Source organism: Scleropages formosus, chromosome 11, assembly GCF_900964775.1.
Source record: "Scleropages formosus chromosome 11, fSclFor1.1, whole genome shotgun sequence".
NCBI classification, from domain to species: domain Eukaryota; kingdom Metazoa; phylum Chordata; class Actinopteri; order Osteoglossiformes; family Osteoglossidae; genus Scleropages; species Scleropages formosus.
Genome location: NC_041816.1, coordinates 26,270,654 through 26,514,446, shown reverse-complemented (window position 1 = coordinate 26,514,446; position 243,793 = coordinate 26,270,654). Strand labels below are relative to the sequence as shown.

The 243,793-nt window shown below is 42.5% G+C and overlaps 20 protein-coding genes, 1 long non-coding RNA gene and 1 pseudogene across 25 annotated transcripts; 17 read left to right on the top strand and 5 right to left on the bottom strand.

Moving 5' to 3' along the window:
- Window positions 1-367: 367 nt before the first annotated feature.
- On the top strand, window positions 368-6,128 carry LOC114911904 (macrophage mannose receptor 1-like; annotated as a pseudogene).
- An 875-nt stretch (window positions 6,129-7,003) lies between these two features.
- On the top strand, window positions 7,004-9,663 carry LOC114911903 (C-type mannose receptor 2-like). Its single transcript, XM_029256392.1, has 4 exons — window positions 7,004-7,068; window positions 7,263-7,568; window positions 8,790-9,137; window positions 9,515-9,663. Exons 1-4 carry the CDS (start codon window positions 7,017-7,019, stop codon window positions 9,661-9,663), a joined length of 855 nt encoding a protein of 284 aa, XP_029112225.1. The 5' UTR covers window positions 7,004-7,016.
- A 9,687-nt stretch (window positions 9,664-19,350) lies between these two features.
- On the top strand, window positions 19,351-19,674 carry LOC108930631 (lithostathine-1-beta-like). The gene has a single exon (XM_018745983.2). The coding sequence runs from the start codon at window positions 19,351-19,353 to the stop codon at window positions 19,672-19,674; it is 324 nt and encodes a 107-aa protein (XP_018601499.1).
- A 6,649-nt stretch (window positions 19,675-26,323) lies between these two features.
- Window positions 26,324-39,687, top strand: LOC108930627 (adenylate cyclase type 2). The gene is made up of 25 exons (XM_029256030.1): window positions 26,324-27,248; window positions 28,010-28,207; window positions 28,387-28,548; window positions 29,581-29,730; window positions 29,813-29,958; window positions 31,164-31,275; window positions 31,384-31,511; window positions 31,604-31,762; window positions 31,989-32,145; window positions 32,752-32,913; window positions 33,066-33,106; window positions 33,207-33,269; window positions 33,495-33,564; window positions 33,919-34,016; window positions 34,757-34,841; window positions 35,499-35,636; window positions 35,915-35,995; window positions 36,605-36,783; window positions 36,874-36,958; window positions 37,190-37,348; window positions 37,626-37,772; window positions 37,916-38,023; window positions 38,241-38,355; window positions 38,994-39,118; window positions 39,224-39,687. The coding sequence occupies exons 1-25, from the start codon at window positions 26,589-26,591 to the stop codon at window positions 39,392-39,394; spliced, it is 3,699 nt and encodes a 1,232-aa protein (XP_029111863.1). The 5' UTR covers window positions 26,324-26,588; the 3' UTR covers window positions 39,395-39,687.
- A 2,870-nt stretch (window positions 39,688-42,557) lies between these two features.
- cyld3 (cylindromatosis (turban tumor syndrome) 3) lies at window positions 42,558-52,014 on the top strand. Its single transcript, XM_018746006.2, has 16 exons — window positions 42,558-42,635; window positions 43,037-43,338; window positions 44,166-44,441; window positions 44,561-44,815; window positions 45,193-45,250; window positions 45,467-45,801; window positions 45,894-46,059; window positions 47,335-47,476; window positions 47,973-48,095; window positions 48,297-48,388; window positions 48,501-48,564; window positions 49,041-49,206; window positions 49,917-50,025; window positions 50,300-50,418; window positions 50,609-50,816; window positions 51,467-52,014. The coding sequence occupies exons 2-16, from the start codon at window positions 43,171-43,173 to the stop codon at window positions 51,649-51,651; spliced, it is 2,466 nt and encodes an 821-aa protein (XP_018601522.2). The 5' UTR covers window positions 42,558-42,635; window positions 43,037-43,170; the 3' UTR covers window positions 51,652-52,014.
- A 175-nt stretch (window positions 52,015-52,189) lies between these two features.
- On the top strand, window positions 52,190-56,993 carry emc4 (ER membrane protein complex subunit 4). Of its 2 annotated transcripts, none has more exons than XM_018746008.2 (6): window positions 52,190-52,428; window positions 52,927-53,070; window positions 53,573-53,687; window positions 56,308-56,461; window positions 56,567-56,727; window positions 56,818-56,993. In XM_018746008.2, exons 2-6 carry the CDS (start codon window positions 52,967-52,969, stop codon window positions 56,851-56,853), a joined length of 570 nt encoding a protein of 189 aa, XP_018601524.1. In that variant the 5' UTR covers window positions 52,190-52,428; window positions 52,927-52,966; the 3' UTR covers window positions 56,854-56,993. The 2 variants fall into 2 exon arrangements, with proteins under 2 accessions (XP_018601524.1, XP_018601523.1); XM_018746007.2 differs by having other exon boundaries at window positions 52,193-52,349; window positions 56,818-56,989.
- Window positions 56,994-57,744: 751 nt separating this feature from the next.
- On the top strand, window positions 57,745-67,456 carry lpcat4 (lysophosphatidylcholine acyltransferase 4). The gene is made up of 13 exons (XM_018745979.2): window positions 57,745-58,788; window positions 59,573-59,936; window positions 61,954-62,066; window positions 62,170-62,230; window positions 62,946-63,004; window positions 63,661-63,695; window positions 63,796-63,850; window positions 64,112-64,194; window positions 64,626-64,751; window positions 65,637-65,781; window positions 65,937-66,029; window positions 66,523-66,658; window positions 67,063-67,456. The coding sequence occupies exons 1-13, from the start codon at window positions 58,699-58,701 to the stop codon at window positions 67,218-67,220; spliced, it is 1,518 nt and encodes a 505-aa protein (XP_018601495.2). The 5' UTR covers window positions 57,745-58,698; the 3' UTR covers window positions 67,221-67,456.
- Window positions 67,457-71,234: 3,778 nt separating this feature from the next.
- On the top strand, window positions 71,235-73,018 carry nop10 (NOP10 ribonucleoprotein homolog (yeast)). The gene is made up of 2 exons (XM_018746005.2): window positions 71,235-71,519; window positions 72,608-73,018. Exons 1-2 carry the CDS (start codon window positions 71,466-71,468, stop codon window positions 72,746-72,748), a joined length of 195 nt encoding a protein of 64 aa, XP_018601521.1. The 5' UTR covers window positions 71,235-71,465; the 3' UTR covers window positions 72,749-73,018.
- A 650-nt stretch (window positions 73,019-73,668) lies between these two features.
- Window positions 73,669-88,278, top strand: slc12a6 (solute carrier family 12 member 6). Of its 4 annotated transcripts, XM_018746001.2 has the most exons (27): window positions 73,682-73,745; window positions 75,830-75,844; window positions 76,447-76,680; window positions 78,046-78,137; window positions 78,331-78,459; window positions 78,581-78,727; window positions 78,965-79,019; window positions 79,786-79,916; window positions 80,435-80,676; window positions 80,832-81,100; window positions 81,914-82,078; window positions 82,495-82,593; window positions 82,741-82,798; window positions 82,942-83,116; window positions 83,199-83,317; window positions 83,424-83,522; window positions 83,618-83,737; window positions 84,038-84,142; window positions 84,343-84,511; window positions 84,637-84,832; window positions 84,922-85,091; window positions 85,229-85,360; window positions 85,548-85,655; window positions 85,962-86,030; window positions 86,135-86,367; window positions 86,460-86,593; window positions 86,890-88,278. In XM_018746001.2, exons 3-27 carry the CDS (start codon window positions 76,458-76,460, stop codon window positions 86,979-86,981), a joined length of 3,531 nt encoding a protein of 1,176 aa, XP_018601517.1. In that variant the 5' UTR covers window positions 73,682-73,745; window positions 75,830-75,844; window positions 76,447-76,457; the 3' UTR covers window positions 86,982-88,278. The 4 variants fall into 4 exon arrangements, with proteins under 4 accessions (XP_018601516.1, XP_018601517.1, XP_018601519.1 ...); XM_018746000.2 differs by lacking the exon at window positions 75,830-75,844 and having other exon boundaries at window positions 73,669-73,745; XM_018746003.2 differs by lacking the exons at window positions 73,682-73,745; window positions 75,830-75,844 and having other exon boundaries at window positions 76,195-76,680; window positions 86,147-86,367.
- Window positions 88,279-90,633: 2,355 nt separating this feature from the next.
- tox4b (TOX high mobility group box family member 4 b) lies at window positions 90,634-102,391 on the top strand. Its single transcript, XM_029255970.1, is given in 10 exon segments — window positions 90,634-91,005; window positions 91,893-91,961; window positions 92,447-92,728; window positions 92,876-93,136; window positions 98,376-98,705; window positions 98,794-98,874; window positions 99,003-99,256; window positions 99,258-99,780; window positions 99,865-100,028; window positions 101,458-102,391. Coding segments are annotated over 10 exon segments (2,142 nt in total). The 5' UTR covers window positions 90,634-90,885; the 3' UTR covers window positions 101,516-102,391.
- A 1,264-nt stretch (window positions 102,392-103,655) lies between these two features.
- supt16h (SPT16 homolog, facilitates chromatin remodeling subunit) lies at window positions 103,656-117,396 on the top strand. The gene is made up of 24 exons (XM_018746009.2): window positions 103,656-104,134; window positions 105,321-105,413; window positions 105,778-105,948; window positions 106,029-106,181; window positions 107,659-107,805; window positions 107,972-108,123; window positions 108,234-108,406; window positions 108,492-108,582; window positions 109,329-109,402; window positions 109,747-109,859; window positions 111,810-111,875; window positions 112,033-112,125; window positions 112,489-112,604; window positions 112,822-112,975; window positions 113,211-113,338; window positions 113,470-113,732; window positions 113,818-113,936; window positions 114,033-114,271; window positions 114,650-114,725; window positions 115,414-115,583; window positions 116,113-116,242; window positions 116,334-116,463; window positions 116,559-116,633; window positions 116,732-117,396. The coding sequence occupies exons 1-24, from the start codon at window positions 103,673-103,675 to the stop codon at window positions 116,833-116,835; spliced, it is 3,492 nt and encodes a 1,163-aa protein (XP_018601525.2). The 5' UTR covers window positions 103,656-103,672; the 3' UTR covers window positions 116,836-117,396.
- Window positions 117,397-123,362: 5,966 nt separating this feature from the next.
- Window positions 123,363-133,360, bottom strand: LOC108930633 (macrophage mannose receptor 1-like). Its single transcript, XM_029256390.1, has 4 exons — window positions 133,168-133,360; window positions 125,092-125,340; window positions 124,390-124,746; window positions 123,363-123,715 (listed from the first exon to the last, which is right to left on the bottom strand). Exons 1-4 carry the CDS (start codon window positions 133,358-133,360, stop codon window positions 123,363-123,365), a joined length of 1,152 nt encoding a protein of 383 aa, XP_029112223.1.
- Window positions 133,361-137,942: 4,582 nt separating this feature from the next.
- Window positions 137,943-139,936, bottom strand: LOC114911902 (macrophage mannose receptor 1-like). Its single transcript, XM_029256389.1, has 3 exons — window positions 139,585-139,936; window positions 138,894-139,247; window positions 137,943-138,229 (listed from the first exon to the last, which is right to left on the bottom strand). The coding sequence occupies exons 1-3, from the start codon at window positions 139,934-139,936 to the stop codon at window positions 137,943-137,945; spliced, it is 993 nt and encodes a 330-aa protein (XP_029112222.1).
- Window positions 139,937-139,970: 34 nt separating this feature from the next.
- On the bottom strand, window positions 139,971-141,534 carry LOC114911857 (uncharacterized). The gene is made up of 3 exons (XR_003797989.1): window positions 141,454-141,534; window positions 140,216-140,269; window positions 139,971-139,986 (listed from the first exon to the last, which is right to left on the bottom strand). It is a non-coding gene; the product is annotated as an uncharacterized LOC114911857 (long non-coding RNA).
- A 1,787-nt stretch (window positions 141,535-143,321) lies between these two features.
- Window positions 143,322-150,241, bottom strand: LOC108930634 (C-type mannose receptor 2-like). The gene is made up of 6 exons (XM_018745986.2): window positions 150,210-150,241; window positions 147,123-147,163; window positions 146,560-146,967; window positions 145,191-145,547; window positions 143,428-143,781; window positions 143,322-143,336 (listed from the first exon to the last, which is right to left on the bottom strand). Exons 2-5 carry the CDS (start codon window positions 147,154-147,156, stop codon window positions 143,432-143,434), a joined length of 1,149 nt encoding a protein of 382 aa, XP_018601502.2. The 5' UTR covers window positions 147,157-147,163; window positions 150,210-150,241; the 3' UTR covers window positions 143,322-143,336; window positions 143,428-143,431.
- Window positions 150,242-152,589: 2,348 nt separating this feature from the next.
- LOC108930638 (C-type mannose receptor 2-like) lies at window positions 152,590-164,788 on the bottom strand. Its single transcript, XM_029256388.1, has 8 exons — window positions 164,709-164,788; window positions 163,308-163,361; window positions 162,671-163,078; window positions 159,694-160,050; window positions 155,654-155,749; window positions 154,667-154,765; window positions 153,101-153,450; window positions 152,590-152,714 (listed from the first exon to the last, which is right to left on the bottom strand). The coding sequence occupies exons 2-7, from the start codon at window positions 163,342-163,344 to the stop codon at window positions 153,101-153,103; spliced, it is 1,347 nt and encodes a 448-aa protein (XP_029112221.1). The 5' UTR covers window positions 163,345-163,361; window positions 164,709-164,788; the 3' UTR covers window positions 152,590-152,714.
- A 5,962-nt stretch (window positions 164,789-170,750) lies between these two features.
- LOC108930635 (macrophage mannose receptor 1-like) lies at window positions 170,751-175,128 on the top strand. The gene is made up of 4 exons (XM_029256387.1): window positions 170,751-170,817; window positions 171,021-171,377; window positions 173,120-173,473; window positions 174,929-175,128. Exons 1-4 carry the CDS (start codon window positions 170,751-170,753, stop codon window positions 175,126-175,128), a joined length of 978 nt encoding a protein of 325 aa, XP_029112220.1.
- A 1,485-nt stretch (window positions 175,129-176,613) lies between these two features.
- On the top strand, window positions 176,614-183,732 carry LOC114911900 (macrophage mannose receptor 1-like). Its single transcript, XM_029256386.1, has 6 exons — window positions 176,614-176,676; window positions 177,650-177,703; window positions 177,933-178,340; window positions 181,490-181,731; window positions 183,276-183,624; window positions 183,718-183,732. Exons 2-5 carry the CDS (start codon window positions 177,667-177,669, stop codon window positions 183,618-183,620), a joined length of 1,032 nt encoding a protein of 343 aa, XP_029112219.1. The 5' UTR covers window positions 176,614-176,676; window positions 177,650-177,666; the 3' UTR covers window positions 183,621-183,624; window positions 183,718-183,732.
- Window positions 183,733-190,049: 6,317 nt separating this feature from the next.
- Window positions 190,050-194,182, top strand: LOC114911899 (C-type mannose receptor 2-like). The gene is made up of 5 exons (XM_029256385.1): window positions 190,050-190,124; window positions 191,087-191,140; window positions 191,370-191,771; window positions 192,110-192,466; window positions 193,830-194,182. Exons 2-5 carry the CDS (start codon window positions 191,104-191,106, stop codon window positions 194,180-194,182), a joined length of 1,149 nt encoding a protein of 382 aa, XP_029112218.1. The 5' UTR covers window positions 190,050-190,124; window positions 191,087-191,103.
- A 3,541-nt stretch (window positions 194,183-197,723) lies between these two features.
- Window positions 197,724-220,909, top strand: LOC108940949 (macrophage mannose receptor 1-like). The gene is made up of 5 exons (XM_029256020.1): window positions 197,724-197,755; window positions 217,983-218,025; window positions 218,187-218,579; window positions 220,368-220,715; window positions 220,827-220,909. Exons 2-5 carry the CDS (start codon window positions 217,992-217,994, stop codon window positions 220,904-220,906), a joined length of 855 nt encoding a protein of 284 aa, XP_029111853.1. The 5' UTR covers window positions 197,724-197,755; window positions 217,983-217,991; the 3' UTR covers window positions 220,907-220,909.
- Window positions 200,866-209,610, top strand: LOC114911846 (C-type mannose receptor 2-like). The gene is made up of 5 exons (XM_029256009.1): window positions 200,866-200,968; window positions 201,363-201,755; window positions 201,916-202,266; window positions 209,065-209,418; window positions 209,533-209,610. Exons 1-4 carry the CDS (start codon window positions 200,935-200,937, stop codon window positions 209,415-209,417), a joined length of 1,131 nt encoding a protein of 376 aa, XP_029111842.1. The 5' UTR covers window positions 200,866-200,934; the 3' UTR covers window position 209,418; window positions 209,533-209,610.
- Window positions 220,910-230,505: 9,596 nt separating the features above from the next.
- On the top strand, window positions 230,506-234,949 carry LOC108941016 (putative C-type lectin domain family 20 member A). Its single transcript, XM_018763450.2, has 5 exons — window positions 230,506-230,590; window positions 231,032-231,079; window positions 232,389-232,784; window positions 234,034-234,384; window positions 234,586-234,949. The coding sequence occupies exons 2-5, from the start codon at window positions 231,043-231,045 to the stop codon at window positions 234,837-234,839; spliced, it is 1,038 nt and encodes a 345-aa protein (XP_018618966.2). The 5' UTR covers window positions 230,506-230,590; window positions 231,032-231,042; the 3' UTR covers window positions 234,840-234,949.
- The last annotated feature ends 8,844 nt before the right edge of the window (window positions 234,950-243,793 follow it).

Below are 243,793 nucleotides of genomic sequence, written 5' to 3'. Positions count from 1 at the left end.
TGAAGCACAATAAACCTCAAACCATTTTTCATCTCCTCACTAGTTCCGAGAACACCTTAAACATGTGTTCACAAATGAAATATAATAGCTGCAAATTATAATAAAGAGATGATTCAGAAATGTAGAGTAGAACAATATCTTTGTGTTTCATGCATTGTCTTTATGGCTTCTCAAGATCATACAGAGTATGGAGCACATTAAAAAATACTTACGGTATACCAGCACTGAACTCGTATCGGAACCATGAAACATGTGACCTTATGGTGAATTATTTATGCAATTTTCTGAATATGTTTTTATGTATCTCAAAATCACAGGGCTGCGCAGACTTTCTTCTTGCCTCACATATGAATATTACTTTGTGAACATGAATAACAACTGGACTGAAGCACAGAGTTACTGCAGAAAGAACTACACTGACCTGGTTACCATTGACAACCCAGAGGAAATGAACAGAGTGATTAACAGGGTAAACCTCACTGGTTATACTGGACCAGCCTGGATAGGACTGGAGAAGGGAAACTCATGGAAGTGGCAGTGGTCCCTGGAAGAGAGACGTCTCTACAGTGATGGACAGACTGGGTTCTCAAACTGGGACAGCAGCGTAGGAGCACCTCACACTGCGGATGGGAATACCAACTGTGTGGGGATGAAAGACAACGGGAAATGGAATGATATTCCCTGTGCCTATAAATCTCCCACAGGATTCTTTGTTTGTTATGATGGTGAGTACTGGGATATTTATTGTGTAAATCACAGAAGGTTGATATTTTGGAGAATCAGTAACAGTGAGACTTGAAAGATAATTAGATAATATTGTTTATTGTGTATTGTTGTACTGTGAAAAATGATGGAAATGGAAATAGCTGTAATTGAGAAGAACCTGAAAATCTCAGAATGTACACACACACACAGGCTGAAGCTGCCAGTCCCAAGCAGGGTCGTGGTGAGCTGGAGCCTACCCTGGAAAGACAGGGCACAAGGCTGGAGGGGCAGGGGACACACCCAGGACGGGATGCCAGTCTGTGACAAGGCATCCCAAGCAGGTCTTGAACCCCAGACCCACCAAAAAGTAGATCCAGCCAAACCTGCTGCATCCCCGCACCCCGGCTCTTGGAATGTAACACTGTCCTATTCAGTGAAAAACAGGGACACACATTAATTAATGTATTCCTTTGAACATTAATGTAAACCTCATCTGCCATAAATAGAACTGATCCATACAATTGTACAGTAACGTTTGTGCTCCGATTTCATTACTGCTTTTTTACAGTCAGTCACTTATTCACACATCACATCATCTGAAACCGCTTGTCCCATGCGGGGTCGCGGGGAGCCGGAGCCTACCCGGTAACGCAGGGCGTAAGGCCGGAGGGGGAGGGGACACACTCAGGACGGGATGCCAGTCCGTCGCAAGGCACCCCAAGCGGGACTCGAATCCCAGACCCACTGGAGAGCAGGACTGTGGTTCAACCCACTGCGCCACCTCACCCCCATTGGGTGAAACATAATTTTAAAAAAAAATATGAAAAATAACAATAAAAACATTACGACAGGAGACATGTATCCACATCTGACAAATTTCAGGGCAAATTTTGAGAATTCAAGGTGTCCAAATTGAAAAATAAAGGCAGGAAACAGACCCATTTACACAGTGGGGTAATTTTTATTGGAGCAATTTGGGGTAAGTACGGCATGGCGGCATGGTTTCACAGCGAGTAACGCTGTTGTTTCACAGTGCCTGGGTGGTGCGAGAGAATGTGAGTTTGATCCCTGCTCAGTCAGTGTGGAGTTTACATATTCTCCCTGTGGCTTTCCTTTCGGTGCTCTGGTTTCCTCCCACAGTCCAAAGACATGCTGGTCAGGTTCACCAATAGTGTGTGAGTGACAGAGAGAGTGTGTGTGTTCCACTGATGTATGGATGAGTGACCCAGTGTAAGTAGTGTATCTAGCAGTGTAAGTCACCGTGGTGAATAAGGTGTGTGGGCTGATAACACTATGTAGAGTTCATTGGAAGTTGCTTTGAAGAAAAGTGTCTGCTAAGTGAATAAATGTAAATATAAGTACCTTGCTCAAGCATAGTACCACCAGAGGTGAGATCTGGGTCCAAAGGCAGGAGCTCAAACCACTACACTACCAGCCGTCCTCTGACCACAGATGTCCTCACTACTCTTCACATAAATCGTCTCTAAATACAACGTCAATAAGCACTTTTTGGCAGAGCCATGGTGATCCGGAGCCTATCACAGAACCATGGTCCTAATGCTGAGAGGGACACACACCCTGGACAAAGCCCTAGTGACACAACTGTCGGAGTGACACAAACATAGTGGTGAAACTAAAATCAAGTATAACGATCATTTACAATGATGATGGTGAATGATATTAGGGAAACATGACAACAACACTCAACACTCAACACGGACATGAACTGAGATTCAGCCTGACACAGGTAACTAAACACAGGGCTTTTCACAAGGAGTAAAAGCACAGGTACCTGTTGAACTGGGAAATAAATTTTGTTGCCCAACTTTGTCTGAACATATGCAGTGTGTGTATCCCCAATTTATCAATCAGCAGTAAATTAATGAATCAATTATATTTTTACAGAGAGAAAACAAACCAACCAGAGCTACGTCTTCATTAATCAAAATAATAGGACCTGGACGGAGGCACAGAGATACTGCAGAGAGAATTATAGAGACCTGGTCAGTGTGAGGAACCAGACTGAGAATGATCTCATACGCAACATGTTTACAAGTAAAACCTGGGTGTGGATCGGTCTGTACAGAGACTACTGGCAGTGGTCAGACCAGAGAAACTCTTCATTCCGCTACTGGGCACCAGGAAAACCTGATAATAATACTGGGAATGAGAAGTGTACTGTAGCCTCGATCACACAGACACTCAGTGGAATGTGGGATGATCGACAGTGTGGTGAAAAACACCCGTTCATATGTTATGATGGTGAGTTTAAATCAGTTTAACATTTTAATTTTTAAGAGCTGTAGTTACGAAGAGAACTATCGCTTTTTACTGTGGTATAATGTGAGAGAAAAAGTGTGCACATTAACTGTCCCTGCAGAACCCTCTCCTTCTCCTCTACCTTCATCTTTCAACACATCAACTCTCAGTCCCCTGATATTGTGATGTACTAAAATTTAAAAAAAAAAAAAAAGAAATTAAACAAAAGCACTGCTAGTAGTGTGGAGCCAATAGTTAAAAAAAGTTGTTTTTTTTTTCTACCAGCACCTCTAAGTGCTCACAGTGATGTTTATGATGGTTCCTAATTAAGACGTTTCATATGAATCTTCCTTTTTCTGTCATACAGAAAAGCCCCCACCGTACGAAGGAAAAAGAACAGTGGTGAAGGTGAAACTGAGTTCTGCTGCAAATTTAAAAGATCCTGACTTCAGCGACCAGATTCTACAGCAGGTCAGTATTGAACAAGATTTTAACTCAAAAATCATGAGGAATTAGATAATAATGCACTGCCCCCATGGAAATTCAATAAGGAATACCTTGTAATCATTTGCTGCCAACAGAATCAGCTAATGACTAGCTGGGGCAGCAAGTAGTGTAGTGGTTAGAACAATCACCTTTTGAATTTAAAGGTGGCAGGTTTGAGCCCCTCTCTGCCTGTAGTACCATTCTCTAACTTACTTACCCTAAAATTACCCAGCTGTTTCAATGAGTAGCTAATTGTAACCTTAACACCGTAAGTTGCTTTGGAGAAAAGTGTCAGCAAAATGAATAAATGTAATCCTGTGATATAAAACTTATTCATTTGTCTGAAACTTTTTTCCAGAGTAACTTACAGTGTTTAGCTATTCACAGATATTTACCCATTTAAACAGCTCAGTAATTTTACTGGAGCAGTTTGGGGTAAGTACCTTGCTCAGGGGAACTGCAGCATTACGTGGGATTCGAACCTCCAACCTCCATATCCAACAACATTAGTTTTAACATACTGTATCCATCGCTGTTCTTCAACTCACAGAAACTCTACAGTAAATTTTCCTCATGACATTTTTAACTGAAGTCATACTGCTATGAAATGAGATCTAGCCTCCTGTGCTTTTCCAGTGGAATTTCATGTTTTGTTGACTTTTACAATGTTTGCAAAAGGATTAAAAATAAGCAGATATTCAGACAAAGAATTTTATGCAAGTTTTTGTGTTGTCCAGCTGCGTAAGGAGCTGATCGGTCGAGCGATGTCGGAGGACACACAGCTACGCTGGAGGATTCAACCTGATGGACAGATTTTTCACTTGAGTGAGGAAGGCAACACTGGCCATGAAGAAAAATGTAACATAACATGAAAATGCTCAGTGTTCACGGTTCCTTCTCAAATCATGACAAATTATTAATGTAAAAGTATCTGTGTGGCTTGATTGTGTGTTGCAAAGTGAGTTCCCTTCTCTTCACTTGTTTTCTGTCCAGTGTATGAAACTGATTTCTGATCTCATTTTTCATCCCCAAGACAGATGATGTGAGACATGAGCCGCTGACAAAATCATTTACATTCTGTATTGAATTATTCTTTTTATCTACATATGACCCTGTCAGCAGAATTTGCAGCTTCATTGATAAATATACAAGTGACACTCAACTGGTCCCAATTGCATATGTAAGATGGAATAAAAGTGTATATGTTTTAATTGCACTGTTCAGCTGTCACCTGTCAACTACTGAAAATTTTTAAATGTATTGTCATCATCAGATGTGCTTTTCTTCCGTTAAAGACATATAATAAAAATTAGCATCCCCTCATTGACTGTAGTCAAATCTGTTTTAAACCTCATCCAATGCAGAACATGTGTACATTGTAAATTTCATCAAGTGTACAGTATAATATCAAATTTCACTAAGAGATATGATGACATCGACAGCACCACTGTTTTCGGACAGCCAACCTTTTAAAGGGGAAATTCAAAAGAATGACAATTCAGCCTAAATGCAGGGCTTTCCAAAGTTACCAAAAAGTTAATGGCCTCTGCTTGTAATCTATAACCATTTCAAAGAAAATTATCTACATCAAGGAAGAAGGATCCAAAAACTATTTTTTCACATGTCGTACCCGTTTTAATAAAAGGAACAAGAAAACTGGATTTGTTGTAGCACGGAAGCTGTGGTGAAAACACATTACAGTGATGATTACAAAGAACTACTAAGATTTTTAAAAAATGAAGAAACTCCCTTTAAAGGCTGGTAATTGAACCTCTAGTTGTTTTCATTCCCCATCGCATACTGAACTGCTAATCACTCGTCTTTAAGGGAAGCAGTGGTCAGACCAGAAAAAGTCTTCATTCCGCTATTGGGTACCAAGAAAACCTGATAGTTATGTTGGGAATGAGAATTGTACTGTATCCTGGTTCACGCAGACACACAGTGGAACATGGGATTGTTGACAGTGTGGTGAAAATCACCTGTTTCTGTGTTATGATGGTGAGTTGAGTTGAGATGGTAAGTTCCACCAGTCAAGTGAAGTAACCGGACGAGCTTTGGTCCCTAAAACTGGTGGTGACTGGTTTTTTGGTGTTTAATGTCTCAGTCAAATTACTTTTTGACTTTTATACACCGGTAGCTGAGGGAACAATACAGGGTAGGGAGAGTAAAAACAATTAAAATATTGGTTGTACTTTTATCATCACATGCAAAATAGTGGTTTCTTCAGTTAAAAAAAAAAAAAAAAACATTAAATACCCTGCCAACACATCCAACACCCAACTCCTTTGACCCTAAACAACACACTGTCAGGAAGACTCGGAAGTTTGCATAAAATATTTTCATAATCACCCCTCATTTCACTTCCACTGATCCTGATACAAGAGAACATGACCTGGAATGAAGCCCTGAAATACTGCAGGGAGAATTAAGTGGACCTGGTCTTGGTTCAGAATAAGGAGATCCAAAACTGAGTGGAGAACAAGGCTAAAAAAGCCACCAGTGCCCTTGTGTGATTGGGTCTCTGATTCTCCTGTAGATTGAAACTCTGGTTCTGGGTCACTGGAAGCCTGGCCTGCTACCAGAACTGGGTTCCGGGCAACGGGACTATTTTTGCATTTACAACCTGGAAACAGAGTCCGAGAGGGAGACTTCTGATGAAGCAGTTTTATGATGTGTAGGGAGTGCTGTTACACACAAAGTATTCCATATTAATAAGGAGACCGATGTCACTGTGGACAGAGACGTAAGAGACGTGAAAGAGATCTGAACACCCTTGTGATTCGCTGGATGCATCGCTCTCCGTAGGTAAGGTTTGTGTGGATGCAGTACTGCTGTCCTTTGTGTACGTTGTACATATTGACCTAAAATAAATGTTCAGAACAATAGCAATAAAAATAATGCTGCAACTTCTACTGTCAAACTGTGTTAACGGGAGTTTTTTCAATGTACAATACTTGCTGACTGGATTATATAATTAACCAAAAATTTTTCTTCGCAAATGGTTCATACTGCTTGGTGGTTCAATAAGTTTCTCTACATTCTCTTTTCTATTATTTGATAAAGCTGAACCAGAATATTTTGTGTCTTATGCCTAAGTTCATCTAATGTTGCTGCTTTCACTGTGCATGAATTCATGAATGAAGTCAAACCATTCTGAAAAGTATGTAAAAAATTTAATATGAATAGTGTTTTACATTTCACAAATATATGTCTGCATGAATATGACTTTCTTGTTGCATTTTTATACCTATAGTGTTACTTAAAATATGCTATCAGTTGAGAAAAGTAATGGCATAAAATTTTATAATACAAACTCAATAAATAATTATCATAAGAAATACCTGACATATATATCAGGATCAAATTATTTCGGAGTTAACTGAGATTCATTTTTGTTTTGTCCCTTTGCAGTCTGTTAATCTGTCACAGTTGCCCCTTCATGTGCTTGGCCTGTGAAATTGATCATGTGTCACTGTAGTTATTTTCTTGTTCCTATTTCTGCAATTCATGCCAAACTTTGCAGCTGGATCACTGCTGTATAGAAGTGGTTCCATTACAAACAGACAATGTCTGTAGGAATGAGGAAAACCATGATCTTCCTCATGCTGTTCCGTCCAGGTCAGTGTTTCCAGTGTTCCCAGTATCACACAAATCTAACACAGAACAACATCTCTGTGTTAAATACATTGTGTTTCTAACTTATAAAGAGCATCTAGAGTATATAAGGACATTTTGGCATTATATTTGATATATCTATGTATAATTATTTATGCATGTTTCTGAATATGTTTCCACATATCTCAAAATCACAGGGCTATGCAGACTTTCTTCTTGCCTCACATATGAATATCACTTTGCAAACATGAATAAGAACTGGACTGAAGCACAGAGTTACTGCAGAGAGAACTACACTGACCTGGTTACCATTGACAACCCAGAGGAAATGAACAGAGTGATTAACAGAGTAAACCTCACTGGTTATACTGGACCAGCCTGGATAGGACTGAAGAAGGGAAACTCATGGAAGTGGCAGTGGTCCCTGGCAGACACACCTTCCTATAATGAAAATGATATTGGCTTGTGGGACAAGGCAGCTAATCAGCCTGATTGGATGATCGGTGGGACTGAAGACTGTGGAAGACTGAAAAACTTGAAATGGCATGACTATCCCTGTAACTCCACAGCATATTTCGTTTGTTACAATGGTAAGCTGTCTGACCATATCAGTTTTTAAAAAGACAAAAATTACCGTGAAAAATTTATTTCTTGGAGCTAAGTTTGTGCTTTTATTGTTGCATGAAACTGCAACCTACTTGCCATGCTGGTAACCATGCTACCTACATGCATGCACATAGTTACCATAAACACATAGACACCCCTATTTAAACCCCAGATTGACAGGGAGAAAGGACTTGTTCTGGAGCAAGAGACAGAGAGGGACTAAGACCATCCTCACTTTTCATTCTTACTGACACACAGTCTAAGAGTTCCAGAGTAAATATATTGAACCCTGTTGTCCTGAGTCACTATCCCATTGTCCCAATAACCAGTATTTCTCAAACAAACCACCTGGCACTATGGGTCCTTTCAAAACACAACATGAAGGCAAAGTGATGGAGAAAAGCTACGGGATACTAGTAGAGTAAACGCTCAGTCTCTTACTCCGACCAGGGCAAACCTACAGCTCCCTGCTCATAATCCCCAAAAGTCTCTCAGACCAGCTGCTTAAAAGACTTCACTGATTCTCTCTCACCTGTCAGCAGCTGGTCGTCACAATTATGCTAAGGCAGCGGAGGGCAGTGGGCAACTGTTAATCAATCCCATCCCCTGCCATGACTGCACCACCACCAGATTCGAAAACAACACTTGCATTTAGAAACAAACAAATCAAGTTTGATATGAGACAAACGGCTGTTAGTTGGGTGAGACAGAAGTGAGGTGTAAATGTGTCCATCACCACCCCGCATCTGCTGGCCAAAATCATTGGACCCAACATAACTCCACATTTCAAAAATAAATGATACACAAGGAAAAACTCAACTGGCCAAATAAAGCATTTCATTTGAGGGGGGACTGTATAGTAGATGCTTTGATCCATAATTAATAGTTTTGCACTTAATTTTCATATACTTTCACTTATACCATTACCATTACTTTAAATAAATATTAAAGCAAAATTTTATAAAAGAAATTTGGTTGCTTCAGAGGCTTGACACCAAGTTTTCATTCATGAATCCAGCTCCTGTATCATTAAGTTGTCAATGATGCTTTACTGTAAACATATTGACATGTATGCCAGATGGTAAATATGAATTTGAATGTCACTGCATTTTTTACAGGCGCACAAGGTACCACAAACCCCTACATATTAATAGAAACATATCTGACATGGAGAGAGGCTCAGAGATACTGCAGAGAGAATTACACAGACCTGGCCAGTGTGAGGACCCAGGTTGATCAACAGCAGATGAAGTCATTGGTGTCAAGCACAGTGTGGATCGGCCTCTTCAGAGACCCTTGGCAGTGGTCAGACCAGAGAAACTCCTCATTCCGCTACTGGGCACCAGGAAAACCTGATAATTATGATGGGAATGAGAAGTGTACTGTAGCCTCGATCACACAGACACTCAGTGGAACGTGGGATGATCGACAGTGTGGTGAAAAACACCCGTTCATATGTTATGATGGTGAGTTTAAATCAGTTTAACATTTTAATTTTTAAGAGCTGTAGTTATGAAGAGAACTATCGCTTTTTACTGTGGTATAATGTGAGAGAAAAAGTGTGCACACTAAATGTCCCTGCAGAACCCTCTCCTTCTCCTCTACCTTCATCTTTCAACACATCAACTCTCAGTCCCCTGATATTGTGATGTACTAAAATTAAAGAAATTAATTAACAAAATTAATAAAAGAAATTAAACAAAAGCACTGCGAGTAGTGTGGAGCCAATAGTGAAAAAAAGTTGTTTTTTTTTTCTACCAGCACCTCTAAGTGCTCACAGTGATGTTTATGATGGTTCCTAATTAAGACGTTTCATATGAATCTTTCTTTTTATGTCATACAGAAAAGCCCCCACCGTACGAAGGAAAAAGAACAGTGGTGAAGGTGAAACTGAGTTCTGCTGCAAATTTAAAAGATCCTGACTTCAGCGACCAGATTCTACAGCAGGTCAGTATTGAACAAGATTTTAACTCAAACTTCATGAGGAATTAGATAATAATGCACAACTACCTTTGGACCGGAAGGTGGCAGGTTTGAGCCCCTCTCTGCCTGTAGTACCATTCTCTAACTTACTTACCCTAAAATTACCCAGCTGTTTCAATGAGTAGCTAATTGTAACCTTAACACCGTAAGTTGCTTTGGAGAAAAGTGTCAGCAAAATGAATAAATGTAATCCTGTGATATAAAACTTATTCATTTGTCTGAAACTTTTTTCCAGAGTAGCTTACAGTGTTTAGCTATTCACAGATATTTACCCATTTAAACAGCTCAGTAATTTTACTGGAGCAGTTTGGGGTAAGTACCTTGCTCAGGGGAACTGCAGCATTACGTGGGATTCGAACCTCCAACCTCCATATCCAACAACATTAGTTTTAACATACTGTATCCATCGCTGTTCTTCAACTCACAGAAACTCTACAGTAAATTTTCCTCATGACATTTTAAACTGAAGTCATACTGCTATGAAATGAGATCTAGCCTCATGTCCTTTTCCAGTGGAATTTCATGTTTTGTTGACTTTTACAATGTTTGCAAAAGGATTAAAAATAAGCAGATATTCAGACAAAGAATTTTATGCAAGTTTTTGTGTTGTCCAGCTGCGTAAGGAGCTGATCGGTCGAGCGATGTTGGAGGACACACAGCTATGCTGGAGGATTCAACCTGATGGGCAGATTTTCCACTTTAGTGAGGAAGACAGCACTGGCCATGAAGGAAAATGTAACATAACATGAAAATGCTCAGTGTTCATGGTTCCTTCTCAAATCATGACAAATTATTAATGTAAACGTATTTGTGTGGCTTGATTGTGTGTTGCAAAGTGAGTTCCCTTCTCTTCACTTGTTTTCTGTCCAGTGTATGAAACTGATTTCTGATCTCATTTTTCATCCCCAAGACAGATGATGTGAGACATGAGCCGCTGACAAAATCATTTACATTCTGTATTGAATTATTCTTTTTATCTACATATGACCCAGTCAACAGAATTTGCAGCTTCATTGATAAATATACAAGTGACACTCAACTGGTCCCAATTGCATATGTAAGATGGAATAAAAGTGTATATGTTTTAATTGCACTGTTCAGCTGTCACCTGTCAACTACTGAAAATTTTTAAATGTATTGTCATCATCAGATGTGCTTTTCTTCCGTTAAAGACATATAATAAAAATTAGCATCCCCTCATTGACTGTAGTCAAATCTGTTTTAAACCTCATCCAATGCAGAACATGTGTACATTGTAAATTTCATCAAGTGTACAGTATAATACCATATTTCACTAAGAGATATGATGACATCGACAGCACCACTGTTTTCGGACAGCCAACCTTTTAAAGGGGAAATTCGAAAGAATGACAATTCGGCCGAAATGTAGGGTTTTGCAAAGTTACTAAAAAGTTAATGGCCTCTGCTTGTAATCTATAATCATGTTGAAGAAATTTATCTACAACAAGGAAGAAGGATCCAAAAACTATTTTTTCACATGTCGTACCCGTTTTAATAAAAGGAACAAGAAGATTGAATTTGTTGTAGCAGAGAAGTTGTGGTGAAAAATACATTATACTGACGATTACAAAGAGCTACTAAGATTTTTTTTTTTTTTTTTTAAATTGTGAAACTCCCTTTAAAGGTTGGTGTTTTAAACTCTAGCTGCTTTTTCTTACTTTCACATAATGAGCTGCTGGTCACTCGTCTTCAAGGCAGGCATTCTGAGACGTATTTTGACTGATCCTCTGTAAAGTTCATATTGTTGAGTTTCAAAGAAGCAAGATGATATTAATTGCTGGAGATACAGAACTGAATAGAACCTCTCTGTAATTGGAGATCCCTTACATTCAGTAATGATGACAGCAAAGCAGTTATGGACCGGTCACTGTGATGAGAAGATCTAACGGAAGACAAAGAGTTTGTGATGCTCTGATGAGTTCTCATAAAGAAATTACTTCCATGCACTGTGCATGAAACTGAAAACATTTGTATTGTAATGTCTAACAAATATATGTTCCTGCAATCTGATCTTATCCTGATGCTAAGAGACACTAACCTTTCAAAGGTGACGTTTCTTTCTTTTCTGTTCCAAAAACATCATGTTTGTGTTATTCAAATAAGGGAAGCGCATTTCGCCTGAATTCATGAATATGGAAATTGTAAAACAAGGGATCTGAAATCCAGCAAAAGTAAACTGAACATGCACAGTAAACACATATATAGAAGGACAAAGCAGATCTCGCTACACACTCAATGTTTAGCCTCCCTGAGATGAGCAGCGCTGTTGTAAGGCATCAGATTCACTAAGACTAGTTGAGCTTGCTGAAGTATCAGACATCAGATCAGTAATGGGCAATACTCTACTGGTTACAGTTTTCTAAGATTGACAAGATAATCACCAAAGTGGAATAGTTTGGAGTATTGCAGGCATTATATTGGTTAAGGGACTGGATGTGTAGTTTGGAGGTTTTCATATAGCTCACACTTATGACTTCAAATGTTAAGTTACAATTATTTACCCATTTATACAGCTGAATAATTGTTTATTGAACATTAATGTGCATTCTAGGGTTTATAATTATTCAATGTAATGTTTCTATGAAGGCTATTTGTGAAGTTTATGTTACATGTAACAATATGTACGATACAGTGGAGGAAAAAAACTGTAAATTCTTTGCTGCAAATATGTGTATTCATCTCCACAGAGCTCTTCTGCATACTTTATTCACACCTCCATCATCAATATCACTTTGTGAACTGGACTAAGGCTCAGAGCTTCTGCAGACAGAACTACAGTGATTTGGCCACCATTGGCAACACAGAGGACGTGAACACACTGTAAACCTCATTCGTTATACATTTAGCTGACACTTTTCTCCAAAGCAACTTACAGCATTAAGGTCACAATTACTACATGCTTACAATCATTTATACAACTCAGTAATTCAACCGGAGTAATTCAGGATAAGTACCTTGCTCAAGGATACTACAGCTAAAGGTGGGGATTGTACCTGTAACCATTGGGTCGAAAGGCAGTAGCTCTAACCGCTACACTACCAGCTGTCCCACATATAGGGACCACTGGCCGTTATGATGATGTCAACAGCTGGTGGTGGTCCTCGGGAAAAAAAAACAAAAAAGCAATAAAAAGACATCTGGAACCAAACAATAATGATGGGACTGAGAGCTGTGCTCAGATGTAGGGTGTTGGGAAGAGTAACAACACTCACAGTGATATGCCACGATTATTAGTTTGTTATGATGGTAAGCATTTCCCATTTTTTTTATATTAAACTCCAGAAACTATGCAATTTAGCTCATGTCTGCATATGAATTGTCTCACTTGTGTTGTTTTCATTTGTTGTTCTTTAAAATGGTACTGTGGGGTCTGGGGTTTGAGTCCTGCTTGGGGTGCCTTATGACAGATTGGCATCCCATCCTGGGTGTGTCCCCTCCTCCTCCAGCCTTGCAACCTGTTTTGCCAGGTTAGGCTTGCTATGACCCCACTTGGGATAAGTGGTTTCAGACAGAGTGTGTGTGTGTGTGTGTGTGTGTGTGTGTGTGTGTGTGTGTGTACTTACACTTTATAACTTCTTGTATACATCTTAGGACAACTACATCCATTACATTTTGGCAAAGAAACATGCAGTAAACTGTACAACAAGATAAGCAGATATTGGATTTCCATTCTTTAAGAGATTTCATTTAAGGACTTTACTATGTTTACCATGTTTACCATGTTAAGATTGTCAGCTGGTAGTGTAGTCTTTAGAACTGCTACCTTCAGACCCAAAGGTCACAGGTTTGAGCCCCACCTCCAGCACCCTTGAACAAGGTACTTACCCTGAATTGCTGTAGTAAAATTGCACAGCTATATAAATGGGAAAGTAACTGTAAGTAGTTTAATATGGTAAGTCACTTTGGAGAAGAGCATCAACTAAATGAATAAATGTAAGCTTAAAATGTATATCAAACTGAAGATTAAGCTCAAACTGGAATTACATCTAAACAAAAGGGCTCAAACTGAATACAACACACACTGTCCAAAACCGCTCGTCCTAAGCAGGGTCACGGCGAACCGGAGCCTAACCTGGCAATACAAGGCACAAGGCCGGAGGGGGAGGGGACACACCCAGGACAGGACGCCAGTCCATCGCAAGGCACCCCAAGCGGGACTCGAACCCCCGACCCACCGGAGAGCAGGACTGTGGTCCAACCCATTGCGCTACCGCACCCCCCAATGTAATATAATACAACACAACACAATACACAGAGGGCTGTACAACTCTTCATCTTCAATCTCAAGGCCTTATCCCTCTCACCGCTCCTCTCTCTTGCTTCATTACACTCATGCCCACCTTACACGTTACAAGCCCCACTCCTCTTAGATTATACCATATTTAAAACAACATTACACACCATATCCATACAAAGCACAGAATACCTGAAACACAATACATCTACACATTCATTTGACACATACAACGTAGAATAATCAGGTATGCAAACTGACACATAAATATGCATTTCAGATCCTAGTTGCGACCGGCAATTGCACTCGAACGCCCTTCTATAATGCAACATTCCCAGGAAAATTTGGGCCCGTGATGCACTATAAAGGCATATATTTAATACAGATATTTGGAAAGGTATTTGTAACTGGTATATGAATCATCCTTTGTTGGAACGCAATTGCTTCATCAGTCCAAGTCAACGCTGAATTCTAAAAATAAATTGTCATAAACAAATTTCTTCCATTCTTTGTAACTACAAGAGAACTTGTTTGCATGTGTGATCGGCTTGTGTTTGCACACAGATCCCAGAAAGTCTAACACTGACCACACTAACTTGACACATCATCTTCAGAGGTAAGAATTCTTGCATTTCTCTAATTAGTAAATGAGGTGATATTACGCAGTTAAATAAAACAACATTGTGTGTATCAGTGATAAAATAATCTTGCCTTTATTCGGAGTAAGGAATGTCAACACCGGTGGTAATTGGATCAAGAGCTTGACAGGTATTTGGAGAGCAAGAAAATTAGAAATAGTACTCGAAGTAGTTATGCACAAATGCTACAAGGGACATATTGTATATTGAGGGGACATTCCCCACCCCCATAATGTCTATAAAAGTAGTAAAGGTCTGTAATAACTATTAAAATGTGGGGAGGGTACCTTTTTGTAAAACAAAAGATCATTTCAGAGTTGCATTGGTCTGAATTCTTGACAAGAAAATACATTACATTTAGATTTATTCACTTAGCAGATGCTTTTCTCCAAAGCGACTTACATATAGACAATACAATGTGTACATTACATTAGCAGAAAGAGAGATATTGTTTTATGATGTGGTTCGTTATTGTTTAATCATTTAACAGACACTCTTCAAAGTTATGTTTGTGCAATAGTTACAAACTTATACAGCTGCAAAATTTTTACTTGGGTTACTGGAAAAATACTTTCTTTAAGGGTGCTATGGTGGGAAGGGGATTCAAACCTTAGACTGTGAGAGCATTCACACAACTCAGAAGGTCTTGAAGCCCAAGACACATTTCCATCAATAGGAGAATTGCATGCCGTTTTCTTATTATGTGTCTTTTAGAGATAAGATACTTTATTGTCACTCTATACAACACAATGACATTTTGTGTAGCAACCCTCAGAAAACAACAGCAGAAAGAACACATACATAAATAAATAAATAAATAAATAAATAAATATAATATAATATAATATAATATAATATAATATGTATTGCACATCCATACAATGACTTTTCGTTTTTGGATAATAATTTGAAGATGATCCTCACATGGATTTCTCATAAATTCGTTTGCGAACTTTATGAAAGAATACTACTGTAACGATAGTTATTATCAGTAATGATTATTTTTATTAATTACATATTTTGGATATGGAGAATGCTTTCAACGCTATTGAACAAAACAGGAAAATTCCGTCCGTGTAACTGAAAGGAATGCATGAACAATAAAATGTCTTGTCTTTCTAAAGGATTTTGATGTGTGTGTATCTTTGACTGCTCTTACTATAGCAGATCGACGTAGAAATGGAACAAAGTGTCACCTTCCTTCTGCTGTTTGCAGGTCAGTATTTTCAATCACATAAAACCAGTTCTGTCCAATGAACTGTCGAAATCAATATTTCGTACCTGAAAACTCACTGTATGCAATAATATCCAGGACACAAATCCTGCAGCGATTCAGGAATATAAATTTGGTCAAATTTGGATTCTTGCTCTCATTCTTATAATTTGCATGAAACTAGCAGATTTCTGCATGTTTCCAAATTGCGGGGCTTTGTGTGCTTTCCACAAGCTTCCCTAGTCAGTTCAATTTTGTGAACATCCAGCTGTTACAGAACTCCAGTAATTTTTCTGGTCCGCTATTGTTAAGGTGCGGTAAAATCCATAAATACGTAAATCCAAAAAGATTCCTCTGCAGTCTCAACAGAGCGTATCCAGTTTGTTCACCAATGGAACAAACTGTGCACTGGGAACATGTGTACAGTACTTTAAATAACAGAACTCAGCTCCTGACAAGGCCACAACCTCATGTGTCAGTGTATTGCATTCAAATATTGAAATGATGTTGTACGTTCATCGTCATCAGCGAACAAAAGTCATTATACCAAACAAAGCAGAATCCTAAATATGATGCAGAAGAAAAAGCAACATTACACAATTAAGTAGTAGTAGCAACTAATTAAAAATAACTTGAAAAACTGAGAAAGATTCAGCGTATGAAGTGTTCAAAATCCTAATCTCTGAACTACAAAAAATGCAAAAAGGCAACAATTTTTTATTTTTTTTTCACATTGCCTGTGTTTGTTTATCACAGGGTTTTACAAACTTGCACCGTTTGCCTCATTCTGAGTGACTGAGCGACTCAAGTAATTGTGTGTCTTCGTACAATACAGGACTCTGCCCTCTGTCCTCATGTTTACCTCATCAGTACCACTTTGTGAACATGAGTAAAAACTGGACTGAAGCACAGAGTTACTGCAGAAAGAACTACACTGACCTGGTTACCATTGACAACCCAGAGGAAATGAACAGAGTGATTAACAGGGTAAACCTCACTGGTTATACTGGACCAGCCTGGATAGGACTGGAGAAGGGAAACTCATGGAAGTGGCAGTGGTCCCTGGCAGACACACCTTCCTATAATGAAAATGATATTGGCTTGTGGGACAAGGCAGCTAATCAGCCTAATTGGATGATCGGTGGGACTGAAGACTGTGGAAGACTGGAAAACTTGAAATGGCATGACTATCCCTGTAACTTCAAAGCATATTTCGTTTGTTACAATGGTAAGCTGTCTGACCATATCAGTTTTTAAAAAGACAAAAATTACTGCGAAAAATTTAGTTCTTGGAGCTAAGTTTGTGCTTTTATTGTTGCATGAAACTGCAACCTACTTGCCATGCTGGTAACCATGCTACCTACATGCATGCACATAGTTACCATAAACACATAGACACCCCTATTTAAACCCCAGATTGACAGGGAGAAAGGACTTGTTCTGGAACAAGAGACAGAGAGGGACTAAGACCATCCTCACTTTTCATTCTTACTGACACACAGTCTAAGAGTTCCAGAGTAAATATATTGAACCCTGTTGTCCTGAGTCACTATCCCATTGTCCCAATAACCAGTATTTCTCAAACAAACCACCTGGCACTATGGGTCCTTTCAAAACACAACATGAAGGCAAAGTGATGGAGAAAAGCTACGGGATACTAGTAGAGTAAACGCTCAGTCTCTTACTCCGACCAGGGCAAACCTACAGCTCCCTGCTCATAATCCCCAAAAGTCTCTCAGACCAGCTGCTTAAAAGACTTCACTGATTCTCTCTCACCTGTCAGCAGCTGGTCGTCACAATTATGCTAAGGCAGCGGAGGGCAGTGGGCAACTGTTAATCAATCCCATCCCCTGCCATGACTGCACCACCACCAGATTCGAAAACAACACTTGCATTTAGAAACAAACAAATCAAGTTTGATATGAGACAAACGGCTGTTAGTTGGGTGAGACAGAAGTGAGGTGTAAATGTGTCCATCACCACCCCGCATCTGCTGGCCAAAATCATTGGACCCAACATAACTCCACATTTCAAAAATAAATGATACACAAGGAAAAACTCAATTGGCCAAATAAAGCATTTCATTTGAGGGGGGACTGTATAGTAGATGCTTTGATCCATAATTAATAGTTTTGCACTTAATTTTCATATACTTTCACTTATACCATTACCATTACTTTAAATAAATATTAAAGCAAAACTTTATAAAAGAAATTTGGTTGCTTCAGAGGCTTGACACCAAGTTTTCATTCATGAATCCAGCTCCTGTATCATTAAGTTGTCAATGATGCTTTACTGTAAACATATTGACATGTATGCCAGATGGTAAATATGAATTTGAATGTCACTGCATTTTTTACAGGCGCACAAGGTACCACAAACCCCTACATATTAATAGAAACATATCTGACGTGGAGAGAGGCTCAGAGATACTGCAGAGAGAATTACACAGACCTGGCCAGTGTGAGGACCCAGGTTGATCAACAGCAGATGAAGTCATTGGTGTCAAGCACAGTGTGGATCGGCCTCTTCAGAGACCCTTGGCAGTGGTCAGACCGGAGAAACTCCTCCTTCCGCTACTGGGCACCAGAAAAACCTGACAATGGGAATGAGAACTGCACTGTAGCCTGGTTCACACAGACACACAGTGGAACATGGGACGATCAACAGTGTGGTGAAAATCACCCGTTCCTATGTTATGATGGTGAGCTGAGTTTGATCTAGGCCAAGAACTGTAGACACAATACTTTGTGGATGCTTCTGTTTACTTTTCAAATTGGTCTACTCCAGTGGGGGGGAATATCACCAACCAAGATTACTGCAGGTATCGCCATTTGAAAATGTGAAAATGTGAGTGAGACTAAGGTTCAGCAGAGCATTCGGTCACTGTGAGTTTTACCACAGTGAGTCATCTGAATTTCAGTGTATTTATACCAAGTGTAGACCGGCAATGTGTGAAACTGCTTTAGTGCCTCTTCAGAAATATAGTTTTAGGGAAAAGTTTGGGCACCTCTGGCCAAATTACATATTTGGTTAAGTGTGTGAGTGAAAAGTAGTAAACAACTGCTACAGGAAACTGTTGAAAAACAACATATCTGCAAATGTTATTGAACAGTTTTTATTTGTGAACTTTTTATTCGTGAACTTTCAAAAATGAGAACATAGAAAATAGCAATGAACAATTGCAAATATAGTCCGGGGGGCGCAGTGGCGCAGTGGGTTGGACTACAGTCCTGCTCTCCAGTGGGTCTAGGGTTCAAGTTCTGCTTGGGGTGCCTTGTGATGGACTGGCGTCCCGTCCTGTGTGTGTTCCCTCCCCCTCCGGCCTTACGCCCTGTGTTGCCGGGTAGGCTCCGGTGACCCCGTATGGGACGAGCGGTTCTGAAGATGTGTGAAATATGGTTTGATGCAGCAGGTGCTTGTCCAAGCTTTGCATAAAACTGTAATTATCATTTTACTGGACTGTCATATTCTCATTACATTAAGGAAAAAAGAAGAGTCTGCCAGTAAGGATAACAAGTTTGAATAAAATATTTGCATAGTTACCTCTCATTTCAATTTCAGTTCCCTTGATCCTGGTACAAGAGAACATGACCTGGAATGAAGCCCAGAGCTACTGCAGGGAGAACAATGTGGACCTGGTGTCTGTCTACAGTGAGGAGATCCAGAACTGGGTGGAGAGGATGGTTAGAAGTGCCACCAGTTCCCATGTGTGGTTGGGTCTGCGCTTCTCCTGCAGATTGAAACTCTGGTTCTGGGTCACCGGAAGCGTGGCCTGCTACCAGAACTGGGTTCCGGGTAACGGGAGTGGAGCTGGACACTGTGGGAACACTGGGGCTGTCCAATCTGGAGGAGGACATCAGTGGGTCAGTCTGCCTGAGACTCAGAAGCTCAACTTCATCTGCTCCAAATAGGCAGGTGAGTCTGATCCACTGACCTGTAGGACTGTCTGTCTGAGCTGCACATGGACAAGAAAACACCAGTGCTTTTTCCTTTGTTTCTACTTTAGGGAACAAGGATCGCATCAACATCTTGTAGATCCCAACAGTTACAGACTCTCATGCTCTCTTTCTCATCAACTTTGAAGTAAGCGGAAAAATAATGTTACTGTTTGAAGTAAAGTTTCCTTTGACTAATCTTGTACTGCATATTTTACTGTATTGTTTTTCACTAAAAAGTTCCTGAGACTTTTTTAAATAAATAGGAGGGGATTTTCTGTTTGTTGATGTTTTCAATAACAATAGTGTCACATAAACTTGACTCTGTTACAGACATACAAAAGTGGTAGTTTGACTAAAATGTATAAGTTAGTTATTAATCACAGTACAATTGTCAAATTGCTTTAAAACAAATCATAAACTGTAATGACTTTTGATGTTTATTCCAAATAAAGCTAAATCATTCCTACACTGGACTCCTTGTTATTTAAAGAGATTTACTTAAACGCATTGTTAACTTCAACTTGAAATACCAGAGAGAGTGATTGTACTGTCTGAAGTAGGAAAGTGGCCAGATTGTGCACATAAATGTTGTTTGTCAATACGAAGATTGTTTAAAAAAATTAGTGAATTATAAATTAATACAGAACAAATTTTACATGTTTTTTATTTATAATGGATCAGTTTGTGCAGCTATATTTCGGAAACACAAACACTTGTACCTTGTGTTACGAACATCAGATTTACAAACTGATGAATAGCCCAACATTTTTACGTTTATTTATGTTTTTTAAACAGCTTTTTTTCACCATTCAATTTTTTTAGTTTCTTGATGCCTGCAGTTCTTCTTTTCTGCCATTTGGGGCAGCAAAGTGCTCTAATGTAACAGAAGCTGCACAAGCATGTGGGAAGGGAGTAGTAAATGTTCGGGAGAGCAAAAGCCAGCAGATATTTCATTTATTTTTTCAGACTACAGAAACTACTATATGCATGTATCTAGTATGCGTTTTTCTTTTATATTTCTAATCTGTTTGCAGTCCTTTTAAAATATGTTTATTCCTTATTTACATTTAATATTGACAGCTCCGTTTAAAAAAAAAAACAGTTGAAATCCAATTTTCTCCGTTTCTGCAGCTCTTTGACTTTAAATATAATCAGATTTTTTTGTCAGTTCTATTAGTATATGAAAAGTGCCTGAGAAAATATACAGTGTTGTGCTTATGTCACTTCCCCGGTGAGAAATGACAATAATAATGATACGATAATGATTATGAAAATTAAATGTCCTGTCATATCAGTGTTTTCATTTATCTAACTGATATATTAAGCAATCTATAATAATGTAAGTAATCAAGTTTTTTACCAAGATATCTTGCGTGATTGTTGGAGCAGATTTCATGGCTCTAATGACTCTTAGAACATCTTCAATCATGCAATTCCAGAATTCAGGAAAGCAAGTCTAAATAAAAAAAAATATGAGGCAATCAGCTCAGAACTTGGGATTGTGTTCATTTTATGTCCCTAAACAGAGCTGCGTTCGGTGGAATCGACACCATCTGTGTATGGCCCTGTGATTTGCATGGCTTCCCAAAGAACAGCTCTTTTATGTCCTGTTATATCCCAATATTTGCTTGCTTTTTGGTGTGGGCCAGCTGATAGTGCTCTATTTAGGGCTGTCACCTTGCAGTTTAAAGATGATGGGTTTGAATCCCTTCCTGCTCTAGTTCCCTTGGTCAAGGTCCTTGCCTTGAATTGATACGGTAACACCTTGCCATACAAATGGATAAATCATTGTTGATTATCCAAAATTGTAAGATAATTTTTCAACTTCAGACATGTACAAACAACCAGTAATATGGGATTAAATTAATTTTGTTCCTTTAAGGAAACTATGGCCAGATCCCATGGTTCAGTTCTTCACCCCAGTTGTGTTTGCGAGGTTTAGATTAACATATAATTATTCATTCACCTAACACTCTTCTCAAGAGCAACTTACTGTGTTAGTGTACTTACAATTATTTACCCATGAATAGAGCTGAGTAACTTTACTGTGTCAATTCATGGCAATTACCTAGATCAAGGTTACTACAGAGGTGGGATTTCTCCTTTGGAGAAAAGCATCTGGTAAATGAATAAATGTAAATGATTCAAACTTGGGCCCTTTAAGTCTCGAGGCAGCTCTAACCATTGTCCTACCTGGTCCCCTGGGGTTTATTGAAGTACTGATCACCAGATAATAATGCCAATAGTATTAATTCTACATGATGAATGTGAGATTGCGACGGACTGGCGTCCCGTCCTGGGTGTGTCTCCTGCCCCTCCGGCCTTACGCCCTGTGTTACCGGGTAGGCTCCGGTTCCCCCGTGACCCCGTATGGGATGAGCGGTTCTGAAAATGTGTGTGTGTGTGTGAATGTGAGAATGAAATCAATGACAATGATGAGAATATGAAGAATGAAGGAATGAAGGATTAACAGCAGACACACAGTCTGAACCACCCATTTGTTCTCCACCACTGATTCCACCCACTGCAGCAGGATCAGTATGACATTTTCACCACATCTTGATTAAAGATACATAACCAGTTATTAAAATTAAGGACTGTTGATAACTGGCAAGAACTGCTGGAGTAACAATGCATATTTTGAAATACTTCCTGTCACTTTTCCTCTTTTCTTATTCATTTTGATACTGAGAGGACCTCACACGCACACACACACACACACACACACACACACACACACACTCGCAAAAATTCACTGTCATGCAGGTGCGCCTCATCATCATCTCGGCCATTGTGTAGCATGAACTGCAGATCCGGTTTGTCAGGTTGGGGTAAAAACGAGAAGCTGGAATTATTGTGCGCACATTCCATTCCACAAGAGATACACACTGTTACAGGCACACAGGTACACACACATACACAGGGAGCCACAGAGACAGACACACCTACAGCCATTCACACAGAATGCCAGAAGTACAGACACACAAAACACACACACACACACACACACACACACACTTAGACACATACACACGTACAGACAGACACAGGGGCACATGGATGCACAGACATACAGAAACACAGCTGCAGACACACACAACTCAGCTCAAGTTTACTGCTAGGAAGGAAGTGACCACAAAAAAAGTGTTTTTGCGCTGACCCGATTTACTGATACCCGATCTATTAGTAATTATATGTGTCCGTGATAAATTTTGGAACGTTGCCTCGCGCCGTTGTTACTATTAAAAACCGACGGACAGCGACTGCGCTAAAAATACACGCATCTGTCCGCGAGACAGATGAGCGACACTGATACATTGATCGCCCGCGAAGATTTCACACATTTCACTGGTAGAATCGAGTTACAACATTGAAAACATAAATCAGTGCATCGCACTCTGTTTTGTCCGCGTCACTGTTTGTTCTCTAGGAGCTCATTCGGCGGACCGACAACAGGTAAGACTGTCAGCTTCTCCCAAACTTCACACGAACATGTACATGTAATAATAATAATAATAATAATAATAATAATAATAATAATTTATTATTGGATATATTATTATAATTGTTTTTATTGTTGTTGTTTTTGTTGTTCTATACTGGGTGCAGATTCAAAAGTCTGTACGGAATCTGCTAGCCCTCAGTGATCAAATAATATATTCATACATATTTTCTTATTTTTATTTAGTACATTACTTTATTGTTGTTGTTGTATCTATGACTCACATGAGAGCTTCCCTACCTCCAGAAAATACATTGTATTAAAAGAACTTTCTGTAGGCCTTACATGTCTGGCCTGAAGAAACTTATTGAAACGCACCCTCCCCGAGAATGTACAGCAGATACATTTGACAGGTCCGAGCTGGTGGTGCCCAGATGTTCCTGTTGACTCACGTTGTGAAAAGCGAATTGTGTAGCACTGCAGTAAGTGTTCCATGCAGTGGTCATTTTTCCCGCACCTTACTGTTCGTTCTGCCCCGTGCAGCTCAGGTTGCTCCATGTTCGGGCTCTGTGAAAGTCTGCTGTTTTCCCAAGGGAATATATGTAAATGATGTTGGGTTTGTTGCCCTCTGTGCTGCGGTGGCACTACACACCTACGCGCTGCTCCCTGTACGCCATGTTTTGCTTGTGGGATGATGCTGAGGAAGCTGACCTGTATGGAAATGATTAGCAGGGCATGTACAGCCCGCTGTTTTGCATGACTTACCGATGAAGCGCTCCCTTATGTCTTAATATTATTACACTCCTGTATTTACTTCCTTTTTTGCCAGTGCAATTTAAATTTCTTTTGGAAATCAGCAGGTGTGTCTTCTTAGAAGGTAGGAGGGCAGCAAGTTGTGTTAGGGCTGTCACCTTGCAGTCTAAAGGTGCTGGGTTTGAATCCCTTCCTGCTATAGTTCCTCTCAAGGGACTGACCCTGAATTGATAGCGTAAAACCCTGCTGTATAAAGCGTGAAAATCATTCCCGATTTTATTTGGTCACCTTTTGCCCTTGTTTCCTGGATGTGAACGCACCATGTGACCCAGTGCTATTCTGTTGTTAATTAAAAACACGTTTTAATAAGTAAATAAATAAATGAATTAAAAAAAATATGACCCCGTATGGGACAAGCGGTTCTGAAAATGTGTGTGTGTGTGTGTGTGTGTGTGTGTGTGTGTGTGTGTGTTAATTAAAGTTGTTTACTTTCGCTGGGATAGCAGAGAACACTTTGGCATGTCACGAGGTGAGGAAAATGTAAGAGAAGGGAAGAGAAAGCGGTGAAGTTCAAAGCCGTAATAATGATAGCTTCTACAGAGGGAGGAGGAAGAGGTGTGTGAAGCATCTACAAGAACAGGGAGAGCGGAGCCAAGAGAACAGGTACTGCTGGATCGGCAGAGCGCCCCGGGCCAGCGAAAGAGGCGCCACTTTTCCGACACACATTCAGTCTCCCACGTTATGTGTCGGTCACAGATAAGCTTTGGAAGGGCTTCAAAAAGACTGGAAATAAAAAGAGAGACAAAGCAGAAGCACAAGACAGAGAGGGCAAAGGTGGACTAGAGAAAAAGAGAGGTGCCACGAGGAGAGCAGAAGTGAATGAAAAGGGGTCCGGAGACACTAGACAGAGGAAAAGACCAAGCGGTAAAGGGAAAGGTAAGCAATGGATAGTGTTACCTTCATTACGAATTTAGAGGAGTTGGAATAGGTGTGCACTCATATAAAGGGCAATATGAATAAAAGTCAGAAGTATGAGCAAAGTTAGTAGTCATTAGGGTCAGGGTTAGTGGTTAAGGTTTGGATTAGAGTTAAGAGTTAGTGTTAGAGGTTCAGGTTATGGTTAGTGGGAAGGTTTGGGGTTAGTTGTTAGTGGTTAGGGGTTAGGGTTAGGGTTGTGTAAAGATGTGATAAAGCTGTTTGTAAAGCAGTGTGAAAACCACATCTGTCCTTCAGTGGTCAGTGATGTCCCTGAAGTCCAAGGTGTGGACATGCATTGTTCGTCTGAATTTGCAAACAAAACTGATGGCCTTTGACCTCTGTCAGCATTGTACATTTACATTTATTCATTTATCGGGCACTTTTCTCCAAAGCAATGTACATTACATTAGGAGAAAGAGAGACATAGGCGCAGACGTGTGATTCTTAAGTGCAGTTAGTTTGTTTCTTTCCACCATATGAACCAATGTTCATCACGAGTAGCTGCATAAAACTCTATCTGAATATTGACGATTCCTGATCAACTAGTAATTTTTTTTTAGATACATAAAAACATTTATGTTACATTGCAGGAGTAGCTGCATAAAGGTTTATCCGGGCATGATCTTAAAGTTATACTGCATGAACTTAAGGGATCATGGGTGAAGTGAGTCCGGAAGAGATTAATTTTAAGACCCTTTTTAAATGTGGACAGAGATTCAGTAGTTCTGAGTGAGAAGGGAGGTCATTCTATCATTCTGCCATTCTACCACAACGGAACCAGAACTGAAAACCTCTGTACTTTACCTTTCATGCATTGGACCACCAAGCGGGCAGATGTGGAAGAGTGAAGCAGTCTGGTTGGGGTGCAGCAGATGATCAAGTCTAGTAGATATCTGGGTGACGTTCTATTGATGCATTTGTAGGCCATAACCAGGGTCTTAAAGTTGACCTAGGCAGTGATAGTCTCCAAATAATCTTTGCCTGTTTTGCTCCTGGGAGATGTGGTTGTCCAGTGTGTTTGGCCAGGGTTCGCTGTGTGATGGGTCTGGGGTTCGAGGCCTGCTTGGAGTGGCTTACGATGGACTGGTGTCCTGTCTGGGGAGTGTTATCTTCCCCTCTGCCTTTACTTCCTGTGTTGCCAGTTTAGGCTCTGGTTTGCTGCAACCCCACTTGGGACAAGTGGTTGTAGACTGTGTGTGTTTTCTTCTTGACTGTAATCACTCTCTGTGTTACCTGCTGAGAGTCCTAAATATGTTACCTGTTTCTGAAGCTATTAGATTGTGATGGTCTTCTGTTATCCCTGTTGACATAGCTCTCAGACTGAGTTCCAAACCTGAGTTATGCTCTTATGTATCTTGCAAATTTTGCGTTATGTAAAGTATCCTGAAGTTTTCCCATGTTGCCACTTTTTTGCCAGTGCTCACAGCTTCCTCAAGGTCTCCACAACGGCACCAGCATTTCCAAACAAGAAAACAATCATTTGCTGGGATCCTGGTGGTGGACAATGGATTTTATTTTACTTGTATAGAAAAACACAAACTTTTGACTGTAGGATTGATCCCCTTCTTTAAACGTACCGAGTTGCTCCCATGTCGTTCTTGGACCTGAGGAAGGCCAGCTCAATTTATTTATTTATTTTTTGATTTGTGAAAGCTCTTGAAAACTATTTCTGACCATTACTGCTGCAGTCTACACTAAGAAGGACTTTTGCAGGATGGATGTTAGACAAGAATCCCATCAAGATGAGGACTGTGTGATGAATGGGGAACTGATACCAGCATCCGGGAAAGATGAGAGCCCTTTGACACATGACCTTACCATCACTGCGACCACTGCCACTACCCCTACAAAGAAAATCGAGGACAATTGTAACAGCACTGGACTCACAACCATCAAAAATGTGTATAATTCTGGCTCCAATGAAACAGGACACTTAGATCCCAGCATGAGCAATGAATCCTTAACACACATGGAATCTAGAATAGACCAAGTTTTGGACACTGATGATTCAAGTAAAATCAGACTGAATGGACTGGCTGTTGACAGTACTGTGGAATATACCAGCAGCTGTAAACTAAAGGATGACAGGGTTGACAGCAGTACGACTGATGCTGTGAATGGGTCAATAGCCAATTCACCTGATGAAACTCTAAATGTCGGTAACAGCGATGAGGGTGTTAGACAACATGGATTTGCACGTGCCCCTCGCCATCGACCTGCCAGGTCCACCTTGGCCTCTGCATGCAACATCCTGCGTGCTGTGAACAGGGGCTGCATGTACGCTGTGGGAGAAACGCCAACCATGGTGGGAGGACTGGTGCTCACCATCCTCTTCTGCGTGACTATGATCATAATCTTTGCTGCTACACATAGGGTGAGAAACACAAATTTTCTGAAATATTGTGCAAGTTTGTTGTGCAAGTATTGTGCACAGGCTCAAACGAGCATGCAAAGAAGTGTCTTTTCTGTGTTAATGTACAGTATCCTGACAGCACATACATATTGCACTAATCCTCTGTTGTACGGGGTAGCCTATTAGTCACCATACCCCTAATATATTAATAACAACCAGTGATTACTAGGAACATGTGTATCAATCAGAAGAGTGACACAACAATGAAAAAAACTGCAAGTACGAACAATATTTAGTGGTTGGCTGTTTGAGTCCAACAAAAGCAAAATTCCGGACAAATAATGCAATAGACTATAAAGCAGTTTGAGAAGAGATTCGGAAAACCTTCTTTGTGCAAAGCAACACTTTGGGACAAATGAGCTTTTCTCTAGATCCATAGCTAAGAAGGGGTACCGTAGCTTATGGGTCATCCTGTAGAGTGTTGTTAATGTATTCTCCACTGGTAGCGTGCGCACACTCTACTAAACTTGTGTCTTACTTTAGTGTTAATGTACTGTAGTGTCTAAGAAGTGTATTTACTACACACACCCTTGCTCTCGGGTGATTGTTAATGTATTGTGGTCAGATTGTATGTATATACTGTACTAAACCTCTCCCTAAGTGCAGTGTTAATTTACTTCAGTGTCCAAGGAATGTTTTAAAGTCTGAGATGTGTTAAGCTGATGTAGCGTTGTGCTCAGACAGTGTGTACGGACGGCACTAACACACTCTCTCCATTCCAGGATGTCAGAGTGCATGTTGGAGCTCTCTCTGTGTTGGGTGTGGTGCTGTGCTTGAGCGTTGCCCTGCTGGTGGCGTTACCATGGTTTCGAGTGATGCGACGCTGCGGTGGGGTTCTGGCTCTCTTCGTCTGGGCATTGCTGTACATCACCGCTATGGTCTTCGCCTTCACAGGGGGTCCGGTGTCCGCCTGGGAGCAGGTCAGCTTCACTGGTCATTGGGGACATGGGGGTTTGGGCCGCAAGGTGGTTATATCATGGACTATACATGGTATTGTGGGATACAATAGGAGGGCTATACCATGTTTCAGAGGATACTGTAGCTCGGAAGCCATGTGACCCAGTCATTCACACACTCTTTGTCTTTGTTTCTTCTCCAGGTCGCGTTCTTCCTCTTCCTCTCATTCTCTGTCTACTCTGTGCTTCCTCTCTCCCTGCTCTGGGCTCTCATTTTTGGAATCGGTACCAGCGTGTCTCATATCATCATCTTCAGCATCTACATGAGTGTCACGGCGCCCGGCACAACGGACCTGGCCGTGCAGGTGAGAGGCAACTGCAACGATGTCTGTGACTGCAGTGCTAAAGGTCACATGCAAACATGGGTTGTAGAGGAACGTAAGGCCAGCAGGATAGAGGGAAGGTTTGCCAGCAGACATGATCCATTATCTGCGATGTGGAAACCACAATGTAGCTGACACACACAAAGCAACACACACCCCAACGTATCCATCTCATATTCAAATTGGCTCCTTTGAAAGTTCCGCTTTCTATGAGACTCCTCCTGTTATACCCTGATGAGTCAAATGAAGGCACTAAAGTCAACTTTACCAGACAAAAATATTCCCCGTACAGTCGAACACAACAGTACAAAAAATCCTAAGTAGTCCAGTAGTCACTCAAGTATGCACTCTGAGTCTGAAGTCCAAAATAAGCCAAAATAAACTCACTAGTCCACAAGTCGCAGAGCAATTTAGGTAAAAACACAAAGTCGCAGACTACGAAAAATTCCCCAATTTCTTTTTTTTTTAATTTAAACCTTCCTGATGTCAAGTTTAAATTTTTTTTGGGGGGGGATGTAATCATCAGGATGTAATTGGTGTCCCATCCAGCATGTACCTTGAATCATGCCCTGTGCTCCATGGGTAGACTCTGGACCACTGTGACCCTGCTCTGGATAATCAGTTATTGATAACGGATGGATGGAATTATCAGAATCACATTAATCAGTAAAATGCCAAAGTAAACTGATAATTTTGTACCACGTTCTTCTTCTCATTCACTTCTGCTTGATTCACGCAAGGGGGGGGTGGACCAGTAGGACTGATAAAGTTCTGTATAATCGGAGGCAGTTCAAGAGCGTGAAAGAGTGTTGCGATGTGTCCTTCCTAAAAGATCTCTGGCAAGGTGATAAGACAGAATTTGGACTGCTCATACACCCAGCGCAAACCCGTTGAGGAGCATTCCATGCTTGCGTAGAGAATTCATCACTTGCTAAAGTAAACGTAAGACGTTTGACCAGCTTCCACTGGAAAAATGTCATTGTTTGGGTTCATACTAAGAATCTTCTCCTCCAGCTGGTGGCCAATGCCGTGTTGTTCCTGTGTGTGAACTGCGTGGGTGCGTTCCACCGAGGGCTCACTGAACGCGCCAACAAGAAGTCCATGCGAGAGCAGCAGAACTTCAACCAGGTCCGCATGCAGATGGACTTACAGAAAAGACAACAGGTATGTGACCGTCCCCGTGGACGCACGCGCCCACTCACACTCAAGCACTTAACGCCCCGCATCCCGCTTCTCCACCGACCAGGAGCATCTCCTGCTTTCCGTGCTGCCGCGCTACATTGTCCTGGAGCTGAAAACGGAGGAGATTAAGCGCCTGTCGAAGAAACCCTCCAATGAGGAGATCAGGCAGAACTTCCACAGCTTGTACATCCGACAGCACAAGCACGTCAGGTAACATCCCACGCAGATACAGCGGAGTCGGGTTCCCGAGAATAAAAGTCCAGTATGCTGACTCTGCTGTGAGACAGCTTTCTATTTTTGGAGTTCCTGTCCAAAACCAGGTGGCCCATTATTATAGTTTATATACAGTACACTATTTTATATACATATACACTTATACAGTGGTGCTCGGAAGTATGTGAACCCTATAGAGATGGTCATTTTTCTTGAAATCTTTAAATAAACTTATAAAATTTGAATGTTAAATCTTAAAGTAAACTCAGAAAATGGGTAAATGACTGATTTGCACCCCTGATTCTATTTACCAACTTGATGTAACCAGTGTAATTTGGGCTTCACTTGTTTTTACACCTGCACTATTTGTGTGTTTCTACTACACATATGATTTCCTCCAAGGCAACATATAGAATTTGTCATTACACACCTATTATGTCTCATGAGAAACCCTGATTCTCATTAAATAAATAACCACCCCCCCCCCACACACACACACACACACACACACACACACACAGTCTAAAACCACTTCTCCTGAGCGAGGATGCAACAAACCAGAGCCTAACCTGGTAACACAGGGCGTAAGGCTGGAGGGGGAGCAGACACACCCAAGACAATATGCCAGTCCACCCCAAGGCACCCCAAGCAGGCCTCGGACCCTAGACGCACCACACAGCAGGCCCTGGCCAAACCCGCCGCACCACCGCATCCCCCACATTAAATAACCACTTTGTGGTAAAATTAAGGGACACAAGGGGTTCACGTACTTTCCAGCAGCACTGTATAGATTTTAACCGAACATTGTGTTGCTCTTTTTTACCAACTTTTTTCCTAGTTACTATCACGAGTTCTACGCAACTCTTTGCTCTTCAGCATAGTCTCACCCTTTCATTTCCCATGTCCACGTGTGACTGGACACTCCACATGTGTGCACAATGTGAAGAAAACATGTAAGATTGAGCAAAACTGGGGGGTCGTTAATTTTATGAGTTTGAATGTCTGATCTGCTGGACATTGTGAAACTCTATGGGGGATTAGACGAAAGAAAACAACTGTATTTGTGATAGACAGCAGTTGTTAGTGGGTCAGATTTGATGGGGACACAACCCAAGGGTGAAATTCTGCTAAATATTTTGCTGTTCATTAACTGCACCCTGTGAAATCCAACAACGGTTGTTTCTCCCTCCTCTAATTCCCAGCATCCTCTATGCCGATATCGTGGGCTTCACCAAGCTGGCCAGCAGCTGCACGCCCGAGGAGCTGGTTGCAGTCCTCAACAAACTTTTTGGTAAATTTGATGACATTGCAAAGGTGAGACAATGCCCTGTCGCTCTTTAGAACATATGAAATGAATAAGCCTCATTTGCATAGTCCGCGTCTGTTCTACCAACTTCTCCTCGACTTTGAACCCCTTTGCAGAAGAATAAGTGCCTGCGTATCAAGATCCTGGGGGACTGCTACTACTGTGTGTCCGGTCTGCCTGATCCCATCCCTTCCCATGCCTGCAACTGTGTGCAGATGGGTCTGGACATGTGCACCGCCATCAAGTCAGTGCCCCAAGTCGGCTCTCAGAAACGGTTCCGTGTGTTTTTCGTGATTTCCGCTACTGCACCTCTCCACATGTTCTTCCCTCTTCCAGCAACCTGCGGGAGGCAACGGGGGTCGAGATCAGCATGCGAGTGGGCGTGCACTCCGGGAACGTGCTCTGCGGTGTTATAGGCAAGGAGAAGTGGCAGTACGATGTCTGGTCGCATGACGTCACCTTGGCCAATCACATGGAGTCCGGAGGTCTACCTGGGTGAGGAATGGAGGGAAAATCCTCGTCTTGCTACAACAGAGCTTGGAATTAGAAAAAAGAGGCTGTAACCGTGCACCAGCCTGCAGCCATGCTTCCGATGTGAAAAAATTGGTTAAAAAATTAATGCATTAATATAATAAACTCTAAAAAGTCTGAAGATGCGGCCCTGATGACTATTCCTTTTGACGCCATCAACAGCCGTGCTCTCATGTTTCTGTGAACGTAGGCGGGTGCACATCACCGAGGAAACGCTGGACAACCTGGGTGGGGCGTACAAGGTGGAGGAGGGCAATGGAGCTAGTCGGGACCCCTACCTTGAGGGCAGGAAGACATACTTGGTCTTAGATCCAAAGATAAAGAGTGCCACACCGAGGAACCTTGAAGTAAATACCTCTCACCCCCTACTTATTATTATTATTATTATTATTATTATTATTATTATTATTATTGATGTTTTCATAATTAGTAATCGTAATAATTCTTTAATAATTTTCTTTACTTACAATTTGGTACTGTATTTTACTAGAGCAATTGATGTAAAGTAATGTCTGAGGATGTAATACACAGGCAATGTGGTGCCACAGTAAGTAGTACTTCTACCTCACAGTGCCTGGATGGTGTGAGAGAATGTGGGTTTGATCCCTGCTCAGTCTGCAAAGAGTTTGCATGTTCTTCCTGTGTCTGTGTGGGTTTCCTCTGGGTGCTCTGGTTTCCTCCCACAGTCCAAAGACATGCTGTTCAGGTAAATTGGTCAATCTAAATTGCCCTTAGGGTGTGTGTGTGTGTGTGTGTGTGTGTGTCTACCCTGTGATGGACTGGTGTCCTGTGCCCAACTCAGACTTGCCCCCAATGCTTCTGGGATAGGCTCCAGATCACTGCAACCCTGACCCAGACAAGTGATTCTTGAAAACGGATATAATACGTAAGGAATGTGCTCACAATAGAATTCGTGCAGTTTATTTATACTGTTCTCTCTATTTCTTTTTCAGGCTCCCAGGGTCTTTGACAGGAGGCTCAGGGCTTCGGTCAGGATGTCGAAGTACCTGCAGTCCTGGAAGGCGGTGAGCCCTTTCTCAGTGCTCAACCAGCCTGCGGAGCCTAAGACCAAACCCACAGCTCACTCCACTGCCTATGCAGAGCCACCGCACCTGGTCAGTGCCCCCCCCCGGCCACTCCCTTATGAGGCCATAAGTGTGTGTATATGTGTGCTGTGTGGTGTATTGAGCTGTTAGTGCACATGCATTTGTGCTGGTGCATCTGCATAACTGGAAATGTGGTTATAAATATGTTATATTATTTCCAGGAAGGGCAAACCACTCAGACAGATCCCACAAGTGAATACAGGTAAATCCTTTTCTCTAAAAACCTCTTTTTTTTTCTTGATATGCAGACAGACAGCCAATTCACTGAGTGTTTCCTCACCCCCCAACCCCCCTTCTCACAGTGTGTCCCCCCAGGGCTTGGAGGACGGACAAAGTGACACCTTAGAAACACTGGATCTCAAAGAGTAAGTATTCTTTACCACACTGCAGTGGGACGTCTCTGTGGTCACCACGGTGTTCATGGGTAAACTACATTTGAAAAAAATTGACATCTTTCAAAATAAAAACGAATTTATAAAACATTTAAAGTCAAATGTATAATAAAAAGCAGTCAGCTGTGGATTTCACCGACTCGTGTATATTTTCCCATAATAAAAAAAGCCGTTGCTCTTTTTGTTTCTCTCTCCGAGGCAGGGGAAAAGAAAGCTGAAGCTCAACTGGTTGACTCTGTACTTCAACACCTGGAAAATGGAGAAGGAGGTGGGATTGGAGCTGGTGTTGTTCACATGGTTTACGTCTGTCTGTGTGTAAAAGTATTGCTGCATAATTGTAATTACAGTGCCTATGAAAAGTATTCACTCCTGATATTTATCTATTCAGTTATTGTCTCTTCTTTTGTATTAATTCAGTAAAATTACTGGATTTTTTTCCACTTTGACATCCCAGACTACTTTGTGCTGAAGAGTGGCAAAAATTTTGCAGTGAATAAGTCATAGTTACATGCAGTAATACAATAACGTGAAAAAGTCCAAGGGGATGAATACATTTCGTAAGTGCTGTACAATATAACGTGTTATATTTCTGCTGACTGTATAAAAACTGGCTGTTTTTCAGTACCGCCTTCTGGAGATGATGGAGCTCTATCTGTCTGTGAGCTGCATGGCTCTGATTTTCATCACCCTCTTTGTGGTCCAAATGCTCACCTCCCAGAAGTGAGTGCAGCTTCACACACGTTCACGCAATCCAGCACCGGGGACAAATATATAAAAGAAATGTAGGAAATTATACATGCATGCACAGACACAGTCTGAAACCGCTTGTCCCAAGCGGTGTCACGGCAAGCCAGAGCCTAACCCGGCAACATAGGGCGCAAGGCTGGAGGGGGAGGGGACCGGACAGCATTCCGTCACAAGGCACCCCAAGCGGGACTCGAACCCGGGACCCACCAGAGAGCAGGACCCGGCCAAACGTTCTGCACCACCGCGCCCCCCTTATATTATATATATGTATTTAGATACAAAGATACAGATACGTATATGTAAAAATAAATAATAATTAAAAAAAAAACAGTCCAATAAGACAGATAGATAGATGAAGACACTGAAAACATTTGTTTTTCGGAAGCTGTAAAAGTGTGAATGAATTTAATTTTCCCCACAAAAAAGTTGTTACAATCCAGAGAGTCACAGCTTGGCTTTGTATTTTTCTAACAAATTAAAACAATAAAAATGATCATAACAAATTATATAATAGCAAGTGAATTTTGTTTTAAAATTGCATTTATTCAGCAGCAGATCTCCCTACAGACCCCTGTGATCACTGAAACTCTTTTCGCTACGTGTACAGTTAACTGACTTCCATTGTCAAACAATTCATAGGAGATGTCAGATACTAAATATTAAAGGTTCTGGGACATTTCCGCTCAGTGACATTGATTCTCTGTGACCCTCAGGAACGTTACCCTGGGTGTCTCCTATGGTATCACCTTTGTGGCGTTAGCTGTGCTTCTTCTCATCGTCTTCACAGGGCACATGGAGGTAAGACTGTGATCCCTTGAATTCGGAATTGTGTTTCAGAGCAGTGCGTGTCTTTCTTGCGCCGCACAGCATTAATGTTTAAACATGTAAACATGTCCCGTATGCTGCCATACGTCTCAATGTGCATTTTTTCCGGTGATTTATAAAACACTGTACACCCTGATTAAAAAGAAAACACATTACATGATTTTTGTATGGCACATACAACAACAACAACAACAACAATAATAATAATAATAATAATAAGAAGAAGAAGAAGAATGATAATAATAATAATAATAATAATAATAGTAATAATAAATAATAATAATACATTTTAGAACCAAATTATTGCTATTATTATTATTGTTGTTGTTGTTGATGTTATACAGGCCATCATTAAGATCATCAATATTGTATTTACTACTGATCTGCACACAGGAAAACCATATTAGGTAACTATTAATTAATTAGATTACTTATGCATTAACTTATTGAAATGTGTCGGTGTCACAATTTTAGAACTACTGCTAAAATAATTATTTAAAAAATGTAAGTGGGTGCTGCTCTCATTCCTGCTCATATAATTGTGTGTGTGTACCTGTGCATCCCTGTGTGTGTGTGTGTGTGTGTGTGTGTGTGTGTGTGTGTGTGTGTGTGTGTGTTTGTGTGTCGCAGCGCTGGAGACCCAAGATGTCGGAGGGCATTCAGTGGGTGCTCTCTCTGTCTCAGGGAGTCGCCAAAATGGCAGCACTGCGGCTCTTCCTGGTTATCCTCTGCTTGCTCATCACACTGATCATGGCCATTCTCAACTTCGTAAGCCTCGCTACAGTTTACCGTGTTTTCACACATGTCCGCACATTATCTAACACGCTGCTATATATATGATATACTGTAGCTACGTCGATAAAATGCGCAGCCTTGCTGACACAAATTTGCAAACAATAATATTAAGCATTATTTACACTGTGCAATTGATATAATTTAACATATAGAGACATTATATAATGAAAATATATCTTTACAGTCTGACAGTCACAAACACTCAAATTGTTTGATGCGAAATATAATGCACATTCTTTCTGTCCCACAAGTTCTTTCTTCCAGACCACGGCTGTGCCAATATCTCCCATAATGCAACATCACTAGATTCCTTCAAATTCTACACTGCACCTGTAAGTGTCGCAACGCGGTATTTTATTAACACTCGTTCATGTTGCGTGTAGCTGTCAAGTAGACGCTGGGATCCCAAAGCTATTCAAGAATGTCCTTAAACACAAACAGAACTATATTAAAAAATCACTCTCTGCTCACTTTGCATCCAGCTCTATTCTCCCCATACACACTAAGTAGGAAAAACATATTTACCCTATATTACACCATACTGGGCTGCACAATTGGACGTGGGTTTGACGCCCGCTCAGTCTCCGCGGAGTTTACATGTTCTCCCTTTGTACATGTGGGTTTCCTCCAAGCCCTCAGGTTTCCTTCCACAGTCCAGAGACTGAAGGTGAGGGTCAATTGGTCACTCCAAAGAATCCAAATAGTGTGTGTATCTGTACAACATATCAGTGTGTGTGTGTGTTACACTGCTCTGGTGTATGATTGTAGGGAGTTCTCTACAGTGTACCCAGCATTGTAGGTCACCTTGGATAGGTGGTAGCTAAATACTAGTTCATAATGACTGTACATCATTTTGGAGAAAAGCATCTGCCAATAGAACAAGTGTGAATGTAGCACCTTTACCATGATCGGTCAGTACTGATGTGTCCCTGTCCTTGCAGTACTACCTGTATTGCTGCCTGCTAGCCATGTTGGGTGTGGTAGTGTTTATTCGAACATGCCAGGAGGTCAAGGTGCTTCTGCTCACCATGGCTTTGCTGGTCTACCTCGTCCTATTTCTCTACGTCTACGTCTGCCGCTCCGACCACTATATGCACCAGCTCTACAACGAAACCAGCCAGTAGGTCTTCTTCGCCCATCGTCATTCCTACATGTACTTGTCTCCCTCATTAGTGATACAGATGATGTCATAACCTCGTGTTTTCCCCAGGCCTGGTGTCTTGAAGGAGCCCAAGATTATGGCAGGGGTCTGGCTCTTCATGTTCTACTTTGTTACCTTAATACTGGTGCGAAAGGTAAATCCACTGACGATTCATGTGCCTCTGCATACATCCAGTCCTTTGGTTCTCTCTCTTTCCAACCTCTATCACTGCCGTGGTCTGAGTAGTTCATCTCTGTTTCTGAATCATATTTTGCCCATTTTTCTCCTGTAATGTAGCTGTGTGATTCATGCAATGATTGATCCTGTCCCTCCCTGACTTTCCCTCACTTGGACACCAGTGTGACCACTATGTCTCATCTCCTAGGATGAGCTGGCTTGCCGTATGGAGTTCCTTTTGCAGCAGTGCTTTGTGAAAGAAAAAGAGGAGACTGAAACGATGGAGAACATCAATGAGAATCTCTTGCACAATGTCCTTCCTGCCCACGTCGCTTCAGTCTTCATTGGAAAAAAACGCAATAATCAGGCAAGAGCAGAGGGTGTATCAGCAGTGTCCTGGCAATGAGCGTACCGGGGTCTACCAGCAGCAACGGGGCAAGAGAAAGCACAGGATGTTTGAACAATAATAAGAGCTGGTGGTTTGGTAATAACAGCCATCAAGTAGAGGAAGGATTGTGAGAAATGGTGCCACAAAGTGGGAAAAGGTTGTAGCAGGAGCTCACCACGAATGTAAGAGTGCAGTATAGAGGAAGGAAGTTCTCAAAGGTTTATTGCTGTGAAAAAGAGGTTGTTCTGTTTTGTAGGATCTGTACAGTCAGTCCTGTGAGTGTGTTTGCGTGATGTTCGCCTCGGTGCCCCAGTTCAAGGAGTTCTACAATGAGAGCAACGAGAACAGAGACGGGCTGGAGTGTCTTCGCCTTCTCAATGAGATAATTGTTGACTTTGATGAGGTAGGGGCCATTCGTCCATGTGTCCCACTTTCAGTAACGATATGAAGAACGAAGAAAAAGATTCTTGCCATTGTCCTGAAACACAGTTAAAATGCTGTTGGGTTTGCCTTGACGGAATTTTGAATACTCATCCTCTCTTGCAGCTCCTGTCTAAGCCAAAGTTTAGTGGTGTGGAGAAGATTAAAACCATTGGCAGCACCTACATGGCAGCTGTTGGACTGACTGTCCCAGATGCTGGGATGGAGAAGAAGGTAGGAGATGATGGAATAGAATAAGGAATGTATGACAAAGAGAGAAGAAAGCCTGGTATTGGGATGCACTGTAGTCACAAAGCAATATAAGAATGAGCTCTTCATTAAAAAATTTGACTTTACAGAATAAATAGAAGTAACATGAGTGAAGCTCTCAGTTAAAGAAAAGTGCTGTGGTACATGTTTGTCACAGCCATACTTTCATCGCCCCCAACAGGAGTATAATGTCGCTAGTCGCCATGTGAGAACAATGGTGGAGTTTGCCATTTCTCTAAGGATGAAGCTGGAGCAGATCAACACACACTCATTCAATGACTTCAAACTCCGAATTGGTGTGTATAATCTCTTCTTTTTACTCCCTCTTCTCAGTGGATTCTACTAAATCTGCCTAATTTTTATACAATACTGTGTAGAAAACTAGTGTCCCAATGAGCATTTGTTGATTATACACTCATCGTGAGGAATTGGGGAGAGGTGGTCATCTGGCTGTCAGCTCAATGTGTCATATGTGAAATTTTTTTAAATCATTTTGATGTGGTAGTAACATTGATACAAGTAAATAGAATGCTTTGTTTAAAAAAAAAAAAAAGAATTTTGAATGTTTTTTTGTGATGTGTGTGTAGAGTTGTATACAAATCAACAGAACTACTGAAGGAAAGTTATTTTGTAAAATTTTTTGTTTCATTTTGCCCCAGTATCCTATTAACGGGGTAAGAAAATGACCGATGATCTTAATGAGAAAAGGATGAGGACGCTCGAAGAATGCAAAGAATATAAATTCTTCCAACTCTGCAAAATCAGTTGTTGAAATATTTTAATTAATAGATTTTTTAACTGTTTTTTGAGCTGTATGGTCTTCCAGTATCCTCTCAGTTGATGTCTGGTCACACATGGACGAAATGTGTCTTGTATTATATTCTGATAAATCGCCAAATCTATTCATGATACATTTTGACCCTCCCCCTCATAGGAATAAATTACGGTCCGGTAATTGCTGGGGTGATCGGAGCCCACAAACCTCAGTATGACATCTGGGGCAATGCTGTAAATGTGGCCAGCAGGATGGAGAGCACTGGGGTCCTGGACAAGATTCAGGTTAAGAAAAACAAACAAAGAAAAAGAAAAAATTTGTAAAGAGTGTTGATGCTTGATGCCAGCTGTCTCAGTGTGTGTTTCCCCTGCTTGCGCTGTTATCTACAGGTGACTGAGGAGACAGCAGAGGTGGTGCAGTCTCTGGGGTACGGTGTGACACTACGAGGAGTGATCATGGTAAAGGGGAAGGGGGAGCTCACCACTTACTTCCTCAATACGGACCACGAACCAGTCACTCCGACACTGCTGACCCTAGATGAGTTACCAATCAAAAGTTAACCATTGCTGGTTACACCATCGCTACACACCCCGGATTAGTGACCTGATGACCACTGAAAATTTGATCCTGTATTTTTCTGTATGTCAGCTGACACACTTGGTCCATGAATGACACAAAACGTCCACATGACATCGAAGATGTGGCGTTGAGTTCAAGAGCCTGGGCGCTGTAACCTGAAGTATGTGGATTCAAATCCAAGGATAAATGAAGGACACCTTTTTGAGTCACTTAAAAAACCTCAAGTGTCATGGATTAAAACTGTGAGCAAGGACCAAGAAAGTAAAAAAAAAAAAACTCATATATATATATATATATATATATATATCAGAGCGCTGAAAAAACACATGGAATAATTGTAAGATTGTTTTTGTTGATTCTAAGCCCTTTCTTGCAAAACTTAATTTTTTTGTCTTGATGGAATAAGAGTGACATAAGAATATGTTTCAGATTATTTAAATGGCTTATAAACATGTTTCTTTTATCACAAAAGCAAATAATTTATCCGCCTATTACGTGTCTCCTCTAGTAAAAACTGCATCTCTGTGAGATAAATTGTGCAATACTTCCCTGTAAATAGTGTTACCGGGTAATGACGGCAACCATTCTTATGATAACTTTATTATTAGGTATAAAATGTATAATTGTTGATCGTTATTGTACGATAAAGGCTGTTTGTCTTTATGAAGCACTGAGTATGTGAATTTTAAATCTATGGTTTTGTACTGTATCTTTACTGATTCATTAAAGATCCGTTAATACTCATGTTAATATTATTGTCTAATTACAAAACTGTGAGTTAAGCATGCTGTACTGTTATTATGCATGAATTTGTAACCTTATTACATTATTAAATACAGGATTTTTATACTTTGAGATATTGCATTTTTTCCCTCTTTTTTCCCGAGCATTTACCCTCTTAAATGCCCAGGAGGGTTAGGCAGCCACTGGTACTTGGAGACTTAGAGATTTGTATTTATCACAGTTTCTTGGCTGGAAAGTTTTTTGTTCTGTTTTCTTTTCCTCAACTGCCAGATTGTGAATACACTCACAAACTGCCTTCTGAGTTCATTTTTATTTTGCTTTCCTGTCATTTCCTGTCGTTCAAGTGTCCCATTTGTGCTCTTTGAGTGCTGCCACCTTGGGAAGTGTGTGAAATAAAAATACATTTCAAGTGAAATTATTCTCACCCAATATAAGTAGGATACCAAATTCAGAAGTATGAACTCCAACACTCATCTCCTTCAAGGTGTGTTAAGCACATCACCTTATTTTGTATTTATTTAAGAGACAATTTTCTCCAAAGCAACTTCTAATGAACTCTATGTAGTGTTATCAGCCCACTCACCTTATTCACCAAGGTGACTTACACTGCTAGATATACTACTTACACTGGGTCACTCATCCATACATCAGTGGAACACACCCTCTCTCTGTCACTCACACACTATGAGGAACCTCAGCAGCAGGTTTTTGGACTGTGGGAGGAAACCAGAGCACCCAGAGGAAACCCACAGGGAGAACATGCAAACACCACACAGACTGAGTGGGGATCAAACCCATGTCCACTTGCACCACCCAGGCAGTGTGAGACAGCAGCACAACTTGCTGTGCCACCATGCCAACCAGGCCCCAGGCTTCATTGGGCCACAAAAAAACAGTTAAAGGAGACTGCGCTTACATATTACATTATTTTTATGCATTTAGCTGACACTTTTCACCAAAGCAACTTATACTCTTAAGCTATTCACAGTTATTTACCCATTTACACAGCTAGGTAATTTTACTAGAGTAATTTACTGTAGGTACCTTGCTCAAGGGTACAACAGCCAGAGGTGAGACTTGAACCTGCAACCTTCAGGGCTAAAAATAGCAGCTCTAACCATCAGCTGCCCACTATACTAAATGCCCTCAAAACGCAGCAATTTAATCCCATATTACCTTTTTGCTGTGTACTTTTAATTATAGACTATTGCAAAACATGGGCAAGTAAATAAAATAAAAAAGAGAATAAATGAATAATAAATTAAAATGTTTACACTCCAATTACTAATTGTTTAATTGAATATGTGTTACCGATTGTTTTGAAACAAATGGATTAAGGGAGGAAAGGCAAGGAAAGAAGGAGAGAATGTAAATTCCTGCCACAGCCCAGGTTCCACAAGCCACATAATATGCTGCAGATTAATTTTTCTTTTTTTTTTTTTTTACATTTCTCTCGGTAATTTTTTTGGGTAAGTTTCATTCCAAACACTTCACAACACTACAGAAGAACTGAACACCACCAGGCCCGTGTTTTACCACAGTTCAGAGTGGAGAAGCTCTCTTTAGCTCCAAATCACTAGGAAAGAGATGAAAACGGAGCCGATTTTCAGCTTCAGTAATAATAGCTCAAGTGCTTTGCCCACAATGAGATGTTTCTTGTACTGAATTATAATAACCAGATTTTTAACATTATAGGTGTGTGTGTGTGTGTTGGAGAAACTTGGGAGTTACTGCCCATTGGGCTCTTCATGGAAATAAGGTGGCTAATATCTCTAACTCTATTTGGGACTTAAGGGGGTGCAGTGGTGCAGTGGTGCAGTGGGTTGGACCGGGTCCTGCTCTCTGGTGGGTCTGGGGTTCGAGTCCCGCTTGGGGTGCCTTGCGGCGGACTGGCGTCCTGTCCTGGGTGTGTCTCCGGCCTTATGCCCTGAGTTGCCGGGTTAGGCTCCGGTTCCCCGTGACCCCCATATGGGACAAGCGGTTCAGACAGTGTGTGTGTTTGGGACTTTTATTCTTTCCTGTCCCACACGTCGAGGGAGGGAGGGAGGGAGGAACACACACACACACATACACGGGCCGAACCCAGGTGCGATCCAGCCATTTTAATTATCGGGAACCTCCGTTGTCGTCATTTAAAACACTAATGTCAGGTGAACTATTTATTTTATTTCATGTTGACAAAACCTGGTAAAAGTACACTACATACAGTGTACAGTTGACGGTCCTACTGACACGCGACCATCGCTCCCCAATGCAGTTTCCCCGCTGCGGCTTTCACACACTGTGGAATTTCCCTCACTCGTCAGCCACGCCCATACGCCGCTCTCATTGGCCTGCGCAACTCAGGGCAAAACTTTTCTCAAACACCATTGGTTCTTTGAGACTGTCCGTCATACATGTCTCGTTTTGGGGCGTGCGCTACCTCGTTTTCAGGATGTTCATTTGCTAAACCTGGAGAACGAGTCGCTTGTTAGAAAAGTAAGTTTTTAATACTTAGAAATACAACTAAAAAAAAAAAATTACACGTTAATTCGCAACAGCCTTTGTGTAAGCGTGTGTTTTTATTGTGCGGGGAAGTCAGAAAGTGGGGAAGTGCGTGTTGTCTGTCAGACTGGTGCGTCACAAGCTGCCTAGCAGTCGCTAGAAGAGAGATAGGAAATGATCCGCAATGTGAATGTGAAAAAAAAGAAACTGACGATGTTATAACCGTTAAAATGTTATTATAGTATACATTTCTACATATTACAGTTTGCCGTACGTAGTTATTTCGTACGTAACTTGTAAAAACCACCGTCAACACACACGCACGGTCACCGGCTCGGTCGTTTTTTGAACCACACTGAATTCAGGAAACTGTTCTTTCTCCTTCGCTCTTATAGAATGTGTGCCGCTCGAACCCGTGACACATCGGCCTCTCCACGAACCGCGCGGGCGACCGAGCCGGTCGAGATGGACTGAATGAGAGGGGAGCGCGAGGCGCGAGGCGCGCGGCGCGGACTCAAACGCTGACGTCATGTGTGCAGCGGCTGATCGCGGCCGGAGGCGGCGCCCTTCTCCCAGAATGTACATCGTGCAGTCGGACTACAGGGTCGAGGATCACCTTGAGGGCGCCATCCGGCTGCCCCGCGGGAGCCTGTGTCAGGTGCAGGAGGGGGGCAGAGGGGAGCTGCTGTGGGTGAAGGTAAGGGCCTCACCTTCCTCCTCCTCCTCCTCCTCATCATCATCATCATCAGACATCTTTGTCCAGGCTCAATAAAGCAGCTTTGCTATGATTTACCCATTCACACAGCAGCACAATCTTACTGGATAAATTAAGGGTAAAAACCTTGATCAAGGGTACTACAGTAGGGTTGGGTTTGAACCAGGTTGGTTCAGGTTGCAAGGTGAACTTAACCACTATCCTACCTGCTGCAGATTGTGTCTCTGCTAAGTTCTCTTTTCTATTCTGGGGTAGCAGGCAGCACTGACTGTTCGGTTAGCACAGTCAAGTTGCATCCAAAGGACCTGGGTTTGAATCCCATTTCCCAATCTAGTACCGCTGAGCAAGGTAACTAACCCACAATTGCTCCAGTCAGATTTCCCAGCTGCATGCCTGGGTTTGCCGCTTTGGACAAAAGCGTTTGCTAAGTGAATAAATGTGAATGTACAAGATTGTGAGTAGCTGGAAGCTAGCAGGTGGCATAGTGGATAAAGCTGCTGTCCTGCAATTTAAACAAAATTATACAGTAGACCGGTAAGGCAGTAGGACAGACAGATTCAAACCCATATCCAACCCCTTGTGTTTTAAAAATGTTTGCTAAACAAGAAAATAATAATAACCTATAGAGTCTCACTGGATTGCCTCGATAACTTTATTAAAATTACATTTGTAATATAGCGCACTGCATGTTACGTCAAATGGGGTGGCGGCAGTAAACGCAGAATGTACCACCTTTGTGTGGTTTATAACAGTGGCAATGCTACATTTTCATGAAATGTTGCTTTAAAAGTTTTTCACTTTTATTACAGGTGTTGGACTCTGGTGCCCTCGTGAAGATCGAGCGGCAGGTTCTAGTGGAAGTTCCAACGGACCACGCGGCATTGCTGGAAGCTGTGTCAGACCCAGAAATCCGCCTTCTCCTGTTTTTCAGGCCCCAGCGCCTCCAGCGGTTAGCCACCCTGCCCCTGGGGGCAGAGCTGCAGGTGCAAGTGGGCCAGTCAGTGGAGCTGGTGGGAGGAATACTGCGGTATCGCGGTCCGCTGACAGGCGGAAGCACTGCCGTGTACTTTGGGGTGCAGCTGAAGGTAATGGACAGTGGTGGTAGAAAACTGGCAGGTTCTGGGTGTGAAACTGACTTTATGTACAGTGGATTTAAGTGGGTTAAAAACCACTCTCTCCCTGTGAACCCCTCCCCCTTCTAAAGTCACCTGTAGCTGGAAGAGGAAGTGGTAATGGCTCCTACAAGGGACATCAGTTCTTCCACTGCCCTGAAGGCTGTGGTATCTTTGTGGCAGTCAACAAGCTCTCCCTGCCATCTTCTCGGGTCAGCAGTGGAAATACGGAGATGATCCTTGACCGCAGCCGTGACCGTGGTTTTAATCACAGTGCCATCCTTCCCCGGACTGCTGACTGCAACCCCAAACCCGGACCGGGTCCATCGCTGCAGGCCGGACAGAGGGTGTGTTTCTTCATGGGGGGCTGGGAAGCAAGGTCTGATACTGTAGCCCTTCCTGCCGGAGTCCTTTCTAAAACAATCCAGTTTGCTGTTTCAAGCAGTTTATGATCAGAGACAGTGCATATCACTAATTTGTGGATATGTGTGTGGGACAGCTGGTAGTGTAATGATTAGATTTAATCCCTTTGGATATAAAAGTTGCAGGATCGATCTGCACCTCTGGGTAGTACCCTTGAGCAAGGGTAAATTGTGTCAGTAAAAATGACCAAGCTGTATAAATGGGTACATAATTTTGATCTTTTAACTGTAATAATTGTAAGTTTCTTTGGAGAAAAGTGTCAGCTAAATGAAGAAATGTAATTTTATGTTTGTTTATGCAGGACAGCCCTATGGATATTTGGGATGGACGCTTCCATTCACAGGCCAAGGTGCCTCGAGGTACAAGCACAACTCTTCGGTGTTCCTCAGATGTACCCCTTGTGGATTTAAAATGCATCAAAAGGTTTAAAATAAAAGCTGATGTTAGTTTGACACCGTTGCGTCTGTACTGCAACGTGTCCTTCGGGTGGCTCGACACTGATGTCCCTTTGTGCTTTTTATTCCCTGACCGCTCCTGCCTTCTTCTGCTGTCACCTTTACCCCCACCATTCAAAGATCCAAGAATACACCAGTCCCCGACACGCTCTCCCAGTGTCAAGCTTTGCCAGAGCCCTTCTTTTTCGCCAGCCAGCAAACTCCGCGGCCCCACCTCCCCTAGTGCTGTTGACCAATTGTGTCACTCCCCACGGACACTGGTACCTCTGTCTCCCACCAAGCCTGAGCCGGAACGCGATGATGACCAGGGGGGAAGAACAGGACCAGCCCTCGAGCTGGAGCTGGAGCTGGAGGTGGGCTCCATGGTGGAGGTGAATGACCCTCCCCTCTATGGCGTAATCCGTTGGATTGGGAAAATCAACGGCGTCTCGGAGCTTGTAGCTGGACTGGAACTGGTAACATCTCCATTTCTGTCTTTTCTCTGTCTCTCTTCCGCGCTTCTTTTTTGGCTGCTGTTCAGTAACAAGAAATGAATCGCCTCACCTAGGACCAGGAGTTGACCGCAGCGACAGACGGAAGTTACCTTGGCGAGCGCCACTTCCGCTGCCCGCCAAATAAAGGACTGTTTGTAAAGCTGCGCAACTGTCGGCGAGATTCGCGCTTCCCTGCCCCCGAGATGCCGGCCAACCAGGTGGAACGATGCAACTCCATAGGTGTGATGCTTCTGTTCCTCATTTGCTTCCTCTCTTCTTGCAGAGCATCGGTTTTACTGAATGGTGCAGCAGTGCTCTCCAGAGGAGCTTGAGGGTTATCGGTGGATGTGGGAAATCAGCCTCTTCTATTACTGTTACTTCTGTTCTCTTCTTTCGTCCAGTTGAAAAAATATTTTCAGAGACCCTCCGTGTTCACGAATACCTCGTTGGTGTTCTATAGACACAGTAAGCCTTAGAAATAGCAACTGTGAAGTAAGAAATCTGTGTTTTTTTTTTTTTCTTTTTCATAATTCAGAGTAAACACAAACATTAAACCTAAAATAGAATGGAATGAAAAGGGCAGCTGGTGGCATAGTGGTTAGAGCTGCTGCCTTCGGACCCAAAGTTTGCAGGTTCTCACCTCCAGCTGTAGTACCCTAGAGCAAGGTACTTGCGCAGTAAAATTACCCAGATATAGATGGGTGACTATTTGCTTTGGAGAGAAGCGTGAGATAAATTAATGAAAATTCTTCTCTTTTAAATCTTTTCTAAATGTAGACTTCTACAGTTTCGGACATAGAACGATGAGGAAACGTTTTAAAAAATATCATTACAGGCAGGTGACTTCCTTGCTTCTTCAGATGCTTATGTGATCAAATTTAGAAAAAAAAAAAAAAACTTTATTTAAATTTTATGGGAACAAACCACAAAACAGTTAAACTGCATTTCAAAAATTGGTACATGAAGGGTTGTGTGTATAAACCTGAGCTCGACAAATAGTTTTTCATTATCAGTAGCCGCTTGTCCTGTGTTGGGTTGTGCTCCAGGGTGTAAGATGGAAGCATAGGAACCAGAGCAGGGTACTTTGTGGACGGGACACCAGTTCCAGAGCCAATAACTTAAACACGAAAAGTTTAATGTATAAACGCAGTCGCTTCACTGAAAACAGCAGTAGTTGAAAAGATAAGAAACTTTATCATTGTACACAATACTATGAAATTCTGTGTGGCAGCCCTCAGAAAACAGCAGCAGAAAGAACACAAAGAAATAAGAGTTAGATTAAAAAATACATACGTATACTGTAATATGTATTGCACATCCACATGGATTGCACAAAGGAAAATGTAATTGAAGAGGAAGCTATGTAACACAGTCCTGCTCACATGGTGGTCATATGAATTTGAAAGCAGCTGAGCTGAGAATAGTGCTTGGTACAGAGAAGGCGAAGGTGGCCTTTTTGAAAACGAAGCATGGCACATAAATTATTCACCCCTTGTCCTCCTCTATCTACCTCAGCGTTTGCAGAGTGGTCCAGCGAAAGAGTAGAGGACAATACACCCCCGCTGTACGGGGAAGCGGCTCGCGAGTGCTACAGCGGCTGGAAGAAAGGCATTCAGGGGCATCTCAACTCGTGTTACCTGGATGCTTCACTCTTCAGGTGAGAGGCACCTACAGGTACCCACAGGTACCCAACTGCCACACCCATTGTTCATTCCCTCCCACCCACTCTTGTCCTGTCCAAGCTGAGGATGGTTATAAAAATGAAAGGGGGTGAGAACTCACACCCTGCACCATGTAGCTTCATGGACACCTTGTGTAATTAAGTCGCTGCAAAATTCTCTATGAAGTCTAATTTTTCAGGAACTGCTTCGCCTTATTTTTAAAGTAGAGGCTCTGGATTTGTTTACACAGGTCTTGTATTCAGTCCGAATTCATCCTCCCAGTCCATCTTATTACCGTCTCTTCATTGTCTCCATTTTTTCTGGTCTCTTCCATAAGCATGTTCCCACGGAAGTGCTGAACCATTTACTGTGTCTTACTCCCCGTGTTAGTTGAGTGCTCTTTATTTTGTCGTGAACATTTCAGTTATAACAAAAAGAGCAGGGAGCCTGTTTGTGTTGTTTATTTATTTTTTTTTCCCTGCTCTTCATCAGTCTGTTCTCCTGCTCGAGCGCCATAGACTGGATCTTGCTGTGGCCTGCCACGCCCCAGGATGGTCACCACTGCTACCATGCCCAGGACTTGCTGCGCTGCGAGATTGTCAACCCCCTGCGGAGGTCAGGTCACTTCTGCGCACGCGGGTTAATGGCTGTGCCCATGTGCGGACCAGCCGGAAATGCATGTCCTTTAGAGGCACAATTATTTGTTACATCCAATTCTGTAGGTATTATGTATCTTGTGTATCTGTGTCTCTTTCATATGTATGAATCTATGGTAGGTGGGGGGGGAAAAAAACTGGTAAATGATGCGTCTTCCAGGAATGGCTATGTTTGTGCGAGTAAGACCATGGCCTTGCGACGGCTGCTGGAAGCAGAGAGCACTGACGCAGGTTTTACCAGCCAAGAGAAAGGTAAGGCAGTGTATTGAGAGTGTATTCAAACTCACCTTCATATGAGTGTGTGTGTGTGTGAAGAGCAACCCTTTACTTTCTTCATCTGTGTTAATTCCTTTCTCCCCAACAGATCCAGAGGAATTCATCAATAAACTGTTCCAGCTGTTACGAGTTGAACCTCTACTGAGGATTAGGTAACTCCTCCTCCCTTTGGAAATTTTCTCCTCTCTGTCCAAGTGGAAAGAAATTATTGGATGACACATAGGCTAAAGTGGTGGAGAGCCTTACCCTCAACCTTCTAAATAAATGTTAATCTAAATAATGTAGAGGAGCAGTCAGAAGTTTGAGTACACCTGTTCAACTTGGGCAATAGCTGTATGGGACAAATTGGACAGAAGTGCGAATCATATCCGCGCACACATGTCCTACATCTCTGGGACCTGTTGCCGAAGAGCTTGGAAGACACATTGGCGGTTGATCTATATTGGGAGGGGGGTGGGTGGGTATAGCAATAGTTTTTACAAAGTGTACTCAAACTTCTGGCCAGTACTGTCTGACCCTCATGCCTTCAAATTTGTTGCATTTGCATTGTAGTACATTCTCAACTACCTGCTTCCATTGTGCAGCCCATCCAACCCCCTGCATGCCGGTGTCCTTTGCTCTCCCTCAGGTCGCTGAGTCACAAACCTCAAGAGTGCCACCTGTACCAGCTGTTCCCTCCACCTCGTTCTGCCTCCCTCCCTCTGTCCCCATCCACTCCGCAGCCCTTGAGGGTGGCTACTGTGCAGATCTTGCTCGAGACCTCCTTTGTCCATGCTGGGCTGAAGTTTGCAGAGGTGACCTCAGTTACATGCCTACATAACCGTAAACAAACCACGGATTTTGTTTTAGACTAATAAAATACTACTGCATTTACTACATTATTAATTTAGCAGACGTTTTTCTCCAGTAACTTTCCTAGAGCAATTGTATGTTAAGTAAGAGTACTGTGGCATAGGTACAATTCGAACCTGCAGCCTTCAGATAGCCACTACGCTGTAAGTTGCTCTTACTGCGCATACTAATATAAATAGAAATGGGGTGGCTGATAATGGTGAAGGGAGCTGCTGCCTTTTGGATCCGAAGGTCATAGATTTGAATCCTACCTACTGTTGTAGTTCCCTTGAGCAAAGCATTGATACTAAATTGCTCCAGTAACAATTATCCGCCTCGGTAAACAGGCACATAATTGTGAGTAGTTTAATACTATGAACAGCTTTGGAGGAAAATGTCAGCTAAGGGAATAAATGTCAGTAGCTGTTGAGGTGTTCAGGAGCTCAACAGCAGGTGCAGCAGGTAGCATAGTTGTTAAGCTGCCACTTTTTGACCTGAACGTCACAGATTTGAGTCTATAGTAGCCCTGAGCAAGGTACTTACCCTGAACCGCTCAGCTGTATAATTTCATAAATCATTACAAGTAGCAGAACATTGCTGACACTTTCTATGGTCACTTGCAAAGTAAATGTTGTTGCGATAGTAACGTGTGATGTGTCTCTATGACCACCAGGCCCCATCCTGTCTGCTGCTGCTAATGCCCAGGTTTGGAAAGGATTACAAAATGTTTGATGCCATCCTGCCTTCCCTGACACTTGATATCACCGATCTGCTGGATGACAGTAAGGCTCTGCGAAACTTTGATCTGAAATTACACAGCTTTTTATACACATTATCTGTTTGGATGGCAGGAATGCTGTAAGTCTGTAAACGTGCATAAACAAAGGAGCACTGCGATATAATTCGGGAGGGTGTTAACCAGCAGACTCCCAGTTCAAATCTCACACAGAGCAGTTTGACTTGAGAGAGGCAAGTCAGCATGTTTAATGTTAAGCTCTGCGAAAAGCTGTGCAGGACCACGTGTGCAGCGCTGCTCCATTCATCTTCTTCCCACAGCTCTGCGAGAGTGCAGTATCTGTCAGTCCGTTGCCGAGTGGGAGTGTACTCAGTGCTACGAAGACCTGGAGATCACACCTGGTCGACTCAAACAGTATTGCAACACCTGCAACACACAGGTAACTGCCGCACCTTCCTGTCTGCGATAACGAACAGGCGTGCTGTGTAAGGGATCTGTGCCATATCAGCGGAAAACTCCCAATATCTGCACCACACAGAGCAACCTATCTGGACACACTCACTCACTTGCTTGTGAGAAAACTGCATCAGTAGACGCAGGTAGATCCACTTACCTCTTCTCTTCTGTAGGTGCACAGCCACAGGAAGCGACTCTCACACGCGCCGGGAAAGGTGGGCGTGCCAGGTGGTCCATGGGCAGGACCGGTACATGGTGCTCGCCAGCGAATGGCGCTCTTTGCAGTCACGTGTATCCAGACTAGCCATTATGTGAGCTTTGTCCGCTACGGACCCCTCGCCACAGACTGGCTCTTCTTCGATAGCATGGCTGACAGGGAAGGTGAGAAACGGGTTGTTGGAGATAATGGTATTGTCTGCCGATGATGCATTTTGGTCAAATGCATTTTGAGAGCCCAGATGTAGCCAGATGAAGCGGTGTGGTTTAGGGTCAGAGCACTGACATCTAGGTTCAGCACTTGATGTGGTAGTACATTTCAGAGCAGCGAACCTGGTTGAAAATACATGTCTCGCGCAACAATCCAGGCAGTGTTGCGTTATGGAATTCGGAGTCAGTAAGGCATACATTTTAGTAGACGCTTTGTTGCAGCACTGGTAAGAGAGGCAGAACAGTTCAGAAACATTCATCCTGAACACATGTTGAAGGCTCTTTATATAGAGGTTAGCTCAGCGCAGATCATACGTCACAGGAAAATAGTATTCATATGTATCATGGCAAATATAAAACAAACTTTTTGTCTTTTTTTTTTTTTAAATTAATAATGTCAAACTGACCATTACATTTGTTGTGTGGCATTTTGTTAGTCAGAATGTCGGCTGCCATGGACAGCAGCAGCTTCGTGTCCCTTGTACCACGCCATAAATGAAGGGTCAGACTCGCTGCGGTATTTGACCTCCCCTGCTCTCCTTGGCTGCTGCGGCAGCATCCCAGCACTTCTGGTTACACTTCAGCGAGTCACTTTTGTATTGCAGGTGGGGAAAATGGCTTCAATGTACCGCAGGTGCGGGCCTGTCCCGAGGTGAGCCGCTACCTGAGCATGTCCGAGAAGGAGCTGAGCAGACTGGAGCTCTCGTCCCTGCGCGACCCGGCCCGTCGCCTGCTCTGCGACTCTTACATGTGCCTGTACCACAGTCCCCAGTTAAGCCTGTACAAGTGAAGTGTGAACTCGCAGGAATTCCGACAGGAGCCATCCACGGACTCACAAACTTTAGGCATTAAGACACACAGGATGACACGTATACACAAATATAGACACGCATAATTACAGGAATATACAAATACAGCAGAAATAAGCAGTGTTTTTAGAAGTTTTCACATTAGTCCCCGTAATGAAGCAAAGCAGGGAAAACGGATCACTAAAAGTGGAGCTAACGTTCACAATGTTTTCTATTTTTAAGCAGTTTTATTTGCTGTGCGATGTATGTAACTGTCACTATAACTGGAAAAGTATTTTCAAAGTATTCATTTTACTTGTATGTTCATTTTTATAATACAATAATACATTTACATGTTACATTTATACAAATGTGTGATTAGCCTTTTTGTTTGGTGTCAATAATTACGCGAAGGTCTAACCTTGACCAGTAAGTAAAATATACAGCATTGCTATATGAGTAAATTTCCGCTTCACACTGACTCTGCATTGAGCGGACGTTTGTGACGATTAATTTGTGCGCGACGCTGCACTGGTCGGCCTCGTGTCGTCATCATTCCGCGCAAGAGTCAAAAGAAGAGCTGACGTCTGTTCTATGGTGCAGTTTGCGTTGTAAATTGTTATAAAATACCAATCCACCCACTCATTTGCTTGAGGAACGGACTGCAACTTATTTGCTTTTTTAAAGTCGACGTCAACAGGTCAGTGCACTTCTCTATTGCCTGGTTCGAACGAACGTCCAGCGAACAGCTCGACGACAAACATCGAACGAACGGAACGGCGAGTGTTTCTCCTTCACTATCTCGTTTTCCCATTTCTATGTAAATATTGCCTATTGTTGTACCCTAACTATCGTGTTAAAGATGTGGTACCTACCTAGCCAGTAAGACTATCGGTTTTTTAAATTACTTACCGAACGAAAATAATTAGAAGAAAACTCTTCGTTCATTTTTAGATAAATTATTAGGAGCAAGTTTTTCTCTTCGGACAAATTGAGTAACCTCTAATAGCTCCGCAGCTGAGTCTGTCAAGAAGAGATTGTAATGCGGTACCGACTGCGCGGGGCGCACTGCGCATGCGCTTGTCGTGATGCCTAAGACACAATCAATGAGAAGTTAGTCATATTAAAGATGTGCCTTTCTCTTATCTGAAGTTTTGATGTTCATTATATACAGTGTCCTCAAGCATGTTTTGAAGAGTGTTCAACCACTGAACTTTGTTGCATTCCACTTCTTCAGATGTGATGGTCACCTTTTATGTCCATTGTTTTTTTTATAGATCAGGAGCTCAGAAGTTGGTGGTAGCACGTGAGGTTACCATGGCATCTCCAGGGGGGCATGGAGGAGGTGCAGTGTCCACCCGAGGAGGAGGCGGCACCAGAAGAATGAAGTGGGCATTGGAACTGAGTCTGGGGAATACAAGGCAAGTACCGCTCTCACTGGTGACCTGAAAAATCCCCAGATGGACTTTAATGGTGCTGCATGTGAACTGAGACTCTCCAGTAGCTGTAGATTTTCTCTCAAATTGGTGTGTTTCCTGGCCATCTCAGGGTCTGAAGAACTGCAGTACTGAAAACACACTGCCTCACTCACTCTCTTTCATTAACTGTTTTTCTTTGGTAGGGTCATGGGTTTTCAGAGTTTATCGCAGTCCATCATAAGGCAGCCACACACACACAGGCTATAGGCAGTTTAGAGTCACCAATTAGCTGAAAGTCATGTCTTTAGACTGTGAAACCCATGGAAGACTCCACGCAGACTGAGCTGGATTGGAATCCTCATAGCTGGTGTTTGGAAGGATAGGTGGATTAACCTGCAGCGCATGTGCTGGTGGGAGGCAGTTTCAAAGTCTTTCAGATGATACTCATTCATGATGATTTTTGGATGTGTCTGGTGTGACTTCAGTTTCCTGTACCATCTTGCAGAAGTCGTGGTGACAGGCAAAGCAGCCAAGGGGACACTTTATACCCAATCGGATATTCAGACAAGCCTGTACCTGACACAAGCGTCCAAGAGGCTGACAGAAACCTTGTGGAGAAGGTGAGGACGGTAACAGTTTGACATCCTGAGCTGTTTGTGTTTACTGTGATGTTTTACGTACTTTCAATATTGAGTGCACTATTTGTGTTGATGATGGTCCACACAGTGGTGCTCTTACTCCTTTATTTGCTTTATGATCAAAATCAGTTAATATTATCAAGGGGTAAACTAACTACTCCTACTCTGCAAGTTTTAAATTCATTAACCGAAATGCCTTTATTCCACATGTAAATTATTTGTGATCACCGGTGTCTTGCATGATGAGACAGAGATTTACTGAATACCAATATCAGGGGATGCATACAAACTTTATTTCTTTAAACTTTGTATGCATTCCCTGATATTGGTATTCAGTAAATATTATATAAATTAGGTATAATTAAATTGTAACACAACATAATTGTAACACAGGTTTTCCAGGCTTAACCAGATCACTCACGAAATTGTAAAGTCACAGATAGAACTGCAAGAGATTAGGACTCTCTTGACATGGCACTGTGTTACTATGGTACATTTCCAGCGTCACCACCACACCGATAGAGTTGCTGGGAATTTTTGGCATGTAAACATATTCATCTGTTGTTTTCATTGTTCTTGAATCCTGTCGTACCTGCCTGGTCATTTTAGTGCTGCTTGGCAACACACTTTAATTTGCATTTCCACTGGAAAAGATGAGGGAGCTGCGCTATTACTGGAGCTGGTTTTTCTTCAGTTTTTTACTGATGATTTAACAGGTTTTCAACAGATGAATTAACACAAGTTTATAAGAATAATTGTTTCCTCTGTCTAATCAGTTATGTAAGATGTTGTGTTCCATTTGTCTCTCTTCTGGGTAATGTTAACAAAACAAGATTAAATAAATGGTTGGAATTTGTAACAATTCAAAATTTATAAGATTAAAATATAAATTAATAAGGATGTTTTGGTTTACAAAAAAAGGTGATAATCTAAATAAAGTGAACGAACACCATGAGATGCCGATCAAAGATGTGCCCAAAGGACTGCCTGGCACGTTGGGACTGAATTGAATTGAGGGTCCATTGTTCCAATTTTATTTTTTTCCCCCCTCTTCCCCCCCCCCCCCCCCCCCCTTCTTTTTTTTTTTACTGACATCTATTCTCTCAGTGGATAAACACAGATTACGTTTTTTCCACTGCAAACGGAAGTTTTAAAAAACAAACAAGTAAATTAACACTTGAACAAAAATGTTTGTAACTTGTAATATTTGTAACTCAGTCATTCATAGCCTGTGGAGAAATTGTACCTGAATGAGAATAGCATCATATAGCTGGTCCGCGAACAGAAACTAAAACATCCATGTAGAAATACTTTTTTTTTTGGTTTCTCAGAATTTAGATTATATTCTTTCATTTATATTCAGGATTTTGTTTTTTACATTTGTCTCTTCAATGTTGTACATCCAGCTTGTAGCTCTAAACTCATTGAACAAACTCTCGTTCGTTCTGGTGAAAGAAGTAAAGCTGTTCTGCAACACAGCGTTGGGCTGCATCCTTAAAAATTGGACTAATTTTTTCTGTCTTCATCCATTGTCACAATGTAGTAGACATTTTACTATATCATTTTTGCATTTTCAGTTTTGTTGGATTAAACATACTTTTACCGTTAGTTCGTACTATATGTTAGTTTTAGAAGAATATTCCACATTACTGAAATTAGAAAATTTCGGCAAATTGTGGCATTGGGTTCCAAGCACCAGATATTCCACTACTTTTTAGGGTCTGTTGTCTAGAATGTTCTAGTGTCTCCTAGAATCTTTTAATGGCTGCAAGATTCTTAGCTGAAACTGACACTCTAAGAGAAGTGGTGGTATTTTTCTAATCAATGCAAAAATGAACAGAAGAACTCTGGAAAATGTTGTTGCTTTGTGAATCAGTGGCTACGGCTCTGCGGTGATCTGGTTCGTGTTAGTAATTGAACAATCATACAACAACCGCTTCATCTGCAAAGCCACCAGTATTGCGGACAACCCTTCTCACCCCCTTCGTGGACTTTTTGCCTTCTTGTCATCTGGCAGAAGGTACAGGAGCATCCGTGCCACCACCAGCAGACTCCACAACAGTTTCTTCTCTGAGGCTGTCAGATTACTGAACACCCTGCTGCCTCCCAGCACTCAACTGGCACAGTCAAATAGCTACCCCAGCACGACTCGATGCACTACAGATGGTTTACAATTTACAGTCCATGTCCTATGTATTTATTCTCCTGTACTTGTCTCGTACTCTTGTGTATTTGCACTTTATGTAGTCCTGCGTACTGTCCTGTGTTGCACCATGGTCTCCAGAGAAATTACATTTCGATCCTCTGTATACAGGCTATATAGAGGAATAGCAATAAAAACCACTTTAGAGTGCAGGTGATGTCACCATGAGCGCACCTGTATAGGTAAGACCAGAATGTGTGACGTCTTGTATGACTCGGTACATGTGGGAGACAGAGGAAATTCCCTTAAAGCTAGTCTGCGTTACAGTGTGGTGCAACAGTGTCACTGCAGAAGAGCTACATGTTGGTGGCCTTCATCCTCATGCTCGGTCAGTCCTGAAAGGTGGCCTGGTCCGGTCCTGTGCTGACTCCGTCCGTCCCCCCTCTCTCTTTCCATCAGAGGTGCTGGGATGTGGCTCTTGGCCCCCTGAAGCAGATTCCCATGAATCTGTTCATCATGTACATGTCTGGCAACACCATCTCCATCTTCCCCATCATGATGGTCTGCATGATGGCCTGGAGGCCCATCCAAGCGCTGATGTCCTTGTCTGCCAGTAAGTAGCCCTCGCAGCCTACAGTGCCCGCTGGGCATCTAGGTGTGACATTTACTCTACGGTACACCCTTCAATCACTGCATAACTCTGCTTCCCGTTCCCTAGCTTTTAAGCTTCTAGAAAGTTCCAGCCAGCAGTGGCTTCAAGGAATCGTCTATCTCATCGGCAACCTCCTTGGGTCAGCATTGGCCATATACAAGTGTCAGTCCATGGGGCTTTTACCCACACATTCTTCTGACTGGCTGGCCTTCATAGAACCTCCTCAGGTGAGCCTGCTTGGGTAACACACTTCAGTAGTGGCACTCTGGTTCACAGATTTTCCATTTAATACTAAGTGTTTACATGTTTTTCTTCAGAGGATGGAGATAATGGGTGGAGGTATGGTGCTGTAAAAAGAATGAAGAAACGTATCCACGCCCCGATTCCTTTCCGTACGCATTCTTGAAATTGCTGATTTCACAATGATGCTGTTGTTGGTGCACAGAGTTCCTCATTACCTTTCTTGCTCAATAAAAGTTTTCATGATCAAACAAAACCTACCTTTTGCTGTTTATAAGTGTTTGCCTCTGACAGTTTGATAACTTGCAACCTGGGTTGTGTTTCTGGATCTTCCCTACTTTCAAGCTTCAGAATTTGTTACACAGTGATTAATAAATATTAATAACTATTTGAGAGGAGAAACGCAAAAATATTTTGTTGAAATGTGCCCAAGCTGCCCTGTATTTATGTCATGACGTCTCCAAGTAACCACTCATTTCATTAAGTACTCAAGGTAATCAATTACTAAAATGCTTTTTGTGCAGTTGAGCTATATGTTTAAGTTGCAATATGTTATGTCTGAGAAGGGTTAATGTAATGTTGAATGTTAACCTGCAATTAGACCATTAGTGGTTTTGGTTTTTACTCTTGTTATTGAACAAAAGCTCTCAGAAATGTGCCCCTGCATAACTTGCATATTTTGCATTTATCTCAACAGAAATCTACAATGTCTTATGCAAGAAAAGTAAATCACCTTTTGTACCAGGTTCTGCCCTGCTGAGGTCATGCTTGTCTAGGCAGAGTGGTATTTACTGCCTTAGTGAGTCTTGTACTGTATCTCAACACACAGTCCTTTACAGTCAGTCTGGTTTGTGCAGCTCTGTGTGTGTGTGTGTGTGTGTGTGTGTGTGTGTGTGTGTGTGTGTGTGTGTGTGTGTGTGTGGAGTAGGATGCTGGGTGTTAAGTCCTCCCCAAAGCAATATGGCAACAGGCAGAGCAAACATAACACCCTGAGGGAGACATTACCTGAAACCTGAGCAAGTTTAAGTGGAAAATGTCAGAGAATTTTCAGTGTACAATGTACATTTCACACATGCTCTGGAGGCAGCAGGGGGTGTAGTGTTTAGGGCTGTCTTTTGGCAATTTCAAGGTTCCTGGTTCCCTCCTTTTGCTATAGTAACCTTGGTGAAGGTACTTAATTATTGCAGGAAAATTACATAACTATTAATGCATCTGTAAATGCTGTAGCTTTGAATACAAGATTACTCTAACTTGCTTTGGACTATGGCGTCAGCTAAATAAAGATTAATATAATAATAATGGTGATGGCAAAATCCAAGTAATCGCACGCGCAGTGTTCTGCCAGGAGCCGGTTCTTCTGGCTCCTATTGCGTAACCCCGCCATTCAGGCGGCAGAGGCACGTGGCAGCCACGAGGGGCGCTGCTGCGCGGGCCCGCGACCAGGTGCTGCTGCTTATCACTCGCTCGCACGTGCCGCGCGCAAGAATGTCTCGGACGGACTGGTCCCGCAGGTTTGGGGTGGGGAGGCCTTGGGAGGCTCCGGCTATAAGAGCTCCAAGAGTGGGGGGCGCCCCCTGAGTGCAGCCGGACGGACGGTCAGTGTTCGTACACCATGAACACACTGGGCGAGTTTTAAGCCCCCACGCAACCAGGAAGCCGGATACTACTTTTTTTTTTTTTGTGTGTGTCTTACCTTTGGACCCTCGGATGTTTTATTTTTCCTCTCCTTCCAGTTTCCGAAGTATCTTTCACTTTTCCCTTCTCCCCGTTTTATACGGTACTGAGAAGAGAACTTTTGTGCGAAAGTTTCCAGCGTTTTCTCTCGGTTTTGAGTGAATTATTTGTCCATATCGCTACTGTGTAGCGACCGCATCTCACCGGGTTCCTCAGCTGAGACGATTGGCGCTCGAGCGGGAGACGGAGCTGCGGCGCGAGACTCGGGGTCGCCGCGTGTCGTAATGGGGCGGAACAACAACGAGGCGCGCGCAGCCGGCGCCGCGAACCCCTTCGTGCACGAGCTCCGGCTGAGCGCCTGGCGGAAGCTCCAGGTAAGATGGATGGATGGATGGATGATGGTCGCTGGATCGATGGAAGGGTATCGATCCGAACGGAGGTATCCGTCGGTGGCCGAAGGGCGAGGTCACAGTGATGCGCGCGCGCGCACGGCGTCCACATGTGATATTTTACTGGTGACGCAGATTAAGGCTCAGGGATTCTTTACAGAATGGCCCAAATCTGGAGTTTCGGCTTGTGACGTCTGTTAAAAAGTGCTGTCCTTGAAAGTTAGATACAAAACTCCAGTTATTAAGTGTTAATTTCCTAAGCAAAGGAACTGTTTCCACAACAAGTTGGAGCCATAATCAATATCTGGACAAAATGCAAATAATTACAGGTAAATAATGCAGCCCGAAGGGTTACAGTTGCTGATCAGCGGTGTGTGTGTGTGTGTGTGTGTGAGAGAGAGAGAGAGAGAGAGAGAGAGAGAGAGAGAGAGAGAGAGAGACCCTTTCTAATATCCAAAAATGTAACTCAGTCTTTGGAAGTTTATTCAAAGCATCCCACTGATCAAGTGATGCTGAGGATGATAAATATTATTGTAGGAATCCAGCATTATGGGTATTCTTATGTGACATGATCTCATTCTACACTGGTGTCCAGTACCTTCAGATAATCCTGGATAAACGGAGTCCCTGTGGAAAGGGACTCGAGACATATTAAGAGAACATCTGAAATATTTTCTCTAGTCTTCCTGAAATATGACGTGTGTGTGTGTGTGCGTGCGCCTGTTGAGTTTTACTGTAGACTGACTGACTGTCCCACGTGGTTCCGCAGGTTCTGCTTATGGGTCTGGTGCTCTTCCCAGTGCGTGTTGCCTTGGCCGCCCTGCTTTTCTTGCTCATGTGGCCCGTTGCGAAGCTGCGGCTCGCCGGCCTCTCGGCGGAGGAGAGGGCGCAGCCCGTGCGGGGGTGGAGGAGCTGGGTGCTGCACCCCATGATGCTGCTCCTCAGCCGTGCGGTGTTCTTCTCCCTGGGCTTCTTCTGGGTCAAGGTCAAGGGCCGCCAAGCGGCACCGAAGGAGGCGCCGCTGCTCGCCGTAGCCCCTCACAGCAGCTTCCTGGACATGCTGATTCTGTGTGTGGCTGGACTGCCCACCGTAGTGTCCCGCTCAGAAAACACCACCCTCCCTGTCATTGGAGGTGAGCCAAGATGAATGTAGCAGAATGAAGGAAGTTGCCGAGACCTTTTTTTTAAAAAAAAAAAAATAAAACTTAGTCTGCAAGATGGGTATGTCTGACGTTTTACCTGTCCAGTAAATTTCTGCATTTGTTCAATTCCAGAACGTACCAGAAAAAACAAAGTTAAGTTTAAAATGTCTTAATGGGAAGAAACTTTTTTTTTTTTTTTTTAATTTCACAAGCTTCAAAATTACATTTTTGATGGAATTATACCTCTTAAACAAATTTAAATGATACAGTAAAATAGATACTTCAAGGAACTTCGGTTGTATTTGTGTGTGTGACAGAGTGTGTGTGCTCCACTGATGTATAGATGAGTGACCCATTAAGTAGTGTATCTAGCAGTGTAAGTCACTGTGGTGAATAAGGTATGTGGGTTGATAACGCTACATAGAGTTCATTGGAAGTCGCTTTTAAGAAAAGCGTCTGCTAAATAAATGTAAATGTTTATATTTAAAAAAAAAAAAAAAAAATAAAACAATTCTGTAGACTAATTGTGGCTCAGCATCACCATCTGTGTCTGCCTATCTGTCAGTCAGTCAGTAGCTGTTTCCTCAACCCAGTTCTTCCGGATAGCAGGACAGAGGTGGTCATCGGTCACTGCTTATTTGTGGTGACCGCATGTGTTCATTCGGTCCCTCAGAGCCAGCCTGGGACTTTGTCTTCCACCTTTTGGACTGCTGTCCTATCTACCACTTGTCCCCAGCTCCCCAAACATTCTCCAGAGTGACTGTCCAAGAAAACCACAGCTCTCTATCAACTGGAGGTGACCAGCCATTCAGCCTCCTGCATGTTTTCCTTTCCTTTCCTTCTCTCAAGCTTCTTGGTGCCTCTTCCCAAGAAACTGCTAGTTCTGTGATGATGGTGACCTTCTGGGAGACCAGTTTACCTCTACTGGTCTATGTCTGAGAGTGCGATTCACTTGTCCAGGTGGACCTCCAATGTCTACTCTGTATTGAAGGAGCTTTGGATCTCTGTTTACTTCCATCTTGGGTCGTGCCCTTTTCTTCAGCCCTCATACATATGTCGGTGGAGGTTTTGAGCTTCTCAGTGTTTTCAAGTTCAGGACTGGTGCTCTCAGTACCACGTCGTGGTGTTGGCGACAGCTGCCCTGCCTTACTGTCACGCCACCAGCTGAGAACATGTTCAGGTTGCCTGTTTTTCCAGAGGCGTTTTGACTTTATGCCAGGTTGTGGAGGTTACTTTGAGTGTGCAAGACATGGTTAACAGGACGCGGTACGACCTGAGTCTGTAAAGACTCAAGATCCCTGATGTCACTCCATGCAGTCAGTCTCCTCCTGCTTTCAAACTGTATATCTATTGTTAGTTGATTAAATTTCTGTTTGGAAATTCATCTCCTGAGATGACTGTCCTCATACTGACCAGCACAGACCCCACCCCTCCATGTTTCTCTGCCAGTCGTACCCTCCTACTCTAAAAAAAAGCCAGTTGTGGCTTTTGTTTTATCAGTCACAATTTGACACAGTTCCACTTCATTTTTGACATTTACACTAATTTAGCTGACATGTCTCTTCAAAGCAACTTACAATGTTAATATTACAATTACTTAAGGTTGTAACTGGTATTTACCCATTTATACAGCTGGGTAACTTCCTGGAGCAATTTAGGGTAAATGCCTTGCTCAAGGGTACCACGGTCAAAGGTGGGGATCAAACCTGCAACCTTTGGATCCAAAGGCAGTACCTCTAACTGCTATGCTACCAGCTGTCCTGTCTGAGTGCTTTCTAGGGGAGAAGAAGAAAAAAACATGCAGTTCACAACTTTGACCATTTTGAATCAGACTTCTCAATGTATCATATTAAACATGATCATCAAGTCCTCCTAATCAATGATTCTACCTGTTCAACTACAGAGGTCTTGAACACCCTCTGGTGACAAACCCTGGTACCAATGACAACAAAATGACTGCTAGTATCTTTCCAGGTGACACAATGTCATGTCACTCCTTCCCTCTTAGCGCTGCTGGAGTTCAACCAGTCACTGCTAGTGAGCCGGAAGGATCCAGAATCGAGAAGACGTTGCGCTGCACAGCTCAGTGAGAGACTGCAGTCCAATGGTCGCTGGCCTCAGGTGTGTGGATGTGGTAGCCAGACTACTTTGCACATTCATAGCTCCTCCTGGATTGATGTGCGGAGAGGTGAGGTCTTCAATAAAATTTTGTTATTCTTGTTAGATGCTGCTCTTCCCAGAAGGAACCACAACCAACGGTCAGGCGCTCATCAAATTCAAGCATGGTGAGTGGCAAGGGTGCAAGGAAACCTCCACAAAGTTCACTACATCCTCAGGAGGAGGGATCTGAATGCAGATGTGATTCTTGAGTTCAAATTAGTTTCCTTCATACCATGGTATGAACCAGTTTACTTTACAGGAGTGGCTACATACAGGGTGTTAATTCTTAACCATACACTATGTTGTCTAAGCACATGGGAGGTCGGTGGAGAAGTGAGTTTGACATCTTTTGAGACACTTGAATTTGAGAGGGGGAGGTCATTCCACCACCAAAGTGTGTGTGTGTGTGTGTGTGTGTGTGTGTGTGTGTGTGTGTGTGTGAGAGAGAGAGAGACCATCAAGCAGGCAGAGGTAACCAGGTCCTGTTGGTGTCAAACTGTATTTTAGAGGGCTGCTCAGATCAGGTCTTTCTGTTTTTACTCAGATTAATGGGGGAGGGCTCTTACTTTTGCACATTTTATCACCTTCCATATCAAGGCTGTAACAAAACACTGGTGCCCCCCCCCCCCCCTTAATTTACTATTGGAACTGACAAAGCATCTGACTGAATTCAATGTTGTAAACATTCAGAGAAATCAATAGCGCTGTGTACTCTGGTACTGTGATTACAGGGTGTAATGTGGGCAACAGGGAAGCAGAGGTGTCTGTGGTAACACTTGCTACCAAACCCTGAAGAAAAAGCAAAGAGGAGCACTTAAGGGACTCTGTCATGTCTTTCAGGGGGGTTTGCTCCAGGAGTCCCCGTCCAGCCTGTACTGCTGCGGTACCCCAACAAACTGGTGAGATTTCTGCCCCCATTCCCCCCCCCCCCGATCGACCACTGGCAACAGGACCTGTGCTCATAGTGGGGAAAGCTGCCTTCTACTACAGTAGTACATTCAGGACCAACTTAAAAACTGTAAACATTAACTCGTCTATGGAAAAAAAATACATATCCAGTGCTGATTCAGAGTATGGTAACCCTTTGTGTCCCTTACTTTTACCACAAAAGTTACTAAATGATTGTGTTTCTCATGTGACATAACTGGTGTGTAATGACAAGTTCCCCATGTTGCTTAGAGAAAATCGTGTGTGTGTGTGTGTGTGTGTGTGTGTGTGTGTGGTAGAAACCTGCAAATATTGCGGGTGTGAAAGTAAGTGAATCCCAAGTTGCACTGGGTAAACCAAGTAGTTAAGTAGGATCAGCAGTATAAATGAGCAATTTAAGCTCTACGGTTTTTGTTTTGTTGTACAGAAGTCACTATCCCTACAGGGCTCTCACACCTTTTAAGCAGTGCTATGTATGTATATGTATACCCCGTCCCCCCGTAAATACCACTATACAACAGTTGCTTCTCTTTTGCTCTGTCAGTGTAGGTTTGAAACCCTCCCCCCCCCACGAAAGTACTGCTGCTCTGTTTTTAATGTGTAGAATAAACATCCTGTCCTTTTACAGGACACTGTTCGCTGGACCTGGAAGGGGACAGGCTGGTAAGGAGGAACCCCACCCCCAGCACGCACTGCCACTGTAAATAACACATAACATCGCTCCTTCATAACAGCACTGGTAAATAACCCCCCCTGGTTTCAGGGTACAGGCACTGTGGTACACGACTTCTCAACTTTACACCAACATCACTGTGGAGGTAAGCCTGACTACTCTTGATTCCCCTCCCTCGCTTATAAAGGGAGAAAGTTACATGTTGTGTAACTTTTTTCCCATTTTATTTATTCCCCCACCCCATTTAGTTTTAATTTGACATGTTCCAGTACTAGTTGTTGTACAACCAGAGCAATGGCTGGGTCAGTAGTATGAAAAAGATTTTGTAATGTGCGTATGTGCATTGGGTGCAGTCGCTCGTTCTCCCTGATCTCAGCTGTAACTTGTTTACCGTGCGTGCCCTTAGTTCCTGCCAGTATACAGTCCATCCGAGGAGGAGAAGAGGGACCCCACCCTCTATGCAGATAACGTCCAGAAGCTTATGGCACAGTGAGTCAGAATGTTCAAACATGGACTAATCCCTCTTGGCATGTGTCTCAAACCTTCCTGGAAAGGTGTGTGTGTGTGTGTGTGTGTGTGTGTGTGTGTGTACAAGATGAGGTTTTTAGAATGTCGTCACTCCCATGTTAGTACAGTATGAGGGTGTATGTGTGTGTGTGTTCTGCCCTGATCTGCAAGGGTTTGTCCCAGAGTGTGAGGCACTACCCTGGACACCAGGTGGCGCAGTTCTTAGATCTGTTTCCTTTCACTTAAAGGGACAGCTTTGAATTCCCCTTCTTAAGTACTTTATTCAAGAGTACTACAGCAGTGAAAATTATGCTGCTGAATGAATTGGTGAAGCAATTGGGACTTGGGGGTGGTCAACTGAATGAATAAGTGGAGATATGCTAATGAGAGGGGTGTGGTTGGCTGCTCCTCAGGAAGTTGGGGGTTCCTGCCACCGACTATGTGATGGAGGGCAAACTGCCTGTCTGGAAGTTGGGATGTCTGTGTCTACCCTTGGAGCCCCCTGCCAGAAAAGCACTGACCATTCTGCAGTGTACAGGGTAAGTGTCTGTGTGTATATACATGTTACTGTGTGGTCATGAACACTTCTTCATTTAATTTAATGTGTTTAGCTGACACATTTCTCCAAGACCAGAGTGGAACTGTCATTTAGTCCAGTGCCCCCCTCATCCTGGTGTTACCATGTGTTTGCATCTCAAAACTGTAAACACATTTTAATGGTTTTGGGGAGAGAAATGGATAAACAGGATATCTCAGAAGCTGAGACCCACATGGCTGATATTTCTCGATCTTCACCTGCTGACTGGGAAACGTCTTCTGAGAATCTCATATCGTACCATTAGCTGACCAATTGGGGTTCAGTTTTGGCTGCAAGTAGTTGCCTCTCTGTTTCTGTGGTGCAGAGGTGACTGTCCAAACCAGCAAGTTCATTGCCCACATTGTAGGGTTATAGTATCCTGATAGTTGGAGTTGGCTGCTACTGTGGTGGTTAAAAGTGCTGCTTTTGGACCCAAAGATCGAATCTCACCTCTGGCTGTAGTATCCTTGAATAAGGTACTTATCATAAATTCCTACAGTAAAATTACCCAGATGTATAAACAGGTAAATTATTGTAAGTCACCTTGGAGGGGAAAAAAAAAGTCAAATGAGTGTAAAAAATGTTGAGTTGTGTATGCAGTCCAACAGGTGAAGCATTGACTCTCCTAGTGGTCACTCTGGTATCACCTTTGTCCAAAGTCATTTACAGTTGAAGATGGACTACAGCAAACGCTACATTATTCCACGTATACAGGGGAACACAACACGCACACACACACTGTGGGCTGTTCAGCTTACCCAGTTTACTTGAAATGCCTCAACCTTGGTAGGGTGTTTGTGTGCATGTTTATTTCCTTAAATTCCAGTCCTGTCCTGTTGTGCCTCAGCATGTCGGACATCAAGACTTTGGTGCAAAAGATGATGGACGCGTGTCAGCCGGGACAGGAAACGTGCATCGGTGCACAGGAGCTGAGCTCAATGTTGCAGCTGAAGGTTGCAGCTGCTGTGGAACTCTGTGGGCTCTATTCCAAGGTACAGCATGGCCCTTGAGGGGAGAGGTGCGTGCGTGCGTGCGTGCGTCCTCAACATGAGGACAGCCTCATGCAGCACAAACCCAGGTGCGAGCACTGAATTCAGCTGTGACAACAAAAATGGAGATTAATTCTTGAGGCGCGCGTGTGTTGCAGGATGAGCAGGTGGACCTCCGGCAGCTGGCTCTAAGCGTGGCTGCAGTCTCAGGTGTTTGGAACCTGGACAGTCTCATTCATCTTTCCTTCAGTGTGAGTACCACAGATGCACACAGGCTCGACATTGACTGTTGCTTCACTTTCCAGGACAGGTAGCTTACTTTTCATACAGGTTGAATCAGAGAAGTGGACAATAAATTAAGGTTGGAAATAATCATATTTCATCAGAATTAATATCATCATAATACTGAAACTTACTAATTGCATCATCTTTTTTTAACCCCTCTCTGCTATAAAGCAAAATGGTTCCATTTTTTCCTGGTTTTTTGAACAGATCTTTTCACCCAACACCCTGATTGTTTAGCTTTGTTCTGTTTACTGAGATGCATTAATGGTAGAAACACTTTGTTTGATATATTTCAAAATTGAATACAGGCATTATTTGAGACAGGTTTTTATAAAAAAAAAATTGCCCAGAGGACAGGTATGAACCCAAGAATAAATGCTGAGCCCTGTGTTCATGTAGAATCAGGTGTTTGTGTTTTGACGCCAACTAGACTGAAATACATCACTGGCTCTATTGCAGCTCTTTGATGGGGATGGAAAGGGCAGCTTGACTGAGAAAGAGATGAGCGACCTGTTCTCTGCGTTATTGGGCTTCTCTCAGCGCCACGTTGCTGCGCTGTACCTGGAGGTGGCTGGTGCTGGACCGCCTACGCAAGGTGAGCACTCGAACCCAGGTTTTTATAGCCCACCTCCTCTTACAACCAAATACTTCTTCCCAATCCGTAATAAATGTAGGGTCTCAGCTGCCTCTAACTTATAGGACAGCTGGTAATGTAGTGGTTAGAGCTGCTGCCTTTAGACCCAAAGGTTGCAGGTTTGATTCCCACCTTCAGCAGGTACTTGCCCTAAAATTGCTCCAGTAAAATTACCCAGCTGTATAAATGGGTAAATAATTAAGAACCTTAATATTAGAAGCTGCTTTGGTGAAAAGCATCAGCTAAATGAGTAAATTTTATATGGAGACCCTGTATGATTGTGACGTGGTTCCATGGGGCTGCAGTACCGGTTGGGTACAAATGCAGTAAATTGTTACGACTGAAGATCGCTGCCTTTTCCACAGAGGATCTGGAGACGTTACTGAAAAAGCACCCCTGCTATCGGAAACTATTTACCGACTACCTCAACACTAACAAAATTGGACAGTTCTCTTACAACAAGAAGATCGAGAACCATACAACCAACAGCAGAACAGAAGTGTATTGTAAGAAAGCTGATTGAAAGGACTGGGTTCCTGGGACCGTGATTGTTTTAATGTTGTAACAATGGGCTCGGTGGACCTGATCTGTCCTTTTAGTATTTTATATTAATGAGACTTTAAGTATATTTGTTTGTTTGGGTGAAACTCAGGAATGTATGGATGCCCACTTCGGTGAATGAAGGCATTTACAAAAATGTGTTTTTACCCCAATGTCCCCGTATCCTTCAATGAAATGCTGGAAGACTGGGTTTTCAGGGTTATTTTTATTTTTTTTATGTTGTATATGAATGTGTATAAAAGTTAATTTTATAAGAGTTTTAAACATTTTTCTAGAATGTAAAATAAACTGAACAAAATCAGTCTTTGTATTCTTTCCCAGTTTGCTGCCTGGTCACTTTCTCCAGATCAAACACTTCCCATATGTACCTGTTATCTGTACAAGTCCTGTTTTGAACATCCATCAACCACTGACGTGTGTGTGTGTGTGCGCGTAGACTTTCACCTTCTATGTCTCCATTGCTTTTACTTGGGCTCCCATCAGTTACTCTTTTCCTTCTATATCCATCTGGGGGTCTCAGCACCCAATGTTGCTGGGGGTCTCAAGATGGTTAGACAATAAATGTGGTCCAGTCAAAAGGGGAGCTTAGCCTCTCTGATAGATGCTGGGTCCCAACTTCTGCAGTGACTAGTAGGCCTCCTCCGTAGTGTTGGTGTTGATCTTGTCCCGTAGGTGTTTTTGTGTTATATCCTCTGGGTATGGTAGAGCAAGACATGGCATGTATAGTGGCAGAAGTTCTTATGGTTATTTTATTCAAACCTAAACCTTGAGCTGTTCATATTAGACTTTAGGGTGGGAGATGGAAAGTGTTTCTAGTTGAACAGTAAAATGCAAGCGTATCCCAGTCCTGACTTTCTGAACTCGTACCTTTCTTGAGCATAATGAATGTGGGCTGTGGGCTAAGTCATGAGAGGGGATGTACTGTGTGGAACTGATGTGCAGGAACTGGCTTAAACCAGAGCAAATATTGGAAGGGAAGAGTCACCTCCGCATGTCTTCAACTTTAGGAAGTTGAAGCAGGAGCTCTGTGCATCAGCGCAGGGAAGTTCAGATAGGTGCCAATGCTGCCTGGTTCCACCCACCCCATCAGCTCTCCTTCCTGACTACTCTAGCCATACTGTCGTACATCTATACAGCAGTAGTGTCCTTCAACATGGTAGGATGAATAATAGTTTCAGAGGATGATGCAGGTGATTCTAACTGGGACTCTTCCAATCTGCAAGTAACAGCAGGTTGCAGCAGCAGATTTATTAAACATAAAGCCTGTGTCTAGAGAGCTGAGGCTAAAGAGTAGGGCTGCTTTCTAAGCTATCCTGGGGTCTGCCAGTTGAATCCCAGGGTTCCACAGTTAGTGACTCTACCCTAGAGATGGAGTGTGTTTCTCTGCCCCACATTTTACCAGGGTTTCCTGGTTGGGCCACTACATTTGTATACAAAAAGATTTTACATGTTCCTATACAGGATGGTGAGTACCTGACTTGCATTGAATCCTGCATGAATAAAATACTCCAGAATTTACTGATCTTGTTTATGGAGATCAGACCATCAGAGTAGAACAGAGTTCGCAGATTTCCTGATATGTTGAAAGAAAATTGTAATCTAACTATACTGTAAAGCCAGGCTGGCAGTGGTGTTTCTCCTTGTTTGCATTGTTCAAGTTATGTGTTGGAATTGTTTGGGGAACATCTGGGTGACTGAGAATCTTACCTGCATGAGGTTTCAATGTTCTATGTTTAAATGGGGTTTGTGCAAGAAACCTCATATGTATAATACAACCAAACCACTGCCTGGAAACAGTCTGTAAAACTAAACAGACTGTCTGTGAAAGAGCTCAGTCTTCACCTGTTGAGAACCATTTGCAGATATGACTGCAACACCACCCACATGCTCAAGAAATAAGTGGTGTTCATGCTGTTGGTTAAGTCTTCTTGAAAATGTAAATTATGTGGAGAAAGTGTATCCTTTTTCAGCATTTCTGGGCAGTGATTTGGAACATGTGCTGGTAGCCCATTCTGGAACTAGTTTCTGACTTTGAGTCCCAAAGGGACATGATACCAGCTTAGTGCAGCGTAGTAGCTGGATGGGTGGGATATGGCTGAAATGCATCATTCAAAGACATGTATGTGCTATATTGTAGTTTACTTGACATGTCTGTTCTGCAGGGGAAAGGCAATTATGGGATGTGCCCCCCTCCCAACCCTCAGCTATTGGAAAGTCTCCTAGAGTTGTGTCTATATTGCCTCTAACTTGCAGGAGGGGTTCTAATTCTGGTTGCGGTATGGAAGATGCATCATTGGAATGGGCCTAGGAGAGCTTTGGGGGAGGCTGTACTGAAAATGGTGTCCTGATGCTCTGTGGGAAAGTGCATGGGTTCCAGTGTCTGGAGAGGATGACAGCTGAGAAGATTCAGACTTCATTACTAATATGGGAAATATCAAGTCCATCATGAGGATAGCTTCAGACAGGGCCTAGAACATGAGTCCTCCATCCTGCTGCAACAGAGTGTGACTTTATTACATGTACAATACGTTTACACGTGCCCCCATGTTACAGACACATGAGATGGATTTTTATATATACACTTTGTTTTAATTGTATTTTATTCACTTGTATGTGCTCAAACATTTTTGTTAGAGTAAATGTCACCTGCATTTCCATGTCCAGCCTATAGCAGGCAGTAAAGAACACCCAAACAGAAGAGGAGTGTGGAACCACCTTCCTTCAACTCAGGCCACAGTAGCTTCGAATCCAGCTCAGTCTGTGTGAACTTTGCATGTTCACCCTGGGTGCTCTGGTTTCCTTCCATATTCAGTTTTCATTCTGATGTAAAAAAAGTTATTAAAATGTCCTACAGCATGTTTTTCATTTATAAAAGCTGTTTGCACAGATGTACGCAGATGCTGATGAATGATGCACGTTACTTCAGTTAAAAAAAATACAGAATGAAAAGCCACCACCCACAATGTTCCCTCCCTTGTGCTCTGTGCTTCCAGGATGGGTTGTGGAACACAAAATGTGAAATAAGTCCTACAACAAATTTGTAGTTTATTATTGTTTACCTGAGGTTTTTTTTTCGAACTTATCCCATGAATAGATCACGGGACACCGAGGGGTTGGATTTACAAACTTCTCATCCCAACTGTGTTCATCAATTTAGAATGTTGTGGTTTTTTTTTTTTTCTTCAGCTGAAGCTTTTGTCCTGCATGTCTTACAGTATAAAGTTTTTTTTTTTTTAATACAGAATATTGAGCTACTTATTGCAATATTTAATCAGTTAATAAATAATGAAGGTAATTAGCTGTCAAATTCAAGGCTACTGCAGCAGTAGTGGGTATTGAAATGCTCGTCCTCGAGTTAAAAGCCAGAAGCTCAAACCACTGCGCCACCTGCTGCCTCCTGAACTGACTTTCTCTGTTGATTGTGGAGAAGAGGAGCAACACATTTAATATACACTCATCACTCTGTACACAGTAAAATTTAAATTATGAAATGGTGGTAATTATACAATTATTCAATAACCATTTAATATGTTGTATATTTAAAATAATAATAAACGTGGCCTTTAAAATGTATAAAAGTATCCGCAAAAGACGCTACAGGGGACAGGATGATTTAAAAAAATCTTTTAGATTTACTCTCGTATTTTCATTCACATTTGACAATAGTATTTTTATTGTATTTGAACTTGTTTTAATTCCTAGTGTCGTATTATGTAGCTACTTTCTTGAAAATTGTATTCAATCTTACAGTTATTTGGTTTCATTTAAAATGTAAACCTGATTATAGCTTATTTCGACCTCCACAATTATAATTCTCAATAAATGGAGTGTATGTGTAAATTGGCGAAACAGTGTATCATGACAGTTATGAGTTTTGACGTTACTGGGTTTGAACAAAAAGGACCGCAAGCGGCTGGAATCCATGGGAACGGAAGCGGTGAACTCCATTTCCCAGCATGCAGCGCGCGAGCGTTCTTGCGTGGCGGAAGTGCAGTGAGCAGTTTGCGCAGGCGGCGATTCCAGGACACGCGTTGTGCACGTGAAACATCTCGGCGGATTTGTGTGTTTTATCAGTCAGATTCACCGCTTTGGGGGTTTATAAGACTTTTTACAAAAAAAAATTTATACATTCAGGCACGGCTGTGTGTCTGAAGTCAGTTCTTGGAATCCTCGAATATATCTGAGACGTTGGTTGGCCGCCATCATCATGTTTCTGCAGTTTTACCTGAACGAGAACGGGGAGAGGGTGTACACTCTTAAGGTAAAAGATTCCGAAAAATGTCTTTATTTTGTGTGCAGTTGCTCGCTATGATGATAAACAGTTTTCCCGTTGAGAAATACTTGTTTTAATTTCAATTTGCTGCGTGTAGCCGTCCATGGCATTGGTGTTAAAAGTATGAAATTCATACGCTGTCTGACTCTGCCTGGGCGATTGATTCCTCGCGACAGTTCAGTTTGCGTTGTCGTAAAAGGCCACAAAGTTACTTATTATGAATGTTTTATACAACTGGCACTGTATAAATTCATATTTAGAGGGATTGACTGTTTGTGTTGGATGTTACTGCTTTACAGGAATGATCAGTTGAAATCCATACGTTCACAGAGCTCATGATAATTTTCATTTTGTGTCCTGGGCTGGGTCACATGGGGGGGGGGGGAATTCATATCACAGCCGGTAACAAGTGGTTAAAGATGCTGCTTTGGACCCAGATCGCAGGTTCGATTCTTACCTCTGGCTGTACCCTTGCTTGAGCAAGGTACTTACCTTGAATTACTCCAGTAAAAAATTACCTAGCTGTAAATGGGTAAATAACAAGTACCTTAATATTGCCAGTCACTTTGAGGGAGAAGTGTCAGATAAATGAATAAATGCAAAAAAAAAAAAAAAAAAATTTAAAAAAAGTTTACTTTTGTATCCAGTCCCATAGCCTATAGGTAAAGCCCTGACTCTCCCAATGGTCTCTCTGGTATCACCTTTATCCAAAGTGATTTACAGTGTTAGATGGACTACAGTAAATATTGTACATTAATTCACTACAGGAGAACATAATACACTCTCACACACACAGTGGGCTGTTAAGCTTACCCTGTCCGCTTGAAATGTTTGCCTTTAAATGTAAATGCATCCACACATGTGAACCAGGTGACCTTTTCAGGTGGTATGTTTTCATGACCACCATGACAGTTAAAAAATTCAAATACCATTCTAATAGTAATACAGACAAGTGTGGAAATGTCATGACAATAATATGCACTTAGTGTAAGTAGTATATGAAAATGCTGGTATCATTGGCATTCCTTATGGCTGCATGAGAAAACTCTTAACCAATGTTTTAAAACTCTTTGCAGAAATTTGACCCCTCAGGTCAGCCCACCAGCTCAGCTCATCCGGCCCGCTTTTCCCCAGATGACAAGTTCTCCAGGCACAGAGTGACGGTGAAGAAGCGCTTTGGACTGCTCCTCACCCAGCAGCCCAGGCCAGTGCTGTAATGTCTGCTGTCGCTCAAAACGCCGGTGGAGCCCTCATCCTTCGGCCTTTCGTCTCTTCCGTAATGCTGCCTTGACACCTTTGGCGCCATTTGACCCCTGACCCCGAAAAATACCTTTCGTCATTCTGAGAAACGGAAAAAGAGAGATCATGCGACGGCCTAGAACTGATTTTGTTTTTACTGTTCTTCAGTTATGCCACATGTTAAAAGTAACTTTGAAATGTGTTTGTTAAAATAAAGATGTGTGTTCTGCTAACTTACGGGGGGGAAAAAAACCCCCAAGTGCTTTATTTACTGACTTTGTGATGGATGATGGTTTTACTGCTCATGTACCAACTCTGTAGTACTTGTTTGAATGGAAAATTGTGAAGAGTGGCTTGAAATTTGCTGCAGATGTTTATATTCACAGAATTGCTCTGGAGTCTTATCATAAAGACTGTTGAAATAATGGATTTGGCCTCTTTCTTGCTGTGAATCAAGAAGGGTCAGTAGGTGGCATAGTGGTTAAAGTTGCTGTCTTGCGCACAAAGTATCCAGGTTGTAATCAGCCCTTTGCTGTAATGCTCCTGAGCAAGGTTCTTGACCTAAATTACTCTGCTGTATAAGTGGCTAAAGTAAGTCAGTTTGGACAATCAAGCATCAAAAATTTGAATAGAAAAAGTAAATCTAACATGAACTACAACAATCATTGCGAATCCCAAGTTCTTACTAAAACACTTCTTGTGGATGAAATGGGGGGGTCGTTGAAAAATGGAGGGCCGTGCACTACATTGACCAGGGTGAGTTGCGCTCAGTGCGCATGTGCCTCACCGAACACGAGGGAGAGGCGGGGAAATACTGAACGGTAGGCTCCGCGGGGGCGCGCACGCAGCGTCCTTCTCGCGCAAAGTGCACGTCAGGCTAACTGTGGCTGCGAAAAGGTGGATGTGATACAATTCACTGCAGTTTCACAAAAACGGCAGAAACGAGGCGAATGTGGCGCTGACTCAAGTCACTGGGTAAATATACATTTTGACATTTCTACATAGTTGTTTACTGTAACCATGTCACATGTGTGACGGCTTAACCTGTGCGCGAGAGTTGTCATAGTCATGATTATAATCATGAGAGTGAGTAGACTATGAAACTGTTCAAACACAGAACCGGCGGTTTGGGTCAGGTACACAGTATATTTCTTCGTATAATAAGTATAGTTAATATTATTGTATGGCGAAGAATAATTAAATACCGGTTTGGAAGGCGGTTCCACGCGCTTTTGGCGCCCAACAAGTGAACTGCAGTGCACGAGCGCACAGCTTTGCCTTTGTGCGCGCGTCTAGTAACGCGTGTCGACGTGTTTGGTCGCTTTCCGCCGTTATAACAATGACGGAGATGGGCTGTAGGGGACGGAGCGGGCCGGCCGGCCGAGCTCGGATACACAGCCCCGCTAATTGGGTTAATGGCTGGTGTGTGTGGGACGCTGCGACACTTCTCGCTCGCACACCCCGGCGTCCTCCTGACACTCCGCTGTGTGAAGGACTACTAGTACTAGCTGTTAGCCGTTAGCTTGTCGGTCTCGCCGTACGAGCCGAACATGATCAACATGTCGATCATCATGATGATCCGCAGCTTCGCCCGCTTTCTTTCTTTCCTCCTCCTGCCTCCAGGCTGAGTCTTTCCACCTGTGTGTTCTCCGACACCGCGAGTGTGAACCGCTCAGCCTCTCGGTTTGTCGGTGACGTGTGTCCCGTAAACGCAGGCGGCTTCACCTCGTTTTACTTCGATTTACTTAAAATTACTGCAGGTGTATCTCGGGCTGTTGCAGAGCCACATGCAGCGCAGCACCGCTATGCTGCCCTGGTTACCACCACGGCCAGCGACAGCGACTCATGTTGTAGTTGATACAGCTGTGACATCATTGCCAGTGAGGGTCCTGGGTTCTAATCCCGCCTCCTGCCGTGGTACCGCTGAGCACGGTACTTCCCCTGCATAGATCCAGTATCAAGACCCTGCTGCTGTATGGGCATAACCCTATCCTATCTGTGTACCTAACATTGAAAGTCACCTTGGACAAATGAGATAAGGAAGAGGAATAATAATAATAATAAGCTGGCATGCAGACGCTGCACAGCTTTAGCTCACGGGTCACCAGCACTGTTAGTGGTCTGATGTCTGCAGCACGTAGTTAAGGATGTATTTGTAACCTGAAGGTTCAAACCACCCTCATAATGTAGTAGCCTTCAGAAAGGCACTTATCCCAAACTGACTGCAGTAATTCTACAGTTCTGCTGTATATGGGTGTGTGTTTGTCTATATGCACACATTGTCACGTGTCAGTCATTTTGGATAGAAGTGTTAGCTGAGCAATAATAGTAATAGTGGAGTCTTTGAGTCATGCAGTAATACACGGAACAATGTTCAAACCCTTGTGCTAAAATTAAGGGGGCTGGACCCAACACAACCATGCCATCACTACTCCATCCCTCCTCAAACCCTATATGCTACCAGCCCATCCTCAGATTATCTCCCTTCACCTAAAAATCATGGACAGGTATTACCCTCCTCACTGGGAGCCTCTGCAAGCACTTCCCTGGGGTTGTCAAATGGGCACCTTCCTTCTTTGATGTTTCATGGAATTGAGCCCACGACACCTCCAGAAGGCTCAATGGCGAGATCTGGCATCCCAGACCCACCCCTTATTAAATATATATTAAAAGTAATGCTGCATTTATTCTGACCATAGAGTTAATAAAGAAGGGTGGAATATGTCTCTTGCTGTATTCAAGCAAGGCTTTTGTGCTCTTGTTTGTCCTCTGAGCACTATTTCTAATATTTTTTGTTGTTGTCCCCTATATCTGTCAATATATCCCTGATTGTGACTGATAACCAATGTAAGACATTTAGTATGTGGTCCTACAAGGGGAAGCCAGGAATTGTGCTGTTTTGTACATTTAAATAAAGTCATCATTCTTTTGTAATTTTGTGATTAGTGTAATGAGTTTGGCATGGTTATAATTAGGATTTTGGAATAAGTTCCATTAATGTTCTTTTTTTTATCCCATTTTCTCTCCCATCCCTAACATTCACATATGCATAAACATAGTATCCTGAATAATCGGTGATTGTGCAGATACTTTAATCCATAGAATTGTTTGTTGTTGATATTCCCTCATAGAGGACATTTCAATTTTTCTGTAGTTTTAATTTGCCAGATTAGATCATAAGTAAATACTGCTGTACTCCTTACATTAGTGCCACTGATTTGATATTAAGCATACTGTTAAGAAGGAGCTTACTCATTCAGTTGGTTGTGTTTTACTATTGATTTATTCTGTCTTGTCTTCTTAAATTGATCAATATAATATGTTACACAAGTGACATCACTAGCCCAACTATAATACACTGGATATTGGCAAACGATACATTAGAAAAGTAAAGCACAGAAGACAAATGTTTTAAGTGTAAAACACATTTGTTACACTTTTTGGAATTTTTTTTCTCCCAGCTGCAGTCTCATTTAAACCGAATCAAAGGAACTGCAGCTTAAAATAATAAAATCTCATCCAAAAACAGAGCTCAGACTCTTAGAAGTAGAAAGTATTTTCAGTTTATTCAGCAAAAATGGGGAAACATAAGTCCTTGTGTAGCGATCTGTCTGCAGGCATCTTCACATTAGCCTGAGAATAACTGCAAAGCCAAATACTCCAAACACACACACAGAGGCGTGAACAATGGCATCGGTGCGGTTCACCGTGACGCCAACCAAAGCAGAGGACGTCCCTGGCCTGTCGGACACGTCGCCGGACATCAGTTCCAGATCGAGCGGCCGCGTGCGTTTCGGTTCCCGGGAGAGCGTGAATCGCAGCGAGCCTCCAAGCGAGGCAAGCGGCGCCCTCACCACCTCCGCTGGGACCACAGGAGCTGATACACCAGACCGCAGTAATGTCGAGCAAGGTGAGAGTGACACCTGAGAATCAGTTAAAGAAGTTAAGGCCACAATAATAGAATGTGGGGCTCAGTGATTCCTCTTGGTTTTGCTGCAGGAAAGCAACAAATTTTTAAATTTATTTAACTTATAGCTGTTTAATACCTATTTGAGCAGTATCTCACACACCAGCACATCCTGTGGACCTAACTGATTCATGTAATGTTGTACTAGGGATGCTGACTGTAGGTTCCCATGTAATGCTGCGTCAGTAAATACCTGGAAAAGTGACCCAGACACAGTAACAGGATACTGGAGCAAGTGAAAGGCAGAACTTTTGTAAAAAATCCTAAAAAGGCCTGCTGTAGCTAAGCTCTGCTGAAAATATTTTGACAAGTAGGTGTTGGAATACCAGGATGAGAAACGCATACAGGGAAGGTAACAAAGGTGTAGTGTTCTGTGTAGCACATTAGTAAAGGATTGTGTTACATACAACTGTGTCAAGGAATGTTAGGGTTAATGAAAGCAGTGGGAGGCATACTGGGCTATTTGTAGCATCACTGCAGTGTAACTTCTGCATTTCTGTGCTTTTTGGAACTTGTGAGGGTATTGGTGTGTGGCTGTTGAGTGCGGCACTTTGTGATGCAGTGTAGGTCATGGAGCTTAAATGCTGACTGTGGTTCTGCAGGAAGAGCAGGAAGTTTAAGGTGCCACCATGAAGTGGAAATTCAGACTGTACTGTGGAGAACTCTAGTGAGCAGCTCCATCATGATTTGGCTAACCCTGACAGGTGGCCTGGCTGTGATCTGGCTAATGTGCTGAGTACCTAAAGGGTGTGACTCCAGAGCCTGAAATGATTTGGTAAAAAGAAGATATTTTTTTCTGACATATGCAGGCAAATGCAATTTTTTATTCAGTGTAAATTTCAGCGGTTTCCAGTACAATAGTCTGTGCAGTGGTGGTTGAGGAAGTGTCATCATGACAAAAAACTTGCTTGGGTGGCACCACTGGTGTAACCTTCAGAAGTGCTGTAAGTACTTCAGTAAATACACATTTGCTCTGACAGCAAACTAACTCAGGAACTATGAAGGTTATTTCAGATAACACTTTCTGCTAAGGAAGTCCAGAATAATATTTGACTATATATTGCCCTGTGCAGCCCAGCACATGTCAGTGTTACTTTGTTGGTCTGGCCATTATGTAGCATGTGAAAATGTATATCCTTGCAACATGAGAGAAGTATGCAGTCGTGTAAATCAATAAAAACTATAGAACTGGCAAACAGTATACACTACTCAGAACTTAAGTGATACCTTCTGATAATATAATTGTAAATGAATATCCATAAAATAAGAATGATCAATGAACAATCTACACTGACTCCCTCTCCACAGACGGCCATGGAAAACTATCCGGTGTCTACATCAATAATACTCACGGTGTGGACGATGATGACTTCTATGACCGGAACTTGGCTTTGTTTGAGGTCAGTGCGGTATCGTTACTGTTTGGCACTCGCTAGTGTTCTGCAGTAAATATTGATTCAGCATACACAACGCAATACTGCTTCTGTGGTATCTTTACTGTACTAGCCCCATCTCACTGAACCCTGGACTCGTTAACCTTGTTCCAGTTTCTGCGAGGGTGCTCTTCTAGCTGTCTCTTGCTCCTTTTCCCAGGAGGAGATGGACACTCGGCCTAAAGTGTCCTTGCTGCTCAGTCGCTTGGCCAACTACACCAACTTGACGCAAGGGGCTAAAGAGCATGAAGAGGCTGAGAGCATTGGCGAGAAGAGAAAGGCCAGCAAGGTTGTTGATCTGTCATGTTCTGCACCCTTTTTTACAACTTCCCAGTTCAGCTTTCCCACAATGAATTGTGTTCATGTCCCTAACTGCCCCCGGTCGCTCTGATGCCCTTCGTCTCCCTTAGTCTCCTCAGATGGGCACCTTCATGGGCGTCTACCTGCCGTGTCTGCAGAATATTTTCGGGGTGATATTGTTCCTGCGGCTCACCTGGGTAGTGGGAACGGCAGGGGTACTGCAAGCGCTCTGCATTGTCTTCATCTGCTGCTGCTGTGTAAGTATTCTGTCCTTACAAGTGTTTGCACAGTCATAAGGTGTAGAAATGGATATGTTCACACACCATCATCCTGAACTCCCTGTGTTATTAGTCACACTCTGGTACGGACATGCACCTCTTGCATTTTTATGTAGATTGAAGTTTTTCTTCTCATTCCAATGCGCAGGAACATTCAGTATTCTTAAAGTCATCAATCATTTTGCCACATGACAGAAATGCCCTTCTACTTTTCAGACCATGTTGACAGCCATCTCAATGAGTGCAATAGCTACCAACGGCGTGGTACCTGGTGTGTATTTTTCTATTTTACGTTTTGTTCTCGGAGTACAAACTATGCTAGCTGGCATGTCGGTGTGCATGGACCCTTTCCATCACCGTATCTCTCCCTTTTCTGCATGGTCACGTACCAGCAGATTAAAAATCCTGCCTGGAACATTGCATTTTTTTAGCTGGTGTTTGTTTTTTTTTAAAAAAAAAAAAAAAAAAAAAAAAGAAACAGCTGAGTTGTTCACTTCTACCACCATGAGTTCGTGTACATATCAACACTAGAGTATACTATAAAGAGCATTCTGTTTCTCTTTGTATTTTTTTGTTTCTGTATATTGACTAATGTAGTGTGTCACTTTTCAACACAATTATATCTCTGTCAGCACCAGTACTGTTACTGTGTGTAGGGGCTGCAGCAATACATACTACCAACCGCAGTGACATGAATGCAGCTTAACTACCTGCGGATGCTGCACAACAGGTGTATTACTGCGTGGAGATGCAGCACTATAGTGAGAGGCTGCTCAGGCTACATAAACACTGCCATCAGCTGACTGTTTGGTCTTTCTTTCTTTCAATGTCTCATGTAATGACACTAACGGCCATTTTTTTTTTTTTTTTTTTTTTTTAACTCTCCTCCCCTGAACCCTCTTGTACCACTTCTGACCCTTCATCGCTAAATCCTTCTCTATCATCTTTTGTTGTTTGTGATCCTCCCTTGCTGTGGTTTTCTCTTCTGTGTTTCCTGTGTCCCTTCTGTTTCTCCCCCAACCTTTCTGTCTGTCCAGCGGGGGGGTCCTACTTCATGATCTCTCGCTCCTTGGGCCCAGAATTTGGGGGGGCGGTGGGGCTGTGCTTCTACCTGGGCACCACCTTCGCCTCGGCCATGTACATCCTGGGCGCCATCGAGATCCTTCTGGTGGGAGAGCCTTTGCCTGCATCACCATCATCATCATGATCATCACAATCATGTTTGCCACCTGACTGATGTCACTGGTGTTAGAATTCAGCTCCTGCACTCTGTCCTCAGACATTTCACATACCGTGAAGTTATTAGTGTACTGTTTTTTTTCTTACTGACTCCTTGTCATGCATCAATGACCCCCTGATCCCCTCTAATTGGTGCTGTTCTAACTTCTGCTACAAGTCCATCCTCTGTGTCTTTTAGCCTCTGTCTGCACCCCCCCCCCCCCCCCCCAATGCCCACACTTTACACCCATAGCACGCTTTCTCCCTCACTTTGTGAAAGACCCATTTTCTTCCATACATAATAAAGTGCAACACATCACCAGTGAACAGTGAATGTCAGTCATGGGTGACTACCAATGACACAAAAACTAATAGCTTTCTGTTCTTCCATCTCCCTGTATTCCTGTTTTTACTTGCTTTCCTTCCCTTCCTTTTTTTTCCCCCCTTTCCGTGCCCCACTCCCACCAGATGTACATCGTACCGGAAGCAGCAATATTTCGCTCAAATAACGAGGATGGAGATGGGGCGGCCATGCTAAATAATATGCGCGTGTATGGATCCATCTTCCTTCTACTTATGTCCACCCTCGTCTTTGTGGGTGTCAAGTATGTCAACAAGCTGGCGTCCATCTTCCTGGCCTGCGTTATCGTGTCCATTTTGTCCATCTACACTGGTGCTCTGGTTTCCGCCTTCAGTCCACCCACCTTCCCGTGAGTCAGATGAACACTTTGAACATCATTATCTAGATTTTAATACAATGAAAGTTGACTGACAGATACATTTATTTGGAACTTATGTTGTTGACATGAAAATATGGATTTACTCCCATGTCTCCCGCTGGTGTTCGATCCACCGGCCCTCCCAGAGTGTGCATGCTGGGAAACCGCACTTTGCCGACGCATGCGCTTGGTGACGGACACTGTGCTAAAATGGTGACGGTGGTGATGCCGGCAAATGAGGAGGCCAACGTGACAGCGAATGCAGCGTCCCCAGAGCCTACAGAGGTGACGACCAAACTTTGGACCCACTTCTGCCAGGGGCCGGAACCTAATGCCTCCTGCGATGAGTACTTTGATCAAAGCAACGTGACCCAGATTCCTGGCATCCCGGGCCTGTCCAGTGGCATTATCACAGGTACCCCAGGCACGGCAGTCATACGAGGAAGGGTGCGGAAAGGATGCCACGATGGAGATCTTTATAGTGTTTGAATAGTACTCATTTCCTAGTTCTTTTAAAATATACTGTTTCTGGTACCTCAGATTTTCTTTTCTCAAAATTTACTACAAATTATTATAGTAAACTGCTTAGACTTGTACTCAACACTTTTAAATTGGTGTGTTTGCCCTTGAATTTTTTTTAAAGTAGCTTAACATTGTAAGTCCCTTATAGGTCCCTGGTAGCATAGTTGTTAGAGTTGCTGCCTTTGGACCATCCAGCTGTAGTACCCTTGAGCAAGGTACTTGCGTTAAAATGGCTCCAGTAAAATTCTCAGCTGTATAAATGGGTAAAACATTGTTAAGCTACTTACAATGTAAGTCATTTTGGAGAGAAGCATCAGCTACATGAATAAATGTAAGGTAGTGTGGATTACATTTTTCCTGTCCTGTCTGGGAGGGACATTTTAATGTTTGAGATGAAATCCTTTCAGAAAGGCAGCAAGTCACATGAATATAAGAGCTGCAAGTTTCATTTCCACATTGGCCCAAAGCAAGTAGCTGAGCTTTGAACACACACACACAGCACTTGAGAGATGCATTTCGACATCTTTATTTGCTGAGTAAGGGAATATGTTTGACACGAAGGGATTTTAGGTTTGTGGAAATGCAGAGTCTGAACTCTTGGGAAAACCCTAGGTGTGAAGTACCCCGTGTATGTTACTGATAACTCAGCATGTGTTTAAAAGCAAAAATCTCCACCCATTCCCCTCTTCTCCTTGCATTGTTTCAGAAAACCTATGGAGTTCTTATCTCAGCAAAGGGGAGGTGATTGAGAAGCAGTCCCTCCCGTCCCCCAACATTCCTCACTCGCCGTCCAGTCGGCATCTCTACGTCTTTGCTGATATAACCACATCCTTTACGCTGTTGGTTGGCATATTCTTTCCTTCTGTCACAGGTACCCCCTTCTCCTTCCCCGTTTTATCCTGTAGCAAGAAAGTACTTTTGTTTTACCCTGATTGTAGGCAGCATTTCTGTTTGTAGCCTGGTTGTATTTTCTTAGTGTTGTCTGGGATGTTTACATTCACCCAGGATAAATAAAGCTTTGAATCAATATCAACAAAAGTTACACATGCATTAATGAACTTTTATTCATTTCAATTCTTTTTGTCAACACTGTTTTACGGTATTACAGTTGAATTCAAACATTTTTCCTGGTTGAAACTGTTTGACCTACAGTGTAATGAAGTTCTTGCTTATGTCAGATTTCAAAGTAAGTGAGCCCTGTGCTAGCAGAGTCAGAGCACTCCTTTAAACAGGAGAACTGCAGTAACACCCCAGCACTCTCCTTCGCTTCATCTCTGTGTCTTGCAGGAATTATGGCCGGATCCAATAGGTCCGGGGACCTGAAGGACGCCCAGCGCTCCATCCCTGTCGGTACCATACTGGCCATCCTCACCACATCCCTTGTCTGTATCCTTGTCTTGTGCACATTTCCTCATGCTGTCTGTTGTCCCGTGTCCTCCTTTGTCACCCCTGCTTCCAGACCTGAGGCAATTTTCTCTGTGTAATTGTATTGTTGTTGAGTTATTTGATTGTGATCCTTAACCCTGGAGTCAGACCTAAGCAATGTGGTTCTGTTTGGAGCCTGCATCGAAGGGGTCGTCCTCAGAGACAAGTCAGTACATTCTTGTCATATGTATATATTTATATTGGCATATAATGTAATCATGTACTTAGTGCATTTTTTGCCCATGTTTTACTTTTTGTTATCGGGAGTGACTGGATGTAATTGTGATTTAGAAATTAATGTCCTTGCAGGTTTGGGGATTCAGTTCAGGGAAACTTGGTGGTGGGCACCCTCTCCTGGCCCTCCCCTTGGGTTATTGTCATTGGCTCCTTCTTTTCAACTTGTGGCGCTGGCCTTCAGTCACTCACTGGTGCACCTCGCCTGCTGCAGGCCATCGCTAAGGACAACATCATTCCTTTTCTGAGGGTGAGGCACAAGTCCACTTCTGAAAGGATCATCTGAAAGTGTGTATGTGTGTACACTATTCCAACACACTGCTGTCTACCAGGTGTTTGGCCACGGAAAGGCTAATGGCGAACCTACCTGGGCTCTACTTTTGACGGCTCTAATTGCTGAGCTGGGGATCCTTATTGCGTCGCTGGACCTTGTGGCCCCAATTCTGTCCATGTGAGTGTTTAGGATTGTATGCTGATGCATTTGTGTGTGTTTGTTTTTTTGTGTGTGTGTGCGTGTGTAACACCTACTTCTCCTCGCCCCCTCACTCTCTCTCTAGGTTCTTCCTAATGTGTTATCTGTTTGTGAACCTGGCCTGTGCTGTACAAACACTGCTGAGGACACCCAACTGGAGACCTCGCTTCTCGTACTACCACTGGTACTGACATACAGTACTCTCTGACACAAATCATCACACTGCTAGTGTTCTTACTACACACATAAGTGATAACTCTAAATGTTTTCTTTCTGCAGGACACTCTCCTTTTTGGGCATGACGATATGCCTTGCCCTGATGTTCATATCGTCGTGGTACTACGCTATTGTTGCCATGGTGATTGCTGGCATGATCTACAAGTACATTGAGTATCATGGGTAGGTCACCATGGAGACGGTTTAGAGTCTGACTTTGTGTGTCCGACTTTTTATTGTAATTTTTTCTGATAGTAATCCCCCCCCAGATATTTCCTGAAATTGAGAATTAATTTACAATATATTTATTCATATTTATTTATTCCATAACTTTGTAAGCTAAATACCTATTTATTTTTTGTAACTGCGAATACTGTTTGGCCATGTATGAATTGTGTGTTTTTTGCACAAAAGTCTGGGTTGAATTTATAGGCGTGTGTGTGCAGTGACTTGTTTAAGAGTTATTATGTATCTGTCTTACAGGGCAGAGAAGGAATGGGGGGATGGGATCAGAGGTTTGTCTCTCAGTGCAGCTCGATACGCCCTCCTGAGACTGGAAGAGGGACCCCCACACACCAAGAACTGGAGGTGTGCATACGTGTTCTAACGTACCCATTTTTATGCTCTCACACTTATCAATCATTTCAGAAACACTGAGCACAACTCTGCACTACAGCCCAAAAGTTGAATCCTCTGTACTGCATATTGCAGTCCTCTGAATCCTCTGTGCTGCCCTACCTGTACCTTACTTCTCTTTATGCCCGTTCCCCCCGTGGTGCCCCTTGCAGGCCCCAGTTGCTGGTGCTGCTGAAGCTAGATGAAGATGCTCATGTAAAGTCGCCACGTCTTCTCACCTTTGCCTCTCAGCTGAAAGCTGGGAAAGGCCTCACCATCGTGGGCACTGTCATCCCTGGAAACTTTCTCCACAGTTATGGAGACGCGATGGCAGCTGAGCAGGTGTCCTCTTTTTCTGTGCACAAAGACTGCACACATGGCGTTTCGCAGATACACACTCAGTTGTATGTGCTAAATCTGTCAGCTGGTCTACCAGCCCCCTGCATCTCATTCCCTTTCTACCCCAGACACTTAAGCATCTGATGGAGAAGGAGCGCGTTAAAGGCTTCTACCAATGCATCGTGGCCCAGAAACCACGAGAGGGCATCAATCACATGATCCAGTCCAGTGGTCTTGGCGGTATGCGCCCCAACACTGTGGTGATGGGCTGGCCACACGCGTGGCGGCAGAGTGAAGACCCACAATCCTGGAAGACCTTCATCAGTGAGTGAGGAAGAAGGGGGAGGACAGTGTGGAAGTGTTACATGCCTGTTAGGATCTGCAAGTAACGGTGTACCCTGTCTCTGCGGTAGACACGGTACGTGTAACCACAACAGCTCATCTGGCGCTGCTGGTGCCCAAGAATATCTCCCTGTTTCCAACGAACAGCGAGCCTTGCACTGATGGCACCATTGATGTCTGGTGGATTGTCCATGATGGAGGAATGCTCATGCTGCTCCCCTTCCTCCTTCGGCAACATAAGGTCAGCATGTGAATTAACTTGTTGCCTGTAGGCCTCTGTGTGTGTGTGTGTGTGTGTGTGTGTGTGTGTGTGTGTGTGTGTGTGTGTGTGTGTGTGTCTCAGTGTATGAGAGCATACCTACTGCTCTGGTTCCCTAGGTGTGGAAGAAGTGTGGCATGCGGATCTTCACAGTCGCCCAGATGGAAGACAATTCCATCCAGATGAAGAAAGATCTGGCCACTTTTCTGTACCATCTGCGTATTGATGCTGAAGTGGAGGTTGTGGAGATGGTAAGTTTTTCCTCAGCTCTGCTTTGTTCCTGATTTTGGTGTTATTACAGCAGCACATGTAATTCTTACTGCATTTACATGTTACATTATCACTTCCTGACCTTGAATTTTCCCACCACTTTTCCTCCCTATGCAACTTCTTCTCAATGGACCTTTCTGTTGGTGCCATATTTGTATGGATTCATAGCATGACAGCGATATCAGTGCCTACACTTACGAGCGCACGCTCATGATGGAGCAGAGATCACAGATGCTCCAGCAGATGAGGCTCTCCAAGTCCGATAGAGAGAAAGAGGTGAGTGACTTTGCACGTGGGTGGGATTTGTGTGAACACTATGTTGAGCTCTGGTTTCACTCGGGTTCCCGGTTTGTCTGTCCGTAGCGAGTTCGTTGGAGCTTTGATGACGTAAGTTGGGAGGAGGGCAGTGAAAACTAGTGCGCAGCTGTATATTGGAGTCTAATAGATGAGCTAGTGTAGTTGTAGTGTCCTGCAGGCTTCGTTGTCCCTTTAAGGAATCTCTTGTAGTGATAACGCCTTACCAGACCTCTAGCTTGTATGTCTTCTGATGTGGAGTGTCATGATTCAGTTTATGTTTCATAGGTACTAATGTGTCCAGAATTCAGAGCAGTGGGAGTGAACAACAACCATTTCAGCAGCAGAGGGAGCCAGGTACACCTAGAGGGAGAAAGGGAGAGGCCGAGCAAGAGAAAGCCTGTTGTGTTCAATGGGAGGGAGGGAGAGAAGGACAGAAGGACTAGTGGTGTTATTATTAGTCTCGCTCTCAGGCTCAGCTGGTAAAGGACAGAAACTCCATGCTGCGTCTGACCAGCATCGGTTCTGATGATGATGACGACACCGATGCTGGAATGGAGAGAATCGGGAGCGGAGGATCTTCAGAGCATCGCCGCGTACATATGACTTGGACTAAGGAGAAGGCGTTACAAGTTCGCGCCCAGTCTGGCAGCAATACTCCTGAAGGGTTCCGGGACATGCTGAGCATCAGACCGTGAGTTGCACTGTTATCAGCTCTGCTTGCAGCCATAGCGAGATGGGCTTTCCTGCAGTTGAGATGCAGTACCATGGTTGTGGCCGTTGCAGGGACCATTCCAACGTGCGGCGCATGCACACAGCAGTCAAGCTTAATGAAGTCATCGTGAACAAATCTCACGATGCTCGACTGGTACTGCTGAACATGCCGGGACCACCAAAGAACCCAGAAGGCGATGAGAACTGTATCCTTCATTCTGCTGTCTTGTTCTTTACAAATGCAGCGACTGGTGTGCTTGTTCAAGGGGAAGTTTAGCGATGAAACACTGACACGATGTAGCTGAAACTACTGGAACCCAACCATTAACGTAGAGTCATCTGTAAAAACATTATTGATTTAGCCAGATGCTTTTCCGCAAAGCGACATAAAACCTGTTAGTTTCATTCCCTCTTTTAAAATGTGTGTGAAGGGCTTTGTGAACCAGTGACAGTGGAATAGAGGGACATGCATTACGTTACATTTTCTTTGACGCTCTCTTAGACATGGAGTTCCTGGAGGTGCTGACCGAGGGTCTTGAGCGAGTCCTTTTGGTTCGAGGGGGGGGAAGTGAGGTCATCACCATCTATTCTTGATGGCTTCTCAAAGAATTGCATCGTCATGTGAAGTTGTTAGCAGGGCAGAAGCCTTTAGGGTGCAGCCCTTCATTCAGACAAGGGGCAAGAGGGAAACATCTCATCTGCTGTGACATAAGAAGACATGTCATTGGCTGTGTTTCTGGAAGGCTGTCGCTCTACAAAGGTAGTCTTTGAGCATCTTTGTAGTGTCTTTGCTTTCCTTCAGTATATTTAAAAACTACAATGAGCCCATGCAGTTCCAAAAATAAACATGTATTTATATATGTGTGTGTCTGTATGAAGCCTGTGTGTTCAGGGACCAGTCATGAGTGTGTGTGTGTGTGTGTTGTCAAGGACCAGTGAAAAGACCATACAGAGCGGGGATAGAAAAATAGCTTCACTTAGCAGGTCATTCTGTATGAATCTTGGAGCCAAGAAGTAGTTAATGTGCTGTAGCTGGTAGAAACTGGGTATCAATGGTAAGGATGAGGTTTGTCTGTGTGAGGGAAAGTGTTTGTTAAACTACAATGGAGAACACTGGAATGGGGAAATGCAATGTGTACCATCCTGGTCTTTTCCTGCACTGCTGCCTGGTTCACGCTAGCGTTCCAAGTCACCGTTGTTGCATGTTCCACTGAGGCGTGAGTGGGAGCAAGTGTGTGTGGACTTTGGCAGTTTTGCTGTGTCCCTGTTCCTTTTGTTTCACAACTGTGTCCTACCAAGAGGACAATATTTTCATACTAATGTTTGATTTGTCTGCTGGGGGGGTTTATGTCAGTCATTCCTGCTGCAACTAGCTCCTTTGCTATGTTCACAAAGGGACAGTTTCTGGGCTGTGCTTTAACTTCCTGCTATTTTCACTCTTCTGGCTCTTGCATGGAGTAAACTTAGAAATGGAACAAAGAAATTCCTGATTTCAGGCCAGCGAACTTCTTGCATTGGCCTTTCTAGAGGAGAAACCATGCATGTGAAGTTCTAACTGTTATCTGCAATAGTGCTCCTTGTGCCACATTCTCACTGACCAATTGCCAGGAGTACCTTTCACCTACTTCAGCGGTGGGGAGACACTATATTGTCACTCAAATTTGATCTGTATTGAATTTTATGGTGCCCTGTGGGTTTAATTGCAAGAAGCTGTAAGGGTCAACACAATGTGATTTATTCCTGTAATTGCTAGTGTAAGTTTGATTTCACTGTGCAGGGGTATGTTTTCCTCTGCATATTTTTGTTGTACATAAACAGAAAATCCATGTTTTATCTTTTTTATTGTTCAGAAGACTGCTTAAGAAATGGCAATAAACACAATTTTGAAAAAGGACTGCTTTTGTTTTAGTTTGAGGCTTCTAAATTGACACTGCTTCTTCAGGTCCAAAATGTAAGCTTTATGCAATTTCTTATGTCTGAAATCCACATTTGCACATCAGCACCTTAAAAACAGGTCTGGAAAACACTTGTATTTATGAAGATACTAGCTGACAAAAAGCAACACTGTTGCCAACAGCATCACTCCAATGGTTTAGGTCTATTTTAAACTAGTGTGTAACCCCTAATGTAAAGTAGCAAATGTGGTCAAGATGCCACTACACAGTTCAGCTTTGCAGCACATTTCAGCAGTGACATGTAGACATTTTGTAAAAGTCCTGCAGCTACAATTTTGGGACAACTTAAAGCAGAACTTAAAAGGCCAGTAAAATTCAAGAGCTTCAAGTGGCGCCACAACTATCCCCACAGTAGACTCTGCCAATGGATCTTTTACAGGAGCGCGGATCCGTTTTGAACGCGTTCCGTCTGACGTCAACGGAACTCAACATTGTAAATCAAATGAAACGCATTCTGGGATTTTACGTCACTTCCGTTTATCGAAGGGAATCCGGAAGCCGGTGCCATGTTGTGATTTTTTGATCGTAAAAGGACCCGACCAAAGAAAAGGAATCGGACGTGTTCCAGGCACAGCATGGAGGTAATGGGGAAAAAATGGGGAAATCTCTTCGTACGGTTAGGCATCATTTAACATGCCGATATTAGATAGAATAATATATCCCACTTACATAGCGATTTGAAAGTATACAGCACTGCAGCGAGTATCCCGGCGTAGCTATTCTCTGTCTGTTCGTGCTGCACAGACATCGTCGATCGAGGCACCAGGCTCTCAGCTGTAGCGTAGGCGTCTTTATTAAGTGGCTTCAGTTGTTTCAGTCGTCTTGATTTTTTTTTTATCCTGGCCTGTTTAATATAATCCTGCTCCTGGGGAAATGGCAAAAAATAAACACCGACGACGTGTCACACGTGTGTTTGTGAGATGTGCGGACCACGGGTGTAAGTGGAGCCTCAGCACCACACAGCGACCAACTTTAGGCGAGTTTAGACACAGCAGGTTATGAATGACACCACCACCGAATGACACCAAACACGAAACTTTATTCATCTCTCAGTACGTCGAACGTGAAAATTTGCGCTGAGTTTGTGTTCGGTAAACATGTCATCGGGTTGTGGGTGTGTTTAGTATTCGCTCTTTGTTCGTCGTCCCCGTCTACTACATCGCATGAAATCCTCATGTTTCAGCCCACGCGCCACCCATCCACACGACTCGAGGCGAAATTCTTTCCACTCGTGTGTGTCTCAACACTGCTGTGTTTTCCTTGTTCTAACGGAACTCACTCTCTTACAGATACCGGCAGCTATAACGGTGTTAACCTCATAAATCTGTCAGAGAGCGAGTCGTACACACGTGTCGGATACTAAACGGTTAACGACGTGTGTGTGTGTCGGACCCACCCGGGCCAAACCAACTCGCGACAGCTGTACTAGCGGGAGGGATACGGCTACTGGCTCCAAAATGGACACTACAAACCTTAATTCCCTGTCAGCGTCACATCTGAGGAAACCACAGAGAGACGAGTCACACAGACGCACGCGCGCGCGTTATGGCGCGCTGATGTGAAGCGGTTTCACAGATCTGGTCGGTTGCCTCGCGATCGCGCGACCTGCTTACCGCCGCGGCGCTGGGATCGCGCGCGCGGGTGTTTCGCGGCCGGCACGAGCCGCCGATCTAGCGCACGTCAGGGACACAACAGCGCCCGTTTTAAATGACACGTTTTAAATTTGAACAGTTTTAAACGAAGCGTTTTGTTTGAGTGTCCCTGCAAATCGTCGCGGATGTTTAAGGCGACGTTTTAAACGGGAAGGACTCAAGGAGGAATGGCGCGTGTTGCCTCAGTCACGCCACGGTGACGCGCTGTACCTCGCGGCGGTCAAATGTATGATGTCGGTGAAAAATAACACTTTATTTAAAAAAAAAAAAAAAAGGTCTCTCAGTGTGTGTGTCTTCGTGTGTCACGGCAGCAGTGACGGTTCTGTTCTGTTGTACAGCGGAGCCGTGTCCGTACGTGTCCTCTAAACCCGTTCTCCCCCCCCTTTTTTTTAACACTCTGTAGGGTAAATGTGCTCATTGCGCCGGTTTCCCGGTACCGAGCCGGTCCGTATCGGTTGGCCTCTGTCTGCCGCTCGGTGGCCGTCCTATTGAGGGGAATAGGAACCGAGTTACTCGGCGAGTACCGTATGATCTATCGCCCGAGAGACGGTGGGCATCGTCGTGTTTACAGTCAGCGGTGCATTTGCCCCGTCCGGTCCATTGGATCGGTTTTTCGGTCCGGTCCGTTTGGTCGTTCTCTTAGTTCTGTTGATTGGATCGGTTTGTCAGTCCGGTTCACTGGATTGCCCTGTTAGTAGTTCTGTCCATGATTAGATTGGTGTGTGAGTCTGGTCCGTTGCGTTGGATTGTTCCTTTGATTCTGTCTGTCAGTTGTTTTGGTCCATCACATCAGTCGAGTCCAATAGATACGCGGCACGTGGTACAAGTGCCTTGTTCCTCACTGACACGGTACACACACACACACACACACACACACACCAGTTCAGTTGAATGAAATCAGAGGTGTCAGACATGGACCTGCCCTTTTACTCGGACCTTTCGGACAGCACAGGCCCACATGGTGACTTCTTGGACCCTCAGTCCTACAACGGATATGATTCAGTAAACAAGGTGACCACCTTCCACTCGGTTAATTTTAGAAACCCTCTTTACTGTTTACCAAAGTAATGCCTTAGTACAGAAGAATCAGTGTAATTGCAGATGTACAATATGTGCTATGAATGTACTAATTAATTGGTCATTTTGTTTATCTAAATATTAATTGCATACTGAAGGACCTTGATGGGCCATCCATAGAGAGAGAATGAAATTGTATGATCATACAAGGTTTGGACAGCAGATACTGTAGTGGTTAGAGGTATTGCCATTGGACCCAAAGGTTGCGGGTTTGATCTCTGGCTGTAGTACCCTTGAGTAAGGTACTTAGCCTGAATTGCTACAGTAAAATTACCCAGGTATATAAATGGCTAAATAAGTTACAACCTTACTGTAATTGTAACCTTAACATTGTAAGTTGCTTTGGAGAAAAGCGTCAGCTAAATGAATAAATGTAAATACAAATGAAATGTGCTTGTGTGCGTTGAATAAATGCATTCGCATATTTGGTATGCACTTTGTTTGGGGAAGTCCTCCGGTTGGTAACTTGGGTTGTTCTTAGATGAGAATTCTTACTTTTGCTTATATATATATATATATATATATATATATATATATATTTTTTTTTTCTAAAGTGAATTACCATAGTAGACCTATTTTATGTATTTATTTCTGGTGTAATTCAGATAGTGTTACAGGCCCATAACCTTAAGGCCCACGCTCTGTGCTGAAGGGTTTGTGTTTTCTACATGGTGTTCAGACTTCTAATGTAACAGATGCGTGTGTGTGCTTTGTCGAAGGTGAAATTGTGTGTGTGTGTGAGTGAGTGAGTGAGTGAGTGAGTGAGTGTGAGCAAGAGGAAAGTTGGTGTGAGTTTTTTGGGTTTTTTTTTTTCTCTGCAGTTCCCTGGAGGCAGTGATAATTACCTCACCATCACTGGGTCTGGACACCCTTTCCTCTCGTCATCTGAGGTACGTTCCCCACATTTCATTTACCAGGCCTTTTATGTAGAAAGTCCTATAGTATGTTGCTACAGACATGATTATTATTCCAGCATGCTTCTATACAGCAGTGAACATCTTCACAGTATGTGTGGTACCTCATATACATAATTCTCACTCTCTTTTTATTGTACCTCAAGTAATTCACAGATTCTGCAGTGTACTTTGTGTACACACTAGGGCAAGCTGATAGCCTAGTAGTTAGAGCTGCTGCCTTTGTGTCCAAAGGTCAGAGATTTGAATCCCACATCCAACTGTAGTTCTCTTGAGCAAAGTACTTACCCTAAAATTGCTGCAGTAAAGTTATCCAGTGGTATCAATGGGTAAAGAATTGTAAGTAGCTCAACACTGTAAGTCACTTTGGAGAAAAGCAACAAAATAAATGTAAATGTGCAACCCCATGACAGAAAGGTGATTTGCCCTGACCTGCTCCTGTTGCTCTTTCTGCCTGTCAGACGTTTCACACACCAAGCCTGGGCGATGAGGAGTTTGAAATCCCGCCCATCTCTCTGGACCCAGACTCGGCCCTTACTGTGTCCGACGTGGTGTCACATTTTGGGGAGATGTCTGATGATGGGCCCTCGGGGGGAGTGCCAGGCAATGCTGTAGTTGGAGGGGAAGATCCCTCTTTTGCTTCCCCCTTTGTGAACCAACCCTCCCAGAGCCTGGAACACCTTAGCTTGGGGGTGATGAGCCAGCCAGGAGAAGGGGCTCTGCTGAGCTCTACGCTTGGTATGGTGAGTATAGTGGAAGCATGAGGGCACCTGTGTTACATTGACTTATTTTGTCATGTAATATGGGATAATGGTATTAATACATTACTTCCTCAGTGTCCCTGTTTTTCTTTTTTTCTTTCGCCCCTTTCCTCCCACAACTCTTTCCAGGAGTTGGGCCATCCAATTGGCTCCCAATTTAGCAGCTCCTCCCCGATGACTATAGATGTTCCTTTGAGCGACATGAATCATGGATTGCTTGGCCACAACCAGCTGACCACCATCGATCAGTCAGAGCTCAGTGCCCAGCTTGGACTCAGCCTTGGCGGTGGGACAATCTTGCCCCGCCCACAGTCACCTGACCAGCCTCTGTCCGCCACACCATCTCCAGCCGGCTCTCTGCAGGATGAAGACATGGATGATTTCAGACAGGTAAAGTCTGTCTTTCAGTGTGTCCTTATGAACCGGTCTGCTATTTCGGTCTTGAATGGAGTGATGCGATCCAAGAATTGAAACGGAGAACTCTCTAGTGGCACAAGTGCAATTTCCATGATCACAGAGTTCACAACACAGGTTGGATTTGTGCTCTGTCATTCAGTAACTGAGGCCGGGTGTCCTGGTGTTTGGCCACAATGAAGATGATATAAAATCAGTAGGTATTCCCCCCAACACACACACACAGCTGTTAGCATTTACCCTCAAGGTGGCAGTTGCATGTGGTGAGTCATATTGCTGCTAGCTAATCCGTGTTACAAAGCAGCTGCTGGCAGGGGTGGGAATCGGAGGAGCGAATGTCAGCTGACCTTTGTGTTGAGTGCAGAATATAATTAACTGAAATAATGAAACTGCCGAGAAAATTTGGGTAAAGAGAAATTATTTTTCCCTATACAAATGTGCGCCACTAAAGCCGAATTAATATAGTTCAGGAGATCACACCTGTCTGTACTCTCAGCTCCAGCAAATGCTGTTTGTTTTGAATCCTGTAACTTGTCCTCTTGAATGGTATGTTCTCTGTCTCAGCATCAGATGTTTTGCTTTAGACATGTTACGTTGCTGGCTTTTCCTGTAAGTTAGAGTAAGAAGAAACCAGAGGGATCAAATTGAATTGAATCACCTGGGAGCATAATGGGTATGAATAGTGAGGAGTAAATGTGACAGAGGAGGTTATGAATTTCATATAAATGAAACTATTTCCAGGCTATGTGCAGACTTGGTATGCAGCCATTATTAGTCACAGACTGTCATGTATACATTAAAGCTACAGTAAAAACCCCCCTCACAGCAAACCAGTTGATCAGAATCATGCCACCTGTGTCTTCACCACATTCTGCTGGTTAAGAGGTTCTAAGATTTGGAATTTCAGGATCAGACAACAGCAGTGCATGAGCTGTAGACTCACTGCTCGTAAACCTTTATTCTTGTGCATATCATTAGTCCCGAGGTGGTGTGTAAGGTGGCAGTAGTTTGACTCGTGATGTCCTCAGAGTGCCATAGTATTACTGGTGGCTGAAGGCGAGTTTTCTGTCCAGCATCAGCCTTGTTTTGATCTGTATGTCCTCTGCTTTGCTCTGAGTGAAGAAGCATTGATTGATTCATATAGTAAATTCTACATGTATCTGGACTTAGATTTGAGCAGGTGGTGTGGTGTTGAAAGATACTGTCTTTCACTCAGTGGACTCCGGAGCAAATCCCACTTAGTGCTGTACCACCAGAGCAAGGTTCTTGCTGTGAATTGCTCCTGTAAAGAAATTATCCAGCTGTGTAAATCATTGTAAGTTGCTTTGGAGAAAAGCTTCAGCTAAAAAAATAATTTGTAGATCTTAAGTTTTGCTTCAGGAGCTTTGCTTACAGTGTGCTTTGACAGCCTCTACCCTGCCATCTCCGAAGATCTCCTTTGGGTAGTTCTTTGCGAATGTCCATTTGTCAGGTGTTTTCTGTCCAGTTTGCTCTGCAGTACAGAAGTATAGGGTATATAAATTACTATCACTGTGCTTGCAGAGGTGTTCCAGTCAGAAGCTTAGGGTGTTAGGTTAGGCAGGGTTCACCCTGGATGGGGTGCCAGTTCATTGTGCGTTGCTGCCTGACATTCACGCTAAGGGCAATTTAGAGTCATCAGACTGCTTGAAACGCATATCTGGGGATTGTGGGAGGAAACCCACATGAACAAGGGGTGTAGCATGTAAAGCCCACACAGGATGAATGGGAGTTCAGGCTATGCCCAATTGTTTGTATCACATGCTGTCAAGGACCTGATGTTTTAGTGTATATAGTACAATGTTTGATTGACTTGTGATGTAGATGCTGAAAGAGCTCACCCCTTTAAATGTTTGAAGTTTTTTTTTTTTTTTGCTTGTATACAATATGCTTTATACATTAACATTTTCATTCTTTGAATAAAATTAGCACTTTTTAGTGTATTCATTTCTTAGCTCATGAAAACTAACATGTGGCTTCTTGTTCCTCTGAACATCAATAAAGTGTGTCAAGGTCCATGTTCTCTGGAGATCCCTGTATATTGTTTTGTTGCGATTTCAGAGGACATCTTTACACTGCTTGTTAAATGTGTTGCTTGCAGTTTTTTTTTTTTTTTTTTTCCAGAAACTGATGCAGTGAAATTAGTTCTTCTTGGAAACCCATTGTGTGTTTTGTAATCATTAAAATAAAGATGTGGTTCATGTACAGGGTTGGATCAGCAGTTTGCTGATATCTGTTACTAATCATGACAGATTATGCCTATTCATCAGGTAAATGACCATATATTATGTTCAGCCAAGCGAGTGACATATGGGCCTGGAGTCACATTCTCATCATCCCTGTACTGTTAAAGGCTCTTGAGAAAAAGACCAGCTGCATCAGATGAGGCTTCCATGTTACAGAAGATGTAAAATAAGGGAAACTATTTTGTTCCAGCTGGTAGAAGGCCCCTGAGCCCTGATCCACATAGATCTGTTGTCCAGGGTGCTTCTCTGTTTGATGGCTGGAATTATTTCATCTTGGGGATCATATAAGAAGTAAATGTACATCATGTAAAAGCCTAAAGCATCATAGATCCACATTTCTGATATTAGTATGTCCCATAAATAACATTTAATTGTAGCGCAACAGTAAGCGCTATACAAAACATAGAAAAATCTAAAATATTTAAAAGTTGAATTTTAGGTGTATTTAAAATATGCACAGTAAGCTAACAGAAGCAGGGTTGCAGTGGTCTAGAGCCTATCCACAGTACACAGCACAGGCCATTTAGAGTGTTCAGTCCACTGGCCATGTATGTCCCTGAGAGGAAACCCACATGAACATACATGTCATCACACTCCACTGGTGCTACATAACCATATTGTTCGCTGCACCCTGGTTGTGACATTGGTGGTGTTCTACTTCATTGTTGTAGTTATTACTACTACCTCGGCTCCTACACTTGAAAATACAGCTGGGGTTGAGGGGCAATTCATATTTTTTGTAACTCTCAATTTTACACCATCACCACCCCCCCCAACACAACTGATAAAAGCTTAATTACAGACAAGACCTTTGAATCATTTGCAGGATAGGTTCAGTGGAAACCCAAGATATAGGTATAATAAACAAAGATCTATTTTTATTTTATAGTAAGATTAAAAATTTCTAGAAGTAAAACTACAAAATATTCATTAATTTGGAGAAAAGAGTCTGTTAAATGAATAAATGTAAATGTAACAACTACATGGGCTGCATTAACTCCAATTCAGGCCTGACAAATTCATTCCATAAAGCATGGGCAGCATTTCTCATCTGCTCACCACTTTTATCTCCACGGTAACAGATTGTCTTTTCTCACCAGCCCTGTTGGAATCACCAGCGCTCCTGAACACAGGACAAACACTGTAAACAGTGTTGAATAACACAGTTTGCATTGGTACTTATAGAAGTTTCAAAACATTGAAAAGTAAAGAAACTACATTAAAAAAGAAACTGAAAATCAGCTTTGTCTCAGTCAGTGCCTGCGTTGTTCTTTTGTTTACCCCGAGATGAGCACTGCTTTGCAGAAAAGTGTCTTCTAAATGAATAAATATAAAGATGTTTACCTCCAAGAATTTATAGCTCAACTATTCTTGAGTTTGTATTATTAACAGCTAACAGCTATTTACCGATTAGTTCAGCAGAATGTTCCTGCTAGAGCAGTTCCTTAGGGAGGTACTGCAGTAGGAGTACTTCTCGAACTACAACCTACTGGTTGTAAGGCAAGGGCCCTAACAATTGTGTTAACCACTGCTGTCAGTAATTTCTGTATTCAGAATATAATGTAGTTATTTTGCAGAAGTACAACTGACCAAACCGGTGGGGCAGTGAGAGAAATGGGAAACTTTGTAGTTAGAAATGGCCATTTCTTCTTTAAATTTAAACTTGTTTCTGTGCAGGACCATTGTCTTATTTTCTTTCATTGCTTGATTTTCCTTAAGGCTTCATAAATATATGTGATATCCAGCTGTTTGCACTCTGTGTAACAGGTACACCGTGTAGGGGTGCAGCAGGAGGATGGCGACATGGTAACTTACGGGAGGAAATGTGTGCTGCAGATACACTTTGGTCTTGTCATGTTGGACGCTATTGTACATTAACACAACAGTGCAAATGTTGTATAATTACACTGTATGAACATGTCTTCAATGTGGAGTGTTTTCCTCAAGAAAAATAGAATTTATGAAGGAAATTTAAACAAAAAAAGTATCTCAGTATATCTTGTGGAATTTGTTGTGAAAACAAGTAAAATTAAGTGAGGTTTCTACCAGAAACACTTAAATGGTGGAAAGATAAAATATTTCACAAAATGGTAAAACTTTGTATGAAACACTTGGATTGAAGAATCTGTCATTGTTAACCGCTTGTCCAGTGCAAGGTTGTGGTGGTTCAAAGCCCATCCCAGTAGCTTAGGAAACACACCTTCACAATAAGGGCATTTCGGAGTCACCAATCAGAATGAAACACATCTTTGGACAGCGGCAGGAAACCAGAGCACCTGAACGAAATCCACGCAAACACAGGGAGAACGTCCAAACTGTGTTGTGCCCCTAAGCCAAATTTGAACTCGTGTACGTATCTAGAGCCTGGCAGCTACCTGCTGAAAGGAAAACAGAGAAGAGCACTGCTGTCTCATAATGCCTGGGTGGTGCAAGAGGACATGGGTTTGATCCCTGCTCAGTCTGTGGAGTTTGCATGTTCTCCCCGTGTCTTCATGGGTTTCCTCCTACAGTCCAAAGACCTGCCGTTCAGGTTCCCCACGGTGTGTGAGTGACAGAGTGAGTGTGTTCCACTGATGTATGGATGAGTGACCAAGTGTAAGTAGTGTATCTAGCAGTGTAAGTCACCTTGGTGAATAAGTTGTGTGGGCTGATAACACTACATAGAGTTTATTGGAAGTCGCTTTAGAGAAAAGTGTCTGCTAAATAAATAAATGTAAAAGGAATTGAGAGAGTCTGCTGAGGTAGAACAAAAAACATGAATGCTGTGACTAAGTCAGATGGGATGCTGTTGTTCTCCAGTAGCGCTTTGCATGTGACGAAGTGTGTTGTCAGGTGCAGTAAGCGGTGTGTGTTTTGTGTGATGTCACCAAGAAATGCACCCATTCCATGTTGCGCAAGCTAATAGTTTTTGCCTCTCTCCTCCCACCTCTCTTTCTGTCTCTTTCACTCAGAAGAGTGCGCTGGTCGAGTCTCCGGTCCCCCTTTCTGTGTCTCCTGCGGTTATCTCCCTGAGCCCATCCCTGGCTGACTCGCCCCTCCCACCCACCTCTACTGCCCCACCAACCCTGGTGAAACGAGGGGGTGCCAGTGGAGGCGGAGGGGGCAAGAAAGGGAAGAAGAAGAAGGATCCCAACGAGCCCCAGAAGCCGGTGTCAGCCTATGCCCTGTTCTTCAGGGACACGCAAGCAGCCATCAAGGGCCAAAACCCCAACGCCACCTTCGGGGAGGTGTCCAAAATTGTGGCTTCCATGTGGGACAGCCTGGGGGAGGAGCAGAAGCAGGTAGGGGAGTCAAATCCATTCTCGGTGTGGATTCACGTACCTTGTCAATACACAGGTGCGATGGCAGAAAATCCCTTTGCTCTCTCAGGTGTACAAAAGGAAGACTGAAGCAGCAAAGAAGGAGTATCTCAAAGCGCTTGCAGCCTACAAAGCCAACCAGGTGTCTCAGGTAGGGTTCCCAGTTCACCAGGAGGTGGTGGGGGGGCTGTGATCCTCCCACAGCCACGTCTGCAGTGTTTTGTCGTGGATGTTCTGCTCACTTACTGATTCCCTCTTTTGCATTCTTTCTTCTGGCAGACTGTGATGGAGGTGATAGAAACCCCTCCATCGCCCCCAGCTCCAACCCCGGTCCCAGTTCCAGCCCCGGCTCCGCCCCCAGCACCCACCCCCGCTCCCACCCCTACACGCTCCACCCGAATTCCCCACCACGCTCCTGAGCAGAACACCATTACCAACATCTGCACCTCAAACATCATCCTGGACCTGCCCCAGGTCACAACACGCTCGCGCACGGGAGCCTACAAATCCCCCGCCGCCTCGGCACCGCCCCCCCCCGACCGTCACCAAGATCATCATCTCTAAGCAGGTGGCAGCCAACGCCAGCAGCCAGGTCCCTGCATCTGTGGTGACGGTGATCCCGGCCCCCCGCGCCGTGAAGTCTTCCCCATCCTCCGCACCCGCTTCCTCCCCCGCCCCCCGCCAGCCTCCACCCCTGCAGCAGATGCAGAACACACCCCCGCCTCCCCGTCTGCAGCAAATGGTCCATTCCCCTGCCCCGCCCCCTCTCCAGGCCAAACCCCGTAGCGGAGGAGGCGGGGCAGCGCCAGCAGCATCCGTGACCCCGGCGGCGCCACCTCCACTGCAGATCAAGATAGTACCTGCCCCCCTGCAAGCCGAGCTGGCCACGCCCATTATGGTGACGACAGCGGCAACGGCGACGGCACCCTGCTCAGTGCCCGTTTCCTCCACCCCTGCCGTGGCCATGGAAGTGGCACAGCCCGCTGCCATTGTGAGTGCGTGCTCCCCGCCTGCAGGGGGTGCTGTGGCTGAGACAGACGAATTCACCTCCAACGAGGTAGGGATGAGATGACCTTCATTGTCCTTGAACCTCTCATTACCAAAATCCTGGAACCATTCCAAGGTCTGTCTTCACCCCCAGATGGAGGTAGAGCTGACAGTGTCGCCTGGCCCAGAGGAAGGCGCCCTGCGCCCCGCAGGGACCCCCAACCGCTGCGTCCGTGCCGGATGCACAAACCCCCCCGTAGAGAGCAAGGACTGGGACAAGGAGTACTGCAGCAACGAGTGTGTGGCCACCCATTGTAGGTATGTGGTCAAGATGGTTTCCTTGTTCGCTCCACAAGTTCAGTCCCACAAACATTCACGTTCTACAGCAACGGGCCACTGGTGTACCAGCATCCTGTGGGTACGGTGTTCCTGTGAAAGCGGGGTGTCCCCGGGTAACCTGTCCTGTTTCGTTTCTGGAAACCGACCAAATATCGAAAAACTACATAATGAAATTACTGTTATTTACATGGTAAAAAATTTCAGGTTGTTCCAGTGCGCATTACAAGTTCACCCTGGAATTACTCTAAATGATGTCTTTTTTTTTTACACTGTTTCATTTTTTCCTGGTCTGTTTCCTGAAAATAGATATTTTTTATATAATTTCATAATTTCTCTAAAGTTTTTTAAATCACATTTCAGTAAACGAATAATAATAAGAACGAAAGTACAACACATCTCGCACCTGTCAGTCAGCACAGTTTTGAAATGCAGTCTTTGTTGTGTTGGATTAAACGAGGAGCAGCAGCCAATGTAAATGACAATCAGCACTGATTAGCAATAACACAGCGCAACAGTGTTTTTCAAAGGTCTTACTTATGTCCATTTTTATGTTGATTATGATTAGGTAAAGTTTACTGGTTGCAAAAATACCACTAGTTCTTCTAGAGTGTCAGTTTTAGTTTGATACTTTACAGCCATTGGACAATTGTAGGGGCCACCAGGACATTCTAAAAAGTACCAGAATATTCAAAAAAAGTGTCATCCTGAAAGGTACTGGATTATTCAGTGCTTGGAACCTGGTACCAAAATTGGATAATTTCAGGAATGTGGAATATTTTTCTAGAAACTGACATACAGTACAAACTAATGCCAAGAGTACATTTAAAAAAAAAATGAATGGAAAATGCAAAAAATGGACACAATAAAATTTTTGTTATGTTGTGTAAATTGTATTATGGTCTAGGGGACAGCTGGTAGCATAGTGGTTAGAGGCGGTTAGTGGTCGCAGGTTCGAGCCTCACCTTCGGCTGTAGTACCCTTGAGCAAGGTACTTACCCTGAATTGCTCTAGTAAAATTACCCAGCTATATGAATGGGTAAATAATTGTAACCTTAACATTGTAAGTCACTTTGGAGAAAAGCATCAGCTAAATGAATAAATGTAAATGTCTCAGATTGAATACATGAAAAACTTCACATCAGGTGACTATAAACCAGGGGTTGACTGTAACAGAGTGGTTTACATCACTGTGGTGGAACACCCTGGATGAGATGCCACTCCATACCGGTCCCCACACACACAGCTTTATGTCGCTCTGTGTAGAAATATGTGGTAGCTGCTCCCCTTGCACTCCCGACAACACAGGTGATGGATGAGCAATACACAGATCGGGGACCACGACACATTGGGGTTTTCAGTCATACACAGTTCGGTGAAATTATTGACTGATCGTTGTTTTGTCTCACAGGGACGTCTTTATGGCCTGGTGCTCCATCCGAAGTCAGAACTCCACCACTGTCACATGAAAGGTGGACGGAGCAAAGAAGGAAGCAGGGAGGGAGGTAGAGAAAGAGAGAGAGATACAGACCCCTCATCCTCCCTCTATGTCCTCTTGTTGGCAGTGCTGTGAGATCAGGGGGCTCTCCATTACATTCAGATAGCCCAGGATGTGAATATTGACTTGTGTAAAATAATTATTTTTATTTGTTTTTAACAGCTGGCAACAGGACGCTGCTCAGATTGCACAACAGCTACAGCTGTCGGAAATGTAAGGGCCTCTTAAAGCTCTTACTTCTTTGGGTGTTTGCCGGCATTCCCACCTAGAGATTGGATGCGGTAAAAGTAGTCCGTCAGCGCGTGCGTCAGCAACTGCCACTGTTATTTCGCACAGTGTTTTCACCTTGGTTCCCTTTGGGGGTCTAACCTCCAAGAAGGAGAACTTCCTCACCAGACTCTGACATGACTGAAGCCGACATTCCCGCTCGCGGTCCTGGGCAACACAGCTGTGTGCGGTTTTGTTCCAGATCACTCTGTAGTGGGGAAGGGAGCTGATGAAATGGAAACACTTAGAAGCAAAAGGTTGCTGGTTCAAACCCCACTACTACTGTAATACCGTGAATTGCTCCTGTATAAAAGAGTCAAATCCCACAAATCATCTCGACTGTTGGCTAAGCAACAAATTATTAATTATGTATCCTTTCTTATATTCAGGAAAAAGTCACTTGTTGTGCACATTTTCAGGGCTCATAGGTGAAAGATTGATGTCTTTTAACAAGAGAAGTACATGTGTGTTACTGCTACTGGTGTTCATCAGGTCTTCAGCTCATGGCACAAAATTGGAATGATGTACAGAATGGATTTGAAACACTAAATTATTTCTTTTACATACTGAAACAGCAATTCTGTTTTTTTTTTTTTTTTTGCTCCTTTTGTACAATAAAGCAAAGCTGAAAAATTGAGTTTTTAATTCTAAAAAGCAAAATAGAAGATTCACAAAAGTTATTTTAGTTCTGCTTTCTGTGTCAAGGATTCCTTATTTACTTGTAATAAGCAGTATATGTTTATTATCAATAAATGTACACATAAATATACCCGTTCTCTTTTTTAGTATTTTGTATTGAGGTAATAAATCATTTTCATATTGGGTCACTCCATTTGGACCACATACTCAGTTTTTTTTTTTTTTGGTCCATAAAGGATACTGACAAATATATTGTGTATGACTGATGATTCACTGACTGTTTCAATTCTTGTTTATTAAGATTATTCACATTAAATGTTGGTGAAGCATTATGAAAAGTATTGCATGCAGTGTTCAGAAAATGGTTCAAAGGCAAACTTATTACTATGGATCTCCTTCCACTAGATGATCAGCCTCATACCAAAATTCATACCCTTTCATCTTTTCCTAGAAACAGAATTGCAGCATCAATAATGAATATGGGACAGCAGGTGGCGCAGTGGTTAAAGCTGTCGCTTTGTGCACGAAAGAGCCCAGGTTGAACTGCGCCTCCTGTTGTCAGACCCTTGATCATGGTACTTGAGAAATGACCCAGCTGTACAAATGAAAAAATAATTGCAGAGACTTAGCTATATAATCCAACATTGCAAGGATGCTGGACAGATGTGTCAACTAATAATAATAATAACAATAAATAAATTTTAAAAATGTGCAATCCATGTTGTTCATCAGAATAAACAAACATTTAAAGCAGCTGATAGGCTGCTGTAGGGCCTGAAAGCGATGAACACAAAAAGATACAAACTAGAGCCTGAACACAGTGACAGTAAAGCAAGGTTACCTTAAATGTATGGCCCTTGTACCATGTTTATTACTGCAGTATACTTAATACAGGGGGGTGCGGTGGTACAGTGGGTTGGACTGGGGTTCGAATCCCGCTTGGGGTGTCTTGCGACGGACTGGCGTCCCGTCCTGGGTGTGTCCCTTCCCCCTCCGGCCTTACGCCCTGTGTTGCCGGGTTAGGCTCCGGTTCCCCGCGACCCCGTATGGGACGAGCGGTTCAGAAAATGTGTGTGTATGCTTAATACACTCTTTTTTTAAACACCTTTACCATGATTTGCGTATGTAAGGTAGGCATTCTTACTGGAGTAAATCAGGGTAAGTACCCCGCATTCAGTACAGTAAAGTTGGAGTTGGGCGGCAGGGGGCGCAATAACCGCGTATGTTCGGGAAGCTCATAAACACCGTGTTTACAGTAATAAAGATACAGTCAGTAGAGGGACCTTGGACACTTTCGTGCTATTTCCCATTGTACTTATTACGAAGCACTACTGAAATTATTCTTTCTTTATATATTTCTTACGAATACAAAATACAGAAGTTAAATTTTTTACTAAGATTTTTTAAATTAAAATATTATCTAAAGATTTTTTTTTTTTTTTTTTCCCCCGAAAACGAGAAAACAGGAGGATATTTCGGCCTGGTGCGAGAACGAGGACGACGACGACGACGACGAGGAGGCGGACGGGTGTTGAAAGCGCCGATCGACCCCGTCACGGAACCCGGAGCGCGCAGCGCGCACCCGGGGGCGGGACGGCACCGGAGCCGCAGCATCGCCATGTCCGTGAGCCTGGACAAGGAGGCCTATTACCGCCGGATCAAGCGCCTGTACGCAAACTGGAAGGTAAAATGGGGCATAAACGCCGTTGCTGACCGAGCCGGATGGGACGCTGGCGACGCCACGGAGGCGGGGGGCGCGCCCACGGGGACGCGCCGCCGTGGGCTTCCTCCTCATTATTCTCCTCTTCCGTGGGCCGCGTCGGCGCAGTAAACAAAAGAGCGCTTTTCACACTCGTCGCGAACCGGGCGCGGCTGCGTCCGCAGCTCGTGCCGATGTTGATGACGATGATGCGGCTGTTTCGCGAGCCAGTTTTCGCTGCGCGAGGCCGCCCGCGTCGCACCTCGAGCTCGCGCCTCGCCTCACGTGCTCTTTGTGCCGCTATTTCGGCCTTCTGACGAACTTGGAAGCGCTGCGATCTCAGATCCGCGGGCCCTCGGTTCACGCGCAGAGAGTGTGTGTGTGTGTGTGTGTGTGTGTGTGTGTGTGTGTGAGTGAGTGAGAGAGAGAGAAAAAAAAGCCGAGTGTTGTTGTTGGAGGCCCGCTCGTTCTTTTTCTCATGCTATTATTTATTATGTCATTATTATATCTTATGACTTGATATTAACAGATTCATAATGTCGGCTTTAAATTAATGTAGCCTTGACACATGTGGCCATAGGCATATCCTCTTATTATTGACAGATATTCGCTCTATGTCTATCTATCCCAGCGACAAACTGACCTTTTAACTGCCCTCTTTATCAGCTAGAATAAGTTCCATAATAATATATAGTTTATATTATACATTATTAATATAATGTGTATTATAGCACAAATTAATAAAACATTTATGTATTATAAATGTATCTATATTGCATTTATTAAAGATTAATTAATATAAAATAAAATATAATAAAGATTTAGTATAGTAAACCTTATGCTTTTCTGCAGAGCTACTTGCGGTGATTGACCCTTTTCAAGGGCTGTGTAATATTTACTGTGTCAGTTCAGGGTAAACACTTGATCTACGGATACAGCACTACACCAGGAGGTGGGGTTCAAACCCAGGTCTTTTGAGTCTGATGGCAGCAGCTGTAATCACTATTAACCACTTGCTGCCCCTAAGGTTTCAAGATCTGGCACTTTGTTCCAGAAGCTGCAGTGTGTTCCAGTGACACCTGTCCCCAGGTGTGGACTGGCTTCCACAGCATGCTGTCCTCATCAGTGTCCATCACCGTGGTAACTTTGTTATCCTTTCTCTCTCTTACAGAAAGGGGAAGATGAGTTCGGCAAGGTGGACGCCATGGTTGTGTCGGTGGGAGTGGACGAGGAGATTGTGTATGCCAAGTCCACAGCCCTGCAGGTGTGTGTGTCTGGCTTTCTACTTTGTGACACAATGGGATATGGGCCTGTGTGTCTTCATACCAACTTTGGTAGCAGTGTGATTCCTGGAAACAATCATCATCATCATCCTCCACCATCATCATTATCCTGAAAGAAAAAAAAAAAACAAATTCCAAAAACAGTTCCAGATGCAGACACACAATTCTCGACGTGTCGTCATTTAGGTATTTATGACATATTTTAGGTGTTTTGAGACCCTTCTTGGATGTTGGAAGGGATTCAGCAGTTGCGAAGGAGGTCCGGAGCAATTACACGGTGTTTGTGAGTTAATCTTGGTCCACACAAATGTTGGGTCACACAGCCTTCGTCTCGTCCCTCTCCAGACATGGCTCTTTGGATATGAGCTCACTGACACCATCATGGTTTTCTGCGAGAGCCAGATCCTCTTCCTCGCCAGCAAGAAGAAGGTAGAGTTCCTGAAGCAGGTGGCCGTCACCAAGGGCAATGAGAATGCCAACGGCGTCCCCCCCATCATTCTACTGCTCCGCGAGAAGGTAAGACTGTCCCCCTCAAATTTCACACGGCTTCCTGGTCGCCAAGGGTTACGGAAGGCTGATGTGTCTTCTCTGCCTAGAATGAAAGCAACAAGGCCAACTTTGAGAAGATGCTGGAAGCGATTCGAGGCAGCAGAGAGGGTAAATCTGTGGGAGTCTTCATCAAGGACAGGTTTCCTGGGGACTACATGAAGAGCTGGAGTGATATGATCACCGCTGAGGGTCTGGAAAGGGTACGACCTGTGTGTGTGTTACCTGTAGGCTCCAGTGAAATACGATGTGTTTGTCTTCAGTGCTGAGTGAAAGCATGGTAACTCCTTGTCCCTTAGTTTTACCACAAAATGGGTATTTAATGAGAATCAGTGTTTCTCATGTGACATAGTAGGTGTGTAATGATCAATTCCATATGTTGCTTTAGAGGAAATGGTGTGTGTAGTAGAAACATTCAAGTAGTGCAGGTTTAAAAACAAGTGAAGCCCAAGTTGCATTGATCAAAACAAGTAGGCAAGTAGAGTCAGGGCTGTAAATCATAGTCATTTATTTGTTTATGAGTAAAATTTCCTCCAAGAATAATGACCGTCCCTATAAGATTCACATACTTTAAAGCAGCACTCTGTGTGTGTGTGTGTGTGTGTGTGTGTGTGTGTGTGTGTGTGTGTGTGTGTATATAAATAATTTTTTGTTTTAATTTTTCTTTACTATAAATACCTCAACTATTCACAAAACCGTGTCCTCTGGTTTAGAAGTCAAAGAGTGAAGATGACTGACAGTCCAAAAATGAACTCTCCTGTACTATTATATTATATATTTAAAATTTTTGGACTGATTGATTTTACAAATTTTCTATTGTAATGTTTTGTTGAAGAATAATGATCACCCCTGTTGGGTTCATGCATTTTCAAGCAGCACTCCAGGTGCTCAGGTTTCCTCACACAGTCTAAAGATGTGTGAACTGGTAACTGTGTGTGAGTGTATTATGCTATGCTACAGGTGTATAGATGGGTCAGTGGGCGTAGTGACACGTTTTTCCAAAGTGACTTAAAGCATTAAGGTATTTAGGGTTAAACAGCTTGCTGAAGAATACTACCTAGTAGGTGAGGTTCGAACCCGCAACCTTTGGCTCTGATTGCAGCAGCTGCTCTAACCACTATGCTGTCAACTCCCTGAAGTGTGAAGTCATCGTGAATAAAGGTGTCCTCTGAATTATACGTAGTCTTTGTTGTACGTTGCTTTGCGGAAAAACGTCAGATAAATGAAGAAGAGTAAAGATTAAGACATCAGATGTGTGATTAGTGTTCACCTTAATGGGGTACATTACTGTTATTGTTTGGGTAAATATATAGCTCTATGAAAAAATAAATAAAAACAAAAATGTAGTTCCAAGATTGAATATGGGACAACTGGTAGCGTCGTAGTTAGCGCTGCTGCCTTTGGACCCAAAGGTTGCAAGTTTGAATCTCACTTCTGGCTATAGTACCCTTGAGCAAGGTTCTTACCCTAAGTTGCTCCAGTAAAATTATCCAGCTGTATAAATGGGTAAATAATTGTAAAGTAGCTTAATTTTATAAGTCGCTTTGGAGAAACACATCAGCTCACTGAATAAATGTCAAATTCTGATGGCTTTCAACATCTCCAAAACACCAAATTTCTGAATTCTTCGTACAGCAGTTCACAGGTGCCAACCTCTAAGCTCATTGCAATGTCCTGTAGGTGGATGTCAGTGCGGCAGTGGCTTACACCATGGCAGTGAAGGAGGATGGAGAGCTGGCCCTCATGAGAAAGGCTGCCGGCATCACCAGTGAGGTCTTTACCAAGTTCTTTAAGGAGCGAGTGATGGAGATTGTGGATGCAGATGAGGTAAACTTGGGCTGGGGTTGCTTGTTCTTCCAGTCCTGTACCTGAAAGTCTTTCTGCTGAGCTTTGTGATCCAGACTTGCTATGGAAAGTGTTGGAGCGACAGAAGAGAAGATTCTTGTTTGGAATTGATTCCAGGTTTGAAAACACCTCCACGTTTTATGTACAGAAAGTCCGTCACAGCAAATTGGCAGAGTCGGTGGAGAAAGCCATTGAGGAAAAGAAGTACCTGGGTGGTGTAGATTCCTCCGCTGTGGAGATGTGTTACCCTCCCATCATCCAGAGTGGTGGCAACTACAACCTTAAATTCAGTGTGGTCAGGTGAGGCTGGACCACGTTATGAGAATGTTGGCGTTCCTATCAAAGTCTTGAGCTTCTTTTGACACCTTCTTGAGACTTGATGAAATATTCAACCAGTGCCTTCCTTCCAGTGACAAGAACCACATGCACTTTGGGGCGATCACGTGTGCCATGGGAGTCAGGTACAAGTCATACTGCTCCAACCTGGTGCGAACGCTCATGGTAGATCCACCCCAGGAGATGCAGGACAACTACAACTTCCTCCTGCAGGTTGAAGAGACACTGCTGAAGGAGTTGAAGCACGGTGAGAGAATGTTTGCGTGTGTGTCGGTGTGCATTTCATCAGAGTGTGAAAGATGTGTAAAGTAATGCTCTCTTTCCCAACACAGGGGTGAAGCTGTGTGATGCATACAATACCGCAGTTGACTTTGTGAAGAAGGAGAAACCTGACCTGGTGGCAAAGTTCACGAAGACCCTTGGGTTAGTCACATTTCACGTTCTCATACGGTCAAATCGATGAACGTTTCTTCACGACACTCTTACACATAGAGTACCGGTCAATAGTTCAGCTACATCTGGACAAGCTGGTAAATATGTGGTGCTTAATACTTAAATGGGATGAGCTGGACAGGAGAGTGAAAGCAAAGCAACCCACCATTATCTTCTATCTCTGGGAACTGAAGCACAAGCAAAATGAAATCCAGAGGTTCTCGTATTGCCTTTGTTGTGGTGGAATGACCTCCCTGTTTCCCACAGAACTGCTGAATCCCATTAAACATTCCAGAAGGGTCTAAAAACACAACTATTTTGGACCCACTTCTCTCCTGATGTAAACAGGATAAACACATTAACTTGCGTCACATCATCTCTCGAAATCACTTACGAATCAGTTTTGTGGGCAGCTACTTGTGTAACGTGTGCCGGCCAAAACGGCGGCATCGGACAAACCGGCTGTTCCTTGAGAATCACATATCTGCATCTGTGACTCTTCATCAGCTGCGGTGTGCACTTTTGTGACGTCCTTTTGGAGAGAAGCATCTGCCGAACAAATAAACGTAAATGTTGGCTGGAACCTGGTAACCCAACAACTGGCGAATAAAAGTAGTTTCCAGCAGTTGTACTCAAACTTTTGACCGGTACTGCGCATTCACTCAGCGCTCACCACAACCGTGTTTGTTTGTTTTTCTGCGAGAAGGGTTGTGTGTCACAGTGCGTCTTCCTCCAAGGTTTGCAATGGGGATTGAGTTCCGCGAAGGAGCCCTCGTCCTCAACAGCAAGAACCAGTACAAGCTTAAGAAGGGTGAGCGGTCAACGTCGGTCACTATAAATGCCCTGTATCCACCAGCAGTCTCCCCTGGTACATGTGTTCATGATCCTGGGAAAGTTATGTAACTATATTTCTAAATAAAGACCAGATACAGTGAGCTAAAGATAATGTCAGACAGTAAATGGCCTATTGGTCACTCTTGCTCGCTGATGGTCACTCTCGGTCACTCTTGGTGACATGACATTGAGGATGTTCATGACCAGTGTTGCAGAATCTCTGATGATACCCGTATGTATCTGGACATATGTGCGTTGCCCCCGCAACGGTAGATTTATTTTGGGTTCTCGTGATTGATGGTTGCGGTCGTGTTGTTGCAGGCATGGTGTTCAGTGTTAGCCTGGGATTTTCTGACCTCATCAACAAGGAGGGGAAGAAGGAGGAGCAGAAGAAATATGCCTTGTTCATTGGTGACACCGTGCAGGTCAATGAGGTGTGGACCCGCCCTTCGTGTCTTTGCCGGTGTAAAAAGCCGTGATAAACATGCTCACCTGGAATGCAGGCGTGTTCAGAAGTGTATATGTGTGTTTTTGTTTTGGTTCCAGGAAATTAGAAAACCAAAATATACTGAAGAAGGGAGGTGTCTTAGGTGTGTTTGCAGAGCTACATATGTGCAATCCATCCTCCATTTAATGGATTTAGGGTTTTATGGACAGTGGAAAAATATTTGAGCAAAAAATAGGAAAATTAGAAATGTGAAAAAAAAATATTTTTAAGCATAATATAAGAGAAGATATAAATATATAAGTAATTTTGAGCTTTTTGACTGTATCTTCATTAATGCATAAATTAATGTTTTAAACAGTTTTGAATCTATCTCTGCAAGGAACCAATTTCATGACGCTTTTCTCCAAAGCGACCTACAGTGTTAAGCTACTTAAAGTTATTTATCCATTATATATCTGAGTAATTTTCTTTATTTATTTATAGGTGAAGGGTTTGAAGCTAAAGGTTGAAGGTTCAATTGCCACCTCCAGCTGCACTACCCTTCAGAAAAGTTTATATTCTAAGTTACTCCAGTAAAATTACCCAGCTGTATAAATGGGTAAATAATTGTAATTAGCTTAACATTGTAAGTCGCTTTGGAGAAAATCGTTAGCTAAATGAATAAATATAAATATTTTTCTTAAATTACACTTCCAATTTTTCTGTACTTCTGGCATGTCGGAGCGAGCACCTCTTGCCCCTGTATAGTGCAGAAAATTGAGCACCAAAAGTTTTATTTCAATTGCATAGTACGTTTTTGTCGCAAAGTGGACGTAAGAATGAATTCAAAATAAAGGCCGGTTGTCCTGTGTCTCTGGGAAGACACTGCAGCTCCTTTCCTGCTCAAACTTGTCAACCAAATCCGTCGTGGGAAATAAAATACCCAGCGAGTCTATGGATACTTCTCTTGGGTTCTGTGAGTATATACGTGTGTTTGTACACATACGTACGTGTGCGTTTACATACTTAGAAACCCCTCGACTTGCGCAAATAGACTGTTCTTCAACCCCTTACGTAAGTCAAAAGTTACGTATGTCAGATTCCCCCTCCTCCCCCACCATTCAGCATAGGTGTTATAATTGTTAATATCTTTATATATAACATTATTATTGTAGTTTTCATGCTAGCTGTTCCTTTCACGTCCTTTATACGTGCAGCAGCCTTCACTGTCGTATTCATAGTCGATAGGGCTAAACCTGGTTCTCGTGCTATAGACGATAATCTTTGTCCACTTTCGTACTTCCTTATTATTTTCAATTTCATCTTCAAATCGATTGCTGTACGCTCGCGAGACGGTTCTCGTTTTCCTTCAAGTGCACGTTTACCCCCAGGAATCGTGAATAACGAAATGGGTAAAAAATAAGCGCAAAAAACACTACGCTAACGAGAGGAGATTCGTTCACGGCTCAAGACATGCAAGAACTGGGAAGATGCGGCTTGTTGCCTTGGCTGGTTATGCCGAATTGCTCTTAACGTACTTTAGATGTTTTGCGTAAGCGCTATTCATTTACATTTATATTTATTAATTTAGCAGACGCTTTTGTCCAAAGCGACGTACATCATAGCTGCAGACATGGGACTCAAGTAAACCCAGTTTGATACCTACCACTTGCTGCACCGAGGTTCATCGTTCGAGTAGGTGCATAAAACACAGGATAGACAAATCCTGATACCCTCCTACCAATTTTTTTTTTTTTGTTCGTAAATAATGTGTATGCCAGGAATTTTTACCTAGATCCGGATTTATGTAAGTTAAATTCATGTAAGCAGAGGTGTGTCTGTATATATGTTTGTGTGTTTGTAGACATATAGATACACATGTATATGTGTGTGTAGAAGAAACGCTCTGAGGTGTGAGTGTGAAAGAGCACAAGTGACCGTGTGTGTTCATCCTCAGGAACAAGCTGCCACCATTCTCACTCCTGTCAAGAAGAAAGTCAAGAATGTCGGCATCTTCCTAAAGGTCAGCGAGGTGTCGTGCTGCGACGAAACGAAGCGCTACGTTTTCTCCTCTTGGAGTCTCTGCGTTCCGCTGCCGCTGCCCGACGGTGTGTTTCCCGTCACCTGCGGAAAAGACGTTAGTGGTTTAACCTTGTGTGTTTTCGCTTGTTTTTCCACAGAATGACGAGGAGGACGAGGAGGAAGTAGACGATGCGGAAAAGCTTTTGGATTGCGGGACACGGGGGGCTGCCCTGCTAGCCGATCGAACGAGAGTACGCAGTTTGGTGTTTTTCTTATATGAGGCAGCAATTAACACAAAGTTTATCTTTATCCTGTAATTAATTTACTGTCATTTAGACAGAACTTCTTTTTTTAGACACCAATGGATTTACTCAGATTAACAGATGTGCGGTACCGCTTTCACAACCCCTCAACGCAACTCCTGGCCCCTCAGTGCATCTTGTCGATTTCAATTCAAAATCTTCTGTTCAATAATTTAAACTATCCTGTATAATTCAAAATCCATACAGTAGTGTTTCCTTCGTCATTAAACACATTTAACTTGTCCCGAACTTCCTTCTTTGCATATGTGTATGTGGCTTCTGTGACTGGTACTTCCACTTACGGTTGGGCAGAATGAGATGACTGCCGAGGAGAAGAGGCGGGCCCACCAGAAGGAACTAGCCAATCAGGTGAATGAGGAGGCCAAGCGACGCCTGACGGAACAGAAGGGAGGGCAGCAGATACAGAAGTGAGTGACAGATGGAGGAGGAGAAGGTGGCAAGTAAGGATGGAGGGGTTTTATCACGGATGTGTTTTAGCACAATTTATAACAGTTGATGTGCGCTTGTGGTGTATGTGTATCTCTTCTGAAGTTTAACAGACAAGTGAATAAACATTTTTACAAGGTGAAACGAATGAAATGACCCCCCTCCCCATTCCCTGCTGCCTTTTCTTAATGATCCAAGACCTCGGAAGTCCAACGTGTCTTACAAGAACATATCCCAGATGCCCCAAGAAAAGGAGATTCAAGAGATGAAGCTCTTCATTGACAAGAAGTACGAGACTGTGGTCATGCCCATTTTCGGCATCGCCACACCGTTTCATGTTGCCACCATTAAGGTACCTAGATATGGTTTTACATGTTTTCATTTCACTGGCACTTCGCGTTAAGTGACCGACAGTAATGTACCCATTTACAGTTGGGTGATTTTTACTAGAGTATTTTAGAATATTGCAGCAGGAGGTGGGGTTCGAACCTGTGTCCTCTGAGTTGAAGACATTAGCTGTGGCACCTTCTGCTCCAGATGGAGTTCTCAAGTGACTGAAAAAAAAACCCTCTTTCATCCTCATGTAGAACATCAGCATGTCAGTCGAGGGAGATTACACATATCTGCGGATCAATTTCTACGTCCCAGGAAGCTCCCTGGGCCGCCACGAGGGCAACGTCTTCCCCAATCCAGACGCTACCTTCGTCAAGGAGATGTGAGCTTTTTTCGCTGGTTTCTTTGTTTTTCAAGGATCTTTAAGTTGTCCAAGTTGGTATTCATAGCTCGGCTGGTTCATCTGACTCACTTTGCTGGATTAACCTCAGCATTTTCGCTTCCTCTTGCCAGAACATACCGTGCCTCGAATCTGAAGACCCCCGGTGACCATTCGGTGCCATCCACCAACCTCCAGAATGCCTTCCGCATCATCAAGGAGGTGCAGAAACGTTACAAGACGCGTGAGGCTGAGGAGAAGGAGAAGGAGGGCATTGTCAAGCAGGACTCGTTGGTCGTCAACCTGAACCGCAGCAATCCTAAGCTCAAGGACCTGTACATCAGGCCCAATATTGCTCAGAAGAGGATGCAAGGCTCACTGGAGGCACACACTAATGGTGAGAAGTGGGAGAAGGATGCATCTTGGGTAATGAAATTTTTGGGGGAGCCTAAGTATTAAAACACTGGCATGTGTCCTACCAGGGTTTCGCTTCACTTCGGTACGTGGTGACAAGGTGGACATCCTGTACAACAACATCAAACATGCCATCTTCCAGCCCTGTGATGGCGAGATGATCATCGTGCTGCACTTCCATCTCAAGGTTTGTTACTGGAGATGCTCACGTGTCTCACGGACGGTCGCTCGCTCAGTTCCTGTTTCCACTAAGCCAGGTTCTCACCTTTGCTGCTGCTGCTAGAATGCCATCATGTTCGGGAAGAAGCGGCACACGGACGTGCAGTTCTACACCGAGGTGGGCGAGATCACCACAGACCTGGGCAAGCACCAGCACATGCACGACCGGGACGACCTTTATGCTGAGCAGATGGAACGGGAGATGAGGCACAAATTGAAGTCAGCTTTCAAGAACTTCATTGAGAAGGTGGAGAACCTCACCAAGGAGGGCCTGGAATTCGAATTGCCGTTCAGAGACTTAGGGTGAGCTCACAAACAAATTGTGAAAATCCTTCCACCCGGTATCAATAACAGCTTGTCCAGCACTGCGTGTCGGTGGTCCAGAGCCTGTCATAGCTCGTAAACATGGTAAGGGCAATTTAGGAAACCAGAGCACTTAGAGGAAGTCTGTGTGAACAATGATGAAAACATGCAAACTCCACGTCGATAGCTGGATTCGAACCCCTGTCCAAATCCAACAGCAGCGGTGCTGTGTGACGCTAGTGCTACATGCTGTGCCACCCAAATCATGAGTATTACCACTGAATTTCTGAATTATGAGATTAAGTGTCTTGGGTTTGTTTATATGAACATGTCATTCTTTTGTATACAGTAAGCACTATATGTGTGTGTGTTGTGTAGGTTCCAGGGCGCCCCCTACAGGAGCACATGTCTGCTGCAGCCCACCTCCAGCTCCCTGTGCAACGTCACCGAATGGGTCAGTACAGACGTCTTGCTTTCCCTCCAGCTCACTTCAAGATGCTTCATAGATCCAAAGGTCCTGTTTTTGCTTTCGAAGCGTGTGGTATTGGAAGAGCGCTGGTAACAATTTATTAATTTGGTCAACTCCACTCTCCAAGTTTCTGCCATGAGTACAATTATTTACATTCACATCTATTCATTTATCAGACACTTTCCTCTAAAGCGGCGTACATCTCATAAAAAATACGATGTGTGCATTACATTAGCAGAAAGAGAGACTGAGATGCAGACATGTGATTCTGGAGTACAGTCAGTTTGTTATATACCACAGTATAAACCAGTATGCATTACAGAAGTAGCTGCATATAGTTTATATATCTGTTTAAATTTTTTAAACAAATATCATAGTATGTGTCTATCGCGCACATGAGGTTAGAGGAGAAGTGCCTGAAAGAGTTTCTTGAACATCGAGAGGGATTCAGCCGTTCCGAGTGACAGAAGGGCGCTCATTCCACCACATCTGAGATGACTTTACAGCTAGAGTACACCACTTCTTCTCTTCCACCAGAAGAATGCATATTTTTAGGGGTATCGGAAAGACTGAATTTGCACCAGAATTAAGGTTTTTGGCCCTGTCTAAATCTAGTACGATGACAGGATTTCATCTGTGACTTTGCTGTGAACTCGTGGAAAATGCCTTCCAGCCGCCGTTCGTCGTGACCCTGGACGAGGTGGAGCTCGTTCATTTTGAGCGCGTGCAGTTCCACCTGAAGAACTTTGACATGGTAATCGTCTACAAGGACTACAGCAAGAAGGTGACCGTGATCAACGCCGTGCCTGTGAACTCGCTCGACCCGATTAAGGAGTGGCTCAAGTACGACCGTGTTTTCTATCGGCTTTTCGAACATTACCGTGTTCCGTGTGGTTGCTTGTTGTTGGAAACTCTACTTTGTAGCGCTTTGCGTTGGGAATGTAGGTGAAAAAGTGAATGATTCCACAAACCTCATCCAAAAAACAGCAAATATGGGAAATGACCAGTATGGGGATGGAATCTCTGAGGGCCCATTAGGTGTCATTGGTGTCTCACTCTGAACCTTGAAGCTGGTGTGTTATAGGTTTTTTTTTTTTTTTTTTTTTTTTTTTTATAACCTTTGTTTTCACCTTCTGAGAAGTAGTTATTTCAGTTCATCTCCCAGGGTGTATAAATTATATCATATAACTTTATTTTATGTTATTTTAATTCTGGACTGGGGCAGATTTGTATTACTTGATTGATGGACCGATTGATTGATCGGAATGAACGTACTAAGAGAAGTAGAGTCACGTACTGCTGTTCTCTGCTGCCCAGCTGTCAGACAAGGTTCCAACACTCAGCATTTCTTTTTCTTTGTTGTCTGTCTCAGTTCCTGTGATATCAAGTACAATGAGGGAGTACAGTCCCTGAACTGGACCAAGATCATGAAGACCATCGTGGATGATCCCGAAGGTTTCTTTGAGCAGGGAGGGTGGTCCTTCCTGGAGCCGGAGGGTGAGGTGGGTGCGCCGATGACCATCTACCATCCGCGTTTTATTACTGAGGGATGAAGCACAGAAGTGAGTTCAGATGCCTGTTGGGGACCCCCAGGGGAGTGGCGAGGACGGGGAGGACTCCGAATCTGAGATGGAGGACGAGACGTTCAACCCGTCTGCGGAGGAGGATGATGGGGACGAGGACGACAGCGATGAGGATTATTCGTCTGAAACAGAGGACTCGGGTAGCAGGCACATTTATATCGTGCGCATGCGCACATACACACACACACGTGCAGAGGCATATGCTTCACTGCGTTTCATCTCTTTTGCTTGTTAGACTACAGTGCATCTCTGGGCAGTGAGGAAGAGAGTGGAAAAGACTGGGATGAGCTTGAGGAAGAGGCTCGGAAGGGTGAGTCTGCCACAAAAAAAGTGTCCGTGACAATAAAGCTTTTCTTTACCCCGACATTGATGGAAACACAAATGCTGAAGTGAAGACTTCCGTTGCAGCGGACAGAGAGAGTCATTATGACGAAGCGGATGAGGGCACTCGGAAGAGGAAGGGCCGGGCGTCAGCAGCGCCACCCAGCAGCAAGAAGAAGAGACGACGTTAGATGCGAGGGGCTCGTTCTTCATGTACTTTCACATTTTGCCCTCACAAGGAAGCATGGGACTGGCGACGTGTGCAGAATCGACCGCGGTCTCCATGGCACCCACGTATGGCCCTTCCAGACACACACAGAGAATCTTTGAGACGTTTCACAAGCGATAGAGACGCCCAGTCGCTTACAAGCACAAGCTCTATGAAGAGATAGGAGCTTCACAAAATAAATTCCATATTTTTATTTTTCATGCACTTAGTCCACATGTAACATTACAATCCTTTATGACATAGAGGTCAGATGAACTTTGGAAGAGCAAACCCTTGTGTGTGCATCTTATCTTTTGTCGATTTTTAGTTTTGAGGAGAGATATAAGTCTTTAGTATTGAATGAATTGGATTTTCTTTTGCATCTCTTTTGTATACATATATATATACAGTTTTTTTTTACGCTGCTCCTTGAAATCCTAACCTCATAAGTCCACATAAACGGCTCCCTTTATCCAGGGTTTGTACAACTTTGATTCTTAATTCTCTCAATGTTGTGTTTTCTAATAAAAGAGACTGAAAATTTCTTGTATTTTTTATAAGTGCAAATATATTAAAATTTACCTTAATTCAGGCTGATTGAGAATTTGCATAGTGTGTTTGTTTTGCTATGTAAACAAACACAAACAGTGACGTACAGTAACTAAATATGCTCCGAAGATGGAAGACACAGAACGTCGTAACCCTGTTACGTATACATTGGTTCGTCAAGTACAACGTAGGAGTGCAGAACTGCAGACAGAGGAGGTGAAACAACCTTCTACATGCAACATGTTTGATATGTTTACTGTACATGACACACAATACATGTTTGAAGAACAACATATAAACATGAAGAGAATGTAGATGAGGGAGGGTGACTAACCCAGGGCACCAGCTCAGAGGTCTCGTATCTGGGATGAAATCCATAGAGGTCATACAGTGTCATAGAGGCATCTGTGTCACTGATGATTGAAACCCACAGTAAATAACTAGAAACAGAGTATGGTGTAGAAAACTTAAGGTACAAATTACTATTTCTAACCTGTGGTACACGGTCTTGTTTAAGTAATTCAAACTAATACTTGTAAAATTAATTAAAAAACACCCTAATTCATACTTATTCAAATTAAAAATACTGCATTTTTATGTATAATATATGCACACAAACACAAGTACATAATATTAGAATAAGTGTAAGAATGAGTGCTTTAGGGCTGTTCAACTGACCTCAATACATACCTATGAAATTTAGTGTTTATGTATTAAATCAACCTTTAATGCATGAAACAAAATAGAACACTAGAGAAATGTATTAAAACAGATGAATTTTTTAGTTTACACTCACTTAAACAGACACAGTGTCTCACAGTGTCATGGTGAACAGAGGACATGGAGGAGGCTGGACCCAAGTGGAGGATCATTTATTCAGAACCAAAGATTAGACGTATTCCCGTGGTTGGAGACGAGCAAACGGTCAAGTCGATTGGCAAACCGAACAGAGTCGAGGATTCAAAGTTGTAGTTGAGGGACAAGGCAGGAAGTTGCAATGTGCAATTAGACTGGAGAACAATGAAGGACAGAACTTGAGAAAAGCAAAGCAAGGTAGGTTTGAAAATGCAGAGGGGATGATTGTCTCAAGTGAGAGTCCGCAACTAGGAAGAGGTTGAGAGGTGCGTCTCATAGCTGAGTGGTCTGATTGAAGCCAGGTGCTTAATTGGAACCAGCTGCTGTTGGTTGAGGTGTGGGCGTGGTTGTGACAGTACCCCTCTCACTCCAATGGGTGGGTCTTGCCACCCCGCAAACCCTGGGATGGGGTGCTGGCCAGTCCAGATGGTCCCAATGGAATTCGGCAATGAAGGATGGATCCAGGATGTCACTTGCTGGGACCCAGCTGCGTTCCTCCAGCCCATACCCTTCTCAGTCCACCAGGTAGTATAGGCCTCTGTGTCGACGCTTGGAGTCCAGGAGGGTGCAGACAGAGCAGGGGGCACTGGGTCTCCTCGGGATGCCTGGAGAACTAGGGTCAATGTGGGGGAAACTGCAATCAATAAGTGACGGGAGTAATGTATTGAATGATCTTGTATGGTCCGATGTAGTGGGGGCTAAGTTTTCTGGAAGAAAGCTTGAGGTGGATGTCCTGGGTAGACAGCCACACCCTTTTTCCTGGTTGGAAGATCAGGGTGTGGCTGGATGCTCTAGCACAGGTGCCGAGGTCCGCATTCAGCCGTTCTACTAGTCGATTGGCTTGAGGCTGATGGACACCCCGAGCTTCTGCCAGAACACCTTCCACACCCTGGACACAAATTGCGGCCCTCAGTCGGACACAATGTCCTCACGTAACCCGAAGATTCAGAACACCTGCCAAAACAGCTGTTCAGCCATGGCAAGAGCAGTATGTAGTCAGGGCAACGGAATCAGACGGCAGGACTTAGAGAACCTGTCTAGAGCCACCAGGATTACGGTGTTGCCGGCGGAGCAAGGCAAGTCTGTAAGGAAATACATCACCATGTGGGACCAGGGCTAGGATGGACCAAGGCTGGGATGATGGCACTGGGAGCAGTTCCAGCAACCGGGGATCTAGACCCTGCTAGAAGCACACTTGCTGTGCAGCTGCATTCCACTGTGTTGCTGCAGCAAGCATGTGGAACTGCAGGGTATAGCCAGAGATGGACCAATTACCCTGTCAGCAGGCAGCTCTCGGATGTCCCGCCAGCAGCAGGATGGTTGAAGACGGCCTCAGATTGCATTCTGAATTGTTCATACAAGACAGGTGCGCAATACCTCCAAATTCCTGTAGCCCAGTCAAAGATGGTGCCTGTCAGCAGTGACACCAAGTAGGTTATACAGCTGGTGTGAGGGTATAGATGAGAGATGGAGGCAGCAGTGGAGAACCAAAGTAGTATGGCCAAAAATATTTTTCTTTACTTAAAAAAATTGATCTTCAATATTAACAAAACCCCTAACCCAAGCCAAATACAAAGATACACTGAGCATTGAGTTACAGAAGAAAATGAGACATATGAGTCAGGGGCTTAAACCCCTTGGACCACCAGCAATACAGCGCTCTCCTTTGCTCTGTGTGTCTGTCTACCCAACTAATGTCCTAATACAACCTTTTATAGCAGTAACCCTGCCCTTCTGCCTACACCATAACAGCCTCAACAACTAATTCCAAAATACATCTTCCCCAAAATAATACCCAACAAAACAAATACAAAACATACTGTTATCTGTTATAAATATTTTTATTTTACAATATATAAAAGCATCCATCCCATTACACAGTAAAACACCCCTGTCAAGATGGTTGTGCCCAAGGGCTCCCACCTACAAATACACCAAGTGGTTCATTCCTCTTGCTTTTGCAATCCAAGCTAACAAGAAGAATGGAAATGCTGAGTTGTTAAATGGTAAGCAAAGAGATTACAGAAATCATTTTTGAAAGGTACAATAAATGTTTACTTTTAACAGCCAAATGTATGTTCTTGTAGCGCTTCGTGCTCCCGGCAACACACCTGCTCTCGAATGCGAGTGGACGGCTGGTAGGTTATAACTCCGGGTTTTTTCCGAGTGAAGCTACCATTATTCTTCGGTCTCAACGTACACAAGCTGCGATCAGGCCTGCAACAAGCCGAGGGGGTGTTTTTTTACGTACGTTAAAATACTCCGGAGAATTCGAGGCGCTAATTATTCGTTGTGTGCGAGAATAAGAACTTAAGGTTCTCTACGAAACTTCTGGAGTCTGTTTGTATGAAGGTGTAAATGTTAGCTTTGTTGTTCGTAATATAAGTGCTTGTTGTAAAGTTATTTTCTTTATGTCCTGGTTATTTGCATTTATTTTAATTTGAAGGTATTTTATGGCTAAGTATTTGTGTATTGAACAATATAATCTGTTAATTCTTACTTGGGTTTTCTATTTACAGGTTTTGGGAAAATCTATTAATTTGTTCTGTGACTGAGCTGTTTGAATTGCATTATAACATTTTAGTTCTTAGAACATAACCCAGGGCACCACTCTCATAGTCAGGTAAACCGAGGCTGGTGCTACATTTAGTCCCCCGTTTCTCAAGTTTTGTTCCACAGGTGCTGATGTTCCAGTCCCAAGTGCCTGTCATGTCCACTCCTGCCTTTGTACTCCTGTCCGGTATTTCATCACACCTCCGCGTTCAAGTTCTGCTCACAGATTTTTCACTTTTCACCTCTGCGAAAATACACTGTGTGTCTTTGTCCGTGTTCATTTTTTCACCTGTACACTGTACTTTCCAAAGTGCACGGCACACTTGTAAATACACTCTGAACATGGAATCACCACACTTGATGCCCATGTCTGGATATTACAGCCAGGCAACAAAATGATGACAAAACCAGGAAGGATAAATGGATTCTTTTATGTCCTTTATTCAGTAACAAAGAAAAAAATACAACAAAACAAATTGTACACGTTCAACAAGTCAACAACCTTGGATCTAAAATGACGGTTCTGCTTAACACATTACATTTTTGCTTTTCTCTAAAGCAGCTTACACTGTAAATTTAGAATTATTTACACAGCTGGGTAATTTTACTGATGCAATTTAGGGTAAGTATGTTGCTGAAGTGTACTACAGCTGGGGAGAATCAAACTTGCAATTTATGGTTTTGCAGGCAGTAGTTCTAACCACTATGCTACTAGATGCCTCAGTGAGACTGTTCATCAGATGTGGGATTCAAATCCACCCCTCCAGGAGAAAATGCAACCTGACAGCAGCACCGTAGACTGCTCAGCCATCCTAGCTTGCACATTTCTTATGTACACACCATCTGGACATACCACTGCATAAAACAAATTTCTTGGGTGCAAAGTAATAAATGTTCTGCTCAAAATATTCAACATAAAAACTGGACCTGAAGGTTTCATTACAATTATATGAAATTGAAATCATAGTATTATCTTATTTTTATGAGAAAAGTCATATACCACCAACATGAACAGCTGATTAACTGAGATACTTGAAAAAACCAACAGTGTTTCACTAGAACGACTTCCTTCATTGTGTTATTTTTCATTTGTTGTGTTCTGAACTCAAGAACAGAGTTGCAAAGGAAAGATGAAGTCAACTTTTTCTGAGGCTTTAGGAAAGAGAAAACACAGGATCACTGTGGGGTGAACAGAACACAGATAAGCACACAAACAAGGAAAGGGTTGTTGTGGTGAGCGTGGTCCAAGCTGTGATTTGTGACCTGAAAATACATGATCATGGGGCAAAGAGCTGTGGTCGAGATTTCAGTAGCCAGTCCTGCTTCAATGAGTATCTTGTGGTCCAAGATATGGATCTGAAGAGTGCTGAATGTGATCTGAATATCCAAATAGCTGTTCAAAGAACAGGTTGTGATCCATTGTTGTGATGCAAAGGTTCATGGGTGGAAAACTGAGGGTTGTATTCCGAAAAACAAAGAACTAGACAAAGCAAAGGGTGTGTACACTCAGTGAGATTGAGCACCCTTTGTGGGTTCCCTTCCCTCTTATAAAGACCTATGTGATGGAACACAGGTGTGTTGAATTTTGTCCAGTGAACTGGAGCACGACCTCACTTGGAGACACTGCATGCCTCAGCCTTGACACATTGAAATCCTTCACGCACACTGGCTGAAACCACTCATCTCTTCCTTCCCAACTAAGCAGGGTTGCAGTGAGCCGCAGCCTAACTCGGCAACGCAGGGTGAAAGACTGAGGGGGATAGGGACACACCCAGTACGCGATGCCAGTCTGTTGCAGGGCACGGCAAGCGGGAGTCCAACCCCAGACCGACTGGAGAGCAGGCCCTGGCCAAACCTGCTGTGCCACCATGCCCCCCCCCAGAAATCCTTCACTGACAACAGAAAATCTGAATTAGTGCACAGTGTGACTCAGTGACCGTCAAAATAAAATAAAACCCTGAAAGACATTTTTCCACTATAATGAGCCAGTACATATTTAACTCTTGATGGTGTAATTCTGCACAAACACTGATTCCCACAGAATTTCTATGATAATTAAAAAACATGACTTGTTCTGATGGACAGTAGAAATAGGTTGAAGGGTAGAAAAATATACAAGTGCTGTGTTCCATAAAGGCTGAAATCATGCGTGATATAAATTCTGTACAAAACAAAGAAGAAAACTAGTGACACCCACTAATCCCTGAAAACCTCCACAATACACTATAATTAAGTAAAGTAATAAACCCAAAAGTGCTGTTTAAAAATGCAGTTTGCAAGACTATGAGGGGTACACTCTGGATGGGATGCCAATCTACTGCAACACTGCAACACACTCAGTCACAGTTACACACTACAAACTATGAGGGGAAACTAGAGCTCCTGGAGTAATAGAAATTCTATCGAAAATGTATTACAGTGTTGATCTGGTCCAAATCCCTGAAACAAATAAACATGAAAAAAACTGCTAAAAGTGCAACTGATCACCTTCACATGTAAAACACATCAATAATTATTCAGGTTGTGAGAAGAAGACCTTGGGTGAGACTCACCTTAACATGTGACACAGATGAAGTTGAGCTCTTCAGTGTCAGGCAGGCTGACCCACTGATGTCCTCCTCCAGATCGTACAGCCCCAGTGTTTCCACAGTGTCCAGTTCCAGTCCCATTACCTGGGGCCCAGTTGTCATAGCAGACAGTGTGTCCACTGACCCAGAACCAGAAGTTAAGGAAGCAAGAGAAGCGCAGACCCAACCACACATGGTCACTGGTGGCACTTCTAACCTTCTTCTCCACCCAGCTCTGAATCTCCTTACTGTGGACAGATACCAGGTCCACATAGTTCTCTCTGCAGTAGTTCAGAGCTTCATTCCAGGTCTTATTCTCTTGGACCAGGATGAGCGGAACTGGAGGGGAACACGGAGGGTCACCGAGTGTTAAGAAAAGCAATGAAATGTACTGAACTCAACTGTCTTAAACTGAACTGAGTGTGAAACCTTGTTTGTGTTCAACAGAATTATTTCCTTCCTGGGATAAAATGTTAACAGCTCCTGTAAACTGTCAAATGTGAAACATTTTCAGTATATTTACAATTAGATAAGAATTAATAAGATGGGTGAAGAAGATGTTCTGATATTTAATAAGCATGTGTTGGGATGTAGATTTTCAGCACAGGAACAATCCATAGGAAGCGTCTATATTCACGTACTGGTGTCATTTACATACATCTAAGGTTTTGTTATATTTTGTCACTATTCAGTTCAGTCTTATGCTCCATGTGTAATAATTTGTTTTCTATTCGAAGAGTGGAAACTCTGGAAGGACCGACTTTGTATAAACAGTTATGACTGAACATGAAAAGCGTGATAATTTACAGGGTCTGGTGCCTCAGTCAATAATTCTGCAGATTTTATTTTTTTTTTGTTTTTTTTTTTATGAACTGGACAAGTTTTAATGAACATGATAAGCAGTGCAAGCAATTCGTCACAAAATATGGAACTGACACATAAACATATAGTTTAGAACCACTATGAACAGATAATTGTTTCAGTGATTGTTCTGCAGATCAAACTCAACTCACCGTCATAATAACACAGGAACGGGTGTTTTTCACCACACTCTCGATCATCCCACGTTCCACTGAGTGTCTGTGTGATCGAGGCTATAGTACAGTTCTCAATCTCATCATAACTATCCGGTTTCCCTAATTTCCAGTAGCGGAATGAGGAGTTTCTCTGGTCTGACCACTGCCAGTAGTCTCTGTACAGACCGATCCACACACAGGTTCCACTTTTAGTCATGTTGTGTATGAGATCATTCTCAGTCTGGTTCCTCACACTGACCAGGTCTGTATAATTCTCTCTGCAGTATGTCTGAGCATCTTTCCATGTCTTTGCATCATTAATCAGGATGTATCTCTGGTCACCTTCAGCACTTCCTGTAAATATAAAGTTGCATTAATAAGATATGTTTTAAAACTGTATTTAAGTAGATTTCTCACCTTTCAGCAGAAAAATGTGAGAAAAAGAGGCTTTAAACATGGATTACTGAGTTCATTATACATCAGAAATGGTGTTACCTTTCTTTTTTAAAAGTATTTCTTGTTTCTTTGTAATTAAAAATGGCCATAAGTGCTCACCATTATAGCAAACAAATGAAAATGTGTTCTCACAGGAAATATCATTCCATTTTCCTGATGAACACATCTGTACACAATGTTCTTTTCCCTGATAATTGTCAGGTTGACTGCTGTCCCAGTTTGAGAACCCAGTCTGTCCATCACTGTAGAGAAGTCTCTCTTCCAGGGACCACTGCCAGTTCCACGAGTTTCCCTTCTCCAGTCCTATCCAGGCTGGTCCAGTATAACCAGTGAGGTTTACACTGTTAATCACTCTGTTCATTTCCTCTGGGTTGTCAATGGTAACCAGGTCAGTGTACTTCTCTCTGCAGTAACTCTGTGCTTCAGTCCAGTTCTTACTCATGTTCACAAAATAAATCTCAGCACTGAAGTTTGTATGAAGTATGGAGAACCCTGTGATACACAGCAACACAACTTAATACACACATAAAGAATACAAATAAAGATACAATATCCAAAGGTAAATTTCAAATTTCTCATTTCAAGAGAAATATAAAGGGTTTTCATCATGTAAAGTTCTGTGGGCACAGTACAGTATACAGAACAATGACTGACCTGAGATCAGCAGAAGATTCACACTCCACCCCATTTCTGTAATCTAAAAATGACATAACACTTATTGGCCAGTTTCCCACACATACACACACAGATAGAAATACTTTTGGTTATGCATTTTACACTTTTGATTACATGGTGGGGAACCATATGCAATAAACACGGTAATAATCGCAAAGTTTTCATCATGATGAAAATCCCCCAACGAGACATATTTGGAGGAAACAAACATGTTGTGACAGTAAAACCCCAGTTTCACACACGGAAAGAGACACCCTGTAGAGGATCGCCAGCAGTACAGAACCTTTTAGCTTCTAGGATCATCACACAAATCAAGTCATTTCAGCAAATGATCACACCTCCAACTTGTTAGTCATGCAGCCAAACACTGATGTGTCACATTCTGCTGACATACAGGAATACAAACAGTATGGACACATCACATATTGTTTAGAATAGTTTTTGTTTTAAATGGCATTAAATCTCAAGGAACATGTTTTGGTGCAGATTGGCAGAAAAAGTATCATCATTGATTCCATTCACCGCTTGTCCTGATCAGTGCTGCAGAGGTATAAAGACAACATAGAAAAACAAGGGTCGGGGGGGGGGGCATAAGTCCATCATACGAGAGCCAAATGTGTGCATGCACACACACACACACACACACACACACTACAGGCAGCCCAGCATCACAAATCAACCTGAACTGCATGTCATTAGGCTGTGGGAGGAAACCAGAGCAGAAGCATGTAGACACAAAGAGAACACTGTAACTCCAAACCTACACAAGTTACTGCACCACCGTGTCCCAAGAAAAATATAAGAAAAATCTAAACTAAGCCATGTACTTTTACTTGATTTATACTATATTCTTACTTAAATGACTGTCTGTTTTTTTTTTTTAAATCAGGAAGTTTTCTGTTTCCTTGTCTATTTATTTCTGTGTTTTGCTGCACCATCTTGCACACTACATTGCATTGTTGCAAACCGTATTGCACTGCATTTCATGCTCCACAAATAAATTATAATCCATTACACATCTGTTCAGAGATATTTATACATTTTGCTTTTTCGTGAAATATGCATATATTGATTTTATATACATTTTTATGTTTTACTACTTGATATTTTTTTAAACTGTTATGTCAGACAGTTGTATAAAGCATTTCACCGCACGTCGTACTGTGTATGGTTGTGTATGTGACACATAAAATTTGAATTTGAATTTGAATTTTTTTTTCTCCCTGCCAGCGTTTCATCATCTGCGCCATTGCTTATAGAAGCAAATGTCGTCCTGGTGCCCCATGCAAAATGTCCAGGAAATATAAAAACATCTCTTGTGTCGGAATGGTCTCATTTCAATAAGGGTGTGATCTGCATCAGAACAGATGCTTCCGGAAAAAACTCCTGACCACTGTGACCCTGCAGTGAACAGGCACTTATTGATGATAGGTGGATGGAAATTTTCTTAAAATAATCCTTATAATTTTATTACTTTGATGCTACTACAGGCAAACTATAGTAATTTGTCATGATAATTTACAAGAAAATATGTCCATCCAGTGTTTGCTCAGAAAACCATAAAGAGTAGATTAAGAAATAAAAACACTAGTTAACAAACATGTTTGCTGAAAGGACCTGTGTGTTTTGAGAAAATGCGTTTGAAAAATTAAATTAAAAAGAAATTGTCTACATAACGGGGGGCGCAGTTGTGCAGTAGGTTGGACCGGGTCCTGCTTTCTGGTGGGTGTGGGGTTCGAGTCCTGTTTGTGGTGCCTTGTGACGGACTGGAATCCAGTCCGGAGCGTGTCCCCTCCCCCTCCAGCCTTTTGTCCTGTGTTGTCGGGTTAGGATCCGGTTCCCCGCGACCCCGTATGGGACAAGCGGTTTCAGATGGTGTGTGTGTGTGTGTGTGTGTGTGTGTGTGTGTGTGCTTGTGGGCTGAAACCTGTCCTGGAAACATAGGACACACAGCGAGGAACCACTGTATCACAGAGCAGTAACACACAACGAGTCACACATTCATACACATTTTACCAAGTGACCTGAGAAACATTACATTTATTCATGTTGTCGACACTTTCCACCAATGAAAAGTACAACATTAAGCTACTTTCACAGTTTTCTACCAATTTACACAGCTGATTAATTATTCTAGAGTAATTTAAGGTGGGGGGGACGTGAGATTTGGGGAGTGGGTTTGACCGGGTCTTGCTCTCCAGTGGGTCTGGGGTTCAAGTCCTGCTTGGGGTGCCTTGCGATGGACTGGCGTCCCACCCTGGGTGTGACCCCCTCCCCCTCCAGCCTTGCGCCCTGTGCTGCCGGGTTAGCCTCCGGCTCCCTGCGACCCCCGCATGGGACAAGTGGTTTCAGATGACGTGTGTGTAATTTAAGGTAAGTACACTCAAACCTGCAACTTTGGGGTTTAACGGCAGTAGCTCTAAACACTGAGCTACCAGCAGTCCCAACATGTTTAAAAACCCTATAAATAAAATCAAAGAAACTTCACACAAGGACAACATGGAAACTCCACAAACACTGAGACCAGTCTGAACCCAGGTTCAAACTCAAAGCCCTTAGGGTTAAATCCCAACCTTCACACCTAACCCCATCCCTGATCAGGACAAACAGTAATTGAAATTGGGTGGATGGACAGATTTTTATACTATCCTATAATCTCATCTGGGGTCCGAACTCAAAGCCCAGTTAGACACCAAAATAACAGAAAAAAACATGATTCTCAGATCAGTTCACATGTTCTGCCCATGTTCTCCTGACCTTCTACCATGACCTGTGCTCTCCTCTCCTCTCCTCTCCCATTTCAATGATGACCAGTGGCTCTAAAGTGTCCTCACTGTGTACATGTGTGTATCTGGACTCTGCCTCACGTCTGAGTGTTGATCAGGATTCCCTCTTGATCACTGTCACCTCAACTGTGTCACTGAACACAGAGTTATAGAAATTCTACTCTCAGCATTTCAGCAGAAACATCTCAAGAAGCCCTTTGTTCTGAAAACCCACACAATTTATCTGTCTGTGAACCTGAATCAGTCAAGGGTTGAATATCTACATATTAAAAAGAAGAATGTTACAGTATTAAAATCCAAGAGTGAAGAAAGTGATACTTAAATTCATTTAAATATAGTTTTGAGTCAAACAACATCAGTAAAGTTACACTGATTACATTTGTTTTTTTTTAACCTGCACATTTAGAGAAAACTGAAAAATAGAATAAATCTTACCTGATGAACTTTCTAAGAATTTTTCAGTTTCTGTGCCTCCAACTCTGTGTGTGTGTTTATATCAGTGTGAAACTGCTCTTTACACTAAACATCCTGAACGAATGAGGAAAGTTGAACCTCTATTTAAATGTCTTGATTTGCCTGAACAGGAAAATGTAAAACAGTACAGTTACTTATTTTTTTCATTTTAATACTGAACAGAAAAAAAAAAAAAAAAAAAAAAAAAAAAAAAAATATATATATATATATATCTGACAGGGGGTGTGGTGGCGCAGTGGGTTGGACCACAGTCCTGCTCTCCGGTCGGTCTGGGGTTCGAGTCCTGCTTGGAGTGCATTGCGATGGACTGGCATCCTCTCCTGGGTGTGTCCCCTCCCCCTCCGGCCTTACGCTCTGTGTTGCTGGGTTAGGCTCCGTGACCCCGTATGGGACAAGCAGTTCTGAAAATGTGTGTGTGTGTGTATATATATATATGTGGGTGTGTGTGTATACATATATATATTTTTTTTTTTTCCCATGAGAGCAGAACTCATTTCCTCGATGCAGTTAAAATGGAACATTGGTCACATTCTTTAAAACATACAGTTCAAAACATTGTGACTTAGTAGTAATATAGAAACACATTGTACTGTTTGCAGCATCTCCTAGTATGTAGATAATTACTCATCTAACAATTATAAATAGTAGTCAATCGTCAAAACTATTAAAAAAAAACTGAATGTGTTACTGATAGATACACAGATGAATTCCTAAACATGGTGTTTATTACCACACCACTGTGATGACCAACTAGGACAATACCCTTGGTGACCAGAGGAGGCGCCACTCGGCTCCACTAGTCCAGGCTTGTACTCCTGTTCACAGATTCGTAATCAGACACGTGTAAAAGGAGCAAACAGCTATGGATTCTTAATCAGCGTTTCATTTGCGATGTCCTGGTGAATTTTAGTTACTTGTTTCTTGAGTTTAGTTCCAGAGGTGTTGATGTTCCAGTTCCGAGTGCCTGTCTTGTCTCCTCCTGCCTTTTGTACTCCTGTCCAGGTCCAATGTCCCGGTCCGGTATTTCGTCACAACTCCGTGTTCACGTTCTGCTCACAGATTTTTCACTTTTCACCTTTGTGAAAATACACCGTGTCTTCTTCCTGTGTTCATTGTTTCACCTCATCTCTGTACTTTCCAAATTGCACAGTCCATTTGTAAATACACTCTGCACATGGGGTCACCACACTTGATTCCCATTTCTGGACATTACAGTCAGGCAACAAAATGATGACAAATCCAGGGAGGACAAATGAATTCTTTTATGTCCTTTATTTTTTAACAAAGAGGAAATACAGGAAACAAACCATACATGTTCAACAACTCTTCAACAAATGACTGTTCTGCTTAGTACATTACATTTATTCATTCAGCTGATGCTTTTCTCTGAAGCAACTGAAAAGGTTAAGTTCATAGTTATTACACACTTACAGTTATTCATCCATTTACTGGAGCAAACCAAGGTACACACCTGACTCAAGGGTACTACAGGCAGAAGTGGGTATCAAACCTGCACACTTTGACTCCAAAGGAGGCAGCATCAACCATTATGCTAGCAGCTGCCCTAATCAAATGTTTTCTCAGAAGTGGGATTTGAACCTACGCCTTCAGGGGTGACTGCAACCTGAACGCAGCACCTTCGATTGTCTGGCCATCCTGACTCGGACATTTAATTTTCACACACCATATGGACATTCCGTTGCATAAAAATTATTTCTCGGGTGCAAAGTAATGAAGCTTCTGCTCAAAATATTCTACATCTAGGGGACACACCCAGTACAGGATGGCAGTCCATCACAAAGCATCCTGGGGGGACTCAAACCCCAGACCCACCAGAAGTAGATATAAAAAAATTGTAGTATTACTTTTATATTTAAACAGCAGTGTTTCTTTCTAATTATGTCCATAAATATTCACCATCATAGCAAACAAATGAAAATGAAACACCATCATCCAGGACTCCTCCACAGTAAACTTGCCCAGCTCACAGTGCCTGCCTCCACGTGTCGGTGGATCACCAGCTTCCTGAAAAAGAGGAGGCAGCAGGTGACACTGGGGTTAGGGTTCGGGTTCGGGTTAGTTCACGTCCAACTCCTGGATAATCCGCACCGGTTCTCCCCAGGGATGTGTGCTCTCCCCACTGCTCTTCACCCTCTACGATGCCAACGACTGCACTTCAAGGGACCCCTCTGTCAAACTCTTCAAATTTGCAGACGACACAACGATAGCGAGACTCACCATAAATGGTGATGAGTCTGCATATAGACGGGAGGTGGAACAGCTGGTCCTCTAGTGCAGTCAGAAAAATCTGGAGCTAAATACACTGAAAACAGTGGATTTCAGGAGGACCCCCCCCCCCCCCCAGTGCTACCCCCTCATAATTTTTAACAGAGTTGTATTAATGGTGGGGACCTTGAAGTATCTAGGATCTACAATCTCTGAGGACCAGAAGTGGAAACGAACAGAGTGTCCATCACAAGAAAGGCCCAGCAGAGGATGCACTTCCTGTACCAGTTGAGGAAGCTCAACCTGCCACAGCCGCTGTTGATCCAGTTCTACACAGCTGTCATTGAGTCTGTACTCAGCTCCTCCATGTAGTCAGATCTGCACAAAGGTTATTGGTTCCAGACTGCCCTGCCTCCAGGACCTGTACTCCTCCAGAATCAGGAGATGGGCAGGGAAAATCGTAACAGATCCCTCTCACCCGGGCCACAGCCTTTTTTGAACTTCTCCCATCCAGCAGACACTACAGATCACTGTGCGCCAAAACAACCAGGTACGAAAACAGTTTATTTCCCCACGATGTTATGTCCACGAACAGCTGATTGCTGTTAGTCTGTGCAATACTTTCTCCCTCCCTCATTATTTATTCGATCCCTCGTCATTATTGTAGGATATTGTACCACTGACGGACTCAGACCTTGCTTTCCTACACCAAAGGCACCGTCACCAGCCTTCCTTCATCACCGATTTTGTCACCCATGCAGGGCAGCAGCTTTTATAGATAGATGTTTGTAGGATAATTAAAATCTATGCAATACACATGACTAAAAATTCTGACAACAGATTTCAAAAGCAAATAGAAACATATAAACGCATTTCAAGAAAAATGATACATATATTTCAAACTGTTATGCAAACAAAAACAATATAAAAAAAATCAGTTCAACATAATTTCACAAAGTGAGATAATAAAATTGAATTAACTTGAAAGATTAGATATAAGAACACTGTATGTGTTTTGAAAAGATATTTTACCTAAATAAGATTCTTGGTCATCAGGAACTTTTCTGCTCCTGTCTCTTCGGAGTCTCACTTTGTCTGTTTCTCTCTGATTTTGTGTCAGACTCAGACTTTGTTTCCTGTAAGAAAATGTATCATGATTTTCATATTTTATCTGCATCTTTTGAAATATGCAAAATATTGTACTGTTATACATTCCTTCCATCTCATTTGACTTAAGTTCTCAGGAGAGAACAGAATTTTTTCAGCTCAGAAAAGAAAAATTGGTTTTGTTTTTCACTCTGGATGATAATAATTCAGGACTTGAGTACTTCTGCATTTTATCTTTAGATGGTACACAACTTTTAAAACATAATTAAAAAATTCCTTTTTACAAATAAATATATTTTCTTATTGATTCATTCATTCATATGAGACTAAAAAAATATTTTTTTTTTTTCTTAAATGAATAGCAGGGCAGGAATTTTAAATATCAGCAAATAAATATTTCCTTAAGATCTCTATGAAAATCAACAAAAAGTTAGATATACACTTTTATTGTATTATTATCGCTTTTATTATTCTTCATGTTAATTACAAATTAAGTGTTTTAAAGTTGTGTTTATTTTATTTAACAAAATAAAAATGAACTTTTCTCTTTGTTTTCCTCAATGAAGAACTTTTATTTGGGATTTATTGTGAGTGTATGTGCTCATAAAAAATACCATAATAGGAATGTCCTTTTGAAACACTTGGGTCAAGTGTCGCTCTATGCAATGGGAAAAACGAAATACTAGAAATACTTCATCATGCTTATGGAGTAGAGTTGATAAATAATTTCTAGAACTCCAAAAGAAAAAATACAGGCAGCCACCATCCACCGAATTTTAAGTTGTTTTCTTCCAGTATCTGTAGTAATGTGCAACAGTGAGAATATTTTCATATTCAAAATGGTCTAAGAAGGAACTATTCATCTCCTCTGCTTCTTTCTTTGCATCACCTTCATACTGCTTCTGGACTTGGTTGGTTGTTTGTGCAAACAGTATTTCCATATACAAAACAACATGCAACAGAGGTGCTCGGCTCTTTTTCCTAGATAGAAATTGCATCTGACTCTTTTGTAGAGTTTGTAGCCGGGGTATAAGGGACTGCCCCGGCGCACCTGTTTGCGGAACCTCACTTCGAGAAACCGCAGCTTCAGCATCAGCAAAACCACAACCTTTTTTTCCTTGATCCCCTCGATTTTCCTCCGTTCCTTCCTTGCGCTCCTGTGATCCGTTTTCTGGCTTCTCGACCCTTGGCTCTGTTTCCTCGACCACGTCTCTTGTCTTATCCCTCGTACGAAGTTTGCCCATCGACCGAACCTTGCCTGTCCCTGACTACGCCTTTGCCTGCTCCTTATTGGATTTGAGAATAGAAGCACCTGCAATTGAGTCCATCGTGTCCGTCACCTGTCTTCACGGTGAAAAGTGTCAATAAGTCTTCATACACAGCCCTGACCTTCCCAAACCTCCGAGACTCTAAGCGTTGGCCTAATCACCATTATGGTGTTCTTTTATATCTGTACACTCTGGAATTCTCTGGAATGTTTGGGTCTACTTTGGGTTTTGTAATTACTCTTGTACAATGCCTTCCTTTAACATGGTCAATAAAAGACACAGGCAGCGACTGAAATGGTTTTCACAAAGGACATTGTGAAGATGTGAACAGTAACTTATGTTTTGTGGATTAAAAAAATAAAGAAATAATAATAATAATAATAATAATAATAATAACAATACATATTACATGTAATGAACTGGTAGCTGGGACAGTAAATAGAACAATAAACTGGGACAGCTGGTAGATAAAAGTGCTGCTTTTGGACCCAAAGGTCACAGGTTTGATTTCCACCACCAGCTGTAGTACCCTTAGAAAGGTGCCAACACTCAAGTTAGTCATGTAAAATTACTCAGTTGTCTAAATAATGATATAAATGATAATGAGAATCATAATGCTGTAAGTCACTTGGGACAAACGCATTAGTTAACTGAATTAATGTGAATAAGACATGAATGCCACCCAAATGGGATCCGTGCTGTATATAAGGTAATACTTCCTGTGCCTTGCAATAATAGATTTGCATTTTAAATTTATTCATTTCTTTAGTGCAGTTCTTAATGTTGACTATAAGTACTTTACTGAAGGAAGAATGTGCAGAGAAATATGAAAAAACTGAAAAAAACCCCTGTCCCACCTAGGATATCTGCTCCACTGCTAATCATATACTGTGCTGTGGCTCCATGAGACAAACGCTTTATTGTGTTTGCAGTACACGATCACTGTGTAGTTTGTCATATCTTAGTGGTTGGAGGAGTAATTGTGGTTCTCTGAGCTGTAAAGGGAAGGCAAGAGGTATGAAAATGTCTTTTGTTTTTTTTTCTTTTTGACAAACCCCATTTCCAGAAAAATCTGGACATTTCCTACAATGCAATACAAACAAGAATCTGTGATTTATTAATTTTCTTGAACCTTTATTAATGCTTTCACTGACCAACTTAATTGTATTTCACATATATAAAAGAATTTAGAATTTGAGTTTCTCTGCTCTGACCGCTGCCAGCAGTCTCTGTACAGAATGATCCACACCTGTATTCACTGCTGACTGTACAGATTTTCACATTACTGTCCAGGTTTCTCACAAGCACCGGGTCGATATGATCATTTCTGCAGAAATTCTCTGCTGGACCCCATTTCATCAATGTATTCATAAGGAGGGACATCTAGTTGGTGACATTTCTCCATTTAAAGTCAATTGAGGATGGGGTGAAAATGTGTTATGAGAAACAGACAAAAGAGCTGAAAATGACAACAAACAAATGATCTTGTGAAAAAATACTAGAAATTCTAATATTTTGCACACGCACACGCTTGTCCCATATGGGGTCGCGGAGCCTACCCGGCAACACAGGGTGTAAGGCCGGAGGGGGAGGGGACACACCAAGGACGGGACGCCAGTCCATCGGAAGGCACCCCAAGCAGGACTCGAACCCCAGACCCAGCAGAGAGCAGGACCAGGTCCAACCCACTGCGCCACTGCACCCCCCTAATATTTTGCATTGTGGATTAAAACAATCTTTCGTCATGTGTTTCATTAATTTTTTTAACCTTTATTATCAAGAATAACACAGAAAATTAAATCATATTTGTTAAAACTAACAGATCGAAAATAACAATTCCCATCAGTAAATTCCAATTAAGACTTCCACACCGTTTGGACATTCCATTAAACTGTATTAAACATTATATTTATAAGTTAGGCGCAAAGTAATAAACTTTCTGGTGAAAACATTAAAATATAAATTTTAAATTTACATTACAGTTACAGTAAATATAAAACTATTGTCCTTCCAAATGTTCCGATTACCACGGGGACCACTGTTGCCTTCACCTTCCACATCTTTTCTAGCTCCTCTCTCAGTCCTTGGTATTTCTGAAGCTTCTCATGTTCTTTCTTTCTGATGTTGCCATCGCTTGGGATGGCAACATCTATCACTATGGCTTTCTTCCTCTGTTTGTCCACCACTACTATGTCCGGTTGGTTAGCCATTACCAGTTTGTCAGTCTAGATCTGGAAGTCCCACAGGATCTTAGCTTGGTCATTCTCGACCACCCTTGGGGGTGTATCCCACGTTGATCCTGGGACTTCCAGCCCATACTCGGCACAGATGTTCCTGTACACTATGCCAGCCACTTGGTTATGGCTTTCCATGTATGCCTTGCCTGCTAGCATCTTACACCCTGCTGTTATGTGCTGGATTGCCTCAGGGGCATCTTTGCACAGCCCGCACTAGGGGTCCTGCCTGGTGTGGTAGACCCCGGCCTCTATTGATCTTGTACTTAGAGCTTGTTCCTGTGCTGCTATGATTAGTGCCTCTGTGCTGTCTTTCAGTCCAGCTTTGTCCAGCCACTGGTATGATTTTTCAATATCAGCCACTTCTTCAATCTGCTGGTGGTACATACCGTGTAGGGGTTTGTCCATCCATGATGGTTCCTGTTCTTCCTTGCCCTCCTTCTCGGGTTTCTGCTGCCTGAGGTATTCACTAAGTATCTCATCAGTCAGGGCCATCTTCCTGATGTAGTCAAGGATCTTTGTTGTTTCATCCTGGATAGTAGCTCTGACGCTCACTAGTCCTCGGCCTCCTTTTTTCCGCTTAGTGTACAGCCTCAGGGTGCTGGATTTGGGGTGAAACCCTCCATGCATTGTCAGGAGCTTCCTTGTCTTGATGTCAGTGGCTTCTATCTCCTCTTTTGGCCAGCTTATTATGCCAGCGGGGTATCTGATGACCGGCAGGGCGTAGGTGTTGATAGCTCGGACCTTGTTTTTCCCATTCAGCTGACTTCTCAGGACTTGCCGTACTCTCTGCAGGTATTTGGCAGTTGCTGCTTTCTTTGCGGCCTCTTCATGATTCCCATACGCCTGCGGGATTCCAAGGTACTTGTAGCTATCCTCAAAATCTGCTATATTGCCTTCTGGAAGTACAATCCCCTCAGTTCTGACTACCTTCCCTCTCTTTGTTACCATCCGACTACACTTATCCAATCCGAATGACATTCCGATGTCATTGCTGTAGATCCTGGTGGTGTGGATCAGGGAATCGATGTCTTGTTCACTCTTGGCATACAGCTTGATGTCATCCGTATAGAGGAGGTGACTGATGTTTACTCCATTCCGTAGTCGGTATCCGTAGCCAGTCTTGGTGATGATCTGGTTGAGGGGGTTCAGGCCTATGCAGAACAGCAGTGGGGTCAATGCATATCCTTGGTAGATACCGCACTTGATGGTGACTTGCGCAATTTGCTTGGAGTTGGCCTCTAGGGTTGTTTTCCACTGCCCCATTGAGCTCCTGATGAAGGCTCTTAGTGTCCTGTTGATCTTGTATAGTTCTAAGCATTCCAGGATCCATGAGTGAGGCATCGAGTCATAGGCTTTCTTGTAGTCAATCCAGGCGGTGCACAGGTTGGTCTGTCTGGTCTTGCAGTCTCGAGTGACTGTTCTGTCTACCAGTAGCTGGTGTTTTGCTCCTCTGGTGTTTCTACCAATTCCTTTCTTGGCCCCGCTCATGTATTGAGCCATATGCCTGTTCATCTTAGCCGCTATGATACCTGAGAGCAGCTTCCATGTTGTGCAGAGGCAGGTTATCGGGCGATAGTTGGATGGGACTGCTCCTTTCTGGGGGTCCAGCCTTCTGTTAACCATTCAGGGTGGGTCCCATCCATTAGCAGCTGGTTCATTTGCATTGCCAGGCACTCATGGAGTGCAGTTAGCTTCTTTACCCAGAAGGCATGGATCATGTCAGGGCCTGGTGCTGCCCAGTTCTTCATACTTGAGACTCTTTCTTGGATGTCTACCACTGTGATGGTTACTGGATCCTGTTCAGGGAGGTTGCTGTGGTCTGCTTTTAGATCCACTAGCCACTGGGCTTTGTTGTTATATGATGCCTCCTTCTTCCAGATGTTTTCCAAGTGTCCTTCTTAGCCATGATCTTATCTCTTAGGTCAGCTGCTCTTGCATTCAGCCTAGAAGGGCTCATTGTTCTTGGGGCTTGGTACCCAATCTTGGAGTGTGGGGATGATGATATCTCCCCCCTGACCTGTCATCCTGGCTCCCCCTTGCCATAACATTTGTGTTGTACCTCATCAATCTCTAGTTATGATAGCAACTGTTTCTTGTGGATGTTGTAACACTGAGCTACTAGTTGTTTAGGCATTAGTCTTGATGTTGGGTTTCAAAGTATCCATAGATCCCACATCCTCTTCATGTAACCCCTTTCACTGGGGTTACTTGTGTAGTAGCATTCCAACAGTTCCCTATTCTCATCTCTTGTCCATGCATGCCTTGTTCTAGTTCCAGTAACCCACTTATCATCAGTTGGTGATGACCTACTGATGTCCTCCTCAGGACTGTACAGCCCCAGTGTTCCCACAGTGTCCAGCTCCACTCCTGTTCCCCGGAACCCAGTTCTGGTAGCAGGCCACACCTCCAGTGACCCAGAACCAGAGTTTCAATCTGCAGGAGAAGCACAGACCGATCCATACATGGGAACTGGTGGCACTTCTAACCTTCTTCTCCACCCAGCTCTGGATCTCCTTACTGTGGACAGACACCAGGTCCACATAGTTCTCTCTGCAGTAGTTCAGAGCTTCATTCCAGGTCTTATTCTCCTGGACCAGGATGAGCGGAGCTGGAGGGGAACACAGAAGGTCACTGTGCTGTCTCCTTGCGATTAGTAGTCTCTTGTTTCCTCAGTTTTATGTTCCGGTCCCGAGTGCCCGTCCTGTCTACTCCTGCCGCTTGTGCTCCAGTCCCGGTCCAGCGTTCCAGTCCGGTATTTCGTCACGCCTCTGGGTCCAAGTCGCACAGCCGCAGATCGGCGCTTCGCTGTTCGTCTTATGCGAAGGCTGTGTGTTTGCTTGTTTCAAGGCTTACACACACAGTGCACTTCTAGTATCACTCTGCACGTGGGTTCCTTTTACTTTTCGTCCATTTTCGGACGTAACAGCAACGCGCGTCTTTGTCGGACTCCCGTCCGGATGCTACAGCCATTAACGCAGCATTTCGTTCTTACTTTGGCATAATTAATTGTCAAAATGCCCAGGAAGGGTGCGCTCCTAACTGGCACTGGACCCCCAGATTTTTTTTTTTTGTTTGCTAATGTTAGCTTCATCTGTGTGTTTGTGTGTGTGTTTTTTTCTTTTTTAAAATTTTTATTTGTATAATTGAACTAGTATGTTTTGAGGGTGTCATACAAAATAAATTCAAATTAACTAGGCTATAAAAATGTTCTTAGAACCACTATGAACAGATAATTGTCTCAGAGATTGTTCTGCAGATCAAACTCAACTCACCGTCATCATAACACAGGAACGGGTGATTTTCACCACACTGTCGATCATCCCATGTTCCACTGTGCGTCGGTGTGATCGAGGCTACAGTACACTTCTCATTCCCATCATAACTATCAGGTTTTCCTGGTGCCCAGTAGCGGAATGAGGAGTTTCTCTGGTCTGACCACTGCCAGTAGTCTCTGTACAGACCGATCCACACCCATCCAGTTGTAAACATGTTGTGTATGAGATCATTCTCAGTCTGGTTCCTCACACTGACCAGGTCTGTATAATTCTCTCTGCAGTATCTCTGAGCATCTTTCCATGTCTTTGCATCATTAATCTGGATGTATCTCTGGTCACCTTCACCACTCTCTGTAAAGATACAGTTGGATTAAGAGGATATGTTTTAAAACCGTATTTAAGTAGATTTCTCTCCTTTCAGCAGAAAAATGTGAGAAAAAGAGGCTTTAAACATGGATTACTGAGTTCATTGTATGTCAAATGTAGTGTTACCTTTCTTTTTTAAAAGTATTCATTTTTTTTTTTGTAATTAAAAATGGCCATAAATGCTCACCATTAGAGCAAAGAAATAAAAATTTCTTATAGCAGGACCTATCATTCCATTTTCATGATGTAAACATCTGTACACAGCTGTTAGCGATGCTCCAATATGTTAACTTTTTTACCCAATAAATTTCCCAGTACTCACCATCATAACAAATAAAGGATCCTGTAGGACATTTATATTCACAAGGGAGATCATTCCATTTTCCGTTGTCTCTCATCTCCACACAGTTCTCATTCCCACCATAATTGTCAGGTTGACTGCTGTCCCAGTTTGAGAACCCAGTCTGTCCATCACTGTAGAGACGTCTCTCTTCCAGGGACCACTGCCAGTTCCACGAGTTTCCCTTCTCCAGTCCTATCCAGGCTGGTCCAGTATAACCAGTGAGGTTTACGCTGTTAATCACTCTGTTCATTTCCTCTGGGTTGTCAATGGTAACCAGGTCAGTGTACTTCTCTCTGCAGTAACTCCGTGCTTCAGTCCAGTTCTTACTCATGTTCACAAAGTAATATTGATGAGTGAAACATGAGGACAGTGTACAGAGTCCTGTATTGTACAGACACATGTTGATTAGTTAATGTAATATTCAGATTGCAATAATCGATATGGATTTAAACCACACACACTGACACACACATACTTTCCACACTCAGACACATGTTTGTTTTACTCTCATTATGAGGATTTCACACAACAATTTGAGCAACTTGATGGACCTGGGAGACACCGCAGTTCGGTACATTTATACCGTAGTACAAACAGTGGAGACACTGACCTGAGAGCAGCAGGAGGAGAAACACTCGACACTCCATACCTGTGTTCTGTCAGCCTGCAGGGAACACACACAATTTAGACTTATGGGTTTTGTGGCAATGATACTGTCCGGTGCACACGAGACACATGTAGGCAATAACACAGTGTTGTTATTATTATTATTATTATTATTATTACTACTACTACATTTATTTATTTAGCAGATGGTTTTATCTAAAGTGATGTACATCATAATAATAGTAATAATAATAATAATAATAATAATAATAATAATAAAAATAAATAGTAGTATAAGTGAATCATACATACTTATAATATATTAAATGCATTTTAATCATATTAATGTGTAATATAATATTTATATTATATATAAACATTAATATAAATAATTAACAGTAATGCATATATTAATAATTTATTGGGGTGCTGTACGACAGACTGGCATCCCATCCAGGGTGCATCCCCTCCCCCCAAGCCTTGCGCCCTTTGCTGCGTGGTTAGGCTCCGGTCCGACCCTGCTTGGGATAAGTGGTTTCAGACAGTGTGTGTGTGCTTGTGTGTGTGCAATAATAATAAGAATCATTTTTATTTACTAAATTCATTATTTTATATTGCTTAAATAAATTATTTTAATTTATATTATTATTTAATTTTTTTGTTTAGTTTTTATTTCTATTTTTTGTTTTATTTATTAAAGTTCCACACTGCCTTTTCACAAAAAGCTGAGTTCTATGCATCACTCAGACAAACGTTTTGTTGAAAACAGTTCTAGTTAATTTTTTTTCAGAACTTAAAATGATTTTTGTTATGTGTCATAATTTTGTTATAATTATTTGTTCAGTTGTTATTTATTTATATTGCATTTAACTTTTCACTTTTTATTACACTCTCATCTTTCAAAATCCATGGAAGCTATGCAATGTTAAATTGTTCTTTTACTGAAAATATGACTTCACCCGCTGGAGAACATAGATTTTTATGCATTTAATACATATTGATTGCTAGTAAGGGGGTGTGGTGGCGCAGTCCTGCTCTCCGGTGGGTCTGGGGTTCGAGTCCCGCTTGGGGTGCCTTGCGACGGACTGGCGTCCCGTCCTGGGTGTGTTCCCTCCCCCTCCAGCCTTACGCCCTGAGTTGCCGGGTTAGGCTCCGGTTCCCTGCGACCCTGTATGGGACTAGTGGTTCTGAAAATGTGTGTGTGTAATTGTTAGTACAGTATAGGACTTAAACAAGCCTTACCTGTGAAGAGTGATTTTTTCCAGATGAATCAGGTAAATGTCCTTTCTCTTCTCACTTTTTCTTCTCCTACTTCTCCTCTACACTCTCTTATGGATATTATGAGCTTTGAATTCTCTGTTCTGTTTCTTTGCTCTATGTTCACATCACTATCTGTATTTTAATCACATATGCAAACTATTGTTTTCATTAACACCAGAGAAACACAATGGACAACATTATTTCTGTTTTTTGAAGGCTGAGGGCATTCATTAGTTAATAACACAACAGGAGAGTCAAGCTCCTGGTGGAGAGAATTAGCAGGAATATTTCTTGCTGTTTAAAGAAGCACAGGAAAGAAGGACGGGTAGGAAAAACATTAACTTGCCGCAGGGAAAATGAACTACTATGAAAGAAATGATTATAATAATAATTAGTATTTTCTTTATAAAATATCCAAGGTCTGATACCAAGTCACCTTGACCTTTGTTTGAGTATTTATCATTAAACTTTTAATTAACGCTACACCCCAGTCAGACCCCTTCGCTTGTCTACTACAAGCAGTTCAGAAAGTGTGCGTGCGCGCTTTTGGGGAAACAACAAAAACAGAGAAATTTACTAGATTTTAAAATTCAGCCTCTGGCATTTAAAATAAAGCATTTAATTAAGGCAGAATTCATTTCCATGATGTGCAAGTTAAAATAAATATAACAAAACCGAAGATCGATACGCAACAGGAAGGGAGGTCAGAACTGAGAACTTGCAGACACACTTTACTCCAGCAGTTGCCAACGGAACAGGGAGTGAAATAGGAAACAAAGAGATGATCATGATAGATGGTGTGATGCAATTTTATATATTATAGCTGGTAGGACATCAGCAGAGAAGTGGGTCCAAAAGTTTAAAGAGCCTCCTTGAATGGTGTGAAGGATTCAGTAGTACTGAGGGGTAGGGGGAGTTCAATCCACCTGATGAGGGCCGAAACTGAGATCTCACCCACTTTCGATTTTGGATGCGTTGAGAGTGAGACCATCAAGGGACCAGATGTGGAGGAGTACTGTGATCTTGTCACAGTGTCGGGAATGATCATCTCCTCTTGGTCTCGAGGTAAAATGGAAGCTTGATTATATTGTACTTACAAAAATATAGAAAATACTAAAATTCTTTCCCCAGGCTTCTCCTACTTAAATTAAAGTAAATAATATCTTTCACTTACAATACATCCGTGAAGCACTGCACTCCTAAAGAAGTGATTTTAGAAGAAACGGACAGTAGACGTAATTTTTAATTTAATTTATTTTAATTTTATGTTTTGGGAAAAAAATTAAAATAAATGAAAAAACACAACAATAAAACAGAAAAAAAATGGTATTTAAACATTTTTGATGCATAAATTGATTCACTCACATTGAAATGTACACATGCATAAACTAGTACTAGCTTTGAGATCACAGAAAAAAGGAGACTGTACAAACAATCATTACAAAATGAGAAGTTAATTGTCTCTTTATTTAAATTTAAATTATATTTAATTTGACATTTTTGACGTATTTCATACACACACACACAGATACAGATTTGGACTAACCTATTGATTTAAGTCAAACTACCAGTACTACTAGCCAAAATATTCTCATTGTCAAACTATTGCTATTGAAAACAGAAACAAACTGACTATAACCTTTTAAATATTTCAAAAACAAAAACTGAAAAAAATAAATTGAAAAAACAATTAACAGATTAACAATTAATGAATTCTCTAATAATTACATAATTAATTATAGGAAAATTAATTTAAAACAATAGCATTGCTTTTCTGCTGAAAAAGAGATTCAGAGTTGATGAAAAGAGAGAAAGAGACTCCATAACTGTCAGGATCTACAGGATGTTGATGTGCTCCTTGTTTCCTGAAGAAGAAACAAAGGAAAAAGCACTGGTGTTTTCTTGTCCATGTGCAGCTCAGACAGACAGTCCTACAGGTCAGTGGATCAGACTCACCTGCCTATTTGGAGCAGATGAAGTTGAGCTTCTGAGTCTCAGGCAGACTGACCCACTGATGTCCTCCTCCAGATTGGACAGCCGCAGTGTTCCCACAGTGTCCAGCTCCACTCCCGTTGCCCGGAACCCAGTTCTGGTAGCAGGCCACGCTTCCGGTGACCCAGAACCAGAGTTTCAATCTGCAGGAGAAGCGCAGACCCAACCACACATGGGAACTGGTGGCACTTCTAACCATCCTCTCCACCCAGTTCTGGATCTCCTCACTGTAGACAGACACCAGGTCCACATTGTTCTCCCTGCAGTAGCTCTGGGCTTCGTTCCAGGTCATGTTCTCTTGTACCAGGATCAGGGGGACTGAAATTGAAATTTTTCATTCAAACTCGCTCTCCTTACTGACAGTGTCTTCTTTTTTGCTAAATATAAATAGAAGGGTATTAAACATGGACAGGATGTCTTTGATGAGAATTTAAAGCGTTTTATTTATTTATTAATTTATTTATTTTAAACTGAAGAAACAAGTATCTTCCATGGTATGGTAAAATTACAACTTCTTCTCACCATCAACCATACACGTTGGCTGAAACCGCTTAACCCGAGAGGGGTCGCGGCGAGCCGGAGCCTAACCCGGCAACGCAGAGTGGAAGGCTGGAGGGGGAAGGGATGCCAGTCCATCGCAAGGAACCCCAAGCACGACTCAAAGCCCAGACCCGCCAGAGAGCAGGACCCACCCAAGCCACCACGCCACCGCACCCCATCAACTCACCATTAACCAATATTTTAAATTTTTTCCCTGACTCTCGCTGCCCTGTATTGTTCCCTCAACTATCTGTGCATGAAAGTCGATAAGTAATACACCTGAAAAAGGAAACACTGAAGGTAGTTCACTTTGACTGTGAAGAGAGCCAACAGTGTAAAAATGCTAAAAAGTAAAAAACTAAATCATACTTCTATTTTCTAAAAATGTTTCACCTGTAACATCTGGTACCATCATGCCCACAATACACCCTAGATGAGAAACCTGGTACCAGCCAGGACAGGGATGTACAAAAGGTACCAAACCACCACCTTCCAGCGAACGCATCTCAACAGAGACAACTGTCCTCTCTGTGCTCACTAGCCATCCGTACCTGTTCTTGCTCCTTGCCCCTCTCCTCCTTACTCGCCTGCCCTGTTCCACGACTCCCACGGTAACGATCCATCCCCTATTGAGAACGTCTCGGGATCCTCGCCCCAACATCGTTCGCCAGTCGAGCCGACCCTTCGCCTGTCCCCGACTACAATACTTGACTCGTCCCTCCTGATTGCAATACAGATCCTGCACTTGGGTCCAACATCCTGCGTGTCGACTCTCAGTCGTAACAGGTTTTAGTTTCCTGTCTCAATAACTGTGTGTACGTCATTCTGACAATACAGCTATTCAAATTTTTTGCTTGTGTGAGAGAGCGCTCTATGAAAAGGAAATGGAATTCAATTGAATTTTCTTCTTTAGCCAAAAAACCTAAATAATTGTGTTGAGCTATTGCTGATTGTACCTTTTGCACAAATACTTCTCAATGCACAATATTTTATTTTGACAAATAGAAAACATTTTTCAGTGCTGCAGATGAAAACATCCTTTTCTGCACCTCTGTTACCCATGTGAGCATCTCTACGTCCAACTGGCCGCAAAAGGTGTAAAGATACAAGCAGAAAATGAAGAAGATCCCGAACAAAACTTAAAATACTGTTTCCAATATTTTTGCTCTGGATCAAATTCAACTCACCATCGTAACACAGGAACGGGTGATTTTCACCACACTGTCGATCATCCCACGTTCCATTGAGTGTCTGTGTGATCGAGGCTACAGTACACTTCTCATTCCCAGTATTATTATTCGGTTTTCCTGGTGCCCAGTAGCGGAATGAGGAGTTTCTCTGGTCTGACCACTGCCAGTAGTCTCTGTACAGACCGATCCACACCCAGGTTCCATTTCTAGTCATGTTGTGTATGAGATCATTCTCAGTCTGGTTCCTCACACTGACCAGGTCTGTATAATTCTCTCTGCAGTATCTCTGTGCCTCCATCCAGGTCCTATTACTTTGATTAATGAAGATGTAGCTCTGGTTGGATTGTTTTCTCTCTGTAAAGATGTAATTGACTCATTAATTTACAGATGATTGATAAGTCAGGGATACAGACACTGCACATGCTCAGAGAAAATTGTACAACAAAACATGTTTCCAGCTCAAGAGGTATCTGTGTTGTTGCTCCATGTGAAAAGCCCTGTGTTTAATTACCTGTGTCGACCTGAACGTCAGTTAATGCCCACTATGTCTCTTTCTCCTCATGTAATGCACAAATTTGTTTTTTTGCTGAGATGTTTGTCGCTTTGGAGAAAAGTGTCTGCTAAATGGATAAAGGTAAATGTAATGTTGTGTTTTTCAGTCATGTTTCCCTAAAATTATTCACCATAATCAGTGTAAATGAACTGTGTACTTGGTTTTTCTCATAATGTTTTATTGTTATATTTTTTATTTTTTTATTGTGTGCCAAACAAATGGGCTCCTTCATTTCAGTGCACAGTGAAACATTTTAAAGATTATAATATATGTTAAGAAAATTTTATGAAAAGAATAACTGAGTGACCGTGAAAGAGCAGTAATAAAATTGGAGCATAAATTTTGCTGCACAAATGCTTGAATCAAAGCACGCTGTATTATTTATAGCAGATGAGGTTTATATTAATCTACAAAAGTATATATTAATGTACAAACATGGCGAGTTCTACCATCTGTGACACTGAAAAGCAGTGTTACAGTGTTACATTCTGAGATGTTCATTTTCTCCTCATTTCTACTTCTTTCCAGAATCAAAATACAACCGTAATTCCAAAAACAGTTGGGACATTATTAAAATGCTAATAAAAGAAAAAGGAGTGCTTTGTAAAAGTAAATTTACAAATAATTCATTTTTGTTTTTATTACCACTTTCTATACTATTCCAGCTTTTTTGGAATATGGGTTGTAATTTCATTTCCAAACATTTTTCACAGACCCAGATTACAGAATAAACTCTTTTTTCTTTCATATCTTGCTGTTACTGATGCTCCAAAATGTTAACTTGTTTTACATGATAAATATCCCAGTACTCACCATCATAACAAACAAAGAATCCTGTGGGAGATTTAGAGTCACAGCCAATATCATTCCATTTCCCGTTGTCTCTCATCCCCACACAGTTGTCATTCCCATCCACAGTGTGAGGTGCTCCTACGCTGGTGTCCCAGTTCCAAAACCCAGTCTGTCCATCACTGTAGGGACGTCTCTCTTCCAGGGACCACTGCCACTTCCATGAGTTTCCCTTTTCCAGTCCTATCCAGGCTGGTCCAGTATAACCAGTGAGGTTTACCCTGTTAATCACTCTGTTCATTTCCTCTGGGTTGTCAATGGTAACCAGGTCAGTGTAGTTCTCTCTGCAGTAACTCTGTGCTTCAGTCCAGCTCTTATTCATGTTCACAAAATAAATCTCAGAACAGAGGTTTGTATGAAGTGTGGAGAACCCTGTGACACACGGCAACACAACACAATACACATGAAGAATCCAGACACCAATATAGTCCCCAAAGATAAATATCAAATTCATCAGAGTTTCTTTGGGAACACTGAGTGTTATATAAGGTATATTTTTTTGAGAATCATACAGAACAATGACTGACCTGAGATCAGCAGGAGAGCCACACTCCACTCCATGACTGGTCTAAAATGACACAAATACGTGCAGAAAAAGTTATGGCGGTAAAGGATCTTGCTTCATGCACATGTATATACATAGATACTTAGCTTTTACTCTTTCTGATACAGAATGAACCAATAATTACAAAATTCATAACAAACACGGTTGAAGGTGTGTGAAGGTTCCAGATGGTGATGATGAAAGACCATGAAACACCAAGCAGTCCCCAGGTGAAATCACTGCTGATGTGTCCAGATGCAGTGAAACATGTAGAACATGTAAAAGGGAAGTTTTGCGGTCAAAGAGGTTAGCGGTCTCAGTAATTATCTGTCTCGAATGTACCCAGATCTGAATTCCTGCTCCTACTGTTGGACCCTTGAGATGGTTATTACCCTGAATGAATTACAGTTACCTAGCTGTTTAAATGTGTACAGAGCACAGGTAAGAGTTGCTCTGCACAAACTAAAGGAGCAAGGTACCATCTTTGTCCCAGAAGTTTCGCACAGACACACACACACATTTTCGGAACCGCTTGCCCCATACGGGGTCACGGAGCCCACCCGGCAACACAGGGCGTAAGGCCAGAGGAGGAGGGGACACACCCAGGACAGGATGCCAGTTCATCGCAAGGCACCCCAAACAGGACTCGAACCCCAGACCCACTAGAGAGCAGGACCTGGACCACCTGCTGCGCCACCACACCACCATGCTGCCAGCCCCGAAGTTTCATTTTATTCAAAAAAGAAAAAGGAAAAAAAAAAAGTGAAGCTTTAAAAAAACTTAGAACTCACTTTATGGCCAGTAAGTAAAACACAGAGGATTTTGTTTTGGTTTGGTGCCGAACATTTAAAAAAAGAAAAAAAAAAAAGAAAAAATTTGGGACAATTACAATAAGCAAGACAATAAAAAAAAAAACAAAACAATGGCAGTGTTCACATCTCTGGAATTTGTAGACAGAGGGAGAAAATATATGGGCTTATAAAAATATGTAGTATAGATTAGTTAACAGACGCAGTGTAGAATAAACAGAGGGTTAACCTGACCAGTAGTGGTTGAGGTTGGGGGGGAGGAGGTGCACCTCAGTGAGTTTACTTTGAAGGTGGCTTCAGGAGGTGGGGTGTGGTGACACAGTGGTGTGAGGGGTTGGACTGGATCCTGCTGTCCGGTGGGTCTGGGGTTCAAGTCCTGCTTGGGGTGCCTTGTGACAGACTGGCATCCTGTCCTGGGTGTGTCCCCTCTCCATCCAGCCCTATGCCCAATGTTGGTGGGTTAGGCTCTGGCTTCCTGTGACCCTATATAGGACGTGTGTGTGTGTGTCGACGGACAAAACAGACAGCTTTTGTTAGCCTTACATTATATGCTGACAGGACCCCTACGAGAATTTATTGCAACAATTATCATACAAGTCTGTTTTTTAAAGTTTTTTTATTTCTAAATTTCTCATAATTGTGCTTTGATTTCGTGTTATTATGCTTGTATTGGGCATTAAGGAACTTGTGTGTAATTTGTGTGGTGAAAAGGTGTGACGGTGCCACAGGTGAGCACCGATGCTGCCACCCCCACGTCATGGGCTTGACAAGGCACACCTGGTGCTTGACAGGGAGGGAGGCTTAAAAGGCAGAGGCTGCACAAAGACAAATGCTGAACCTTGTTTGCCAACTGCTTGCTCACTAAGCCTAAGCCTAAGCCTAAGCCTAAGCCTAAGCCTAAGCCTAAGCCTAAGCCTAAGCCTAAGCCCCGTGTCCCTTCTCCTCCCTAAAGCCAGATCTGCCTTCTTGTGTTTTTGACCACCTGCCTGTTTCATCGACCACGTTTCTGGATTATCCTTGTGTACGACGCTTGCCGATCGAAGACCTGCGCCTGTCCCTGACCACGCTTCCTGTTTCTCCTTGCAATAAGTGTCTGTTCGCTCTGCAATTGAGTCCAACACATCCTTCGGGAACGAAACATGTCAAATGCAATGGTCTGGTTTTTTAATTACTTTTCTTTATTTACACCCTGGGGGGGGGGGTGCAGTGGCGCAGTGGGTTGGACCACAGTCCTGCTCTCCGGTGGGTCTGGGGTTCAAGTCCCGCTTGGGGTGCCTTGTGACGGACTGGTGTCCCGTCCTGGGTGTGTCCCCTCCCCCTCCAGCCTTACGCCCTGTGTTGCCGGGTAGGCTCCGGTTCCCCGTGACCCCGTATGGGACAAGCGGTTCTGAAAGTGTGTGTGTGTGTGTGTGTGTGTGTGTGTGTGTGTGTGTGTGTGTGTATTTACACCCTGTCATATATCACTGTGCAAGAAGAACATATAAATATTCTATACAAATAAAGTGAATTAAATGAAAGATGTACTCCAATGTCCAGGTGCGTTGATGAGTCACACCAGCTAACTGTCCACAGTCTCCAAAATGGGACAAAGACAGTTTGCTGCTTCAGTCTTGTCCAAAAATTCTTATTATACATCAGATGTGGACAGAAGAGCTAGATGAGATGGTAAAATACACGATGTATAACCTGCAGGGACCAGTTCAAGGTTCCCCTCTTTCCAGTAACTCACAGCGGTGTACTTACGCTGAATTACTGCAGTAAAAATAGACTACTGAGGACATGCATTGAAAACGTATGAATACTCAGAACTTGTTTCCATGACAGTATTTATGTAACATGAATATCATCAGTCACTTTTACATTTACGTTTACATTTATTTATTTAGCAGACGCTTTTATCCAAAGCAACTTCCAATGAACTCTCTGTAGTGTTACCAGCCCGCACACCTTATTCACCAAGGTGACTTACACTGCTAGATACACTACTTACACAGCCAAAAGTTCACCAACATGTTCCTAAAACAAAGAGTTGAGCACAAACTAAACCATCTCACTTTCTTTATAGTTAAAATGTCCAAAAGAACAACAGAGACAGAAAAGTGTTGTGCAAACTGAGGAGGCAAAAATTGACATATTGAATATTTAATTTCATGAAAGGTAAACACTAACTCCGTTGTATAACAAATAATTCACATTTCATCATTCCATCAAAATCTTTAAAAATAAAGGAAAAACCAAATGAATGTAAAAATTTTACTTACTGTGTTTTTTTACCACGAGGTTTTCTGTCTGTATTCACTTGTGTGTGTGAGCCTTTTTAAGGAAGTAAAATACCTAAATAACAAAGGCTTGTATTTGCATATGAGCATCACTGTTGTACATATGCAAAATATCCAGGAAATATAAAATGTATTGTTTAGCGGTGGGGGGGGGTGCGGTGGCGCAGTGGCGCAGTGGGTTGGACCGGGTCCAGCTCTCTGGGTGGGTCTGGGGTTCGAGTCCTGCTTGAGATGCCTCGCGACGGACTGGCGTCCCGTCCTGGGTGTGTCCCCTTCCCCCTCCGGCCTTACGCCCTGTGTTACCGGGTGGGTTCCGTGACCCCGTAAGGGACAAGCAGTTCTGAAAATGTGTGTGTGTGTGTGTGTGTGTGTGTGTGTGTGTGTGTGTGTGTGTTTAGAGGTGCGACTTTAATAAGGGTTCATCTGCATCAGGCTCCACACACACTGGAGGTAATCATGGACATGATTCTAGATACAGGGCAGTAGATTTTACAAGCAAAACGAGTTTTGTTTTAAACCAAGAGAAACCTTTCAGGTGAACCAGGAACAAAACAAAACCAGGTTCCCCAAGCAGTCTCCTCTCCCAAAGTCCTCAGGTCAGTTGCTTTTCTCATCTTTGTCTTTGGCCTTTCAGCTGCAGATGGCCCTTATTATTCACCTGGAGCATTTACATTTATTTATTTATTTGTCAGACACTTTTTTCCCCAGCAACTTCCAATGAACTCTATGTATATCAGCCCACACACCTTATTCAGTGTGGTGACTTACACTGCTAGATACACTACTTACACTGGATCACTCATCCCTACATCGGTGGAACACACACTCTCAGTGTCACTTACACACTATGGGGGAACCTCAACTGCACATCTTTGGACTGCAGGATGAAACCCACACAGACATAGGGAGAACATACAAACACCACTAAGGCTTAAGGGGAATCAAACCCATGTCCTCTCACACCACCAAGGCACTGTCAGACATTTGAGAATAAGTATCTTGCTCAAGGGTGGTATTGAACCTGTGACCTTTGGGTTTAAAGGATAAGCACTCACCACTACTCTACCAGCTGTGGCTGGGAGTTGTTCAGACAGCAAATCTTGCTTTTGTCTGCAGGTCGTTGGTGTCAGTTTATCTTCTCTACAGATGAATGAATGCCTGCCGTGAGTTTACTGCAGTGTTTCCAGCACTATAAGCCCCTGGGATAAATGTGTCAGATAAATACTAGCTTATAACTGCTGTAATTTGCTTTGGAAAAAACACTGACTAAATGAAAAAAGTAGAAGTGACCAAACAATTTCTGAAGACAAGGTAGACTTTTTAAAGGATGCCCATCAGAACAGGGGCCCCAAGTGCAGTACTGGTGACCTTCTCAGCCTCTTCTTCCTCCTGGTCACCCTTGAGAAGTCCAGTTCCACCGAAAACACCCTGGAAGTGTCATACGAGCGGGACCCACTGACACCAACCATTACCGAGAAGTCCGTGAGCTCAGCCCTTGCTACCGCTCTCATCTGTCTCCTAGCAACTGTCAACGGTGGTGCTGTCCCCAAGCCGTCCTCCGACTCTGCATTAGCCGACAGCGTAAGGCAACTTTTGTTTGGAGTAGCTGAAGAAGAGGTGTTGTCCTCCTCTGCATCAGCAGTGCAGTTCTATTCTCTTCTAGTTCTATAATTTATACTTCTCTAAGTGGTTATTTAATGTGTGCTGGAAGGAAAAAAAAACTTAAATGGACTTTTGAGAAAAGGCGTCGGATTCCTGGATTTCAGAGATTACTGTAAACCTTTATGAGATACATTGCTTACTTTCTACAGTTATTGCTGTACACACTGCAAACACTGAAAGGTGACTGAATTATACTGACATTAAATCAGTGACACAATATAGAATGTAATGCAATTTTATTCAGAACCAAATTTCATCAAATTTTTAGACTACACACAGACATTTGCTACAGCTGCTTGTCCCGAGACACGCCCAAGACAGGATGCCGGTCCGTCACAAGGCACCCCAAGCAGGACTCAAACCCCAGACCCACCAGAGAGTAGGACCCGGCCAAGCCAGCCGCACCACCGCACACCCCCACCCATGATGCAGTATTGAAAAATATTATATTTTTTGCACAATGTTATACTATTAACACCTTTTCCAGGGTGATGTAAATGACTGAATTTGCTTGAATACAATACAGTACAGGAGTACTTTTGAAAACACAGCTAAACAATTGCATGATTACACATTTACACATACACAAAATAAAAAAAAAAAATCATAAAAAAATTAGAGAAAACCAACTGGCAAAAAAAACGAACGTAACGTATTATGAAAATGAACGAAACGATGACAGTGAGATAGAAGAATTAGGCAAAGGTCACTGAGTGACGCTACAGAGTAGAGGATGAACGGCCCACAGCTGTGGCTCCTCAAGCGGGTCCTGAATGGCAGGAGGCTGTGAGTAGAGCAGATGTTGAAAGGAAGTTCACTGCACATCTGGAATGACAAAACACAGTCTACAGTGATTCAGATGCTCAACCGAAGTTTTGCAGCAGATGATCGAGAGACACAAGAGTCTGGATGTCACGGGGGGTGGAGCTACACATGGACCGCTTGCTGAGAACCTTAACCAGGCTCTGGTTTCCTATATGTTTCTCACGTGTAGAAAACATGGATTTTTCTCCAACTACTACTCTTGTATCAGGAGAGATGTGAACACAACTACTTTTGGAACAGAGAATAATTGAAGAACAGGAATTCCTTTTGCACAACTGATTCAGAGATGAATGGAAAAGAGGAAAAAAACCGCATCGGTTCACCTTGACATGTAAAAACAAAATTATTACAGGTGCTGAGAAGAATTCCTGGCATAAGTCACCTACCTATTTCGAGCAGATGAAGTTGAGCTCTTTAGTCTCAGGCAGACTGACCCACTGATGTCCTCCTCCAGATTGGACAGCCCCAGTGTTCCCACAGTGTGCAGCTCCACTCCCGTTGCCCGGAACCCAGTTCTGGTAGCAGGCCATGCTTCCGGTGACCCAGAACCAGAGTTTCAACCTGCAGGAGAAGCGCAAACCCAACCATACATGGTCACTGGTGGCATTTTTAGCCTTGTTCTCCACCCAGTGCTGGATCTCCTTATTCTGAACCAAGACCAGGTCCACATAATTCTTCCTGCAGTAGTTCAGGGCTTCATTCCAGGTCTTATTCTCCTGGACCAGAATGAGGGGATCTGGAGGGGAAAACAGAGTGTTGTAACATTCAGTGTAAGAAGGAAAGCATTGAAATGTTCTGAAGTGGATGCCTTACAATATCCTGAGACCATGGAAGCTTGTTTGTGTTCAACACAATGATTTATTTCCAGAGACGACTTTAGAACAGCACTTTCTCAATTGTTGTTTGAAATCCTGACAAAATTCATCACCATCATGTCCTTCCAGAAAATAAGAAAGAAGGACAGCAAAAGCTAACTGTAACTTTGACAAAGCTCATTTTAAAAGAAAGTGCGATATCGTTTGTGCTCTTGCTAATTATTGATTATTCACCTCTTATGGTTTTGAACGCAGGAATGATCAGACTGTTTGTATAAAGTGTGTCAGCGTTTCTAAATCGTAGACATTTTTCACGCTTATCCTCAATCACAGGGTACTCAATTCACAATCCAGCAGTTCAGTAGCTGCTTCATGTGTGGCTGTCAGTTTCGATCCTTTCCAGATTGTCTTTGTATGACCACCTGTACTGAGCAACATAGTTATTATCATATCAAAATGGGGGAATTTAGAGTAACTGTGGTTCATGTGAATACACTTACTTTCCTTCATATAATAAATTATTTTTACTATTGTGTGATCAAACATCATCATGATGTATTGAATATATTCATATCTCAACCTGAAATATTATTTTTCTAAGTAACTCTTTGGGTACCATTTAATTTATTTCATTAATTGAAATATAATGATCTGAAAATGAAATAATAAAAAACATTAATCCACTCATTGCCACCTAATGCCTTGTCAGTATCTAGACCAGCTGTGTTGTTCATTTTATGTCTTTCCCCGAAATACTGCTTGCAGGAACTTCACAATGTCACATCCAGAGGTCACACAGACAAAGACGTGTATTTACTGTAATGTCCCTATAGGACTCAGGGGTGTGAGACTCACATAAAGAGTCACAATATCAGTGTACAGTAGAAATTCGAAGCTACAGTACAGCAGTGAGAGGATAAACAGAGCAAAGTGCAACACAGAGCACTTTGAACAAGGTGGAACAGGACAAGTCCATCAGAACATGGCTTAAACAAGGTTGAGACACAGGAGGACTTGGACAGGGAGGGGGACAGCAGTCAAGCAGAGACAGGATGGAAACACACTGTGAGAAGAACTTTGGAACAAGAAAAAAGCACTAAACAGGCTGTCAAGAAAATCTGCAGGTTTGTTGTTTGCCTTTTATTCCTTCTTCTCCAGTTGAATCACTGGGAACAGCTGTGCTGTATTCTGCCAGCTGATCTGGACCCAGAGCTCCGGTGGTTCCGTTCATCACTCCTCCTCGCACACATGACAAAGAAAATACAGTTAGCGTGATAGTGAATACAATAAAACAACAGACACAGCACTGTCTGAGTAGATGAGAGACCCAAGGAAGTCCAGTGTTCATCACTAACATCATTGAAGACACCTGGAAAGGGCCCACAAATTTATTGTGCTTCAAGTGCATGGGGGACATAATTCCTAAGTACACCTTAAATATTGATGAGTGTCACTCAAAGTTTCTAAATTTTTAATTTAGCCGGAGAATTATTATTCAAAGATTTAAATAATAATAACGGAAAGCATGAAACACTAAGTTAACATCACCATGTGCACATCTTCTCTTTCTCCTTCTCTACTACTTCTCTAATTGCATTGCAAAACTCTAGCGCCAACTAGCGGTGCGCCAATGCAAAACACCACAATCTATCTATCTATCTATCTATCTATCTATCTATCATGAAAGGATGAATGATTCAATGATATGAGTTGGGAATCACTTTTCTCACATCTGCCCAATGAACACATGTAATGTTGTGACCGGATAAGACAGTGACAGTAACACAGATGCTGTTTAATGTAACGAGGGGTTGTGATCTCAACAGCAGAGTGACAGTGAAGTGCACCATGTGACTTATGAAATGAAGTGTGAATGTGACAGAATAAACATGAAACAAAGGGATGTAGTGAGTGTTTATCAACAAGTTCCCCCAGTGACACAGAAGGACGAGAGCAGGACTTGGACAAAGCGATGTGACAACATCAGGACTGAAGCTCAGGATGAGGAAGAGAACTCGGATGATGGGAGCAGACAAGACAGGAGATCAGGATGAAAGAAACACAACCAGTATGGAAACCTGGAAAACAGATGAGAGACCCAAGGAAGTCCGGTCCCTTTTATACCTTCTTCTTCTCCAGTTGAATCACTGGGAACAGTTGTGCTGGATTCTGCCAGCTGATCTGGACCCGGAGCTCCGATGGTTCCGTTCATCACTCCTCCTGGCACACATAACAAAGAAAAAACAGTCAGCATGATAGCAAACATAATAAAACAGGAGACACACCACTGGCTGAGTAGATGAGAGACCCAAGGAAGCTCAGTGTTCATCACTAACATCATGTAATGCTGTTATCGAAAGATGGTGTTGTCTGACTGTGCGATGAAACCTACAAGAACATGCAAATTCACAAAGACTGAGCCATATTTGCATCCACATCCAACCCTGGAGTTGAGGATTGGTGAAGAAGCCATGTTAAAAATGTGAAATTCTGAGGCTTCTGCAGTTAAATCTGGTGAGAATACATTCAATCAGCTCTACTGGAACCTTTAGCTCATGATTTCGAATGCAATTTTTGAAAGTAAAAACTCACTTGTGGAAGAGTTCATTCCGTCAGTTGTGACTCCATCTGCAAGAAAACAAACTGGTGTTGCATTTTGGAAGCAAAATTTCTCACACATAGCTCATTTTACTTACTCACTGCTACTTTGAATTGTCATGTATCTGAGAAATATTGATAATCTCTCTCGTTATTGCAGCGGAATATCGGTCTGGAGCCAATGCCGGAAACATGAGGTTCTAGGCTAGGGAGTGGTCCAAACCATCAGAGGGTCACCACACACACTCATACTAGTGACAATTTAAAATCAGCAATTCAATCGAAAGATGGTGTTGTCTGACTGTGCGATGAAACCTACAAGAACATGCAAATTCACAAAGACTGAGCCATATTTGCATCCACATCCAACCCTGGAGTTGAGGATTGGTGAAGAAGCCATGTTAAAAATGTGAAATTCTGGGGCTTCTGCAGTTAAATCTGGTGAGAATAAATTTGATCAGCTCTACTGGAACCTTTTGCTCATGATTTTGAATGCAATTTTTGAAAGTAAAAACTCACTTGCGGAAGAGCTCATTCCATCAGTTGTGACTCCATCTGCAAGAAAACAAACTGGTGTTGCATTTTGGAAGCAATATTTCTCACACATAGCTCATTTTACTTACTCACTGCTACTTTGAATTGTCATGTTACTGAGAAATATTGATAATCTCTCACATTAATGCAGCGGCATATCGGTCTGGAGCCAATGTCAGAAACATGAGGTTCTAGGCTACGGAAGTGCTCCAATCCATCAGAGGGTAGCCACGCACACTCATACTAGGGACAATTTAAAATAAACAATTCAACTGAACGATGGTGTTGGACTGTGAGATGAAACCTACAAGAACATGCAACTTCACGAAGAATGAGCCATATTTGGATCCACATCCAACCCTAGAGTTGAGCATCCGTGCAAAACAAGAAACTGGTGGTTGTTAGAAGCAGTATTTGTAATACATAACTCATTTTATTTACTTACTTTCACTTTGATTTAGTCTTTTGCTTCTCGTGAATGATTAGAATGGCTAGGTTTTGATTAGTTCACCTTGGTTTTGATGAACTTTTCTACGGTGTTTCAGTATGTCTGTTTTCTCTGATGGTCGATAATTGCCTTTCTTTTATTAAAACAATAAATATACTTCTTTTTGTTGCACACAACTTGCACTCCTGTTTGTTGATATGAAATAACCTGGTTCAAACTTTGTTACACACAACAACCGGAGACAGCCTTGGGCTCGTAACAGATTAAATGCTTGAAAGAATGGTTCAAAAAGACAAAAAGGGCCCAGAAATTGAGCCAGAAAATGAGTGTATTAAACGCATCCAGGCAGAATTCCTACATACACCTTGTAAATATCGATGACTGTTTTTAATTTTACTTTAACATTTTGGAAATATGTGTCACGCCCTCGGTAACGAGCAACACCTGCGGCTGACCAGGGTCCGGGCACATAAGGACAGCCCGGAGCGCAGCAAGATGCGGAACCTCGGTCAGCCTTTCTCTTTGCTCCCCTTGCACATCGGATTGTTCGCTTGCCGTTTCCCTGTTCCTCTCCCTGTCCCTGATTCTGCTCACTCTCTTCATCTCCCTCAACCCATTAGCTGATCTTCGACTCACGGTTTTCGGATTCTCCTCGTAACGACATCTACTCCTCGGTGACCCTTGCTAGTTTCCTGACCACGACTCTTGGATCATCCTCTCATCCTGTGCGCCTCTGCGCTGCACTTGGTCTGATGACTCACTTCCCAGAGGGAGGCATGACACTATGTAATAACTTTCTGAATGATACTCACGTGTGGATGAGTTAATTTCTTTTTCCGGATCCACTGAGGTAGGAATTACCTGAGTAGTAAATTTTTCTGGAAAAGAAGCATGTACTTTTAGCCATTTTTTTCCCCATATATTCACTTATCACTTCTATATTCTTTATTTATTCTCTTCACTTATCTGAAGAGTGAGACTCACCACTGGTTGAGTTGTTTTCTTCAGAATGATCAAAACTGTGTATTCTGAACATATCAGCTTTAAAAAATTTTTAATTTCAGCAACATTCACTTTTTCTCACATCTGCCTAATGAACACATGTAATGTGACTGGAGGAGACAATGACAGTAACACAGATGCTGTTTAATGTAACGAGGGGTCGTGATCTCAACAGCAGAGTGACAGTGAAGTGCACCATGTGACTTATGAAACGAAGTGTGAATGTGACAGAATAAACATGAAACAAAGGGATGTAGTGAGTGTTTATCAACAAGTTCCCCCAGTGACACAGAGGGACGAGAGCAGGACTTGGACAAAGCGGTGTGACAACATCAGGACTGAAGCTCAGGATGAGGAAGAGAACTCGGATGACGAGAGCAGACAAGACAGAAGTTCAGGACGAGAGAAACACAACAAGTATGGAAACTTGGAAAATAGATGAGAGACCAAAGGAAGCTCAGTGTTCATCACTAACATCATGTAATGCTGATCAAGGATCCACAACCACTCCAGCCTTCTGCTTGACTTTAATACCTTATTCTGCGATTGGAACCTGTGTGTGGATTGTTACTACAGCTAATCGTCATGACAACACTATTATGTTTATTTTCACTGTTTTATTGTCATATATACCCTCAGTGCACCTAGGAATAACAATATTTACTTCCATAGCAGATAAATGGGTTCTTTTCATTACATTGTTGATCATCCCATCGCCCCCTATCTGTCGCTGTCATCCAGGCCACAGCACATTTGGTTGCATTGCCATTGTCCGGTTTCCCTAATTTCCATTACTGTTGGTTTCAATAATGTAGAGTTCAGGGGTGGAGCACCTCCATGTTCTTTAGGGTAATGACTCAATTTCTTGTCTATAATTAGGATTTTAGGATCTGAAAATGTCCTAAATTAACATTTGACAGAATGCAGAGAGACAGAATCCTAAAATGAATGCTTAAAAATAGCAATGGATTCCTGTTTTGGTGCTTTTTTCTCAAATAAAAAAATAAACTCTAGAGTGTTAAAGAACTAACTAACTAATTAAAGGACTCAAATGGAAAGTTACAGAGTACTGGTAAATGTTACTGTTCTGAGATTGTATCCTTAGAAACAATATTTTGGTTAATACTTATCCTGGTGTGTGATCAAAAAGTGTGAAATTCATATTTATTACAAGTGGTCCTTCATAAGAAAGTCAGGTCATAATCACTATAAATAAAAAAGGACAATAAAGTAGGATAGTGGATTGATTGTCCTTCGGTTCTGAGTGACTGTATAAACCAAACAAATCTTATATGCCATGGACATTTTTGTGGTTGATCACTTTTAAATTACATGATTACAAGTTAAGGGGGTGCGGTGGTGCAGTGGGTTGGACCGGGTCCTGCTCTCTAGTGGGTCTGGGGTTTGAGTCCTGCTTGGGGTTCCTTGTGATGGACTGGTGTCCTGTCCTGGGTGTGCCCCCTCCAGCCTTATGCCCTGAGTTGCCAGATTAGGCTCTGGTTCCCTGTGACCCCATATGGGACAAGTGATTCAGAAAATGTGTGTGTGTGTGATTACAAGTTGTGAATCTGACTCAACTCACCATCGTAACACAGGAACGGGTGATTTTCACCACACTGTCGATCATCCCACGTTCCATTGAGTATCTGTGTGATCGAGGCTACAGTACAGTTCTCATTCCCATCATAACTATCAGGTTTTCCTGGTGCCCAGTAGCGGAATGAGGAGTTTCTCTGGTCTGACCACTGCCAGTGGTCTCTGTACAGACCGATCCACACCGCGGTTCCACTTGTAAACATGTTGTGTATGAGATCATTCTCAGTCTGGTTCCTCACACTGACCAGGTCTGTATAATTCTCTCTGCAGTATCTCTGCGCCTCCGTCCAGTTCGTATTATTTTGATTAATGAAGACGTAGCTCTGGTTGGTTTGTTTTCTCCCTGTAAAGATGTAATTGACTCATTAATTTACTGATGATTGATAAGTCAGGGATACAGACACTGCACATGCTCAGAGAAAATTGTAGAACAAAACATGTTTCCAGCTCAAGAGGTATCTGTGTTGTTGTTCCATGTGAAAAGCCCTGTGTTTAATTACCTGTGTCGACCTGAACGTCAGTTAATGCCCACTATGTCTCTTTCTCCTCATGTAATGCACAAATTTGTTTTTTTGCTGAGATGTTTGTCGCTTTGGAGAAAAGTGTCTGCTAAGTGGATAAAGGTAAATGTAATGTTGTGTTTTTCAGTCATGTTTCCCTAAAATTACTCACCATAATCAGTGTAAATGAACTGTGTACTTGGTTTTACCTTCACTACTATGTTTGTGTCACTGCAGCTACCTGCTCTCCCTCTCATGAAGACTAATGGCATCAGAATTAATTGTCTTCTGTTTCCAGGAAATGTGCAGTATATTTATTTTTTATGTATGAGATAAAATGTGCACAGCAGCAAAACAGGTAGTGCTGCCACCTCACAGTACTTTGGCTGAGTCTGCATGGAGTTTATGTTTTCTCCCTGTGTTTGTGTGAGTTTCCTCTGAGTGCTCTGGTTTCCACCCACAGTCCAAAGCCTTTGAGGGGAACTGCTGACTCTGAGTTACCTGTAATGTGTGTGTGTGTGTGTGTGATAACACTGTGATACATCGGCTTCAAGTTCCAAGTTCAAGTTGTTCAAGTTAGGTAAAAAAACATAAAAATTATTGATCCTGTAGTCATTCAAGATAAAGACTTTTCTCAAAGGTCCTGCAGTAGGAACAGGGAGTGAAACCCAGAACCTCTGTACTGAAAACCAAGAGCTATAACCACTACACTACCTGCTGGCCCTGAGTTACCAATGTTTTTATTAATAAAATCAGCTCAATTCTTAGGGACGGTGGGTGACGCAGCAGGCTTGACCAGGTCCTCCACTGCAGGGGGTTTGGGGTTCAAACCCTGCTTGGGGTGCTTTGTGATGGACAGGCGTTCCATCCTGGGTGTGTCCCCTCCTGCTCCAGCTTTACGCCCTGTGTTGCTGGGTTAGGCTCCTTTTGTCTCAACCCTAATTGGACAAGCGGTTTCGGTCAATGCGTATCAGTTATTAATGTAACATTTTATCACAGGTGTTTGCAGTGTCACTGAAGGGGGGGGAGCAGGTTCTACACTGTAAACAGCAGCACGGCAGCGCAGCAGGTGACATGTAGCGCTGCCACATCCCAGCGCCTGGGTGGTGCGAAACAATGTGGATTTGAGCCGCGCTCAAACTGTGTGGAGTTTGCATGTTCTCCCCATGTCTGTGTGGAGGTTCTCCAGGTGCTCCAGTTTCCTTCAAACACATACAGTCCAGCTGGATTCGTCATGAATAGGTGAGTTTGTGCGTGTGTTTGTGTTTGTGTGTGAGTGGATGTCCTGTGATGGACAGGCGTTCCGTCCAAGGTGTGTCCCCCCCATCCTTGGACCCTTCCTTCTGCAATAGGCTCTGAATCACCATGACTCTGCTACCAAGTGTCAATTGATGTTGGAAATAGGGATGATTTATTTAAAGAGTTGTGCACAACTGTGAGGAACTGTCAGACGTGAAAAAGTGGTACTTAGAGATGCTCCACTTCAAATAATAATAATAATAATAATCACAGGTAGAGGTCTTTTTTTTTTAAAGCTTTTCAGAACATATCACTGTTTCCTACTTTTATTTTTCAGTTCGGACAGGTTGACTTCACAAAATTCCGCCTGAAACTCGTGAAACATGGCTGCATGTCTCCTGTCATAATGTTGTTTTTTCTTATTTTATTCCCCAGCAGAGAGAGTGGACAGTTCCGGTTCCCCGAGACCCCGTCTGGAACAAGCGGTTCAGGAAATGTGTGTGTGTGTGTGTGTGTGTGTGTGTGTGTGTGTGTGTGTGTGTGTTGTGTGTGTGTGTGTGTGTGTGTGTGTGTGTGTGTGTGTGTGTTGTGTTCTACCATCTGTGACACTGTATTCTACTGAAAAGCAATGTTACATTCAGAGACGTTCATGTTTTCCTCATTTCTGCTTCTTTCCAGGTAGAAAATTCAACCGTAATTCCAAAAAAGTTGGGACACTATTAAAATGCTAATAAAACAGAAAGGAGTGATTTGTAAATGTCACTTTGTCTTGTATGAAAAACACTATAAAAACAGGGTATTTCATGTTTTACCAAATAACTGCATTGTTTCTAGGGGGGCGCGGTGGCGCAGTGGGTTGGCCCGGGGGCCTTGCGATGGACTGGCGTCCCGTCCTGGGTGTGTCCCCTCCCCCTCCGGCCTTACGCCCTGTGTTACTGGGTTGGCTCCGGTTCCCCGTGACCCCGTATGGGACGAGCGGTTCTGAAAATGTGTGTGTGGATTGTTTCTGGAAGATAAAATTAGTTTTACAAATCATTCCTTTTTGTTTTTATTACCATTTTCCATACTATTCCAGCTGTTTTTGGAATTTGGGTTGTAATTCAGTTTCTGAACATTTTTCACAGACCAGCATTACGGAATAAATTTTATTATCTTTCAAATCTCGCTGTTACTGATGCTCCAAAATGTTGACTTGTTTTTCATAATAAATATCCCAGTACTCACCATCATAACAAACAAAGAATAGTGTGGGAGTTTTAGAGGCACAGGGAATATCATTCCATTTCCCAGTGTCTCTCATCCCCACACAGTTGGTATTCCCATCCGCAGTGTGAGGTGCTCCTACGCTGCTGTCCCAGTTTGAGAACCCAGTCTGTCCATCACTGTAGAGACGTCTCTCTTCCAGGGACCACTGCCAGTTCCACGAGTTTCCCTTCTCCAGTCCTATCCAGGCTGGTCCAGTATAACCAGTGAGGTTTACACTGTTAATCACTCTGTTCATTTCCTCTGGGTTGTCAATGGTAACCAGGTCAGTGTACTTCTCTCTGCAGTAACTCTGTGCTTCCGTCCAGTTCTTACTCATGTTCACAAAGTGATATTGTTGAGGGAAACATGAGGACAGTGTACAGAGTCCTGTATTGTACAGACACATGTTGATTAGTTAATGTAATATTCAGATCGCAATAATCGATATGGATTTAAACCACACACACTGACACACACATACTTTCCACACTCAGACACATGTTTGTTTTACTCTCATTATGAGGATTTCACACAACAATTTGAGCACCTTGATGGACCTGGGAGACACCGCAGTTCGGTACATTTATACCGTAGTACAAACAGTGGAGACACTGACCTGAGACCAGCAGGAGGAGAAACACTCGACACTCCATACCTGTGTTCTGTCAGCCTGCAGGGAACACACACAATTTAGACTTATGGGTTTTGTGGCAATGATACTGTCTGGTGCACATAGACACATGTATGCACTTACACTGACTTGTCATCAAGACCATTGAATAATACTACTACTACTACTACTACTACTACTACTACTACTACTACTAATAATAATAATAATAATAATAATAATAATAATAATAATAATAATATTTTGGCAATAATGGGAATGCGGTGGTGTAGTGGGTTGGACTGGGTCTTGTTCTCCGGTGGGTCTAGGGTTTGAGTCCCGCTTGAAGTGCCTTGCAACGGACTGGCGTCCCGTCCTGGGTGTGTCCCATCCTGGGTGTGTCCCCTACCCCCCCAGCCCTCTGCTGTGTGCTGCCGGGTTAAGCTCCAGCTCCCCTGTGACCCCCGTTTGGGACAAGCAGTTCAGACAGTGTGTGTGTGTGTGTGTGATTCAGGCAATAGCACCTGTGTTCTGTCAGCCTGCAGGGAACACACACAATTTAGACTTATGGGTTTTGTGGCAATGATACTGTCCGGTGCACATGAGACACATGTATGCAGTTACACTGAGTTGTCATCAAGACCATTGAATAATAATAATAATAATAATAATAATAATAATAATAATAATAATAATAATAATAATATTTAGGCAATAATGGGAGTGTGGTGGTGCAGTGGGTTGGACTGGGTCTTGTTCTCCCGTGGGTCTAGGGTTTGAGTCCCGCTTGAAGTGCCTTGCAACGGACTGGCGTCCCGTCCTGGGTGTGTCCCCTACCCATCCAGCCCTCCGCTGTGTGCTGCCGGGTTAAGCTCCAGCTCCCCTGTGACCCCCGTGTGGGACAAGCAGTTGAGACAGTGTGTGTGTGTGTGTGTGTGTGTGTGATTCAGGCAATAGCACTGACTTCTCATCAGCACCATTTCTTTCTAATGGTTTAATCAGTTGCTTTGAGCCCCATCAGTTCTTTCTTTTTTAAGTTCTGTTTTTCTTTTTATTTATTAAAGTTCCACATTTCCTTCTCACAAAAAACCTCAGTTCCATGCATGAATGAAGCAAATGCTTTTGTTGAATACAACTGTAAACTGATTAATTGTATTTGTTCAGAAGTTCAAATGTTTTTTTTTGTAGTTGTTAATTTTGTTCTAATTATTTATTCAGTAGTTATTTACACTGTATTTAACTTTTTATTTTTTATTACACTCTCATTTTTCAAAATTTATCGAAGTTGTATCATGTTAAATTGTTCCTTCACTGAAAATATAACTTCACCCACTGGAGAACATTGGTTTTTTATGTATTTATTACATATTAAAAGTTAGTAAAGTATAGGACTTAAACAAGCCTTACCTGTGAAGAGTGATTTTTTCCAGATGAATCAGGTAAATGTCCTTTCTCTTCACACTTTTTCTTCTCCTACTTCTTCTCTACACTCTCTTATGGATATTATGAGCTTTGAATTCTCTGTTCTGTTTCTTTGCTCTTTATTCACATCACTATCTGTATTTTAATCATATATGCAAACTATTGTTTTCACTAACACCAGAGAAACACAATGGACAACATTATTTCTGTTTTTTGAAGGCTGAGGACATTCATTTGTTTATGACACATTGGGAGAGTAAAGTTCCTGGTTGAAAGGATTTGCGGGAATATTTTTTGCTGTTGACAGAATTTACATTAATAATTTCTCAGTTTTTATTCTTTCTCCATCATCGACAATCTGGTAATGAGGAGCCAGCGATACTATATTCCACAGCTGTCCCACAATTCCAGTGTAACAGGAAAATAATTCTGAATCATTTAGCATTTTAAGGAAAAAAATATTTTGGTCTATCATTCCTAAATCAAAATTATACTTCGTTCTAAATTTAATCACTGTAACCCTGGCAAGGACAAGCGGTCACTGCTGATTACACTGATCACCTTTAAGCAGAATTACATTTATATCTATTCATATAAGAGATGAGAGGGTGTGGTGGCACAGTGGTGCAGTGGGTTTGGTTGGTGCCTGCTCTCCGGTGGGTCTGCGGTTGAAGTCCCGCTTGGGGTCCCTCACGACAGACCGGCGTCCCATGCCGGGTGTGTCTCCTCCCCCTCCAGCCTCATGCCCTGTGTTGCCAGGTTAGGCTCCGGTTCGCCGTGACCCTGCTTGGACAAGCAGTTTCAGACAATGTTTGAATTAAGGGGAAGAGAACACGTTGTGAGGTATTAAAATAGTATGCTGGCTGATGAATGGGGGTGGTGACCATGGAGAATTTCTCCTTGGGCTATAGAGGGGACTCTGAGTCTAATGATATCATCTCCATGTAGAGTAAAAATAAAACCAATAAAAAAAGATGTCTAGGAATAAAATGGCTAACTAATAAAAAAGTTTTTCATGCTGAAATGGGGTGGATGTGGGTTCTATCCCCGCTCAGTCTGTGTGGAGTTTACATCTTCTTCTGGAGTTTCTACTGTTATGTTTAAATGTTTTTATATTATGGGTATTTATGCCATAGATGGCACTTGATCCCTGATACTTGAATTTACATTTTTTATTTTATAGATTATATTTTAGTTTTTTCTAGAATTATTTTTAATTTGCAGTTTTGATGTATGATTCAGTCGGATCTTGTGAAAATGAATTCATTTACATGCATGTACGTTATAATATAAAACAATGAAAACCCTTATTGAATACCTATATTGAATCTTTACTGTTTTGCATATGAGAGGCTTGTAAAATATGATGCAAAGGACAGTTTTGTATCAGACTGTTTCAGCGTCACAGACAGACACTCTCAGGGTGTGAAACAATAAGCATCACCAGTTTCTCCAGTTTCACCAGGTAAGATTTATTTCTTTTACTACAGATTTTTTTAACTTTCTTTCTTAATATTAACGAAAAGAATTTTTAAACACTTGGAGTTGTAGTATTCCACTTCACTGGTGCATGTTTTTGCAGAAAAACAAAGTTTCACATATAGATGTTGTCATTATTATCTTCAGTGTCTTTAAAAAAAAAAAACACTGTCCTTCAAGAATAAGTACAAATGCGATGTATTATTTGATCAAGTATTCTCAGATTACATCTGCATTAAAATAATGGCACAGTTTTTCATAGAACACGCATACCAATGTAAAAAAATGTTTAAAAAATATATTCACAGGTATGACACAAGCGGAAACACAATGGTAAGTACAGTCCGTACAGAATAAGATCTCACAAACCAAAAAGAAGTTTATTTCTCCTTGTACTTTATTTCAGAAGGAGAAGACAAAGGTTAATCTTTACAGTTTATATAAGACTGTACAACAGGTATTTTCCAGTCCTGCTGTAATACCCTGACTGTAGATGCTAATCCCACTTTTCTTCAAGGAAAAACTGTTTAAAAAGTAATACAGTTCAGTGGGAGTTGCACAGACTAGTCGATTTGTCGACTTCGCTGCTCTGCAATGATGCTTTACTCTTGACGTCGCTGATCACATGATTATGACACTAATAACGTGGACACCTTGAGAAACAACAGGTTAGGTCCCTGGTGGGTTATTGCAGCAAACCAGCAGCAGTTCATGAAGTGTGTGGAAATACTTTGCTAAAGAAGAAGTCTGTGATACAAAAAAAAACGCAAGTCTGTCTTGAACTACAAGAGAGGTGTTGAAGGCAGCTGGAAGGTGGAAAGATGCGGGGAAATGCTCTGTAGGAGTGACGATGGGATCGGATCAAGTGAATAGGTGGTGGCTCTGTACGATATCAGGAGGTCGGAGATTTCAGCAGTGGCATCAGAAATGCGGTCACTGTCCCGGACTGTAATGGTGAAGGGGGCTCTGAGCCATAATGCAAAGCTCTCTATTTACCGGTTGGTCTACGTCCCTACCCTCACCTATGATCATGAACGCCGGGTAATGACCGAAAGGAAAACATCACGAATATAAGCAACTGAAATTAGTTTTCTCCGCAGGATGGTGGGACTCTGTCAGGGTTAGGGTTTGGCCATCTGGGAGGAACTCAGAGTAGAGCCGCTACTCCTCCAAATTCCTCCACTCCTCCTCAAAAGGAGCCAGTTGAGGTGGTATAGGCATCTGGTAAGGATTCCCCCTGGGCGTCCCCTTTGGGGGTATACCAGGTATGGACAACTGGGACTAGACCCCGAGGCCGGCCCAGGACCCGCTGTAGTGATTATATCACCCAGCTCATCCTGGGAGTGGCTGGGGATCCCCCAGGATGAGCTGGAGGAAGTTACAGGGATAGGGGTGTCTGGACTGCTCTGCTGTCTCTATTGCCACCATGACCCTAGTAGGACTAGCTGGTAAGAAAATGGATGGATGGATGGATGGATGGATGGATGGATGGATGGATGGGTGGATTTACTATGCTAGATACACTGCACTTAACTCCCTAGCTATTCAAAAGTCTACACAACAGAACAAAGTTTAAACACATACTGTACATACATACATACATACATACATACATACATGCAACAGATAAATTACAGTCACTAGTGCATCTTAAATTTGTCTGTAAACCATGGGAGGAAACTGCAGCATTTGGAGGAAACCCACACAAACATGGGAGAAGCATATAAACTTCACACAGACTGTACAGTAGAGGTCAAACACATGTCCAATTGTATAGCACAGACCACTGATGATACTTATAAAGTGTAATAGTTAAACCAATTATACAAAATTACTGGGGATGCAGTGAAAGAAAGAGGCACTGTTCCAGGCAGAGCTCCAGGTATAGCTGGGAGAGCCCCCCCCGCAAAAAAAGATCTCTGATTCAGCACCCGGAGCTGTTCACCTGCCCCTCACATGCGGCTTCTTCGCTCATTCCCTGAAAGTACTTGGAGTCAAGCTGTGATCCACTAAAGGTCTCCTCTCCTCCTCCGCCGACACCGTGAAACAACTGCACCGGTACAGCAGTAGAAGCAGCAGCCGACCAGCGCAACAGATCCGACCAGGAAGACAGTGAGTTGGTGCAGTGCCTGCCTACATGAAACGACAAACCCCAAACCCTATTGGCTACCAAAGCCGAGCGTAATGCTGGAACCCGACAGGTACCTGGGACAAGACTTTTCACCTGTGGATGATCCTGAGTTTGCTGTGTTTCCTCGCTAAATTCTGGGAGCTCCTGAGTTTGTTGCCGTTATCTGAGTGTTGCAATAAAGAGGCCAGGTTGCTGTAGACCCAGGACTGGAAGCCACTTCATTCCTTTGTTTGTCATGTCTCCTTCCCCCACATCCATCCATCCCTCACATAGCTCAAAGTCTAAAGTCTACAAGACACTTCTGCTGGCAGGCAAACATTTCAGCTCTATCTTCTCACTTTTTTTGTCAGATGTTGTGTAACTGTAACCCAGACTCATGAAGATAAGCTCCAGACCTCCGTGACCCTGACCAGGACAAGGGGTTAATGAAAATGGGTGGGTGGATGGATGAATTTAACTGCCCGGTGTTGTAAAGTTAGTATCACGTTTATAAAAAAACTTTATCTGTCAGCTTGAAGGTATGAAGAGTGCAGTTTGTTTCTAAATCACGACCAAGTAACAATCTTGAACTTTTTTTTAAAGAAAGCGGCTGATGTTCGACTTAAACTGCATGAAAGAAATAAGTTCTACTGTGATGAGACAAAAAAAAAATGCATATTTACTTTCACATATTCACACACCCCATCTGAACTATTGATCCCATTCAGGGTCGAGGGGGGCCGGAGCCTAACCCAGCAACACAGGATGTAAAGCTGGAGGGGGACGGGGACACACCCAGGACAAGATGCCAGCCTGTCACAAGGGACTCCAAGCGGGACTTGAACCCCACACCCACCAAAAAGCAGGACCCAGTCCAACCCACTGCACCACCACACCCCCTGCTTCACATATTCAAATCAAGAAAAATAAATATCTTTACTGTTTTTCATTTTCTGTTTCAGGCAAATGAAGACATTCAAATAATGGTTCAGCTTTCCTCGTTCATTCAGGAAGTTTAGTGTAAAGAGCAGTTCCACACTGACATAAACACACACAGAGAGCTGCAGGCATTGAAACTGAAAAATTCTTAGGAAGCTCATCAGGTAAGATTGATTATATTTATTGTGAGTTTTCTCTAAATGTTCAGGATAAAAAAAACAAATGTAATCAATGTAACTTTACTGATGTTATTTCACTCAAAACTATATTTAAATGAATTTAAGTATCAGTTTCTTCACTCTCGGATTTCAGTAACATATTTTTCATTCTAAACATGTAAATTTTCAACGGTGGCGCAGTGGGTTGGACCACAGTCCTGCTGTCCGGTAGGTCTGGGGTTTGAGTCCTGCTTGGGGTACCTTGCGACGGACTGGCGTCCTGTCCTGGGTGTATCCTGATCAGGATAAGCAGTTAATGGAATAAATTATGATACTTTTTGTGCCTATCTGCACCAAAACATTTTCCTTGAGATTTAATGCCATATAAAACAAAAACTATTCTAAACAATATGTGATGTGTCCGTACTGTTCATATTCCTGTATGTCAGCAGAATGTGACACGTCACTGTTTGGCTGCATGACTGACAAGTTGGAGGTGTGATCATTTGCTGAAATGACTTGATTTGTGTGATTATCAAAGTCCAGTTCAGGTGTACTGGTGATGCCGAATTCTTGTAGTGTGTGTGTGTGTGTTTGTATGTTTGGCAACCATAAAATGATTTGGTGTGTTTCCTCCAAATATGTCTTATTGTGACCCACATGTGAGGATTTTCATCATGATCAGGACTATGCAATAATTACCAGGTTTATTGCACATTGTTCCCCACCAGCTAATGAAATGTGTAAAATGGATAACCAAAATAATCTGTATCTATCTGTGTGGGAAACTGGCCAATAAGTGTTATGTCATTTTTCGATTACAGAAATGGGGTGGAGTGTGACTCTTCTGCTGATCACAGGTCAGTTATTGTTCCGTTTGATTCCCAAAAAAATATACCTCATATAACAATCAATGTTCCCAAAAGAACTCTGATAAATTTTCTATTTATCTTTGGGGACAGTATTGGTGTCTGGATTCTATGTGTGTATTGTGTTGTGCTGCCGTGTGTCACAGGGTTCTCCACACTTCATACAAACCTCTGTTCTGAGATTTATTTTGTGAACATGAGTAAGAACTGGACTGAAGCACAGAGTTACTGCAGAGAGAACTACACTGACCTGGTTACCATTGACAACCCAGAGGAAATGAACAGAGTGATTAACAGTGTAAACCTCACTGGTTATACTGGACCAGCCTGGATAGGACTGGAGAAGGGAAACTCGTGGAACTGGCAGTGGTCCCTGGAAGAGAGACGTCTCTACAGTGATGGACAGACTGGGTTCTCAAACTGGAACAGTGGTCAATGTGACAATTATGAGGGAAAAGAACATTGTGTACAGATGTATCCATCAGGAAAATGGAATGATATTTGCTGTGATGAGACATTTTCAGTTGCTTGCTATAATGGTGAGCATTTATGGCCATTTTTAATTACAAAGGAACAAGAAATACTTTTAAAAAAGAAAGGTAACACTACATTTGACATACAATGAACTCAGTAATCCATGTTTAAAGCCTCTTTTTGTCACATTTTTCTGCTGAAAGAGGTGAGAAATCTACTTAAATACAGTTTTAAAACATATCTTCTTAATGCAACTTTATATTTACAGGAAGCGCTAAAGGTGACCAGAGATACATCCTGATTAATGGTGCAAAGACATGGAAAGATGCTCAGAGATACTGCAGAGAGAATTATACAGACCTGGTCAGTGTGAGGAATCAGACTGAGAATGATCTCATACACAACATGACTAGAAATGGAACCTGTGTGTGGATCGGTCTGTACAGAGACTACTGGCAGTGGTCAGACCAGAGAAACTCCTCATTCCGCTACTGGGCACCAGGAAAACCTACTAATTATGATGGGAATGAGAAGTGTACTGTAGCCTCGATCACACAGACACTCAATGGAACATGGGATGATCGACAGTGTGGTGAAAAACACCCGTTCCTGTGTTATTATGACGGTGAGTTGAGTTTGATCTGCAGAACAATCTCTGAGACAATTATCTGTTCATAGTGGTTCTAAACTATCGTATGTTTATGTGTAAGTTTGACATTTTTGAAGAATTGGCTGTGCTGCTTATCATGTTCAGTAAAACTTGTCCAGTTCATAAAAAAAAAACAAAGAAAATAAAATCTGCAGAATTATTGACTGAGGCACCAGACCCTGTAAATTATCACACTTTTCCTGTTCAGTCATAACTGTTTATACAAAGTCGGTCCTTCCAGTGTTTCCACTCTTCGAATAGAAAACAAATTATTACACATGGAGCATAAGACTGAACTGAACACAAACACACACACACACACTGTCTGAAGCCACTTGTCCCAAGCAGGGACACAGCAAACCAGCACATAACCCAGCAACACAGGGCACAAGGTTGGGGGGGAGGGGACACACCCAGGACGGGACGCCAGTCCATCACAAGGCACCCCAAGCGGGACTCGAACCCCAGACCCACTGGAGAGCAGGACAAGGGCCAACCCACTGCGCCACTGCGCCACCGCACCCCCCTCAATAACAAGCAGTAAAATGTAAAAATGTGTATAAAATCAATATACGCATATTTGACGAAAAAGCAAAATGTATAAATATCTCTAAACAGATGTGTATTGGATTATAATTTCTTTGTGGAGCATGAAATGCAGTGCAATACGGTTTGCAACAATGCAATGTAGTGTGCAAGATGGTGCAGCAAAACACAGAAATAAATAGAGAAGGAAACAGAAAACTTCCTGATTTAAAAAAAAAAAAAACTGACAGTCATTTAAGTAAGAATACAATATAAATCAATTAAAAGTACATGGCTTAGTTTAGGTTTATCTGATATTTTTCTTGGGACACGGTGGTGCAGTAACTTGTGTAGGTTTGGAGTTACAGTGTTCTCTTTGTGTCTACATGCTTCTGCTCTGGTTTCCTCCCACAGCCTAATGACATGCAGTTCAGGTCGATTTGTGATGCTGAGCTACCTGTAGTGTGTGTGTGTGTGTGTGTGTGTGTGCATGCACACATTTGGCTCTCGTATGATGGACTTATGCCCCCCTCCCGACCCTTGTTTTTCTATGTTGTCTTTATACCTCTGCAGCACTGATCAGGACAAGCGGTGAATGGAATAAATGATGATACTTTTTCTGCATATCTGCACCAAAACATGTTCCTTGAGATTTAATGCCATTTAAAGCAAAAACTATTCTAAACAATATGTGATGTGTCCGTACTGTTTATATTCCTGTATGTCAGCAGAATGTGACACATCAGTGTTTGGCTGCATGACTAACAAGTTGGAGGTGTGATCATTTGCTGAAATGACTTATTTGTGTGATGATCCCAGTACAGTTCTAGAGGTTTTATTTAAGGGGAAAAAGTGCCAGTAAGATCAGCCATTGCCATTGTTTAAGGATTCTTCTCAGCATTCTCTCTCAGTGTATCTTGTGATTAAATTTTTATTTAGTACATTTCCACATCAATTTCTTCTCATGCTTTATTCCCAACCCCTGAACATCGATTGCAGAAAACTCTCAGAACAACTCAAATAACCTGGACCTAGACTTGTTCTTGGACATAGAATTGTAAATTTAAGTCATTCACTATCAAAAACATATTTTCTGGTGCAGGGCTGTTGTGGTCTTGCTCTTGAACCAGAAGGTATTTTGTTGATTTGAATAATCACGCCCCCCCCCCTCCTCTCTCCTCCCTTGCCTCCAGACCTCTTGATGTTGGTCCAGGAGAATAAGACCTGGAATGAAGCCCTGAACTACTGCAGAAAGAACAACACAGACCTGGTGTCTGTCCACGATGAGAAGATCCAGCACTGGGTGGAGAGGAAGGCTAGAAATGCCACCAGTGCCCATGTGTGGTTGGGTCTGCGCTTCTCCTGTACTTTGAGCTTCTGGTTCTGGGTCAGTGCAGAACCTGTCTGCTATGACAACTGGTTCCTAGGTAATGGGACTGGAACTGGACACTGTGGAAACACTGGGGCTGTACAATCTAGAGGAGAACATCGGTGGGTCAGTCTGCCTGAGACTCAGAAACTCAACTTCATCTGTGTCAAATGTCCATGTGAGTCTAACTAATACACCTCTACTCAGTGCCCATAATATAATTTGTGTATGAAGGTGGGAAAAACTGAATTTTCTACTCTTTTTCTAATATTTCCACATTAGCTGACTGGGAGTTGACTAGATTATCATGGTTCCTGACTCTGTAAAATTATAATTGCCAGATAACTATAAACTGTATGACAAGAAAAAGTAAGGATTAATGATTGTATTTAATTACATTTCTCATAGGATATTTCAAAAGTGTATAAATGAAAGTGAACATTAGGAGTGGCAAAAAATTAACTCCGCTAAATATTTTGTCAGAGACTGTAAAATTACATTCTCGTAACGCATTGGGCTGAAAGAAGTGAGTCATGTAATTATATATGCTAAAAAGTCCAAATAAAATTTAGCAAACTACCTACTGTTTTGGTCACCTGATGTTTTGTGTTCCTTCCTATTCAATGAAATATCAAGCAAATGAGAACAGAAGCCAGTTCTTTTTGTGCATCAGAGAATTATTTGCATGTGAAAAAAAAAGTTTATTTAATTACAGTGCTGTAGAAAGTGAAAAGGTGGATGTTTTTCAACTTATTTATGGGGATTTGATATTAATTTCAACAATATTAATAGATGCAGGTGATCTAATTTAAATAACGAAAATGAGAATCTTTGCAATCGCTTGAGACTGAATAGTTGATTTGGATAATAATGCTAGTAAAGTTGCTGTTTCTATGAAAGATGTGCTCATATCAATGTGTGTGACGTGAGGGAACAGATGCAGCACCAATAACGCATTTGATAAGTACTCTGTCGATATGGGAGATTATTGAACCTTTTCCCATTATTTCATTAATTTTTATCACTCACTGTAATATACATATAAGGTTGACCAGACGCATTTTGTTCCCTATTTTTTCCTATAAACACTTGGAATGACACCCATATCCACTGCTGATTTTGATCCACTGTTGATTTGACTTTCAGAAATGACTCTTTGCAGCACTAGGTTATGCTGGTCGTGCCCAGAAACTGAACGTGAACATAATTAAATTTTGTTATAAATTTTACGGGGTGGTGGTGCAGCGGCGCAATGGGTTGGCCTGGGTTCTGCTCTCCGGTGGGTCTGGGGTTCGAGTCCGAGTTGGGGTGCCTTGCGACAGACTGGCCCCCTGCCCTGAGTGTGTCCCCTCCCCCTCCAGCCTCATCCCCTGAGTTGCTGGGTTAGGCTCTGGTTCCCCGTGACCCCGTATGGGACAGGCGGTTCAGAAAGTGTATGTATGTATGTATGTGTACATGTATGCAAATTTTACTAGGGTAAGTACCTTGTTCAAGGGTGCTGAAGGTGGACATTTCTTTCTTTATTTACTTCTATTTAAGTTGCAGATTTATCAAAAAGCCTGGGGAAAGAATTTTAGTGTTTTTTCAGCATTTTTAAAATTACAGCATAAATAAGTTTCCATTTCACCTCGAGACCAAGAGGAGATGATCATTCCCGACACCGTAACAAGATTGCAGTGCTCCTCCACATCTGGTCCCTTGATGGTCTCACTCTCAACGCATCCAAAATCGAAAGTGGGTGAGATCTCAGTTTCGGCCCTCATCCGGGGGATTGAACTCCCCCTACCCCTCAGTACTGCTGAATCCTTCACACCATTCAAGGAGGCTCTTTAAACTTTTGGACCCACTTCTCTGCTGATGTCCTACCAGCTACAGCATATAAAATTGCATCACACCATCTATCATGATCATCTCGTTGTTTCCTATTTCACTCCCTGTTCTGTTGGCAACTGCTGGAGTAAAGTGTGTCTGCAAGTTCTCAGTCCTGACCTCCCTTCCTGTTGTGTATCGGTCTTTGGTTTTGTTATACTTATTATAACTTGCACATCATGGAAATGAATTCTGCCTTAATTAAATGCTTTATTTTAAATGCCAGAGGCTGAATTTTAATATTCAATACATTTTTCTCCCAAGAAACTGAGAGATATTTTGTTTCCATTGTATCGGGTTAGAGGGGGTGCGGTGGCGCAGTGGGTTGGACCACAGTCCTGCTGTCCGGTGGGTCTGGGGTTCAAGTCCCGCTTGGGGTGCCTTGCGTCGGACTGGCGTCCCGTCCTGGGTGTGTTCCCTCCCCCTCTGGCCCTACGCCCCTGTGTTGCCGGGTAGGCTCCGGTTCCCTGTGACCCCATATGGGACAAGCGGTTCTGAAAATGTGTGTGTGTGTGTGTATCGGGTTACATGTGCATATATTTTTATTGCACATTTTACTTCTTTGCATTTTGCAAATACGAAGCGCCACACTGTAGCAGAATGTGGGAGAATTATAGTTCCTGTTATAGTTTCTGTTACTGATTTATAGCAATAGATAACACCCCTTGGTGACAGTGAGGTCAGCTTGATGTTCTGCTCCTGAAACTGTTCTTACGAGGCCACTTTTATTATCCAAAATTTAGCAGTTTTTTAAAAATACAAACTCATCAGAACTGAACTAATATTGATAGAACGGAGAGTTCTGTGATTTGCTTTGCCAAAGCTGCAATAAAATGACATTTTGAGGGTGAAGGATCCCTACAAACTGAGACACTGAGAAGGTGACAAAAGGGGAGAAAAAAAGTCAGACTGAAACACTTCCAGAGACCCAGAAAGACTAAAGTATAATAATTATGATTTATGAATGATGGACCAGAATATTTTTTACATGAAATGATGGGTGGCTCCCTTGTGATGGACTGGCAGCCTGTCCAGGGTTCATGTGTGTTTTTCATGTGTATTTTTTCCAATTCTTTTCCTGGGACACTACAGTTGTGTGACTGTAGTGGAATTCAGTATTTCTAGCTGAATCATTAATAGACCGTTGATGATGGAGAAAGAATAAAACCTGAGCAATAATTAATGTAAATACTTTTAGCAGCAAGATATATTCCTGCAAATCATCTCAACCAGGAACTTTACTCTCCCAGTGCGTCATTATCAAATGAATGTCCTCAGCCTTATAAAAAAAAGAAATAATGTCGTCCTGTGTGTTTCTCTGGGGTTCTGGAAAAAAAATAGTTTGCATATGTGATTAAAATACAAATAGTGATGACAAGAAAGAGGAACGAAAGAGAGCAGAGAATTCAGAGCTCATAATATCCATCAGAGAGTGCAGAGGAGAAGTAGGAGAAGAAAAAGTGAGAAGAGGAAGGAGATTAATCGATTAACCGAAAAAATCACTATCGACAGGTAAGTCTTGTTCAAGTCTTATACTTTACTAACTTTTAATATGTAATAAATACATAAAAACCCCTGTTCTCCAATAGGTTAAGTCATATTTTCAGTAAAAGAACAATTTAACATGATAAAACTTCCATACATTTTGAAAGAGGAGAATGTAATAAAAAATAAAAAGTTAAATACAATATAAATACATTAATACTATGGGGAACGGTGGCAGGGCAGGTTTTGCCTGCTCTCCGGCGGGTCTTGGGTTCCAGTCCTGCTTGGGGTGCATTGGGATGGACTGGTGTTCTGTCCTGGGTGTGTCCCCTTGGCCTTGTGCCCTGCATTGCTGGGTTAGGCTCTGGCTTGCTGCGACCCCGCTTAGGACAAGCAGCGTCAGACTCTGTGCGTGTGTGTGTGTGTGTGTGTGTGTGTGTGTAAATAACTACCAAATAAATAATAACAAAACTAACAAGTACAACAAAAATTATTTGAACTTCTGAACAGACACCCACCCTGAAACCACTTGCCCCAAGCAGGGTTGTGGCAAGGCAGAACCTAACCGAGCAACACAAGGAAAAGGGTCAAGGGAAAAGAGGCAGGATGTGACACCAGTACATCGCAAACAGAACTTGAACCCCAGACCCACCAGAAAGGAGGCAGAGGCCAAACCCACTTCACCACCCAAACTTCTAAAAAAAATGCAGTAAATAGAATTAAGTACAATTGTTTTCAAAAAAAAAAAACTTTTGTCTGATTCATACATTGAACTGAGGTTTTTATGTGAAAAGGAAGATTGGGACTTTCAATAAATAAATGAAAAATAGAACTTGAACAAAGAAAGAAAGTCTTATGGGGCTCTAAGCAATTTATTATACCATTAAGAAGAAATGGTCCTGATTGCCACTCAGTATTATTGCCTACATGTGTCTCGTGTGCACCGGACAGTATCATTGCCACAAAACCCATAAGTCTAAATTATGTGTGTTCCCTGCAGGCTGACAGAACACAGGTATGGAGTGTCGAGTGTTTCTCCTCCTGCTGGTCTCAGGTCAGTGTCTCCACTGTTTGTACTACGGTATAAATGTACCGAACTGCGGTGTAACCTTAGTCCATCAAGGTGCTCAAATTGTTGTGTGAAATCCTCATAATGAGAGTAAAACAAACATGTGTCTGAGTGTGGAAAGTATGTGTGTGTCAGTGTGTGTGGTTTAAATCCATATCGATTATTGCGATCTGAATATTACATTAACTAATCAACATGTGTCTGTACAATACAGGACTCTGTACACTGTCCTCATGTTTCACTCATCAATATTACTTTGTGAACATGAGTAAGAACTGGACTGAAGCACGGAGTTACTGCAGAGAGAACTACACTGACCTGGTTACCATTGACAACCCAGAGGAAATGAACAGATTGATTAACAGTGTAAACCTCACTGGTTATACTGGACCAGCCTGGATAGGACTGGAGAAGGGAAACTCATGCAATTGGCAGTGGTCCCTGGAGGAGAGACGTCTCTACAGTGATGGACAGACTGGGTTCTCAAACTGGGACAGCAGCATGGGAGCACCTCACACTGCGGATGGGAATACCAACTGTGTGGGGATGAGACACAACGGGAAATGGAATGATATTCCCTGTGCCTCTAAATCTCCCGTAGGATTCTTTCTTTGTTATGATGGTGAGTACTGGGATATTTATTATGAAAAACAAGTCAACATTTTGGAGCATCAGTAACAGGGAGATTTGAAAGATAATAAAGTTTATTCTGTAATGCTGGTCTGTGAAAAATGTTCGGAAACTGAATTACAACCCAAATTCCAAAAACAGCTGGAATAGTATAGAAAATGGTAATAAAAACAAAAGAGAATGATTTTTAAAATTAATTTTATCTTCCAAAAACAATGCAGTTGATTTGGTAAAACATGAAATACCCTGTTTTTATGGTGTTTTTAATACAAGTCAAAGTGACATTTACAAATCACTCCTTTCTGTTTTATTAGCATTTTAATAGTGTCCCAACTTTTTTGGAATTACGGTTGAATTTTCTACCTGGAAAGAAGCAGAAATGAGGAAAACATGAACGTCTCTGAATGTAACATTGCTTTTCAGTAGAACACAGTGTCACAGATGGTAGAACACAACATGTTTCCACATTAATATAAAAATTCAAAATTCAAATTTGATTTGTCACATACACAACCATACTTAGTTCGACATGCAGTGAAATGCTTTTCCGACTGTCTGTGGTGCATACTAATAGTAAAGATAGTAAAAATAAGGAAATAGAAATAAAATAGAAATAAGAAACATACTACAGAAAAAAGAAATATAATGATGATGTAATAGAAATTAAGATGAAAATACAATATATATGAGGGGAAAAATAAGAAGAGTACAGATGCGAACTCCAACACCAAAGATTAAATAAGAAAAAAGTGCCGTGAAATGCTGGGAAATATTCGGCTGAGGTAATGATTATTGTGCACACAAGTCCAGTCTCTACTCCATGGTGTTGTCTTGGTTAAGAGCTCGGATGCCCTGTGGGATGAAGCTCCTCCTCATTACCTCTGTATTGGCCTCGAGGGAGTGAAAACGCACCAGTGAGAAGAGTCCGTTGTTCAGGTGGCTGAGATTTTACACTGTCTTCCTGGCCTTGGTCCAGCACCTCTTGCTGTAAACAGACTGCAGGTCAGGGAGCTCAGTGTGGATGATACGCTCAGCTGATCGCACCACCCTCTGGAGAGCCTCCCAAGCCTGCTCGGTACCGTTCCCAAACCAGGCCGTGATGCTTCCCGTCAGGATGCTCTCGATGGTGCAGATGTAAGAAGTCCTCAGCACCCTAGAGGGCAGTTTGAATTCTCTTAAGCGTCTAAGATGGTAAAGACGTGTGGATGTGGCAGGACCATGAGAGGTCATTTACACCAAGGTAGCGGAAACTGTCCACTCTCTCCACTGGGGAATAAAATAAGAAAAAAACAACATTATGACAGGAGACATGCAGCCACGTTTCACGAGTTTCAGGGCGAATTTTGTGAAGTCAAGCTGTCCGAACTGAAAAATAAAAGTAGGAAACAGTGATATGTTCTGAAAAGCTTTAAAAAAACAAAGACCTCTACCTGTGATTATTATTATTATTATTATTATTATTATTGTTATTATTTGAAGAGGAGCATCTCTAAGTACCACTTTTTCACGTCTGACAGTTCCTCACAGTTGTGCACAACTCTTTAAATAAATCATCCCTATTTCCAACATCAATTGACACTTGGTAGCAGAGTCATGGTGATTCAGAGCCTATTGCAGAAGGAAGGGTCCAAGGATGGGGGACGCACACCTTGGACGGAACGCCTGTCCATCACAGGACATCCACTCACACACAAACACAAACACACGCACAAACTCACCTATTCATGACGAATCCAGCTGGACTGTATGTGTTTGAAGGAAACTGGAGCACCTGGAGAACCTCCACACAGACATGGGGAGAACATGCAAACTCCACACAGTTTGAGCGCGGCTCAAATCCACATTGTTTCGCACCACCCAGGCGCTGGGATGTGGCAGCGCTACATGTCACCTGCTGCGCTGCCGTGCTGCTGTTTACAGTGTAGAACCTGCTCCCCCCTCCCCCTTCAGTGACACTGCAAACACCTGTGATAAAATGTTACATTAAAAACTGATACGCATTGACCGAAACCGCTTGTCCTAATTAGGCTTGAGACAAACAGGAGCCTAACGAAGCAACACAGGGCGTAAAGCTGGAGCAGGAGGGGACACACCCAGGATGGAACACCTGTCCATCACAAAGCACCCCAAGCAGGGTTTGAACCCCAAACCCCCTGCAGTGGAGGACCTGGTCAAGCCCGCTGCGTCACCCACCGCCCCTAAGAATTGAGCTGATTTTATTAATAAAAACATTGGTAACTCAGGGCCAGCAGGTAGTGTAGTGGTTATAGCTCTTGGTTTTCAGTACAGAGGTTCTGGGTTTCACTCCCTGTTCCTACTGCAGGACGTTTGAGAAAAGTCTTTATCTTGAATGACTACAGGATCAATACTTCCGATGTTTTTTTACCTAACTTGAACAACTTGAACTTGGAACTTGAAGCCGATATATCACAGTGTTATCTTACACACACACACACACACACAAACACACACACACATTACAGGTAACTCAGAGTCAGAAGTTCGCTTCAAAGGCTTTGGACTGTGGGTGGAAACCAGAGCACTCAGAGGAGACTCACACAAACACAGGGAGAAAACATAAACTCTATGCAGACTCAGCCAAAGTACTGTGAGGTGGCAGCACTACCTGTTTTGCTGCTGTGCACATTTTATCTCATACATAAAAAATAAATATACTGCACATTTCCTGGAAACAGAAGACAATTAATTCTGATGCCATTAGTCTTCATGAGAGGGAAAGCAGGTAGCTGCAGTGACACAAACATAGTAGTGAAGGTAAAACCAAGTACACAGTTCATTTACACTGATTATGGTGAGTAATTTTAGGGAAACATGACTAAAAAACACAACATTACATTTACATTAATGCATATAGCAGACACTTTTCTCCAAAGCGACAAACATCTCAGCAAAAAAACAAATTTGTGCATTACATGAGGAGAAAGAGACATAGTGGGCATTAACTGACGTTCAGGTCGACACAGGTAATTAAACACAGGGCTTTTCACATGGAACAACAACACAGATACCTCTTGAGCTGGAAACATGTTTTGTTGTACAATTTTCTCTGAGCATGTGCAGTGTCTGTATCCCTGACTTATCAATCATCTGTAAATTAATGAGTCAATTACATCTTTACAGGGAGAAAACAAGCCAACCAGAGCTACATCTTCATTAATCAAAGTAATAGGACCTGGACGGAGGCACAGAGATACTGCAGAGAGAATCACACAGACCTGGTCAGTGTGAGGAACCAGACTGAGAATGATCTCATACACAACATGTTTCCAAGTAAAACCTGGGTGTGGATCGGTCTGTACAGAGACTACTGGCAGTGGTCAGACCAGAGAAACTCCTCATTCCGCTACTGGGCACCAGGAAAACCTGATAATAATACTGGGAAGGAGAAGTGTACTGTAGCCTCGATCACACAGACACTCGATGGAACGTGGGATGATCGAGAGTGTGGTGAAAATCACCCGTTCATATGTTATGATGGTGAGTTGAATTTGATCCAGAGCAAAAATATTGGAAACAGTACTTTAAGTTTTGTTCGGGATCTTCTTCATTTTCTGTTTGTATCTTTACACCTTTTGCGGCCAGTTGGATGTAGAGATGCTCACATGGGTAACAGAGGTGCAGAAAAGGATGTTTTCATCTGCAGCACTGAAAAATGTTTTCTATTTGTCAAAATAAAATATTGTGCATTGAGAAGTATTTGTGCAAAAGGTACAATCAGCAATAGCTCAATACAATTCTTTAGGTTTTTGGCTAAAGAAGAAAATTCAATTGAATTCCATTTCCTTTTCATAGAGCGCTCTCTCACACAAGCAAAAAATTTGTATAGCTGTATTGTCAGAATGACATACACAAAGTTATTGAGACAGGAAACTAAAACCTGTTACGACTGAGAGTCGACACGCAGGATGTTGGACCCAAGTGCAGGATCTGTATTGCAATCAGGAGGGACGAGTCAAGTATTGTAGTCGGGGACAGGCGGAGGGTCGGCTCGACTGTCGAACGATGTTGGGGCGAGGATCCCGAGACGTTCTCAATAGGGGATGGATCGTTACCGTGGGAGTCGTGGAACAGGGCAGGCGAGTAAGGAGGAGAGGGGCAAGGAGCAAGAACAGGTACGGATGGCTAGTGAGCACAGAGAGGACAGTTGTCTCTGTTGAGATGCGTTCGCTGGAAGGTGGTGGTTTGGTACCTTTTGTACATCCCTGTCCTGGCTGGTACCAGGTTTCTCATCTAGGGTGTATTGTGGGCATGATGGTACCAGGTGTTACAGGTGAAACATTTTTAGAAAATAGAAGTATGATTTAGTTTTTTACTTTTTAGCATTTTTACACTGTTGGCTCTCTTCACAGTCAAAGTGAACTACCTTCAGTGTTTCCTTTTTCAGGTGTATTACTTATCGACTTTCACACACAGATAGTTGAGGGAACAATACAGGGCAGCGAGAGTCAGGGAAAAAATTTAAAATATTGGTTAATGGTGAGTTGACGGGGTGCGGTGGCGTGGTGGCTTGGCTGGGTCCTGCTCTCTGGCGGGTCTGGGCTTTGAGTCGTGCTTGGGGTTCCTTGCGATGGACTGGCATCCCGTCCTGGGTGGGTCCCTTCCCCCTCCAGCCTTCCACTCTGCGTTGCCGGGTTAGGCTCCGGCTCGCCGCAACCCCTCTCGGGTTAAGCGGCTTCAGCCAACGTGTGTGGTTGATGGTGAGAAGAAGTTGTAATTTTACCATACCATGGAAGATACTTGTTTCTTCAGTTTAAAATAAATAATTAAATAAATAAATAAAACGCTTTAAATTCTCATCAAAGACATCCTGTCCATGTTTAATACCCTTCTATTTATATTTAGCAAAAAAGAAGACACTGTCAGTAAGGAGAGCGAGTTTGAATGAAAAATTTCAATTTCAGTCCCCCTGATCCTGGTACAAGAGAACATGACCTGGAACGAAGCCCAGAGCTACTGCAGGGAGAACAATGTGGACCTGGTGTCTGTCTACAGTGAGGAGATCCAGAACTGGGTGGAGAGGAAGGTTAGAAGTGCCACCAGTTCCCATGTGTGGTTGGGTCTGCGCTTCTCCTGCAGATTGAAACTCTGGTTCTGGGTCACCGGAAGCGTGGCCTGCTACCAGAACTGGGTTCCGGGCAACGGGAGTGGAGCTGGACACTGTGGGAACACTGCGGCTGTCCAATCTGGAGGAGGACATCAGTGGGTCAGTCTGCCTGAGACTCAGAAGCTCAACTTCATCTGCTCCAAATAGGCAGGTGAGTCTGATCCACTGACCTGTAGGACTGTCTGTCTGAGCTGCACATGGACAAGAAAACACTTCAGTGCTTTTTCCGTTGTTTCTTCTTCAGGAAACAAGGAGCACATCAACATCCTGTAGATCCTGACAGTTATGGAGTCTCTTTCTCTCTTTTTTATCAACTCTGAATCTCTTTTTCAACAGAAAAGCAATGCTATTGTTTTAAATTAATTTTCCTATAATTAATTATGTAATTATTAGATAATTCTTTAATTGTTAATCTGTTAATTGTTTTTTCAATTTATTTTTTTCAGTTTTTGTTTTTGAAATATTTAAAAGGTTATAGTCAGTTTGTTTCTGTTTTCAATAGCAATAGTTTGACAATGAGAATATTTTGGCTAGTAGTACTGGTAGTTTGACTTAAATCAATAGGTTAGTCCAAATATGTATCTGTGTGTGTGTGTGTGTGTGAAATACGTCAAAAATGTCAAATTAAATATAATTTAAATTTAAATAAAGAGACAATTAACTTCTCATTTTGTAATGATTGTTTGTACAGTCTCCTTATTTCTGTGATCTCAAAGCTAGTACTAGTTTATGCGTGTGTACATTTCAATGTGAGTGAATCAATTTATGCATCAAAAATGTTTAAATACTATTTTTTTTCTGTTTTATTGTTGTGTTTTTTCATTTATTTTAATTTTTTTCCCAAAACATAAAATTAAAATAAATTAAATTAGAAATTACGTCTACTGTCCGTTTCTCCTAAAATCACTTCTTTAGGAGTGCAGTGCTTCATGGATGTATTGTAAGTGAAAGATATTGTTTACTTTAATTTAAGTAGGAGAAGCCTGGGGAAAGAATTTTAGTATTTTCTATATTTTTATAAGTACAATATAATCAAGCTTCCATTTTACATCGAGACCAAGAGGAGATGATCATTCCCGACACTGTGACAAGATCACAGTACTCCTCCACATCTGGTCCCTTGATGGTCTCACTCTCAACGCATCCAAAATAGAAAGTGTGTGAAATCTCGGTTTTGGCCCTCATCAGGTGGATTGAACTCCCCCTACCCCTCAGTACTACTGAATCCTTCACACCATTCAAGGAGGCTCTTTAAACTTTTGGACCCACTTCTCTGCTGATGTCCTACCAGCTACAGCATATAAAATTGCATCACACCATCTATCATGATCATCTCGTTGTTTCCTATTTCACTCCCTGTTCTGTTGGCAACTGCTGGAGTAAAGTGTGTCTGCAAGTTCTCAGTTCTGACCTCCCTTCCTGTTGCGTATCGATCTTCGGTTTTGTTATATTTATTTTAACTTGCACATCATGGAAATGAATTCTGCCTTAATTAAATGCTTTATTTTAAATGCCAGAGGCTGAATTTTAAAATCTAGTAAATTTCTCTGTTTTTGTTGTTTCCCCAAAAGCACGCGCGCACGCACACTTTCTGAACTGCTTGTCCCATACGGGGTCACAGGGAACCAGAGCCTACCCGGCAACACATGGCATAAGGCCGGAGGGGAAGGGGACACACCCAGGACGGGACGCCAGTCCATCGCAAGGCACCCCAAGCGGGACTCGAACCCCAAACCCACCGGAGAGCAGGACACGGTCCAACCCACTGCACCACCGCACCCCCTTTCCCCCAAAGCATCCATCCATCCATCCATCTTCCTCCGCTTTATCCGGGGCCGGGTCGCGGGGGCAGCAGTCCGAGCAGAGTCCTCCAGACTTCCCTCTCCCCGCACACCTCCTCCAGTTCCTCTGGGGGAACCCCAAGGCGTTCCCAGGCCAGCCGGGAGACATTGTCTCTCCAATGTGTCCTGGGTCTGCCCCGAGGCCTCCTCCCAGTGGGACAAGCCCGGAACACCTCCCCAGGGAGGCGTCCAGGAGGCATCCGGAACAGATGCCCGAGCCACCTCAACTGGCTCCTCTCGATGTGGAGGAGCAGCGGCTCTACTCCGAGCCCCTCCCGGGTGACTGAGCTCCTCACCTTATCCCTAAGGGTGCGCCCAGCCACTCTGCGGAGGAAACTTATTTCTGCCGCTTGTATCCGCGATCTCATTCTTTCGGTCATGATCCAGAGTTCATGACCATAGGTGAGGGTAGGAACGTAGAACGACCGGTAAATTGAGAGCTTCGTCTTACGACTCAGCTCCCTCTTCACCACAACAGACCGGTACAATGACCGCATTACTGCGGACGCCGCACCGATCCGTCTGTCAACCTGCCGCTCCATTTTTCCCTCACTCGTGAACAAGACCCCGAGATACTTAAACTCCTCCACTTGAAGGAGCAACTCCCCCCTAACCCGGAGGGGGCAATCCACCTTTTTCCAACTGAGAACCATGGCCTCGGATTTGGAGGTGCTGATTCTCATCCCCGCCGCTTCGCACTCGACTGCAAACCTCCCCAGTGCACGCTGCAAGTCTTGACTTGATGAAGCCAACAGGACCACATCGTCCGCAAAAAGCAGAGACGAGATCTCGCGGCCACCAAAACAGACACCCTCCGTTCCCTGACTGCGCCTAGAAATTCTGTCCATAAAGATAATGAACAGAATCGGTGACAAAGGGTAGCCCTGGCGGAGTCCAACATGCACCGGGAACAGGTCTGACTTACTGCCGGCAATGCGAACCAAGCTCCTACTCCGGTCATACAGGGAACAAACAGCCCGTAGCAACGAGCCCCGAACCCCATAATCCCGAAGTACCCCCCACAGGATGCCACGAGGGACACGGTCGAATGCCTTCTCCAGGTCCACAAAACACATATGGACTGGTTGGGCAAACTCCCACGAACCCTCCAGCACCCTAGTGAGGGTATAGAGCTGGTCCAGTGTTCCACGGCCAGGGCGAAAACCGCATTGCTCCTCCTGAATCCGAGGTTCGACTATCGGTCGGATTCTCCTTTCCAGTACCCTGGCATAGACTTTCCCAGGGAGGCTAAGGAGTGTGATCCCCCGGTAGTTGGAACACAATCTCCGGTCCCCCTTCTTAAAAAGAGGGACCACCACCCCAGTCTGCCAGTCCAGAGGCACCGTTCCCGAACTCCACGCGATGCTGCAAAGGCGTGTCAGCCAAGACAGCCCCAGAACATCCAGAGACTTGAGAAACTCGGGGCGGATCTCATCCACCCCCGGAGCCTTGCCACCGAGGAGTTTTTTGACTACCTCAGCAACTTCAGCCAGGGTAATGGACGAGTCCCCCTCCGAGTCCCCAGCCTCAGCTTCCTCTACGGAAGGCGTGTCGGAGGGATTGAGGAGATCCTCAAAGTACTCCTTCCACCGCCCGAGAACATCCTCAGCTGAGGTCAGCAGCGCACCACTTCCACTGTAAACAGTGTTCGTGGAACACCGCTTCCCCCCTCTGAGTCGCCGGATGGTTTGCCAGAATCTCTTTGAGGCCGACCGAAAGTCTTCCTCCATGGCCTCACCGAACTCCTCCCAAGCCCGAGTTTTTGCCGCGGCGACTGCCAGAGCCGCGCTCCGTTTGGCCCGTCGGTACCTGTCAGCTGCTTCAGGAGTCCCATGAGCCAGCCAGGCCCGATAGAACTCCTTCTTCAGCTTGACGGCATCCCTTACTTCCGGTGTCCACCACCGTGTTCGGGGATTGCCGCCGCGACAGGCGCCGGAGACCTTATGGCCGCAGCTCCGAACTGCCGCCCCGACATTGGAGGTGTGGAACATAGTCCATTCGGACTCAATGTCCCCCACCTCCCTCGGGACCTGGTTGAAGCTCTGTTGGAGGTGGGAGTTGAAGACCTCTCTGACAGGGGCCTCCGCCAAACGTTCCCAACAGACCCTCACTATGCGTTTGGGCCTGCCAGGTCTGTCCAGCTTTTTCCCCCGCCATCGAATCCAACTCACCACCAGGTGGTGATCAGTTGACAGCTCAGCCCCTCTCTTCACCCGAGTGTCCAAGACATATGGCCGAAGGTCAGAAGAAATGACTACAAAGTCGATCATCGACCTCCGACCTAGGGTGTCCTGGTGCCAAGTGCACTGATGGACACCCTTATGCATGAACATGGTGTTCGTTATGGATAAGCCGCGACTAGCACAGAAATCCAATAACAACTCACCGCTCGGGTTCAGATCAGGGAGGCCGTTCCTCCCAATCATGCCCCTCCAGGTATCACTGTCGCTGCCCACGTGGGCGTTAAAGTCCCCCAGTAGAACGACAGAGTCCCCAGTGGGAGCGTTTTCCAGCACGCCCCCCAGGGACTCTAAAAAGGCCGGGTACTCTACACTGCCGCTAGGCGCATAAGCACAAACGACAGTGAGAGACCGTTCCCTGACCCGAAGGCGTAGGGTGACGACCCTCTCATTCACCGGGGTAGACTCCAACACATGGCGGCTGAACTGGGGGGCTATTAATAAGCCCACACCAGCCCGCCGCCTCTCACCTTGGGCAACGCCAGAATAGTGGAGAGTCCACCCTCGATCGAGGAGAGTGGTTCCAGAACCCAAGCTGTGAGTGGAAGTGAGCCCGACTATATCTAGACGGTATCTCTCAACTTCCCGCACCAGCTCAGGCTCCTTCCCCACTAGTGAGGTGACATTCCAAGTCCCAAAAACCAGAGTTGGCGCCCGAGGTTTAGGTCGGCCGGGCACTCGGCCCTGACCACTGCCCAAATCACAATGCACCGGCCCCTTACGGTTTCTCCGGCAGGTGGTGAGCCCACCGAAGAGCGGCTCCATGTCATGGCTTCGGGCTGAGCCCGGCCAGGCCCCGTGGGCATAGACCTGGCCACCAGGCGCTCGCATGCGAGCCCTCCCCCCAGGCCTGGCTCCAGGGTGGGGCCCCGGTGACCCCATACCGGGCGGGGTAAACGAAAGCCTTGATTTTTCCTTCATAAGGGGTTTTTGAACCGCACTTTGTCTCGTCTGTCATCCAGGACCTGTCTGCCATGGGAGACCCTACCAGGGGCATATAGCCCCAGACAACATAGCTCCTGGACTCATTCAGGCACTCAAACCCCTCCACCACGGTAAGGTGGCGGTTCACGGAGGAGTCCCCCAAAGCAGAAACTAGGAAATATTTTGTTTCCATTTTATCAGGTTACATGTGCATATGTACATATTGCACATTTTTGTCTTTTGCATTCTGCAAATACAAAGCACCACACTGTAGCAGGACATACGAGGATCATTGTTCCTGTTATAGTTTCTGTTTATGATTTCCAACAATAGATAATACCCCTCGGTGACAGTGAGGTCAGCTTGATGTTTTGCTCCTAAAACTGTTCTCACATTGACACCTTTATTATCTGAAATTTAGCAGTTTTTTTTTTTTTTTAAACTAGGAACTCATCAGAACTGAGATTATTATTGATATAATGAAGAGTTCTGTGATCTCCTTTGCCAAAACTACAATAAAATGACATTTTGAGAGTGAAGGATCCCTACAAACTGAGACACTCAGAGGGTGGCAAAAGTGGGAGAAAAAAGGTAATAAAGGTGAAACAGATACTTATAAAGACATGAAAAGACTGTCAGAAGATATGATGATGCACATGTAGAAAAACGCTATGTGACCAAATACTAAATAACATCTCATAATTGTTATCCGTGTATTGTTTATGTAACATGTAGTTTGTTCCCTACCACTTCCTGCACCGAGGTTCATCGTTCAAGTAGGTGCATAAAACACAGGATAGAGAAATCCAGATCCCCTCCTACCAATTTTTTTTTTAATACTATAAGATACACAATCAAGTAAATACAGTGTAGTGGCTGAATAAAGGCTATTTCTAGGGATGAAGTTACGGTGCATGAACATTGACATCGTACATGAGCTGGAGAGATCATGGGCAAAATGGGTCCAGAAAAGGTGAGTTTTCAGACCCTTCTTGAATGTAGACACAGTGTCCGCAGTTCTGAGTGACAAGGGAAGGTCATTCCACCACAACGGAGCCAGAACAGAGAACCTCCGAGCTTTACCTTTCGTGCATGGGACCACCAAGCGAGCAGAAGTAGACAAGCGAAGGGGTCTGACTGGGGTGTAGCGTTAATTAAAAGTTTAATGATAAATACTCAAACAAAGGTCAAGGTGACTTGGTATCAGACCTTGGATATTTTATAAAGAAAATACTAATTATTATTATAATCATTTCTTTCATAGTAGTTCATTTTCCCTGCGGCAAGTTAATGTTTTTCCTACCCGTCCTTCTTTCCTGTGCTTCTTTAAACAGCAAGAAATATTCCTGCTAATTCTCTCCACCAGGAACTTGACTCTCCTGTTGTGTTATTAACTAATGAATGCCCTCAGCCTTCAAAAAACAGAAATAATGTTGTCCATTGTGTTTCTCTGGTGTTAATGAAAAAAATAGTTTGCATATGTGATTAAAATACAGATAGTGATGTGAACAAAGAGCAAAGAAACAGAACAGAGAATTCAAAGCTCATAACATCCATATGAGAGTGTAGAGGAGAAGTAGGAGAAGAAAAAGTGAGAAGAGAAAGGACATTTACCTGATTCATCTGGAAAAAATCACTCTTCACAGGTAAGGCTTGTTTAAGTCCTATACTGTACTAACAATTAATATGTATTGAATGCATAAAAATCTCTGTTCTCCAGCAGTTGAAGTCATATTTTCAGTAAAAGAACAATTTAACATTGCATAGCTTCCATGGATTTTGAAAGATGAGAGTGTAATAAAAAGTGAAAAGTTAAATGCAATATAAATAAATAACAACTGAACAAATAATTATAACAAAATTATGACACATAACAAAAATCATTTTAAGTTCTGAAAAAAAATGAACTAGAACTGTTTTCAACAAAACGTTTGTCTGAGTGATGTATAGAACTCAGCTTTTTGTGAATAGGCAGTGTGGAACTTTAATAAATAAAACAAAAACAGAAATAAAAACTAAAAAAAAAAATTAAAAAATAATATAAATTAAAATAATTTATTTAAGCAATATAAAATAATGAATTTAGTAAATAAAAATGATTCTTATTATTATTGCACACACACAAACACACACACACTGTCTGAAACCACTTATCCCAAGCAGGGTCGGACCGGAGCCTAACCACGCAGCAAAGGGCGCAAGGCTTGGGGGGAGGGGATGCACCCTGGATGGGATGCCAGTCTGTCGTACAGCACCCCAATAAATTATTAATATATGCATTACTGTTAATTATTTATATTAATGTTTCTATATAATATAAATATTACATTACACATTAATATGATTAAAATGCATTTAATATATTATAAGTATGTATGATTCACTTATACTACTATTTATTATTATTATTATTATTATTATTATTATTATTATTATTATGTACATCACTTTAGATAAAACCATCTGCTAAATAAAAAAATGTAGTAGTAGTAATAATAATAATAATAATAATAACAACACTGTGTTATTGCCTACATGTGTCTTGTGTGCACCAGACAGTATCATTGCCACAAAACCCATAAGTCTAAATTGTGTGTGTTCCCTGCAGGCTGACAGAACACAGGTATGGAGTGTCGAGTGTTTCTCCTCCTGCTGGTCTCAGGTCAGTGTCTCCACTGTTTGTACTACGGTATAAATGTACCGAACTGCGGTGTCTCCTTAGTCCATCGAGGTGCTCACATTGTTGTGTGAAATCCTCATAATGAGAGTAAAACAAACATGTGTCTGAGTGTGGAAAGTATGTGTGTGTCAGTGTGTGTGGTTTAAATCCATATCGATTATTGCGATCTGAATATTACGTTATCTAATCAATGTGTGTTTGTACAATACAGGACTCTGTACACTGTCCTCATGTTTCCCTCAACAATATCACTTTGTGAACATGAGTAAGAACTGGACTGAAGCACAGAGTTACTGCAGAGAGAACTACACTGACCTGGTTACCATTGACAACCCAGAGGAAATGAACAGAGTGATTAACAGTGTAAACCTCACTGGTTATACTGGACCAGCCTGGATAGGACTGGAGAAGGGAAACTCGTGGAACTGGCAGTGGTCCCTGGAAGAGAGACGTCTCTACAGTGATGGACAGACTGGGTTCTCAAACTGGGACAGCAGTCAACCTGACAATTATGGTGGGAATGAGAACTGTGTGGAGATGAGAGACAACGGAAAATGGAATGATCTCCCTTGTGAATATAAATGTCCTACAGGATTCTTTATTTGTTATGATGGTGAGTACTGGGAAATTTATTGGGTAAAAAAGTTAACATATTGGAGCATCGCTAACAGCTGTGTACAGATGTTTACATCATGAAAATGGAATGATAGGTCCTGCTATAAGAAATTTTTATTTCTTTGCTCTAATGGTGAGCATTTATGGCCATTTTTAATTACAAAAAAACAATGAATACTTTTAAAAAAGAAAGGTAACACTACATTTGACATACAGTGAACTCAGTAATCCATGTTTAAAGTGTCTTTTTTTGTCACATTTTTATGCAGAAAGGTGAGAAATCTACTTAAATACAGTTTTAAAACATATCTTATTAATGCAACTTTATATTTACAGGAAGTGCTGAAGGTGACCAGAGATACATCCTGATTAATGATGCAAAGACATGGAAAGATGCTCAGAGATACTGCAGAGAGAATTATACAGACCTGGTCAGTGTGAGGAACCAGACTGAGAATGATCTCATACACAACATGTTTACAACTGGAACCTGGGTGTGGATCGGTCTATACAGAGACTACTGGCAGTGGTCAGACCAGAGAAACTCCTCATTCCGCTACTGGGCACCAGGAAAACCTGATAATTATGATGGGAATGAGAAGTGTACTGTAGCCTCGATCACACAGACACTCAATGGAACGTGGGATGATCGACAGTGTGGTGAAAATCACCCGTTCATATGTTATGATGACGGTGAGTTGAGTTTGACCTGCAGAACAATCTCTGAGACAATTATTTGTTCATAGTGGTTCTAAGAACATTTTTATAGCCTAGTTAATTTGAATTTATTTTGTATGACACCCTCAAAACATACTAGTTCAATTATACAAATAAAAATTTAAAAAAAGAAAAAAACACACAGATGCAGCTAAAATTAGCAAATAAAAAAAAAAAAATCTGGGGGTCCAGTGCCAGTTAGGAGCGCACCCTTCCTGGGCATTTTGACAATTAATTATGCCAAAGTAAGAACGAAATGCTGCGTTAATGACTGTAGCATCCGGACGAGAGCCCGACAAAGACGCGCGTTGCTGTTACGTCCGAAAACGGACGAAAAGTAAAAGGAACCCACGTGCATAGTGATATTAGAAGTGCACTGTGCGCCTAAACAGTGAAACAAGCAACGCGGCACAAGCAAACACGCAGCCTTCGCACAAGACGAACAGCGAAGCGCCGATCTGCGGCTGCGCGACTTGGACCCAGAGGCGTGACGAAATACCGGACTGGAACGCTGGACCGGGACTGGAGCACAAGAGGCAGGAGTAGACAGGACGGGCACTCGGGACCGGAACATAAAACTGAGGAAACAAGAGACTACTAATCGCAAGGAGACAGCACAATGAAAACGCTGATCAAGGATCCTCAACACACCATCCCCCGTTTGCTCCCTTTACACCTCAGCAAGTATCTAACTGTGAACAGGTGCCTGGTTCTGGGTCAGCAGCAGGGAGTGGCTCCTCCTCTGGCCTGTCGGGGTATTACCCCTGGGGGGTCGTGATAATGACTCAGTTCTATGAATATTTTTTCCCATAACCTCACTCACTTACACACACACACACACTTTCTGAACCACTCATCCCATACGGGGTCACGGGGAACCAGAGCCTACCCGGCAACACAGGGCATAAGGCCAGAGGGGGAGGGCACACACCCAGGACAGGACACCAGTCTGTCGCAAGGCACCCCAAGCGGGACTCAAACCGCAAACCCACTGAAGAACAGGACCTGGTCCAACCCACTGTGCCACCGCACCCCCTATATAAATTTACATTTACATTTATTAATTTAGCAGATGCTTTCGTCCAACGCGACGTACATCTCAGCAGAAGTACAATAAATGACATCAGCACATGAATAGAAACGTTTCCTATGGATTGTTCTTGTGCTGAAATGTTTCACATTTGACAGTTTACAGGAGCTGTTTACATTTTGTCCCTGGAAGGGAATAATTCTGTTGAACACAAACAAGGTTTCACACTCAGTTCAGTGTAAGACAGTTGAGTTCAGTACATTTCATTGCTTTTCTTAACACTCGGTGACCCTCTGTGTTCCCCTCCAGCTCCGCTCATCCTGGTCCAGGAGAATAAGACCTGGAATGAAGCTCTGAACTACTGCAGAGAGAACTATGTGGACCTGGTGTCTGTCCACAGTAAGGAGATTCAGAGCTGGGTGGAGAAGAAGGTTAGAAGTGCCACCAGTTCCCATGTATGGATCGGTCTGCGCTTCTCCTGCAGATTGAAACTCTGGTTCTGGGTCACTGGAGGTGTGGCCTGCTACCAGAACTGGGTTCCGGGCAACGGGACCGGAGCTGGACACTGTGGGAACACTGCGGCTGTCCAATTTGGAGGAGGACATCAGTGGGTCAGTCTGCCTGAGACTCAGGAGCTCAACTTCTTCTGTGTCACATCTTAAGGTGAGTCTGACCCAAGGTCTTCTTCTCACTACCTGTATGATTATTGATGTGTTTTACATGTGAAGGTGATCGGTTGCACTTTTAACAGTTTTTCTTGTGTTTTTTGTTTCAGGAATCAGATCAGACCAACACGGAAATATAACTGAATTTTATTTTAATGTTCCCAGCTGCGGGGGCGTGGTGGCGCAGTGGGTTGGACCGGGTTCTTCTCTCTGGTGGGTCTGGGGTTCAAGTCCCCTGGTTCAGAACATGTGTGTGTGTGTAATTCCAGGTGCTCAGGTTTCATCCCACAGTGAATTGGACACACACACACACTTTCTGAACCACTTGTCCCATACAGGGTCGCAGGGAACCGGAGCCAAACCCAGCAACTTGGGGTGTAAAGCCGGAGGGGGAGGGGACACACCCAGGATGAGATGCCGGTCCGTCACAAGGCACCCCAAGTGGTTTTCAAACCCCAGACCCACCGGAGAGCAGGACCCAGTCCAACCCACCACATCCCCCTTTGAGTTGGACACTTTTAAATTAAATTCCCTTATTAAGTGACTGTGTATTTGTGTGGATACCCTGTAATGGACTGGTTTTTCATCCAGGCTGTGCCCTCCTTTATAAACACTTTTGGGTTTTAATGTAATCACAGTAATTCTACCTCAGCCCTTCAGGTTATTATAGCGCTTTGGGGAGGTTTCTGGGGTTAGTTTCTGTCACTAGTTTTCTTCTTCATTTTATTTGTGTGTTTTATTTTTACATAGATTTTTTATTATACATGATATATTATATATATACATGATTTATATTATATATGATATATATATATAATACTGTACTTGTCCAGAGTCAGTAATAGGGCTAGCAAAATCATTCTAGACCCCTCACATCCAGGCCACTTCCTCTTCGAACCTTTGCCATCTGGCCGGCACTACAGAGCACCGAGCATCAGGACAGCCAGGCACAAGAAAAGTTTCTTTCCTCAGGCCGTCTACCTGATGAACAGGTAAATCCCCCCTAGAGAGTAAACCAGTGCAATACACAACACTATTTATATTTATAACTATTTATCACATCATATCTCTTACTCACACTCCCTTGCATTTGTATAGAACATACCTGTACATACAATGTCTTGTGACTATTTTTGTATATTGGCTACTTTATATTTTTTATATATTTTTTATCCTTCATTCACATATTCTGTCTTCTCATCTGCATCTTGTCACTGTCATTCTGTCTGTGCTGTGGAAGTTTCTGTCACCAAGACAAATTCCTTCTATGTGTGGACATACTTGGCAATAAAGCTCGTTCTGATTCTGATTCTGATAAGGAGGGACATCTAGTTGGTGACATTTCTCGATTTAAAGTCAGTTGAGGATGGGGTGAGAATGTATTATGAGAAACAGACAAAAGAGCTGAAAATGACAACAAACAAATGATCTTGTGAAAAAATACTAGAAATTCTAATATTTTGCATTATGGATTAACACAATCTTTCTTCATGTGTTTTATATATATATTTTTAACCTTTATTATCAAGAATAACACAGAAAATTAAATCATATTTGTTAAAAACTAACAGATCGAAAATAACAATTCCCATCAGTAAATTACAGTTAGGATTTACACACCATTTGGACATTCCATTATACTGTATTAAATGTAATATTTATAAGTTAGGTGGAAAGTAATAAACCTTCTGGTGAAAACATTAAAATATAAATTTTAAAGTTATATTACAATTACAGTAAATATAAAACTATAACCCCAGTGTCACCTGCTGCCTCCTCTTTGTCAGGAAGCTGGTGATCCACCGACACGTGGAGGCAGGCACTGTGAGCTGGGCAAGTTTACTGTGGAGGAGTCCTGGATGATGGTGTTTCATTTTCATTTGTTTGCTATGATGGTGAATATTTATGGACATAATTAGAAAGAAACACTGCTGTTTAAATATAAAAGTAATACTACAATTTTTTTATATCTACTTCTGGTGGGTCTGGGGTTTGAGTCCCCCCAGGATGCTTTGTGATGGACTGCCATCCTGTACTGGGTGTGTCCCCTAGATGTAGAATATTTTGAGCAGAAGCTTCATTACTTTGCACCCGAGAAATAATTTTTATGCAACGGAATGTCCATATGGTGTGTGAAAATTAAATGTCCGAGTCAGGATGGCCAGACAGTCGAAGGTGCTGCGTTCAGGTTGCAGTCACCCCTGAAGGCGTAGGTTCAAATCCCACTTCTGAGAAAACATTTGATTAGGGCAGCTGCTAGCATAATGGTTGATGCTGCCTCCTTTGGTGTTAAAGTTTGCAGGTTTGATACCCACTTCTTCCTGTAGTACCCTTGAGTCAGGTATGTACCCTAGTTTGTGCCAGTAAATGGATAAATAACTGTAAGTGTGTAATAACTATGAACTTAACCTTTTCAGTTGCTTCAGAGAAAAGCATCAGCTGAATGAATAAATGTAATGTACTAAGCAGAACAGTCATTTGTTGAAGAGTTGTTGAACATGTATGGTTTGTTTCCTGTATTTCCTCTTTGTTAAAAAATAAAGGACATAAAAGAATTCATTTGTCCTCCCTGGATTTGTCATCATTTTGTTGCCTGACTGTAATGTCCAGAAATGGGAATCAAGTGTGGTGACCCCATGTGCAGAGTCTATTTACAAATATGCTGTGCAATTTGGAAAGTACAGAGATGAGGTGAAACAATGAACACGGGAAGAAGACACAGTGTATTTTCACAAAGGTGAAAAGTGAAAAATCTGTGAGCAGAACGTGAACACGGAGTTGTGACGAAATACCGGACCGGGACATTGGACCTGGACAGGAGTACAAAAGGCAGGAGGAGACAAGACAGGCACTCGGAACTGGAACATCAACACCTCTGGAACTAAACTCAAGAAACAAGTAACAAAAATTCACCAGGACATCGCAAATGAAACGCTGATTAAGAATCCATAGCTGTTTGCTCCTTTTACACGTGTCTGATTACGAATCTGTGAACAGGAGTACAAGCCTGGACTAGTGGAGCCGAGTGGCGCCTCCTCTGGTCACCAGGGGTATTGTCCTAGTTGGTCATCACAGTGGTGTGGTAATAAACACCATGTTTAGGAATTCATCTGTGTATCTATCAGTAACACATTCAGTTTTTTTTTTAATAGTTTTGACGATTGACTACTATTTATAATTGTTAGATGAGTAATTATCTACATACTAGGAGATGCTGCAAACAGTACAATGTGTTTCTATATTACTACTAAGTCACAATGTTTTGAACGGTATGTTTTAAAGAATGTGACCAATGTTCCATTTTAACTGCATCGAGGAAATGAGTTCTGCTCTGACGGGGAAAATATATATATATATATATATATATATATTCTGTTCAGTATTAAAATGAAGAAAAATAAGTAACTGTACTGTTTTACATTTTCCTGTTCAGGCAAATCAAGACATTTAAATAGAGGTTCAACTTTCCTCATTCGCTCAGGATGTTTAGTGTAAAGAGCAGTTTCACACTGACATGAACACAGAGAGCTGCAGGCATTGAAACTGAAAAATTCTTAGGAAGCTCATCAGGTAAGATTGATTATATTTATTCTGAGTTTTCTCTAAATGTGCAGGATAAAAAAAAAAACAAATATAATCAGTATAACTTTACTGATGTTGTTTCACTCAAAACTATATTTAAATGAATTTAAGTATCGGTTTCTTCACTCGCGGATTTCAGTAACATATTTTTCATTTTAAACTTGCAAATTTTCAACCCTTGACTGATTCAGGTTCACAGACAGATAAATTGTGTGTGTTTTCAGAACAAAGGGCTTCTTGAGATGTTTCTGCTGAAATGCTGAGAGTAAAATTTTTATAACTCTGTGCTCAGTGACACAGTTGAGGTGACAGTGATCAAGAGGGAATCCTGATCAACACTCAGACGTGAGGCAGAGTCCAGATACACACATGTACACAGTGAGGACACATTAGAGCCACTGGTCAACATTGAAATGGGAGAGGAGAGGAGAGGAGAGGAGAGGAGAGGAGAGGAGAGGAGAGCACAGGTCATGGTAGAAGGTCAGGAGAACATGGGCAGAACATGTGAACTGATCTGAGAATCATGTTTTTTTCTGTTGTTTTGGTGTCTAACTGGGCTTTGAGTTCGGACCCCAGATGAGATTATAGGATAGTATAAAAATCTGTCCATCCACGCAGTTTCAATTACTGTTTGTCCTGATCAGGGATGGGGTTAGGTGTGAAGGTTGGGATTTAACCCTAAGGGCTTTGAGTTTGGACCTGGGTTCAAATTGGGCTCAATGTTTGTTTACATGTTGTCCTTGTGTGAAGTTTCTCTGATTCTATTTATACAGATTATAGACATGTGGGACAGCTGGTAGTTTAGTTTTTAGAGCTACTGCCATTACACCCTGAAGTTGCAGGTTTGAGTGTACTTACCTTAAATTACACACACGTCATCTGAAACCACTTGTCCCATGCGGGGGTCGCAGGGAGCCGGAGGCTAACCCGGCAGCACAGGGCGCAAGGCTGGAGGGGGAGGGGATGCACCCAGTGTGGGACGCCAGTCCATCACAAGGCAACCCAAGCGGGACTTGAACCCCAGACCCACTGGAGAGCAAAACCCAGTCAATTCCACTGCATCACAACGCTCCCCCACCTTAAAATACTCCAGAATCATTAATCAGCTGTGTAAATGGGTAACGAACTGTGAAAGTAGCTTTACGTTGTACTTTTCAATGGAGGAAAGTGTCGACAACATGAATAAATGTAATGTTTCTCAAGGCACTTGACAAAGTGCGTATGAATGTGTGACTCATTGTGTGTTACTGCTCTATGATACAGTGGTACCTCGCTGTGTGTCCTATGTTTCCAGGACAGGTTCCGGCCCACCACAAGTACACACAGACACACACACACACACACACCATCTGAAACCGCTTGTCCCATACGGGGTCGCGGGGAACCAGATCCTAACCTGACAACACAGGACAAAAGGCTGGGGGGGGGGGGACACACCCCGGACTGGACGCCAGTCCGTCGCAAGGCACCACAATCAGGACTCAAACCCCACACCTACCAGAAAGCAGGACCCGGTCCAACCTACTGCACAACTGCGCCCCCCCATTATGTAGACAATTTCTTTTTAATTTAATTTTTCAAAGGCATTTTCTCAAAACACACAGGTCCTTTCAGCAAACATGTTTGTTAACTAGTGTTTTTATTTCTTAATTTACGCTTTATGGTTTTCTGAGGAAACACTGGATGGACATATTTTGTAAATTATCATGACAAATTACTATAGTTTGCCTATAGTAGCATCAAAGTAATAAAATTATAAGGATTATTTTAAGAAAATATCCACCCACCCATGATCAATAAGTTCCTGTTCACTGCAGGGTCACAGAGGTTAGGAGTCTCTACTAGAAGGGATCACACCCTTATTGAAAGGAGAACATTCCGACACAAAAGATGTTTTTATATTTCCTGGACATTTTGCATGGGGCACCAGGACGACATTTGCTTCTATAAGCAATGGCGCAGATGATGAAACGCTGGCAGGGAGAAAAAAAAAATTCAAATTCAAATTCAAATTTTATGTGTCACATACACAACCGTACACAGTACGACGTGCAGTGAAATGCTTTATACAACTGTCTGACATAAGAGTTTAAAAACAATAACAAGTAGTAAAATGTAAAAATGTGTATAAAATCAATATATGCATATTTGACAAAAAAGCAAAATGTATAAATATCTCTAAACAGATGTGTATTGGATTATAATTTCTTTGTGGAGCATGAAATGCAGTGCAATATGGTTTGCAACAATGCAATGTAGTGTGCAAGATGGTGCAGCAAAACACAGAAATAAATAAGCAAACAGAAAACTTCCTTATTTAAAAAAAAAAAAAAAAACACTGACAGCCATTTAAGTAAGAATATAGTATAAATCAAGTAAAAGTACATGGCTTAGTTTAGGTTTATCTGATATTTTTCTTGGGACATGGTGGTGCAGTAACTTGTGTAGGTTTGGAGTTATAGTGTTCTCTTTGTGTTTGCATGCTTCTGCTCTGGTTTCCTCCCACAGCCTAATGACATGCAGTTCAGGCTGATTTGTGATGCTGAGCTGCCTGTAGTGTGTGTGTGTGTGTGTGTGTGTGCATGCACACATTTGGCTGTCGTATAATGGACTTATGTTATGTTTTTCTTCTGCAGCACTGATCAGGACAAGCGATTAATGGAATAAATGATGATACTTTTTCTGCCAATCTGCACCAAAACATGTTTTTTGAGATTTAACGCCATTTAAAACAAAAACTATTCTAAAAAATGTGTGATGTGTTCGTACTGTTTATATTCCTGTATGTCAGTAGAATGTGACACATCAGTGTTTGGCTGCATGACTAACAAGTTGGAGGTGTGATCATTTGCTGAAATGACTTGATTTGTGTCATGATCCTAGAAGCTAAAAGGTTCTGTACTGCTGGCGATCCTCTGCAGGGTGTCTCCTTCTGTGTGTGTGTGAAACTGGGGTTTTACTGTCACAACATGTGTGTTTCCTCCAAATATGTCTCGTTGGGGGATTTTCATCATGATGAGAACTTTGCTGTTATTACCGTGTTTATTGCATATGGTTCCCCACCAGGTAATCAAAAGTGTAAAATGCATAACCAAAAGTATATCTATCTGTGTGTGTATGTGTGGGAAACTGGCCAATAAGTGTTATGTCATTTTTAGATTACAGAAATGGGGTGGAGTGTCACTCTTCTGCTGATCTCAGGTCAGTTATTGTTCTGTATACTGTATTGTGCCCACAGAACTTTACGTGATGAAAACCCTTTATATTTCTCTTGAAATGAGCAATTTGATATTTATCTTTGGATATTTTATCTTTAAGGGGGGTGCAGCGGTGCAGCGGGTTGGACCGGGTCCTGCTCTCCAGTGGGTCTTGGGTTCGAGTCCCGTTTGGGGTGCTTTGCGACGGACTGGCGTCCTGTCCTGGGTGTGTCCCCTCCCCCTCCAGCCTTATGCCCTGTGTTGCCGGGTAGGCTCCGGTTCCCCGCGACCCCGTATGGGACGAGCGGTTCAGAAAGTGTGTGTATTTTATCTTTATCTATTCTATCTTTATTTGTATTCTTTATGTGTGAATTATGTTGTGTTGCTGTGTATCACAGGGTTCTCCACACTTCATACAAACCTCTGTGCCGAGATTTATTTTCTGAACATGAGTAAGAAGTGGACTGAAGCACAGTGTTACTGCAGAGAGAACTACACTGACCTGGTTACCATTGACAACCCAGAGGAAATGAACAGAGTGATTAACAGGGTAAACCTCACTGGTTATACTGGACCAGCCTGGATAGGACTGGAGAAGGGAAACTCATGCAAGTGGCAGTGGTCCCTGGAAGAGAGACGTCTCCACAGTGATGGACAGACTGGGTTCTCAAACTGGGACAGCGGTCAACCTGACAATTATGAGGGAAAAGAACATTGTGTACAGATGTATCCATCAGGAAAATGGAATGATATTTCCTGCGATAAGACATTTTCATTTGTTTGCTATAATGGTGAGAATTTATGGCCAAACACTATATTTGACATACAGTGAACTCACTAATCCAGGTTTAAAGTGTCTTTTTTTGTCACATTTTTATGCTGAAAGAGGTGAGAAATCTACTTAAATACAGTTTTAAAACATATCTTCTTAATGCAACTTTATATTTACAGAAAGTGGTGAAGGTGACCAGAGATACATCCCGATTAATGGTACAAAGACATGGAAAGATGCTCAGACATACTGCCGAGAGAATCACACAGACCTGGTCAGTGTGAGGAACCAGACTGAGAATGATCTCATACACAACATGACTAAAAGTGGAACCTGGGTGTGGATCGGTCTGTACAGAGACTACTGGCAGTGGTCAGACCAGAGAAACTCCTCATTCCGCTACTGGAAATTAGGGACACCGGACAATGGTGATGGAAATCAATGTGCTGTGGCCTGGATGACAGCGACAGATAAGGGACGATGGGATGATCAGAAATGTAATGGAAAGTACCCATTTATCTGCTATGGAGGTAAATATTGTTATTCATAGGTGCACTGAGGGTATGTATGACAATAAAACAGTGAAAATAAACATAATAGTGTTGCCATGACGATTAGCTGCAGTAAGAATCCAGACAGTTAATTAAACCGATAGGTATAAAAAGAACAAAGTATAAAAGGTAAACAGGAGGCTGGAGTGGCTGTGGATCCTTGATCAGCATTAAATGGGGTTACTGGTGAACACTGAGCTTCCTTGGGTCTCTCATCTGTTTTCCACATTTCCATACTGGTTGTCTTTTTCTCATCCTGATCTTCTGTCTTGTCTGCTCCCATCCCCTGAGTTCTGACGTAACATTACATGTGTTCATTGGGTAGATGCAACAAAGTGAACCCCAAGTCATATCATTGAATCTTACATCCTTTCATGATTGGGGTTTAGATGTGTTTGAATTTGTGGGCCCTTACCACGCATGTGTGTGTGATTGCATGTATTGCAGTAATGGGCAACCACTTGACCTTCTCTTTCCTCTCTTCGGTGTTACCTGTTTTTTATTGTCTTTTTTTTTTTTGTTTTTGCATGTTGTAGTTTTTTTTTTTTTTTTTAATTTGTTTGCTATCTTCTTTGTCATGTGTGCGAGTAGGAGTGATGAACGGAACCACCGGAGCTCTGGGTCCAGATCAGCTGGCAGAATCCAGCACAGCCGTTCCCAGTGATTCAACTGGAGAAGAAGAAGGTATAAAAGGCACTGGGCTTCCTTTGGTCTCTCATCTGTGTTCCAGGTTTCCATACTGGTTGTCTTTTTCCCTTCATGATCTTCTGTCTTGTCTGCTCCCATCCCCCGAGTTCTGACATAACATTACATGTGTTCATTGGGTAGATGCGAGAAAGTGAATCCTAACTCATATCATTGAATCATACATCCTTTCATGATTGGGGTTTAGATGTGTTTGAATTTGTGAGCCCTTGCCACACATGTGTGTGTGATTGCATGTATTGCAGTAATGGGCAACCACTTGACCTTCTCTTTCCTCTCTTCGGTGTTACGTGTTTTTTATTGTCTTTTTTTTTTTTGTTTTTGCATGTTGTAGTTTTTTTTTTTTTTTTTTTAAATTTGTTCGCTATCTTCTTTGTCATGTGTGCGAGTAGGAGTGATGAACGGAACCACCAAAGCTCTGGGTCCAGATCAGCTGGCAGAATCCAGCACAGCCGTTCCCAGTGATTCAACTGGAGAAGCAGAAGGTATAAATGGAACTGGGCTTCCTTTGGTCTCTCATCTATTTTCCAAGTTTCCATACTGGTTGTGTTTCTCTCGTCCTGAACTTCTGTCTTGTCTGCTCCCGTCACCCGAGTTCTGTTCCCGATCCTACGCTTCAGTCTTGTTGTCACACCCCTTTGTCCAAGTCCTGCTCTCATCCCTCTGTGTCGCTGTTGGAAAATGTTGATAAAGACTCAAGTCAAGTCAAGTCAAGTCAAGCTTTATTGTCATTCCACTACATGTGTGGACATACAGTGGGACGAAATGTCGTGTCTCGCAGTACCACGGTGCTGTGTAAAATAAGCATAAATATAAACATGCAACACTAGACCTAAGGACAGCTTTTAGACCTACATAACTAATTTACTAAGTCGGTAATCTGAAATTAGTGCAAATATACATATACTATAAACAGTTAACTATACAATACAAGTACTTACATAATAACTGTGCAGTAGAGGTATTTAAGAAGGAATAGTGCAATATGATTTGTAGTGCATTCACAAGTAAACATTTGTGTTATCTTGTTAAGTCCTTGTAACATTGGAGGTTTTATAAGAAAGTGTCTGGTGCATATAGAGAAAATAAAAAACAGTTGGTTTGCATATGGAAAGGAAAAGAGTGTGTTTCCACAGGAGGTATCCAACAGTTTACATGTGGTGCGTGTGATGTGGTGGGTTGGGGCGGGAAGAGTGGATCCTGGTTTCAGGAGCTAAGGTTGTGGATGAGGTTTGAGAGGGTGGCAAGGTGATTGCAATTGAGGGCTCTCACAGCCTGGGGGAAAAAGCTGTTGAGCAGTCTGGCAGAGCGGGCTCTGATGCTCCGATACCGTCTTCCTGATGGCAAGAGCTGGAAGAGACTGTGAGAGGGATGAGTGGGGTCTTTCACGATACTGGTGGCCTTTCTGGAGCATCGTGCAAGGAAAATGTCCAGAATGGAGGGGAGAGGGGCACCGATGATCTTTGCAGCTGTGTTCACTGTCCGCTGTAGGGTCTTGCGGTCTGCTGCACTGCAGTTCCCGTACCAGACAGTGATGCAGCTGGTTAGCACACTCTCAATTGTTCCCCTATAGAATGTGGTGAGGATTGGAGGAGGGAGGCTTGCTCTTTTAAGTCGGCGCAGGAAGCGGAGCCGCTGTTGCGCCTTCTTGGAGAGTGATGTAGTGTTGGTGGTCCAGGTGAGGTCTTCTGTAATGTGCACTCCCAGGAATTTAGTGCTGCTGACTCTCTCCACAGTCGAGCTGTCGATGGTCAGTGGGGGGTGGTCAACAGAGTTCTTCCTGAAGTCCATCACAACCTCCTTTGTCTTCCTCACATTGAGGGACAGGTTGTTTGCATCACACCATTCAACTAGTTGTACCACTTCCTCTCTGTAGGGTGTTTCATCATTGTTGCTGATGAGACCTACCACCGTTGTGTCATCAGCAAACTTGATGATGTGGTTGGAGCTGAACTTGGCAGTGCAGTCGTGGGTCAGCAGCGTAAAGAGCAGCGGGCTGAGCACACAGCCTTGTGGGGCACCTGTGCTCATTGTGGTAGTGCTGGAGGTGTTGTGGCCGACGCGGACTGACTGAGGTCTTCCGGTTAGAAAGTCCAGGATCCAATTACAGAGGGAGGCATTTAGGCCCAGCAGGTTTAGTTTGCTGATGAGCTGTTGTGGGATTATTGTGTTGAATGCTGAGCTGAAGTCGATGAACAGCAATCTAACATAAGAGTCTTTGTTTTCCAAATGGGTAAGAGCCAGGTGGAGAGTGGAGGAGATGGCATCGTCCGTAGAGCGGTTTGGACGGTATGCAAATTGGAGCGGGTCAAGTGTGTTGGGGAGGTTGGATTTGATATGGTGCATGACTAACCTCTCAAAGCACTTCATCATGATTGGGGTCAGTGCTATGGGACGATAGTCTTTCAGGCAGGACACAGGTGACTTCTTTGGTACTGGGATGATGGTGGTGGACTTGAGACATGTGGGGACAACTGCTTGGCTTAATGAGATGTTAAAGATGTCTGTTAAGACACACTCACTATGTCCCTTTGTTCCGTGTTTATTCTGTCAAATTCACACTTTGTTTCAATGAACACTGAGCTTCCTTTGGTCTCTCATCTACTCAGCCAGTGGTGTGTCTGAACCAATTGTCCCATACGGGGTCGCGGGGATCCGGAGCCTAACCTGGCAACAGAGGGAACAAGGCTCGAGGGGAGGGGACACACACCCAGGACGGGACACCTATCCATCACAAGGCACCCCAAGCAGGACTTGAACCTCAGACCCCACGGAGAGCAAGACCTGTTCCAACCCACTGCACCACCACACCCCCCCAGTGGTGTGTCTCTTTTTTTATTATATTCACTATCACGCTGACTGTATCTTCTTTGTCATGTGTGCTAGGAGGAGCGATGAACGGAACCACCGGAGCTCTGGGTCCAGATCAGCTGGCAGAATCCAGCACAACTGTTCCTAGTGATTCAACTGGAGAAAAAGGTATAAAAGGCATTGGGCTTCCTTTGGTCTCTCATCTGTGTTCCAGGTTTCCATACTGGTTGTCTTTTTCTCATCCTGATCTTCTGTCTTGTCTGCTCCCGTCACCCGAGTTCTGACGTAACATTACATGTGTTCATTGGGTAGATGCGAGAAAGTGAATCCTAAGTCATATCATTGAATCATACATCCTTTCATGATTGGGGTTTAGATGTGTTTGAATTTGTGGGCCCTTGCCACGCATGTGTGTGTGATTGCATGTATTGCAGTAATGGGCAACCACTTGACCTTCTCTTTCCTCTCTTCGGTGTTACCTGTTTTTTATTGTCTTTTTTTTTTTTGTTTTTGCATGTTGTAGTTTTTTTTTTTTTTTTCTAAATTTGTTCGCTATCTCCTTTGTCATGTGTGCAAGGAGGAGTGATGGACGGAACCACCGGAGCTCTGGGTCCAGATCAGCTGGCAGAATCCAGCACAACTGTTCCCTGTGATTCAACTGGAGAAAAAGATATAAAAGGCACTGGGCTTCCTTTGGTCTCTCATCTTTTTTCCAAGTTTCCATACTGGTTGTGTTTCTCTCATCCTGATCTTCTGTCTTGTCTGCTCCCGTCACCCGAGTTCTGTTCCCGATCCTACACTTCAGTCTTGTTGTCACACTGCTTTGTCCAAGTCCTGCTCTCATCCCTCTGTGTCGCTGTTGGAAATTGTTGATAAAGACTCACTATGTCCCTTTGTTCTGTGTTTATTCTGTCAAATTCACACTTTGTTTCAATGAACACTGAGCTTCCTTGAGTCTCTCATCTACTCAGCCAGTGGTGTGTCTCTTTTTTTATTATATTCACTATCACGCTGACTGTATCTTCTTTGTCATGTGTGCTAGGAGGAGCGATGAACGGAACCACCGGAGCTCTGGGTCCAGATCAGCTGGCAGAATCCAGCACAGCTGTTCCCAGTGATTCAACTGAAAAAGAAGAAGGTATAAAAGGCATTGGGCTTCCTTGGGTCTCTCATCTATTTTCCACGTTTCCATACTGGTTGTCTTTTTCTTGTCATGATCTTCTGTCTTGTCTGCTCCCATCCCCTGAGTTCTGACGTAACATTACATGTGTTCATTGGGTAGATGCAACAAAGTGAACCCCAAGTCATATCATTGAATCATACATCCTTTCATGATTGGGGTTTAGATGTGTTTGAATTTGTGGGCCCTTGCCACACATGTGTGTGTGATTGCATGTATTGCAGTAATGGGCAACCACTTGACCTTCTCTTTCCTTTCTTCAGTGTCACGTGTTTTTTATTGTCTTTTTTTTTCGTTTTTTTGCATGTTGTAGTTTTTTTTTTTTTTTTAATTTGTTTGCTATCTTCTTTGTCATGTGTGCGAGGAGGAGTGATGAACGGAACCACCGGAGCTCTGGGTCCAGATCAGCTGGCAGAATCCTGCACAGCTGTTACCTGTGATTCAACTGGAAAAGAAGAAGGTATAAAAGGCAAACAACAAACCTGCAGAGTTTCTTGACAGCCTGTTTAGTGCTTTATTCTTGTTCCAAAGTTCTTCTCACAGTGTGTTTCCATCCTGTCTCTGCTTGACTGCTGTCCCCCTCCCTGTCCAAGTCCCCCTGTGTCTCAACCTTGTTTAAGCCATGTTCTGATGGACTTGTCCTGTTCCACCTTGTTCAAAGTGCTCTGTGTTGCACTTTGCTCTGTTTATCCTCTCACTGCTGTACTGTAGCTTCGAATTTCTACTGTACACTGATATTGTGACTCTTTATGTGAGTCTCACACCCCTGAGTCCTATAGGGACATTACAATAAATACACATCTGTGTCTGTGTGACCTCTGGATGTGACATTGTGAAGTTCCTGCAAGCAGTATTTCGGGGAAAGACATAAAATGAACAACACAGCTGGTCTAGATACTGACAAGGCATTAGGTGGCAATGAGTGGATTAATGTTTTTTATTATTTCATTTTCAGATCATCATATTTCTCTTAATGAAATAAATTAAATGGTGCCCAAAGAGTTACTTAGAAAAATAATATTTCAGGTTGAGATATGAATATATTCAATACATCATGATGATGTTTGATCACACAATAGTAAAAATAATTTATTATATGAAGGAAAATAAGTGTATTCACATGAACCACAGTTACTCTAAATTCCCCCATTTTTATATGATAATAACTATGTTGCTCAGTACAGGTGGTCATACAAAGACAATCTGGAAAGGATCGAAACTGACAGCCACACATGAAGCAGCTACTGAACTGCTGCATTGTGAATTGAGTACTCTGTGATTGAGGATAAGCGTGAAAAATGACTACGATTTAGAAACGCTGACACACTTTATACAAACATAGTCTGATCATTCAGGGCTCAGAACCGTAAGAGGTGAATAATATGGAAAACCCGACCATTATGATGTGAGTGAGAAGTGTACTGTAGCCTCGTTCACACAGAGGAACATGGGATGATCGATTGGTGCGGTGAAAATCACTCGTTCCTATGTTAGTATGATGGTGAGTTCAGTTTGATCTGTAACACAGTTTCTGAGGATAATAATCTAAACTATCACATGTTTATTTGTCAGTTCTACATTTTTTGAAGAATTTTCTGCTCTGATTATTGTGTTCATTAAAACTTGTCAAGATCTTAAAAAAAAGAGAAGACTTATTGACTACAGCACAAGACCCTTTAAATTATTACACTTCTAATGTTCAGTCATAACTGTTCATACAAAGCCAGTCCTTCCAGATTTTCCACTCTTCAGATACAAAACAAATTATTTAACATGGAGCACAAAGACAGAACTGAATAGTGACAAAACATAACAAAACCATAGATGTTCCTGTGCTGAAAATCTACATCCCAACACATGCTTATTAAATATCAGAACATCTTCTTCACCCATTTTATTAATTCTTATCTAATTGTAAATACTTGACAATTTATAAGGTGTTCTTAACATTTTGCCCCTGGAAGGGAATAATTCTGTTGAACACAAACAAGGTTTCACACTCAATTCAGTTTAAGACAGTTGAGTTCAGTACATTTCATTGCTTTTCTTAACACTCGGTGACCCTCCGTGTTCCCCTCCAGTTCCGCTCATCCTGGTCCAAGAGAATAAGACCTGGAATGAAGCTCTGAACTACTGCAGACAGAACTATGTGGACCTGGTATCTGTCCATGATGATAAGATGCAGCAGTGGGTGAAGGGGAAGGCTAGAAATGCCACCAGTGCCCATGTGTGGTTGGGTCTGCGCTTCTCCTGTGTCCTGAACTTCTGGTTCTGGGTCAGTGCAGAACCTGTCTGCTATGTCCACTGGTCTTCATGTAATGGGACTGGAACTGGACACTGTGGGAACACTGGGGCTGTCCAATCTGGAGGAGGACATCAGTGGGTCAGCCTGCCTGACACTGAAGAGCTCAACTTCATCTGTGTCACATGTTAAGGTGAGTCTGATCCAAGGACTTCTGATCACTACCTGTATGATTATTGATGTGTTTTACATGTGAAGGTGATCAGTTGCACTTTCAACAGTTTTTTCATGTTTATTTCTGTTTCAGGGATTCAGACCAGATCAACACAGTAATATACATACACACACACATTAACTCAAGCCACTTGTCCCAAGTGGGGTTCCGGCAAGCCAAAGCCTAACCCAGCAGCACAGGGTGCAAAGCTGGAGGGGGAGGGGACACACCCAGGACAGGACACCAGTCCGTCACGAGGCACCCCAAGTGGGACTCGAACCCCAGCCCCGCCAGAAAGCAGGACCCAGCTTAGCCTGCTGCATCACCACACCCCCCTATGCTGCAATACATTTTCAACTGAATTTTTATTACTCCAGGAGCTCTAGTTTCCCCTCGTAGTTTGTAGTGTATAACTGTGACTGAGTGTGTTGCACTGTTGCAATGGATCGGCATCCCGTCCAGGGTGTACCCCTCATAGTCTTGCAAACTACATTTTTATCAGCAGTTTTGGGTTTACTACTTTACTTAATTATAGTGTTTTGTGGAGATTTTCAGGGATTAGTGTGTGCCACTTGTTTTGTTCTTGATTTTATATTTTTTTGTTTGGATTTTATATCATGTATGATATTCAGCCTTTATGGAACACAGCACTTGTGTCATGATTTCCTCTCGGAACTCAGACGCCAGACCCAAGTGCCGAGCTCAAGGTGTTTTATCAAGGGAAATCCAAAACTCATTGTCCGAAAAAACCAGGCAAGGTTCACTGAGGCCCAAACGTAGGCAAAAGGAGAATCCGACAGACGTAATCCAAAAAGACAGGCTGTAGGTCGAGGAGATACCGGGAAGACTTGGAGACACGGGAGAAAGGTTCGGGAACAAGAACAAGGAGATAGGGAAACAGGGGTGAGCAGGAGAGCAGATGCAACACACCAGCGACTTGCAAGGCGAAACTAAGGTTCCGCCTCCTGCTGCTCTCTGAGCTCCCTTTCATGCGAGCGTCTCGTGATCTGCTGCAGGTGTTCCCTGTTGGGTGGAAGTGGAGGGCGTGACAACTTGTATATTTTTCTACCCTTCAACCCTATTTCCGGTGTCCATCACAACAAGTTGTGTTTTTTAATTATCATGGAAATTGTGTAGGAATCAGTGTTTGTGCAGAATTACACCATCAAGAGGTAAAATATGTACTGGTTCATCATAGTGGAAAAATGTCTTTCAGGGATTTTGTTTTATTTTGCAGGTCATTGAGTCACACTGTGCACTAATTTACATTTTTTGTTGTCAGTGAAGGATTTCAATGTGTCAAGGCTGACGCAGGCAGCATCTCCTAGTGAGGTCCTGCTGCAGTTCACTAAAAAAAATTCAACACACGTGTGTTCCATCACATAGGTCTTTATAAGAGGGAAGGGAACCTACAAAGGGTGCTCAATCTCATTGAGTGTACACATCCTTCATAGCACTTTGTCTAGTTCCTAGTGTCTTGTTCTTTGGAATAAGACCCTCACTATTTTACTCATGACCACATCTCTTTGGATCCCTGCCTTGGAGCACTATATACTCACTGAACCAAGACAGGCTATTCAGATCTTGAGCAAAGTTCTTTAGCCCATGACCATGAATTTTTGGATCGCGAACTGAATTACAGGTTGGGCCATGGCCACCAAAAGAAGCTTTTCCTTGTCTTACTGCCCATCTGCTTCCTTTTCTTTCCACAGTCATAATGTGTTTTTCCTAAAGATTCAGATAAAGCAATAGCAACCCGGTGTGTGTCGACTTCATCTTTCGTTTGCAACTCTACTCTTGAGTTCACAAAACAACGGACAATAAATTATAACACAATGAAGGAAGTCCTTTTAGTGAAATACTCTGATTTTGTTTTTTTTTTTTTTTCAAGTATCTCACTAAATCATCTGTTCCTATGTTATGTTGGTAAGTTGAGTTTCCTTATAAAACTCAATTTTCTTATAAAAATAAGGTAATACTATGATTTCTATTTAATATTATTGTAACTGAATGTTCAGATCCTTCATCCAGCTTTTATGTAGAATATTTTGAGCAGAAGGTTTATTGCTTTGCTTCCAGGAAATTATTTTTATGCAACGGAATGTCCATATGGTGTGTAAATAGTAAATGTTCAAGTCAGGATGGCTGAGCGGTCGAAGGCACTGCGTTCAGGTTGCTGTCTCCCATGGAGGCTGTGGAAGGGATCTTTCCCTTTCCTGTTGCAGCCATAGGAGACACTGAAAGAAACACACTCAGACAAACAAAGACTTTCACAACAACATTGTTCGATGGGAGAGCCCCAGATGGGTGTCTCCCCATAAGTCTTTATTGCCTCTTTCACTTTATGATACAGGTCAACGTGTACTTTTTTCTATGCTCGTTCATTTGGTTGTATTATGCCTGCATGGTTTTATGTTCTGTCTGCATTATACTATGTTCTTGTCTGCTGCATTATCGGCAATCATGTTTGTATTAGTCTATGTCTAGTTCAGTATGTGTGTATGTAGCCTGTATGTGAGAATGTGCACTGTAGGTTTGCTCTAAACCGGAAACAAATTCCTTGTATGCTCAGGTATACTTGGCCAATAAAGCTCATTCTGATTCTGATTCCTTTTATTTGGCAAGCTCACACATAATTCATTACAGGGTGCTATAACAGGTGTTCAGTGTTTTCCCGCCTTTTTGCCTAATAACTTTCCACTCCTTTATTCTCAAAACTCCTCACCCTAAAGCCAAACCATTCAAACCCCATCATCCAGCTTACCTTATGTTGACCTCCCTCCGGCATGGCAGAACCATCAGCCTTTTATGACATGCTCTTGGTGTCCACAGCCTGCCTTTATCAGATAACCTCTGACCTGGTGCCCGGTACTACCTGATTCTCCCACAATGGTCTTAACTTCCACAGCACAGAACACAGCCTTAAACCTTAAATCTTAAAAAAAGTTACCTGTTACCATGCTTAACAATTTCTATGACTGCAAAATTTTGACACCACAAGGCATAAGTTGGTTCGAATCCCCCTTCTGACAAAGTTTTTGATTAGCGCAGCTGGTGACATAGTGGATAGAGCTGCTACTTGTGGAGCCAAAGACTGCAGATTTGATCCCCACTTCTGGCTGTAGTACCCTTGAACAAGGTACTTAGGTTAATTTGCTCCAGTAAAATTACCCAGCTGGGGAAATAACTGTGAGCTTGTAAAAACTGCAAATCTAACATTGTAAGTTGCTTCAGAGAAAAGCATCAGCTGAATGAATAAATGTAATGTACCAAGCAGAACAGTCATTTCAGATCCAAGGTTGTTGAAGAGCTGTTGAACATGTATGGTTTGTTTCTTGTATTTTCTCTATGTCAAAAATTAAAGGACATAAAAGAATCCATTTGTCCTTTCTGGATTTATTGTCTGACTGTAATGTCCAGACATGGGAATCAAGTGTGGTGACCTCATGTGCAGAGTGTATTTACAAATGGACTGTGCAATTTGGAAAGTACAGAGTAGAGAAGAAACACACACAACACATTTTCAGAACCGCTTGTCCCATTTGGGGTCACGGGGAACCGGAGCCTACCCGGTAACACAGGGCGTAAGGCTGGAGGAGGAGGGGACACACGCAGAACGGGACGCCAGTCCGCCGCAAGGCACCCCAAGCGGGACTCGAACCCCAGACCCACCGGAGAGCAGGACTGCGGCCCAACCCACTGCACCACTGCACCCCCTCAGAGGAGAAACAATGAACATGAACAAAGAGGGACAAATAGAAACAAAGTGTATTTTCACAAACGTGAAAAGTGAAACACAAATCTCTGAGTAGAACTCGAACATAGAGTTGTGAAGAAATACCAGACTGGAACACTGGACTTGGACAGGAGTACAAAAGGCAGGAGGAGACAAGACTGACACTCGGGGCTGGAGCATAAACACGTGTGGAAATAAACTCGAAAAACAAGTAACTAAATTTCACCAGGACATCGCAAATGAAACGCTGATTAAGAATCCATAGCTGTTTGCTCCTTTTACACGTGTCTGATTACGAATCTGTGAACAGGAGTACAAGCCTGGACTAGTGGAGCAAAGTGGCGCCTCCTCTGGTCACCAGGGGTATTGTCCTAGTTGGTCATCACAGTGGTGCGGTAATAAACACCATGTTTAGGAATTCATCTGTGTATCTATCAGTTCCCACAACCACACTCAAGATGACAAATAACTCAATAAATAGAAACAAAATGTTCTCAATTAAATTATTCACTATCTAAAACCACCACTTTATTCTCCAGCTATAAGACTAAAAAAATGAAATAACATTTCTTTTAAAACCCTCCAATAAAGCCGGTAGATATTTTTGTTTCTCTTTTATTCTCTTCATCTTCTCCACTCTTGACAGGTGAACTCTTTTTTTGTGATGACCGGAACCCAACATTTTGCACTAAGACAATATGTGATACAGCAGCTCACACACACACCTTTTCTGAACCGCTTGTCTCATACAGGGTCGCAGGGAACCAGTCCATCACAAGGCACCCCAAGCGAGACTCGAACCCCAGACTCGCTGGAGAGCAGGACCCCATCCAACCCACTGCACCACCATACCCCCTCAGAGCAGCTCCCTTGTAAATGAATTCATTCGTTAGATGTTTGACATCAGCAGCCGGTTGTTTGGTAGAACCTGTTTCTCGTTCTCCGTTCAACTTTCTTACACAGTTTTTACAGTGTTTATATAAGGAAAGTCACCGAAGGGCTGACGTGAACTAAGAAGATTTGAAGATTTATTTCAGGAGTGAAAGTCTCCGTGTGATACGATGGACATGGAACAGGACACATGGGGTGTTACACAATAAGTGAAATAATGCTGGGTGAAGAGAACAAATGAAGAGATGTTTGCCAAAGACAGGGTGGTGCAAGGGACTGGGACTGGGTCACAATGGACTGGTGTAGACAGGACAGGAGCTCGGGACTGGAACAGAAACACACTAGAAGAGTGGCGTGAAAAATAGGTCCGCAAACAAGAGTCACTAGAGAATCACAGAAAAGCGCTGATCAAGAATCGACACACTGATGATGGGACTTGAACCCCTTTATAGGGCTGCGAACTGATCAGTTCCATTGAACGAAGGTGTGTTGCTTCATTACATGGATCTCAGGTGGAGCTCAGGAATTTCACCTCTTGGGGTCGTGACAGTGTCTGGAAGCGTATTTTTCAAAGAATGTGGCCAATGTTGCACGTAAACTGGACTGAGTTCTACTGTCATGAGAAAAGAATTTATTTTTGCTTATTTATATGAAGAATATATGCTACTATACCATGAGAACTATTAACTATTGACTACTATTTATAATTACTAGATGAGTAATTATCTACATATTAGGAGATGCTGCAAACAGTACAATGTGTTTCTATATTACTACTAAGTCACAATGTTTTGAACGGTATGTCTTAAAGAATGTGACCAATGTTCCATTTTAACTGCATCGAGGAAATGAGTTCTGCTCTCATGGGAAAAAAAAATATGTATATACTGTTCAGTATTATAATGAAGAAAAATAAGTAACTGTACTGTTTTACATTTTCCTGTTCAGGCAAATTGAGGCATTTAAATAGAGGTTCAACTTTCCTCGTTCGTTCAGGACGTTCAGTGTAAAGAGTAGTTTCACACTGACATAAACACACACAGAGAGCTGCAGGCATTGAAACTGAAAAATTCTTAGAAAGTTCATCAGGTAAGATTGATTATATTTTTCAGTTTTCTCTAAATGTGCAGGATAAAAAAAAACAAATATAATCAGTATAACTTTACTGATGTTGTTTCACTCAAAACTGTATTTAAATGAATTTAAGTATCACTTTCTTCACTCTCGGATTTCAGTAACATATTTTTCATTTTAAACAAGCAAATTTTCAACCCTTGACTGATTCAGGTTCACAGACAGATAAATTGTGTGTGTTTTCAGAACAAAGGGCTTCTTGAGATGTTTCTGCTGAAGTGCTGAGAGTAGAATTTCTATAACTCTGTGCTCAGTGACACAGTTGAGGTGACAGTGATCAAGAGGGAATCCTGATCAACACTCAGACGTGAGGCAGAGTCCAGATACACACATGTACACAGTGAGGACACTTTAGAGCCACTGGTCATCATTGAAATGGGAGAGGAGAGGAGAGGAGAGCACAGGTCATGGTAGAAGGTCAGGAGAACATGGGCACAACATGTGAACTGATCTGAGAATCATGTTTTTTTCTGTTATTTTGGTGTCTAACTGGGCTTTGAGTTCGGACCCCAGATGAGATTATAGGATAGTATAAAAATCTGTCCATCCACCCAATTTCAATTACTGTTTGTCCTGATCAGGGATGGGGTTAGGTGTGAAGGTTGGGATTTAACCCTAAGGGCTTTGAGTTTGGACCTGGGTTCAAATTGGGCTCAATGTTTGTTTCCATGTTGTCCAGGTTTGTGTGAACTTCCTCTGATTTCCCAGAGTTACAGGTTTACAAGTATTTAACCTAAATTACTCCAGAATCATTAATCAGCTGTGTAAATTGGTAGAAAACTGTGAAAGTAGCTTAATGTTGTACTTTTCATTGGTGGAAAGTGTCGACAACATGAATAAATGTAATGTTTCTCAGGTCACTTGGTAAAGTGTGTATGAATGTGTGACTCCTTGTGTGTTACTGCTCTGTGATACAGGGGTACCTCACTGTGTGTCCTATGTTTCCAGGACAGGTTCCAGGCCACCACAAGCATGAAGTGAAGAAGTCACTAAAAAAAAATGAATCAATGTTTGTAGCTGTTAAAGCAACAGTACAGGACAATCGTTTCACTTCTCCTTAGTGCACTTATTTTGTAGTAACTTCTTGACATTATTTGAATTATTCAGGTTCTTCTTTCAGGCATCATGTCTACATGTAAACAATTCCTTTTTAATTTAATTTTCAAACGCATTTCCTCAAAACCCACAGGCTCTTTCAACAAACATGTTTGTCATCAAGTGTTTTTAATTCTTAATCTACTTTTTGTGGATTTCTGAGGAAACACTGGATGGATGTCTTTTCTTCTAATTTATCCTAACAAATTACAATGGTTTGCTTACAGCAGTATCAAAGTAATAAAATTATAAGGATTATTTTAAGAAAATTTCCATCCACCTATCATCAATAAGTGCCTGTTCACTGCAGGGTCACAGTGGTCAGGAGTTTTTTCCGGAAGCATCTGTTCTGATGCAGATCACACCCTTATTGAAATGAGACCATTCCGACACAAGAGATGTTTTTATATTTCCTGGACATTTTGCATGGGGCACCAGGACGACATTTGCTTCTATAAGCAATGGCGCAGACGGGGAAACGCTGGCAGGGAGAAAAAAAAAATTCAAATTCAAATTCAAATTTTATATGCCACATACACAACCATACACAGTACGACGTGCGGTGAAATGCTTTATACAACTGTCTGACATAACAGTTTAAAAAAATATCAAGTAGTAAAACATAAAAATGTATATAAAATCAATATATACATATATGACGAAAAAGAAAAATATATAAATATCTTTAAACAGATATGTAATGGATTATAATTTATTTGTGGAGCATGAAATGCAGTGCAATACGGTTTGCAACAATGCAATGTAGTGTGCAAGATGGTGCAGCAAAACACAGAAATAAACAGACAAGGAAACAGAAAACTTCCTGATTTAAAAAAGAAAAAAAACGGACAGTCATTTAACTAAGAATATGGTATAAATCAAGTAAAAGTACATGGCTTAGTTTAGGTTTATCTGACATTTTTCTTGGGACACGGTGGCGCAGCAACTTGTGTAGGTTTGGAGTTACAGTGTTCTCTTTGTGTCTGCATGGTTCTGCTCTGGTTTCCTCCCACACCCTAACGACATGCAGTTCAGGTCGATTTGTGATGCTGAGCTACCTGTAGTGTGTGTGTGTGTGTGTGTGTGTGTGTGCACGCATTTGGCTGTCGTATAATGGACTTATGCCCCCCCGACCCTTGTTTTTCTATGTTGTCTTTATACCTCTGCAGCACTGATCAGGACAAGCGGTGAATGGAATAAATGATGATACTTTTTCTGCCAATCTGCACCAAAACATGTTCCTTGAGATTTAATGCCATTTAAAACAAAAACTATTCTAAACAATGTGTGATGTGTCCGTACTGTTTATATTCCTGTATGTCAGCAGAATGTGACACATCAGTGTTTGGCTGCATGACTAACAAGTTGGAGGTGTGATCATTTGCTGAAATGACTTGATTTGTGTCATGATCCTAGAAGCTAAAAGGTTCTGTACTGCTGGCGATCCTCTACAGGGTGTGTCTTTCCGTGTGTGAAACTGGGGTTTTACTGTCACAACATGTGTGTTTCCTCCAAATATGTCTCGTTGGGGGATTTTCATCATGATGAAAACTTTGCGATTATTACCGTGTTTATTGCATATGGTTCCCCACCAGGTAATCAAAAGTGTAAAATGCATAACCAAAAGTATTTCTATCTGTGTGTGTATGTCTGTGAAACTGGCCAATAAGTGTTATGTCATTTTTAGATTACAGAAATGGGGTGGAGTGTCACTCTTCTGCTGATCTCAGGTCAGTTATTGTTCTGTATACTGTATTGTGCCCACAGAACTTTACATGATGAAAACCCTTTATATTTCTCTTGAAATGAGAAATTTGAAATTTACCTTTGATATTGTATCTTTATTTGTCTTCTTTATGTGTGTATTAAGTTGTGTTGCTGTGTATCACAGGGTTCTCCATACTTCATACAAACTTCAGTGCTGAGATTTATTTTGTGAACATGAATAAGAGCTGGAATGAAGCACAGAGTTACTGCAGAGAGAAGTACACTGACCTGGTTACCATTGACAACCCAGAGGAAATGAACAGAGTGATTAACAGGGTAAACCTCACTGGTTATACTGGACCAGCCTGGATAGGACTGGAGAAGGGAAACTCGTGGAACTGGCAGTGGTCCCTGGAAGAGAGACTTCTCTACAGTGATGGACAGACTGGGTTCTCAAACTGGGACAGTGGTCAACCTAACAATTATCAGGGAAAAGAACATTGTGTACAAATGTGTTCATCAGGAAAATGGAAAGATATTTCCTGTGAGAACACATTTTCATTTGTTTGCTATAATGGTGAGTTTTTATAGCCATTTTAATTTACAAAAAGAGGGGGTGCGGTGGCGCAGTGGGTTGGACCGCAGTCCTGCTCTCCGGTGGGTCTGGGGTTCAGGTCCCGCTTGGGGTGCCTTGCGACGGACTGGCGTCCCGTTCTGGGTGTGTCCCCTCCCCCTCCGGCCTTACGCCCTGCGTTGCCGGGTAGGCTCCGGTTCCCCGCGACCCCGTATGGGACAAGCGGTTCTGAAAATGTGTGTGTGTGTGTGTGTGTGTGTGTGTGTGTGTGTGTGTGTGTGTGTGTGTGTGTAATTTACAAAAAAACAATAAATACTTTTAAAAAAGAAAGGTAACTACATTTGACATACAATGAACTCAGTAATCCATGTTTAAAGCCTCTTTTTGTCACATTTTTCTGCTGAAAGAGGTGAGAAATCTACTTAAATACAGTTTTAAAACATATCTTCTTAATGCAACTTTATATTTACAGGAAGCGCTAAAGGTGACCAGAGATACATCCTGATTAATGGTGCAAAGACATGGAAAGATGCTCAGAGATACTGCAGAGAGAATTATACAGACCTGGTCAGTGTGAGGAACCAGACTGAGAATGATCTCATACACAACATGACTAGAAATGGAACCTGGGTGTGGATCGGTCTGTACAGAGACCACTGGCAGTGGTCAGACCAGAGAAACTCCTCATTCTGCTACTGGGCACCAGGAAAACCTGATAATAATACTGGGAATGAGAAGTGTACTGTAGCCTCGTTCACACAGACACTCAATGGAACGTGGGATCATCGAGAGTGTGGTGAAAAACACCCGTTCCTGTGTTATTATGACGGTGAGTTGAGTTTGATCTGCAGAACAATCACTGAAACAATTATCTGTTCATAGTGGTTCTAAACTATATGTTTATGTGTCAGTTCCACATTTTGTGAAGAATTGGCTGTGCTGCTTATCATGTTCAGTAAAACTTGTCCAGTTCATAACAAAAAAAAAAAAAAATCTGCAGAATTATTGACTGAGGCACCAGACCCTGTAAATTATCACACTTTTCATGTTCAGTCATAACTGTTTATACAAAGTCAGTCCTTCCAGTGTTTCCACTCTTCGAATAGGAAACAAATTATTACACATGGAGCACAAAGACTGAACTGAATAGTGATAAAACATAACAAAACCACACACACACACACACACACACACACACACACACACACACACACACATTGTCTGAACCACTTGTTCCATTCGGAGAGCTGGAGCCTAACCCGGCGACACAGGGCGTAAATATAGATGTTTCCTATGGGTTGTTCATGTGCTGGGGGTGCGGTGGCGCAGTGGGTTGGACCACACTCCTGTTTTTCGGTGGGTCTGGGGTTCGAGTCCTGCTTGGAGTGCCTTGTGACGGACTGGTGTCCTGTCCTGGGTGTGTCCCCTCCCCCTCCGGCCTTACGCTCTGTGTTGCCGGGTTAGACTCTGGTTCCCCGCGACCCAGTATGGGACAAGTGGTTCTGAAAATGTGTGTATGTTCACTTGCTGAAAATCTACATCCCAGCGTATGGTTATTAACTATCAGAACATCTTCTTCACCCCTCTTATTAGTTGTTCTCTAATTGTAAATATACTGAAAATGTTTCACATTTGACAGTTTATAAGGAGCTGTTAACATTTTGTCCCTGGCAGGAAATACTTCTGTTGAACACAAACAAGGTTTCACACTCAGTTCAGTGTAAGACAGTTGAGTTCAGTACATTTCATTGCTTTTCTTAACACTCGGTGACCCTCCGTGTTCCCCTCCAGTTCCGCTCATCCTGGTCCAAGAGAATAAGACCTGGAATGAAGCTCTGAACTACTGCAGACAGAAATATGTGGACCTGGTATCTGTCCATGATGATAAGATGCAGCAGTGGGTGGCGAGGATGGCTGAAAATGCTACCAGTGATCATGTGTGGTTGGGTCTGCGCTTCTCTTGCTTCCTTAACTTCTGGTTCTGGGTCAGTGGACACACTGTCTGCTATGACAACTGGGCCCCAGGTAATGGGACTGGACACTGTGGGAACACTGCGGCTGTCCAGTCTGGAGGAGGACATCAGTGGGTCAGTCTGCCTGAGACTCAGGAGCTCAACTTCATCTGTGTCGCATGTCTAAGTGAGTCTGACCCAAGGTCTTCTTCTCACTACCTGTATGATTTTTGATGTGTTTTACATGTGAAGGTGATCAGTTGCACTTTTAACAGTTTTTCTTGTGTTTTTGTTTCAGGAATCAGATCAGACCAACATGGAAATATAACTGAATTTTATTTTAATAATTCCAGGTGCTCAGGTTTCATCCCACAGTGAATTGGACACTTTTAATTTAAATTCCCTTATTAAGTGACTGTGTATTTGTGTGGATACCCTGCAATGGGCTGGTTTTTCGTCCAGGCTGTGCCCTCCTTTATAAACACTTTTGGCTTTTAATGTAATCACAGTAATTCTCACTCAGCCCTTTAGGTTATTATAGTGCTTTGGGGAGGTTTCTGGGGTTAGTTTCTCTCACTAGTTTTCTTCTTCATTTTATTTGTGTGTTTTATTTTTACATAGATTGTATATTATACATGATGTTAAACTTTATTTTCCTTTATGAACATCAGAATGAGTTGTATTTTGAAATATCATTGTAATTGTGAAGGAACCAATGTGTAACAGAGATGTGTTTGGAAAATGATACCATCTAGAGGTAAAATTTTAGCTGATTCATAATAGTGGTGAATTCAAGGTTTTACCTTGTGGTTTTCTGAGACATGTTGTGCACTGATTTTGATTTAGTGTCAAGTGAAAGGTTTACATGAATGCAGTTCTCTTAAAGAAATGCACTGATTTTAAATTTTATTTCAGAAGTGGCACAAGTGATTTGTATACTGTCTTCATTATTATTTTATTGGGGGAATGTAATGGTTTTAATGGTTAGCAGAGTTTGTACTCAAATGGCTTTGTTATATTTGGATGGACAATAGTTTTATTTTTACTATTATTGAAATGTAACTTTCAAATATATGTCTGAATGTCCAAACTGTGCGAAAAACTTAATTGTAATTTCCTGATCAGAATTGCTATTTTAGATCAGTTTGTTTTTGACAAATATAATTTAATTTTCTGTGGTCTTTTATAATAAAGGTTAAAACACATAGATCATATGATCAAAGATTGTTTTAATCCATCATTTGGAAATAAATCCTGTAACTAATACAAACTGTATTAAATTTACCCAGTTGGAAATATAAAATTTTATTTAAACTCAAGGCCATTGAATCGTGTATTTTCAATTGAGTTTTTTAAATGAATTAAATTAATTAAATGTTATTAATTACATGGTGAAGGAAACTCTTATAGAATGCAAAGAATATTTGTATAATAATTTTCTCTTTTATACATTTGGATATCTTACAATATGTTAAAAACAAATCAATGTAAACTGTTCTTCAACTTGAAAAAGGGAAAAACTCTGTTTAAAAAGGGAAATTCTTACTGTAAAATCCTTCACCTTCGCAGTGGCCCATGAATTTCCGTAAGGTCTAACGTGAGTACATGGTCGTGTAACCAACTGAACCATGTAAATTTAAGATTAATTCATGTTACTGTAGAAGAATACAGGTTACAGTGGTGCTCTGTGTTCATCGGTCCGAAGGGGCAGCAGGAGACGGAGAGGGACTGATGTGAACATCAGGACACACAAAGACCGCTCAGTTCATGAAGATCAGGAACAGCCCCTGAATGAGGGACTTGGGCTTTTTCACACCAAACCCCCATTTCTAAATACATAAACATTTCTAATCCAAAGTGCAATCGTCCTTTGTTATGTGAATGTAACGTGTTCCTGAACAATGTCGCCTAGCAAATTTTCAAATAGCAGGAGCCTGTATTCCATTATTTTAAACTGGAAAAGTAGTCATGCTTTCCCAGTCCATCACAAAACTGTGACCAGTTTAGTGAAATTTCACTACAACAGATTTAAACACCTATAAAACAGCCCAACAAGTATTTGTGCATCATATAAAGCATTTAAAACACCTTTAATAATTATAAAAAGATCACAGGTACAGGCCAACCTTGTATTTTATGTGTTTGCTTCTGTCTTATATAACACACACACACACATTTTCAGAACCGCTTGTCCCATACAGGGTTGCGGGGAACCAGAGCCTACCCAGCAACACAGGGCGTAGGGCCAGAGGGGGAGGGGACACACCCAGGACGGGACGCCAGTCCGTCGCAAGGCACCCCAAGCAGGACTTGAACCCGAGACCCACTGGAGAGCAGGACTGTGGTCCAACCCACTGCACCACCGCACCCCTTCTGACTTATATAACAATTTACCATTTTCATGAAATATTATGATTAATGAAAACAAAATCATGACAAACTTTGCTCACAATAAGTATTGCTATTTACATCTAACTAAACACAGGCCACAATAAAACAAACAGTATTTAAGCCCATTTAAAAGTTCACTTTTTTATTTTGCCACAGCTAAAAGCAAACACTTTTAAACCAGAGTAAAATGCACACCAAGCACACGTGCATGGCACAAACACAACAAGAGGAGCTGAATTTTTGGTTGTGTTGAGTGTTTAAAAAAATATGAAAAATGATGAAAATATAGCAACCTGTAGTGCACAGCCTCTCAGGTAGCTTACCTGTGGAATGAATGAGTGATTTTCCTCCTGACCCTTAACTGTGACACTGAACTTTTCATTGTGAAAAAGAACTTCTCTAGTGAGAATGATGAGCGAAAAACTGAATCATCGTTTCTTTGGAAGAGAACGAGAAATGAACACTTGTTCTCAGGATTTTGGCACATAAAAGCTGGAATTTCAGTTCATTTATAACAGTTACAGCTCATTTACGATAAATAAACTAGTGGGAGTTTTTAAACAAAAAATGCACATGGCACAAAGGCTGCCTATTTGTTTTAAGGAATCGAAAATGTGTTATTTCTGGTTTTGGTCTTCTAGCTACCCTTTCAAAAACAACAGGATACCACAGGATTTTCAGGATGAAAGGACTTTGGTTTACAAGCAATAGGCTGTACACAAGTCCTTTCTTATCCTCACCAGGTAAATTTATCCAGGAAGTTATAAATATAAATAAATTATGCTCAAAACATAAAACAGCTGGTTGCATAGTAATTACCCCCACTACCTTTGGACCCAAATGTCACAGGTTTGATTCCTACCTCTGGCTCCAGTATACTTGAACAAGGTATTTACCCTGAACTGCGCTGGTTAAAGTTGCCCTGCAGTATTAAATAATTGTAACCTAAACATTGTAAGTTGGTTTGGAGAAAAGCTATAACATTAAAACTTTCTATCCACAACATAAGCCATTTATACAGACAATAAAAGCTATTTTTGCTGAAAAATCAATTGATCTTTGGCCAACTGATAATCATAAATTTTAACAGCTCACAATTATGTGTAAAATAAAATCAGTACGATATGTAAATCTGTTTACTGGATATATTAGCAATAATCATTTTAGTTCACTGAATTCCAATCTATCAACCCACATTTTAAAAATGAAAAAGAGGAACCAGCTAAACATGCAGCCAGATATTCTGGTTTTAATCCAGGGAACACACACACACACACACACACACACACACACACACACACTGCGTGACCTGCTTGTTCCATACGGGGTCACAGGGAGCCGGAGCCAAACCCAGCAACACAGGGCGTAAGGCCAGAGGTGGAGGGGACCCACCCGTTTGTCTCATGGAGCCACAGCACAGTGTATGATTAGCAGTGGAGCAGATATCCTAGGTAGGACAGGGGTTTTTTTCAGTTTTTTCATATTTCTCTGCACATTCTTCCTTCAGTAAAGTGCTTATAGTCAACATTAAGAACTGCACTAAAGAAATGAATAAATTTAAAATGCAAATCTATTATTGCAAGGCACAGGAAGTATTACCTTATATACAGCACAGATCCCATTTGGGTGGCATTCATGTCTTATTCACATTAATTCAGTTAACTAATGCGTTTGTCCCAAGTGACTTACAGCATTATGATTCTCATTATCATTTATATCATTATTTAGACAACTGGGTAATTTTACATGACTAACTTGAGTGTTGGCACCTTTCTAAGGGTACTACAGCTGGTGGTGGAAATCAAACCTGTGACCTTTGGGTCCAAAAGCAGCACTTTAAACTACTAAACTACCAGCTGTCCCAGCTTATTGTTCCACTTACTGTCCCAGCTACTAGTTTATTACATGTAATATGTATTCAGTCTATTATTATTATTATTATTATTATTATTATTATTATAAAAAAATCCTCAGAACATAAGTTACTGTTCACGTCTTTACAATGTCCTTTGTGAAAACCATTTCAGTTGCTGCCTGTGTCTTTTATTGACCATGTTAAGGGAAGGCATTGTACAACAGTAATTACAAAACCCAAAGCAGATCCAAACACACACACTTTCAGAACCGCTTGTCCCATACGGGGTCACGGGGAACCGGAGCCTAACCCGGCAACACAGGGCGTAAGGCCGGAGGGGGAGGGGACACACCCAGGATGGGACGCCAGTCTGTTGCAAGGCACCCCAAGCGGGACTCGAACCCCAGACCCACCGGAAAGCAGGACTGTGGTCCAACCCACTGCGCCACTGCACCCCCCCGAGACCCAAACATTCCAGAGAATTCCAGAGTGTACAGATATAAAAGAACATCATAATGGTGATTAGGCCAACGCTTAGAGTCTCGGAGGTTTGGGAAGGTCAGGGCTGTGTACGAAGACTTATTGACACTTTTCACCGTGAAGACAGGTGACGGACACGATGGACTCAATTGCAGGTGCTTCTGTTCTCAAATCCAATAAGGAGCAGGCAAAGGCGTAGTCAGGGACAGGCAAGGTTCGGTCGATGGGCAAACTTCGTACGAGGGATAAGACAAGAGACGTGGTCGAGGAAACAGAGCCAAGGGTCGAGAAGCCAGAAAACGGATCACAGGAGCGCAAGGAAGGAACGGAGGAAAATCGAGGGGATCAAGGAAAAAAAGGTTGTGGTTTTGCTGATGCTGGAGCTGCGGTTTCTCGAAGTGAGGTTCCGCAAACAGGTGCGCCGGGGCAGTCCCTTATACCCCGCCTACAAATTCTACAAAAGAGTCAGATGCTATTTCTATCTAGGAAAAAGAGCCGAGCACCTCTGTTGCATGTTGTTTTGTATATGGAAATACTGTTTGCACAAACAACCAACCAAGTCCAGAAGCAGTATGAAGGTGATGCAAAGAAAGAAGCAGAGGAGATGAATAGTTCCTTCTTAGACCATTTTGAATATGAAAATATTCTCACTGTTGCACATTACTACAGATACTGGAAGAAAATAATTTAAAATTCGGTGGATGGTGACTGCCTGTATTTTTTCTTTTGGAGTTCTAGAAATTATTTATCAGCTCTACTCCATAAGCATGATGAAGTATTTCTAGTATTTCGTTTTTCCCATTGCATAGAGCGACACTTGACCCAAGTGTTTCAAAAGGACATTCCTATTATGGTATATTTTATGAGCACATACACTCACAATAAATCCCAAATAAAAGTTCTTCATTGAGGAAAACAAAGGGAAAAGTTCATTTTTATTTTGTTAAATAAAATAAACACTTAACTTTGAAACACTTAATCTGTAATTAACATGAAGAATAATAAAAGTGATAATAATACAATAAAAGCGTATATCTAACTTTTTGTTGATTTTCATAGAGATCTTAAGGAAATATTTATTTGCTGATATTTAAAACTCCTGCCCTGCTATTCATTTAAGAAAAAAAAAAATATTTTTTTAGTCTCATATGAATGAATGAATCAATAAGAAAATATATTTATTTGTAAAAAGGAATTTTTTAATTATGTTTTCAAAGTTGTGTACCATCTAAAGATAAAATGCAGAAGTACTCAAGTCCTGAATTATTATCATCCAGAGTGAAAAACAAAACCAATTTTTCTTTTCTGAGCTGAAAAAATTCTGTTCTCTCCTGAGAACTTAAGTCAAATGAGATGGAAGGAATGTATAACAGTACAATATTTTGCATATTTCAAAAGATGCAGATAAAATATGAAAATCATGATACATTTTCCTACAGGAAACAAAGTCTGAGTCTGACACAAAATCAGAGAGAAACAGACAAAGTGAGACTCCGAAGAGACAGGAGCAGAAAAGTTCCTGATGACCAAGAATCTTATTTAGGTAAAATATCTTTTCAAAACACATACAGTGTTCTTATATCTAATCTTTCAAGTTAATTCAATTTTATTATCTCACACACACACACACATTTTCAGAACCGCTTGTCCCATACGGGGTCACGGGGAACCGGAGCCTATCCGGCAACACAGGGCGTAAGGCCAGAGGAGGAAGGGGACACACCCAGGACGGGACGCCAGTCCGCCGCAAGGCACCCCAAGCGGGATTTGAACTCCAGACCTACTGAAGAGCAGGAGAGTGGTCCAACCCACTGCGCCACCGCACCCCCTGCTTTTATTATCTCACTTTGTGAAATTATGTTGAACTGATTTTTTTTATATTGTTTTTGTTTGCATAACAGTTTGAAATATGTGTATCATTTTTCTTGAAATGCGTTTATATGTTTCTATTTGCTTTTGAAATCTGTTGTCAGAATTTTTAGTCATGTGTATTGCATAGATTTTAATTATCCTACAAACACACACACACACAGACACACACATTTTCAGAGCCGCTTGTCCCATACGGGGTCACGGGGAACCGGAGCCTAACCCGGCAACTCATGGCGTAAGGCCGGAGGGGGAGGGGACACACCTAGGACGGGACACCAGTCTGTCACAAGGCACCCCAAACGGGACTTGAACCCCAGACCCACCGGAGAGCAGGACTGCGGTCCAACCCACTGCGCCCCCATTCAAAACTGAAATCATGCACTCCGAATTTTGTAGAAGTGTCCTCAGGGTACAAGCACACACATTTTCTGAACCACTTGTCCCCTAGGGGGTTGTGGGGAACCAGAGCCTACCCAGCAACTCAGGGCATAAGGCTGGAGGGGGAGGGGACACACCCAGGACAGGATGCCAGTCCCTTGCAAGGCACCCCACGCAGGACTCGAACCCCTGACCTACTGGAGAGCAGGACCCGGTCCAACCCACTACGCCACCGCACACCCTTGGGTACAAAAAAAAGTATAAAACAATGTGTGGAGATATATCTCTTCACCCTTCCTACATGCATGTCTTTCGTCTTATGGCTTTGGACTGATTCTTGTCTGCTCCTTGTGCCACTGTGGACAGCACACACCACAAACTATGGACAACACACACCACAATCTGTGGGCAACACACACAACAAACTGTGGACAGCGCACGCTACAAATAAATTCCATGCAGACACCATGATTCTGTTAAATGAATCCACACACTTTTAGTAGGACTATGAATTTTTTCCACAACCTTCACTTACAAAACCTTTAATACATTGTTACTTTCTCCTTTTTCTTCAGACTCCCTGATCCTGGTACAGGAGAACATGACCTGGAATGAAGCCCTGAACTACTGCAGAAAGAACAACACAGACCTGGTGTCTGTCCACGATGAGAAGATCCAGCACTGGGTGGAGAGGAAGGCTAGAAATGCCACCAGTGCCCATGTGTGGTTGGGTCTGCGCTTCTCCTGTACTCTGAGCTTCTGGTTCTGGGTCAGTGCAGAACCTGTCTGCTATGACAACTGGTTCCTAGGTAATGGGACTGGGACTGGAACTGGACACTGTGGGAACACTGGGGCTGTACAATCTGGAGGAGAACATCGGTGGGTCAGTCTGCCTGAGACTCAGAAACTCAACTTCATCTACTTCCGTTGCTAAGGTGAGTCTGATTCAAGAACCTATTATTATTATTATTATTATTATTATTATTATTATTATTATTATTATTATTATTATAACCCTTTTCCCCATATTTCTGCTTTAGGGATGTAAGACCAGCCTCATATCTACTACAACCTCTTCGTAACTCCAGACAAAACAAGATTTCTCTGGGTCTCAATTGCTGTTAAAATATTAGCCTTCATCAGTAGAAAAAGCAAGGATTCATAATTTTATTTTAGAGGAGTTGAACAATATGGCTCTGTAATGTGTTTCAGACTTAAGCTGCATTGAATGTTTCACCTAATGTGAAATTTCTGACTGCAGCAATATCAGGTAAACAATGTACACACACACATTGAGTTCTGTGGGTGTTCATATTCATTACTGGTTTGCTGGGATTTTTGTTCATAGTTGACACATATATAGTTTTTATGGGGGGGTTGGGGGGGGTGCCACAAATTTTGTTTTTGCGCTTTAGTGTCCAAATGACTGGTGTTGACTGATGACTCTGTTCTCTGTTTAATTAGACCACTTGTTTCAGCTACAAGGAGTTTGATGCTGAAACTAATCATATCTGCTGTGGAAAAATTACAAATACGAGTAAAGGAATATCTGAATAAATAAGTTCCTGGGCTTCATTAAACTCATCTCATTTTAATTAATTTCTTTGACTACCCCTTTGGAGGCACTGTGGGAATATGTGTGTACAGGTAATGGCACCGAAATTTCGATGGCAGTACAGGACGTTACCAATGTATTACCTGTGATGGATTTTTTGCACTTCATTACAACATTTTATTATTGTTGCTAATTTCTTTAGCCAGTTCTGTACCTTTCATTGGTTTATGCTGTTGAACATGTTTCTTTGCTTTTTGTGTGTTTTCATGATTTCTTTGATTTTAAAAATAAAAAATCTTAGACCTTATTGTGCCTCATCATCTCAAAAGATCCAAGAATTGTCTGAAAATACCAATTCCGACATCTGTCATCCTTCTCCCTGGGCACCGTTTTGTAACTATTTTGTGTCTTTGTAAATATTTGGATCTCTAACCCCTCCTTACAGTATATCAATAATCATAACATGTATTTCTGTTTGATTTGCCATCTCAATACACACACACACACACACACACACACACACACACATTTTCTGAACCGCTTGTTCCAGACAGGGTCGTGTGGAACCGGAGCCTACCCGGCAACAAAGGGCGTAAGGCCGGAGGGGGAGGGAACACAGCCAGGATGGGATGCCAGTCCATCACAAGGCACTCCAAGCGGGATTTGAACCCCAGACCCACCGGAGAGTAGGACCTGGTCCAACCCACTGTGCCACCGCACCCCCCCCATTTCAATACATAATACTAAAATAGATTTTGCTGTGCATCACATTACAGCTTCAATGAGATGATTGAAAATTGTATAAAAATAATACAGTGAAACATATGGAACTTATCAAAAAACATATTTACAGTTACTATTTTGTGCAACATCTATATTTACAGATCATATTTACAAAATGTTTACATTCTTTACAGGTCAACTCTGCATAGTATATTTAACTACATATTGCAGAACTACGCCTTATTTTTGTTATTGTTTGAAATCAGAAATAAAATTTTTGGTTTATTATAGTAGCATTATAAAAAAAATAATGTTATTTGGTATATAAAGATTCTCAGCACACCAAGATAGGAATTTAATACAAATACAATGAATACAAAACAGCGTGAGATGCTAAGTTAGTGAGGAAATACTACCCTGATTAGAAAGACAGAACACTGAACAGAATGTCAGTTTTCCTTTTTTTTCTTTTTAAGAACGAGAAACAGGATTTGATCTGGGCACTCATTTTCAGTTCCTTGAAACAGCGATACATTTGAAGTACTGGCAGTTTTTATGGAAAGCAATAAATGTTACTAACACGCAACTATTTGTTTTAAGGAACTGAAACGTGACATTATTTGCTTCTTCTCTTCTCCTGACACCTGTTTCCAAAACTACATAAAAAACTGAATAGGGCTTCAGTGTAGCACAGTTTCACCTGTGGGGTTTATATAGCGCAGATGTACATGACTACAGTCTAACACACAGAACACACAGGAACTCTGGACCAGCATTGCAGATATAACCTTAAACAGCTGCGCTCCTGGTATCTTTTCATTATTTTACGATGGGATAATAAAAAAAAATGAGTCATTCTTTTTTAATTGAAAAATTTAAAATTTATTCCACCATTAAAGAAAAGAAAAAAGTGAAATGTACTTCTGCTGTATTTTACTTTCTTAGTTATTTATGCACTTATTTGGAAATGCAAAACACAGTATTTTATATTGTAAGATCTAAATAATCATTTAAGGATATAAATAATCAATTGTAATCTAAGATTTTATGATTAGATAGAAATGTATAAATATGTATATGTATATAAATATGAATGTCTCTCTCGCTCTCTCTATTTATATATATATAAGATTATATTTACATGAATTTTATTTTTTTATTGGGTATTACTGAGCAAAGCTTCAGTCAACAGGATAAATTTGTTTCAATACCTTTGTTCATTCCGCGTTCCTCTGTGCATTAATTCCAGAATCTTCAGCTATGACAAGGAACACGGTTCTCCTTCTTCTAATCTCAGGTCTGTGTTACACATCTGTACAAATGAACAGGGTACTACAGTGCTCCTGCGCACTGGGTTGGGCTGTGGGTTCAAATCGTGGTGTGTCTACGTGGAGTTGGCATGTTCTCTGTGTTTTAACTTGGATTTCATCTGGTTTACATTATGTTTGAGATCAGAATTTTACCAGTGTTTTACGACCGATAAAGTTAGACTACCTTTTTGTGACTTGAGGTTACACTAAAAAAGACGGCTATCCTGAATATCATCACTCTTGCTATTTGTGCTGAAGAGGATGCCAGGCAAAATATTTATTTTTCTCGTTCCTCATACATGCAGAAGATTTTGTTTACAATTAATGGTGAGCAATACACATATGTTTGTGTATGTTGGTGTAATTTGAATTTGGTTCACGAGCAGAAAAGCAGCTCCGGACCACACTGTGAACGCCATGGTTGATGTTTGGTTAAAATTATTTTGGAGGTGGGTGGTATTAAGATCTTGCCAATCTGAACATTTTTTATTTGTGTCCAGAACACATATTTATTAAATAGTCAATATAAAAAACATTTTTTTAAATGTACAGGGTCAATCTAATAGTCTCCTAAAAATTTTAGGAAACCGAAGAAAACCAATTTTAGAAAACCTGAGAAAAACCTACATGCTCTAATTTAGAACAAAGACTAATTTATCTTGTCGTGTTGGCAATGTTTGTATATGAGAATCAGATGGAGAAACGGAGATCTCTTGATCACTGAACTGCACCTCATGATGTATCGCATGATTTTTAATATTGCGTCGTGATCCATTTTTGTGCAGAGTTCCAGACTAATATAGAGCATAAACTATCTGACTCTTTGTTTTAACGTACACCGATGGAAGCCAGACTGCATCATTTGGCATCATCTTATAATCATTAGTAAATTTATGCGCTCTTACATTTTTTTTTGTTGTGGTTGTTTTGAAATCTCAGACTGGTGTATTAAACTCATTAACATGGAATGAACTGGTGTTCTCTCCCCATATGTCTCCTTCATGGCCAAACTTTGTCTGAAAAATTAACTTTTTATGGATTATTATCCAGTTATATAGCTTTAAATACCCTTTCAATTGAACTGTACATTGGGGTGCACATTTATTGTTGCTTTTAGTTAACTGCAGAGGAATAATATTTGCTTTACATATTTTGAGTTACATAACATGACTGAAAGCAGAATATTAACATGACAAAACACGACTTTTTCATTTGTAATCCATGTTTACAGGGTCTGAATACTTGTGGAACACATTGTATTTTAAGGCAGGACTGTTTATGTTTTCCTCTTTACAGGGTTCTGCTCTCTGCCCCTTGAGAATCTCTGCCTCCCTCATGAGTATCACTTTGTGAATGTCGCGAAGAACTGGACTGAAGCCCAAAGTTACTGCAGAGAGAAATACACAGATTTGGCTACCGTGGGCAACCAAGATGAAATGAACACGGTAATTAACAACGTGAGCAGTGTTTATACTGGAGTCATCTGGATTGGCCTTTATAATGATGCAAACAGCTGGCGGTGGTCCCTCGCAGACACTGGTTACTACGATTCTGGGGAAACCAAATACAGGAACTGGGAGGATCTAGAACCAAACAATTACCTTGGAGATGAGACCTGCGTGGAGATGCTCACCAGTGGGAGATGGAACGATCTTCTCTGTAAAGTGACAAGGCCTTTTGTTTGTTCTTATGGTAAGAACTTCAGGCAGAATTATACAAAGGTGAACTTGCTAGTCTGTTTGTCACAATTTCTAACTTTAATTATTATCACCTATGTTTTTTTTTAATGGGTCCTGCTCTTTGGCGGGTCTGGGGTTTGAGTCCCGCTTGGGGTGCCTTGTGACAGACTGGTGTCCCGTCCTCGGTGCGTCCCCTCCCCCCTCCAGGCTTGCTGTGACCCGCGCTCGGGACAAGTAGCTTCAGCCACTGTGTGTGTGTATATATATGCTCTTTCAGGGTTCTTATTTGTTTTTGTACTGAAAAGAAATACCGCACATAAATGTACAAACAAGGGCAAAAACATGGAAATGCTTCCTTTGGACCTAAAGGTTGCAGGTATGAATTTCACCTCCGTCTATAGCACCCTTGAGTGAGATAATTACTCAGCTGTACAAATGGGTCAATTATTGTAAATTACTTCAGAGAAAAGCATAAGCTAGATTTACACGTTCAAATATGAAGTGTTTGCAATGTTTCTTAGAAGCACTTAGAATTTTCCAAGTCTATTTTCAAGAGTTATGTACAGTTTCTCTGACATGTCTTACTAGTCAAATCATAAGTATAATTTTATTCGTTATTAAGTTCTGCCATATTTCATTAGAAATATAAATATTTAGAGAAAACAAATGACAAGATTTTGGTTCAATTTCGAACAGGCAAATTTTGCATTTAGTATAATATTTAAACATTGAAATCCAAGTACACATAATCCTACGGACATCCTAAGCGGTCATATTAGGTATAAACTTAATTTTGCTGGGGATTTTGTGTGCAAAAATGTCATTGTGAACATGGAGGGTTTCTCTAGTTTGGCATTAGCTTTGAAACATCACATCCATAACTGTCCAGAGGGTCACTAGACCAGATCACATCTCCTTCATCCACATCACCCAATCTGTGGCAGTGGAACTAAAGCACCGATGTCTTCTTCTTCAACTGGAACTTCCAATGTGTCCGTAAAATAGTCTTTGTCATCTTTTGAACGAGACGTCAAAATGGGTAATTGTGGCAGTTTAAAATCACTATGTTGAAAGATATATGAATTGTGGGTCTCTCGTGGAGACAGAGTAAATGTGGCTTGGAAAAGAGCCACATGACTTCCTCTTATGTTCATCATTTCTGCTTCTTCTGTTTTTTTCTCTTTAATTGTTTTTTCTGTCTTTTTGTTCTAATATAAATTTTTCACTGGACATTAACTTAAATTTATTTCACTTCTTTTCAGGGAGAAATGTGACTAATCAGAGATATATTTTCATTAATCAATACACGACATGGAGTCAAGCTCAGGCTTACTGCAGAATTCATTACACAGACCTGGTGCTTGTGAGGAACCAGGATGAAAATGAAGAAATACGTGAGCTAGTACAGGGACGACGGGTCTGGATCGGTCTCTTCAGAGACTCCTGGAAGTGGTCAGATCAGGGGAACTCGTCATTCCGCTACTGGAAACAGACTCAACCTGATAACTTCTACACCAACGAGTTCTGTGCCGTGGCGACTCTGACAAGAACAAGCAATGGGACATGGAGTGACAGGTCATGTGATCAAAATCACCCATTCCTCTGTTCTGGTGGTGAGTAGATTTTGACATAAAAGCATGAACAAAATCCAGAAATTGTGGGGTTTTGGGGAGGAGGGTGTGCATACACAAGTTTGATCCGCTGTGAAATGATTTGTATAAAGAAAATAAATTTCCACTGTAATACAGCAGTTTAAATGCTACTAACAATTTAATTCTCTAAAACGTATTTCTTTTTTTACTTTCTGATTACAGCACCGAAAAGCACTATTGCTCCTCCGACCACAAACACAACTACTAAACGTACAACTTCAGTGCTTTCAACCACAATGCAAATATCTACCGCGGTATCAACCACTAATCTGTCACCTGCCGTGAGCACAAAAACACAATCGGCTCATCAGCCCACACCACAAAATCTGATAAGCAAAGGGACACATCTCCCATGTGGCACAGGGGTGTGTTTCTGTGTCTATTCCATCTTCCTCTCAATATTCTTCCTTCTGTAGTGTGCCTATAGATATGGAAAAGACCTGTTTAGAGTGACCTTGTGGCAAACTGGCATCCCATCCAGAGTGTGTCCCCTCCCCCTTCAGCCTTGTGCCCCGTGTTGCCGGGTTAGGCTCCGGCTTACCGCGATCCCGCTTGGAGAAAGCGGTTGTAGACATTTTTTTTTTGTGTGTGTGTGTGTGTGTGTGTGTGTGTGTGTGTGTGTGCAATCAATGTGAAAAAACTGAGTATCCACTGAAAGTCACCCCTTCTTTTGTAACAATGGTGAGTAAAGTTTTCACAAGATATTAGACCACATGAACTGGGAACAATGATTTGTTCATCTCATTTTTTTTTTTTTTGTGCAAACATGAATTCATGGCACCATATCCTATCAGGTTTTATGTGGTTATTATTTGCTTTTACGGGGGCGCGGTGGCGCAGTGGCGCAGTGGGTTGGACCGGGTCCTGCTCTCCAGTGGGTCTGGGGTTCGAGTCCCGCTTGGGGTGCCTTGCGACGGACTGGCGTCCCGTCCTGGGTGTGTCCCCTCCCCCTCCGGCCTTACGCCCTGTGTTACCGGGTAGGCTCCGGTTCCCCGTGACCCCGTATGGGACGAGCGGTTCTGAAAATGTGTGTGTGTGTGTGTATTTGCTTTTACCAAAGCTGGTAAAGTAATGAAATCAATAATCAAGTAAGTACTTTTTTTTTTTTAATTCACACAAATACATACTTGTATATTTATTTTAAAGAAATTTAGCATGTCAATGAAATTAGATATTTAGAATTATTCTAATTAAATAAACATAAAACAATTAAAGACCACAATCTGTTAGGTATAACTACTCACTCACGAATCATAAGTGCAGGGTTCTGGTGACTTGAAGACTATCCTGTAAAAGAAATTATAAAAAAAAAAAAAAACAAAATAAAATAAAATAAACCTTATACACACACTTTTTAAAAAAATTAGGTCTGCCAATAAAATCAGATTTGATAAAACTGTCACTTACATGAACATGTCGCATAATAGCAGAAACTGTTTACTGTTCGGACTGGGAGAAACCGTGAAAGATTGTAGTGTACTGAATGTGTAAAGAGCAATAAAGTCTCTACAGTTGACTTACAGCATCCTCTACAGGTAAAACTTAGCATGGCTGGATTTTTGCATATGAATTCAAATTCAAATTTTCAGTCCAGGCTTGGCCATTTGGAATTACGGAAATAATGGAAGAGATCAAATATTTACAGTTTTTAATTAAACTGTTTTACCTTTTGAAACTATGCTGAAAAACAGAACAGAACTGGGTCACAACTGCATAAAGACAGAATCAATATACTGTGCTGCAAAAATGCAAATAAAAAAACTCAAATACAAAGTGTTACTATATTTAGCAGGTCTGGACATACAGCTCTGTTTTAGAATATCCTTTACGATATTCTCAACCTAATTTTCCCAGGGTTCATTCAAGTTGTCCTATAGCTTGACTGATCACTTTTCTAGTTAATAAGGTATAGTTAGTGAGCTAAAGTGACACTCAACATAGTGTCAGCCGTGGATATGACTCTAACAACTGAATTAACTGTCATTTTAATACAGTTTGAACTGATTTCTTTTACATTTATTTATTTAGTAGATGCTTTTCTCCAAAGTGACTTTCAAAGAACTCTATGTAGTGTTTTCAGCCCACATACCTTATTCAGGAAGGTGACCTCTACATAGCCTCCTTATATAATAGGTCACTCATCCATTCATCTTCGAGGTCTTTGTAGTGGTTATTGAGCAGAAGTGGCTCTTGGGTCTTGTAATGGCGAATGCAGGAAACCAGGCTGACGGACACAGGTGCGTATCACATAAGAGTTGTATTCGTTATCACAGAGTGGAGGGTGATAGAGGTCTCGGAGTGTTGGTGAGGAATGCGTTTCATCAGGTGGAGGTTCCGCGGCCAAGTGCGTTTGACCAGCTCCTTTTATACTCCATCTCCGGGATTAGGCATGCAGTCACCATGTGCGCTGTCTGAATGTAAGCAGGAGGTGACAGTGACAGTAACCCCCGCCTGACGCCAGGAGGGAGGACGTCCCCTGGGGTGAGGCGCTGGCCGGTCTGGATAGTCCCTGTAGAAATCAGCGACAAGAACAGTATCCAAAATATCACGTGTAGCCATCCAACATTGTTCCTCCAGCCCATAGCCCTTCCAGTCCACCAAGTATTGTGGGCCCCATTGCTGCCGACGGAAGTCCAGAAGCGCCCGAACGGTATAGGCAGGGTTCCCATCTACCTGAAATGGCAAGGTTGGCGCTACATCACTTGGGTCCTGGAGAATGGAAGTCCCACAGGGCTTGAGCAGGAACATGTAGAAGGTGGGATGGACACATAAGTGCGGGGGCAACAGGTGTGACCCAGCGGAGGACCTTAAAGGGCCTGATGAAGGGGGGACTGAGTTTCTTGGATGGGATATGTAACTTTAGGTGCTGGGTGGACAGCCACACTCTCTGCCCCAGCTGGAAGGAGAGGGTGCGTCGATGCCAGTCCACTTGCTGTTTGTATCAGTGGGTGCTCTGCTGGAGAGGCCACCTGATGGCATGCTAGGTTTTCCCACTTGCCTGGTACCAGGCGTCTACCGCGGGTAAATTGCTCGGGTTGGACAACCAAGGAAACAGAGAGAGCTAGTAACCTAAGACACATTGGAATGGCGACATACCTGTGGAGGAGTGGGTTAGGGCGTTGTGGGCGTATTTGGCCCAAGGCAGGTACCTGGCCCACTAATGTTGTATTTCCACTCGGCTTGGCCAGGACCAGCTTTCACGAGAAGTACGCGCAAGGATAGAGCTTTTGTGGATTGCCTTGTCTCTGGGACAACGCGGCCCATACCCCCACCACAGAGACATCCACCTTCACCACGAAAATATCCCAACTTTTCTGGAAATGGGTTTTGCAAAAAAAAAAAAAAAACAAAACAAAATTTTCACATCTCTTGCCTTCTGAGAACCACAATTGCTCCTCCAGACACTAAGATATCATGAACTACAGTTATCATGTACTGTAAACACAAAGCATTCATCTCATGGACTCATAGCACAGTATATGATTAGCAGTGGATCAGACATCCTAAGTAGGACTGAGGTTGTTTGTTTTTTCCTCTCTCTGCACATTCTTCCTTCAGTAATGTGTTTATAGTCAACACAAATTACTGCACAAAATAAATGAATAAATGAATAAATGTAAAATGCAAATTGATTATTGCAAGACATAGGAAGTGTTTCTTTATATACAGCATGCATTCCTTTTGGGTGGTATTCATGCCCTTATTCACATTAATGTAGTTATTCCACGCCCACACCTCCGAGCCAACACGGAACACCTGGGACGCAGTGCAGACTGGGGCATAAAAGGCTGCGTCAGACCAGCAGCTGATGCGGAACCTTGTTCAGTCTTCCTGTTTGCGACCTCCAAACTAATTCCTGTTCCCGAACGCCTTCCCCAATCCCGTCCCTTGCTCCCACGACCCAGTACCTCTTCATGATCATAGACTTCTTGCCTGCGTACCGACCTCGCCTTTTGGATTCTCCCTGTAACGACGTTCGCACCTCGAAGACCAATCGCCTGTTCTCTGACCTCCTCTCTTGGATTTCCCCGAATACACCATGTATATCGCTGCTTCCTTCCGGAACCGGACATGACAAGTTATGTTTTTCTCCCAAGTCCCTTGCAACATTAAGGTACTTAGTATAATTTATATCATTATTTAGACACCTGGGGAATTTTACAGCACTCACTGGAATGGTTTGCAGCCGAGTGTCGTCTTTTAATGAGCGCTATGGTAGTGCATGAGGTACAGTATGTCCAACACCGCACAGCTGATGAGCTGCTTGTGTGGATAGCAGTTGGACTCCAGGCCAGCAGGTGTGCAGCTTGCATGTTCTGGCCACGTTCGGAATCCAAAAATGTGCCTGGGCCCTCACATGCCCAAAAAATGGTTGTTATGAGGCCAATTTGACACAATTCCTTATAATAAATAATTACTGATCACTACTTTTAATGAAATCTTTCACTGAGTTAACTGAACATAACTGATGCTCATTCCTTGTGTCACGCCTGCGCCGCCAAGTCAATGCAGAACACCTGGGGGGCGGCACGGACGGCTGCATAAAAGGCAGCGGCAGACAAGGAGCTGACGTGGAACCTTGTTCAGCCTTGTTACGGTGATCTCCTAGTGACCATTCAGCCCTTTCCTGATCCCTTAGTCGTCTCCCAGTCCCGTTACCCTGCTCCTTGAACCTTTGCGTCTCCTTTGATCATCAACCTCTCATCTGTATACCAACCTTGCTTTTGGATTGCCTCTTTAACGACGTCTGCGCCTCAAAGACCTTTCCGCCTGTCCTGTGACGAATTCTTCTGGATTTCCCATAATAAAGCCCTCATTCCGCTCCGCGCTTGGGTCCGCCACTTCCTTCCGGGTCCGCACCATGACACCTTGTTAGTTGGTTAGTTGATAGTTTTCTCCAAACTACTTACAATGTTAAGCTACTTATAATTATTTGCCAATTTAATCAACTGTGTAATTTTTTTTTTTTTTTTTTTTTTTTTTACTGAGCAATTCAGGGTAAGAACCTTACTCAAGGGTACTACTGTTGGAAGTGAGACTTGAACTTGGGTCCTAAGGCAACAGCTCTAGCCACTAAGTTTCCAGTTTCCCCAAAAGAAAATTTATTATTATGACGGTAAAAGTTTAACATTGTTTGATCAGTGACTACATGCTCTATGTCAATATACAGTCTCTATGCTATATATCTTTTATCTGATATCCATTGCTTTAGCCAGATTTTAGCATCAAGGTCCAGTTTAAGAGCAATAGGATTCCATAATATAATCTGGTTGAAATCACAAAATTTTTTTTCCAGAATGAACCAAACAGGATTTCTGAAGATCCCTTTCAGGAGTCACTTTGAGGTTTTACATAGGTCTTTTAAGTGTAAATACGTGTCACACCTGCAAGCCCGACAGCCGCACCTGATGCTAATCAAGACCAGGGATAAAGGGAGTGCTGTCCCAGCACCAGGTTGCGGAATCTTGCAACGCTTCGGCTTGCCTATTCAGCGATTCGTCCAGACATCCTGTTCCTAGTCCTCATGTTCATTTGGCTTTCGACCTCTGCTTGTTTTTTCATGTACCGAGTATTGTCTTGCCCCAGAAACGATGTTTGCACATCGGAAAACCCATTCCTGTCCTTGACCTTCGAGTTTGTCTGCTTCTGTGTCTTTTGAGTTAGAATAAACGCACCCCCACTTGGCTCCAAATACCTAACTTCCATCTCCTGTCCGTGAAGATGACAATATGACCTCCGTGGCTAAGAAACTCTAAATTCAATATTATTATTGTGCCAACAGCAGTCACTGTAAAAGCCAGCTAGGATTTCGCACCTCACCTCAAGACACCTCTTGTAATTATAGCCAGCATGACAAAAGGAAAAAATACCGTAGAAAATGATACATCCTTCAAATATGGACTGGCGCTCCATTCTATTTATATTCAGGCAAATTTTAAAATTGTTAGACTAATGTTAATTTTTGTTTCCTATTAAAGTTATTCTCATTCCAGACTGCTAGTTGTTTAATTTTCCAGTCTTTTATATGCTGCATACTAATAATGAAACACCTGCTAAATCTGCTTGACAAAAAAGAATGAATAAATCCCATCAGAGTAATTTTCGTAACATTCTTGTCAATGTCTGATGTAGATATATTTTCTGGCATAATATATTTAGTTCCTAACAGAAAGGGACGGTGGCGAAGATGAAATTGACCTCTGATGAGAACTTAGCAGATCCTCTCTTCAGAGACCAACTCCTACAGCAGCTCTGTATGTTTCTTCCCATTCTTCCCTACAAAATAATAATGAACGACTAATTAGTAATGAAATGTGAGTTTTTCTGTATAGTTATTGCAGAAACTGATCCGGCGAGGGGTGGTAGAGGAAACAATACTACGGTGGAGGACTCAACCAGATGTACTGATTTTCCAAATGGAGGAGAAAACACCAACTGGAGACTGTGAATAGAAAACAAAGTGATCCACTGGCATCCAGAATATGAAAGAAGCTTTTTTGTCACCTTTGAAAACTATACTGTGCTGTGCCTTCACCATCCTGCACTACGTCTTTTCAGAACTATACTCTTAGGGGGAATGGGAGAGCTAGCGAGACAACAAGATAACTTTGTCTTACATTGAAGGTAATCAGCCTGGTTGCGCCCTTGCAGTCACTGTCCATTAAGGGAGTATGTGTCCCAGAACCCTCATATTGACCTACATTTCTTTAAACTCTCACTTACTGACGTTATCCACTTATTATCATGATTGGGAAACCAGTCTATTGTAGGGAACACACATGCACACACTCACACACTATGGGAAATCTAGACTGTCCAACTGAGTTTAATACATATACAGTATTTGGACTGTGGGGGGAAACTGGAGCAGCTGAATAAAACCCATACAAAAAAAAAAAAAAAAACATTCAAAATCCCTAGAGATGTAGCTTTATTTCAACCTAATCCTGAATAGCCTGAAGCCAACAATCTACAGAAACTCTTCACCACTTTTTTCCTTCCTCTGCCCTCTCCCTTCTTCATCTGCCTTCACCGCTGAGGATTTTGCCCTTTAATTTAAAGACTAAGTCAACTTCATCACAGCATCCACTTGTACCATTTAGGTAAGGGCCTCCAGCAAAGTCTCATTCTCTGCATGAGCTGCCATATCAAATTCAAAACTCTGGTTACAGCCTACCACACCATCAATGGATCTTCACCTCAATGCCTGCAGAAGTCGACCACCTGCTACACTCCAACCAGACAGATACAATCCTCCATCTTTGACTACTTAGTGGTCCCCATGCACATGAGCTCCAAAATGAAAAGTATGAAGGTTCTCAGTCCTGGGTCCAATATTGCAGAATTATCTCTGTCACTGAGAACTGCTAAATCCCTCTTCAAGAATGGTCTCAAAAATCTCTTTCAGACCCACTTCTCTCTTGCTCCATAAATCTTCATAACTTCTCTGTGAATAAAAATTAAATTAAATTTATTTACAGCTGAGTTTCTGTATCTGTCTCTTGCTGGAGAGACTTTTTTTTAAATTTTGATTGTATATTGCTTTGGAGAACAGGGTCGGTCAAATGAAGAAATATACTGTTTAATCATGTTTGTCAGGAGGTTCTTTCCCTTTGCAGAAACTCATCTGCAAATAAATTTAATACTGAGTAATTTGTTATTCTTGGACACAGTAGTGAATTTACATAAGAGATTAAATTTCCCAGAATCCTTTATAATTTGTACAATGGCACCATTGAGAGTGTACCAACTAACTGCATGAGTAGTACTGTTTCAGACCAGAAGGCTTGAGGTAGATAGTCAAGACAACACAAGCAATCACTAGGACCTCTCTGCCCTATTTGGCACATCTATATGAGGCTGTGCAAAAGAAGGGTAAAGAGGATCATTAAATACCACTCACATATTTGCCATGGACTGTTTGTGCCCCTCCCATCCGATAGACAGTATTAGAACATATGATGGAAAACCGCAAGGTTCATGAACAATTTCTTTCCTTGACCAAACTATTGAACGATAAATGATCACTCCATCAAGGGGGTGCGGTGGTGCAGTGGGTTGGACCGCAGTCCTACTCTCCGGTGGGTCTGGGGTTCGAGTCCCGCTTGGGGTGCCTTGCGACGGACTGGCGTCCCGTCCTGGGTGTGTCCCCTTCCCCTTACGCCCTGTGTTACTGGGTAGGCTCCGTGACCCCATAAGGGACAAGCGGTTCTGTGTGTGTGTGTGTGTGAGATCACTCCACCCCTAAGCACAATTACATTCTCATGAACCCCAATACTTCTGTTGCACTTCGCAATTTATTTTAAAACCATATTACTCTGATTTTTATACTCACACACACACACACACACACACACACACATTTTCAGAACCGCTTGTCCCTTACGGGGTCACGGGGAACCGGAGCCTACCCGGCAACACAGGGCGGAAGGCCAGAGGGGGAAGGGGACACACCCAGGACGGGACGCCAGTCCGCCGCAAGGCACCCCAAGAGGGACTCGAACCCCAGACCCACCGGACAGCAGGACTGCGGTCCAACCCACTGCACCACCGCACCCCCTCTGATTTTTATACTATTTATTCTAAAGATCTACTGACCACACTTCGTCCTTGTCATATATATTATCGACTGCTACATGAAAGACCATGCTGGTGAGTGCCCTGTAATCTTATTTGTATTATTATCCTGTCTGTATGAAATACATGTCTACATTCACATATGTGAAGTATGTTGACTGTATGGTGTGACAATCCATTGATAAGTGTTACTCCTGATTCCATCCCAGGCTGGGAACCTCATCAATGAGCCCAGGAGCTCTGACATTTGAAAACCAAATCCATCTATTTTCTCAGAACTTGCTGGAAAAAATTACTTCTAAACAATGCCTGGATTTGGATCCAATCCCGTGCATCAGCACAATGCAATACAATGCACTCTGCAGTGTCCTTGTCCATTATGGTGTTCCATATTGTACAGGCATTTCCGCATGGTTTCATTTTTGAATTTGCTGTATGGAGTTCATGGGGGGCATGGTGGCACAGCAGGCTTGGCCAGATCACGCTCTCTGGTGGGTCTGGGGTTTGAGTCCTGCTTGGGGTGCCTTGCTACGGACTGGCATCCCGTCCTGGGTGTGTCCCCTTCCCCTCCAGCCTTGGGCCCTACGTTGCAGGGTTAGGCTCCGGCTCATCGCAACCCCACTTAGGACAAGCGGTGTGTGTGTATGGAATTCAAGTATGCCAGCGCTGGTTGAAAAAGGAGAAGAAATGTGCTTGAAATGTCTGTCTGAAGTGGTGCAGATTACTGGTACATAAATGGACACACAGTCTGACTCAGCCTTGGGTCATTGGTATTTAAACCATCCTGCTTGAC

Excerpts from the sequence above, each read along its gene's own strand:
- LOC108940949 (XM_029256020.1), top strand. The coding sequence starts at position 217,992 with ATGGGGTGGAGTGTCACTCTTCTGCTGATCTCAG. Across the intron at positions 218,026-218,186 it reads CACTCTTCTGCTGATCTCAG|GGTTCTCCATACTTCATACA; the intron begins GTCAGTTATTGT and ends TGTGTATCACAG. Across the intron at positions 220,716-220,826 it reads CATCTGTGTCGCATGTCTAA|GAATCAGATCAGACCAACAT; the intron begins GTGAGTCTGACC and ends TTTTTGTTTCAG.
- LOC114911900 (XM_029256386.1), top strand. The coding sequence starts at position 177,667 with ATGGAGTGTCGAGTGTTTCTCCTCCTGCTGGTCTCAG. Across the intron at positions 177,704-177,932 it reads TCTCCTCCTGCTGGTCTCAG|GACTCTGTACACTGTCCTCA; the intron begins GTCAGTGTCTCC and ends TGTACAATACAG. Across the intron at positions 181,732-183,275 it reads GCTACTGGGCACCAGGAAAA|CTGATCCTGGTACAAGAGAA; the intron begins CCTGATAATAAT and ends ATTTCAGTCCCC.
- lpcat4 (XM_018745979.2), top strand. The coding sequence starts at position 58,699 with ATGGGGCGGAACAACAACGAGGCGCGCGCAGCCGGCGCCGCGAACCCC. Across the intron at positions 64,195-64,625 it reads GTCCAGAAGCTTATGGCACA|GAAGTTGGGGGTTCCTGCCA; the intron begins GTGAGTCAGAAT and ends GCTGCTCCTCAG. Across the intron at positions 65,782-65,936 it reads TCTGTGGGCTCTATTCCAAG|GATGAGCAGGTGGACCTCCG; the intron begins GTACAGCATGGC and ends CGTGTGTTGCAG.
- LOC108941016 (XM_018763450.2), top strand. The coding sequence starts at position 231,043 with ATGACAAGGAACACGGTTCTCCTTCTTCTAATCTCAG. Across the intron at positions 232,785-234,033 it reads GCCTTTTGTTTGTTCTTATG|GGAGAAATGTGACTAATCAG; the intron begins GTAAGAACTTCA and ends ACTTCTTTTCAG. Across the intron at positions 234,385-234,585 it reads CCCATTCCTCTGTTCTGGTG|CACCGAAAAGCACTATTGCT; the intron begins GTGAGTAGATTT and ends TTCTGATTACAG.
- LOC108930635 (XM_029256387.1), top strand. The coding sequence starts at position 170,751 with ATGTATCCATCAGGAAAATGGAATGATATTTGCTGTGATGAGACATTT. Across the intron at positions 171,378-173,119 it reads GTTCCTGTGTTATTATGACG|ACCTCTTGATGTTGGTCCAG; the intron begins GTGAGTTGAGTT and ends CCTTGCCTCCAG. Across the intron at positions 173,474-174,928 it reads CATCTGTGTCAAATGTCCAT|ACCAAGAGGAGATGATCATT; the intron begins GTGAGTCTAACT and ends TTTCACCTCGAG.
- LOC114911846 (XM_029256009.1), top strand. The coding sequence starts at position 200,935 with ATGGGGTGGAGTGTCACTCTTCTGCTGATCTCAG. Across the intron at positions 200,969-201,362 it reads CACTCTTCTGCTGATCTCAG|GGTTCTCCACACTTCATACA; the intron begins GTCAGTTATTGT and ends TGTGTATCACAG. Across the intron at positions 202,267-209,064 it reads CCCATTTATCTGCTATGGAG|TTCCGCTCATCCTGGTCCAA; the intron begins GTAAATATTGTT and ends GTTCCCCTCCAG.
- nop10 (XM_018746005.2), top strand. The coding sequence starts at position 71,466 with ATGTTTCTGCAGTTTTACCTGAACGAGAACGGGGAGAGGGTGTACACT. Across the intron at positions 71,520-72,607 it reads AGAGGGTGTACACTCTTAAG|AAATTTGACCCCTCAGGTCA; the intron begins GTAAAAGATTCC and ends AACTCTTTGCAG.
- LOC108930633 (XM_029256390.1), bottom strand. The coding sequence starts at position 133,360 with ATGGGCAAACTTCGTACGAGGGATAAGACAAGAGACGTGGTCGAGGAA. Across the intron at positions 124,747-125,091 it reads GGAAGAGAGACTTCTCTACA|GAAGTGCTGAAGGTGACCAG; the intron begins GTGATGGACAGA and ends TTATATTTACAG. Across the intron at positions 123,716-124,389 it reads GTTCCTGTGTTATTATGACG|TTCCGCTCATCCTGGTCCAA; the intron begins GTGAGTTGAGTT and ends GTTCCCCTCCAG.
- LOC108930631 (XM_018745983.2), top strand. The coding sequence starts at position 19,351 with ATGACCTGGAATGAAGCCCAGAGCTACTGCAGGGAGAACAATGTGGAC.
- LOC114911899 (XM_029256385.1), top strand. The coding sequence starts at position 191,104 with ATGGAGTGTCGAGTGTTTCTCCTCCTGCTGGTCTCAG. Across the intron at positions 191,141-191,369 it reads TCTCCTCCTGCTGGTCTCAG|GACTCTGTACACTGTCCTCA; the intron begins GTCAGTGTCTCC and ends TGTACAATACAG. Across the intron at positions 192,467-193,829 it reads GTTCATATGTTATGATGACG|CTCCGCTCATCCTGGTCCAG; the intron begins GTGAGTTGAGTT and ends GTTCCCCTCCAG.
- slc12a6 (XM_018746000.2), top strand. The coding sequence starts at position 76,458 with ATGGCATCGGTGCGGTTCACCGTGACGCCAACCAAAGCAGAGGACGTC. Across the intron at positions 79,020-79,785 it reads TACCAACGGCGTGGTACCTG|CGGGGGGGTCCTACTTCATG; the intron begins GTGTGTATTTTT and ends CTGTCTGTCCAG. Across the intron at positions 86,594-86,889 it reads CCCAGAAGGCGATGAGAACT|ACATGGAGTTCCTGGAGGTG; the intron begins GTATCCTTCATT and ends ACGCTCTCTTAG.
- LOC108930638 (XM_029256388.1), bottom strand. The coding sequence starts at position 163,344 with ATGGAGTGTCGAGTGTTTCTCCTCCTGCTGGTCTCAG. Across the intron at positions 155,750-159,693 it reads CCCGTTCCTGTGTTACGATG|GAGGAGTGATGAACGGAACC; the intron begins GTGAGTTGAGTC and ends TATGTGTGCCAG. Across the intron at positions 154,766-155,653 it reads TTCAACTGGAGAAGAAGAAG|GAGTGATGAACGGAACCACC; the intron begins GTATAAAAGGGA and ends GTGTGCGAGGAG.
- LOC114911903 (XM_029256392.1), top strand. The coding sequence starts at position 7,017 with ATGTCTGTAGGAATGAGGAAAACCATGATCTTCCTCATGCTGTTCCGT. Across the intron at positions 7,069-7,262 it reads CCTCATGCTGTTCCGTCCAG|GGCTATGCAGACTTTCTTCT; the intron begins GTCAGTGTTTCC and ends TCAAAATCACAG. Across the intron at positions 9,138-9,514 it reads CCCGTTCATATGTTATGATG|AAAAGCCCCCACCGTACGAA; the intron begins GTGAGTTTAAAT and ends TATGTCATACAG.
- LOC114911902 (XM_029256389.1), bottom strand. The coding sequence starts at position 139,936 with ATGAGTAAGAACTGGACTGAAGCACGGAGTTACTGCAGAGAGAAGTAC. Across the intron at positions 139,248-139,584 it reads ATCCTTTATTTGTTATGATG|AGAGTGGTGAAGGTGACCAG; the intron begins GTGAGTACTGGG and ends GTATCTTTACAG. Across the intron at positions 138,230-138,893 it reads GTTCCTGTGTTATGATGACG|CTCCGCTCATCCTGGTCCAG; the intron begins GTGAGTTGAGTT and ends GTTCCCCTCCAG.
- supt16h (XM_018746009.2), top strand. The coding sequence starts at position 103,673 with ATGTTCGGGAAGCTCATAAACACCGTGTTTACAGTAATAAAGATACAG. Across the intron at positions 105,949-106,028 it reads TTCTACTGCTCCGCGAGAAG|AATGAAAGCAACAAGGCCAA; the intron begins GTAAGACTGTCC and ends TTCTCTGCCTAG. Across the intron at positions 108,124-108,233 it reads CTTAAATTCAGTGTGGTCAG|TGACAAGAACCACATGCACT; the intron begins GTGAGGCTGGAC and ends CCTTCCTTCCAG.
- cyld3 (XM_018746006.2), top strand. The coding sequence starts at position 43,171 with ATGTGTGCAGCGGCTGATCGCGGCCGGAGGCGGCGCCCTTCTCCCAGA. Across the intron at positions 45,251-45,466 it reads ACAGGCCAAGGTGCCTCGAG|ATCCAAGAATACACCAGTCC; the intron begins GTACAAGCACAA and ends CACCATTCAAAG. Across the intron at positions 50,817-51,466 it reads TAGCATGGCTGACAGGGAAG|GTGGGGAAAATGGCTTCAAT; the intron begins GTGAGAAACGGG and ends TTTGTATTGCAG.
- emc4 (XM_018746008.2), top strand. The coding sequence starts at position 52,967 with ATGGCATCTCCAGGGGGGCATGGAGGAGGTGCAGTGTCCACCCGAGGA. Across the intron at positions 53,688-56,307 it reads ACAGAAACCTTGTGGAGAAG|AGGTGCTGGGATGTGGCTCT; the intron begins GTGAGGACGGTA and ends TCTTTCCATCAG. Across the intron at positions 56,728-56,817 it reads CCTTCATAGAACCTCCTCAG|AGGATGGAGATAATGGGTGG; the intron begins GTGAGCCTGCTT and ends GTTTTTCTTCAG.
- LOC108930627 (XM_029256030.1), top strand. The coding sequence starts at position 26,589 with ATGGATGTTAGACAAGAATCCCATCAAGATGAGGACTGTGTGATGAAT. Across the intron at positions 35,637-35,914 it reads TCATGGCCATTCTCAACTTC|TTCTTTCTTCCAGACCACGG; the intron begins GTAAGCCTCGCT and ends CTGTCCCACAAG. Across the intron at positions 38,356-38,993 it reads TGACTTCAAACTCCGAATTG|GAATAAATTACGGTCCGGTA; the intron begins GTGTGTATAATC and ends TCCCCCTCATAG.
- LOC108930634 (XM_018745986.2), bottom strand. The coding sequence starts at position 147,156 with ATGGAGTGGAGTGTGGCTCTCCTGCTGATCTCAG. Across the intron at positions 146,968-147,122 it reads GGCTCTCCTGCTGATCTCAG|GGTTCTCCACACTTCATACA; the intron begins GTCAGTCATTGT and ends CGTGTGTCACAG. Across the intron at positions 143,782-145,190 it reads CCCGTTCCTGTGTTACGATG|TCCCCCTGATCCTGGTACAA; the intron begins GTGAGTTGAATT and ends TTTCAATTTCAG.